The 288,358-nt window shown below is 37.8% G+C and overlaps 1 protein-coding gene and 1 long non-coding RNA gene across 5 annotated transcripts; one reads left to right on the top strand and one right to left on the bottom strand.

Moving 5' to 3' along the window:
• Positions 1–63,446: 63,446 nt before the first annotated feature.
• On the bottom strand, positions 63,447–278,401 carry ABCA12 (ATP binding cassette subfamily A member 12). Its single transcript, XM_033230381.1, has 53 exons — positions 278,015–278,401; positions 251,621–251,714; positions 197,184–197,337; positions 187,672–187,763; positions 185,598–185,695; positions 182,763–182,948; positions 178,962–179,140; positions 170,846–170,958; positions 166,261–166,336; positions 161,901–162,019; positions 160,750–160,856; positions 154,376–154,632; positions 154,172–154,284; positions 152,847–152,971; positions 149,264–149,437; positions 145,774–145,938; positions 145,240–145,450; positions 144,132–144,271; positions 141,526–141,645; positions 137,676–137,766; positions 135,034–135,213; positions 134,186–134,501; positions 131,135–131,249; positions 124,016–124,345; positions 122,863–122,932; positions 122,640–122,774; positions 120,662–120,808; positions 119,553–119,739; positions 116,430–116,648; positions 114,969–115,165; positions 113,327–113,487; positions 111,700–111,936; positions 111,206–111,356; positions 108,687–108,939; positions 107,680–107,766; positions 106,834–106,927; positions 103,167–103,294; positions 101,589–101,676; positions 99,331–99,436; positions 90,537–90,591; positions 89,796–89,973; positions 88,211–88,326; positions 86,741–86,900; positions 85,385–85,638; positions 82,419–82,623; positions 80,641–80,750; positions 80,197–80,338; positions 79,014–79,148; positions 76,584–76,687; positions 74,482–74,574; positions 69,504–69,609; positions 66,077–66,214; positions 63,447–64,661 (listed from the first exon to the last, which is right to left on the bottom strand). Exons 1-53 carry the CDS (start codon positions 278,081–278,083, stop codon positions 64,554–64,556), a joined length of 7,788 nt encoding a protein of 2,595 aa, XP_033086272.1. The 5' UTR covers positions 278,084–278,401; the 3' UTR covers positions 63,447–64,553.
• Positions 231,417–244,118, top strand: LOC117094568. 4 transcript variants are annotated; one of them, XR_004441587.1, is made up of 4 exons: positions 231,417–231,622; positions 238,847–238,905; positions 241,740–242,074; positions 243,590–244,118. It is a non-coding gene; the product is annotated as an uncharacterized LOC117094568 (long non-coding RNA). The 4 variants fall into 4 exon arrangements; XR_004441585.1 differs by having other exon boundaries at positions 241,108–242,074; XR_004441586.1 differs by lacking the exon at positions 231,417–231,622 and adding an exon at positions 232,280–233,276.
• Positions 278,402–288,358: the final 9,957 nt, after the last annotated feature.

Genomic DNA, 288,358 nt, shown 5'->3' with positions numbered 1-288,358 from the left:
CATCTTGCTAATTTGTTTCAGTTAGTTGTAGATTCTGGATATTAGTTCTTTATCAGATGTATAGATTGTGAAGATTTTCTCCCACTCTGTGGGTTGTCTGTTTACTTTGCTGATTTTTCTTTTGCCATACAAAATCTCAGTTAGATTAAATTCTACCTATTTATCTTTATTTTTATTGCATTAGCTTTTGGGTTCTTGGTCATGAAGTCTTTGCCTAAGCCATTGTCTAGAAGGGTATTTCCAATATTATTTCCTAGAGTTTTTGTAGTTTCAGGTCTTATATTTAAATTATTGATCCATCTTGAATTGATTTTTGTATAAGGCAAGAGATGAGGATCCAGTTTCATTCTCCTACATGCGGCTTGCCAGTTATCCCAGCACCATTTGTTGAATGGATGTCCTTTCCCCACTTTATGATTTTGTTTGCTTTGTTGAAGATGAGTTGGCTGTAAGTATTTGGGTTTATTTCTGTGTTCTTTATTCTGTTCCATTGGTTTATGTGCCTGTTTTTATAGCAGTACCATACTGTTTTGGTGACTATGGCATTGTAGTATAGTTTGAGAGCAGGTAGTGTGATGCCTCCAGATTTATTCTTTTTGCTCAGTCTTGCTTTGACTATGCAGGCTCTTTTTTGATTCCATATGAATTTTAGGATTGTTTTTTCTAGTTCTATGAAGAATGATGATGGCACTCTGATGGGAATTATATTGAATCTGTAGATTGCTTTTGGCAGTATGGTCATTTTCACAACATTGATTCTACCCATCTGTGAGCATGGGATATGTTTCCATTTGTTTGTGTTGTCTGTGATTTCTTTCAGCAGTGTTTTGTAGTTTTCCTTGGAGAGGTCTTTCATCCCCTTGGTTGGGTATATTCCTAAGTATTTTATTACTTTTTTCAGCTGTTGTAAAATAGGTTGAGTTCCTGATTTGATTCTCCGTTTGGTCGCTATTGGTTTATAGCAGTGCTACTGATTTGTGTATATTAAATTTGTATCCTGAAACTTTGCTGAACTCATTTATCAGTTCTAGGAGCTTTTTGGAGGAGTCATTAGGGTTTTCTAGGTATACAATCATATCATCAGCAAACAGCAACAATTTGACTTTCTGTTTATCGATTTGGATAATAAAAAAGCTTCCAGCAAAGAAAAAACCAGAACCTGATGGCTTCACTGCTGAATTCTACCAAATATTTAAGGAAGAACTTATACCAATCCTACTGAAACTATTCTGAGAAACAGAGGAGGAGTGAATACTTCCAAATTTATTCTACAAGGCCAGTGTTTCTCTGATACCAGAACCAAAGACACATAGAAAAGGAAACTACAGACCAATATCAACTAAGGAATAGTGATGCAAGAATCTTCAACAAAATGCTAGCTAACGGAATTCAATGACACATTAAAAAGATAACTCATGATAACCAAGAGAGATTTATCCCTGGAATACAACGATGGTTCAATGTATGCAAATCAATCAATGTGATACATCATATCAACAGATTGAAGGATAAAGGCCATATGAGCATTTCTACTGATGCTGAAAAGCATTTGATAAAATTCAACATCCCTTCATAATAAAAACCCTCAAAAAACTATGTATAGAAGGAATATACCTCAACATAATAAAAGCCATATAGGACAGACCCACAGCTAGTATCAGACTGAATGGGGAAAAACTGAAAGTCTTTCTTTCCTCTAAGATCTGTAACATATCGAGGATGCCCACTGTCTCCACTGTTATTCAGCATAGCACTGGAAGACCTAGCTAGACAAGTCAGACAAGAGAAATAAAAAGCATCCAAATTGTAAAGGAAGAATTCAAGTTATCTTTATTTGCAGATGATATAAACTTGTATTTGGAAAAACCTCATGTCTCCATCAAAAAACATTAAAACTGATTAATACATCCAGTAAAGTTGCAGGATACACAATCAGCATACAAAAATCAGTAGCATTTGTGTATGTATCAACATACAAAAATCAGTAGCATTTTTGTATGCCAATAGTGAACAATTGTGAGAAAGAAATCAAGAAATAAAGAATTCAAACAACTCTGTAGGGGAAAACCTAAGAATCTGATTTAAAAGGGGCAAAAGATCTGAATAGACATTTTTAAAAGAAGACATACAAATGGCAAACATATATGAAAAGGTACTCAACATCATTGGTCATCAGAGAAATGCAATCAAAAGTACGATGAGATATCATCTCACCCCATTGAAATGGCTTTTGTCCAAAAGTCAGGTAATAACAAATTCTGGCAAGGATATGGAGAAATGGGTATTCTCATACCCATTTCTGTTATTCAACAGAATATTGGATAACATTGTTGGTGGGAATGTAAATTAGTACAACCACTATGTAGAACGGTTTAGAGGTTCCCCCAAAAAACCAAAAATTAGAACTACCTAATGATCCAGCAATCCCACTTCTAGGTATATACCCAAAAGAAAGGAAGTCAGTCTATTGAAGAGGTATCTGCACTTCCAGGTTTATTGCAGCACTATTCACAATAGCTAAGATTTGGAAGCAACCTAAGTGTTCATCAACAGATGAATAGGTAACGAAAATGTGGTACGTATACACAATGGAGTACTATTCAGCTATAACTAAGAATGAGATCCGGTCATTTGCAACAACATGGATGGAACAGGAGGTCATTAAGTATAATAAGCCAAGAACAGAAAGACAAACATCACATGTTTTCACTTATCTGTGGGAGCTAAAAATTAAAACAATTGAACTCATGGAGATAGGGAGTAGAAGGACAGTTAACAGAGGCTAAGAAGGGTAGTTGGAGTGTGGGGGAAGGAAGGGACGATGGTTAATGGGTACAAAAATATAATTAGAATAAACAGGATCTAGTATTTGCTAGCACAACAGTGTGACCATAGTAAAAAATAATTTAATTGTTCATTTTAAAATAACTAAAAGAGTATGATTATATTGTTGGAAACACAAAGGATAAATGCTTGAGGTGATGGATATCCTATTTACTCTGATCTGATTAGTATGCTTTGTTTGCCTGTATCAAAATATCTCTTGTAGCCCATAAATATATATACCTACTATTTACCCACAAAAACTGAAAATAAAAATTAAAGGAATATATATAGTTACTAAATAGAATGACACATGCTGTCATAGAGGTAAGCATGGACTTCTCTGAAAACTACAGAGGACAAGGACTTAGCCGAGATGATGGCAAAGCCACAAGTACAGGCTCTCTGGTGACTATGTGGAGGAGGTGATATTGCCAGTTTTGAATAGGACAGTTAACGTTGGGAAAAAGGACAGTATTTGGATGATCTAGGCTTTCCAAGAAGAAAGAACAAGTAATGGAAGATCTGTAGTCTTCTATTGGATGGCAAAAAAGCATGAGATCATGAAGAATTTGTATTACATAGTAATAAGGGTAAAGGTATGAATACTGTACATAACTAGGCAGTTACTTTAATGCAGGGAATTACATCATCAGAATTGTGTTGTAGAAAATGTAGTCGGTCACTTGTGTGACGTGTGTATTGGAAGAGGGCAAAACCAGAAGTGGTATGGTAATCTAGACAAGAAGGATGATGCAATAGATGAGATAAACCATCCATTCCCTTCTACTGGATAGAAGAATTTGTCCCCCTGCTTTTTGGGAGTGCTGCTGACAGGCAGTTCTCAGCTCTACGTAATTGCCTTTGCCAAACAGATCTTTCTCTCCTGAGGTCATTTTGCCTCTCATGACAGCCCATATCCAATAACTGGTTAATGCAAATGAATAAAAACCCTTCCTCTTTGCTCCTGTAGTAGGCAGAATTCCAAGATGGTTTCCAAGATTCCAGACCCCTAGTATATACACACGTTCTCCCAGTTATTCACTCAGATACTAATATAAGTATTGCTGGGAAGGAATTTTGCCGGTATAATTAGGGTCTTAAATCAGCTGACCTTAAGATAGATTATTTAGATGCATCTGACCTATTCAAATCAACCTTTTAAAAGAAAGCTTGGAGGGATAGCATTAGGAGATATACCTAATGTAAATGACGAGTTAATGAGTACAGCACACCAACATGGCACATGTATACATATGTAACAAACCTGCACGTTGTGCACATGTACCCTAGAACTTAAAGTATATTTTTTTTTAAAAAAAAAAAAAAGCTTTCTTCAGCTGGTTGATGAAGGGGAAGTCAGTTATTAAAAGAAAGAGAAGGCTTTGACACAGCAAGATTGCTATCTTGAAAGGTGGAGGAGTCCACATGTCAAACAATGTAGTAGGCTTTTAGTTGCTGAGAGAGGCTCCAGGTTTGTAGCCAGCAAGAAAATGAAGACCTAAGTGCTACAACTTCAAGAAACTAAATTTCACCCATTGTAAGACTGAGCTTGGAAGCTGATTTTTCCCCAAAGCCCCCAAAAGAGAACCTAACCTGGCTCACGCCTAGATTTTAGACTTGTTATACCTTAAGCAGAGAAGCCAGTCACTCAGTGCTGGACTTCTGACCTATACAACTGTGAGTTAAAAAATGGGTCATGTTTTAAGCCACTAAGTTGGTAGAAATTTGTTTTACAGCAAATAGAAAACTAAAATAACCCTTAAACTGCTGTAGGACTTAGCCAAAATATATCGACAGGAGTTGAGGAGTACATATGGGACTGGATTGTAAGAGTGCTGGATGAAAGGGACAAAACATAAAGTTGTTTATTGATTTGACAGGTCTCTCCAATATACAGGATTTAATACTTGGAAAAGACTCCAGAGTATGGTGGTTTTTCCTAGAAGCATGGAAAAGTGATGACCCACAGTAAATGAAGTGTTAAATACCTGAATTGCCATAGTAGGCAATGGAAGAAAGGATTTAAGAGACTCAGAGAATTGGACATGCTCTGAAACTGCTCCCCTTCCCAGGCAATATAGTAAATCAAAAGCAATATTGCATCCCAAAGAGATGGCACAGACTAGTGTAACCCTTTAAGACTTAAAGAATGCAAGGGGGCTGTCCTCCTTCATATTTCCACTTAATTTGCCAGTCTGACCCCTGCAGAAACTAGACAGATTTTGGAGGAAGACAGTTGTCTACCACAAACTCCTCTGAATAGTATTCCCAGCCAGGCACGGTGGCTAACGCCTGTAATCCTAGCACTTTGGGAGGCCGAGGCAGGTGGATTCCCTGAGGTCAGGAGTTTGAAACCAGGCAGGGCAACACGGTGAAACCCCGTCTCCACTAAAATACAAAAAAATTAGACGGGCATGGTGGCGGGTGCCTGTAGTCCCAGCTACTTGGGAGGCTGAGGCAGGAGAATTGCTTGAACCAGGGAGGTGGAGGTTGCAGTGAGTGGAGATCATGCCACTGCACTCCAGCCTGGGCAACATAGAGAGACTCCATCTCAAATAAATAAATGAATAAATAAATAAATCCCAATTACGGCTTCTGCATCAATGTGGAATGCTTGCTAAGTATTGACGTGGCTTCAGGTAAATGATATGTGTAGCTAACAAGCTGGTAAATGTATTTTTCCCACCCCTATCAAAAACAGAATCGGGGATAATCACTGTCGTTCTTCCTGTGTATACTTGTTAAATAAATTTATATGCCTTTTCTCCTAACAAACAAACAAGCATGATGGGGGGAATCAGAAAACTTTTCATTCACCACTAACAGACAAGTGTGTACATTCACAATCTTGCCCTGGGGCTATATCAACTCTTCTTTCCTCTGTTATAATATAGTCGGAACAAACCTGGACCAGCTGGACATCTTGCAGAACATCACACTCTTTCACTTAACAGTGACACATAACATCAAGAGGCCTTTGTAAGACACCAGTAAAATGACAGGTTATTGCATTTTGAACTTCCTACCTTAAAGAGGGACAACACGAGGCTTATTAGGCTCCCTTTTTTGACAGAAAATTTCCACCGCTGAGAATACTGCTCCAACCCATATACCAGGTGACAGGAAAGCCACCAGTTTAGGGAAGAAAGTGGCTTTGTAGCAAGTCCGTGCTGTGGTGATAGTAGCCCTCCCTCTTTGGCCATTCAGTCTTGGATTTCCTATTGTATTAGAGGTGTCAGGGATGGGAAGAGATGCTCTGTGGTGTTCTGGGGTAGAGATATATGCAAGTGGGCACCAAATATGAAAATATTTGTATGACATGTAATGCACTTACAAAGCATTCACCATGGAGGCGCCATTAAACAATCAGGTAGACCAAAAACTCACATAGTTGACATCAACTGATCTCTTCTTCATCCTTCATTAGTGCTATTACAATGGGCATATGAATGGGTGACCATGATGGCAGAGCTGGAGGCCATGCATGGACCAAACAGTGTGGACTCTCACTTACCAAGACTTATAAAGCCACTATTGCTATCAGATGTCCAATCTTCCAGCAGCAGAACCTAATACTGAGTGTGGCAATACACACCATCCCTCAAGGAGATCATTCAGTTACTTGGTAATAAGTTGATTACATTAGTCCCCCTTCACACCACAAGGAGCAACTATTTATTTTGACAGAAAGACATAGATATTCAGGTACTGATTTCCCTTTCTTAGCTACAGAGCCTCAACTGGCATTCTCATCTGAGGGTTTACAGCATTTTCTCCATTTATGTGGCATTCTAACCTATATTGTGTTAGACTAAAGAACTAAAGAACCATTCTGATGGCAAACGAAGTGTGGGAGTGGGTGTATAACCACTGGACCCACTGGGCACATTACATACTGCACCCCCTAGAAAGCTGACCACTGTTTAGAGCAATAAAATGGCCTATTGAAGGCATAGCTGAAATGTCAACTCATAGGCAATGCCTAGCAATGGTGGGACACCATCCTCCAGTATATCCCTCCAGTATGCACTTCAATCAGTGGTTCTCAACCACGGGCAGTTTTGCTCCTGGAGGAATATTTGACAATGTCTAGAGACATATTTTTGTTGTCGTAATGTAGTGGAGTAGGGGGTCTTGGGAAGGTGAACTGGGGTGGGTTGTACTGGTATCTAGTGGATAGAGGGCAGAAGTACACTAAACATCTTACACTCCATAGAACAGCCCTCCCCAACAAAAAATTATTCCACTCAAAATATTAATAATGCCAAGGTTAAAAAACCCTGCTTTAAACCAATGACCTTTACATGATGCTGTTTCCCTGTAGCTGAAATTCATTGATCTGGGACCCATGAGTTAAAAGCCAAGGAGCGCCACTTACCATCACCACCATTGACCTTCTCGGGGAGTGTTTCCCATTTCTACAACTCTGGGCTTGATGAGTTTAGAGGTTGGGTTTCCAAATACACAAGAATCTCATTGGACTAAAAGCTACAGCTGTTTCCTGGGCACTTCAGGCTCATCTTACCAAGGGAGAAGCAGGCAAGAGGAGGAGCGACTCTCTTGGCAGGGGTAATTGACCCTAATCATCATGAGGACTTAGAACTGTTTTTACTTAGTGGGGTAGGAAAAATACACTTGACTTCTACAAGGACTTAGAGCTGTTTTTACTTCATGGGGCAAGAAAACTACACTTGGCTTCTAGATATCTACTTGAGCATCGTCTCTTGGTAACCGCTTCCCCAATTTTGATGTTAAAAGGACAAGGGCAGCACTTGGGGCCTGGGAAAGGCACAGTTACTGTAGGCTTAGACCTTTGAGGATTAGGGTCTCAGTCATACCTCCAGGAAAAACATCGAGGCTAGCAGAATGCTACCTGAAGGCAAAAGGAATCTAGAATGCATAATAGAAAAGAGAGATGTATCAATTGTGGTCTGGAGACAAGCTTCAGAGATAAAGGTTATTTTTGTTCTACTGACATTCCTCCTGTAAGTTTCTTTAGGAAAAGATGCCCATGAAATCTTGGAGGAACTGCTTCTGGAATTTATGGTGAAGAAGTGGATATGAGCATTACAGAGGATGAAATTTAGTGGATGTTGTGATGTGCTACCCAGATGCCCCTTAAGAACTGAAGAGTTTCCTCTCCCCTCTGGGAATGCTGCCAGCAGACAGTCTTTAGCTTCCAGACTTCTTAGAAACTGCCTAGGCTGAAGAGTGTGACCTCTGTTAAGGCTGTACTTCTTTCCCAGACCATGTTCAATGACTTGTTGATGTAGAGGTATAAAGGCCTCATCCCTTTACTCCAATGTAATATAATTTGGAATGGCCATCTCAACTATAAAATTCCTTGTGGGCTGGGTGTGGTGGCTCATGCCTGTAATTCTAACTACTTAGAGGCTGAGGCAGGAGGATTGCTTGAAGCCAGGAGTTCAGGACCAGCCTGGGTAAACATTTCTGAAAAAAAAAAAAAAAAGAAAAAAAATAGCCAGACACAAATTACAGGCATGTACCTATTGTCCTAGCTATTTAGGAGGATGAGGTGGGAGGATCACTTGAGCCTAGGAGTTCTAAGCTGCAGTAAGCCATGATTGCACCACTGTTCTCCAGCCTGGGTGACCGAGTAAGACCCTGTCTCTTAAAACAAAACCAAAGAACCCCAACAAACTCCTTATAAAATCTGCTGAAGCTTTTCTTGAGAGTGCAACACAGCCCAACCTTTCCTTCTGCTCAGTCCTGCTTGATTCCCTTCCCTTCAGCATGTTGCAGCCTTAAGAACTTTCCTTCTGGCTGTAATCGCTGTCTCAGTCTGCTTCCTTGGGAACCCCATCTGTGGCAGATTACCAACTGAGCCAAGGCAGTAGCAATGGAGCTAGTGTAGACTTTTCAGGATATTTTAAGGAACCATAGTGTTCACTACCAATTGGATGTAAAATTAAAGGAAGAGAGAGGACTTAATTATAACTTCCACATTTACTTGGACAACTAGGTAGTCAATGGTGCATTCATCAAGATAAAGAATATAAAAGTAGGAGCAGAGTTTGGGGGGAAAATGGCCAATTTCTTCTTGTACATTTTCATCATGTATATAAAGGAAAATGCAACAACATAATATGTGGAAAGTTATTAGATTAAACTATGAAGTGCCACTTTTATAGGTCAAATTTGTTAAATATTGGCAATTTCGAATGGATGAAACTAATGATTATATATTAGCTTCTACATGGGAAAATTTACTATTTTTATTAAACCTTATGTAGGTCATACAAGATTTTAGAAAGGCAATATGTGTCAGAGTCAAAAGATAATCTTTTGGATAATATGTCATTTACATTTAAGCTTCTGAAGCAAGAATATAAGTCACATATTGTTGCTATAAGGCACATTAGGGGATCTTGATGAAATTGGGAACTTTGATTTACATCCATTTTCTTCTAGAAGTTGAGACATAATTGCCATAAGTAGAGCTAGGAAAGGTCACAGATAACTTAATTTCTATGCCAAAGCTTTCTATAGCATGCTATCATCTGTCTTAAAAAAAAAAAAAAAAAAAAACTAGGATACACTTGGAATCCTATGGCATTTGTTGTCTTTCAACAGCCTCATTGGCAGAACACAAAGCCTTCATGCAGTTTTTAGGTGAGATCAAAACTAAATCATACTGTGGCTTCACCTTTATGGGCTGAAAAGTACACTCAATATACAAGTTCTTCTGAGGTTGTAACATGTAGCATTGGTTGGATATGGGCATCCAGATATTACTGATATAACTGATTGTGGTGGTATTTGAGGGACTAGACTTAGAAATAGGCTCTGTGGTGCTTTTTACTGTTCTAAGCCTCAAAATATTGTTTCTATTCCTTTATTTAGAGAAGTAACCCACTAGATATATATGAATAGGATTTTTAAAGTACAGGTAATCATGGCTAATACTATGTTAAAACTTCAGGTCAGTAGACCTAGAGAGATTTAAAAATAAAATAAAATAGGTACATGCAGAATGAAAAACAACCACCACCATCTTTTAAAAGATAAGGCATGGGGTCAAGGACAGAGGCAGTGACATCATTTCTCTGGGTAGGTTAGATAATATAAGTGAGAAAAGTGCAGAAAAGTATTAATACATGTACCAATCAGAATAGCCTAGGTTATTCTGAAGTAACAGAAACCTTGAAAATCTTAAAACTTGGCTTAAAACCACCAAGTTTATTTCTTGCTCACATTATATGTCCATTGCAAGTTGGATATGCCTTCCACTCCCCATTGTTTTGTTTGGTTGGTTTTCCAACCAGGAAGTATTACCAATTCCCCATGGATTTTACTACAGGATCAGCATTGAATAAGATGCCACTACCTGTAACACTGTAAGTCATCCAAAGTGAACAGAAAATGTGATGCATTACATACTGGCATTTAATGCTTGTGTCCAGAGTAACACACATCCTTTTGTTCACCTTCCACTCACAATTTGTTGTCTAAAGTAAGTTCAAGGCCACAGATAGCTTCAGAGACATGAGAAAGCATACTACTACAAATACAAATATTTGGTGAGCAGTACTAATGACTACTATTGCCACTTTATTTTTTGTTTTTATTTTTATTTTTTGAGACAGAGTCTCGCTCTGTCACCCAGACTGGAGTACAATGGTGCGATCTTGGCCCACTGCAACCTCCGCCTCCCAGGTTCAAACAATTCTCCTGCCTCAGCCTCCCCACTAGCTGGGATTACAGGCATGTACCACCATGCCAGGCTAATTTTTGTATTTTTAGTAGAGACGGGGTTTCACCATGTTGGTCAGGCTGGTCTCGAACTCCTGACCTTGTGATCCACCCGCCTACAAATTAGAAAGTGGATTGCCACTTTCTAATCTGTAGTTAGTTGAGATCAAAGAACGGCAGTGTTGGGGGAGAGGCAGACGTGAGAAATCTTGAACAGGGTGATGACAAATACAGAGTAATGAAAGAGCCATGCAGCTAGAATATAGATAAGGCTTTGAGTTAGTTTCAGCTTTTTGTTTTTTGTTTTTTTCTTTTTTGAGATAGGGTCTCACACTGTTGCCCAGGCTGGAGGACTGTGGCTTGATCTCAGTTCAACTGCAGCCTCGACCTCCCAGACTCAAGTGATATTTGAGCCTCAGCCCCCTGAGTAGCTGGGATGGAGTACAGGCACAAGCCACCACGTCGAGGTAGTATTTGTATTTTTTGTAGAGGTGGGGCTTCACCATGTTGACCAGGTTGGTCTCAAGCTCTTGAGCTCAAGTGATCAGCCCACCTCAACCTCCCAAAGTGCTGGGATTACAGACGTGAGCCACTGCACAGGGCCTTAGATAAGGCTTTTAAGTTTGAGATACACAACCAGCCTTTTCTGCAGATGCGAGAGGAACTATTTTTCTTGTATAGGTGCATAACTTCCTAGATTTTGTTGTCATCAAAAAAGAGAGGAGAAGCCAGTATAGGGAAAGTAAAGGTTTGAAAGGAAAGTGGTGTCCTAAAAGACTTATGGAATCCATTTCTCTCCTTTTTTAGCAATATTTAGTAATTTATAGTTCAAGATCACTTGTTCTTTCTTTTGCCATCTCAAATCTGCTATCAAGTTTATCTAGTGAATTTTTCACTTTAGTTTTTGTATTTTTATCTCTAAAATTCTGTTTTTGTAATTTATGTTTCTGTGTTAATGCTACCTTTATTTTAACTCATTAACAGCATATCTGTTAATTACGTAAACATATTTTTCTTTAATTCCTTAAGTACGTTGATAATAGCTATGCTGAAGATTTTGCGAAATACAACATGTAGGCCAACTCAGAATCTGTTTCTACTGTTTGCTTTTGTTTTTTCTGCGAATGAATAAACTCTTCTATTTCTTTGCCCGTCTAGAAAATTTTGATTGAAAACTGGACATTCCAGCAACTCTGAAATTTATCATTTTCTGAGGATTGTGTTTGTTCTAGTGGGTAGTTAACTTTTTGTTTTACATGTTTTTTTGTTTGTGTGTTTGTTTGAGACAGGATCTTGCTCTGTCACCCAGGTTTGAGTACAGTGATGCGATCATGGCTCACTGCAGCCTTGCCCTCCCAGGCTCAAGTGACCCTTCCACCTCAGCCTCCTGAGTAGCTGGGACTACGGGCATGCATCACCACACCTGACTATTTTTTGTAGAGATGGGATTTTGTCATGGCTGGTTGCCCTGGCTGATCTTGAACTCCTGAGCTCAAACAATCCTCCCTCCTTGGCCTCCTAAAGTGCTAGGATTACAGGTGTGAGCCACTTCACCCAGCCTGCATGTTGATTTTTTAAAGAATGTATTCTAAATGCTATTTTTTTTTCTATCTATCTGTCTTTTTTTAAATTTCGGTAGTTTTTTGCGGAACAGGTAGTTTTGGTTACATGGATAAATTCTTTAGTGGTAATCTCTGAGATTTTGGTGCACCCATCACCTAAGTGGTATACACTCATGTAGTCTTTTATCCCTCACCCCCTTCCCTCCGAGTCACCAAAGTCCCTTATATCATTCTTATGCCTTTGTGTCCTCATAGCTTAGTTCCCACTTATAAGTGAGAACGTGTGATATTTGGCTTTCCATTCCTGAGTTACTTCACTTAGAATAATGGTCTCCACTTCCATCTAGGTTGCTATAAACGCCATGATTTCATTCCTTTTTATGGCTGAGTAGTATTCCATGGTGTATATATACCACATTTTATTTATCCACTTGTTCATGGTCAATGGGCTCGTTCCATGTTTTCACGGTTGCGAATTATGCTGCTAAAAACATGCATGTGCAAGTGTCTTTTTCATATAATGACTCCTTTTCCTCTGGGTAGATACCCAGTAGTGGGATTGCTGGATCAAATAGTCATTCTACTTTTAGTTCTTTAAGGAATATTCATACTGTTTTCCTTAGCAGTTATGCTAGTTTACATTCCCGCCTGTTGCCTATCTGCCATCACGCCCCGTCCTCTTGCCAATCCCATCTGTCTATCTGAGAGATTTATTTATTTCAAAAACCTTGGCTCATGAGGCAGTGGAGGCTAAGAAGTCCAAAATCTGCAGGATGGGCTAGTCAGTTGGAGACACAGGGAAGAGTTGTTGCACCTGAGTCCAAAAGCAATCTGCTGGCAGAATTCCTTCTTCTCTAGGGGACATTAGTCCTTTTGCTCTTAAGGTCTTCAACTGACTGAATGAGGCCTATGCACATTATGGAGAGTTATCAGCTTTAGTGAATGTCTGGTGATTTAAATGTTAATCTCACCTAAAAATACCTTCACAGCAATGTCTAGGCCTAGCCATGTTGACACATAAAGCTAACCAGCACAAGCCCATGTCAGTTTGACACTGATACACATCTCCTTAAAGTATACTTACTCTCCAAATAAAAATATATTTTGTTTGTTATATTTAGTTATAAGATATCAAGGAGAAGAAGTGAACTATCTTATAACGTTATATTACTTGATGTAAAGTTAACAATACTTAAATAATGTAAAAGTCCATAAATTTTATGTTATATAGTAAGGAGAAAAGAAAGGGAAAAAACAAAGATATTTGATATATGCACATACACACACACACGAATCAATCATACTTTATTCAGTGAGTTCCTTGGTGATAAATATTTGTTTGTTTCCAAATTTTGCTTTAAAAAATGTCATAATAATAACCTATCAATAAGTCAGAGTACTGGCAGGAAAGAGATGGCACACTCAAACTGGGTTATTGAGGAGAGGCTAATAAAAGTGTTATTCAAAGAGATGTAAAGAAGGGTCCAGGGAAACAGAAAAAGTGCTAAGATAAATGCTAGTAACATTTGAGAGTCATTTCCCCTCCATTTGGCCTGAAGTTAGTAGTTACTGAAATCTGGAAAACTACTATCATTGAAATGGTAGCTGTAGCTGTTGGACAGGGCTGCCTGATAGAAGCTGGGCCCTAGGTAGAGGAATATTGACTTGGCCCAGAAGGAGGTGAGAAATAAATACCCCAAACTTAACTTTCCTCCCACCTTCCAGTCTCTGGCTGATGCCTCCTATGGGCCAAACCTAAGTGGAAGCCAGAGGAATCTAGTTAATATAGTTTAAGAGTTAATGAACTATGGCCTGCTTTTGTAAACAGAGATTTACCGCAACACAGCCATGTTCATTTGTGTGTGTATTATCTGTGTATGCTTTCACCTTTCACACTGTAACAGAAGTTTAGTAGTTAGGGATTATATGGCTCTCAGTTACTAAAGTATATTCCCTCTGGCCCTTTATGGAAAATGTTTGCTGACCATTGACATAGGTCAAAAAGTTCAGTCTCTCAGGCTCAGAGCAGAGTGGGGAGAGGTGGAGAAGAGACCTGGAGTGGCAAACAAAGGCTATTCAGCATAAAAAGTCATTTCACTTTATGACAGTGTGTATTAGAAATAGATTGCTAGAAGTGTGATTGCTAGGTCAAAGGTAAATGGCTGTGTAAATTTCCTAGATATCACCAAGCTCACATTCATAGGTGTTATACCATTTGACATTGTCACTGGCAACATAGGAGTGGTCCTGTTTCCCCACAGCCTATCCAACAGAATATATCCAGTACATATAGGCTTTTTGCCTCTCTGGTAGGTAAGAAGTGGTATCACAATATATGGCTTAATTTGCATCCCTTATTATGAATAAAATTGAACAACTTTTTGAATATGCAAGGGACCTTTTCATTTCTTCTCTAAACTACTATTTGTTTATGGAAGAGATATTTTTTCATTGGAGTACAATATACTGTAAAGTGCAGTACATATTTAAATACATAGCTCAATGAGTCTTTTTTACAAAGTAAATATTCTCATGTAACAACCTACGGGATCAAATTATAAACATTATATCTCTGAAGACTTCCTCATGCTCCCTCCATTTGCCCTCCTAAAATGAATCAGTATTCTGTTCCCCATTAAATAGTTTGAGTTGTAACTTTCTACAAACAAAATTGCACAGCATATATTCTTTGTCTGGTTTCTTTCATTCATGTGTCTGTGAGCTTTATCCATATTGTTGGTGAAGTTTTTCTCTTTTTTATTCCAATATAATAACTAATTTTAGAAATATACAAGTTATTTATTGATTATATTGTTAATAGGCATTTAAATATTTCCTTTTTGCCTTTAAGACTAGTACTGCTATAGATATTCATGTACATGTACTTTGGTGCATATATGTATATGTTTCTATAGGATATATACCTAGCATTGAACTTGTAGAACATGAAGTATGACTTTGGCTTTAGTCAGTACTGCCAAAGCTTTTCCTAAGTGGTTATATCAATTTTCACTCCCTTCAGTAGTATATTAGAGTTCCACTTGCTACATGTTCTTGCTATTACTTGGTGTGGTCAGAATTTTACATTTAGGCCTATAAATTTTCATATCCATATGTGAAAAAATTAACTGAAGTTTCTAGCACAGTCCCTTCATAAAAATTTATTACAGATGAATTATAGATGTAAGTGTGCTTCCAAAAACCCTTCATGAGAAAAGATTCATGGTCCACACCAGAGTAAGTTATACCTTTCTTTATAATTCACTTCAGTACATTATCTATCTATCTATCTACCCATCTATCTACATTTATATCTATATAATCACTATTTCTATCTATATCTAGACATGAGTTGTGTCTTTTTTATTTGTTCCAAATTCTTTGTGGTTGTAGTACTAAAGCTTTCAGTTCTTAGAGGTCACCTCACTTTCCTGCCATGTGGCCCTCTCCGTGGCTGTTCACATCATAGCAGGTTACTTCTTCAAGACCAGCAAAAGAGTCTCTGTTTTTTGGTTGGCTAAGACAGTCATGTAAGGTCACACAATCATGGCAGTAACATCCATTACCTTTGCCATAAAACATAACTGAATCAAGGGAGTGACATCCCATCACCTTTACCATATTCTGGGGGTCAGAAGCAAGTCACAGTTTCCACCTGCAGTCAACTGGAAGGCCTTATATAAGCTTATAACTCATTGGTGTATATCCACCAAAGTTCAGTTATCACAGTGGATACGCAACATCCCTGGAGGCAAGGGAGATGAGCAGCCAATCAGGGTGTTGTTCAAACTATAAATTAATATAAGTCAAAAATAGATGATCAGAAGACTGAAATAAACTACATAAAATATTACAAAGTCACATTCCATTTCCATACCTGTGTCAGTTTCCTATCCTAAACTTATCAATTGAAAGAGGGACCCTGTAACGCAGAGACAAGTCATTCTCCAACAGGAATTACAGCCATTTACGTGTATAACTAAACTGTGGGGAAAGGGAATACCCAAATATTTCGAGAGCTGTTTGATGTCGGCCTGACTTGACATTGATAACTGGAGACATAAAGCGTCATAATCCCCATGTTAAAGTGAGAGTATATGGAAGCCAGATGATAAATGGAATGCTGGCACTGGTCCGGCTCATGGTAGTGGGTTCACTGGGTTCACAGACTCACAAAGTGATTGTTTCCTTGGTCCCAAGATATGTAATTGGAATGGAAATGCTTGGTAGTTAATGATTTATTAAATTGTAGAGTAAGAGTTATTCTTGTGGGAAGAGCAAGTGGAAATTTCTAATATGCCCCTTTCTCACACACAATGTTGCATCCCAGGGGAAATAGCAGAGGACCTAAAAGATGCAGGGATCATGGCCCCATTATATCTCCATTGAATTCACTATTTTAGCTCTTAGAAAACCCAGATGGATCTGGAAGATGAAAGTAGATTGCTGCAAACTCAACCAAATATTGCATTAATTGCAGTTGCTCTTCCAGAAGAAGCATCTTTGTTAGAGCAGATTACCACAACTTCAGGTACATGGTATGCAGTTATTAATGTAGCAGTTTTACCCTTTCTAAAAATCTCTATTGGAAAGGAGGATCAGGAACAGTTTGTATTCATGTGGAATAGGCCTAATTTTGCCTGCGTTAACTGTTACCTAGGTTAACTAGGTTAACTGTTATACCCTCTATCATGATATTTTCTGGAGGGATCTAGACAGATCAGCTGTGTACAGAACATCCCATTGGTCCATTATATTGATAGCATCATATTGTTTGGATCAGATCATCAAAAAGTGTAAATACATTGGAAGACTAGGTAAAAGGGTAGGAGATAAACACTTTGAAGGTTCAAGGACCTGATTCATCAGTTAAATGTTAGGGATTCATTGGTCTGGGGCATCTTAGTAAAGATGTCCCTTCAAAGTAAAGGACAAATTATCACATCCTCACATCTTTCTTTATGCAAGAAAACATGATACCTGGTTTCTTCTTTGGGCTCTGAGGCAGCTTGTTGCATACTTGGGAATACTACTATGCCAGCTATGAGTGGAACCAGAGCAGATAAAGTCTGTGCAGTAGGTCCAGATGCAGCAAGTCCAGTGGTACAGAGGCACTTGTGTTAGGGTAGCCATGAAATTTGTGGAGATATGAAAATCATAATCTCAGAACTCCTAGAGTTATAGAGTAAGACCAGGTCAAATACAGTAGAGAAGTATACAGTTTCTAAAATATTTATCTTCTGGTGTGTGACTGGTAGATACGGAGTGCCTAGCTGTGGGATACCTAAAAATAGGTATATTAACGATTTGACTGTACTACCTTTTAAAAAAGATTTAAGAAGATAAAAGTATCAGAGTTTTATTCAGTCACACAAAAGACTCTAGAGATTATGGGCATACCTCACAGATTTTTTATTGAACAATAGGGCCTCCAGGAAGATTCAGAACTTTGTTCTTCAGGAATCTCAATAGAAGCCCAAAGGCTCCCCAACCTCACCCCAGAAGATGTATGGATATGACTTTTGTCTAATAGGCAAAATGCCAGTGACATTCACAGAAAACCCACAACATTTTTGAGAAAAGTATATATGCAAAAACATTGCCAGCATGGGCTGAAATGAACAGAAGCAGTACAAAATGCATCGCATATCCCAATTTTCTGTTGTCTTGAACAGAAATGTCTGTAAGTGTTATTTTATGTCTGCCTCACCATTGTTTGTCAGGTATGAGATAACTTGTCTTTCTGGTTTCACAAGTTCACAGATATAGAGGCGCCGTACTCCTGGAGCTATACTTAAAGAACTGTGCTCAAGGAAACTCCTTCATATACTTGGACATGATTTAGATGAGGAGATACTGGATTTTCATCTGATGCCGTAATGGCATGAGTTTTACAGAGACGTGAGAGATGGTACACATATTTTTCATGTGGAAGAAATGAGAATCACTGGGGGCCAGAGGGAAGATAATGGTAGGCTGCTTATAAATTGAATTCCTGTCATCCCTACCTTCTTGTATTCAGTCTCATGTGTAACTGCTTCCCCTTGAGTATGGGCTGGACTTCATTACTCTCTTCCAAATAACAGAACATGGCAAAAGTGATGGATGTGGATTCTGAAATAAGGTTACAAAAACTATGACTTCTATCTTGCTTATGTTGACAGCTGATGTGATACCTCAGTTCTTGTCTTCTTAAAATAATTTAAACAAGAGAGACCCAGCAAAGGGGGTGTAGTATAGAGTAATTTATTTCAAAAAGAAAAGGAGTATTTTGAAGGTTAGGTGCAGAATAGGCAGTATACCCTGAGAGAGAGAGGGGATTCAGAGCAGGACGAGACAGCGAAGACTGGCACTAGGGAGGCTCCCTTTATGGAGACCTACATGATTGTTCATAAAGAGGTGAAAAGAGGTGGTACTCGTAAGCATGTTCTGGGTGGTCCTCTGGGTGCACATTCACAATATCTGTACATGCTTGTTCATACATTGCAAGTCTCATTAGCATCTTAAATCTCCACCCAGAGGTATGCTTTTTACTATTAAAATGAGCAAATTGTCAGTTTGAGGATAGGTAAAATAAAAATGTGCATGCTCTTTAGAAGGGAATGTCCCTACTGAAGATAGCTTTGCTTGAATGAGTTCAACTACAATGCAAATATTGTTTATTGTGTTGATTGTGCAGTCACCATGGTTGCTGTGCCTCGAGAACATGGTCACTTCCTTGACTACCTATCCTGCCTCACTTACACTCTCTCTTTCCCTGGTCCTCCTTGTTTGCTTGCTTGCTCTTAAGATGACTTACAAATAGCCCATGTGAAAAAGGAACTAAGTGCAGCCTTCAGCCAATAGCCAACAGGGACTGGGGCCAATAAAGAATGGAACCGTGCCAACAGTCATGTAGTGAACTTAGAAGCAAATTTTTCCACAGCTGTTCATTGGAATTACTGCAACTCAGATGACACCTTGATGGTAGCTTGTGAGAAACCTGAAGCAGACAACACAGATAAGCAGGGTCCAGATTCCTGACTCAGAGTAACCGCAATAATAAATGCTGTTTAAGCCTCGTAATTTTGGAATAATTTGTTATGAAATCCTAGGTTACGAATATATAGCACAGCATTGTACAACAGAAGGGTTATCAATTCAAGACCCTTCCTCATTTGACAGCAGAGGAAAATGAATCCCAGTGATAATTAAGAACATAAAATATGCCAGTATTATGTTAGTATGATGAATGGCTTTTTTAAAAAGATTTTAAAAATTCAATCATATGGAGTTTTTTTAATACAAATTACTTAAACAATCATAAAGCTAGATGGAATTTAGAGATCAGTTGGTAGTATCCACTTATTTTATAGAGGAAGAAACTAAAATATACTTTTAAAAATTTCCTTTTGTGATTGCCTGCTAAACTGGTTTATGAGCTACATGAGAAAACCAGGCTTATAACTTTGTAGCTCACCTTATTTTTGAAACCCAAACATTACAATCCAATTTAATCAACTACTTTATTCACTAGTCTTGACTTTTGGCAAGCTCTAAAAAATCAAATCCCCTGTCAAGGGATGAAGATTTGCCACTATTGAGGATAGTCAAAGAAATTAGCTTCAGGCTCTGAAAGCAATTTCAAGAGTTCTAAAACTGTTTTAAGAAATGGCAGTACTGCTGGAATAAATGTATATCCTGTCAGGGCAGCTACTTTGAAAGGGATATAGTAATTTGGATCTGTAATTTCTGCATTGTTTCTTAAAGAGTAAAAACACATTATATAATAAGTGTGCAGAAAATGATGGCCATCCATTCCACAACAACTACAGCAACAAAAATTTAAACAAAAGCTTTCAAACAGTGCTTTAGTCTTTGCTCAGCCATCTGCACCTGTGATCTTGAATGTGACCTCTTTGCATTTTGTAGTTATTGACAATTTGGGTCTATAACACCCTTACCAGGAATTGTCATTAACTATTGAATTATTTAATATTTTCTTTCAATATCATATCTGATAGCAGAACTAGATTAACAATTATGTGAACTATCTTCCCTCAGTCCCTTTCATCACTCCATATATTTCATACTTTCTCTCTGTGTGTGCATCTTGATTGATATTTAAAATGTTACTAGTAGAGTTTCATGACATAGATTCTGAATTGCAAATAAGTTTTAAGTGGCTTACTTTGTTCAGTTGTTTGTGGCAATCTGGAACACCATTATTGAGGAAGATTCTGTAGCTTGATCCGGTATCAGTGGGAAATAAGTCTGTTTTCTTATGTGTGCCATTATCAAAGATGAAGGGTAACCGCATATATATTTCATGATCCTTCTTAGGATAACTGTCTTGGCCCTTATTGCAATAAAAATACCTCAAGAGTATATTTTATATAGATAATGTTTACTGGATTGTCATCCAATTATACTTTAGGGGTAATAAAAGTTCCATGATGTAGAAGGAGAGAGCATATTCAGCTGGTCTGTATTAGAAATGGGGGATTTCATCACGAGGGAAAATGAAACAGAATTGTTGCAAAGATGATCTAAAGATCCATACTTCACAGTTTTATCTTGGTTCAGCCCTAAATACCTTTAAGTGTTTCTTCAATTTGATACAATTGTCTCTTCTCACCATCTAGGAATACTGCAGAAACCTGGAATATTCATATTATCACTATGTTCTCAGGTCACTGATTTAATCTCAGCTCCATTGTGCTAAGACAGTTGATTTTCCAAGCTATGATTTGCCTGGAGGAAGGGCAGAATTTACTGTGGTCCTAGCACATGTCAGAAACCCTGGGGGGAAGTATTTTGTGGTGTTCCTGGATAGTGAATACAGGAAGTAATCCTATAGTCCTCTATTCCACTCACATCTATGGTCAATGTTCAGTGTTGAATGGACCATCAATGCCCTGTGTTTGCTTTCCATTGTTCTTTCACCTATGCCTGGGTTTCAGAGATTGTGAATTTGATAAATCAAAATTCCTTTCCCTGTCTATAGTAATAACTGAGTACAAGATAGTAAGCAATAAGAAAAGTTGAGGACAACTAACAGATAAACTTGGCTCCTAAGAACCTGAATCAGTCCATGATACTCTAGGTTTATCCTAGTACACCTGTATAACTTCTTCTTTCCTACTTTCTCCTTTTCTTTCTCCTCTCAATGGTCTCTAGCTAAACCTCCTATTGATACTCCTTTCTTTTTCTTATTTTTCTACCTCACTTTTCTGTAGTCATTCAGAACTAAATAGAGTGTCGACCTCTGAACCAATCTATAGTATATTGCTGTGTCCTGAGTCCCATTTTCTCAGCTACCAATAAATTGCAATTCATTCCTCATAGCTTCCTGACATAACCTCTGACTGGTTCGTACTAAATCTTTACTATATCCCAGAAACGTAACCTGGTCTAGACTCTAGCTCACTTTTATGGTAACTCAGTATGCCTCTCTAGGAGGAGAATTACCCCAATTTTTTTTTTTCTTAAAAGTTTGGGATGATATTTCAAAATTTTGGGGGAAATATTAACTGTGGACAAAGAATTTTTAAAATACCTTCATTCTAATGTCATTCTAGGTTGAAGAAACATGATACTTTTTAACAGAATGACTGAACTTTGCATTTTTCCTCATTCAATTGAGAAAATAATGAAAATTAACAAAGTATACATATTTTCTGAAGTCAAGGCTTTGCTTTGGTGTATTGGGAACTTTTCTGAACCCTTTCTTTGAGAAGTAATTGGATGTGAGCATAAGATGAATTACAATTCAAACCAGTCATTGGAAGCATACTAATTGACTCATCTAAAAGTGTAACTAATTCACTACTGGTAAATTCTCAAAACTTCTTAAAAATTCACCACTTTGGCAAATCTCATTTTGCCAAAGTGAGGTAGGAAAAAATGATTACAACTTTTTATTTCTGATTATGTAATATAAGTATATAATTGAGTATCAGTGACAATTCAATTATGCTTAACAGATTAGTGATCTGACACTACTAACACTACTTTGCACCGTGACTACCACCTGCCCCTGCCAATGAGAAACACCACAGACTATCACCATCTTTCTTGGAATCCTTACCAAATACAGAGTTGACTCTTAATTTTATGTAATAATCTTGTTTCTAGTGTCCGTTATGGATCTCAGAAGATAGGCTGTGAATTATCTCAGTGGAGAATGGAAGAGAAAGATACACTGTGAACATTTTATTCCTACAACATTGAAAGATAATCTTCATCTCCTAATTATAGGAGTGATGCTAGCTACAGAGCGGCAAATGGATAGCCATGCATATCTACCCTCCCAGCAAGAGTAGAGTCCTGAGTTTGCCTAAGGGCTACCTAGCTCCATTGGAAATGCTCTGCTCCCTTGTTCAACAGCTATTTTATTTTTGGCTAGTCTCAATTAACGCACATTTAAAAGAAGTTGCATGATCAGGAAAAGCTTTCAAAAATCTTTCAAAGTGGCATTTATATCTGTCTCAAAATAGAACATCAGTGACCAAAAGGATGCTTTAAAGTGAATGGAAAAAAATAACTCTGAAAAAAGAAAGTAAGGGGGCTAGAAAGCAGGGTCTCTTTGAGCAGGTTGGTCTATTGCTAAATGGCCACATCTCTTTCCATTATTACCAAGAATTAAGGCTACTAGAAGAAAGAACCAAAGAAAAAAAAACATAAAAGGTGCAGCTTGAGGGCAGATGTCAGCAAAAAGAGGGAAAGCCTGCAGGGAGAATCAAAAACAGCACGGAGGGGATAGACTATAGAAAATAATAAATAAAAACATCCTTGAGTCATAGAACTAAAAGCATTAAGGCAATAAGTGGCAAAAAAATTTTTTAAGGAACAAAAACTGAAAAGTGGGGCAAACTCACATGGATTTGCAGTAAAGGCAGCTGAGGTCTAGTAAAAAAATGGTTCCATCTAGGCATTGAAACAGTTGCAGAAGGCATATTCTGTATTATCACAGCAGGAATATGGATAGAGATAGAAACTCTCCTAAAGATGGTAGATGGGCAACTCAAATACTAGAATGAATGAGGATATTGTCAGAAAAGTAAAAAAGAAAAACTGATCTAGGAGACAGAAGAAAAGTCTTACCCAAGATCCTTGCAAAAAAAAAAACTTCCAGCGGAAATCTAAGAACCTGTTCACTGACATTTAACACAATTTTTCCTTAAGAGAACAGACTGAAGTAACAGATATTCAATGCAAAGAATCTCCTTTATCAAATATCTGCTGAATATTGGCTCTAAGTCTGAGTAACATCTATAACTTCTTAAAAAGTGCCTTTGTTAGGGAGTCTCTTCGATTACTCTCTGTATCGCTATGTCTGATAGATGAGAAATAATCTTTCTATTCTCAAATAAGGCACAAGGAAGTTGTAATTAGATTTTACCAAACTCACATATTCTACCTAGAGAAAACCAGTTAAAAAAAAAAAAAAGGCAAAAATCCTCTGCGCTGGAATGATTTTAGGTTACCTTGCATTGGGGATTGGATGGAGCTTCTAAGTAGAAGGAGATTTAGCCTAAAGCTAATGATGAGAGAGCTTTAGGGCCACCTCACTTGTATGACCTCAAAACAGAAGTTAATACTTTGGGTATGATCTGGTTTTTTTGCTCTTATTTGAATGTTCTTTTTGATGTTAGAATAATATTTATCATTCTTCATCCTTTTTGCTTCATATGCCAGTATTTTTTTATCTGAACTTTCTTAGTTCTTTAATAAATAAATTATGTAAGACAAAGAAGGTACCATTTATACAGTCTAGGTCAGTGTGTATACTTTCTCTTTTTTTTTTTACTGAAACATTTAAGAAATGGTTACGGAATGGGTGTCTGAACATCCACAACAGGCCATTTCTTTCTGTCTTGTAACAGGTTGTATGTGTGGACTTTATTGAGTTCTAAAGAATTTATTCAATACCTCTGAGAACCCAGCTACCAATAACTCCCTGGCTCATATTTTCTGATTTCACCACCTGAGAGGTATATTAGTCAGGGTTCTCCAGAAAGACAAAACCAGACATCTAGGCATCCCTCAATCCAGTCAAGTTGACACCTAAAGTTAATGATCACAAGAGAGATTGTGCCTCTTAACATATTCTCATTAAAGGAAAAAAACGGCCGGGCACAGTGGTTCACGCCTGTAATCCCAGCACTTTGGGAGGCCAAGGCAGGCGGATCACAAGGTCAGGAGATCAAGACCATCCTGGCTAACACGGTGAAACCACGTCTCTACTAAAACTACAAAAAAAAAAAAAAATTAGCTGGGTGTGGTGGCGGGCGCATGTAGTCCCAGCTACTCGGGAGGCTGGGGCAGGAGAATGGCGTGAACCCGGGAGGCAGGGCTTGCAGTGAGCGGAGATCGCACCACTGCACTCCAGCCTGGGCAACAGAGGGAGATTCCGTCTCAAAAAAGAAGTCAGTCCACTCTTTTTAGAACACTTTGGACATAAGTTTGCTCTGTAAATATGTATTCTTTTTCTTAAGGAGAACCCTCAAGTTTTAAAAGTTTCAGTACCACAAGGCGTACATCAGCTCCAAGCTCAGATTCCAACCTCTCATTGCCCACTCTTAAAGAGTTAAGCAAGTGCTACCTTGAGGAATCAGAACAGTTCAAATGATTTCAGAGCATACCTTCAGCCAGATGGCTGAAAGTATTTTGGTTATCATCTGGACATACATTGACATTGCAACTGATAGAGAATAAAGAGTGATGAATTATTGCAGACCCATCCTTTCTATATTGTTATAATGAAAAGATTTAAAGTACTATACTGTCTACACTAGAACATGGAGTCTTCTCAAATATTGGCAGATCTTGGAACATTATGTGATTCAAATGTAAGGAATTACTGTCAGAAGGGATTGGGAGTTGGGGAAGGGGAAGAGGTGGTAGAAATTCAATGCAGTATTTATTAACTTCTTATAGAATAAAACTAATTTTGTTTGGTTATTTTAATTAGTTGTAATTTCCCACCAGATGCTCATTAAATTATTTTCTGTTTAAAATCCCAAGTTAAATTATTTTCTATTAAAATCTCACCAGGCGTTGCTTATATGAGAAACACCTAGCACAGGGACCAGTGAATACCTGATTAATACAGTATTGCTTAAGAAAGGATGAAAGGAGGTAGAGTTTCAGAGTTAACACAGTAGTGAAGGTTACATCTCTAAGACTTTTAAACTTTTGTGAAGAAAATAATTGGGCCGGGCACAGCAGCTCACACCTGTAATCCCAGCCCTTTGATAGGCAGAGGCAGGTGGATCACCCTAGGTCAGGAGTTCAAGACTGGCCTGGCCAACATGGTGAAACCCTGTCTGTACTAAAAATACAAAAAATTAGCCGGGCGTGGTGGTGGCACCTATAATCCCAGCTATTCAAGAGGCTGAGGCAGGAGAATTACTTGAACCCGGGAGGCTGAGTTTGCAATGAGCCAAGATTGCGCCATTGCACTACAGCCTCACAACAAGAGCGAAACTCCGTCTCAAAAAAAAAAAGAAAGAAAGAAAAAGGAAAATAATTGACAAACATTCTACTCTCCACTCTAAAGGGAGATGGTTAAAGTTTAGGAATTAATCATATCTGGGAGTCACTGTAAGAAAAAAATAGGAGTCAATATTAAAGGCTAATATAATTAATTTATTCAAGTAGAACCTTCAGGCTGAAGAATAAGGAAACTAAATGCTACTAAATATAATTATAGGGCTCAGAGAAAAAGAAGGTAGGGGTGTCTTGATAATTAAGAACATTACTTTCTCGAATTTTTTTTTCATCTGGTGCCCCCAATTCTATATTTTCTTTGACCTCCTCAGCATTCTAAAAATTGGACATTTCATATGTAAATGTAGATTTCTAAAGAGAGAGGGAGCAAAATGTAACAATACTGTCTGCATTCCTGCAAAACAGCATTTGTTGGGAGGCATGGAACAACTGTGCCCTTTGCAAAAGCATGCAAGCTCATTCTGCTTTGCCCTGATTCCCGTCTCTCCCTATTAATGACACCAAGTCCATTTCACTCATTTACATTACCTGCTTGAAGTCTGAATGCCTCAATTATGATTCTTAGTTCGGAATGCCCTATTCCCCCCAAAGTAATGAATTTTCTTGGATATGTGTTTCACTTAAAAGTTACTTAATTACAGGGATCTGCTCAGCTGTATCACATACTGATGCAAATATTGAAAAAAAAAATCCAGCTGGGCCCAGTGGCTCATGCCTGTAATCCCAGCACTTTGGGAGGCCAAGGCAGGTAGATTGCTTGAGCTCAGGAGTTCGATAGCAGCCTGGCAACATGGTGAGACCTCATCTCTACTAAAATTCAAAAATATTAGCTGGGCATGGTAGTGCATGCCTTTAATCCCAGCTACTCAGAGGTGTTGAGGCAGGAGGATCACTTGAGCTTGAAAAGTCGAGGCTGCAGTGAGCGCTGATCATGCCACTGCACTCCAGCCTTGGTGACAGAACAAGACTGTGTCTCAAAAAAAAAAAAAAAGAAAAAAGAAAAAAATCCAACAAGGAGCTTCCTTCTTCATTAACAATGGCTCAGAGCTGTTACTCCTCACCTGTTTTATGTATGAGACTTGATATCCACCTGCTTCACTGACTTCCTGTCAAACCCTGGGGCTGCTATTTCTTTTCAAGCATCAGACTTGGTTATTTATGTTAAAGAAGGAGAGGGAATGGATTCAGGAGAGGTGGAGCGTTCTGTGTAGGTAGGTGGGAATTTAGGCAGATGACTAGATGATAGAGATGCTTGGAGGAGTGCCTGTACCTGAGGGGCATGAGATGCAAAGAAACCCTGGAGGGGACCTCTTTTGCAGGACCCAATTCTTAGGTGCCTTTTCTTTCAGTACTTAAGTACAACCTTTCACCATCTAGGTTATATGTGTCTCCTGAAATTGCCCTAACCTTTTAGTAGGCATATTTGCACTTGGTTAAATATCTAGTGTGGTAGCCTCGAGACTGAAATGATGAGTTAATAAAAGCAAAGCAGGCTTTTTTATTCTGTGAATCTCTGGCACCAGTGAAGAGTGGCAGTTCTGTCTATGTCTTACTACATACCAACCACCTCCCAAACTTAAAGCCGTAAAATAACAACTATATTATTATGCTCGCAACTCTGCTAATTGGGCAGGGCCTCTGCAGGGATGCTCAAGTGGCTGAGGGGTAGAGCAGCCGACCAAGTATGTCTCTCTCATGTGGTCTCAGGGCCGCTCCACGTGGTCTTCTCATGTAGTCTTTCCAGCAAGGCAGCCTCAGGGAGGTCAGGGTGTATAGCAGCTGAGGACTCCAAGAGTGAGTGCAAAACTTTTTATACCCTCACCTTCGAAATTCTAAAATGCTACACTCCATTGCTCAAGTAAGTCTGATGGAGTTAAGATCAGAGGAATTAAACAGTGCCTCTCAATGTGAGAAGCGGCAAAAAAAAATTCGTGGACGTATTCGATCTACCACTATGGCCTTCTAAGCTTACTGAGTGCACTATAACGTAGGTTTCTGGCAGTTACTGGCGTTACAGATGGGTAATCCAGGGCAGAGAGTTGGGAAATAGGGGACTACAGGAGAACTCTGTCGGCGAACCCACCCGACCAAGACAGTAGGATCAAACCTTCACATTACTCCTAAGAGGGAGAGAGTGCTACCATTAGAAAGGGAAATGGAGTCACGCAGAATCATTTCTGTGGAATTGTTGTCAACATCTCACTTATTTTGCCATCAAAACTAGTTTTTTGTTTGTTCGTTTGTCTGTTTGTTTTTTGAGACAGAATCTCACTCTTATCGCTCAGGCTGGGGTGCAGTGGCACTATCTCGGCTCACTGCAACCTCTATCTCCCAGGTTCAAGCGATTCTTCTGCCTCAGCCTCCTGAATAGCTGAGATTACAGGCACCCGCCACCATGCCCGGCTAATTTTTGTACTTTTAGTAGAGATGGGGTTTTGCCATGTTGGCCAGGCTGGTCTCAAACTTCCGACCTCAGGTGATTCACCTGCCTTGGCCTCCCAAAGTGCTGGGATTACAGGCATGAGCCACTGTGCCCAGCCCACAACTGATTATTTCAAATAATGATACAATGTTAAAGAAAACTAAAAAGATTTCAGAGCAGCCAAAGCAGTAGTACAAGTTCTAGATGGGAATGTGTATTACTTATTTGTAAGAGGACTGTTCGAGGTCTCATTTAGAGAGCTTATTCACTCTTACTTTACACACAATTAGAATAAATAAATAAATACAGTTTTTGGTACATTAGTAGATAATAAATTTAAAGTACCTTAGTAGATTGGTAGAGAGAGATGGGTAATACTGTCAGAGGTAAGTTCACTGACAGCAACAAGAAATTACTCAGCTGTTAAGCCTAAATAGCTTCCAAATCCCAGCATCTTTCCCCTCTTTTCCATACTCTATACCCTATCATACAAAACTCTAGGATCAGCTGGTCTTCCTGTATGGGCTCATCTTCATTCTCAATTCCAAGAACAATGGAAACTTAAATACTTAAAGAACTACTTCCTGAGGCTCAGCATTTAGCTATTTCTGGTGTGGATCTGACCCTGAAGTCTTGTCTCTGTTGTAATAACTGGGAATCCCCTTATCCCTGAGCCCCAGTCCCTCAATTCTCCTAACTGGGCTTCATCCTGGATTCCTGTTTTCAGGGTGTTATTTGATATCTGATGTCTCAATTCCTCCTAGATTGTGGTCCTTCCCATTCAGCGGTTAGCCACAGCACATGAATGAATCCTCTGTTTAGTCAGTAGAGCTGTTTCACTTGTTGAAGGACATTTCTAGTGCCAGCTTCCTGGAAACTACTAGAATACTAAGTGTCCCTAATCCAAGCCCCCTTTGTCAGTTTTTACTCACGTGGAATTCCTGACCCTTCATCATGAAACCCTGTGGCTGACTGTCCATGCCACAGCTGAAGAACTGAGGGAATGGCCAAGAGTTGACCCTACATTTGTCACCATCTTAACATCTGGTGTTGGCACTGTCCACTGGCTGAGCCGGTTGCATGCTGATGATGCAGATACTGTTCCTCGCCCTGTCTCCCCCATCCTGGTTGGCTAATGGCCATGCCTTCTTGATGCCCTAGATATGACCTCAGCATCCTTAAATGAAAAGAGCAGAAAAAAAAAAAGAAGAATGACCATTGAACAAACACAACATCCAAAGAAAGTGTGGGACTATTTTGTGAACAAGTAAACACCTCGAGAACAATGGTAATAGTAATGCACATTTATCAGGCACTCTTCTAAACCTTTTACATGTATGAACTCATTTCATCCTCACAAAAGCTTGGTGAGGCAGTACTATTATTATTCTCATTTTGTGGATGAGGACAGCAGAGTGCAAGTAATGAGTCTAAATACACTTACTAGAGTTGGGGGGGTGGTGGCTACATTTTAAACCTGGTCGTCTTGCCCCAGAATTCATACTCTTACCCATTTTCTTCTGAGGCCCCTATAGATGTCAGTGCATCCTAGCCCAGTATAATAACCCAAGCCTACAATGATGGTCCTGAGTCACCAAGAATATACAATTCTGTTCCAGAGGGCAAAAAGAAGTTTCTCAAAACCTAATGGGGGCAGTTGGGGGGAGCATCAGGAAGAATAGCTAAGGGATGCTGGGCTTCATAACTAGGTGATGGGTTGATCTGTGCAGCAAACCACCATGGCACACTTACACTTATGCAACAAACTTGCACATCTTGCACATGTACCCTGAACATAGAATAAAAGCTGAAGAAAAATAAATTATTAAAAATAATGGCACTTTAAGGGGCCAGCCATTATCAACTGGAAAATTAACTTATATGGAGCACTCTAACAGTGTTGTTGCTGTCTTATGGCCATTCACTTTTTCATGAAGTTTACTGAATACCCGAGTCATACCATATCTTTAATTTAGGCCTAAATTTGTATAAGCCATGGTTGCATACACTAATATATGAGGAGAGTTGTTCATGGGAAAATGGAATTAAAGTTCATGGAAAATGGAATTAAAGCTCATGGAAAATGGAATTAAAAGATAAAAACAAAAACATAGACTATTTCTCAACATGGGCGTAATCAAGTTCAAGACACCTTTCTAAACAATACTAGCCATTTAGTCCATCCCTAAAGAACTGAGGGTCTTGGGAATTTAACCATGTCAGTGCAGCCTTTTTTTACATTACTAAAAAAAAAAGGTGCCCTCTAAAGATTTTCTAAAATGAAGGGAAAAAAAAAAAACAAGTCAGAAGGAGCCAAATCAATACCATAAGTTTATGTCGGTAATGTCTGATGATTTACTATATAAACTCTCACAAAATTGCCCTCATTTGATGAGGGGAACAAGCAGGGATATTGTTGTGGTGGACAAGAGCTCTTTGGTGAAGCTTTCCTGGGTGTTTTCTGCTAAATCTGTAGCTAACTTTCTCAAAACAATCTCATAATAAGCAGATGTTTTCATCCATTGGCCCTCCAGAAAGTCAACAAGTCAAATAACTTAAGCATCCCAAAAAACCCTTGGAATGATGTTTGCTCTTGACCAGGCTATTTCTGCTTTGACTGGACCACTTCCACCTCTTGGTAGCCTTGTATTGATTGTGCTTTGTCTTCAGGATCATCCTGGTAAAGCCATATTTCATCACTTGTTCCAATTCTTCAAAGAAATGCTTCAGGGTATACATATATTTGTTTGTCTGCCAAGGTAAAAGAATGCTTCAAGATCTTGATCCCACTTGTTTAATATTTCCATTGAAAGTTATTTCTGCAGCTGATCTGGGCACAATGCTTTTGGCACTCATTGAGTGGAAAGTTTGCTTAACTTTAATTTTTCAGTCAGAATTGTGTGAGCTGAAGCAATAGAGATGTCTATGGTGTTGGTTATTGTTTCTGCTGTTAATCGTCAGTCCTGGTCGGGCGCGGTGGCTCAAGCCTGTAATCCCAGCACTTTGGGAGGCCGAGACGGGCGGATCACGAGGTCAGGAGATCAAGACCATCCTGACTAACACGGTGAAACCCCATCTCTACTAAAAAAAATACAAAACACTAGCCGGGCGAGGTGGCAGACACCTGTAGTCCCAGCTACTCGGGAGGCTGAGGCAGGAGAATGGCGTAAACCCGGGAGGCGGAGCTTGCAGTGAGCTGAGATCTGGCCACTGCGCTCCAGCCTGGGCCACAGAGCGAGACTCCGTCTCAAAAAAAAAAAAAAAAAAAATCGTCAGTCCTCTTCAATTAGGGAACAAATGATTAACCTGTCTTCATGAAATGATGTGATGGTCTGTTGCTGTGGGCTTCATCTTCAATGTCTTCTCTGTTTTGTTTTGTTTTTGAGACAGACTCTTGCTCTGTCACCCAAGCTGGAGTGCAATGGTATGATCTTGGCTCACTGCAACTTCTGCTTGCTGGGTTCAAGCAATTCTCCTGCTTCAGCCTCCAGAGTAGCTGGGACTACAGGTGCATACCACCGTGCCCGGCTAATTTTTGGTTTATAGTAGAGATGGGATTTCACCATGTTTGCCAGGCTGGTCTTGAACTCCTGACTTCAGGTGATCTGCCTGCCTTGACCTCCCAAAGTGCTGGGATTACAAGCATGAGCTACCATGCCAGCCAGTTTTTTTTATAATTTGCATTTTCCATGAATTTTTTTGAAGACCTCCATTCTATTTCTGGATTATACCAGCAACAGTTTTATGTATGGCTTAGCACATTTTGATGCTATATAATTTTTGTAGCCTTTTAAAGTTTTTGATCAAGAATAATCAAAGTGGCATACATTAGATCCACATTTGTAGCCCCAAACTGAAAATGAATTATCAACTTTTTCCCCCTGTAACACATCCGTAGAATTAACAAGATAACAATTCCATTTTTTGGAAAGGTTGGCCAGGTGATTAAAATAAACTTTGGTTTGTTTTACTATATTTTTCAAAAAAAGGAATTTCAATTACCTCAAAATTAAGGCACAGTTTGTCACAGGTCAGGACTTAATTGCCTCAATCTGGAGTTTAGAGCCAAATTATCTCATTTAGCATTCAGAGCCTTTAGGCCACTGAAAGTCTAACTAAACAAAACATACTGTCATAAATTTTTGTCTGAGAAAGGGCAGTTAGGGGTATTAAAAACACATACAAATAGAAAAGAAACCATCCAGGACATTTAAACATTTTTTCTTAAGAAATTTCCAAGATTGACGATGGTTGATGGTGTCACAGAAGAATTATTGTGAGACCTTTTAATAAATATTTGGGCTCTGTGTCAGCTGATTAAATCAGAAGCTCAGGGTGTAGGCCCTGGACATTGTATATTTAAATTTTCCCTAGTGAATTCTGATGTGCAAAAAGCTGGAAAACACCAATCTAAGACAGGGGCCATCAAACTATGACTGATGACCTGGCCACTATGTAAATAAAGTTTTATTGAAACAGCCACATCCATTCATATTGTATTATCTATGGCTACTTTTGGGCTACAAGGGCAGGTTTGAGTAGCTGTGACAGAAACCAGGTAGCCCTAAAAACCTATGATACTATCTGACCATTTAAGAAAAAGTTTGTTGGCCGGGCACAGTGGCTCACACCTGTAATCCCAACACTTTGGGAGACCGGTGGATCACCTGAGGCTGGGAGTTCAAGACCAGCCTGACCAACATGGAAAAAACCCCCGTCTCTAACTAAACATACAAAATTAGCCAGGCATAGTGGCACATGCCTGTAATCCCAGCTACTCAGGAAGCTGAGGCAGGAGAATCACTTGAACCCAGGAGGTGGAGGTTGCAGTGAGTCAAGATCACACCATTGCACTCTAGCCTGGGCAACAAGAGTGAAACTCTGCCTCAAAAAAAAAAAAAAAAAAAAACAAATGAACAAAAGAAAAGAAAAGAAAAAGTTTGTCAACCTCTGCCGTAGGCTAATGTATTGATAATATTGCATTTGGGTGGTAGCATTCAGATGTGTTAAATTTGCTCAAAAGAACGGAGGAAAGCATTATGTGAAGAATTGAAGAATTAGATGTTTTCCTTCCTTAATTATTCTTCCAGAAAGTTGAACACACTATCTCTGCTTATATCTCATTGGTTGAAACTGAGTCACACAGCCCTATCTAGCAGCCAACCAGACTAGGAAATGTAGTCTTTATTCTAATGGCCATGTGCCCAGCTAAAATTCAAAGATCTATTATTATACTAAGGGAAAAGGTGAACACAAATATTGGGTGACTAAAAGAAGTCTCTTTCACATTGGTCTGTTTCATATTTAAATACCACACCCAAGGTGCTGTAACAGGAACAGGAAAAAACATGCCCTGAATGGAAAAACAACTAACGAACAGGTTAAGACTCCATTTGCTGTTATCTCTTGTGTTAAAATGTTTGATCCCTCAACTTTTTGGGGAGATATGCTCACTGATTAGCCTCTGATGCAGCACAGAAAACATTTTTCAGTCAGAAATCTCTCTATATCAGGTGTGTTTGATCCAGATATCCAGAACTAATTGAACAGAGTCACCGAACATTTGCTGCCATGTTGCTCCCTGGGGTGAACATGTCGTTTATTATGTACAAGGTAGACAGTTGAGAGCAAAAGGGATGCTGTTAGTAGTTATACTTGGACAACAGGTAAAATCTGGGAAGCTGAGACAATAGTCATTCTAATTTTGATCTACTATTTGAATGAGCATTTTAAAATATAGGATAAAAAGAAAGAGAAAAAACAAACCTCAATGTGGAAGGCTGACCTTTGTGCCAGACAGATGTTATTACTTTAGTTGAAAAGTAGCAAGGAACATCATTCCTCACGATGATAAAATATACTTTAATTACTTTAAATTTTAAAAGAGTGTATTTTATCATCAAAAAACTTATCTTTAAGTTTACCTAAAATTGGTGGTCTTTGTGAAGCCAAACATCATCAAGGTAGTTCATACGTACCAAAAACTTGAGAAACAATGTCTAAAAGATAAAATTATTTTGAGAATTCAAGGATTTTTAATATCAGTATAGGATAGATAACAAAAGGCATGTCAACAAGTCTTGGCAGCTCTAACTCTTGATATTTCAAAATCTACTTCCTTCTACCAAGCGACATCCCTGTTGTCATCATTATAATTGGATTCCTTTTCTCCAACGTATTTGTGCCCCAAATCCAGGGACTACCCTATTCCCACAGCAAGCTTTCTCTAGCACAAACTCAGTCATGTGATTTTCCTTTCTGATATCTTTCCATGATACCCCATGCTTCCCATTGTCCTTCAGGGTCAAGTCCAGACAGGGCTGCATAGTTTGTGGGGCCCATTACGAAACAAAAATATGGGGCTCCTTGTTCAAAAAGCAGGAAAACTGGTGCCATTTAAGATAATAAAATAGAAAAGATTTTTCCTTTATTCTCTGATGTGTCTTTCAACTTTTCATGGTATTTTTATTTGCTATTTAATGTTCTAAGTTTAAACATTAAATATTTAAATTATTAGAACAACATTTACCATTCTTCTTCATATTGTGGCACTGCCAACTTTAAATATAAATATAAAAGCATTTATCTTAAATGCAAAATCACTCAAATTACACTTTGTGTTTTATATCTGCATATGTGAAAATGCTGCACAAAACCCACTCAGCTGTTTGTATTTCACTTCTTGGTATGTGCACATCCCACTAACACTCTCTAGTGGTTACCCCACTTTTGCTTTCTATGTTGTCATTTTCTACATAATACAGGGAAGTAATGTAAGACAGGATATGATTGGGCTCCTCAGTCAGTCCTGCTTTTATTGAAACAGCTGTGGTTTGAACAGACAACTTGGCTTCTCAGGGCAGTCAGTGTCCCACATACTTAGCTGTACATATTGTGCACTTACCTTGTTCATCCTTTCAGTCATGTCGCATTCCCATGCACTGTGGGTCTACCTGAATTCTGTGCTCATGGGGCATCATGTATGCTAAATGTGAATGGGACAGCAAGAAACAGCAGATACATAGTCTGTAGTCTTTTATGACCATTTCCTTTTCCTTATAATAATGCTTTTGAGAGTCACACATAGTTTAACATCAATAGTTCATTCCTTTTTATTGATGAATGGAATTCCATTGTATGAATATGCCACAGTTTGTTCAATCCATTCAAGAGTTGAGCATTTACCTTGTTTCCAGTTGTTAACTATTATAAATAGCTACTATGAATATATGAATATGAGTATTTGCAGACATGTTTTCCTTTTCTTGGGTAATTAACTAGCAGTGAAATGGTTGAGTCATTTGGTAGGTGTATTTTTAACTTTTAAATAAACCTCCAAGTGGTTTTCCGAAGTGTTGTGCTAGTTCACATTTCCACCTGAGGTGTTTGAGGGTTAATAATTATTCCATGTCCTCACCTACACATGGTATTTTCAGTTATTAATTTCTAGTGACTAGTGATATTCATTGTAGTTTTAATTTGCATTTCTCTGATATTGAGTTGAATTGTTTCTTAATGCCTTTCAATACTTTCAGAGTGTCTATCTTCGTTCCCTGACAGACTGTCAACCCCATGACAGCAGAGACTGTGTATTTTTTATCTTTCTTTCATTTCTAGACCTCTGTGGCCTTTATTCATTAAAAATGTTTTAATGGGATATTTTAAAGATAACTAAAACTAGTGAGTAACAAACCTTCATGTACTCACCAGTCATGTGTAAGAATCATCAAAACAAGCCCCTCATGTTTCATCCATTAACACCTTTCAAATTCACCCCTCCCCTATCCACCCACACACTGAATTATTTTAAAGAAAATCTGGATGATATCTTTCTGATGTATCTCTAGTGTTTAGAATAATACCCCAAAAGAGGGAGACACTCAGTATTTATTGAATGACTAAATATTCTAGTTATGTTTACCCAACTTTATCTTATGCTCTTACCTTAAAGACAGACCATTACTTTGAGGCAGCTAATTAATCGCATTGAGCTTTTTCAGTAAATTTAAAGAGGAATATCATAAGATTCTTTCCAAAACTACCAAATTGGCATCTGATCTCTGACTGTTGTCAGAGGGATGCTAAAAGCTGAGAAATAATAAAGTTTTGTTTGAGCTAATCAACAGCTTGATTACTTGCCAAGATTTTTTGGTTGTGAAGCAGTGTCTTTGGATAAATCAGCCATGAAAACGAGCTTCAGCTATGGCAGATTTCTAGCCCGCAGAAGCTGTTTATGAAACTCTGTATTAGGCTGAATACTGAATAGTTCATCACACCAATAATAGGGCTAGAACAAAATTGCTTGACTCTGGTTCGATGCTACTTTAATACACTAAGTTGTAAAACTGGCTGTCAGGATGGAATAAACAATCAGAGTAGCCTGCAGCAGAAAACCATTCATAGCTTGATGATTGGGCTAAAGTAAAGCAGATGTAAGTTTCTGGAGGTCAGGTTTTTTTCTGAGGCATAATTCACAATGTAAAAATTCTCTAAGAAACCTGCTCTTCTGCTGATTAAGAGGTAAATAAGACTGCCTGAGATGTCAGACAGATAAATATATCTTTCATATTGCTCTGGTGTGCTCCTACAAACCCTGGAACAAAATACTTCTGAATCTTCTAGAAAGTTTTGGGGAAAAAATGCCTGAAAGGAAGGACATGCTTTCAAAAAACAAATTATGTGTGATAGCCACAGCTTTGTTTTCCCAGAGAATAGCAATTGGATCACTCCAAAAGCTTAATCAACAGGTTATATTGCTTCGTGACTTCCAGTTTGTTTCTGTTTTCTCGTGTCTAAGGTGAAGCAGCCAAGGTAAGGTGTGCGCATCAGTTGACACAATCCTTTTACGTAGTTGGCTTTTCATGCCATGGGCTGTGAAATATGTGACACAAAAATATCACATTTTTAAAGTGGCAGTGTAACAATTTCTGTTAATCCTTATGTTGTGCTTAGATGCCAATAGCTCCATGAAGGCTACAGTTTAAAATAGCAATTATTTTAAAGTATGTCTCTTTTGTACACCACTAGGAAATTGGATTATGTTTTCTGAGCCTCCCAGGAGCATTAGCCAAAGCATATCTAAAGCTTTTCCAGTATTATAAATCATCGTTGTAGGCTCACAGATATTTTATAATGAAGGTTAGGATTTCCCTAATCTTTTTAATGTGAAATTCATGTTTCTTTTTCTCCATTAATCCCTATCCCATTTCTGTGACTGCACTCACACATTAAATTTATCTAGGCTATCAGCCAAAGTGAAGTGCTTGTTTACCTTCTTCCTAAAGCCAGTCTCTTCATCCAGATTACCCACGGTAGATTAGAACTCTATTTTGACCTTGCCGCAAGGAAACAGGTAACTCAGTTATTGTGGATGATGGGTAGGTGATAGGTTTATAAAGGATCCACTTGTTTTGTTGTTATTAACTTTTAAAAGGTAGCCTTTCTTTTAAGAAACGTGTGTTAAGAGTTGTGAGAAAAATAAGGGTTGTGAGAAAAATAAGGCTCAGCCCTGTAATCCCAGCACTTTGGGAAGCTGAGGTGGGCGGATCACCTGAGGTCAGGAGTCCGAGACCAGCCTGGCCAATATGGTGAAACTCCGTCTCTACTAAAAATACAAAGTTAGCTGGACATGGTGGCACACACTTGTAATCCAAGCTATTCGGGAGGCTGAGGCAGGAGAGTCACTTGAATCCGGGAGGCGGAGGTTGCAGTGTACCATTGCAATCCAGCCTGGACAAAAAGAGCGAAACTCCTCCATCTCAAAAAGAAAAAAAAAAGGAAAAGAAAAAAAGGGTTGTGAGAAAAATAAGGTAAGACTTGTTTGTATACTCAAAATGAATCAGACTGTTAGGATACATTTAAAAAACTGGTTATCATGGGGAATTTGTAGTTTTCATTGTTGGATATATGCTTATACAATTATATAATATCTTCAAAAACATGTCAATATATTTCAATTCTGAGTTCTATTTGACTTTGTGGAAACTCTCCCTTAACTTCATCCCAAAGCAAAAACAAAAAATAAGCAAATAAATAAATAAACTAAAACCACTCTAAAAAGAGCCTCAGCTGAATTGTCAATACCATGTTTGAGGGGGAGAAATGTCATTAGGACTAGAATTCATTTAAAAGTGATTTTTAGTACAAAATTAGAAAAATAATTGTTATTCAAGAAGTTTGCTTTAATTTAGTAAGAGAATAAGTAGACACCGTTTCAATAAATGTAATTTAGGTTTTTAGTTACATATTATTTGGTACAGATGTAGCTCTGCATTGCATAAAAACAATCAAATTTCCTATCAGTTAATGTGGTGATTTTCTTCTGTATTCTTTTGGCTATACACAATAGAATACCCAATTTAAAAAGCTTAACAAAAGTAAGTGGCAAAGTGCTTTCAGGATTGGTTTGACAGCTTAGTAATATTATGAAGGATTCATATCTTTCTGTATTTCAGCTCTCCATCCTCAGAATATTGTCTTGGACCTCAGGTTTATTTAAACCTCTTGAATGTAAGAGTGTAGCTGTAGTTTAGGTATCACATGTAGAGATAACATCATCTGTCATAAAAGACGGACAGTTTCTTCCCACATATCTTTTTAATAGGAAGGAAAACTGTTCTCAGAAGCTCCCTGGCAGACTTTCCTTTGGGTCTCTTCTACAGGAGTGGTTCACAAGCCCATAACCTAGCTGCAAAGAAATTTAAAGAAAATGATGTATGACATTTTAAGATTCTGTCATTGAATGACATCTTGGCCAGGAAGGAAGAAGTGGGAAGAAGGAATATGACAGTTGGAAAGAAAACAGTTGTCTGTCAGCAGTTTATACCACATTTTATTACTGTTTTGGTAAAACAAAGTTCATAATAATTAAGTATAATTTATTTAAAGTAAACTTTTGCTTTTGCGAAGGAATTTGAATCAATAAATTACAGATACTTTTTATGGGAGATTCATAGATTAATTCTAACTAAACCTCTTTACTTTCTCTCATATAAATTTTAGAAGTCTTTTTAAAAACATTCTTAGACAAAGAAAAGAAATCTTACCGTGACATTACAGTTCCAAGTCATAAGAAACAGTAAGATGTTATGAATTGAGAAACCAAATCACACTCTTTCAATGGACTGTGGCAAAGACCAACTGGCTAGTGAAATGACTCGGAAACAAGGTCCTGAGCATAGACAAAGACAATGGAAACCAATCAGATTAAATGGGCGTCAATGCTATAATTAGATTCTGTAGCAGATGTAGAACTGAAAACACCAGGGCACCTGTTTTACTCAAACCGAAGCTAGATTTTATAGACACTGAGAGGCAGAGGGCAACAGCAACTCATCACTCTTCATTTGTCTTGATTCACTTGGGAGGCAACTGGATTTTCCAAGAGTGGGGTTGCATTCGGAAAAATGTAGCAGTAATAAAGACACACTAAAAACAACAACAAACAAAAATTTTACCTTATTTTGAATGTTCCTATTCTGAAATATTCTGAAAGTGTATTTCTCTTTTCCCAGGTTTTTAGTTTTATCTAGAAAGAATACAGGCCCTCTCTTCAAAACAGACTTTGCAAAATATTAACTCAAGCGCACTGCATCAACAGGGATTTATTAATTCTCACGACGATTCATTTATTGTTTCCCTCTTTTGACAGAAAACAACTGAGAGCTGGGTTGTGTAGTAAGATGGCTTGCGTAGTAAGTCCCTAACTAAAGGAGCAGAATCTAAGGTCTCTTATATTTTTACCAAAGACAAAGGAGAACTTCAAAGTTTATACTAAATACCAAAATGAAAATAATTCTGACTGCATTTAATTGGGGATTAACAGAGAATGCAGAAATTATAACACATTATTAAGGAGTTATTCCACCCTCTGAAAGATAACATGCTTTTCTTACAAGAACAAGCACAGTACATTGAAATTTACTTAAAAAAAAAAGACAACTCATCCTAATAAAAAGAGAAATGCTATTTTATTCATCTATTAATTTTTCAGAATAAAGGCTTTTATATTCTTCATTATTCTAAAAGTCAAAATCTCCATTTCAATAGAGCATTTTTAAGAGGAGGTGGAGGGAGGTTCTAATGAATATTTATGCTGAAATACACCCAGATTTACTTGGTGATGGGACATAGAGCCTTTTAATGTGCTTTTAAAAATGTGTATGAGGCTGAACGCAGTGGCTCATGCCTATAATCCCAGCACTTTGGGAGGCCAAGGCGGGCAGATCATGAGGTCAGGAGTTCGAGACCAGCAGCCTGGTTAACATAGTGAAGCCTTGTCTCTACTAAAAATACAAAAAAATTAGCCAGGTGTGGTGGCAGGTGCCTGTAGTCCCAGCTACTTAGGAGGCTGAGGTAGGAGAATTGCTTGAACCTGGAGGTGGAGGTTGCAGTGAGCTGAGATAGTGCTACTGCACTCCAGCCTGTGAGACAGGGTGAGACTCCATCTCAAAAAAAAAAAAAAAAAAAAATTGTATGGAGCCCAATGTGAAAAACAAGACTGGAATGACAATCAAATTGCTAGAGTTGAGTGTACCCCAGCAAGACACTTCAAGGGTCTTAAAATCATTATTTTCCACAGGAACAAATGGCTTTTCCTCCAAAACACAACACCACAAAATCAATGAGGTTGCATTAGTAGTCATCTCATTGCAGCCTAATTGAGCTGAAGGTGTTAGGTTTAAGCCTATGAAGTAGTTGAGTCAGCAGCAGCCATTAAATTTATGCCTAGTGTTCCATTATTGGAACACTAAGCATGTGGTAGTTGTTTATATCCTGCTCAAGGTCATCGCCAAGGTCTGATTGCAAAAATTCAAAAAATTGCAACCTCAGGCATAAATGAGTTAAGAATTTATTATCTGATGATCTGTTCTGTCAGTAAGTCAGCAAATTAAACATCTAGTGTATCCTGTGATCGATATTAGGGATATAGCAGTGAACAAATCATGGGTTTAGCCCTCAACTTCCAGTCCTCTTTCTCTCTTTTGTATTTTTCTTTAGGGTTCAGTGGAGAATTCGGAAACCTGTTTTTTGAGAGATTCTCCAATGATGTTAATGAACCCAGAAAAAGATAAACACCCATGGAGACTATATACACACACACACACACCCTTTATATTTATATATATTTATATATATACACCCCTCAGGTTTCAGCTTAAGCATAACTTTATACACAAAACCTTTCTAGACCACTAAAAACACTCACCTTAATCAAATTAAGTCATACTATTATGGATTTTAATATTATTTTAGCGTGTATTTCTTTTTAATTGTTGAGCTGATTTTTGTATAAACTTTGAGACACTGGTCTACTTTTTATTCTTTTGCTTGTGGATATCCACGTTTTCCCCACACCATTTATTGAAGAGATCATCTTTTCCTCGTTGTGTGTTCTTGGCACTTCTGTTGAAAATTGATAGACCGCATACATGTGGGTTCATTTCTGGGCTCTTTATTGTGTTCCATTGGTTGATGTGTCTGTTTTTATTCTCTGTACCATGCTCTTTTGATTACTATAGTTTTGTAGTATATTTTCAAATCAGGTAGTGTGATAACCTCCAGCTTTGTTCTTTTTTGCTCAATATTGTCTTGGTTATTGGGGGTCTTTTGTGGTTCCATATGGATTTTAAGATTGTTTTTCTATTTCTGTAAAAAAATGATCAGAATTTTTATAGAAATGGAATCTTTAAGTTACTTTCAGTGGTATGGATTTTAACAATATTAATCCTCCTAATCCATGAATATGGAATTTCTTTCTATTTTCTTCTTTAACTTCTTTCATCAGTGTTATATCTTTTCAGTATACATATTTCTTTACCCTATTGGTTAAGTTTATTCCTAAGTATTTTAGGTTTTTCAAAGACTCAAAACTATAAAACTGTTACAAGAAAACATAGGGGGGAAAGCTTCACTACATTGGTCTGGGCAATGACTTTTAAAGTTTAACCCCAAAAGCATAGGAAACAAAAGCAAAAATAGACAAATGAGGTTGCATCAAAGTAAAAAGCTTCTGCACAGCAATGGAAATAATTAATAGAGTGAAGAGACAATCTACTGATTGGGAGAAAATATTTGAAAACCATATATTGTGTAAGGGGTCAATATACAAAATATATAAAGAATTCAAACAACTTAAAAGCAAGAAAACAAGAAACCTGTTTTAAATATGGGCAAAGAACCTGAATAGACATTCCTTAAAAAGAAGACATACAAATGGCCAGCAGGTATATGAAAAAATGCTCAGCATCATTAATCATTAGGAAAATACAAATTAAAACCACAATGAGCTATCACTTTATACCTGTTAAGGCAGCTAGTATCAAAAACATAAAAGATAAGGTTTGGCAAGGATGTGGAGAAAAGGGAACTCTTCTACATTGTTGGTGGGAATGTAAATTAGTATTTACATTAGTAAAATTAAATTAGTATTCTGGAAAATTGCATGGAGGTTCTTCAAAAAACTAAAAATAGAATTACCATATGATCCAGCAATCCCAATTCCGGGTGAATATCCAAAGGATTTGAAATCAATATATCAAAGAGATAGCTGCCTTCCCACGTTCATTGCAGCACTATTCACAGTAGTCAAGACATGGAATCAACCAAGTGTCCATCAGCAGATGAATGGATAAAGAAAATATTTGTGTGTGTGTGTGTGTGTGTGTGTATACACAATGAAATATTACTTAGCCTTAAAACAGAATGAAATTCTGTCATGTGACAACAGGGATGAACCTGGAGGACATTATGGTAAGTGAAACAAGCCAGGCATAGAAAGACAAATACCACAAGATCTGACTTATATATGGAATCTAAAAAGATCAAACTCATAGAAGTAGAGAGTAGAATAGTGGTTACCAGATGCTGGGAGTAGGGATGGGGAGCAATGGAGAGATGCTGGTCAAAAAGTACAGAGTTTCACTTAGGAAGAATACATTTTTGAGGTCTATTGCATAGCATGGTGACTATGACTAATAATAATATATCATATTTCAAGATTGCTAAGAGTAAATTTCAAATGTTTTTGCCAGAAAAAAATAAGTATGTGAGGTAATAAATATGTCAGTTATATTGATTTAATCATTTCACATTTTGTACATATATCAGAATAACCCACTGTATTCCACAAATACATACAATTAAGACTTATCAATGAAACAAAAATAAATGAAAAAATATATGTTCTTCCTTTTACTTACACCAGAGGAAAGCTCATGACTGGGAAATTAATAGTTTTAAATATGCCTCTAGTGGTCCATACTAAACTCTCCGAATGATCTTAAAAGTTATGTTAATTACTATCAATTTAGATCCCATTGTTTTTATATTGCAGGCAGTGAAGTGACCAGATACAAATAGACCAGAAGCTCTGCTGGATTCTTATTTCTTAGAATGTAACTTCTTGTCTCAAATCCTTTACATAAGGGCATGGGCACACAGAGAAATATTTCTCTGCCCTGTGAAAAACAATAATGCAGTCACAATGATAACAAGTAGTTATTGTCATCTAAAAAATAGATATTATGTGCCAAGTGGTATTCTAGGCACTGAGAATACTGTAGTCAATAAGACAGGGAAGCTGTCTGCTGCTTGGAACTTCAATTCTAGGGTATAGGTGGAATCAGAGAATAAACAAGTAAACAAGGCGACAAGTAAGGTTCTTTCAGAGAATGATAAGTATTGTCAGCAAAAGAGAAAAGGGTAAAACTGTAACTGGCAAAAGGATCCAGCTGCCTGCAGCTTGTGGAAAGAAGTCAAAATAATAATGGATTATCATAATAAAGAGTGATATTTCTTTATTATTCGTGCCAGCAATGGGAAGAATAGAAAGGAATTCCACTCTTCAACTTGTGGAGGGAACACGGGTTTTTAAAGCAAGGGTTTGGAATGCAGAAGAGGTGAGGAGGGAGCTAGGAGGTACCAGGTAGCCTGACTTGCTCCCGTGGGTCCCCTTGAATTATTGTCCCATCTGGTACAGGAGCTGGCGCCATCGTGGGTCCTGTCAGGTCATAATCGGTCAATTCTGTAGTCACTCTTCAGTCGGGAGTGACTTCTGGCCTTGTAGTAATCTTTTGTTGGAGAGAGAATTCTGGAGGTGTCCCGTCCCTATCAGGATCTGACCCCTGACACTTCTACGGAAATATGTGTCCAGATAAGAGAGCATGGTGTGTGGTTAACAAGCATCTAGATAAACAAACGTACACAAGGCATGGGAGTATAGTATGGAAAAGGAAAGGGAGTTGAGGTTCACAGCACATTCCAAGGCTGTATTTTGAGATGAAAGGTAACACATGTGCTGTTTGTCTTGAAGTTACATCTTTAGATTGGGAGGGGGAAGAGAAAAGGGGAAAGAAAAAAAAAGTCTAAAATGCAGTCTGAGGCTAAGCTGCTACACTTTTCAGTTACAAAATGGGGTAGAGTCACCAGATTTAGAGATGGAGGAGTTTCAATGGTCAGAAAAGGCCTCTTAAGGGTATCAGACATTTAGCATCAGGGTTGGGAGAAACTCAGAGATGGAGGCAACCGTGACCAACTGTAGAGTCTGTTTCATTTGAAACAAGCAGTGCCATTAGATTCCTGCAGACTATTTTCACTTGGCATTGGGGAGAGACAGGCAATGTTGCCAGATCTGACCTTTAAAGAGAAACCCAAATTTATATTTCAAAAAGAAATTGCCTTTTTATATGTTGGTGCCTAAGATATAGGACATTTGCCAACCAACACTATATCACTGGGAACGAAATACAAGGGAGGTCTAGATCAGGGTGGAGGGACACCAGTGCCTTGAATCTCTGCTTTAGAACTTTCTTCTAGTCTAGATTATTTAAGGCTAATCTAATAAAGTAATGTGGCCTAGGATAGTAATGCAGATTATAGCTTAATGTATATAGCTTCTAGAGACAATAACTGACAAATTAACTAGGACTTTCCACCAATTGTGAACAACCAGGCATGCTGGAAGGAGAGACTGCTAAGAGTGGTCTGGCTCACACTGCCTTTGTATCACAACTAGGGACTTCGGCATATTTTTTCCCTTGTAATGTTCCTCCTATGAGTAGACAAGTAAAAACAATGGGAACTAAACTGATGGCAATGAGCATGATAATTTAAATTATTCAGATATTTTATTATGGGCCACTATAGGTATATTTCCAAATGTATTAATTTCCCAGTCATAGTCTTTCCTCTGGTTTAAATGAAAATAAATGAAAAGAAAGAATATGAAAACTGGATACATAGGTTCTTTGATTAAATAAGGGAATTATATGTAGATATTATCATTAATGTTTCATAAAATTAAAACATATCCTTTGTGACAAGAAGCAAATGATATTTAGAACTAGCACTTTCAGTTATTCTCCTTTTTTAGGTTTACTTGGAATCATTTCCCGTTGCCTCTTTATCTGTCTAACTCCGTCTTCACATCTCAGCATAAATGTCAGAACTTGGCTATGATTCATGCAAAAATTATGCCACATAGTGTTAATGCCACACCATTTCTAACTAGAGCCTTTATTTTACCAGCCATGAAGCATAAAGAATATTATAAGTAATTCTTGATTTGTTTTTTAATGAAAAAAATTAGCAGTCTCCCATGTATTCATATAATTAGGTTCAGATTTTTTCCATCATGTATTTTATATAATCAGATGATGATTTCTTAGACACTTGACCAAGTTTTATCCTTCTTTTAATTCTGAAACATATCAGATCCATAAAAACTGATGAAAATAAATGAGATTTTACAATATACTAAGTGATGGACTATTTAAGAATTACTTAAATTAATTTTTGGAAAACAAATTATTTATATTAAAAATATATTTAAAAACTAAAATAACTGCACTATTTAGGTTTTATAACTTACCAAAAAAAATAAATAAATAAGTAGAAGAGAAGAGTGTTAAACCTTTTAAAGGAAATCTTTCTTTACTGGGAAATCTACTTAGGAAGGACAGATGACATCGGGAAAGGGTAATGGGATCTTCTGTAATTCTGATGACAGCAATAAGGGTGGTGATGGGGATAGGGATGAAAATCCCTCATGTGGTTAGAAAGCTAAGATGTGAACCAACTCATTTTGAATTAAAAATTAGAACCGGCCAGGCACGGTGGCTCATGCCTATAGTCCCAGCACTTTGGAAGGCCGAGGTGGGCAGATCACGAGGTCAGGAGATCGAGACCATCCTAAAAATACAAAAAAATTAGCCAGGTGTAGTGGCAGGTGCCTGTAGTCCCAGCCACTTGGGAGACTGAGGCAGGAGAATGGCGTGAACCCAGGAGGCGGAGCTTGCGGTGTGCCGAGACTGCACCACTGCATTCCAGCCTGGGCAACAGACCGAGAGTCCGTCTCAAAAAAAAATAAATAAATAAAAATAAAAATTAGAACCATCTACTATGAGACTTAAAACAGGAAAATCACACCAACTCAATGGCGTTAATTGCTTTTAGTATCTTTGTTCTAGTTCATGGTCTTTCTTTCACTTTCCTGTATTTTCAACCTTATGGCCAGAACAGGTGCACGCTGTTTTAGTTAGCATATTCACACCCGGAATGCAACCACTTAGAAATTACCTGCAGTCACAAAGAATGTCTCTATGGTAAAAATACAAAAAACAAACAAATAGAAAATAAATTACCTGCAGTATGTTCCTCTTTTTCTTTTGAAAATCTTAGTGAATGTTATGTACTTTGAAGAGGTTAAAACCTAAAACTATTGATCCAGGGAGAAAAGTACTTTCTGCATAGACTTTCCTTTCCAAGAAACTGAAGGAAACTGTTTGTTCTTGAAGAATGCCATTTGGCCTTTCTGTTATATTGTCTGTTTGGAAATATAATAGACTACAAGCTGTTCTTTCTGCAAAATGAGCTTGTTTTGAAGTTAGATCATAGTTCAAAGAGAGATCTTGTACAGGCTATTTCAAGAAGCGAGGACTCTGGAGGGCGAGCCATAGGTGTGGATTTCATTGCAGGATGGAGGTGCCAGGTGAGTTTAGATATCAGCTATAGAAGCAGATACTTGAGTAACTATTCTCTTTCCAGTTTAGCTGCTGAGAACATAGCTTTGTTTTTCTCAAGTCACTTACAGAAAATAAGCCAATAGCTTAGGTAACCTCTTTCTTAGCTCCCAGACTTCCTGTGTACAGTCCTATAAGCTCTCTGAAAGCCACCCTCAAATCCCAGTATTCAAACTACAAGATATGTTAGTCCGTTCTCACATTGCAATAAGGAAATACATGAGACTAGGTAATTTATAAAGAAAAGAGGTTTAATGGACTCACAGTTCCGCATGGCTGGGAAGGCCTCAGGAACTTAAAATCATGGCAGAAGACACTTTTTCACAGGGCAGCAGGAGAGAGAATGAGTGATAGCAGAGGAAATGCCACATGCTTATAAAACCATCAAATCTCGTGAGAACTCACTGAGAACAGCATGGGGGAAACTGCCCTCATGATTCAATTACTTTCCACAGTGATATCAGTGGGAGATCAGTGATATCAGATCTTGCCATTTTCAGAGTCAAATATTTGAATTTTGAGTCAAATATCTAGAATGCAACATATTGGCTTTCTATTCTTTTCCATAAAATGTATAAATTATGTAAAATATATCTTTGTGTAGAATCTGGGTTTCGGACTACGCATTTGTGACTTCTGGACTCATTCTAATTTCATTACTTAAAAATTTATTAGGGTAAATTAGTTCTTTTCAGATAAATAATGCTAGGATTATTAACCTTCTCCTTCATTCTCAATGTAGAAATAACGGGTTTTACTGCAATAACTTTGCACCTATCAGCTTCACAAACTGGGAGGTTTGATGGTGGGATGAGCAGGGACTCACTTAACATATCTGACTTTAAGAGTGGATCTTTTCCTTTTGTTTTTTAGAGACGGAATCTTACTATATTTTCCAGGCCAAAGTATAGTGGCTATTCACAAGCACAGTCATTGAGCACTACAGCCTCAGACTTCTAGGCTCAAGCAATCCTCTTTCCTCAGCCTCCCAAATACAAGTACTACATGCATGCCACAGTGAATGGCCTGTATCTTTTTCTTTGACACCTCCCCCTGTATATGACAAAATTATTTTTAATAATTAGGAAATAAAAGTAATCATAGTAGCCAGGAAAGTGATGAAAACAGTGAAGATTTATCTTTTGTTGAATTTAATATATAGTCATGTCAGTTAAAAATTTAAAAATTAATAAATTTAGAGACTAAAATACCTTCAACAAAGGAAAACATAATGAATTGATATTTAATTAATGCATTTTTTAAAAGGAAAATATAAAATCTACATAATTATTTGTCACTAAATGAATAATATAGTTTCTGTGTTCAAGCCCTCTGTCAACAGCTTCAGCAAAATAGATCTTTGCATATTTAAGTTTATTAGCAAGTATAGACAGATTGCTTAATCTGTCTTCACTCTTAGTTGATCAAAGATTACTGTTTGTTTTCACTTTGATATATTTCTCTGACACAAAGCAACAGTTATACAGATAGTTAGAAAAGCCTTTAAAATAAGGATAGTTTGGCAGATATTTTTATAAAAATCTTATTTCACAATAAATTTCATTGCATTCCATGTCTTTCTTTGGGATTGATTCTAGCAGCTTTCAAATGTCCCTACAGTCAAAATGTTTTAAACATAAAAATTCCAAGTGGCTACATAGAATGACAGAATTGAAGTAACAAGTTCTGTTTTTTCATCTTTGCAATCACAATGATATCATTGCTGATTTAAAACCTACTAGTTAGCTGGCATGGTGGCTCACACCTGTAATTTCAGCACTTTGGAAGGCTGAGGCGGGAGGATCTCTTGAGGCCAGGAATTTGAGACCTGCCTGGGCAACAAAGTGAGGGCCCGTCTTCATAAAAACATAAAGATAAAAATAGCCTGGTGCAGTGACTCGAGCTTGTAATCCCAGTTACTCTGGAGGCTAAGGCAGGAGGATCGCTTTGAGTCCAGGAGATTGAGGCTACAGTGAACTATGATTGTGCCACTGCATTCCAGCCTGGGAGACAGAGCAAGACTAAGACCCTGTCTCTACAAAACAAAACAGACAAACAAAACCAAATGAAACGAATCTACCAGTTAAAAGCAGAAATATATGCTTCAGAGGTGTTGGAGGTAGAAGTTGTCCCTCAAGCTAACTAGAAAGAGATTCCCAACTGTCTTCAACTTGAAATTCTGTGATAAGTTCCCTGGTTTCCAGTTGAAGTGTATAACTGGGAGTTCTGCTAGTTTTCCTTCATGAAGAATACAATGTTTATCAAAGGATAAATAATTTTTTAAAAGCTCAAATTTGCAATTTACCAATATGTTATTAAAATTTAGTAGCAACCACATCACTTCTTTAGAATTTACCCTGATGAAAGATTTTTTTTTGATAGGAGTATATGATCACTGTATTAGTCCATTTTCACGCTGCTGATAAAGACATACTTGAGACTGGGCAATTTACAAATGAAAGAGTTTTATTGGACTTACAGATCCGAGTGGCTGGGGAGGCTTCACAATCAGGGCTAAAGGTGAAAGGCATGTCTCACATGGTGGCAGACGAGAAGAACTTGTGTAGGGAAACTCCACTTTTTAAAACTATCAGATCTCATGAGACTTATCACTATTGCGAGAACAGCACAGGAAAGACCTGCCCCCATGATTCAATTACCTCCCACCAGGTCCCTCCCACGACACATGAGAATTCAAGATGAGATTTGGGTGGGGACACAGCCAAACCATATCAATCGCTGACTTTGTTTAGAAGTGCCTTTGCTGGAGCTTGGTGAAAATAAGTTGAGGCTGTTGTTATTTTTAAATTCTCTACAGACATTGTACCACAATTTTGTCGGCACTGGGGTGGACAGATCCCTTTACTCACCCCCCCTTGAGATACCACAGGAAAGGAGTTGCAGAGGGAAAAACACAGATTGAGGAAGAGTGTGTTTTGTCCTATGCACTCACATAACCCATCCCATACACCTCCCCGCCCCAATTGCAGAAGAGATATTTGCACATTGTCTTATGTTTGCCCTCTGAATCAGATTTCCTACATGTGCTAAAGTAAATCCTTGTCTTTATTGGAGGAAGAGAAGATTCACTGAGGATGCTTGAGGAAATTAACTCTGGCCCCCTGTATCTCATTTGGGTGAGGTTTTAGTCCCCTCATCCCTTTTGTGGCTGAATTCCCCACCACCACTGCCTGCTGTTGGATCTAGAGTTTTAGCAACCTGTGGCTCTTCTTTCAGCTCTGTCTCTGGTCCATGGGCTGGTTTATCTTGTTTTAAAGTCCAGTTATGGTTTTGTTTTTACTTCTACATTTTAATCTGCCGTTGTTCAGTTTTTGCAGTAAAGGTAGGCCCAGCAAAGCTTGGATTTAGAGCCAGCTTCTCTGTTTTCTATTGGTATGTACCTGTGAATGTATATTAATGAAACAAAACATAATGAAAATGAGGGGAGCATTTTATAAATACCCACTGGTTTATTCTTTTTAGCTTTTTACTTAGAAGCATGATTTCTATGTCTGTTAAATTTTAATCCATCTATTTATGTGATATTTCTTTAATGGAGTTTTAATATAAAATATATATTGTTGCACTTGCTTTGTTTAAAAGAGGTTTACATTTTAAAAGTTGGGAAAGCATTCAAAGTATAAATTGCTGAAATATTGTAAGGAGACATATAGTTTTCCACTGCTAAAATCTACAGGAATAGAAGTCTACTTCTGTGTTACCATTTTTCTTAAATAATCAATTTACTGAGAAAACTCATTTCTCTGTGGTAGTTTTTTACTCACTGATACATAACATAATGCCTTCATGCCTTAATTGGGTTGTTAGGTGGGATTTAAATGATTCATATATGATGCTGAACGTGATTCATATTCTGTGCTATATTTTAAGAGAACAGAAAGAATAGAGCAACAACTACAAAAGCAGATGGGACAAATATGTTAGAAGCTGTTTCAGTACCTATAAGTATTGTAGAACCACCTGGCTAAAAAGCAAAAGGATGTTCATCATAATAGTTTTATATAGCATAGTTGTTGAGAACTTCTTTCTGAAAATAATGACCCCAAACAGGCTCAGCTGTTTCTTCCTCTTGTATATGGCAGTTGGGCACATACCTTATTTTTTTTTATAGCTACATTAGTTTTTAAATATGAGTTTAAAAGAAAAAAAGGCTTGATTTTCACATCATTTAAAAGCATTATTAGATCTCTCAAAAGACTTTTCTTTCCAATTCTAATTATACCGGCATGATTATAATACAAGTTTTCAAGGGGCATTAGTACCTGGGATCTATATTGAAGCAATACAATTTTAACTCTATCTATGCAGCCGAAGTATAATATAAATTCAGTAAGACTTTCAGAGTTATATATTGTTTTTGAATTTACTTCCTCAGTGAGATCTCAATTATCCATAGCAGATAGAACTGTGGATCCCAACCTTGGCTGCACATTAAAAACACCAGGGGAACTTCTAAGACTCCCAGTGGCCACACCACACCCTAAACCAATTATTTTAGATTTCCCAGGGAAGGGTAAAATCCTGGAAGCAGTATAATTTCCCCAGGTAATTTCAATATGCAGCCCCAATTGAGAATCACTGAATTAGAAAGTACCATAATGGAGAAGTGTGTCTAAAATCATTTTCTTCTTCTGACAAAATGCTGTATTGTAAAGCTCAGACTTAGATTTTGTTGACAGAGGAAAGTTGAAAAAGGATTTTTAGGAATTATTACATTTATTTCTTCATTTATCCATCTATCTATTTATACATTCAGTAGCCCTTATTTCCAATATGTGCCAAATTGGGCCGAGTTTATAATCTTAAGTTATGGAAAATATATTTTTGAAGACAAGTTGATCATTTCTTGTGAGAATTTAACCTTAAGAGATAAAGCAAAGGAACAGTTTTGTAACAATCGGGGTTCAGGCTACAGTGAAAATAATTTTGTCAATTGGAGAGCTTGTTAACATAGGACTCTTTTCTGTTTGAGTAGATACATTAAGGGGAATGTGCTTAATGAAACCCAGTTAAGGTGATTCCTGGAATCAACAAAATGCAGAAACTTCATCTTCCCACTGTTATGTTAGGTGAAAACAGTCGTCTTATTATTTATAAAAATTTTTGCTTTGAGAATTTTTGTTTTAGAAGATATACCTATGAGCAACAACGTCTTTAAATCTGCATTCATTACTGGTTCTGAGAGCTGAAACCAAGCCGTGGCACCAAAATGTTAATGAGAGCTATCATTTATGCAGAATTTACCATGGGTACTCTGCTGAATACCTTCAACATCCATAAAATCTTCATAACAATCCTTTGAGGAAGATATTAGCATTATCCTCATTTTAAAAACAAGGAAAGTGAGTTTACAGAGAGGTTAAGTAAAACATACAGGGTCACTGTATATAGTCCATTTTCCCGCTGTTGAAAAAGACACACCAGAGACTGGGTAATTTATAAAGAAAAAGAGGTTTAATGGACTCACAGTTCCAATTGGCTGGGGATGCCTCACAATCATGGCGGATGGCAAAAGGCACATCTTACCATGTCAGCAGATGAGAGAAATGAGAATTAAGTAAAAGCAGTTTCCCCGTACATAGAACCATCAGATCTCATGACACTTATTCACTACCATGAGAACAGAATGGGGGAAACAGCCCCCATGAGTCAATAATCCCCTGCCAGGGTCCCTCCCATAACATGTGGGAATTGTGGGAGCTACAATTCAAGAGGAGATTTGAGTGGGGACACGGCCAAACTGCATCAGTCACTTCATGAGGGCAACTGGGTGTGAACCTCAAAACTAGGGGGTGAACTTCAAAAGCAGTTGGTGCTTAAGAAGCAATTATTTAAATCCCTGTGTTATGCTCCCTCTCAGACCTGATGTGATTGATTTTATTTATTTTTTTTTTTTTTTTTTTTTTTTTTTATTGAGACGGAGTCTCACTCTGTCACCCAGGCTGGAGTGCAGTGGTGCGATTTCAGCTCACTGCAACCTCCGTCTCCTGGGTTCAAGCCATTCTTCTGCCTCAGCCTCCCGAGTAGCTGGGATTACAGATGCCTGCCACCACACCCAGCTAATTTTTTGTATTTTTAGTAGAGACGGGGTTTTACCATGTTGGCCAGGCTGGTCTCAAATTCCTGACCTCAAGCGATCCACCCGCCTCTGCCACCCAAAGTGCTGGGATTACAGGCGTGAGCCACTGCGCCCAGCATGATTTTGTGAGGGCTTATGTAATTATACACATAATTAGTGTAAATGTTGTGAGTATATATTGTCCATAGTGGAACCTTAGTGAAGAGCATAGAAATAAGGTGTATTAGATTGTTCTTCAAACTTCTCTGAATATGAAAATCCCCTGGGTACCTGTTAACACTGTCACTTATTCCCTAGTCACTGACTTCCTAAATTAGAATCTCCAAGGGAAGAGCCTGGGAAGCTGTATTTTTTCCAACAACCAGCCCTACATCATTCCTATTATAAGGGAAGTTTGGAAACATTGCTCTGGGTTAAGCATTATAATCAATAAATGATGAAGGCATAAAATCTTTATACCTGAAAAAATACCTTGATATTTTTTTCAGGTGTAAAGTGCTAGATTATCATGTCTAAAGAAATAAAGATCCATTAAAAGGGAGTTGGTTGGCCAAAGAAGCATTGGAAAAGAGCTTCTGAAGGACAGAGGATGGTAGATCTCAAGGCCCACTCAGCTCTGATGAGGGCGGAAGGTTTCCAGAGTCAAGGATGTATCTTTTGAAGGTGTATCTTACTGTGGAGATGGATGCTTCAGGCTCGAGAAACCTGATGACATTTAACATTGAAATCACATAATTATCTCGACTTGCCCTGAGTCTCTCTGCTCAGCAAGTGACCCTCTGATTAAAGCATGACTTCCTATGTAGTGTGCTTGAGGGGAGAGAAAATTTGTTGACTAGGGGATAGGAGTGTTCCCTTAAAGTTCTCAATGTAAATCAATAATCTGACACTCAGATTTTAGCCATCAGTTGTTTGAACTTTAATGCAAGTCCATCCATAAGAGCTATATCCCGTTTGTGCTATTAAGTTATGATTCTGAGGCTGCAGAGATGAGGTCTGGCGAAAGCCTTGCTATTCTATGTGAGAAAGACTTGCCTGGATAGACCTGCCATTATCACCTGTCTCCTTTGAAGCTTTTTCTCATTTGCCTCTCTGATTTCTATGCCTGTGCCCTGTAGTTCAAGGTGTTTATCTGCTGGAGGGTAGGAGTGGGGGCACGTTGGTGGAGAGGGAGGCAGGAGGCGTTAGGGAATTGGAAAATTTCCGGAAAGAATGTGGAGGAAAGGCCAAGGTAGCATTCAGTTTATGACAAACAAAATAGGAGTACAGAGCAGGACAGTAACTCTGAAAACCACGGTATTGTTTTAAGAATGGATTTGCTGAATTTCTCTGACTTTCCTCACTCCACCCCTTGTAGTGGATTAACAGTCTAGCCTGGAAAACTAGAGAATCAGTTTAAGATCACAGAGTTCTCTTATAAAGAAAAGACACTCTTTGTCTTAAGATTTGTTGTTCATTTGTAGAAGGAAGATCAGATGTAAAGAAAGCATACCTGCTTTCTATCCTTAGGATTTAGGGGAAAAAGAAAGAAGGGAAGGTAAGAGGAGAGAGGGGTGAACACAGTGCTAATTTTCTACCTCAGGGCTTTGACCTGGAAGCATGTGTATCCATTAAATGAGCTTAATGTAGAAGGCAAGGTATTGGGAGCGTTCGTTCAATGAGTGTAACGTGGAAGGCAAGCTGCTGTAGATCTCTCTGGTACATGCCACATCAAAGTAAACGATCCTGCACAAGATGGTACAGTAAAGGAGACACTTGGTTCCAGATTGGTCACCTTCAGTTGAGTGTGGCGTGGTCACTGACTTGACAACAGTGTTCTGTCCTGGATCCCACTCTGGTGAACTGGGTGACCTCTGAGGTAAGTGTGAGCTTTTGTGCCTGTGGGAGAAATGGAAGATGGAAAAGACACTCGAGGGTGAAAGTGAGTTGACCCGGAAGCACTACCATATTGTGACTGAGAAAAAGACCAGATCACAAGTTATGTCAGCCCCGAATCCTGACATAGAAAATATTACCTAGGGAAGAGGGGACACTGTCCACCCCAGAGACTATCAAAGGTACAGGGCACTACCCTTGACAAACTTGACCCTTTTCTGCCCCCACTAGAATATGTGAGATCCTTCTTGTGATATAACTAGGAATTCTCCTCCAGCTACCACCTATTTCTCTGCTCCCCTTTCCCATCCTCCCTACTTTCTCTCTTATTTTTTATTCAACTCATTCATGAGGTTTTCTTTCTGTCATTCTCCAGAAACTTTTTTTTGTCAAGGTCATCCCTGAATATGTCAAATCCAACTGTCAATTTTCAGTCTTTATTTTCATCTAACTAGCAGCTGCCGGGGCAAGGTCAGCCACTCGCTCCTTTTTAGAAACAATTTCTTTTCTTGGCTTGCATGTTACACATTATTTCTGGATGCTCCTTCTCTACCTCAAAAATACTATGCTGCCTTGGGATGCTCTCTTTAAATTGCTTCACTGATCTAGCCACACTCATCTCCCTGCATAATCTCATTCAGACTTGTGGCTTGAATTTCCATCTGTATGCCGGTGCCTTCCACATTATTTTTTAGTCCAGCAGAGATCTTTTCCCAAACTCCAGACACAGAGATCTACAGTTTAGTCAAAATTTCCTCTAGAATGTCTGACATCTCAAACATCATGTATCTTAAACCCAGCTCTTGATTTCATCACCTTAAACTGTCTTTGTGTCTCCAATTTTCTCATTCTCCAATAAATGACAGTTCAATTTATCCAGGTGCTCAGGCTAAAACCCTTGGATTCATTCTTGACTCTCTTTATCTTATGTATTCATCATTAATCTGGCAGTGATTTCTATCAGCTTTTCCTCAAAAATATACCCAGAATTTGGCTTTTTTTTTTTTTTTTTGCCATCTCCATAGCTACCAAGTTTTTCTGCTGTACTAGTTTTCTAGATTGCCCTGGGACTTCTGCTTTAGATCCCTACTGCGTGTCCTCCACAGCTGCCAGGATGTTCCTTTGGGTTTCGCTGGATTCCATGGTTTAAAAAAAAAAAAAAAAAGTCAGCAGGACTTTCTTACGTAATCGTATTTTATTTGTTGGTTCTGCTTGTCTCTGCTAGACTTTATTAAATACACAAGCTCTTTCCGTTGTTACGAGCAAGACAGCAACTGGGAGCTCTAGACTTGTCTCCTCTCAGTACAGCAATCCCATGAGAAGGAAATACCTCTTCCAAAATTTAAATATTAATTCAGTCATGATTGGCTAACTTTGCTAGAGTCATGCATCAATCTCTAAACTAAATCAAAGTGGTAAAGAGAATTAAGATACCCTGGCCATCCAGGGTCACATGCACACCTAATTGCTGGGATGAAGGGGGCCACCATAGTCACCAGCTTCATTGAGACAACCTGGAATGGGAATAAGGGAACCACAGAAATAAGAGACTAGGGGCCAGGAATGATGACTCACACCTGTAATCCCAGCACTTTAGGAGGCCGAGGCAGATGGATCATTTGAGGTCAGGAGTTGGAGACCAGCCTGGCCAACATGGTAAAACCCCATCTGTACTAAAAATACAAAAATTAGATGAGCATGGTGGTGCGTGTCTGTAATCCCAGCTAGTTGGGAGGCTGAAGCATGAGAATCACTTGAGCCTGGGAGGTAGAAGTTGCAGTTAGCTGAGATCACACCATTGCACTCCAGCCTGGGCGACAGAGTAAGACCCTACCTATCTCAAAAAAAAAAAAAAAAAAAAAAAAGGAAAAGAAAAGAAAAAAGATTGGGATAGAATTTAGGGCAGATAAAAAAGATAGCTTAATACCATAATTTAATATATCATCTTTTTTGCTATAAATCAATTATTTAATCCCTTTGATTCTTGTTCCCATCTAGGGGCAATAATACTGCACAGGGTTGCTGTGAGGTTCAAATGATTTTATACATGTAAAATTTTTTTCATAAAAAGTGAAATTTTATTTATGTAATTGTTAGCTATTATTAAATCTAGATTCGTTCATCAGTGGCTGGCAAAATGTGAACCGATACAGAAACTGACCTTCTGTGATTTGTAACAATAGCATAGATGTCAACAAGAGTCGATCACACAGGCTTTTACCACTTCTACTCAACATAGTACTGGAAATTCTAGCTGGAGCAATTAGGCAAGGGGGAAAAAAGGCATGCAAATTAGAAAAGAAGAAGTAAAATTATCTCTGCTTGCAGATGATATTATATGTAGAAAACCCTAAAGGTTTCACATAAAAAGAAATCCTGTTAGAACTAATAAGTGAGTTCAGCGAAGTAGCAGGATGCAAAGTAAACACAAAAATAAGTTACATTTCAATACACCAGTAATGAACAATTTGGAAATTAAGAAAACAATTTTAGGCCTGGCACGTTGGTTCATGTCTATAATCCCAGCACTTTGGGTGGCCGAAGCGGGAGGATAACTTGAGATCAGGAGTTCGAGACCAGCCTGGCCAACATGGCGAAATTCTGTCTCTGTTAAAAATACAAAAATTAGCTGGGCATAGTGGCAGATGCCTGTAATCCCAGCTACTCAGGAGGCTGAGGCAGGAGAATTGCTTGAACCCAGGAGGCGGAGGTTGTATTGAGCCAAGATTACGTCACTGCACTCCAGCCTGGATGACAAGAGCGACACTCCATCTCAAAAAAAAGTGGGGGTGGGGGGAAGAAAACAATTCTTTTTACAGTAGCATCTACTATGATCTGAATGTTTATGTCTCCAAAATTCATGTGTTGAAACTTACTGATCAGTGCAGTGGAGCTGAGAGGTGGGACATCTGGAAGGTGATTAAGTCATAAGGGTAAAGCCCTCATAAATTGGATTAATGTCTTTGTAAAAGAGGCCTAGGGGAGCTTATTTGTCTTCTCTGCCAGAGAGGACTAGCAAGAAAGTGTCATCTATGAAGCACAGGCTGGCAACAGATACCTGTGAATCTGCTAGCACCTTGATCTTTGACTTCTCAGCTTCTAGAACTGTGAGCAATACATTTCTATTGTTTATAAATTATTTAGTCTAAAATATTTTGTTAGGGAAGCCCAAATGGACTAAGATAGCATCAAAAAGAATAGAATACTTAGAAACCAACTTAACCAAGAAGGAGAAAGACTTGTGCAATGAAAACTGTAAAACAGTGCTGAAAAAGTAAAGATACAGGTAACTGGAAGCATATCTCATGTTCATAGATTGGAAAACTTACCATTGTTAAGACGTCAGCACTACCCAAATCTGTCTATAGATTCAACGCAATTCCTGTCAAAAATCCCAATGGCATTGTTTGCAGAAATAAAAAATGCCAACCTAAAATTCATACAGAATCTCAAGGGGTCCCAAATAGCCGAAACAGCCTTGAAAAAGACAAACCAAACTGGAGGACTCACACTTCCTAGTTTCAAAACTTACTCCAAAGCTACAGTAATCAAACAATGTGGAAATGGCATAAAGATAGATATATAGACCAATGGAACAGAATAGGGAACCTAGAAGTAAACCCTCACATATATGATCAAATGATTTTTAACAAGGGTGCCAAGTCCATTCAGTGGGGAAAGAACAGTCTTTTCAACAAATGGTGTGGGAAAAACTAGATATCCATATGCAAATGAAAGAAATTGGACCCTTACCTAACACCAAATACAAAATTAGTTCAAAATGAATCAGGAACCTAAATGTCAGTCCTAAAACTATAAAGTCCTTAGGAAAAAAAAATAGAGTAAAAGCTTCATAACATTCAATTTGGCAATGACATTAAAGGCATAGGGAACAAAAGATAAAACAGACAAATGTGAACTTCATGAACATTTTTAAAAATCATGCATCAAAAGGCACTATCAACAGAGTAAAAAGGCAACCCACACAATAGGGAAAATATTTGTAAATAATATATTTTATAAGGGATTAGTATCCAGACCATACAGAGAACTTCTACAGCTCAGCAACAACAAACAACCCGATTCAAAAATGAGCAAAAGACTATAAACATTTATCCAAAGAAGATATAAAAATAGCTAATAAAAACATGAAAAGATGCTCAACATCACTAATCATTAAGAAAATGCAAATCAAAGTTGCAGTGAGATACCACCTTACACCCATTAGGATGGCTACTACCAAAGAAAACAGAACATAATAATTGCAATAATTGTTGGCAAAGATGTGGAGTAAATAGAACCCTGGTGCAGGGTTGATGGGAATGAAAAATGGTACTGTTGTGTTTGGAAACAGTATTGTAAATTAAAAATAGAATTATCGTGATAATTCATATGATTCAGAAATTCCATTTCTGGGTATATACTACAAAGAGTTGAAAGAAGGATCTTGAAGAGATATTTGTACATCCATGTTCATTATTAACAATAGCCAAGAGGTGGAAGCAACTCAGGTATTCATTGACCAATGAACAGATAAGTAAAATGTAGTATATACATACAATGGAATACTATTTAGCCTTAAAGAGGAAGGAAATTCTGACATATAACACAACATGGATTAACTTTGAGGATATTATGCTTAGTCAAATAAGCCAGCCACAGAAAGACAAATACTGTATGATTCCACTCATATTAAGTAGAGTAAAGTAGTCAAAATCATAAACAAAGTATAATGGTGATTGTCGGAGAGGAGAGAAAGGAAATTAATGTTGAATGAGTACAGTTTCAGTTTTACGGGATGAAAGTAGTTCTGGAGACAGATGGTGATGATTGTACAACATTTTAAATGTATTTAATACCACTTAATTGTACACTTAAAAATGATTAAGATCATAAATCTTACGTGTATTTTACCACAATGAAATAATTAGCAGAAAGTCAACCAAAGAGCTAGTGCCTTAAACAGAGAGGAATAAAAATTATCTCAAAGATCGAGGTGGATAGGATTATTAATTACACACTTAAGCAAATACTGACTAGAATCTTTTGGGAAGGGTTCTTTGAAGGAAAAATGCTATCAAAGAAGAAAATGGAAGTTAAGCCTGCATAGGCAGTTAGATTTGAGTCTACCTATGAGTTTTAGCTATCTATTGCTGCATAATACTACTGCCACAGACTTGGTGGTTTAATACAACACATGTTTATTATCTACCATTTCTATGGGTCAGGAGTCTGGGTGCATCTTAGCAGGGTTCTCTGTAAGGCTGTAATTAAGGTATTGGCTAGGGCTGAGTTCTTATCTGCATGCCAGACTGTGGAAGAACCTGTTGCCAAGCTCAGGTGATTGTTGGCAGCATTTAGTTATTTGCAGGTTGTGAGACTAAGGGTCTCAGCTTCTTGCTGGCTCTCAGCTGGAGGCCATCTTTGGTTTCTTGACAGTTGTTGGCCAGAGGCTGCCTGCCATTCCTTGCCAAGGAGGCCTTTCAGCATGACCTCTTACTTCATTAAAGCCAGGAAGGGAGAGAGGCTATTAGCAAGACAGATGGTACAATCTTGTGTGACATAACCACTTTCTGTTGGTCTGAAGCAAGTCACAGGTTCTACTCACAGTCACGGAGAGAGAATTTTTCACTAAAGAATATCAGTACAGGAGGTAAGAACAGTTGGGGGCCATTGTAGAGTGTGCATTACACTTTAACCACCTATTTTCTCTACTTAGTACATTCGTAAAAGAGTAATTGAAAAAAAACCCCTCAATTTGCTCAACTCCCTGTGCTCAATAAATGATATGCTTTGTACATGTAAGTTATGTTACAGATTCAATATTCTTGGAGGGATCTCAAGATGCTAGACAGGTCACACTGGTCAAGTAAGGATATAAGCTGTCTCTTTAATAAAGATAAATTATTTAATAAGACAATTTATAGTTTAATTTCATTATCAAGGAACAGTTTTAGGAAGACCTTTATAATAGAGGAGTACTTTAGAAGCTCTACCTAGGAAGAGATCAGATATGTTCCTTTTTCCTTTTTATCACATACATACTTTTATAATCTTCATTTAGATTTAGTTCTGCAAATAGATGTTTAATGCTCAAAACTAGTCTTTATGTCAGTGTCACTACCGTCATTTTGTTGTCTGAAAACTGTTTTTTGGTAGGTTCCTCAGGAAAGGGCTTTGTATTTTCCCGAATTCTCATATCTTCAAAATAATCTGCTGAAACCTTTATAATTCAATGTCATTTTGATTAGATGCAAAGCCTTTTGTTTATGTTTTCTCTCCTGGTATAAATCATTACTGTCAAATAATATTATGATTACTTAATTTTCTTTCTCTAAAAAGGGTCTTGGTTCTTTTTTCTGACTATCCAAAGGGTATTTCCTTTACATTCCAATAATTTTACAAGAATATATCTCAGTGAAGTTCACCCAGATACACAATATATCATTTCAATATTTAGCTTTGATATTTATTTTTTAAGGTAAGTTTTTTTTCAGTCATAGTTTTTAACATGTGCTCTCTTCCATTGACTGGTTTTCAAAAAGAAAAGGAACTTCTATTATATTTGTATGTTTTATCTTCCCCGTCAGCTACTCAGGAGGATGAGGTGGGAGGATCACTTGAGCCTGGGAGATCGAGGCTGCAGTGAGCTGTGATCTCTCCACTGCACTCCAGCCTGGGTAACAGAGCAAGACCTTGTCTTAAAAAAAAAAAAAAAAGCAAGCAAATTCTGTAGGTATTATCCAGAGTGGAAGTAGTGTTCTGGGAACTGCGAATTCTCTAAACATTTCCTCTACTGCAGAGAAACCCAAAGGGATATGGGTTCAAATATATATTCATATATGTTCCTTAATTACATATAAAAATGTGCCATGACACTCTTAAATAGTACATCCTAATAGAAAAAAAAGAGAAAGAAAAAATGTACAAAAACAAAATGTAGCATTCTAAATCCTTCCTTTGCAGATTCACTGTAATATCTGTAATATGGGACCATGTATCATCTTTCATCCTCTTTTCTTCTCCTAGAATAAACTACCTCATGGGAAACCTCACCGTATTTCAGAAATTTAAACAGAATCAGGTTGCTTGGTTTTCATATCAACCATGCCAGCCTCTCTTTTGTTTCTCCTTCATTTATTTATTCATTTAACCAACAAATATTTATTGAGTGCCATGAATATTTATTGTATATATAGGTACCAGTTGGAGAGCCAGGAAAATCAAAATAGATCTTTGTCCTCATGGAGTTTCAATCCTAGTGAGGGAGAAAAATACTAATCACTCAAACAATGGTGCTACTATCATGGTCCAGAGCCCAGCTGGGGCTTCCCTGCCCCACTGAGAGGTAGATAAGATTGGCTGGAGTCGGAAGCTCTGCTCCACACATGTCCTGGCATCTCCCTGTCTCATGGTCTGACAGCTTCTGGTATGAAGCTGTCACTGTACTGCGCCTCTTTCAAAAAAGGAATTAACATATCTTCATTCCAGTCTCCACACGACAGTCAGTCACATAGAGCATTTGTAAGTGTGTCTGACTTCAATGAAGATTCAGTGGTCAGGGACCGTCCACAGCATGGCTACACAGTGAGTGAATATGCAAGAAGTATTTGAATACTCATAGTTTTAAATGTCTGTTCAACCACTTCTGTTTCTCACTGGGCTTCCATCTGTTTCAGTACTTAGCCTTCTGCCATCTCACTGGTTCCACCTTTCTCCATGTCCCTTCTCTCCTTTTCTTTTGCTTCCTTTCCTACCAATTGCTCAGAAACAAGCAGACAACCAGCCAACCACAGCAAAGACAATGAACAACAAACAAATTCCTTTTATTCTTTCATGGAGCTCTGCTATCTATTTTGTCACTTGGGACCCTGGAGACACCCACGCTCTCAGAGTTATACCTTCTACTCCAAAAGGCGTGTCTATATATTATATTCAGCAAAGACATTTTGCATCCTGAAAGAAACTGTGTTACCATCTGTTAATGTACATACATATATATATAGTTAGTAGTTAGTCTGGATATATTACAAATGATGATGCATGCTCTGACAGAAAAGTAGGAGGTTGGGAGGAACAACAAAGTATATAGTATTAGAACAGCAGACCAGATTTAAAATGAGAAAGCCAGGCAGTCTGGCTTCTCTGAGAAAGTATGACATTTCTGAAGCCTGTTAGCCAGGTAAAAAGTGTGGGGGGAAGAGCACTCCCAGCAGGAGAACAGCATGTGCAAAGGTCTGGATGTGAGGAAGACTGTGGAGCACTGGAAAGAGTGGGAAGGGGCCAGCATGGCTAGATCCCAAAGGGCCAAAGAGAAAGATGGGGATGAGGGTGGAGAGGTCAACAGGGGCCAGATCAAGGGAAACTTTGCAGGTCACATGACTCCCATTTTTAGGTTCCTGTCTCTTCCCTAACAAATGACATGACAGCATGAATGAGTTTTTCTAAAGTTTGAGTTTATTGGTTTTTGAAACACAGTCATGCCAAAGCTGACAAACTTGTATAGATACACACCCACACATACACACACGCGCACACACACACACACACATATGGTACATAAAGCACCTTTCCCCAGGGCCACATCACTTGCCATTATTAAGAACGTCTATCCTATAGCCATATACACGATTCTAGATCACCCAGATAATTAGCTGGAAATTATCTTCATATTCATTTTCCCTCCACAGGAATGTTTCCTGAAGAGAAATCGCAAATACGAGGGTTTCTGAAAGAGCTTTAAAAAATGTTGCCTGCCAGCAGCACATGGATTCTCTTTTCAGGGTTTGTATCTACCCAGCTGACACACCCATTCCCCCCTCCCTTCCTCCCAGAGCAAGTGACTTCTTGTTCCATCCTGCAGCTTACTATTGGCAAGGCATGGCAGGAGTGAATCTAGGTTCCGTTTACCACCAGGGTAAATTGCCCTCTCTATCGCATCCTTATGGAAAGGCACTTTTTCGGGTTCAGCACGTCCCCATGCATTCACAGGTACCGAAAGTGACATACACATACATTGTAAACATTGTGCCCACTGCTCTGCAAATGTTCATTTGGCCCTTAGCAGTTTACACATCACAGCAGATTCATGTATTCATGATGATGTTCATTCTGTTGTTTTCTGGAAATAAATTATGTTGTTTGCTTGCCCGGTGGCACCTGCCACAAACCATCTGACTTTTCTTCTCCACTCTTATTTTTCAACTACCAATATCCATGCCTTTTAAGCTGCCTTTTTATTGAAAGTAATAAATTAAGATGTTCATCTTGAGGTGGCTTCACCTTTGCATAAGAATCATCAGCATATACATTAGCACGCTCACAGTGTTGAGTATACAGGAATTCATTTCAGTAGCAACAATACTCACTGACCTTAGAAGGAAAAATTTCCTTTTATATTTACTTGTTAGTCTAACACAGTTGTAACTTTCCATACAGTATAATATTTTAAAATGAAGATATCTTGTGGAAGTGTATCTTCTGTGGCTTTTCTTCAAAATGAAGCCATTGGTCATATGCTGAGATTGAGTTTGCTGAAAGTGTTAAGACTCCATCTGGTCATCTTGTGAGTCAACACTTATAGTGGAACCTTGGCTGCTGGTATCAGCAGTTTCATAGGACTTCTGGTCTTTGGCAAAGTTGATGAAAACCTGATTTTTCAGGGAAAATAAAGCCATTAGTGCCTGGTAAGCCAAAGGAAGAAAGAAAGTTAATTCATATTCTCTCTGTCTCTCTCTGTCTCTCTCTCTCTCTCTCTCTCTCTCCCCCCCCCACCCTTCCTCGCTCCTAGTGCAAGCGTGTATATACGTGTAGACAGGCCCCTATAAAATCTACTTTTGTAAAACTAGGATTTGGATTTTATAGGGGCCTGCCTACACGTATATACACGCTTGCACCAGGAGTCCTTTCAGAAAATCAAATTTAACTGGGGCTTGAAAATAGCACCTATATCTATGACCATATTTATGACTATGATTTTACTTATAATCATGTCAATCATAAGCCATAGTTGACTATCTGTAGCCACATTTCTGCATTCATATGACCTACATCAATATCTCTATCAGGTATAAACAAGGAGACCAGCCCTATGCCCTTATTGAATGATTGTGTAGAAATGTTGAGAGAAATTTCACTGGTTTCAAGAGTTAATGCATTAAGATAAAATTTGTATAGAAAGCCCATGTTAACACTGTGTTCAGTAAGCCAATTACTTAATAGGCAGATCTTTTCACTTTGGTTAAAGTCATTAAATCTATTAGTCATAGTTTCACCCAAAAACTATCGAGAGTCTGTTTTTCTGCCATGGTGCTGGTAGTTGGTCATAAGTCAAAGATTAAGTCTTCATTTTGGGCAAAGTCATGATTGTCTAAAGCCCCCATTAAAATGCCTAAAGCCCCACAAGAAAAGTTGTCCGTCAAATCCAGCACCATATACTGACCCTTAAAGGCCTTACTTTCAGACCTAGTCCAATGACAGATATAATCAAACTTTCTATGTGTCATGTTGGTTGAGCTGTGTAAAATTAAGACAGTACAGAAGTGATAAAGGATGACCTAATAAGTCTCTAGTTATTGAATGCAAATGTAATTAAGACAGGTGATGTAAGTGAATGGAAAGGATTCTGCATTTACCACTTTAATTGCCTGAATTTAACAGATCTAAAGGTCTGGCACCAAATTCTAATTACCCTATCCAACCCTAATCCAGGAAGTCAATCAATAGACATGTTCTTTAAGAAACCTACCATGGAAGAAGGAAGGAAAGTGTCAACAGCTGTTTGTTATGTATGTGAAAATAGTGGGTATTTTTTCTTTATGTATACATATAACTTTATGGATACAGATGTCTTATCAAATGGAAAAGTTAATGTCTTTCACATCTTTTTAAAAATATCCCCAAGTTAAGTTAGAAATTGATTAGGCTGTTTGCTAAGTTTTTCAGGTGCAAGATTAGATATTAATTCAATTAAAAACAAATTGAATGTCATTAAAAAGAAATAACCAGAATGCATAATAATATTAATATGTGACGTTGTGCACATGGATCATGGTATATATCTTACCTCTTCCAGAGTGGTCTGACTCACTAAGAAATTTGTAATATTTAAAGCAGTCTTGTTGGTTTCCAGCAGATCAAAAATGTTTGCGACTCCTCCTGCTGTGACTGGTACATGATACTCTAGCATGCTGAGGTGCTGATCCTGTGGGAACCAAAGGAAAAAAAAATTATTTTGCAATGTCTGGCAATATTGACATGACTAGACATAACTTTACCAAGAGTTCAGGAAAATGCTGAAGTTCATTCCACTGAAAATGATGCTACAGTATAAATAACGAGTATATTTTGAAACTAACAGCTTGCAAAGATGAGATGAAAGTTTTGTGAATGTCAAAGAGAAAACAAAGTTAAAAGTTCATGAAAACTCCAAAGCATTCTATAGTCATGTGAAGTTATACAGTCATTATAATCTTGCCTGGTAAAGAATCTGTGGAATGGTATTTCACATGTCACATTATGCTCAGCTCACATAAGCTTTCTCCGTGCTCAATCTTAAGAAATTTCATTTTTGTATTAGAATTGTTCTAAAACGCTAAAAATTAGCGGTTCCATTTATACTGGCTAAAGACAGTAGACTTCAAAAGCATTGAACCTCCTTCAAATGACAGTTCATCCTTTTCGCAAATCACCCTAAACTTCTTTTCAGTTTCTTTATTTTGGTCACCAGTATCACCATCTACTTAGTTTAATCCATTCTTGTTGCCTTGGAGTATCTTTAACAATTTGCTTTTCTGGATATTTAATCAGTTACCAGCTCTTATTTATTCTTTCCTTTAAAATACCTCTCAAACTTAACCTTTCCTCTCTATTTGCACCACCAATAGGCTTAACTTGATCCTTATTACTCCACATCTTAGTTACTGCAACAACCTCTTCAGAACACCAGAAACACTGTACACTTACTTTCTTGCACAAAGCAGCTGGCATAATCTTTGCTGATACTTGTTTGATCAGGATATTTTCTTATTCCAGAATCTATCCCTGTGACCCCAATGAATCAGATCATGACCGTGTATTTCAGACCCTTCTCCTCCCGCTTTGTGCATTGCTTAGTGTCTCCCATCGACATGTAGTTGCATTATATCTGTTCTTACAATCGGGCCATCTTGCCTACTTTTGCTCTCAGATTGTTGTTTTGGCTATTTTCCTTCTAGATATCTAGAAACCACCACAGATTTGTAAAGAATGGTCTGCTAGGGAGAAATCAGACTTTTTATTTATCACTGCATTTGCCTTGTATAGCCCTGGTCCCGTGAGGAACAGACCAGGGAGAATGTAATTTCATCACTCAGTGAAACAACACAGATTTCAACCCAGAAATCCACTAAAAGAGAAAGCATTACTACCAACACAATTTGTGCAAGAAAGATGTCCTTTTACTTTTAAATTTGATTTAAATTTAGATGATAGAAAATGAGCTTTGATAAGAATCCTGAAAGCTAGGCCCAGTGTGGTGGCTCACAGCTGTAATCCCAGTGCTTTGGGAGACCAAGACAGAGAGATTGCTTGAGGCCAGGAGTTCAAGACCAGTCTGGGCAACATCATGAGATTCTGTCTCTACAAAAAATACAAAACTTAGCGGGGCATGGTGGCACATGCCTATATGCTTAGCTACTTGAGAGGCAGAGGCGGAAGGAGTCCTTGAGCCCAGGAGTTCAAGGCCGCCATGAGCTATGACCCCGCCACTGCACTCCAGCCTGGGCAACATAGAGAGACCCTGTGTCTTATTGTTTTTTTTTTTTTTTTTTTTTTTTAAGAATCAGGAAAGCTATTATTTCCTAGAGACGTTAGCCAGACTTGGGGAGGCTGAAGCAAAGGTATTTTATGAAGATAAAATAATTGTTTTTTAAATGCAGTTTATTTTCTCTTAAAATCACTTCAAATTAACATCGTGCCTTATAATTTATGGACACTTTATCATTTAATTCTCACATCAGTTTTGTGAAGTAGATGTTATTATAGTAGTAATCCCTTATTTGTGGTTTTGCTTTCTATGATTTGTTACCTGTGATCAACCAAGTCCTAAAACTATGAAATGGAAAAATATAAAAATAAACAATTTATAAGTTTTAAATTGCACGCCTTTCTGAGTAGTGTGATCTAATTTTGCACCACCCCATCTGGCATGTGAATCATTCCGTTGTCCAGCATATCTACGTTGTGTAAGCTACCTGCCTGTTTCTATATAAGAAAAAGCATAGTGTATACCAGATTTGGTACTATCGATAGTTTCAGTCTTCCACTGGAAGTCTTGAAATGTATCACCCGTGAATAGTGGGACACTCCTGTATTCCTAGTTACAAATGAGAAAAAAGAGGCCCTGAGATTAATGTCTTGCTCACATGGGCACAATTGGGCCTCAGCCCTAGTCTTTCCAATTTCTTTTTATCATTCCACATCCGATTACCTTTCACATCTGATTTCCTTTCAAAAACAATCATTTGAAATCATCATCTTCTACAAATTGTCTGTATATCAAAGATGTAATAATAACTTTTCCTGTCAAGTACATGTATTTTAATTAAGTATGGGCTATGTTAGGTAATATGCATATATCTATGTGTGTCCATCCCATGCCTGTGCATATGTGAGATGACATCAACTGTCCAATATTTCATCTAGTGTAGAACTTGAGGACTTGATTTCTACTCAGTCCTGCTCCAACTTTTGTGGGCTTATCTTTCAAATGAGGGGGACAAACCAGATAATCATTCTGGAACTCTGTAGCTTTTTGGGTTTTTTGCCTAAGAAGAAATGACCTTGGTCATATAATACCTGTCATCCCTCAGTTCCCTAATATATATAATGAGTAGATTAGCAAGGTATACAACTTGAAAATGAATACAATATGATCATAAATCCTTTGTGAGGAAGAAACAAAAATATATGTATGTGAAAGGACTGTGTTAACTTTAAATAAGTACAAAAATATATAATTAATTGAAGATGCTATTTGTTCATACTCAGTATGCTTTGGCATATCTTACGCATCTTGAACTAATCTATATATTAAGATTAATAATAAAGCTGTAGTCAACTTGGAAATCACAAATGTTGCTATGACATTACCATCAAAACTAGTCAAGATCATAAGGCAAGATAATCATTTATATGGTTGGTTTTTGTTTTATTTTTTTAGATAAGAGTCTCGCTCCGTCACCCAGACTGGAGTGCAGTGGCATGATCTTGACTCACTGCAACCTCTGCCTCCCAGTTTCAAGCAAGTCTCCTGCCTCAGCCTCCCGAGCAGCTGGGATTACAGGTGTGTGCCACCACACCCAGCTAATTTTTGTATTGTTTGTAGAGACAGGGTTTCACCTTGTTGGCCAGGCTGGTCTTGACCTCCTGACCTCAAGTGATCACCCGCCTCGGCCTCCCAAAGTGCTGGGATTACAGGCGTGAGCCACCGCACCCAGCCATCAACCCCTTACTTTTAAGTATGTTTTTGGAAAGTGCAGCTGCATGAACTTCGTGAGGGTCTCCATGGTCACTTTGTTATTCTTCAAGTGAACTTTGACAGTAAATCCTCGTCCAAACCTAGAAAGAAAAAGTGCAAAATATGGTATGAGTTACATTTTGCTGAAATAGCTCCTCTGGAATTCTAGATAATGAAACAGGACCCAAGCCAACCATTATAGCCCCTTTTCTTTATATAAAGACTGTCATTTTGCCATAAAAGTTCAGGACATGTTGCAAACTGGAAATAGTGCACTGCTATGATTTTTTATTTATTTCTACCTCTATATAAAATCAGAGTCTTTGAACAAAAATTGAGTTGAAAAGAAAACATAAAATCTTGGCTTTCTATGACATTCATGAATTTGCAATGGATATCAATTTCTGCAGTTAAATACTTTCCTTTTTTTCTTCTTAGAGTAATAATAATAAACACAAAAAAAGAAGAATGTGCAGGTTTGTTTCATAGGTATACATCTGCCATGGTGGTTTGCTGTACCCAATTAAGTATTTCTCCTAATACCAATTTCTCCTAATACCAATTAGGTATTTCTCCTAATGCTCTCCCTCCCCTAGCCCCCCACCCCCCAACAGGCCCCGGTGTATGATGTTCCCCTCCCTGTGTCCATGTGTTCTCATTGTTCAGCTCCCACTTACGAGTGAGAACATGTGATGTTTGGTTTTCTGTTCCTGTGTTAGTTAGCTGAGAATGATGGTTTCCAGCTTTATCCATATCCCGGCAAAGGACATGAACTCATCCTTTTTATGTGGCACATATACACCATAGTATTCCATAGTATTTCTTGTTGCATATGTGCCACATTTTCTTTATCTAATGTATAATTGATGGGCATTTGGGTTGGTTCCAAGTCTTTGCTATTGTGAACAGTGCTGCAGTAAATATACATGTGCATGTGTCTTTATAATAGAATGATTTATAATCCTTTGGGTATATACCCAGTAATGGGATTGCTGGGTCAAATGGTATTTCTGATTCTACATCCTTGAGGAATCGCCATACTGTCTTCTACAATGGTTGAACTAATTTACGCTCCCACCAACAGTGTAAGTGTTCCTGTTTCTCCATATCCTCTCCAGAATCTGTTGTTTCCTGACTTTTTAATGATCACCATTCTAACTGGCGTGAGATGGTATGTCATGGTGGCTTTGATTTGCATTTCTCTAATGGCCAGTGATGAGCTTTTTTTCATGTTTGTTGGCATATAAATGTCTTCTTTTGAGAAGTGTCTGTTCATCTCCTTCGCCCACTTTTTGATGGGGTTTGTTTTTTTCTTGTAAATTTAAGCTCTTTGTAGATTCTGGATATTAGCCGTTTGTCAGATGGATAAATTTCAAAAATTTTCTCCCATTATGTAGGTTGCCTGTTCACTCTGATGATAGTTTCTTTTGCTGTGCAGAAGTTCTTTAGTTTAATTAGATCCCATTTGTGTATTTTGGCTTTTGTTGCCATTGCTTTTGGTGTTTTAGTCATGAAGAGTTTGCCCTTGCCTATGTCCTGAATAGTATTGCCTAGATTTTCTTCTAGGGTTTTTATGGTTTTATGTCTTATGTTTAAGTCTTTAATCCATCTTGAGTTAATATTTGTATAAGGTGTAAGGAAGGGGTCCAATATCAGTTTTCTGCATATGGCTAGCCAGTTTTCCCAACACTGTTTATTAAATAGGGAATCTTTTCCCCATTGCTTGTTTTGGTCAGGTTTGTCAAAGATCAGATGGTTGTAAATGTGTGGCATTATTGCTGAGGCCTCTGTTCTGTTCCATTGGTCTATATATCTGTTTTGGTACCAGTACAATGCTGTTTTGGTTACTGCAGTCTTGTAGTATAGTTTGAAGTCAGGTAGCGTGATGCCTCCAGTTTTGTTCTTTTTGCTCAGGATTGTCTTGGCTAAACGGGCTCTTTTTTTGGTTCCAGATGAAATTTAAAGTAGTTTTTTTCTAATTCTATGAAGAAAGGCAATGGTAACTTGATGATGATAGCACTCAATCTATAAATTACTTTGGGCAGTATGGCCATTTTCACGATATTGATTCTTCCTATCCATGAGCATGGAATGTTTTTCCATTTGTTTGTGTCCTCTCTTATTTCGTTGAGCAGTGGTTTGTAGTTCTCCTTGAAGAGGTCCTTCACATCCCTTGTAAGTTGGATTCCTGGGTATTTTATTCTCTTTATAGCAATTGTGAATGGAAGTTCACTCATGATTTGGTTCTCTGTTTGTCTATTATTGGTGTCTATCTGCATCTATTGAGATAATCATGTGGTTTTTGTCATTGGTTCTGTTTATATGCTGGATTACGTTTATTGATTTGCATACATTGAACCAGCCTTGCTTCCCAGAGATGAAACCCACTTGATTATGGTGGATAAGCTTTTTGATGTTATGCTGGATTCGGTTTGCAAGTATTTTATTGAGGATTTTCGCATTGATGTTCATCAGGGATACTGGCCTGAAATTTTCTTTTTTTGTTGTGTCTCTGCCGGGTTTTGGTATCAGGATGATGCTGGACTTGTAAAATGATTTAGGGAGGAGTCACTCTTTTTCTATTGATTGGAATAGTTTCAGAAGGAATGGTACCAGCTCCTCTCTGTACCTCTGGTAGAATTAGGCTGTGAATCCATGTGGTCCTGGGCTTTTTTTGGTTGGTAAGCTATTAATTACTGCCTTAATTTCAGAACTTTTTATTAGTCTATTCAGGTATTTGACTTCTTCCTGGTTTAGTCTTGGGAGGGTGTATGTGTTCAGGAATTTATCCATCTTTTCTAGATTTTCTAGTTTATTTTTGTATAGGTGTTTATAGTATTCTCTGATGGTAGTTTGTATTTCTGTGGGATCAGTGGTGATCTCCCCTTTATCATTTTTTATTGTGTCTGTTTGATTCTTCTCTTCTTTATTAGTCTGGCTAGGAGTCCATTTTGGTAATCTTCAAAAAACCGGCTCCTCGATTCATTGATTTTTTGAAAGGTTTTTCGAGTCTCTATCTCCTTCAGTTCTGCACTGATCTTAGTTATTTCTTATATTCTGGTAGCTTTTGAACTTCTTTTCTTTTGCTTCTCTAGTTATTTTAACTGATATGTTAGGGTGTCAATTTTAGATCTTTCCCACTTTCTCCTGTGGTCATTCAGTGCTATAAATTTCCCTCTAAACACTGCTTTAGCTGTGTGCCAGGGATTCTGATATGTTGTATCTTTGTTGTCATTGGTTTCACATAACTTATTTAGTTTTGCCTTAATTTCATTATTTAGCCAGTAGTCATTCAGGAGCAGGTTGTTCAGTTTCCATGTCATTGTGTGGTTTTGAGTGAGTTTCTTAAATTTGATTGCATTGTGGTCTGAGGGGCTGTTTGTTATGATTTCTGTTCTTTTGCATTTGTTGAGGAGTGTTTTACTTCCAATTATGTGGTCCATTTTAGAATAGTGATGTGGTGCTGAGAAGAATGTATATTCTGTTGATTTCGGGGGGAGAGTTCTGTAGATGTCTATTAGGTCCACTTGGTCAAGAGCTGACTTCATGTCCTGAATATCCTTGTTAATTTTCTGTCTCATTGATCTGTCTAATATTGACAGTGGGGTGTTAAAATCTTCCACTGTGATTGTGTGGGAGTCTAAGTCTCTTTGTAGGTCTCTAAGAACTTGCTTTATGAATCTGGGTGCTCCTGTATTGGGTGCATATATATTTAGGCTAGTTAGCTCTTCTTGTTGCATTGATCCCTTTACTATTAGGTAAGGCCCTTCTTTGTCTCTTTTGGTCTTTGTTGGTTTAAAGTCTATTTTATTAGAGACTAGGATTGCAACCCCTGCCTTTTTTTTTTTTTTTTTGCTTTTCGTTTGATTGGTAACTATTCCTCCATCCCTTTATTTTGAGTCTATGTGTGTCTCTGAACATGAGATGGGTCTCCTGAGTATAGCACACTGATGGGTATTGACTCTTTATCCAATTTGGGAGTCTGTTTAATTGGGACATTTAGCCCGTTTACATTTCAGGTTAATATTGTTATGTGTGAATTTGATCCTGTCATTATGATGCTAGCTGGTTATTTTGCCCGTTAGTTGATGCAGTTTCTTCATAGTGGCGATGGTCTTTACAATACACTTGTAAAGTTAAATGCATTCTAATTTAAAGTAAGCGAGGTATTGATAAGCAGGTCATTGGAGATTTGGTGTCATCAATAAAAATTAATGCTATTGGGGTTTTAAAAATAAATATTAAATCAATGTGCTAGCTAACTGTTTGCACCAAGAATAGAGTTTATAAAGAAGTCACAACAGACTCTCTAGGAGCAACATAATGCCTCTTTCATCCTTTTTTCCTTATCATGGTTAATACTATCTTGCAAGAAAGTCAACTTGTTATAGAGAAAAGCATAAAATATTCTGAATTTTGGAGATTAACATGGATATGTATAAATGCATTTACACTCTGGTATATATGAACTATTAAATTTGATAGTAGTATGATATTTATGCACATTTCTCCAATGTACTCTTGATTAAAAGGTTTTGAATGTGGTATGAATGTTAGGTAGCTTACTGAAAGACTGTGCAAATGGCAAATGAACATGCTAGATACAATCTATGCCTTCATTTACTTGTCAAGGTCTAATTTATTATTGGGTAAACTCTAGAACTTCCACCTGAGAGTATTTTGGTTGTGAATTTTTTTTTTTTTTTTTTTCAGTTTTGGCCTTCTAAATTTATGCATTAACTAAAATACATTTATGAGTTAAATTTATAAGTTAACTAAAATATTTAAGGAAAAATTCATAAAATTCTCAATAAAATAATTTAAATTTAAGGTGAGTTAATGACTAGCTTCCAAAGATTATATTGTCCATTCTAGTTTTACTACTCAGGCTGCTGAGATAATCCTTGAATCTGAGTGAGCACCATTAGACTGATGACCCAATACTCCTGTTAAACACTGCATTTGTTCTTCACCTGCTCTTTATGTGCTGCAAAGATCCAATACATTGGAACTTTCCATTCACCATAATGGCCAACCTGGTACAGAGAGCTTCACATTCTTCCATGCTAAAAGACAAAGCAGGATCATATTAGCATTCAGGACACAGAAAACTTGGGTTGAAGTTCATGAGCATAAGCATAATTGTTTCATTATGGCACTTGGAAATACTATTTTAGTATTTTTCTTTTCTTTTCTTTTCTTTTTTTTTTTGAGATAGGGCGGTACTCTGTTGCCCAGGCTAGAGTGCAGTGACTTGAACATGGCTCACTGTAGCGTTGACCTCCTTTACTCCAGTAATCCTCCTGTCTCAGCTTCCTGAGTAGCTGGGACGACAGACGTGCACCACCACGTCTGGCTAATATTTTAATTTTAATTTTTTTTTTGTAGACATGGGGGTCTTGCCGTGTTGCTCAGGCTGGGTCTTGAACTCCTGGGCTCAAGTGATCCTCCTGCCTCGGCCCCCCACAAAGTCCAGGGATTACAGGCATGAGCCACCGTACCTGGCCTAGTTTCTTGATTCTCTTTTAGTTTTTAGTTCTTTTAAAGGAGAACAAAAACCAATCTTTTAAAATATAAATTAAATGTCTTCAGATAGGGTTTATTACTGTTTATTCTAAAACTCGAGACCGTCTTTCTCTCACCTGGAATACCCCCCAAATCAAACCTACGATTTCTTTCAAGCTTTGATTCAAGACCTACACTTCCTCAGAAATGTTTTCAAAATAACACTAAGATTTTTCCATTATGCCACGTACCCCATATTCTGTTGGCTTTCCTATTTTTGGATTTATAACTAGTTAGCCTGTACTTGATTATACAGTCTCTAATTTCATGGTCTATGATAATTGGAGGTGATTTTAGGTATCACCCTGTCGACCTCATACAAAAGCCAATGGAAATTAAATGATTGGCTCCACTGTGCTGGGGCAAACTATGATATAAACAGGTCTCTTGACAATAAGCAAATCTAATACTTTTTCTCCTATGTGACAATCATAATGCAAACATAAACTTAATACAAATTGTAAGACAAGGCCATCCTCATAAGAGAGGCACGGATAAAATGATTTAGTGTCTCTTATACTTAGCTGATTGGAAGTGTCTGCTTCGTGGAGGAGAGGCATGTGAGCTGGTTCTGGAAGGACTGGTAAGATTAGAACTTGGAGAGATTTTGTGAAAAGACCATTTCAGGCCAGGTGTAGTGGCTCATGCCTGTAATCCCAGCATTTTGGGAGGCCAGGGTGGGTGGATCATTTGAGGTCAGGAGTTTGAGACCAGCCTGGCCAACATGCTGAAACCCTGCCTTTACTAAAAATAGAAAAATTAGCTGGGCGTGGTGGTGGGCGCCTGTAGTCCCAGCTACGTGAGAGGCTGAGGCAGGAGAATTGCTTGAACCCGGGAGGCGGAGGTTGCAGTGAGGAGTTGTTGTGCCACTGGACTCCAGCCTGGGTGACAGAGTGAGACTCTCTCAAAAAAAAAAAAAAATCAAGTTGAAAGCACAGCCAAAGAAGGGGCTTGGAGATGGGAAAGGGTATGGAGATGGGAAGAATGTAGAACCAGGAGTCATTCAGATTGACTGATAGAAGAGGGTGTTGCAGGGTAAAAAGACTGAGCATTTAGATGAGGCCATAGAATGGAAAGCCTTGCATGTTGAGCCTAAAGATTCTGAACTTTATTTGACAGGCAATAGGGAGCCACAGATGAGTTAAGAGGGCCGTAAGTTATGAGAAATTCAATGTTGAAAAGATTGCTGAGACCTTAGACTCTGTCCCACCACAGGAACTAGATTCTCACCATGAAACCTGCCTGACTTGCTCCTACTACTATAAATATAAAATAGTTTGATTCAACTGTCGGCATTTGTCGTATATATATGTGTGTGTGTGTGTGTGTGTGTGTGTGTGTGTGTGTATAACATATATAAGTATATAGGTAATCCTGTGTAACATATATACACATATATAACACATATAATTATATATAAATATATATGTGTGTGTTATACAGGATTACCTTTGCCCATCTGTCATCCTAAGATTGTGTGGATTCACTTTAAAGATTTCACTCAGTTTACCTGTGAGATGTGAGGATGACAGAACATTTGTTCTGTACTTCTTCCGAAATGATCTTCCAGAGGTGCCGTTTCGACTTTGGATCCATCCCAGAGCTTGGCTCATCCTTAATGGAAAGTTACAAGAAAAATTTATTAAATTAATTTTTGATGAAGTTCTTTTCGTGAATTACTGCATTTCACTTCCCTAGAACAGAAACACTTTTCGAGGTCCTGTGACTAACCCGTTTTATACTTAATAGGCTTCTTTCTGTTGCTGTCAAAAAGCTCAAAATTAATCATTTAAAATTGTCAATCTGTTTTAAAAAGTGTCTCAGTTGACACCCTGTTACTTTACGTCTGTCTCTTATGTTTCTTTGGAAAAAAATTCCACTTCCATTACTGGCAAAGTAGAGTTCTTACATTTAATTCTACCTTGCCACATATATAAGCCACATCAACAAGATTACCACCCTGGTCCTGATAGCAGAATCGTGGCTATGAGTGATAATATGCTTTATGAAGCAGAAAGAACATAATTTGATATTTCAGTAAATTTGTTTGAGGTATATTTTTAATTTTCTGTTATTAATTGAAATTTAACACTCCTTAGGAAATAAAAACAAGATTTGTAGAAACTGCCGAGTAGAAAGATATACATTATTTTTCAAAGTAAATGATACTATGAAAAATCATTCAGACATAAAATTAGAAAATGTAGCAGTAGATCATCTAAACACACAATAACAGATTTTGACACATTATAGGTCAAGATTAGGTAAAAATTTAAAAAATATATTTGTAACAAAAAATATGTACATATGTACATAACTAGAGGCTTGTATTTACAGCATGGTGTTAAATCTAAAGAAAGGAATGGGTTATGTGGAAGCTAATATAGTTGAGTTCATAGAAGTAGAGAGGAGAATAATGGTTACTAGAGGCTGGAGGCATAGTGGGGAGAGGAGGATAAAGAGAGATTGGTTAATGAATACAAAATTACAGCTAGACAAGAGGAATAAGTTCTAGTGGTCTGCAGCACTGCAGGGTGACTACAGTTAATAATAATTTATTGTATATTTTCAAATAGTTAGAAGAAAGGATTTTGAATGTTCCCAGCACAAGGAAATGATACATATTTGAGGTGATAGATAAATTAATTACTCTGATTTGATCATTACATATTGTATACAGGAATCAAAATATCACACTATACTCCATAAATATGTATAAAATATTATGTGTCAATTAAAATAGTAGTTAAATAATTTTTTAAAAAATAAAGAAATGAGTGTTAATTTGGGGAAACAAAGGATACATTGTCACTGCTCCTATTTTTGAAGAAGATAGCATATTTAGTAAATGCATGTAGAAGAAAACTTGGTATCTTTCATAGTCAATATTTCATTTTGGTTCATTAATACATAATGTTTACATCAAACGTTTAACATTTTAAAGTACTTTACATTTGTTATTTCACAGAGGTGTCTAAGGATTGTTTTGTTCAATTTAAGGAACATTTACACAATAGAATTCCATTATAAGCATCGATTGGCAGAGATATAATGCATTATAAGCTTCTGGTATTATAGAAAGATGGGCTGTGCATCATTCTATCTGGCAGTTTAAATGATTTGATCCACTGTATGACTTAATCCCTGGAATAATGTGGTGACTTATAACTGTATTATGATTCCTTATAGTTAAGGCTCTTTCAGACTTTGGAGGTCCTTGAATGAAGGGGATTTTCCAAAATAAGGGCAAGTATATTTCTCTGAAATGAACACCGTTTTACAAAGTTAGACTTGAGGTGCAAAATATTAACATTACTACTATGTGTAATTTATATTTCCAGGTGATCAGTTAAATTTTCCATCTCTTAAGAAAAATGTAAATGTGGAATGCATTTCTTCCCCATCCTACACCACACCCCATTCAGATGAAATAGGATGGTATGCATCACATCCTAAGCTAGATAGCTCATATTTTTAAGCAACAAGGAAATAAAATTTTAGTACAACACATTGTCCTAAAATGTGCCTGTCCTCCATAGTAGACGCTGGAAAATAGGAGTTTACCTACTCAGTTCCTAACAGAAAAAGAGAGTGATTTCTTCAATAGATGGGAATCAAATTCTACCATATTCCATAACTGACTTGAGTACCTTGAATTTGTTTTGCTTCCCATTTCCATGCCAGTGTTTCCTCTGAAATGCACTAAGCCATTGCTTTCAGATAAAACATTTTTGAGGGCATATTGTTGTGGTAACAAATTCTTTGCTGATATAAACTCCTTTATTGAGATAGTGTACATAAAGTGCTTTGTACAATAGCTAACACATAGTGAGACCTCCATAAATGTTGACTGCAATCATGATGATGAAATGTTAACACATACAATCAGATAATGCTGTTCTAATTATGGAGTGGCCTTTTAAAATAATGATTCACTTACCAGCAGTAGAATGGAAGGTTTCCCTATCAAAGCTAGTGCAGTGGATAATTTTCTTTTTGTGCCATAACTGCACATGGAGGTAGCTCTGTCCTTGAAGGGTATCAGGTGAAGTCTCCTAAGGAGTTTATGAACAGTCTGTGGGCAATAAAAGAGGAGTTAGGTTGACCTTCCTGTGCCAAAACCCTTAAAGCACTAAATGGAAAAAAAAGGTGCTCATGAAAAGAAAATTTCATCATGGAGAATATATCTGGAAAAAAAAAATGAAAACACTTAAATTCAACTAGATTTTATTTTTATTTTCAAAGAATCACTTTAAGATTAATAGTTTATTTGAAGAGATTCTTTGGAGGTTCATTTTCAGATGGGATTCCCTCCCCCATCATATATGTGTGTGTGTGTTTACAATTGCAAATTGAACTTTTTGCTGCATTACCACAAGATTCTCTAGTAAGGCCTAATAGAGCTAAAACAGAATTCACAAGGCAGGGTTCTCACTGACTGTTATTGCTGCTTCCTCTTTCTTCTTACTGAGGGGTGAGTTGTCATAAAGGCTTTCAATCTATTTAAAACTGACCTAGTATCAAAACGTTAGCACATTAGGAATCATGGGTTCTTGTAGTTATTTCTGTAGTTAAATAGCCCTGGCAAATAATGAAATCCTGGTTGAACTTAAACAACAGGTCCTCAGGATTGCAAAAGCAGAAGAAACTGCCCTAAGGGTTAGCCATCTCATTAAAATGGCAAATAGTTGCAGTGAGATATAAAGCCATAGATTAAAAATCAAAGTGGAAACTAATCTATTTTACTTGGGCATTTTGCCATTAACTCTTTGTGTCAGTGCTCATCCAAACACTACAAGATGTACAGGTATCACCAACCAATGCTCAGCCCAGAGCCTAAAGCAAGTGTGATCCTCTGTTTAATAGTTCTTAAAAGGGTAACTGAACAAACACAGACCAAGGAGTTTCTAAAGCTAATTTCATAGGTGCATATATAATACACATGACCAAACTAAGAGGGACTCACTGCCATTGCCACTGCCAGAAGGAAAATGACATAGTTTTTCCGGTGGTTTTGTGGGGAAATGGTGGGGCAGGGGGGATAGTGGGGTGCGGTGGGGCAGGGGACAGAAGCAGAAACAATAATGGTTTCAAATGAAGTAGTTTTTCACACTTGTACTCACTTCTTTAATATCCTTTTCTGGAATTCCATGTACCCTGGCATAGAAATACAGATGTTCTTCCACAGTTACCAGGTCATCTAAGGCATCTTCCTGAGGACAGTAGCCAACTAATGAGCTGTGAGAATCAACGTGACCCAGAGATCTGAATTGAGAGAATCAAAAACACAGATGAATTTCAAAAGATTTATCCCTCCTGGTTCCCAAATGCTGGGAAGGTAGCTCTATTTTGGTCATGGTGGTCAATGACTTTGATAAAAAGAGATAAAATAATCCCACTATCAGATTCACATTTAAAGGTTTAAACATTTCCACCCACCTTAATAGCTTTGTTCTCCCCTAAGGATTGAATAATATAACTGCAAAATAACATTAAATGTTCATTTCAATTATTTTTCTCATTGAAGTACTTTGTACTCAGTAAATCGAAGCATTAGTTTTTCATACCCAGTCTTATTTCTGATCAGAATGTTTCCACTTGAAGGAATGATGTCTCCTGTCAGCATCTTGAATATAGTGGTCTTTCCTGCTCCATTCACTCCAAGAAGGCCAAAACACTGGTTTCAGGGAGAAAAAGAAGATGTAAACCTTAATCCAAACCAATGACATACTGCTTTTGTATCTCTCCCTCTTCTCCCTGGGTGAAATAAATTACCAAGATAAATAAATCACTGGAATTATTCATGGCTAGAGTAGTGCTCTTGATAAAACTTTCCTCTTTTAAAACAAATGGATACTATGTATTCTTTTTCCTTTAACCATTGAACATGTGTGTGTATATATCTATACACACACACACACACACAGGACCTATTTTACATATTATGTTATATCATCCCTCTATGTGACATGATAAAATACCCCACAAATAAGATCTGCTAACCCAACAAAGTAATTATATTTATAGATTTCACATTATTCACACAAAATCACAACTTTACTGAATAAGCTATTGAGGCAATAGTTTCTTTGTACTGTCAAATAAATTTGATGCGTGTAGTTTGCAGCTCTGCTTGGAAAACTAAGTGGCACAGCCATATTTGCTTTCTCTTTTCAATGCTGCTTTAATATTGCTTCTGTGAGAAGGGCAAGAATATAAATAAATAGATGCAGTCCTAGGACCTCACTTCCGAAAACTTATGTCTTTATGATGTTTTTTGAGGAGGACCGGAAATGAAAGGGTTAAGACAGCACCTTGAACAGGCTTCCTGACCAAAGTCTACCCCAGAGCAAGTAGACAGTAGTTTAGGAAGGGGCTCAGGACTTGCTGTGTGGTAGGACTTGTTGAATTCCCTCTGCCAAGCGGGAAGACTCATAGGGTAAATAATATTAACTTTGGCACCAACCTAATACCTGGACATATGGAAATTATATACACAGTCAGCCCTCCTTATCCCTGGGTTTCTAACCTTTAGATCCAACCAACTATGGATTGAAAATATTCAGGGGGGATAAAAGCATCTGTACTGAACGTGTACAGAATTCCTGTGTTCTTATTCCCTAAACAATACACGATAACAACCATTTACATAGCATTTACAGTGCATTGGGTATTGTAAGTAATCTAGAGATCACTTAAAGTATACAGTGGGATGTGCATAGATTATATGCAATACTACATTATTTTATATCAGGGACTTGAGCATCTGTGGATTTCTGTGGATTTTGATATCCTTGGGGGTCCTGGAACCAATCTCCCATGGATATGGAGGGATGACTCTATATGTGTATACATATACATATATATATGTGTGTGTATGTGTATCTATATGCATGTGTGTATTTTTTCCCATGGAAATATTCAGATTAACTTTTATATTTCTAGAAAAAAATTATGGAAAAATAATTAAGATTTTTTTCTTTCCTTTTTTGAGGCAGAATCACTCTGTCACCCAAGCTGGAGTGCAGTGGTACAATCTCAGCTCACTGCAGCCTCCACCTCCCACGTTCAAGTGATACTCGTACTTCAGCCTCCGGAGTAGCTGGAACTACAGACGTGCGCCACCATGCCTAACTAATTTTTATATTTTTAGTAGAGATGTGGTTTCACCATGTTGGTTAGGCTGATCTCAAACTCCCGACCTCAAGTGATCCGCCCACCTTGGCCTCCCGAAGTGCTAAGATTACAGGCATGAGCCACTGTGCCTGGCCAATAATTAAGATTTTAATTTGTCACACAGTATGCCAATGAAAAGGACAGTTAGAAACAAAACACAGTTTCTTACCTCTCCAGCAGGTATCCCAATGCTGATATTGTTTACAGCTATAATCTTTTTGTGGATAAGTTGGTAGGTCTTTGTGAGACGATAAAGTTGGACCAGGTCAAATTCAGCCGCACCACTCTCAACTCTTAATCTCTCAGCCCGCACATCTTCATCCTCATCTATTGTCTCCCTTACATGTGAAGAATTAAATTTTCTGAAGAAAAGCCTAAAAATGGACCCAGTGATTTTACATCAATGATTTTGAAATGACATTATTCAATTTTGACATGTTTTCATGGGTTTTCATGTCACCAACAGTGTACTAGTCATCATTAGACTTCTTTTAAATTTGTAATGAATTATGCTACTCAGATAACTTAAGAAATCTATATAGACCCTCTTCACTGTATTCACTATGATATTTGTGAAACAGCTTTTGTTCTCCATGCCTTACATGTTTACAGATCCACTGTTAAGATTTATAATTCTAATTTCAGTAATAAGGAAGTGTTTGAAAGTTAGTTCCTAAGAGAGGGACTAAAGAACTCCAGAATCGTTAGGAGAACTCATCATCTACAAACCTAAGACCAATGATCACCTTTAAAAAAAAAAATCCTTTCAGCCAGGTGCAGTGGCTCACCCCTATAATCCCAGCACTTTGAGAGGCTAAGGCAGGCGGATCACCTGAGGTCAGAAGTTCAAGACCAGCCTGGCCAACCTGTCAAAACTCTGTCTCTACTAAAAATGCAAAAATTACCCAGGCATGGTGGTGCACGCCTGTAGTCCCAGCTGCTTGGAAGGCTGAAGCAGGAGAATTGCTTGAACGCAGGAGGCAGAGGTTGCAGTGAGCCAAGATCACACTACTGCACTTCAGCCTGAGCAGCAGAGCAAGACTCCGTCTCAAAAAAAATTTTTTTTCAATTAAATTTAAAAAGCCTCTCTACTTTTTTTTCTTTTTAAGTTTAGAAACAGCATAAGATCTGCCCTTTTAACAAAATTTTAAGTGCACAATACAGTATTGTTAACTATAGGTACAATATTGTACAGCAGATATATCTACTTTTATAATCATCAATAATATGAATGCTATTGTTATTCTGTACTTGTTTTACTATTAATGTCTCACCTAGGATTTAGCCAATGTTTTAAGGTTATCAGCCCTCCAAACTCATTAAGTCCCAAACCCACCTTGATATCTTGGCTAACAAATACCAAAATAAATAAATTAATTAAAAAATTTAAAGAAATCAATCCAGGTTTTCTTCCCAATGTTCCAATTTCTTCTGAAGAGATCCCCAAAAACCCCAACTGTAATGTTTCTTCTCATCTTCCTTATTCCAAAATCATGTAGTCAGTCTCCAAATACTGGAAATGCCTTTTTTGTTGTTGTTTTTTTTTTTTTTCTGAGACGGTGTCTTGCTCTGCCGCCCAGGCTGGAGTGCAGTGGCGCCATCTCGGCTCACTGCAACCTCCGCCTCCTGGTTTCAAGCAATTCTCGTGCCTGAGCCTCCACAGTAGCTAGGATTACAGGCAGGCACCATCACGTCCAGCTAGTTCTTGTATTTTTAGTAGAGATGGGGTTTCACCATGTTCGTCAGGCTGGTCTCGAACTCCTGACCTCAGGTGATCTGCCCACCTTGGCCTCCCAAAGTGCTGGGATTACAGGCATGAGCCGCCGCGCCTTATAACACCCTATCATGGATTATTTTCTGCCTAGTCCTATAGGCTTTTATCCTTCTCAGCTAGATTTCTCCAGGAGATAAAACTGCTCCCGGGTCTCTAACTCTTCCATTCCAGTCTGCACTGCATCTACAAAATTACACTTCTTCAAGCACAACTTCATCATGTTTTTCTCTGTTCAAAAACTCTTAATGAATGTCCATTTGTTTGTTGAATAAAGCCCAAACCATATCTCTTTACCAAGCATTTAAGAGATTCCATAATCTCCCAACTGCATGTTAAACTGTAACTCCTACTTTTTCCTTACATTTATTCTATGTTCTAATTAAATTAGAATACTTCTTTATTAAATATGCTCTAATATATTTCTCTATCTCTGCTCTTTTATTTCCTCTCATTATTTACTTAAAATTTTATTTTTCAATAGATGATACATGTACATGTCATTAAAATTTAAATGATACCGAAGAATATATAGTGAAAACTGGTCATCTTCAACCATGTATATCTCTCATCAGGAGAGGCACTCACAATTAGAGATAGTCTATGGATATGTCTGCATAAATAATTCTTTTCTTTTTAACTTGAATGGCAATATACTTTACACATAGTTCTGAACCTTGCATTTTTAAATTAGTAAATATTAAAGACACTTCCAAATGTTACATAGAGAACTATATCATTCTTTCTAATGGCTGTTTAATGTTCTATTAGTCCCTAAATGAAGGACGTTTATGCTGTTTCTATTCTTTTGCTGTTGGAAATGGTTACTATGATGAACAACTTTAAACATACATAAGTCTGTATATCTGTGAGCATATATGTAAGCATTCCAGAAATGGAATTGCTGGGTCAATTGCATGTGTATTTCTTCTCATTTATGATGCTGTCTTCACTTTTTCTTAGTCTTCTTTTCCCAAACTTATTGCCAACATGCTCCACACTCAATCCTCTTTCCCCATTTCTGCCTAGAAAGTGTTTTCCATTTTCCCAAACTCAACTCAAAGACGACATCTTTTGTTTATGTATATATTTTCACTTCACCACTGTATCTTAATCTTTTTAAGGTTAACAACTGTGCTTATTTAATTTTATTCCCTCACTCAACAGCAATAGTTGCAGTCACATACTAAGATTTGATAACTATTTACTAGAATAAAATAGCGAATTATGCTAGAATTTTTTTAAGTTTTTGAGCCAAACATTTCCATATTACCAATGGAAAAGCTTAGACTATTGACTTCTTTCTCAATAGCTTGAATTGAGTCCTGTTTTAGATGTCAAACGTATGCTTTCATTACATTTACCTGAGTTTCTTTATCAGGGATTCATTGATTAAGAGTCTCAAGAAAAAAAACATGGTGCCCTGAGAAACCAGAGCCACAAACATTGCACCTAGTTTATCCATCTCAAAGGTTTCATTTGGGTATTCCACTCCATATGCTTTTAAGAAGTCTAGGACTGACTGTTGTTGAGAAAGTTCAATCAAACCGTAGCCAAAACAGAATTGTGGGAAAATCAGGAAAATGCGCTTGAGGGTTTCAGAAATAAGTTCTAAAGTCTGAAATAAGAGAAATAAAAAATAAAACTCAGTGTTAAGCTTCCAAAAAGCTGACAAAAATTTAGAAATAGATGTAGACAAATAGTGAAACCTAAAAAGCTTATCTAGATTGACAATTATTGCCCATGTAGGCTGAATTTGCATACAACTATTTAGTATACTAAATGGTGGATGTTTATCACTGAAATACAAGCAGAAAATCATTGTATGAGGCCACCTCTAATGTTGGACCTAATCCTGGAGGCAAAATTATTTCTAGACCTGCCTTTAATCCCAGGAATGTAGGGCTAGCCAGCGTGTTGGGGTCTGATACAGGGTATCATTATGTGCCTGAGGGAGGCAGGTACTTAGTACAGTAAAGTTTTGGAACCCAAGATAATCCCTACTTGGAGAGGGACTAAAATGGTGAAATGAGGTAGAAGAAGAGACAACATGTCTCCAAGAGGGGCAAATAGCTCATTTTCACATTATTCACACGTGGGCCAACAACTTCCACTTCATGAATTTTCTTCCTTCTCCCAGAATATGCTTGTCTAGTCCTCAGTTCACTTCATTTCCTCTCTATTCTTTTCTGTTCAATTGCCTGGCACTGTTAGTGCTTCTCTTCTCACTAATCATAATTGTCAGCTCTGAATGAAAAGTGATGCTTACGATGAAGTAGTCTTCAATACATGATTGAAAGGGGATGAATTAGGTTTTTTCTCTATGAACGTTCAAATGAATCAAAGCTCACAGTCATATAACTAAGTCATTGTCCTTGTCACCACCATACCATAAGAATTTGTTAATGAGGAAGATGTTTAGCTGACCAATGGTTGCGATTTCTGTAGGGCCGCACAATACATCTGATTTCACCTCCATGACACCATTCAAGCCCTATCAAGTGTCAATAGTTTTAACACTCAGTACATACAATGATAGGCATTAACTTAGATGAGGCCCAAAAAGGATTTTAAAAGCTGTAGTTTCTCCTCTCCCAAATTTAATAGAATCAAATGATATTCTTCTTTTTTATGCAGAATAAATAAAATCTTTCTATCTGGAACATGTTGAAGCTTTTGATAAATTCACTGAAATTTAGCAGACTAATAAGGGACCTTACCGGATCATTAGGCTTTTCCTTGGAAAGAAAGTATACCACTGACAGGGAAACAATGGAATTAATGCCAAAAAACAAGTTGACACAGACATAAGTGATGAAGGCCATTCCTGTTTCATGGAAGAGTCCAGCCAGCAAGTACATCCAAGAAAATGTTGCATACCTGCAGGTTAAAAACACAATGAAATAAAATTATGCCTTGGCCAGGCATGGTGGCTCACACCTGTAATACTAACGCTTTAGGAGGCTGAGGCAGGTGGATCACTTGAGCCCAAGAGTTTGAGACCAGCGTGAGCAACTTGGCAAAACCCTGTCTCTACAGAAAAATACGAAAATCAGCCAGGCATGGTGGCATGCACCTGTAGTCCTGGTTATTTGGGAGGCTGAGGTGGGAGGATCACCTAAGTCCGGGAGGTCAAGCTGTGGTGAGCTGTGATCATGCCACTGCACTCCAGCCTGGGTGACAGAGTGAGATCCTGTCTCAAAAAAGAAATGCCTTAATTATTCTATTTTACAAAAAATAACAATTTAAATGGGCTTCCAAAGTAAAAATAACCATTAGGGATGAGTTGTCAAGCCTTGTAACTAGATCTCTCTTTCATTCCTTTTTGACAAAAAAATCCAAAGAGTATTTTTAAAAGACAGAAAAAAGCCTCTTTTAAGAAACCTTGAGTAGTTCTACATCATTAAAACTACAAATTAATCCATCCTGAATATGGTATTATCCCGCCTAGGCAAGCCTTTTTGGTTGCTCAGAAATAGAGTTTAATCAGTATAAATCTTATAATTTAAAGTTGAGGAAAAGTAATGACACTGTTCAAGTCTAGCTGAGCAGAAAGAGCATCCTTAGAAGCTGGCTAGCCTGTTTTGAGCAAAACCTTGAGCAATTTGGGGGCAATTAAATAGATCTAGAGACAGAGTTCCTGCATCAGCTACAATTGCTAATTAAGGGTTACTACCATGTATTCAGGGCAGAAAGATTTGTTATGCTAAGCATTGATGATATCAGCCTGTATTACCTATATTAGCTTACTATAGAAACAATATTATGTGTGTCCTTAGACATCTATAAAAAAATAAATATAAATAAGTATACATGAATATATATGCACTTTATAATGCTATGTATACTCATATAGTCAATACATAAATTTATACATGTATACATATTTTCTAGTCATTCTAAAGCTTTCATTTTATGTAAATGAGATCACGTATGTAAATTAGAAAGCATGACACTTGGCACCCAATAAATGCTTATTAATTTCAGGTATTACTCTTAATAACATTAATTTTCAAAAGTATTATACTTTATAGTCTATGGACTAGCAAGTGCAATGTATTGTTAGTCATCACTCATGTCAAATGAAACCCCAAGACAGTTGTAATTTGGCTAATGAGATTTAGTCCTATTTGTATCTAGGGGCATTTAATTCTATTAATTCTTCTTTCATTGCTTAATCAGCAGCTTACCCAAACAGGAGAAGTAGGAGAGATACGGCGCCTAGGTTGTTTTCACTGTAGAATGCAGGTAACTTGAAAATCGCAATGATACCAATTGAAAATGCTACAGGCACCAAGTAGAAAACCTATGGAAATATTTAAAACAATGTTTAATATGTGACAAGCATTTTTCAAAAAAAAAGTCAATAACCCATCTAGTTTAAAACTCCAACAAGTTGACCTAGAAAAATTTGAAGAAATGAATCTTTATTTATGTTCCCATTGCTTGTAACATTCAACTTATTTTACATTGATTTCACTTTAGAATTTGTCTCCTGCAGTATGAGGTTAAGCCAATCTCCATCTTTAACAGATATACAAGGAGTCCCTGGTGTTCCTGCCTTTAGGCTTTGAGACTTGGGATGGTTCAGTGACAGAGGTTCAGTGAGAAAGATAAGACAGGCAGGTATCTTGGTATTACATTCAGTCCTCAAAGTATTGATTTCGTTTTGAATCCCGGAACTCTCTCAGATGGTTGATTTCTAAAGCTTGGTTATCAGTGTGAACCACTCTGTGCAAAGCAGCAGGGCATCGGGTCCCACATATCCTCATAATCACAGGTATATGAACAAATAACTTAGCATTTTGTTGGCAAGTAGAAATATTAAATGCTGAGGAGTTTGCAGGAAGATGGACACAATGAAGGTGGTGGTAATTTAATTTACAGGTCGGGGAGGAATCTCCTAAATTGGAATGAGCTCCAGATATAAGACAACAGAATCCTAAAGTACTAAGTAGACCTTCACAGAAGTATGTACTTGAAATTTTCTTAACATTAAAGCTCTTGTTAAGTCCTGAACAGTCATTACTATTCTTTTAGATTTGACTTCTACAACAAACACATTTTAGACCTCACTGGATACATGAACAAAATGGATAATGCAGTTAATTACTCTCCAACCCTTTAAGCCAATGATCTTGACAGCAACTCTAATCACCAGGCAAATGCGTACCCATCCTGGGCTTTTGGCCAACATTGGTATGTTTGGAGTCACGAACAACCATCTGAACTTGGGACCATTTTATGCAAATGAGAGAGCTATCAATGAAATACATTCCTTCTTTTTTCTACTAATCTTCTTTAATGTGTCGTTAGCAGGGGCTACTACACATTTTTCACTATTAGTTGATTAAATTTTTATAAGCTTGATTGTTTGGCACAATTAGGTAAGGATATTTTGCTGCTAAGCTTCTATTTCTCCACAGTACTGACAGTAAGACTTCAGCATGCTTAAAATCACCTGGTGATCTTTTTAAAAATGCATATTCTCCACACTCCTAAGATATGGATTTAACAGGTCTGGAGTGGGGCCCAGAAATACACATTTTAAGTGCCCTAGGGAATCTGATACAGTCCACAGAGATGAGGGCAGGTAGGTTATCTTTCCTCCAACCACTGGATGAAGATAAGCCTGACTCAAGTCATTTTCTTTATTTCCTGTCTTCGTCACAACAATTTGAACAAACTAGAGTAAATAACTCTTGAATAGAAAACTGATGTCTTCTATCCAAATTAATCTTTTATTTCCTGCAATGAATGACATACATTACTCACCATGTCATAAATGAAGTTTGTCACCCAGTAGCATGTCACACCAATGCCTGAAATGTGCTGCAACTGTTTGGCTTTGGTTTGATGTTCCCTTACAACATAGGTGACAAAGCTGGCGGTGGTGACAGAGTAGCCCATCAAGATAGACAGTGCCACTAAAATATCGATTAAACTGCTGATTCTAGAGTGAGCAATAGGGAGAGGAAAACACACATAAGTTTTTGGAACTCTTTTCCTCTCAGAAAGATTCCTAACTAAAACCATCAACAAAACAGTACAAGAGTTGGCTGTGACACAAATAAGGCATCCTGCAAGGCAGCCAGATAGTATCTCCAACGTGACTCAGCTGTGACCGCAGAATAAATGTAGTTCTAGTGCATCGGAATTGACTAGGGATATTTGATAGAAAAACCTCGGTCTCCAGCGGTTACTGAGTCTGTGCAAGGGATGTATCATTTTTGAGCATAGAAACCATTTGCTATGCAGGGAAGTAGAAGTGATGTAGCACTTATCATTTGACTTATAAAAGCAGCAAACGCTGTGAGTCTGCAGTCAACAAGCTCTACTTGGCAAGCCCACTGTACACCCTTGCAGAAACTTCCTTTTATCCCAGTCAGTGACATATTACCAGCCCTTCTAGATTGACATTCATTCAGATACAACTGTGATTTCCAATTACAGCACTTTATACAGAGGCTCAGCTATGTCAAGGAGAAAGTAGTCATGCTAGAGATATCTGCTTACGTGGCTTGTTCTTGGTCTTGCACTCCTGGATAAGGATGGCTATACATGATGATGCCTTAAAGAAGAAACAGTTCTTCTATTAATAGGTATTCAGTTAATCAGAAATACCAATTTTTAGATTAATAATATTCAACACTTTCCTTCTTATATTATTATCTAAACAATTTTATTTGGGGGACCTGTTTTTGAGACGGAGTCTTGCTCTGTCGCCCGGGCTGGAGTGCAGTGGCCGGATCTCAGCTCACTGGAAGCTCCGCCTCCCGGGTTTACGCCATTCTCCTGCCTCAGCCTCTGGAGTAGCTGGGACTACAGGCGCCCGCCACTTCGCCCGGCTAGTTTTTTGTTTGTTTGTTTGTTTGTTTTTTGTATTTTTAGTAGAGACGGGGTTTCACCGTGTTAGCCAGGATGGTCTCGATCTCCTGACCTCGTGATCCGCCCGTCTCGGCCTCCCAAAGTGCTGGGATTACAGGCTTGAGCCACCGCGCCCAGCCGGGGGACCTTTTTTAAAAGGAAAATTATTTTTCCCCTAATCCCATTAATGCCATACTATTGGTGGCACTCACATAAAAAGAGGTTTTTCACATTGTGTTTAGAACCGTTGGGAAGGGAACAAGAATTTATATTTCTTCTTTTTTTTTTGAGACAGAGTCTTGCTCTGTCGCCCAGGCTGGAGTGCAGTGGCGTGATCTAGGCTCACTGCAAGCTCCGCCTCCTGGGTTCAAGCGATTCTCCTGCCTCAGCCTACTGAGTAGCTGGGACTACAGGTGCCCGCCACCTCACCCGGCTAATATTTATTTATTTATTTATTATTTATTTATTTATTTATTTATTGTATTTTTAGTAGAGACGGGGTTTCACCGTGTTAGCCAGGATGGTCTCGATTTCCTGACCTCATGATCTGCCCGCCTTGGCCTCCCAAAGTGCTAGGATTACAGGCGTGAGCCACCGCGCCTGGCCCCAACAATTTGTATTTCTTATATTGCATTTCCCTCTAGTGTGTTATATTTAAATAATTATGTTCCATCTTTTCCTTCTATCTGGTCATATATATGTTTGTATTTCAACAGCACTTCAGAAACGTACATTTAAATAAGCAATTCAAAGAGGGACCAATTATTTATATGAGGATCCCTTAAAGAGCAGACAGTTACTTCCTCCATCCCTCTTTAGTGCTGTGTCTGTGGTGGGGAAATAGTATAGCCTGAGCAGACTCCTCCTTCCCCTTTATTACTTCTAAGATGCTTATTTTTCTAGAGCTCTAACAGAGCAGGGCTTGGGAACTTCAGCTATACCCGAGGCCTTTTCACTGAGACATAAATGTCTAAGAGGATTCATAGATATTAGCTGGCTTCAGAAAAGTGGTCACTCACTTCCAATACAGTCCCATATTGTGGGGATCTCCTAGTACTGCTTATGCTTGAGTAAAAAGCAAGGCTCTTTTTTTCCCTTCCTTAGGGCACCTTGGTTAGCCAAAGTCAAAAATGAGCTGTCAACAGTTTCCCAAAGGAAAAAAATGTGAAGGTAAAGTATGTATTGCCCGAGTGACTGTGGAAGAGAATGGTAGAGGATGCCATTGAAGATGCTCCTAAATACTTGTTCCTATAGTGTCATAAACTAAGTGAGAGCTTTCTCACTTACTGTTCATATAGTATTTGATCATTGTACTAGGATGTTAAGGCCCTTGCACAGCACTGAATATTATAGATGATTCTAAAGGCAGATTCTCTCAAGTTACATTTATAATTTTAAGTAGAATGTAACATCTTTTAAAGTTGAGTTCTGCAACTGTTGTATATTAAAGAAAAAATATATAGTTAAAGCAAAAAACTAACAACAACAAAAACCAAGTTGATTTATAATGTTAATCACATCATTGTAGGCGTATACTTTTCTTATCTTTTGTATAAATTAAGGGGCCTTTTTATTTATTTATTATTTATTTATTTATTTATTTATTTATTTATTTGAGACAGAGTCTCGCTCTGTCACCCAGGCTGGAATGCAGTGGCGTGATCTCAGTTCACTGCAAGCTCTGCCTCCCGGGTTCATGCCATTCTCCTGCCTCAGCCTCCCGAGTATCTGGGACTACAGGTGCCCGCCACCACGCCCGGCTAATTTTTTGTATTTTTAGTAGAGGCGGGGTTTCACCGTGTTAGCCAGGATGGTCTGGATCTCCTGACCTCGTGATCCGCCCGCCTCAGCCTCCCAAAGTGTTGGGATTTCAGCCATGAGCCACAGCGCCCAGCCTACGGGGCCCTTTTTAACTGAGATTCAGTTTTCCTAGGGGCCCTACTTAAACCCTAATGCTAAATTATTATATAGGCAAGGGAGAACTTTTCTTTTATTTCTGCTTTGTATTTCAGAATCAAGAAATACTCTATTTCACCAGAGAAATCCTTGGAAATACATTTTACTCCACTATGCAAAATCCTGTGGAACCAGTTTTTTATACATCTTTTTAGCTGAAAGATCAAGGAAATATGTCACAGTTAGGGACCTATATCATAATTATCTCTGTAGGTTCTACAGCATCCAGCATGATGTCCACAGTAGAGAGACTGGTCAATAAATGCTTTTAAATGAACTCAAATCTCAAAATTTCAATTAATATTTTTCTCACATATAATGTATATTAAAAATAAGACATCTTCTGATGTCTCTACAGTTATAAACCTTAAATTAGATGCTTCCCATGGACCACTGCTTCTAATGCAACAAAGTAAGAATAAACACTGGAGTGGAAGGGGCAATGTGTTAGTATTCTTGAAAAAAAGCCTTTGTATGCCATTTGTTAAGGAAAACAAGCAAACCTGTATTTTTTGAGAAGAAAGAACAGAATTTTAATGTTATATTAACCACTAGAGGGAACCACATGAATAGAATAGATATTGACATTGCAAAGGAAAGCTAATTAAAAGACTTTTATTAACATGTTAGAATTCAAAGAAAATCAATTTTACAGTTAAAGTAAAATCCCAATTCATGCAAAATCTAACAAGGATGCCTTTAAACAACTAGTGTGTTGAGGGAGGCAGTGGGAGAATAATTGGGTTGATTTTTAAAACCAGTAATACTATTACAATGGTAGACCTCATATATGCATTAAGAAACAATAAAAGTAAGTTAGGGTGATGCAGCATTTCTTCTTTGAAAGAGATCTGGTTCCTTTCAGAGAGGGTGGAAACTTACCACTTCTGTAAATCTATTTAAGAAAAATTATTAGAAGCTAGAAGACATACTATTACTAATTTCTATATAACTCAAGCTACATCTTATATTAGTTTTAATTAAAATAAACCAGTTTAGGGTCAAAATAAACTTTATGTTTTAGAATTCTTAATTCTTTATACTCTGTAATTTAAAATGTAATGTTAGGAGCTACAACAAGCCTGCTGGAGTCTAGAGTGACTCAGATTGCCTTGGTCTAAATAAAGAGCACTAATTACAAAGGAAGCCAGAATACAGGTTTTAAAAAGCTGACCCTTCAAAAGCAGCATTGGTCTCTTGTTCTCTTTATCTTTGCTACATTTTCCCCTAGTTATTTCTATAGTTCTTATACTTTCATTGTCTGTCTCAACAATGAATGTCTTTTGCTCTGAATAAAACACTCTACTGAAAGTACAGTATCCAATAGTATTTCACACCAGGTTACACTAGACCCAATTCACTTTAGTCATCATTTAATTTAATTTACCACTTTTGACTTTGCTCTTTATTGATGCTCTAGATCTAAGGACTATCAGTCTTGTATTTTCTTCTTGGTTTCTCCTGCTAAGAAAATGCCAAAGCAATTGAGAAAAAAAATACTGTTTTCTCTGAAATGAAGACTCCTCAAGATCCTGATGCTGGAATGAGTATTGGACTCTTCGGTCTACTTCTACAGTCACCAGTACATCTGGCACACACTATGATGCCCAACAGTAGGGAGATGAAAGAAATGTAGACGTTGGCATTTCTAAAAGAGATGTTGTATCTTTTATCCTACTTAATAGACTATTAGGCTATAAATCTCAATCTTGGCCAGCAAATGTGTTTGCCAGCTTTTCTTTATTCTTTAAAAAAAAAAAATTGTAGGATCAGCATGGAAAAATAATTTGAGCAAGACTCAAGAAGATGACATGATCTGATAAACAGTAATTGAAATATGTATATATTTTAAAAGTCTGTTTCAAATTTCAAGCCTTATTTTAAAAACCATGTGAAAGCCTCTTGTGAAACCCAACTGAAGTAGGCATGGCTGAGTTCAGAGGAGCAGTGTGGAGGATTAGAAAAATAAACAGGCAGGAGTGAGACAGCCCTGGATTCAAATCCCACTTCTAGGCCTTAGAGAAATGATATAATAGTAGGAATAATAATATTCACCCTGAAGAGTGCTGTAGGGATATCAATATTTCATATAAAGCATGTCATATGGTCAGTGCTCAATGAATGGCAATGCTTTTGTCCAGTTATAGAATTTTTTAGTATAAAAGTTTTGTCTTTCAGAAAATTAACAAAGATATTCAGGACTGGAATTCAGCTCTGGATCAAATAGACCTGATATCTACAGAACTTTCCACCCAAAAACAACAGAATGTACATTTTTCTCATCGCCACATGGCACTTACTCTAAAATTGGTCACATAATCAGAAGTAAAACACTCCTCAGTAAATTAAAAAGAACTGAAATCATAATAGTCTCTCAGACTACAATGCAATTAAATTAGAACTCAAGATGAGGAAATTCAGTCAAAACCACACAACTATATGGAAATTGAACAACCTTCTCCAGAATGACCCTTGGGTAAATAATGAAATTAAGGCAGAAATCAAGAAGTTCTTCGAAACTAATGAGAAAAAGAGAGAATGTACCAGAATCTCTGGGACGCAGCTAAAATAGTGTTAAGAGGGAAATTTATAGCACTAAATGCCCACATCAAACAGCTAAACATCTAGGTCTCAAGTTAACAACCTAACATCTTAACTAAAATAACTTAGAGAACCAAGAGGAAATAAACCCCAAAGCTAGCAGAAGACAAGAAATAACCAAGATCAGAGCTGAACTGAAGGAGACAGAGACACAAAAAAATCCTTTAAAAAATCAATGAATCCAGGAGCTCTTTTTTGGAAACATTAATTAAGTAGACAGCTAGCTAGACTAACAAATAAGAAAAGAGAGAATAATCAAATAAACACAATCAGAAATGATAAGGGGGATATTACCACTGACCCCACAGAAATACAAACAACCATCAGAGAATACTATGAACACCTCTATGCAAATAAACTAGAAAATGTAGAAGAAACGGATAAATTTCTGGACACATATACCCTCCCAAGACTGAACCAGGAAGAAATCGAATCCCTAAATAGACCAATAACAAGTTTTGAAATTGAGGCAGTAATAAAAAACCTACCAACCAAAAAGAGCCCAGGACCAGATGGATTCACAGCTGAATTCTACCAGAGTATAAAGAAGAGCTGATACAATTTCTACTGAAATCATTCCAAACAATTGAAAAGGAGAGACTCCTCCCTAACTAATTCTATGAGGCCAGCATCATCTTGATACCAAAACCTGGCAGAAATACAAAAAAAAAAAAGAGGCTAGGCATGATGGCTCACGCCTGTAATCCCAGCACTTTGGGAGCCCAAGGTGGGTGGATCATCTGAAGTCAGGAGTTTGAGACCAGCCTGCCCAACATGGTGAAACCCTGTCTCTAATAAAAATACAAAAAATTAGCCAGACATGTGGCGGGCACCTGTAATCCCAGCTACTCGGGAGGCTGGGGCAGGAGAATTGCTTAACCCCGGAGGCAGAGACTGCAGTGAGCTGAGATTGTGCTACTGCACTCCAGCCTGGGCAATAGAGCGAGACTCTGCCTAAAAAAAAAAAAAAAAAAAAAAAAAAAGCTTCAGGCCAATATCCTTGATGAACATCAATGCAAAAATTCTCAATAAAACACTGGTAAACTGAATCCAGTAGCATATCAAAAAGTTTATCCACTACAATCAAATTGGCTTTCATCCTGAGGACGCAAGGTTGGTTCAACATATACAAATCAATAAATATGATTTATCACATAAACAGAACTAAAGACAAAAACTACAAGACTATCTTAATAGACACAGAGAAGGCATTTGATAAAATTCAACATCCCTTTTGTTAAAAACTCAAACTAGGTATTAAAGGAACATACCTCAAAATACTAAGAGACATATAAGGCAAACCCACAGACAATAATATACTGAATGGGCAAAAGCTGGAAGCATTCCCCCTGAAAACTGGCACAAGACAAGGATGCCCTCTCTCACCACTCCTATTCAACATAGTATTGGAAGTTTTGGCCAGAGCAATCAGGCAAGAGAAAGAAATAAAGGTATTCAAATAGGAAGAGAGAAAGTCAAATTATGTTTGTTTGCAGATGACATGATCCTATATCTAGAAAACCCCATTGTCCCAGCCCAAAAGCTTCTTAAGCTAGGATAAGCAGCTTCAGCAAAATCTCAGGAGACAAAATCAATGTGCAAAAATTGCTGGCATTCCTATATACCAACAATAGACAAGCAGAGAGCCAAATCATGAATGAACTCTCATTCACAATTGCTACAAAAAGAATAAAATACGTAGGAATACAGCTAACAAAGGAAGTGAAGGACCTCTTCAAGAGAACAACAAACCACTGCTCAAAGCAATCAGAGAGAACACAAACAAATGGAAAAACATTCCATGCTCATGGATAGGAAGAATCAATATCATGAAAATGGCCATACTGCCCAAAGTAATTTATAGATTCAATGCTATTCCCATTAAACTACCATTGACATTCTTCACAGAATTAGAAAAATTTTTTAATTCGTATGGAACCAAAAAAGAGACAGAATAGCTAAGACAATCCTAAGCAAAAAGAACAAAGCTGGAGGCATCACACTATCCAACTTCAAACTATACTACAAGGCTATAGTAATCAAAAAAGCATGGTACTGATACAAGAACAAACACATAGACCAATGGAACAGAATAGAGAACTCAGAAATAAGACCACATACCTACAACCATCTGATCTCTGACAAACCTGACAAAAACCAACAATGGGGAAAAAGATTCCCTATTTAATAAATGATGCTGGGAGAACTGGCTAGCCATATGCAGAAAATTGAAACTGGACCCATTTCTTACACCATATTAAAAAATTAACTCGAGATGGATTAAATACTTCAATGTAAAAATCAAAACTATAAAAACCCTAGAAGAAGATCTAGGCAATACCATTCGGGACATAGGCACAGGCAAAAGTTTCATGATGAAAATGCCAAAAACAAAGCAATTGCAACAAAAGTAAAAATTGGCAAATGGGATCTAATTAAACCAAAGAGCTTCTGCACAGAAAAGGAAACTATCATCAGAGTGAACAGACAACCTACCAAATAGGAGAAAAAGTTTGCCATCTATCTGTCTGACAAACATCTAATATCCAGAGTCTATAAAGAACTTAAATTTACGGGGGGGGGGGGGGGGCGGGGGCGGAGGTGGCGGGGAACATTATTCAGTGGGCAAAGGACATGAACAGACACTTCTAAAAAGAAGACATACATGCAACCAACAAACATGAAAAAAAGTTTAACATCACTGATCATTAGGGAAATATAATCAAAATCACAATGAGATACCATCTCAAAATAGTCAGAATGGCTATTAGTAAAAAGTCAAAAAACAATAGATGTTGGCAAGGTTGCAGAGAAAAAGGAGAGCTTTTACACTGTTGGTAAGAATGTAAATTAGTTCAACCATTGTGGAAGACAGTATGGTGATTCCTCAGAGATCAAGAGGCAGAAATACCATTTCACCCAGCAGTCTTATTACTACTTATATAACGAAAGGAATATGTATAATTTTGTCAAAAAGATAGATGCACATGTATGTTCATTGCAGCACTACTCACAATAGCAAAGACATGGAATCAACCTAAATGTCCATCAGTGACAGATTGGATAAATAAAATGTGGTACATATACATCATGGAATACGATGCAGCCATAAAAAGGAATGAGATCATGTCCTTTGCAAAGAGATGGATGGAGCTGGAAGCCATTATCCTCAGGAAACTAATGTAGGAACAGAAAACCAAACACTGCACATTCTCACTTATAAGTGGGAGCTGAATGGTGAGAACACATGGACACATGGTGGGGAACAATACATACTGGGGCCTGTCAGAGTGCAGAGGATGGAAGGAGGGAGAGCATCAGGAAGAATAGCTAGGGATGCTGGGCTTAATACCTAGGTGATGGGTTGCAGAAAACCACCATGGCACATATTTACCTATGTAACAAACCTACACATCTGGTACATGTACCCCTGAACTTAAAATAAAAGTTGAAGAAAAATAACAATAAAATAAACAAGTAACCACTAACATATGTCAAAAAAAGAAAGAAAAGTTTTGTCATCATGTTTAGATTTGTAAACAATATTTGTAAACATTGTTTTTAAAAATTGTTTAGCCTGTAGACAAGCACATCATTTAAAAATATTTTTCTATGAGCTATATCTACTTGGTTCACAGCAGACATGCACATAAAGTCAACATTATCCTGATTTGATAAATGAGAAAACTAAATTAACCCAAAGTTAAGAGGATTATTCAGAATGTTCCATCTGGCGGTAGTTACTACTTCTAAACTCCTTTTAAAGACCTGTGATTTAGATACCATAAAATACCTGCCACTGTGAAGAAACAGGATATAAAGTGCATTTTTATACGGAGAGTAACCAAAGTTGCAATACAAGACACTTTTGTGTTAGTAACTTTACCATGTCGGGCAGCATCGTATTTTGACATGTTAACTCGCAGAAGGAAATTATTCAGGCTGTTGAGGTAAGCTGGAAGGGAGTGATAGCCTTCTGGATCATACCATACCTATTAAATTCCAAAAGAAGGCAAGATCAATATTGCATTCAAATAAATGAGGCTGTCTTAACATCTGACAGGCTATCTTATTTATATTTAAAATAAGAGCATCAATTTTCCAATAATTTATTTTATCTTGGAAGATTATGCACTGTTCTCTAGAGTATTGACCATAGGCCTATAAATTTCCAATTTGGAAACAGGCAGAAATTGGGAAGAGAGTTGTTCTGTGGACAGCACTAAGTTATTAGTTATTCAGGATCTCTTCTAGGCAAAGCTTGAAATAAACTGGAGAAATCATTATCTACATCCCTGTGGCAGATCCATGGGATTCTGAGACTAGAACTAAAGTAACCTGACTGTCAATAATGGTAATAAAAACTAATAGAATAGAACAAGCTGGAGAAATAAATAAAATACACATACCTTGTGTCCTTAGCACAAGATTGAAAACCTTGAAATTCCTCCACTAATTTTTTATTTTTTACTTTTATTTTTCATTTATTTATTATTTTACTTTTATTTTTCATTTATTTATTTATTTATAAACATTTATAAATAAATAAATAAAGCCTGTCGCCCAGGCTTGAGTGAAGTGGCGCGATCTCGGCTCACTGCAAGCTCCGCCTCCCGGGTTCACGCCATTCTCCTGCACAGCCTCTAGAGTAGCTGGGACTACAGGCGCCCGCCACTGCGTCCGGCTTTTTTTTTTTTTTTTTTTTTTTTTGGTATTTGTATTTTTAGTAGAGACGGGGGGTTTCGCCATGTTAGCCAGGATGGTCTCGATCTCTCCTGACCTCATGATCCGCCGCCTCGGCCTCCCAAGGTGCTGGGATTACAGGCGTGAGCCACCGCACCCGGCTTCCTCCACTAATTTTTTATTCTGAATTATAACCTACAAAACGGGGTGTGATTTTATTTACATTCTATGTCAAAAACAGATTTAATATACTAGTGAACCTCAATTCAAGGTTTATAATTAATAATTCAAATGGCGAAGTTGATTTGGAGAGAAATGATTTTATATTAGAAATTCCCAGGTTTATGCAAAAATATTTACTCTGTGTGTGGAGAAAGAGAGAAGAGAGGAAGAAAAGGAAGGCACTGAAATCCCCAGCACCACTATTTACTTTTATATGATTTACTGTAAAAATCGGCTAAAATAGGCTCAGTAATATTTATCACACAGGGATGCTGTGAGGAGAAAATTAGGTAGTTTGTGTAAAAGATGATACTAGTGGTTGGCACATAATAGTCACGAAATGGACATTAGTTTCCGCACTTTCCCAAAGACTGTGTATGTCTCTTACTACCAGATGAGAAATATGTGAAGACAATTTTAAATCCCTGTGAGTACCATTGATCACATAGGTAAGAATATGCCTTTAATCCCATGACTCTACCTCATTTTAGGTATAATCTAAAAGGAAAAATAAGTGAGCAGAATTATTTATCTCCATTAAATTCGGTTAAGTTTCCAGGTTCTTTAAAAAGCAAGGCTAAACAACACACATTTTCATTCTCTAAACAGTTATGACATATATATACTATTGAAAAGTGAAAGTCATAAATATATAGTGTTACCTCTGAAGGAAGCACATCCCTTAAACCATCACACAGGTTGAGAAATAAGAATTGCCAGCCTCCAGAACGCCTTTTCCCTGACCCTCCATGTCCTTCCAAATCATAACACCCTCCCTTTCCCCTAAACAAATGGTTGAGTTTTGCCTATAAACTCTCAAAGTTTACAGTAAATGTAATCATAGTCAATGTGTTCCTTTTTGTCTTTTCTTTTCCTTATTGATAAGGTTTGGGAGATTTAACTTCCTTGTTATATGGAGCTGAGTTCTTTCATGTCCATTGCTGAAAGTTTTATTGAATGAATATGAAACAGTTTATTTCTATATTCTGCATGTGGGCATTTTGGGTTGCGTTTTTGGCCATTATGAGAAATGCTACTATGTATACACATGTGTCCTGATGCTAATGTGTACATGTTTCCCTACGGCACATACACAGAATTGGAACCACTGTGCCCTGGGTTATGCACAATGCCAAATCGATTGTACCCATGTTTTGTTTTCACCTCATGAAAATGCTTAAACATATCAATTTCACCTTCTCATTTGTATGACATTCCAGAAAAAAGATCAAAATTTACCTTGGCAAGCGTTCTATTGGCAGGGACTCCTGTTATATCAAAACGAAGGTCTTTTGTCAAAGGCAGCCCAAAACTCCAACCTCCATATCTACAGAGAGTAATAAAAATAAAAATGTATCTTTGGTTTAGTGGAGAAAATCTTCTGAAATAGATCTAAAATACTTAACGAGGATTTCAACATTTTTTTCTGTTAGGAACACATTTACAATATAAAATTAATACTGCCTGACAAATATTTTACATTTTTATCAATTCTTTGTATCATATTTCAGTCTCAAGTGTACATTGTAACTAGAGGCAATAAGTCCTTCTAAACAATTGCATACGTATAGTAGTCATCCTGAAAATGAGTGACATATAATGTAATCAAGTTCTCCATCTTAACTGACCCATGCACCATCTCAAATATCTTAATATTTTAGTACTCAAATATTCCTTTTAGATAATACTGAAGTGATATAATATCAGTTCATATCTTTTTTCAAATGGCTCAATTTCTTCTACATAACAAATTTTCCCCTATATTGTCTCCAGATATTATACGTTTTTTTCCTGAATATTTGAGGGCAAGTTGAGTCTATTTAACTGCTTGTCAATTCATGGTATAAAAATGAAAAGTTGATTTTTTAAATGCAAGTAGTAATTTTAAGAATAGGTTAATTTACCAAATTTGGTTATTTACCAAAATACTTAATTTGGCCTACCAAATTAAGGTGAGATTAAATAAATAGTGGTGCAATCACACTAGAATAATCTTGTGACTATCATCCTAAATGTAATGCTATAGAGCTGTATATTTTTGACATGCAAATAACATCATAGTATGTCATTCACTTTTTTTAAAGGCAGATTTTAAGATAGTTGGTTTACAATAAAACCCACTTTGTTAAAATATTTACATGTATATCTGTGACAAGGAAACTTCTGGAAGGATATACACCAAAATATCAATAGTGCTTATATCTGTGTGGAGAAATAATATTTTTTTCTTCTTTTTGCTTATCTGTAGTTTCTAATTATTTTTTACAATGAATATTAATCATGGATATATATTGAGAAACAAAGGAGGGAAGAGATGAAAGAAATAAGAAAATGGCAGCAATTGAAGGCCTACCAACTTTGTGTCTATGATAAATGCTTAGGTGGCTTAAATACAAGCCCATTTCCTTGCTACACATGAACAACACATTTTGTCCATATGCAGATATCACACTCTTAAGTTTTGAGATATTCATATTGGAACTGAGGCCAGTTGTCATCAAAAGTCATGCCTTAAACCTCTCCAAGTTGGTATAAGCCAGTCAATAACTTCTCTTTGACTTCAAGGAAAAACAAATGTACACATTTAACATTACATTTTTGAGGCCTAAAATAACCAATGGTTTTCAGTTTGCTCAAATAAATCTTAATTTAGAGTCATTATTTACATTTCAATATATAAGGTTGTTTAAATAAAACTGAGAATTTAACCATGTAAAATGTAGACAATAGAAATTTATATTTATTGTCTCTAGTTTAGAAGGCAGCTACCATTAAAATTAGAAAGCAATTAAATATGTTATAAACAGAGTATTTTACCTTTTTTGGACAAACTCGTTTGCAGTTGATATAAGATAATTTTCCATTCGTTGCCCAGTGAGGTTATAAATTACTTGGGATGAGTAAGTTCTTCTGTGAGGTGGGGAATAGTTAAATTTAGGACATTCCTGGAAAATGAAGTTAAAAATGAATTTTTTTCTGACCAATGCTGTGCAAGTTAAATAGACAATGTCAAGGAGCTTCAGCCTCATGATTTGTCTATTACTGCAACTGGCAGAGTGTGATAAGACTGTCCTTTGACTCTAAAGAGTTTTGCAAAAGAAGTCATCTCACCTATGCAAGAAATTAGAACAAATAGTTATTAGTCATGTAGAGCAAATCCCTATGTTTAGGACTCACTTAAAGGCCTGAAAGAACACAAGTTAACACATGTGTGATATTTCCTTCACTGTGCTGAGGCTTAATATGTTTGGACAATAATGTTAAACATTAAGATGATAAAATTTCCTCAATAATTCTTGGGGAAGGAATAAAATGTTGGCCACAAATTGAAAATATAACACTTTTCAAGGATTGATAGCAGTGGATGAAAAGTTTATGATACATTAGTTTTAGGTATGTAACGTAAGAGTCAGAGCTTTGTTATACGTATATTAGTTAATATTATATATGTATATGTGTGTGTGTATATATATATTAGTTTTATATATATAAACTTTTAGTTTGGAATTATTTTAGATTTACAGAAAAGTCACAAAGCTAGTGGAGGGTTCCTGTGTACCCTGATTACTTTCCCTTGTGGGTACTTACATTATCAAGTATATTTGTTTAGAGCTTAGTTTAACCATTTATATTTATGCTTGTAACTTTCTGCACTTCCTGATAACTTAATTTTCAGTGTAGCTTCTCATGCTTCCTTGCAATGAAGTTTAGTTTGGGAAAAGTCTAGCACTTTTTTATAGTGCCACCTGTATGTATATCTCAAGAACAAAGTTCCAGCTTGCTCTAAAAAATCGGTGCTGGATTTTATCTTTTATCAAGTTATATTAATATGAAGATCGCATTCCAGAATGACACTGCTTTCACAAATAATTAAAAGAGAATACTCTTATGTATTCAGTGTAATTTTTAAATTATACTATACATAGAGAAATGCACATGTATTATCTGTACTGCCTGATGAATTTTGACAAACTGGCACACCTGTGGAACCAGTCACCAACAAACAAGATACAGAACAGGACCAATACCCCAGAAGCCCCCTCATCACACTCCCTTCAAATCATTATCTGTCACTCCCAAAGTAACAGACAAAGATTAGCGTTACCTATTTTTATATTTCATATTAATGGAATAGTATAAATGTGTTTTCTTTTGTCTGTTTTCACTCATTATTATTATGAGAATCTTCCATATGTTATGTATAGTGGTAGATCAATCATTCTCATTTTGTTCATATACTACTGTGGAAATATATTATATTTGACATTACCTATTCTGTTAGTGGGCATTATTCACATTTCTGATGGGTATAGTAAGAGTGGAATTGCAGGTCCCACAGGTATGCAAATTTTTAGCATTAGGATATATTGCCAAGTAGTTTTAAAAACTGTTTGCACAAAATTAAATTCCTAGAGCAGAGTATGAGAGTTCTGGCTGCTGCATATTTTTGTTAACACTTAGAGTTTTTCCTCTTCTTCATTTTAGCCATTCTGGTGAGTGTGGAGTGGTATTGCGTTGTGGCTTAAATTTGTATTTCCCTGATGACTACCTTTTTATATATTTATTGGCCATTTGGATATGCTCTTTGTACAGTGTCTCATGTTTGTTGCTAATTTTTCTGTTGTCTTATTTATCTTTTTCTCATTGATTTGCAGTTCTTTATATACACATTTATTCTGGATATGAGTCCTTTGTTGTATATTGTGAATATCATTCTCTACTCTGCAGATTTCCTTTTTACTCTCTAATCTTTTGATGTATATGCAGTATTTTTTTCCCTCTCAAAAAACTTAGTAGTTTACTCATATTGTACGTCTGGTATACAGAGCATCAATTATGCAAAGTGACCTCATTATTATTAAATAGTTGGAAATAGATTTAGGGGTGTTAATTAAATGACAAAATTGGTTGGAAAAAATTGAAGATCTACTGGATTTTTAATTTACTTTTTTTATTTTGAGACAGGGACTCTCTCTGTCATCCAGGCTGGAGTGCTATGGTGCAATCACAGCACTGCAGCGTTGACTTCATGGGCTCAAGCCATCCTCCCACTTCAGCCCCACCAAGTAGCTGGGACTACAGGTGCACACCACTACACCCAGCTAATTTTTAAATTTTTTGTAAAGATGAGGTCTCACTATGTTGCCCAGGCTGGTCTAGAACTCCTGGGCTCAGGCAATTCTCCCACCTCCCAAAGTACTGAGATTACAGGCATGAGCCACTGCACCTGGCCTAGGTTTTTTAGATTAATAAAAACTATACAGATTTCAACTTTACATATTAAGTTAGGTAACTTTTACTGTGAACTAAAGAAATACATAAAGAACTTCTGAAGTTAGCTAAATGAGATAAAGGATTTTAAAACTTTTAATACTGAGTTAAAGACTAATTTTTTTTTCCATCCAGGCTGGAGTGCAGTGGTACAGCCTTGAACTCCCAAGGCTCAAGCCATCCTCTCACCTCAGCCTCCTGGGTAGCTGGGACCACAGATGCGTGCCACTATGCCCAGCAAATTTGATTTTACTTTTTGTATTTTTGGTAGAGATGGGGTTTCACCATGTTGCCCAGGCTGATCTTGAACTCCTGAGCTCAAGAAATCCACTAGCCTCAGCCTCCCAATGTGCTGGATTACAGGCTTGAGCCATCACACCTGGCCAAGACTAATTTTTAAATATGCAGGGATTCCAAAAGATTCTTATTGGGTCCCAACTCCTACTGTTAGTAACTATTTTGCATAAGAACACCAAAATGGGTTGCATTCACTGAAGATATTTTCATTATAAAATATTATACCAAGACACTTCAGTGTACAACCGTATGTCACTCTGAAGAAAATATTGCAAGAAATTTAGTTGGCAATATACTAACTAGTAGAAACTAATAGTGAGTTTTTTCTTTGACAATTTTGAACTTCTCTAGCGAATCTGGTTCTCGTGAAAGTGTGGTGAACTGATAGACTTAGAAAACTAAGGTCTGCATCTATAGAATACAGACGGAGTAAGTGATGAATAATTTTTTCCTGTTTTTTTCAGGAAATGATTTTTTTTCCTGAAGCCTGGAGGTGTTGCTTAGAGACATATGGAGTTCTGTTCTAGACTTATACATTATTGACTTCCAAGCTGACCACTACAATGGCAGTCTTGCTATATTTCAAATATGCCAGTTATGGTCGCATTTTTTTTTCCATGTGAAACATAGAGCCTTCTACTTAGTTCTAAATTGAGACCAAAAATTCATTTTCGGTTGGTTTCCACAAAGACCATCATAGAATTACCTACCTTTGAAAATTGGTCCTGTGATGGATTTAAAACAGTAAGCTGATGTTCAAAGTCAATATTTTTGAGTTGCCCAGATCCATATTTCTGAGCTGTTAGCTTCCATAAAATGAACTTTTACCGATTCTTTGGTAACCTAGATAGATCTTTCGAGCTTCGATATTTATTCCCGTATTGTCCCATTTCACTGAAACTGAATTCCATCTTACCTGGACATTTTCTGAGCAGGAGCAAACACCAAAATTAGTGATGGGTTCTCCACTGGTGTTCCATTTTTCCAGACTGTCTTTCTTTAAACACCGTCTGCAAGTTTAAATGATATTGCTGTGAGATGTGTATGTATATGTGTTCTCACATTTACATATGAGCATGTAAACAAGTATTTGGTATTAAGTTCATGTGTGTAGTCACAGATACAATTTCCTGGTTTTTCATAACTTCAATGTACATTGCCCCACCATTTCCAAAGGATTTGACATTTTGTGATGGGGGACAAGGGAAAGCATTTATTGATTATATAGTATTAAGACCAGTGCTTATTGAATTGTCTTACTGTGTCAGGATGGGGCTTTTTCTCTCCTTTATTCTCTTTGCTCTTTTCATCCTCTCTTCTGACAGGAAGAGGACACTTTAGCATAATAATACACCAAGGTCAAGTTTACATGAGTTATGTATTAATACTATCTTAGACATTAGAATAAGCAACACTGTATAGTGCAAATGAGAGCTGGAATCTCAGCTAGATAAGTATCTTAGTCTCTGTGAACCTCGTTCTTTATCTGTAAAATGGGACTAATAATCCACAAGGTTGTGACTATTAAATGAAAATACAAGAGAGTTGTACAAATCATGAGACATCTAATATTTGTTGGTATAGCATAGGATAACTAAGAAATGAACTAAAGGAGATAGACAAAAATCTGTTAAACAGGGATTTCTATCAGGGTACAACTTTCTTCCAGGCAAACAACAGACACACACACCCACGTACACATGAACACACTCAAACTGGAATGTTGAAAACAGCACAAAATAGAAGAGCAAGAACCACTTACAGATCACTGGTGTTCAGACACATGTTGTCAACTCCAGGGAAGTCCCACATTGCCGAGACAAGTGCTTCTGTGCTCGGGTGATAATTCCTGCAATATGAAAGGACAGAAAAAAATTCATGATTTTTCTACTAGTCTCCCATATTAAAATCATGCTTGAAGAAATGAAATGTGGTATATATAGAACGGTTTTCTTTTTCTTTTTTGAGACAGAGTCTTGCTGTGTTTCCCAGGCTGGAGTGAGGTGGTGCCATCACACGACTCAGTGCAACCTCAGCCTCCCGGATTCAAGCAATGCTTGTACCTCAAACACCCGAATTGCTGATATTGCAGGTGAGCGACACCAGGCCTGGCTAATTTTTGTATTTGTAGTAGTGACGGGGTTTTGCCACGTTGGCAGGCTAGTCTCAAACTCTGCAGCTCAAGTAATCTGCCCACCTTGGCCTCCCAAAGTGCTAGGATTATAGGCATGAGCCACTGCACTCAGCCTAGGACTGTTTTCTTAATCTAAGAAATCTAAAAAAAGACACAGTCTCAGGAAAAGAAAGAAAGGTATCACAGGAAAATGCACATGTCTCTATTTGGCTGCCTTCTTATTCACCTAATTGTCACATGCATCAGTGATCACCTATTGTATATGTGACATTATATTATATAGGATTCTGATATTGCTATTTAATATTTGTGAGACCAATAAAAAGTTATTTGCTGTATATTACAACAGATTGGGAAGCCACAACTAACCTGGCTTTCTTGATTAAAGTCTAGTCATTAAAAATAAGTATCTACTATAACTTTAGTTTTAGATGAATGCAAAAACTGAAAAAACTATTTGTTGACAATAGAAGTAACATACTGCAATCAATCCAACTGTTCATTCCTTTAGCAGAATCAGGTACCGTGGCTTCTAAGTACTTTATTCTCCAGCATCTCATGGCATTCATTCAGGTACAACCACACTCCTGGCAGCATTTTGGAAACGTTCTTTTAGTTAACAGAAAGAAACTTACCCATAGAAGGCTGTCTGTTCGGAGGTACCATAAAGAGAGGGGGAGATCTGAATCTCTGGATAACTGTTGCTGGAATTTCTCAGTGTGCCAAGGCCCATAGCAGTGGTCACAAAGACGATGGGGAGGATAACCTGAGCAATGAGACCTTTCCAGTTCCTGCGGGTGTGGTGGAACCTCTTGAAGAGTATAGCCATGATCTTCTTCAGCAACAGTCCAAAGCCATCCAGCCTCTCTCCTCTTGTCAGGATTTTGTCTGATTAAGAAAAAGAGATTGGATATGGTTCTGGGAAATCTTGATAAGGAATAAAGTAACTTCAGAAACTATAGATAAATGGTATAATACAGTGTGGTGGGAAAAGCTTTTAAAGATTTGGATTTGAGGTTCAGCAATTTCATTTATCAGCTTTAGCCTTGGACCTTCCATTGGGAAAACGGAAAACTATAATGTCCATCTCATACAGAACTATGTGTAAAGTGATTTGAAAATTCTAATTCACTATACACAAAATATTATTAGTCATAGGCATAGGAATTTTACATGTCAAAGTTAGATATCTAGAATTTCATAAAGGATCATTGTCCTCAAACTCTAAAGTCTCAACACAGACTCAGTATATATTACTAATACCCAAGAGATGGTCTCTATGAAGAGAATAAATTCATGTGAGACAAATACAAATACAAACTCAAACACCAACCTAATCTAACAATTTGTTCCTACTGTGAGTAACTTAGTGACTGTAAGTCTAATTGGCTCTGATTCTAACATGAGGTCCAATTAATTCACACTAAGAGTAGGAAAAGGGAAATCCTCTCTTCCAGAGTACAATTCTAGTTCAACCACATACTTATTACATTATCTTTAGAAATTTGGAATGATTATACGGCCTTTCAAAACTCCATTTTTGCCACTAGAGTTATTAAAAAAAAGAACTCATTAGAAAAAATATCTGCCCTCCCCATACTTCGAAATGCTTTTCTGGTGCTGAGAAAAATTCCACGGCAGAGCAGCTGTAGAGGCCATAAACCATTGCTTCCTCAATAGAGCTCTATGGCTAATAATTTCAGCTGCTCCCTCTAAAAACAGGTTCAAATATAGCATTCTCTCCGAAAGCCTGCCACCACGCACGCCTTCATAGGTGATAAGATGATGGTATTCATCAACTCTGTGTATATTTTAAGTTTTCCATCGGAAATTATGGAGCACAAAAATCATGATCTTCATTTAGCTGATAAGAAAAAAATACAAAGCTGCTTAATTTAAAATGAATTCCAGTTAAACAGAGTGAACAAGTTTAAATGCAAACTCATATCTCTGCAAAACGGAATTGTAGAAGGAGCTGAATATTTTCAGTTAATTAGTATGCTTTTCTGTTTCTTGAGAAATTACGTGTGGATGACTTACAGGTGTATCAAATGGAATAAATGTGCTTTCTAAAAGATAATGTCAATGAAGGGAACATTTGGACTGAAGAATAGTTTCAAATTATAAGACACATGCAGAGGCACATACTTAGCCTTTGCTTCCTGCAGCAGATGACCACTTTCTAATCAAAGTCCTCAATGCCATGGAGGCCACAATTATAAAAGAAAAGAAATGAGAAATATGACAGAGGGCAAATTAGCCTCTAGTTCCAGAATTATACAAACATCAGAGATTATCTTTCCTGACTTTGAGAGCCAGGCAAATGTTTAATTAAAAGTTCTGTTCCTAGAGATTTTTTCTGTAAGCAAAAACTGTTGAAATGACTACTCCATGATTTATATATCATTTTACTCTATGATTCCTTAAGTAAATGGTGTTTCCAGAGGTATAAATTAACTGTCAGAAAGAGAAGAGACAATAAAAGTTATTTTCAAAAGAGCCCAATCCCTCAAAGTCGTGTCAAGCAAAATGATTTTTTAAGCATATCCTATGTTAAGGATTGGGGGAGGAAATCTACTATTATAGACTCTTAGCCAAATTAATTAACTCAGAAACTCTCCCCAAAAGCAGTTTCTCAGCACCTGAAAGACTCAGATTCAGGTAGGTTAGACATGTTTTCCAGTGAGGGTACCATAAAGAGTGGCAACTCCTTTTTTTTTTTTTTTTTTTTTTACTTTTTTTATGACTATTGTCTCTACTTCAACATGTCTAATAACAAGTAGTGAACTACTTTACATGGTAATCTTGTCCATTGTTAGCCCCAATTACGAGAAGAATTTTAACTTGCTGAGCATGAATTGAAATTGTAGAAGTGACATCTTGAAAACAATTTCTGGTGGGTAGGTGGAATACTCATCACCACACCATCAAGGGAGTTCTTTCACATTCTTCCAAGTACCTTTGAAATGGAGGATTCGATTTGGTTTAATGAATATTTTATATCTTAAAAAAGGAGGCTTACATTTCCTTAGTGTTTTTTTGAATTTAGAATGAAACTTCAGAGTTGAATTTTTAAAAATCAAAGTCTGTCTCTGATTTTTCTCATGTATGTCATCTATTAGAATTAAACAAAATATCCACATTAGATTCATACCGTCTCTGTCTGTGAAATTGCTGCTGCTCACAGATAAATCATCAGGAGTTGAGATGCCATTGGCATTGGAATTCCCAATTTTCTTTTGTGTTAAGTGCTCAAGACTCATAGCACTACTTTTTTGTGACTCTTTGGTCAAGTTCAGAAAGACCTAGAAAGAGAAGCCAGATCACTTCATTAACATGAAAAGTGCATATCTTTTCTCATTTCTAAGCTTACCCTTGATTTTGAACTTTTATCACATTTATTGAGACAAATTTTTCCCATCTGACTTCAAGTGAATATTTCTGTATGTAAAAGATACATGCTGTCTAGCTGGGGCAACATTTTAGTCTCAGTCTTACATAAGAATAGTATTGAAAAAATGTTAAGCTTTTCTAATTTTGTGAAATATTTATTTTAAAATATTTTTTTAGAAAAAATGGCACATATTTATTCGAAGGGAACAGCAAGTTATATCAGCTTGAGGAAAAAAAAGAAATGTTGAGGTATACCTCCTCCACGGTGGTATCTGAAATGCCGTAGCACCCGATGTTGAGGTCACCCATGCCATTGTCGAGTGCCCGTAGGAGTGCCAGGTAGGCCCCTGAGACTTTGGTGCTGAACGGAGGCAGCACATAAACAAGCTCTCCCCCAATATCCTCCTTGAGGTAGGCTTCGGGGAGATGTGATTGGATCATTGCTGTCACAGCCATGGTGTCACATACTGCATTTGCATTTAAATTTGGACTCTAAGAGAGAAAAGTAGGAATTAAAACACTCTCCTGTCTTTACACTATAGTGCCCCAGGGCCCTAATCAGAGGGTGAGGTGATGAGCTCTTTTAGGCCACTCCACACCTGAGTCAGATAATACATCACTGCTCTAGAGACCCCTTTGCCACTTGGGTCCCTATTCTGCTGGCCCCATTCTCCCACGTCACCCTGTCCCTTCTCTAACCCCCTCCCTCTCATTTGCTCTACTCTAGCAACAATGGTTTCTTTTCTGTTGCTAGAGGGCTTAGGGTTCAGGCACATCCCCTCCTCAGGGTCCTTGCAACTGGTGGTCCTATGCCTCCAGATAGCAATATGTCCCATTCTCTCACCACCTCCAACTCTCAGCTCAACTATCACTTTATCAAAGAACCTCTTCTCTTATTACCCTACTTAAATATTGCCCCACTCAGCATTCCCTGCTTTATTTCTATCCATAGCATAGAAATAAAGATACTAAGTGATGTACTAATTGCTAATATATGAAATAATTTACTTAATTGATTGTATCATCTGAATTACTCACACTCCATCGGAATATAAACTCTAAGAGGCCAGAGACTTTTCATAGTACCAGGTCACTGCTGTGTCACCAGTGCCTGGGACAGTGCTTGGATATCATAAGGCATAATGTACCTAATACATAAATTTCTAAATTAATGAGTATAATAATTAACAGTATAACTATTAATAGTATAACATCTTATTATATCTTTTAAGTCACATCAGGAGGATTAGATATAAAATAAATGGAGGTAGTTGAAAACTTCCTAATAGCATATACATCTTGCACAGTATTTTTAAATCATATGTTCTGTTAGGTGGTGAGCATTTTTGTTCTCCAAAAGATGTAAAGATACCGTTGACCTGTGTAAGTTACAGTCCCTGCACTGCCACTTGAGGAGTGCTAATCAGAAAGTGAACCCAGGACTTCATATTCTTTTTATTTGCTTTTGATAAAGCAGAAAATTGAATTTTTGGCTTTCTAGGTTGAAATGTTAGGAGAACTAAAAGCCTGATTCTCCATCAGTAACCTTAAGATGTCAATCATTTTTTTTATCTAGCACATTGGTTCTAAACGTGCAGTCCCCAGACCAGCGACATCAGCATCACCTGGGAACTCAATAGAAATATAGTACATTCTGGACTCCCATCCTAGACCTACAGGATCAAACACTCTTGGGGTGGGGCCAGAACTCTGGGTTTTAGCCAAGACCTCCAGGATTTTGATGCTCACTCAAATTTGAGAAGCACTAAGCTAGTATACTAATGAATTTTAGCAATGAATAAAGTTGGAGAGACTCTGCTTCTATTTTATATAAAACTTAATTTATGATGCCATAATAAGGTATATTTTCTCCCATTCCCACCTTCTTCTTGGTGAGCGTGAGGTGATACCCATCGCCAAAGGCTTCCTTGAGGTAAAATGGGGACCCACAGCACCGAAGCCCACCCTGCTCCAGGAAGGCGATGCGGTCACTCAGCACTTCAGCCTCATCCAAGTGGTGCGTCGACAGAATGATTGTTCTGGCTTGAAAACACAGACAAGAACAACAGAGAATGAAACATGAAAGTACAGTTCCCAAGAGACACAGAGTTGGCCAGAGTAAATCCTGTGACATCTGAGGAGAAGAGTCACATTTTATGAGGTAACTGAAAAACTGACTGATCTCAAAGAGCTTCCAAAATGATGCAAGAAAAATTCAGGGCCAGGCTCACTGGGTCACGCCTCTAATCCCAGCAATCTGGGAGGTTGAGGCGGGCAGATCACTTGAGGTCAGGAGTTCGAAACCAGCCTGGCCAACATGGTGAAACCCCATCTACAATTAGCCGGGTGTGGTGGCAGACACCTATAATCCCAGCTACTTGGGAGGCTGAGGCAGGAGAATCTCTTGAACCCGGGAGGTGGAGGTTGCAGTGAGCTGAGATCACACCACTGCACTCCAGCCTGGGCAACAGATGAGAGTCCCTCTCAAAAAAAAAAAAAAAAAGAAAAGAAAAATTCAGAAGGGTATTCTTAAATATTTGGAGGCATTTTTTAATACAAATAAACAGCAAATAATCCTTTATTATGCTGAATGACTAAATGTTCACCATTTGTCATGTGGGCATTGGCAATTCTTCGCAGTCTATTAGAATTTTGCTCCCGTGGGTTCATTTTGCATTGTTTCTCTCCCTCTTTTCCCTTTTCTTCATTATGAAAAAGCAATAATTTAAGACTTTTTGAATATTCCTCTCTGATTATTCCACTCCACTCTGATTACTCCATTACTTCACATCCTGTTAGCACTTATTTAGTCTGTTTTCAGTTTATTTTCATTTGTGTATGTTTGATATCTCTAATTAGATTCTTAGCTCCTCTAAGCATTAAACTTTGAAACTTCTGTTGGATTTACATGCTCTCAAAAAGGCCAGTTAAATGCTCAACCGACAGCGGGCAGTACAGAGATATTAACCAATTGACCCAGAAAGTTATCTGGGAGAAAAATCTTCGGAAAAGAAAGAGCCAATCTTAGACTTTTAAAAGATATTATACCTGATAAATACGTACAAGCATTATGTATCTATACAAATAAATTTTAAAAATTTTTTAAAGATACCATAAACAGAAAAGTCATCAATTTGCTGTTTTTTGCTTGTTTGTTTGTTTGTTTGTTTTGAGACAGTATCTCACTCTGTCATCCAGGCTGGAGTGCAATGACTTGATCATAGCTTACTGCAGCCTTGACCTGCTGGGTTCAAGTAGTGATTCTCCAACCTCAGCCTCCTGACTGCCTAGGACTCCACATGCCAACCACCACAGCCAGCTGTTTTTATTATTATTATTATTTGTACAGACAGGGTCTCACTGTGTTACCCAGGCTGGTCTCAAAGCAATCCTCCTGTCTTGGCCTCCCAAAGTGCTGGGATTATAGGTGTAAGCCACTGCACCCAGCCTCAGTTTGCTTTTGTATATGCCAGAGGGCAGAGGTATGACTGCTGGGTGGAGAAGTTCTGAGAAACTACTCATACCTGTTTTGTTCTTGGATATAACATCCCATATACTTCGGCGAGAACATGGGTCAACTCCAGTAGATGGTTCATCCAAAATTACTACCCTTGATCCACCAATGAGAGCTATGGAAATAGATAACTTCCTCTTCATTCCTCCTGACAGCGTTCCAACTCTCTTATGACGATGGCTATATAGTCCAGTATCTTTTAAAGTCCTTCAAAAATAATGTATGATGGTTATTTTTTACAGATATATTATTTGAGTACTGGAAACATACAATAACCCTAATAGATATGTATTCACTAAATAACTATTATGTGCTCAGTAAGGTACAATAAACTCTTGAGGACTCCTAATATAGTTTTCTATTATTTATCACCTGATTGGAGGTACAGAAAAAAAAAAAAACAAAGGAATACATAATTCATTCCTTTGACAAATATCTAGAGAGTGCCTGCCTATTTTGTGCCAGGCTGTGTTTTACAGACTTGGGAAAAGCAGTGAACAGATAAAATTTCTACTCATAAGGAGATTATGTTCTAGTAAGTGTGTGTATTGGGAGGGATATAGGAAAATCCAGCCAGTAAATATATTCTCAAGTGAGTTTTGGTGGTGATAAGTGCAACTAAAAAAATAAAACAGAATATAAGATAAGGAGTGGCTGGGACATGCTATTTTAGGCATCAGTTTTATATATGGCAGTCATCTCAGAAACGGTGACATTTCGGCAGAGACCAGGAAAGTGGTCATTTGACCACGAATAAGTCAAATGGCCACCTGGGTGGGGGGGTGCTGTAAGTAGAGGGAAGAGAAAGTAAAAAGCCCTGAGGCTGGAGCAGGCCTAGGATAGTCACGTGTGTAGCTAGTCCAGTGTGCCTAGAGCAGAGTGAATGTGGAGGTGAGTGGAAGGACATGAAATCAGAAGTGAGAATGGAGGCACTTAGGACCTTGTAAGCCTTGATAAGGCTTGTTAAGGACCTCGTAAGCCTTGATAAGGCTTGATAAGGCTTGTAAGGCTTGATAAGGCTTGTAAGCCTTGATAAGGATGTTATTGAGTATTATACTGAGCGTGGAAGGAAGCCATTGGACAATTTAAATCCAGAAGTGACATAGTCTTATCTGCAGTTGAAAAAGATCACCCTGGCTGCTCTTTGAAGAACAGATTTCACAAGAGAGTGAAATCCAAGAATCCACTTAGGAGGCTTGGACCAGTGTAGTAGCCATGGAGATTAGAAGCAAAGGATTCAGGACAATATGGGAGCCAGAGATGAAGAGAGTTAAACAATTTCAGTGTAATAATTGGCCGATAAGGATAATGACCTTAAATGTTTGCAATATTAAAGAAGTAGAAAAACTAAAAAGTAATTATTTTGTGAGAAAACATTTCCTATTGGTATCATTTCCAGAGATTTACCAACCAAGCTATGGGTCTTTGAGAGGAGTTAGCAACTTAGGTTCTCATTCCTGTTTTAACTTGCCTTTTTACTTCCTCATGGAGCTGCTTTTTAGTCCAGTGAGGAACTTTGATGGAACCATATAGGAGAAGGTGCTCCTTAGTAGTGAGGTAACTGAACAAGACGTCGTGCTGCATACAGACTCCCATGTTCTTCCGTACCGTGTGTAGGTCTGTTTTGATATCTTTTCCATATACAAAAATGGTGCCTGCTGAGGCCCCAAACAGCCCGGTTAACATGGAACTGGAAATGAAGAAATGATAAATTAGGTATAAGCCAAGCATTGAAGCTAGATATTAGGACTAACTATATCTCAGGTGTTAGAAAGAAAAAATACAGTGTATTTTCTCAGGCAAGGGCAAACTATGAAATAAAATGGTATTTAATGGAAATAAGAAAAATTACTTTTAAGTTTTTAATAATTCAGAATATTACATAAATGCTACATGATGGTGGTGGTGGTAGTGGTAACAATGACAAAAACGATCAGGCAATCTCAGCTCACTGCAACCTCTGCCTCCTGGGTTCACACCGTTCTCCGGCCTCAGCCTCCTGAGTAGCTGGGACTACAGGCGTGTACCACCATGCCAGGCTAATTTTTTGTATTTTTAGTAGAGACGAGGTTTCACTGTGTTAGCCAGGATGGCCTTGATCTCCTGACCTCGTGCCCCACCCGCTTTGGCCTCCCAAAGTGCTGGGATTACTGCGCCTGGCCACGACTGGGCTTTTAAATTTCAAGTACATTCTCACTCCTTGAGCAAACCCATGCACTTTCCTGACATCTCTTAGCATCTACAAGTTGGCATGTCTCAAAGTTACATCTGTAGCCCAGACCTCATTATTCAGGCTCCAGGATTGCTCTATATATCTATCAGACAATACCACTTCTCTGTGAGATTTCTTACAGGGTCCTTCAACTCAATATGTTTAAAACTGAGCTCATGATCTTTACCCTAAAAGCCACACCCTCATTGATCTTGCCTCTTTCACCATGTGATAAATTCATATACTGGTTGCATGAGACTGGAATCCGTAAGTCATTTTTGCACTCTCCTCCTATCTTAATCTCCTAACTACATGCCCATCTCACCGTTTTCACAGCTATCCTCATGGGACCATCATCATCATCACCTGCCTAGCCCATCACTCTAAGCTCCTAACTCTACTTCCCACATGCTCTTTGTTCATCTCCAGTCCTTTTCTCTACACTGTGATTAGAATATTCTCACCTGGATAATTCCCCATCATCTTTCAGATAGTTAGTAAATTGGGCAATTATTTAATACCCATCTCCTCCACTACAGTGTGAGCTCCATGAGGTCAGAGAAAGGTCCTGTTTTCTAAGTACTTTGTCTCAGTGACCTAATCAGTGCCTTGCATTGCAGACTTCTGGATTAAATTATGAACAATGGAAAATGCAGTTTTCCCATATGAACATTGAAATACAAATAACATACTTTATATTAAAGATTTCTATTTAGAACAATAAAATGGGGGCATTCTCAGCTAAAATTATAGCCTCTTCAAGAGCCTTCTCTGTTCCTTTTCTTCATTAGCCTCTTATTGCCTATTAGATACATGAATGGAGCTGGAGACCATTATCTTTAGCAAATTAACACAGGAACAGAAAACCAAATACAAATATGTTCTTACGTATAAGTGGGAACTAAATGATGAGACTACGTGGACACATAGAAGGAAACACCACACAGTGGGGCTTTCGGAGGGTGGTGGGTGGAAGGAAGGAGAGGATCAGGAAAAATAAGTAATGGGTACTAGGCTTAATACCTGAGTGATGAAATAATATGTAAAATAAACCCTCATCATATAAGTTTACCTGTGTAACAACCCTGCACTTGTGCCCCTGAACTTAAAATAAAAGTTCAAAAAAAATGGCCTTTTTGTCATTGTATTCTCCCTAGAAAGCCAACTTCGACTTTAAACAGGCCATGCAAATAGCAGAGGCTATATGCTCACTCATTTCATGACCTTCCTTTGTCCCCTTTTATTTACAAAAAAAAAAATTAATTCCAGTGTTTTCGCAGTCACTGAGCTGATTCATGATGATACTAAGTAAGATATGCAGCAACTGATCCTTTTTCTCAAACAAGGGATAGAGCACCAACAGCATCTTAGAGCTGACTCGGCAACTAAGTGAATGTGGAGCATTGGAGCAAATCACATAAAAAACAATTCAAAAGAATGTCACTTTAAAAACAGTTGAATCTCTTCTCCATTCTGACGCAGGAAAATGCTACATAGGTGAGGAGTGAGAAAGAACAGCTTATGTTCTGCTCCTGGCCTTTTTGACTTCTCTCTGATAGCTGGTGGTTCCTTTGTTTCTTTATGAGTCAAGGCAAAGGTTTCCTGTGAAGGAGCAACTGAGGCTAAGTGTGTCTATATCAGGATGTGCAATTTCACACTTATATATACACCAGGCTAGAAACGCAAATAAATGAAACAGGGTGGGTGTATGAAGCAGTGAAACTTGGTAGAGACCAGGGATGAACCAGAAAGCAGATACTCCCTTTAAGAGATCAGTTATTGCACTTTGGGAGGCCAAGATGGGCAGATCACGAGGTCAGGAGATCAAGACCATCCTGGCTGACACAGTGAAACCCTGTCTCTACTAAAAGTACAAAAAGTTAGCCGGGCGTGGTGGCAGGCACCTGCAGTCCCAGCTACTCGGGAGGCTGAGCAGGAGAATGGCGTGAACCCAGGAGGCAGAACTTGCAGACAGCCGAGATCGCGCCACTGTACTCCAGCCTGGGTGACAGAGCAAGACTCCATCTCAAAAAAAAAAAAAAGAAAAAAAGAGATCAGTTACTAATGAGCCCCAACGAATAGTCTCTACCTAAGAATATGAACTCAATGTTGTAGAATTTCCTATTGTCTAAGAGGTGCCAAGAATATTTATTTTTATTGGAAACTCCCCATTTTACAAAATTGGCTCTGAATTTAAAATTTTTTTAAGTATTAGAATCTTTGATTTTGACTCCATTCTATAGCATACAAGTTGAGCCATCTTCTTCCATCTGGGAAATGTAATAACTTCATTTTTTATAAATGTAGGTTAGTTTATTTTTTAAAAACCTGTTTTTATTGTAATACGCTTCTATGGCAATAAGTGTCAAAAAGTTAGCATACATGGTAGTAGTTTTCCCAGCTCCATTGGGCCCCAGCAATGAAGTAATATGCCCTTCATAAAAGTTCAGATTGAGGTTATCAACAGCAACTTTTGAGCCATAGATCTTTGTGACCCCATGCAGGGCAACCCCAACTGTGAGATCTTTAGGTTCAGGCTCGATGTTGGAGGAAAACATGTATTCAGGACCTGGAGAGAAATCAATGGAAGAGTTGTAAACTCACAAGTAAGGTAATGCAGCTAGAGTTAGACTTTATCTTTATTAAAAATTGAAGACTATAAAAGTATAACCCTCTAAGTAAAATAAAAATTCCAGAAACAAATGATTTATTATAGTCTTCAGCCTCCTCACTTGGTTACAGAATGAATAAGAGTGGAGAACCAAGGTTTATATCACCCTTCTTTGTTGGAAAAAGCAGTCCCAGAATATGGTATTATAATTACAAATTCTCCTTTATTCAACAAATATCAAATAGTCAAAAGATATATCTAAGGCTTGGTCCCCTGGTTGGGCAGGATGATACCAAATTATGGAATAAATGATGCCTACAAGTTGTGATTTTAGAGTGATAAGACTAGTTCAGATCTGTGGTTTATAGAGTCCAGATCATTAATAACTATCTACACATGCTTCAGGAATCACAAAAGGACCACTTATGTGGCCCGTACTCACTTTATAAAGATGACATGACTCACCTAGCATCAGGAAGACATAAGCTTTGAACTATTTTTCCAGTATTTGGGATGGGTTATGCTAAATTACTGATACTTGTTACTTGGTTACTTCTTATGACTGGTGACAGATGGCTGGAGTTAGGGGTGTGGATTGTGGCCAAGGAACAAAATTTTCTCTGTGTGAGTCTAACTGGACCACAGAGGGATCTGCAATCTTGGCCTAATTAGCGCCATATGCTAACCAACTGAGCTAATGAGCCCAGAAAAGCCATAACTTAATCCCCATAGGAGTCCAAAGACACATGTGTAGACATTTTCATCATGACTAAAAGGATGATAATTTTGCCGTTTAGAAAAAAATAATTGAAACTACTAGTCATGTAATTTCTTATCATTTCTCTCATAACAAGGCATGCTGTTGACTGACTTGTCTTACTGGCAGATGGGTTGGTGTTCTGCATCATGATGTTAGTAAACATGAGGCCATTGCTCTTCTCAGGCTTCACCTCTGCACACCCAAATCGCTCCTTCCAATAAGAAGGAAGGATTGGAAAATACCAGGGAGCTGCCATACCATATGTCCCTGGAATAAAAATGTATCAGGAAAAGTGAGTTTTAGTTGACTGTTAACATTAAATATCAGAAACGAAACAGTAGATCCTATGTATGGTTTAGGAAGTAGTTTCATTCATTCATTCATTTATTTATTTATTTGAGACGGAGTCTTACTCTGTCAACCAGGCTGGAGTACAGTGGCATGATCTCGGCTCACTGTAACATACACCCCTCCAGGTTTAAGGAATTCTCTGCCTCAGCCTCTGGAGTAGCTGGGATTACAGATGCGTGCCACCACGCTCAGCTGATTTTTTTTTGTTTTTTGGTTTTTTTTGTATTTTTAGTAGAGATGGGGTTTCACCATCTTGGCCAGGCTGGTCTTGAGCTCCTTACCTTGTGATCCACCCTCCTCCCAAAGTGCTGGGATTACAGGCGTGAGCCACCGCGCCCGGCCTTATTTTTTGACACTATATAAAACTAAAAGGTGGTCTCAGTTTCCAAAGTAAAGCAAAAAAAAGATGACTTTTTTGCTCGTTAGTTTTTAAGCAGCTTCATTTACATTTACTAAAACTTATCTAACTGTACACTTATTGTAATGGAAAAAGCCACTATATAGCTATGAAATAAATGCTACAAGTTGTGATTTTACAGTGATAAGACTAGTTCAGATCCAGATTCTGGGTTTCCAACCCAGAAAATGCCACAGTTTAATCCCCAATAAGGGTCTAAACAGACATGTATAGACATATTCATCCATGACTGAAAGGATAATTTTGCCATTTAGAAAAACATAATTAAAACTATTAGTCATATAATTTCATATCATTTCTCTCATAACAATGCATGCTGTTGGCCTACTTGTCTTCCTATTGTAAGTGTACAGGTAGGTAAGTTTTAGTTAATGTATGAAGTTGTGCAATTCAATATTAGAACATTTCTATAACTCAAAAAATGTGTCTCATGCCCATTTGCAGATAATCCCTGCTCCCACCCCACATCCCACACAATCATTGATCTGCCTTCTGTCTCTATCTATTCGTCTTTCACAAAGATCTTACGTAAATGAAATCATGTTCTTTTATTCATTTATAACATCAAAAAATACATAAATATAAGTAGGGCTAAATGGAAAACTATCTAAGCATGTTAGAAAGGATGACTGAGACCTAGAAGGTCTTCTTCCTTTAGAATCTAGTAAATTCTCCTTAGAATTAGGAGATTTGGTTTTTCCCTTATAATATCTCACACTCCTATTTAGAGAGACTGGATTGATTTGACACTATTCTAAGCTTCTTAATTCACTCCATCTTTTAAAGGAATATCTGAGAGGAAATTTAGCAGTATATTATCTCATCCTGAAAATTTTTTGTTAGCTTTGGGATTTGAGTATTTCTTTTTGGAGATTATATATGGCAAATAAGATTTTTTTTAATTAAAAAAAAATTAAAGGCCAGGCATGGTGGCTCATGCCTGTAATCCCAGCACTTTGGGAGGCCAAGGTGGGCAGATCACTTGAGATCAGGAGCTCAAGAACAGCCTGGCTAACATGGTGAAACCCCAGCTCTATTAAAAATACAAAAATTAGCTAGGCGTGGTGGCACATGCCTATAATCCCAGCCACTTGGGAGGCTGAGGCAGGAGAATCACTTAAATCCAGGATGTGGAGGTTGCAGTGAGCCAAGATCACATCACTGCACTCCAGCCTGGGCAACAGAGGGAGACTCCATCTCAAAAAAAAAAAAAAAAATTATTTTTTAATTTAAAAAAATTGTACAAATAAAATATTAGAACACATTATTAGTTGATTTATGTTGAAGTTACACATAAAAAGCATATATCTGTAGGAAGCATATTCATACCTGGGAAGACATTCCTGACATACCAAGCAATAAGGAAATAAATGAAAGAGTCAGCTAGGATTAGACAGCACAGCCAGCCAAATGAGGTGGTGTCATCCTGAACTGGGGAGCTGTACATATTTTCCCACTGAAGACCTAAAAAGTGAACATAAGTGTTTATTCTTCTGTGACACACAGCACAGTTGTGAAAGATAAAATCCAGTTTTAAAGAAAGGGGACCCACCAATGCCCTGTTCTTCATATCGTGCAATGTATTGGCTTGCATAACTGAATGCTGTTGGGGACAGCAGGCTCTGTGAAGAAAGGAAACAGCAATGATAGTTCTTGCAGATTTCATGTATTTCACCCAGAGGGATCCTAAAATACTTAAAAGTTTGGACATTTGTATAGATAAAATTGCTGCTCATTCTCTAAGCAAATTTAAAAATACAGCAGTCCCTTACCAACCACGCTACAACTGTGAAGGAAGAGCAGAGGGAACAGCAGAAAACAAAAACAGGAAAATTACAACTTGTAACCATTCATTAAAAAATCAAAATATACATTTGAACTCATTAAACGTTGCTTGACAAGTAATAAAATAGGTAATTATGGAGTAATTCAGTATTAAGACTAAAATTTACTGAAAACATTAAGGGCCAGAAGGTGTTTTCACTCCATACATTTATTTCAGGTATAGAAGTATTATGAATAAAAATATACTAAAATATCAGTTGATTGAATACTGATAATTGCAACAAATTAGAAATTTAAATATTGTTTGAACCCAAAGTTGTCAATACTAGATAAAGTTATTCATTACTTTTTATTTCCATAAATAGCAAAGTTTTAATATGATGAAATTTGCTTCTGCTTTCTAAATTTCAGTCAGTAATCTTAATGCTTTAATTAAAATTCTTAAAATAATGTAGTGCTTCTGAATTGAAAAGGCAGAAAAGAATTTAAGGTTGATTATATGCTGTCGGTGCATTTGTCTTTACACATTTAAGCTATATTGTATGTCATGAGAACCGTGAGAATTGTTCACATATGAGAATAATTCCAATACCAGAGGCTCCAAGATGTTTCAGGAATTGGACCAGAGAGAAGTCAGAATTCTTGACGACCTCTGAAACATGATGTATGACATTTTAACTGTTCTTTCTTTAGGAACTATTTCTTAACAGTATCACATATCATGGTTTTGTAAGCTCTTCATTGTCTTGTATGGTATACAATGATGTAGGAAAAGCTATCATTAGGACATTGAGCTTAGTTTGCTTTCACTGAATTTCAAATTTAGATAAGCGAACTTCCAGTTTGAGAATCCAAAAATAAGCAAACAAACAAACAAAAATGGGTCATTTCCCACTCTGCCATTCCAACAGTTGACTTACCATGAACACTTTGACTACATAGCTCAACTCATTCTCTACTGTAACCAGAACAATAAATGGAAAGAAGGCAATGATGTAGATGAGGCTTCCAATCAGAGCTGCGATGTTGGTGTTGTTGAAGAAGACACTGATAAGATAGCTCATGGCAATAACCGAGAAGCTGTAGTCCGAAAAATACAGGAACAAAATGAACCCATTTGTTTTAGGAAGAATATTGCCAAGCTTGAGTATAATGATGAGGATCACGATGGTAACCAGCAAAAATCCGACACTCTCTATAAGCCAGGCAAAAAAATGGCTGCAGGAGTTGACACCCATCATCTTCATGTACTGTAAGAAGAAAAAATGTGAGGTGCTTGTTATGCTGATATTCTCCCAGATAAAAATTATTCCCTGTATTATGTTGAAATGTCATGATAGTCTCTCTATGTATGGAACTAGGCATTTTAATCATTTACATAAATCAAGAATTTATCCATGCTTGCTATGTGAAATATGCCTATATAAACCAGAACATCTTAGATTATTTGTTCACAGAATGGCACAATATAATAAACAATTTGGATGGTGAGGGTTTGTTTAATTACAGTTCCACTTGATAATTGTTATCCAGCTGACATCTCTAGATTAAACCAATTTAGAATAGATTATCAAATTTATGGTATCCTCTGAATAATTTTACATGATTTTGACATTTGTGCAGGCATGAGCATTTCAAGCTGGTGAAAAACCATGGCTTAACTACTAGTTCAATGTAGAGACTGAGCTCATAAAAATCCATAATTTTTTTTTAATAAACACTAATGAACAACACAATCAGTATATATGTTCCTGAGAGAAACAGTATACCTGATTCCTAAGAATTTAAAACACAGAAACTTAAGAGAGATCTTCCACCTTTAGCTATAGCCTTCCCATCCTTAACACTTACTGGCAGTCTGGGTCAATATTTGTCATCCTTGTTTTCCAAAACGCCATTTATACATTCATAATAAACTCATGTATCTGAGATCCTCTATACCTCTCTCTTTTTTTTTTTTTTTTTTTTTTTGAGACGGAGTCTCGCTCTGTCGCCCAGGCTGGAGTGCAGTGGCCGGATCTCAGCTCACTGCACGCTCCGCCTCCCGGGTTCACGCCATTCTCCTGCCTCAGCCTCCCGAGTAGCTGGGACTACAGGCGCCTGCCACCTCGCCCGGCTAGTTTTTTGTATATTTTAGTAGAGACGGGGTTTCACCGTGTTAGCCAGGATGGTCTCGATCTCCTGACCTCGTGATCCGCCCGTCTCGGCCTCCCAAAGTGCTGGGATTACAGGCTTGAGCCACCGCGCCCGGCCCTCTATACCTCTCTCTCAACTGATATTCTTTGATACCTCAGTGATATCCCCAGAGGCCAAGGCATTCCACAAGGTAGAAAAATAAACCAGCACAATCTATTTGCGCATTAACTCAAAAGGATTCTGAAAGATTTAAAGTCCCCTGGGAACATCACACACCTGGGCCTGTCGTGGGGTGGGGGGCTAGGGGAGGGATAGCTTTAGGAGAAATACCTAATGTAGATGACAGGTTGATGAGTGCAGCAAACCACCATGGCACGTGTATACCTATGTAACAAACCTGCACGCTGTGCACATATATCCCAGAACTTAAAGTATAACAAAAAAGTAATAAAAATTAAAATTGAAAAAAAAAAAAAAAAGATGTAAAGTCCTGTGGACCTTGGTTTGTTTGAATTTTGTGACACGTACTTTGGTGTAACCTGGATATCCTGGTTTCCAGTTTTAACAATTCATGATTAATGTTAAGCCTATGAACCTAGTATCCTTTAAAAAAAAAAAAAAAGGAACAAAAGAAATCTCCACTAACAGGCCAGGCGCAGTGGCTCACACCTGTAATCCCAACTGTTTGGGAGGCCGAGGCCAACGGATCACCTGAGGTCAGGAGTTCGAGACCAGCCAGGCCAAAATGGCAAAACCCCATCTCTACTAAAAATACAAAAATTAGCCAGCCATGGTGGCAGGCACCTGTAATCCCAGCTACTCAGGAGGCTGAGACAGGAGAATAGCTTGAACCCAGGAGGCAGAGGTTGCAGTGAGCCAAGATCATGCCATTGCAGTCCAGCCTGAGAGAAAATAATGAAACTGTCTCCAAAAAAAAAAGAAAAGAAAAGAAAGAAAAAGAAATTTCCACTAACAGCTTTATAACCCAATTTTTTCTTTCTTCAAAATCAAGGAGAGTCAATGCCCCACCCCATTAAACCTAACTTTTCCAGGAAAAAAAAAAATAGTGAATGCACTAGAGCTTTTGCTCTACAAGCAAAATAGTGAATTTTACTTTTTGCTTTTGTAACATCACATTTCGATAACTCTGCTGCTCCAGTTGTTACCAGGGAAACAGCTACCTGGCTGCCAACAGTCTAAGCTGTGGGCTTTAAGCTAATCACCACTGAGAAAGAGCCTGTGACTTTCCCTCTTAACTTTGCCCTTTTTCTCACCGTATTCTCTCCCTAATGTGTTTCTCCTCCGAGACCCTGTCACCATTTGTAGTAAAGACTCAACCTATGCTTCTGTGGTTCCATGGAAAGTATGGATCAAAGTAGCATGAAGCACAGGTCACTATGGAAAGTTTCCCCAATTGCTACACATGCTATCACTGAAAACAAAATTACATTTTAGTGTGAAAAAGACCTCAGATATCTTATTCCAGCAATTCTTTGCGTGCACCCTACCCCATTTGAAAAAAATACTGTGTCATGTTTGGTGACTATTTCAGAGGTATTCACCTGTTCCAATATGATATGTTAGTCCTTTTTATTTCCCTTTCCTACTATTTGTATTTTCATATTTTTATGCCTATTTGAATATAATTAAGTGGGGGAGTTATGGAACCTACATTACTACTTCCCAAGCTGATATTTACCACAACTTTATGTAGCCTATACAAACATATTTCCCCCCAGTGGCAACATATGTACGTAGGGCACAATGTCAATGTATTTCCCAAGGTGGTTTATAAAATATCTAGACCGTATCAAGGCCACAAAATAAAGCTGATGTCGTGTGTATAAACATGATTTTCTTCCCTGACAATTGATAGCTTTCTATAAATCACTTATATATTGAGAATATTCTTCATTCCTAGACTTGTTAAAAGATAATTTGGCAGGCTTGAATACCAGGACTAACGGTATTTAATCAATGTAATTTTGAAATTTTTGATACTCAAGATCAGATTCAAGTCCCAGGAATTTGTAAAAGTTAGATACTGATCATTTTGCTTTTTCCTGAAACAGGGTGAGTTAGGTGCTTCCAAAAGCATTCGCTATTTAACATTGTAGCATGAAACTTCAATGTGAAACTTCAGGATTTTACACCACGAGGAAAACAGCTGCTATTCATAAAGAGAAAGAGCAGTGAGAGCATATAAGTCATCCACAAATTATCCAGATTCACTGCCAACTTTGTTGTAATAAACAAGATCAAACTTGCTGATGGAAGGGGGCCCACCGAGAGCGGCCGGCTGTGCTTTCTTGGATGCCATTAGTTCCTCCTCAAAGTGACAGATGTCAGGTGCCAGCTTTGTAATCAGAGAGTCACTTGTCTCAAGCCTCCCAAACCTGCCAGAGCAATTCATCAATATCTGATAACCTGTTGCTCAAAGAAAACCCCTCTGCATAGTGGCCAAAGTCTGCCCAGTTCACAGGAGAGAATAAGAAAGAGATTCTAGAAGAGTTTGGATAAATAATCAGAGAGTCACTTGTCTCAAGCCTCCCAAACCTGCCAGAGCAATTCATCAATATCTGATAACCTGTTGCTCAAAGAAAACCCCTCTGCATAGTGGCCAAAGTCTGCCCAGTTTACAGGAGAGAATAAGAAAGAAATTCTAGAAGAGTTGCCACATTCATGAGAAGCTTACGCACAGGGATTGACGTAAATACTGTCAAGAAAAGAAATCAGAAATACTCATATATTTACTTGATAGCAATATCTTCATTGAATTCCGCAGAATGTCAAGTACTAACTCATAAGGAATAATAACATTTTCTACCTCAATTTCTATAATTCTATTAACAATAGACATTTATATTATTGGGTTTTTTAGTATAGTATAAAGGATGTTGTGACCATTACTGGAAACGTTTCAAATTCCCACTGGTGGGGTGGATTAGTGTATGTCAGGAAAGCACAAAAAATTGTTTAATGTGAAGCACTAGGAGACTAAAAAATCTTTGTGTAATTATTGGTAACATCTCTGCGGCCCACATATATTTTAGGTTACCTGGCTGAACTGAGAGAATGACTCCAAAATTCTGTCTCCAACAAAATATCAGCACTGAAAGTCCCATAGATGACTTACATTAGATCAAACAGATGAATCGAACTCATAAACCATGAAAATAATGAGAAAAAAATACTCTTCTGTATGTGTTATGAAATCAGATTTGTATAGCTTTATTATTTTAATTTTTAAAAGCAAAGTGCAGAACAAAACCCAATCAAAAGGCATTTTTAAAGTACTTTTTTTATACTATGGGCTTACTTTAATAAGTAAACTTATTGGATTTGTGCTAATTTATTTAACAAGGTAAAGAGATTCGTGGAATCATACCATAATGAAGTCAAAGATAAGTGGCTTCATTGAGATACCAATTAACTTGGTTTTCTTGCCAGGATTGAGAATAATTATAGAAGGAAAAGGGGAGAATATTGATTTTATTTACCTTTTTTGTTTAATTTGAATGATAAAAAAGTAGGACTTGGGCAGCTTTAGACTTTATCAGAATATAAAAAGATGGTATTAAAAAGTGAGTTTGAGTTTCTGGTAGCTTAAGAGATTATCCATCATCATCTGCAAATGTCCTTAGAAATCTATGTTATTAAAGTAAAACTAAGGGTGAAGGTAGCTATGATCTGGAAGACGATTGGTTGGAAGTCAAAATACTTCCGTTCTACTGCCAGATCTACCATTAACTAGCTCCAAGGTCTTCAGCAAGTCACTTCTCACTTTCTGAGCTGAACCTTATATCTTTAAAAAGGAGTTTAGATGAGAACTGTGGGCAGTGGAGCGAGGCTGAGCAGGAGGCACGAGGGACATCCCACTCCTTCCACGCCCGCCTCCATCAATTCATTTCATAAACACACCGTATTTCTTCGAATTTAGGACACCGTTGAGGATGTGCCATTATTTTATATGCCACCAAGAAAGAAAGATTACTGCCAAATAAATCATGACACCCTATCAAATGTATTCCAATTTCAGAGGCTTTAAAAATGTGGAGGGGAAATCAATGTCTTAGAATTGATAAAATATGAATAATTGAGCTCCTCCTCTGTTCTGGCAGACAGAGGGAGCTGCATTCTGGAAATAAATGTTGAATGAAGTCTAGATGATCAGACTCAGAGAGTTTAAGAGATTGAGCTCGAGTGTATATGGCTGGCAGAATTGGAATACAAAACCTGACATTCTGATTCCAGGTTCAATGATCTTCCACCATGTCACTTTGACCCCAAGACAAGGGTGGTTAAATTTTAAAGGTAGATGCAGGCCAAATGGAGACACAGAGCTACCAAACAGAAACTGGTTCATAGCTAAAAACATGTCTTTCGCATTTTCAGTTGAGAAATGACTTTTCATTATGCTTTAATATTTTTTGGTGACATACATAGACGTTTTCAGAGAGCATCATCTTCAAACATGAAATAATACAATGTGTGTGTATTGTATACACACGGTTTTATATGCATATATATTTGTATCTATACTGTATGCATACATGCTTCTATTTACTGTTTCTGTCACAAGTAATATTTTTAAGGTAGGTATTAATTTTGAAGTAGAAACAGACTCCGTTTCTGTCACAATTTCTATCTCAAAGGTTTTCTTTACTCTGTGATGATTTGCTTCTGAATACTAAGAACCTGAAAGAAACCTAGAAGGTAGGGGCTTGCAATCATGATTATGGTTGAAGGCATGGATTCAACTTTCTAAATTGGAATTAGAAAACCATTGCATACAGTCCTGAATACAACAGGACTCAAACTAGTTGATGAGAAGTTTAACAAATTATAACTGAAATATAAAAATACAGCTGTGTGGATCAATCAAAATTCAAATAGAAAAGGTAAAAAATGTATGTTTAAATGCTGGGACAGCACTGAAAGCCTAATGCTGAACTAACAGAAATATGAAGTAGCAACTTGTATCTTACAGGGAGAAATGACCAATTGTCTAAAAGCATTGTCAAGGTAAGTCTGAAAAGGACAAGTGGATGAACAGGTTCCTCTGACCTCATTATTTCAGAATTCAGCCAGCCCTTGCAATAATTATTGTGCCCCAGTTTTGAAATGTTTCATCTTTGTTTCCACTCCATGAGTGAGTATAAGAATGGACTCATTATGGGATCAGTAGATAAAATAATTTCGACTCAAATACAATCTAAAAACCACATAATGCTTTATCATCAATCCTAAAAAGAAGTAAGATATTTTGGATTTGGGGTTAATGATGAAGAACGTGCCCAGAAAGAGGTCATGCTTCACACTCTTGTTTCTGTCTTCCATTGTGATATGGTTATTAACCCAATCAGTAGCATAACATGAAATTCTTAGTTTCTATAAGTCAGGAGTCAGTGGGAAATGAAGAAGGTAACTGAAGAAGACAAGATATACTGGAAAGAGAATTTTCTTTGTGACAGCCAAAATAAGCCATACATCTATGTCTATGTTTATAGCTCTATCTAGATCTACATTTGGGTTATTTTAGTTACCATGCCAACAATCTCTCTGCCTGAACAGTTGTTATTGTTGTTATTTAAACTTCCTCTGTTAGATCATAAGTCCTATAGGTAATTTCTTGGGCAAAAAAATTACTCTAAGAATTATCGTTGTACTCATATTTTATTCAGATTTTGTTTTTCAAAAGTACTTATTGACTTTTATGTCACTTTTTGAGAAAATAAAATATTGCCTTATCAGCTGCTTTTGTGATTTGTAAAAGATTTTCCTTTCTGTTTAATTCACAAGGGATAAGTTAGGCTTTCTGAGTTTATATAGGCATGATGAAAATCGTAGTAATTCTTCTATGAACACGACTTACTCATAACAAGAAGTGATTTTCAACATACCTCATGAAGCCGGAGGTCTTTCTCATAGACAAGCTTTTTTACAAAGGCAGCTATAAATACAACCCAGGCAACCATAAGCACGATTGGAAGAGAATAAGAGACACTGGTTAGGAAGCTGTAAAACAAAAAAAAAGAAAGAAAGAAAAATTCAGTGACCAAAATAATGCCACACTTGCAGAGACTATAATATATAAAGAACTCACTCTCTCTTACATTGAAGTTATGATCCTGTTTTGAAATTGAAAGTATTACCCCATTATTTATGATGCGTGAAGCTGATTTAACCCATGGGTCTGTGGTTTTGGTTTTTTGTTTTTTTTAAGTGTAATGTTTCAAGAGTAAGAAAAAAAGAGAGCTCTGGATTATTAGATAAAATTGACATATTGTTTAAATTGTGTTTGAGTATGTCCTGTCTGGGAAAATAATCACTATATAGATATAATTGCAAGGCTCAAAACCTTTATGTCTAAACTAAATTCTTATCTAAAAGGCAAATTTAAAATGAGATGATTGTTTTACCTAACTAAAAGCTATATCTTCCAAAATTACTGTATTTATATCTACTCTTAGGAAGATCATAGTTATTATGAAACTAAATTTCCCAAAATGAAATAAAATCTAAAGCATTCATTTGTTTTTGTTTATTTGTTTGTTTATTTTTTAGTAGATATGGGGTTTCACCATGCTGGCCAGACTGGTCTCAAACTACTGGCCTCAAGTGATCCACCTGCCTTGGCCTCCCAAAGTGCTGGGATGACAGGCATGAGTCACTGTGCCCGGCCCAAAGCATTTGATTTAAAATGCAGACAAAGAACTTGGATTCTTCAAAGTAATGCTCTGGAAGATGCTTTATACATGGTATAGAAATGTCTATTTTGATGATGTGCTAAACTAGAGAATCACTGAAGACATCCTCAAGCCCCAGGTGTGTTCCTCAATGTCCTGCCCATGATGCCTGAAAATTAAATTGGAGTGGTTCTCAGAGCACCCAAAGAGATTACTAAAACACAAGTTGCTGGGCCCCAGCTTCTGATTTATTATATCTGGGTGGGGCCATGTATTTGCATTTTAAACAACTTCCCAGATGATACTAATGCTGCTGGTCCAGAGACCACACCTTAGTAGTCATGGTTCTGACAATTGATACCCTTATTTGCGCGGAGGCAAAGGCAGTAGATGTCGATGAAAGATTCCAAGTTGCTCTGTTTATATGCTGGGCTCCACTAAAGCTTTCACTTGGAGAAAGGTCCCAAGGCCATTTCCTTTTTTAATCTACAAGGCTAAAAAAATTACCTCCAAGTACTCCAAGAAAAATGTAAATATTAATGAAGCATGAGATCACTATAATTCAGTATCACTTTAGCATGCAGAAGTGTGTCATTATCAGAGAGATGAGGTGTTTTTTGGTGAGGGAGCAGTGGGAGTTGAGGCCATATTCCATTTTTTTTTTGGTTTGTTTCCTGGCAAACTGTATGGCATGGGGTAGGCATTTAAAGAATACTTCTTGAATGAATTTTGTTTGGGTTCTGGTGCAGCCTTAAAGTGATTTCTGGATTTAGAACTAGGCAAAGGCCTTCATTCATTAGCAACAAATTCCCTGTAATGTTTCTTCCAAGTGATAGTGTATTTTAGGTTTGGTCTAGTATAAAACAGAAATGCTGGTCTTATAAACAGAAGGATCACTGTAGTACCAGTTATATTATCTTGGGCAAGTTAATTAGCCTTTCTGGATTTCAGTTTTCTCATCTGGAAAGTATGGACAATAATTCCTGCTCCTACTTATGAGGTTGTTGGGTGAAACAAATAAAATAATATATGTGAAATCATTTTATATGCAACAGTTTATATGTGTGTAAGGCATTATGAACATATTGCCATAAAGAATACAGACTGCACTTATTCTTTAAAGAAACATCCAGGTACCCACCATCCTAGGTACCAAAATTTATAAGGGGAACAAATGAGCAGGTAACTAGATAAGAATTTTAACTTAATTGACCCCATAGATCTTCCTAATCTGTGCAAGCCATTGCAGTTCACACATAGTTCAGGCAGCAAAGTCCCCTCCACAACAGCCTCCACAACAGCCAGCTAACCTTGACAGTCCACTTGATGGAATCCTTACCTGCTTCCTCATGCTACTGTTGCACTGGGTCACATTACCTCATCTCATTTATAACTCTTGAAGTAGTCAAGGGAGACAGAAGCATTGAAAGAAAGAAAAAAGAAGAGAAAAGAAAAAGCCAATACCATTTGAATTGTATATAAACTGCAATAACTGGATTGCGTAGCATGTTCAATTCCTTTAAACTAATAATCAGCCTCAAGCTTTTATATAGGAAGGTGAACTTGAAAAACGTAATCCACTTATTTTTTTAACCATCTACAGAGTGAAGGAAGCATTCAGTGCTACCCAACTGGCAGATTTCTTGAACATTCAAATTGAATTGTCTAAAAGCATTATTGTTACTTCTTTATTCATCGAGGAAAACCACTTTAGATATGGAGGATTCCTAGCAAATGAACTGATAGTACATGAAAGTCTCAGGCAGCACAATATTTATCTCAAATAGTTGATAAAAATGTGTTCAAGATTTCTTTTTTCAATTATTTGTTTTCTTAAAGTTGATCATGTGCTCAGATATTTTAAAATCCAATTTGGGAGTTGGAAGGGATTGTAAGATGGTCTTGTTCATCCCTTTCATTTGACTAGAGGGAGGTAAGCCCAGTAGACAGTGGGTAACATCAAAATCATGCAGCAGTGTACTCAGGTCTGAAGTCCAATTCTTCCAATTTTAGGGCCAGAATTTTTGGAGAGCTAAGGGTTATTATAGATCATTTGGTAAACACTTTACCATCGTTTTGGTAATGATGAGCAGTTATGATGAAGCTATGCCGTATAGTGTGAACCCTTTTTCAAAACAAGCATATTACAAAGGTTTGGTGAATGTTATTCCTTTCATCTAGAATTCCATTCATCTGAATGAACGGACTGAAGTGAGTTCTTAGAAAAGTTGTTGATCATTAAAAAGGCTGAAAGTGCACACTTACTTGTCTTTCATGAAGCAGGGATAAGGAATTGCTTGAACCTGGACTGCTATTTCCTGGGAGTTCCTTCCAGTTTGCAATTCAATGATTGCTCTTTCAATACTATCCTGTAAATAAATAAAAGCCCTGCCATAGATCTGGTTGTGTGATGGAGAATTGTGTGGCCCTGGGGCCCAAATCTTGGTTCTTAGGCTTCTTGTGGTCTGTGCGGTCTTGAGACTCATGCGGATGGTATATTTTATGACAGGAGGAAGAAAGACATTTTCAGAGTCATAGCCTCTGTGCCAGCTTCTGTTAGAAGGAAGCTTAAAAATAACACCTAAAAATAAAATGGCAACAACAGCAGAAAGGTTATTTTATGGTTGACGTTATTCATTGTTTGGAGAGTACACAGAGGGGACAGCCAAACAGTCAATTGAGTTAGTAATGTGACAGTAGGTTCAGGCTCTTAATTTACAGAAAACATGGTTAATTGGAGGTGTCAACCTCAGAGATTCAAAGCTGGAGTTTAAGAATATAATCACCAACTAAGTAGACAGAATAAATGCATCACTCTAAGCCACTTATTACAATAAAAACACTTTTAGATAAATTATCTTGACTGATTATGAGGATGGACTCAACTTCACTCAAACTATGTAATCCTTTTCAATCTTAAGTACACCAACAAAATTAGACATGCTTAGAAATTACAGTTGGTTGCCTACATGAAAGGTTCTCTTTTCTAAGGACATCAAAGGACCTAATGACCCCCACACTAGTTTTCTGAGTTCTGGATGAAAGACGTGAGGAAAGAATTTGGCCAATTTTAGTACAAAGAGAAGCTCAAACGCTAATAGAATAGCACTTACTTCCAAAGAGTTCATTGCTTTTGTAGAGCCTTTTAGCCTCTCTCTCCATTTCCTCTATGGTTTTTGCTGCCTGAATACGGTCATATAATACACAAGAGGAAATATTTACTGTCAGGGAAGATAGTGTGTTAAGCTGATCAATGATGTCAATGTTGTTCTCTAATTTCAGCCTTAGAATGTCTAAAGAGGCAAAGCAAAAGAGACAAAAAAAAAATTATGGTCTTGATTCTGGTAGTAATTAGATGAAACACTGATTTTTTTGTAAACACTAAACTAGATTATAAATAACGAAAGGCTGCAGAATTTACTCTAAAAATATCTAGTATTCTACACCAAAGAAAATGGGTCATTATGCAAATATTCATTGAGGATCCGAGCTAGTTACAAATACAGTAAACCTACGTTCTAGGAAAGATACAAGATAATTTAAAAATATATTTTGTTACAATTTAGTTAACAAAGAACTAAGACGAATAAATTTTTTAAAATCTATCTACATGTACTTAGGACAAAAAAACTATAAATCCGAGATGCGAGTTTAGAATAAGCTAAACAGAAATGCCTGCTTTGTACATGGAATGTGAATGCACAAATTGAAACAAAGGAAAGTCTATGTAGAGTACATAGGACAAATAAACTATATTATTACATAAGCTGTGATATAGAAACATTTAAGATACCTGAAAATATATACCACATAGTTGTGAATTTCTAATACTGTTTGACTTAAAATCTTATGTGAGTTACTACTTTTGATATCTGTATTAATCTGACAAAATGATCAAGATTTCATTTTAGGTAATTACTCTGGAATAAAGGGGACTTAATTTCTCTTCAATTTTATGATTCTTTGTGAGGAAATCAACTGGGACAAAGAGTAAATATGAAATTGGAAGTTAACAAATCATTTGGCCAATTAAATTTTTACTGACTTGATCATCATGAATATTCAGAAGGCTGTGAATATCATAAATCCCTCCTCACAGAACCCAGACATGTCTCTTACATCGTCCAAAATAGGACTAAATTTCTCACAGAAGACAACTTCTCAAATGCACTTCTCATTAGAATTTAAAGTGAAATGTTTTACTTGATGTAGATGTTGGTGGGGGAGGGGTAAATTGTGGTTGAACAGTGGCCTCCAGCGGCCATTGGAAATCAACACAACACCAAAGAATTATTTAGAAATTCTGGTAGATAGGATCATAAAAACACTTCAAAGGGTCAGTGTCCCCCGAATTCAAACTATATAATCTCTTCAATACTAAGTTACATATGTAATTATACAAGCATAGAGTCTCAATGCTACATTCATTTTAATCTTATTTTAAATTCTAAGCCTCACTTCCTAGTTCAGAAGTTAAAAATGACAAAATTTATATAAGAACTTTTTAGTTTAGCCCTGATATGTTAATCAAATAGTTCCTTGCCCAAATGATACTTTTAGAGAATAAATCCACTAGTACCTTTATTTAATCTAGCTGGGTTGACTATCATAATATGTGTACAATCATATACAATACAAATATAGGCATAATTCTTCCCTACTGGTTTAGAACCTAAATCATACACGTCCCAGCAGTGCCAGGGAGGAGGAGGGGCACTTGCTCTGCTACTGCCAAATTCTGATGCTCTCAATCTGTTTCTCATACCCATGGTTGCATAGCAACAGTGAATCAGACACAGCCTGAATTAGATGTCTTGCATCCCTTAGGTTGAAGGTGGGGAAGTGGCAGAGGGAATGCATAAGTTTAGACAGCTTCCTTTGATCTTCTGCAGGCTCTTCCTTTTAAATGACCATGTGAGGAGGACCCAACCTTGAATACTGATTTCAGATTATTTTCTTTTGAGTCTCCCCATTGTGTTTTTCTTGCTTTTGCTAACTCTATATCTCTTCCAATTACATTCTGGATTAGTCAAGTGATACTGAGGACAGTGGAGATAAAAATGTTAAATGTAGCCAGAAACAAATAATTTCAGTTTCCCTTGTCCTTAAGGACTTGCCTTTCATCAAGTCACTAAAATAACAGTGCTCCCTTACTTCTAATAACCTACCCATGATTGAAGAAAAAAAACTGCATTTATATTACATAAGAACAATTTTTTTTTTTTTTTTTTTTGAGACAGGATTTTACTCTTGTCACCCAGGCTGAAGTGCAGTGGCATGATCTCGGCTCACTGCAACCTCCGCCCCCCGGGTTCAAGCAATTCTCCTGCCTCAGCCTCTCAAGCAGCTGGGATTACAGGCATGTGCCACCATGCCCAGCTAATTTTTGTATTTTTAGTAGAGATAGGGCTTCACCATGTTGGCCAGGCTGGTCTCGAACTCCTGACTTCAAGTGATCTGCCCGTGTCTGCCTCCCAAAGTACTGGGATTATAGGTGTGAGCCACCACGCCTTACCTGCATTATAATTATTGAAACTAACTACAGACACTGAGCTTGTAAATAATCATGACTACTTGTAATTGTACAACTAACTGGGAAGAAGATGGGGGGATATATCGAGTGTCTCATTTTTCTTTGAATAACTAGCTAGACACTAAATACAGAAGAAAAGGGGGAAAATGTTATCATATGGAACAATGTTGTTTATATTTCCGACATGACTCATGAACAAAAGCTTTGTGAATTTGGACTCACCGAGTTCATCTATCTGTTTCAATAGTTCAACAGCATCAAGTCCCACGGAGAATTTTATGAAAACTTGCACAAAAGGGTTCCTTAGAGTATTCTAACAAATAATAATTAAAAATCAGTTTCAATACAAGAAAAATCATGTTTGACATTGTCTCTCTAATAACCACCACAGTGAAATGCAGTAACCAGAACTGGGCATGATCAATGCACTGTCTTGCAAAGGCTCACAGAGAAATCCTTGAGAAGAAAAGAGAAGATTGGGGGTTGGTAATGACTTGACAGGCTGGGCTGTTGCTTGTCCATAGATACAAACTGGTCAGCATGCACAGTGGCCAGATGTGACTACAATTATCAACATTAGAAAATTATATTCAATTTAACAGAATTTTCCTCGTAGGTATATTATTCCTTTTTACCGTATACTATATACAATGTTGTGATTCATGGTTGAACTTTGTTCACTTGAAACACAAACAACTCTCAAAAATCATGATGTCTCCTTGGAATCTGACATCACAACTGATTTGTATTCAAGTTCTACTACTTCCTAGCCCAAAGCTTTCAGCAAGTACCTTTTCCAGTTTCGGGTAACCTTTCAGTGAAGTAGGTAAGAATGGCTCATCACATCAGAATAGTCCATTTCGATTATTATATTATTTTTGAAATGTCATAAGTGCAACTATGTGAATGTGAAAGAATACATTGATGATAAAACTTTAAATTCTATCAATGGAAAGACTGAAAAATTAAAAGAAAAACCTAATTGCTTTAAAATATAAAGGCCTTTCTAGCTATTTGCCAAATTAGAAGACATAACTTCTACCACTCTAGGAGTGCTATTAGCTAAAATCTGTTGAGCTCTTATAATACCATGTGCTGGGCACCATCTTATAGAGTTTAACTTGACTTTCTCACTTTGTTTACAACAACATTTTGAGGTAAGTGCTATTATCACCTCTAAGTAATAGATGACAAAGCTAGGGCTAAAGAAGCTATGTAAATTCTCCTAAGGACACACAATTAATAAGGGCTAAGGGAAAAAATGAAGGAGAGAAGTCAACTCAATTAAAGAAATGTTTTTTCATCATATGTGTAAATTCATGGCCTGGTTTTTATGTAAGCGAGGCTTGATTGTCTTTTTAGAACCCAGTTTGGTACAACGTATTCTCGTGTCCTTCTTACTAGTGTCTTTTGTTTTATTGTCATGGGGATGAATGATTAAGAATAACGTACTAGTCGAGCACATATATAATAGAATTAGTTTGCTAAATCCATAGCTACTGAGGGTTCTAAGAAGAGTTGGTGGCATGTTGACTGATGGCTAGCTACCATGCAGCTACATGCTGTGATAACAGTCCTTTAAGGTCTGTTTATCAGGAATTAGCTTCTGCATCTTGGAAAATTTGTATCAGAGCATTACTAACAAATAAAGTACTGTGTTAGTTGCAATCTGGAGACAATCCATTAAACCCTATTTCAATTCTCCCATCACTCATTTAACAATCAATCATATGACATCTAATAATAGGTACAATGTATATTATTTGGGTGATGGATATGCTAAAAACTCTGATTTGATCAATACTAATCCATGCATGTAGCAAAATGCACTTGTATCACATAAATGTATAAAAATTTGAAAAATACCAAAACACCGAATGCCTCCACATATGTGATCTTCACAAGTCTGTCATTACCAATATACTAATTTTAGAGATCCAAAAACTGCAGTTCACGTACTTTAAGTCATTCACCTAAGGGTTCACAGTGGCAAAGCCAGTTCTTGTGCCAGAAGTTTAAAATTTCAAATTCTGTGCATATTTACAATATTACATTTTTCCTTAATAATTGAAAATAATTTATTTTGTTCTGGACAGAATCAAGATCCTTCCATTAAATGATTATCCCTTTGTGAACACAATCCCAGAGATTCTAGCAAATCACTGTACTTTAAAACCATTATGTATAGAACATGTCCTGTTAATTTACCACTTTAGCTGACAAAACTTTTCTTAACAAAATAATTTGTGGCTTTTTTTTTCCCCTCATGGAAAAAAAGTCTTAGGAGAAAATAGCAATGTATTGTTTAGGAAAATATATTTGTCATGAAGTACTATCTAAGTAGCCTTCGTTATCTGAGACTCACTAGAAAAGACCACTTAAAATGAGCATGCTTAGAATTCGAATCAAAAATTAATAGGAAATTGGGGGGAAGACATTTGATAAAGAGTTTATATTTATTAAATATATTAAATATTGTAGAAATTTATTTAATCCTTTATGATAAAATTTGGGTTATAACTATAACTGTGCATTAATTGTTAGTCAAAACAAAGACTGAATAAAAGCACCTTTGGGGTGTAACTTTTCTGACCATATCATATCATATAATATCCTTCATTCTAAGCTTAACTTCCTAAGCATGATCATAAAAAAGGGCATTATTTTCCCAAAAATATTTTAGGGCTCCATTAATCTTCCAAGGGCCTCTCTTTGATATGTAAACCATTCTCTTGAAGCTCCTGGGTTGTCACCATTCCTGCCAATTTTCTTTTCTCCAACTGATTACTGGGCTAATTCCGCCGCTCCATCTTCAGTTGTCAATAGCTCTGTGATTGGAACATTTCCCCACATTATTTGCTTCATCTTCAGAAATTCCTGCCTTGTTGTTGTTGTTTGTTTGTTTGTTTGTTTGTTTGTTTGTTTGTTTGTTTTGAGACAGAGTTTTGCTCTTGTTCCCCAGGCTGGAATGCAGTGATGCAATCTCAGCTCATTGTAACCTCAACCTCCTAGGTTCAAGAGATTCTTCTGGCCGGGCGCGGTGGCTCAAGCCTGTAATCCCAGCACTTTGGGAGGCCGAGGCGGGTGGATCACGAGGTCAGGAGATCGAGACCCTCCTGGCTAACACGGTGAAACCCTGTCTCTACTAAAAATACAAAAAACTAGCCGGGCGAGGTGGCGGGCGCCTGTAGTCCCAGCTACTCGGAGGCTGAGGCGAGAGAATGGCGGGAACCCGGGAGGCGGAGCTTGCAGTGAGCCCAGATCGCGCCACTGCACTCCAGCCTGGGCGACAGAGCGAGACTCCGTCTCAAAAAAAAAAAAAAAAAAAAAAAAAAGATTCTTCTGCCTCAGCCTCCCGAGTAATTTGGATTACAGGTGCCCGCCACCACATCCGACTAATTTTGTATTTTTAGTAGAGATGGGGTTTCTCCAGGTTGGTCAGGCTGGTCTTGAACTCCCAACCTCAGGTGATCCACCCTTCTCAGCCTCCCAAAGTGCTGGGATTACAGGCATGAGCCGCCACACCTGGCCTAGAGCACTTTTTCCGATGATAACTTTTGCTTCCTTATGTGGCCTTAAACGTAAATTCAGATAAATACTTTAATGAGAACACCTGTATATAACATGTTAAACTGAATTTGGAATTTATTAACACATGTGTCATAAATTTCTACCATGGAATTCCCCAAGTTTAATGTTCTCTAGCCTATTGGTATTTTAGGAATTCTGGTTAAGATAGCAAAGGAGAGTAATTTAAAGCAGAGAAATCAATACCAAGCATTTTTTATAGCATTTTACTTTTGAAATCCTGATTTACATCACTAGTTATGTCTCTAGATCAACTTGTAAGATGTCTTCTCTGAATTACAGAGGAGCTGCAGTACCAGAGGTGAAGTTACCCAATTATGAACGTGAGTGATAGTTACCCTGTCTCAGACCTTCTCTCTGGAAGAGAGGCAATTTAATCTGTTGAATATGGAAAATTACTCTCTTCCCATTCACAGAATGAAGGCAATTAAAATCTCAAAGAATTCAAATTCCTACTAAGTTGAATGACAGAACCATCTCATACCTGGAGCATTGGAATTGCCTGGTTTAACAGATGGAAGGAATTCATGAAAAGTGGCGACTTATCCATCCACTCTTGAGATTTTTCTCTTAATTCCGCCAGCTGTCTCAGAGTTACGTTGGACTTAATGACAAAGAAATAAAAGAGGTGAGATCCATTAGTATTTTGTCTATATTTCAACAAGGTATCTTAAGGTTGTTTTGTTACATAACTTCAAAAGACAGTTCTAAAACATGAAGTTAGTACAAAAATTTGCCAGAAATTTCCCACATGGCCAAAAGTTTCAAATGACAGCTTTTATAGGGTCAAGTTCATTTACAAAAATTCTCCATAATTTAGGGTTTGATTCATGTCCAGAGTGAGTTTACAGCCAAAATGAAAGCATGACTTCTGGAGTTCTTACCAGTTTTTCATTTTTACCAACGATACACTTAACTTTACTACTAAAGAAACATCCTAGTTCAAGGATAGCAGAAGGATATTCTCATGTATTGCTGCTGAGAATAGATATGTTAGAGGTTTTTGGAAAGCAATTTGACAATGGCTATTAAAATAAAACATAATATCCTTCAGCCCCTCAATTCTGAACATTCATCTTATTGAAATAAAAATACTGCTACATAAAACTATATACACAAAAATATTTGTTGCTGCATTGTTTGCTTTAGCAAGAAACACACACACACACACAACATTGGAAACAAAATTAATGCCCAACACCTGATGATTGGATGAGTAAATTCAGTGTTATAAAAAAAAAATTGCAATCTTTAAAAAGAATGCATTAAATTATACCTATTGAGTTGGAAAAATTTCCACAGTGTATTCTTGTATGAGAAAAACTATATATAGAAAAGGATTAAAATGTAGTATCATTTTAATAATGCAATGACCTCAAAGGACTCCGCATATGAATATACGTGGTATAATAATCTATAAAGGATTGGAGTAATAGAATAAATTATAGGAAGATGCATATATGAATGCTAACATACATTAGTTTATATGAAAGGAAGAATAAGATCAAGATAAGAGGAAAAGGGAGGTGAGAACCAAGTACAAAAGGGGGAAAAAAAGACCACGCTTAAAACATAAGCTCATATGCTGGTGAGGTTGTGGAGAAAAAGGAACACTTATACACTGTTGGTGGAAGTGTAAATTAGTTCAGCCATTGTGGAAGACAGTGTAGCAATTCCTCAAAGACCTGAAGACAGAAATACCATTTGACTCAGCAATCCCATTACCGAGTATATATTCAAGGGAATATTGGTCATTCTATTATAAAGATACATGCATGCATATGTTCATTGCAACACTATTCACAATAGCAAAGACACTGAATCAACCTATATCCCTATCAATGATAGACTAGATAAAGAAAATGTGGTACATGTACACCATGGAATACCACACAGCCATAAAAACGAATGAGAGCATGCCGTTTGCAGAGACAGGGATGGAGCTGGAGGCCATTATCCTTAGCAAACCAACACAGGAGTAGAAAACCAAAAATCACATGTTCTTACTTATAAGCAGGAGTTAAATGATGAGAACACATGGACACAGAGCAGGGAACAGAAGCGGGGAGGATGGGAGGAGGAAAAGGATCAGGAAAAATAACTAATGGGTACTAGGCTTAATACCTGGGTGATAAAATAATCTATACAGCAAACCCCCATGACAGAAGTTTACCTGTGTAACAAACCCGCACTTGTACCCCTGAACTTAAAAGTTTTTTAAAAAATCAACAAATAAATGTTCATTTAAATTGAAAAACAAAATTCATATGTAACTTAATTTATGCAAAACTACATAGGAATATATAATCCGTAGAGCAAATAAGGTATTCAAACACAATTTTTATGAAAATGGACAGAGATCAACTTGAATGTTCTTTGATAATAATGATCTCTGTCCACTATTCTGTAGAATATAAACATAATGTTATGTTCATACAATTATAGTTTAATGGCCAAGTAATGGTGAAACAGATTTTTCTTTTACTTTAGCTCTGTCATTTTAAAAGTACTAAGTTTATAATTCAAATAATTAAAGCCAACTTTAGAGTGAGAGGGAAATACTATTATGGTTAAATGAAGTAAATGGTAAGTATAGTTAATAATGTTATCTTATTCGACATCTATCTTCTATATAAATGAGACGTTAAATTGTACAACTAAATTGTACAACTAAATATGAGACCAAGAGTCTATACTTCAGGGATTGTTTTTGTTCCAACTAGTTATATAATGCTCAATATTACTTTTTCTAGTACGATAATTTTTACATACTCTGAAAGTTAGACACCAGTTGTAGAGAACTTTTCTGCTTTTTGAGATAAATGGAAAAATCTGAGGTCTTGCTTCAACTAACCTCATTCTCAAATGTTAACATGGTTCATGTCTCTTCAAAGGGCTCCCACCCAATCTATACTGCTTGCACATATCCAGGGCAGAAGTTGAGAATTTTACTAACAGTTTCAGAAAGCCAAGGATAATAGTAATAGTGGGTAAGATATAAAGAAATGAGTCAGCTAAAGTAAATTTGGAAGTTGACTACTTAAAAACATCTTAATACTCAAAATAGAAACTGAGTTATAATGGTCAAACCTTTTCCATTATTGCCTTTGTGACTGGGTTATATGGTGCATACAAAATTCTTCCCAACAACATAGGTTTTAAGAAAGCCCAAATCACAGGTCCAGCAGGCATGTTAATGATGTCTTTATAAAGGGAGAAGCAAAATGGCGCTGGAAGGAAAAAGTGAAATAAAACCATTTAATAGATGTACTTCAAATCTATTTCCTCATAGCAAATTGACACAGATTATTCTTATCACACACAAAAATACACGCCCTAGTACTTCCTATATTGTTAACAGATGTGAGGCATCTGGTGTCAAAGTAAGAGAGCATAGTAACAAATCTTTTTTAGGTGAGAAAGTTTAACCCAATAAGCAAGCCCAGAATAAGTGATGGCATTTTGCCAAGAGGAGATAGAAAACGTGAAAGCCACGTTTCAGAATGCCTAATTGATCCATTTCACCAGCATTTACTTTTTAAAAAAATACACAAAACCAACCACTGGGATAGTACCAGATACGTAAGAGCTGTTCGATAAATGTTTGGTGAATGAATAAAAAGATGAATAAATGAATCCAATTGCTATACTAGACACTCATATATTATTTGAATGAGCTCACTCATCACATTTTGCATCTCCAAGTTTATAGATCAAGTAAATGGTTTTGATGTGCCACTAAACATTTATGGTTCTGCTGCAGTCATGCAACTCTACCATGTGTGATAAAAATTCTAATTCTAGAAAGTTAGGGAAAAAATATCAACCCAAACAGATTTAAGGCAAGTTTTTATATTGTCTAGAAGGCTCAGTGTTGACTGACAAAATCTAAGTGTAGTATTGTAGTTAAGATGACAGTCTTTGTAGCAGAGTACCTGGGTTCAAATGACAGCTCAGGCACTTCCAAGCTGAGCGAAACTGGCCATGTTACTTACCCTCCTTGTACTCCATTTCCCTGTACTAAGATTAGTTAATGTATATGACATTCTTGACATGTGGTAAGTGCTTTATAATTATTTTCTATTTTTATTCTTGGGGAAAATTAATACTTCATTTATCATACAAAACTAAGACAGAATAGACAATATTCTTATTGTCATTAAGAACAATTGCCATGCTTATTTTAAAGTATACTCACTGGTTTTTATGGGAATTCCATATTTTGAAGCAATTTGCTCTTTACTTAATTTATAAGTCAAAAAATCCTTGGTGTGGTTGCCTTTTGGCCTCTGGGAAGAGGGCAGCATGGCAGTTAAATATTCAGTGGTAATTCCTTGGGAACATAATGCTTGGGAGATGGTGCTAAATGATCCTTGGGGTGTGTTCATTCGGTTGCTTCTGTACATCGCCTGTGAGACAAAAATCCACGATTTATTGACACTATGTGAGCTTTAGATGCTATTTGAAACAACAGAGAAAGAGAACCTGATAATACTTAGAGTATCCTTACAGTTTCCATAATTCCTTTTATACGTGTATCCCAAATGTAAATGAAGAACAATAAACTTCACTAATAAAAGTGGCAAAAATTTTTGCTAGGTAGAAGCGTTTTCTTGTAGGTGGTTTTTTTTTTTTTTTTCCAATGTACTACAATTGAAGCTGAATGTATTATAACTACTCAATATGACAGAAGGCATTTTTCAACAAGAACATTACCGGGTGACTTTTCTACCTGTGTTAATGGAACACTTCTGGGCAGATGCATCTGTTTCAGGGATCTCATTTTGTCTAGCAGCGGATGTGTGCCGGAGGCCATCTGATTGAGAATCTCTCTTAGTCTTATGAAGAGCTCCATCATCTTTTCTACTGGCTTTTGATCTTTCCTCGGGAAAAACACCTAACATAAACGGAATAAAAATCATTGCTTTATGTGGAAAAATGGAACCCTCATGCATTGTTGGTAAGGTTGTAAGAAGGTACAGCCACTTTGGAAAACATTTTTGAAGTTTATTAAACAGTTAAATGTAAATTTACCACTCAACCTGACAATTCCATTCCTGGGCGTTTATCTAAGAGAAGTGAAAACATGTCCACACAAAGGTTTGTATGTGAATGTTTATAGCAGCATTATTTACGATAGCCAAAAAGGGAAAACAATCCAGGTGCGTGGACAAAGTATATATTCTTAAGATGGAATACTATTTGGCAATGAAAGGAAATGAAATACTGATACTTACACATGTATGAAACTAAAAGCAAATTATATTAAGTGAATGAATCCAGGCAAAAAGACCACATATTTCATGATTCAATTTATATGTAATATCTTTTTAAAAAGGCAAATCTACAGAAACAGAAAATAGATTAGAAGTTGCCTGGGCTAGAGATTGAAATGAGAGGTAACTGCAAATAGACATGAGGTTTCTTTTGGAGGTAATGGAAATGTCCTAAAGGTAGATTGTGGTAATAGTTGCACAATTCTGTATATTTACTCAAAAAAAAATCATTGAGTTAATCACTTAAAATCAGTGATTTTATGGTATATAAATAATGCCTCAATAAAGTTGTAAAAATAGATGATTTTATAAGTCACAAAGGCAAATGTCAATTACATATTTCTTCATGTATACTGTTGCTCAAAAATAATATAATATGCACCTAAAATTAAAATAAAACTGTCAAAAGGCTTATATGATTTATCAGGCTAAGTCGTTTTAATCCCATAATGCTTATGTGCTACAGGAAGAAACACTGAAAATGTTTTAAAATTTTAATGTAATTTTTGTATCCTCTTATTTCATTTATTCAGAAACATGAATTGAGTGCCTGCTGTGTTCCCAGCACTGGGTGAGGTGATGGCTATGCAGTGGTGGTCAAGCTGGCACCATCTCAGTACTCAGCGAACTTTGATCTATTAGGAGGAACAGATATCAAACAAGCCAATGAACCAAAGGCTGGAGCATATGAGAAGGTAGGGAGTGTTTAGCTAGGAAATCAAAGGAGACCTTCCAAAGCAAAATCTCAAAGAATGAGAAAGAACATACCATTGAAAGAACAACAAGAGGAAGGGCATAGGCAGAGGGCAAAGCTGTCTGAGGTCCATGAGGAGAGAAAACTCCTGATATTTCCAAGGAAGTCAAAGACCAAGATTATGAGCACAAGATTCAGCTGGAGAGGTAGCTTTGTGTCCATATCTCCCACACTGCACAGCTCTCAGTCACGAAGATATGGTTACCTCAATAGCAGAGCTCCTAATTCCAAACATATTTTGAAAATTAGAACCAACCTTGGTTTCTATTTTCTACTGCAGTTCTGCCAAAATTCTAGGCTGTCCCACACTAATGTGAAATAAATTGGCATGCCCATGTTTAATGGCTAGACTCAACAGCAAATATTTAGTTTGATATCTGCTCTGTGGAGGCATTATAAAATTAGAGTTAAAATTTTAGGTGGAGTAATAATAATAATTTCATGTCATATGTATTGTAGGTTATAGTTTATGTAAAATAACCATTGGTTGAGTTAATGGGTATTTGCTGCATTTCCCTACGGGCCAGGCACTGTTCTTTGCATTTAAAATATTTCAGTGAACAAAGAAGCCCCTGTGGAACGAACATACTAGTGGGGGCAGACAGCACACACGTTTTTAAAATGGGCCAAGCACGGTGACTCATGCCTGTAATCCCAGCACTTTGAGAGGCCAAGGTGGGAGGATCACTTGAGGTCAGGAGATCAAGACCAGCCTGGCCAACATGGTACAATCCCGTCCCTACTAAAAATGCAAAAATTAGCCGGGTGTGGTAGCACACATCTGTAATCCCAGCTACTCAGGAGACTGAGGCACAAGAATTGCCGGAACCCAGGAGGCGGAGGCTGCAGTGAGCCAAGATGGCACCACTGCACTCCAGTCTGGGTGACAGAGAGACTCTGTCTCGAAAAAAAAGTTTAAAAATGAAAATGGAATGAAAGATATAGTTGGCTGGAAGTAAAACAGAAACCAGAATAGGAAAAGGGGATTTGAGAGTGCCGTAGGTAGCACTGGTTGCATTTTAAATAGTGTGGTCAGAGTAGACCTTACTGAGAACATCCATGTTAAGCAAAGGCAAAAAAACAAAAAACAAAAAAATAGCCTTGCAAATCATGTGAAGGGTTGTCTCTGGAGTTGTGCCACACAGCCAGGGTCCAGAAAGTAGACAAGTAGGTAATGAGATTTTAGTGAGGAGGAATCATTGTGCAGATCATGAGGCCCTTGTAAAATTTGGGAGTTTACTTAAATCCAATGGAGATCCACTGGAAAGTTTCGAGCAGAAGGGTGATATAATGAGACTTTAAGTTTTAAAAGGATCACTCAGGCTGCTTGCAAGGTGGTAGGAATGGGGGTAGAGGGTAGGTGTGGAAGCAAGGGATATGGTTAGGAGACCACTGCAGAAATACAGGTGTGAGATGATAGTAATTCAGAACAGGATTACTTATAACTAGTCCCAAAATATTTTTTATCCCTTTGGCTATGTCTCAAAATATGTCAGCTATTTCCTTTTGGTTGTGTTTACTACAGAGAAGGACAATGCTTCAGTGTTTTTAAAAACATGTAAATATTTTTGACCCAGGTTACATTTGGGTGAACATAGGTGCTTAATTTTCCTATGTTTATATTTTTCTTTCAGTTATTTAGTAAATCAGTACTCATAGAGCATCTGCATATTGCAAGATGAAGTCAATGCTCATTTTACTAAGCTCTAAGAACGACCATTTGTTTTTCCTTCAGGGTAGGTAATGGTAGCCTCTATCTAAGTTGATAAAGGAAACATGACATTTTTTTAGAATGCCATTTTTAATTAAGAAAACACTTTTTACTAATTTTTTAACCCTACCAACTTCATGTCTGTTCATTGTTAAAAAAAAAAAAATGCAACATTGGCATTTTACATTTTTGAAATACAACATTTGTATTTCACAGTAACGGTACGTATTAAATTTAATTATTGGTCTCTGATACACAAACCGAGAATTAGTAAGGCAATAATATTAGTTTCCACATCTATAAAACATGGAAAATTGCAATAAATGATCTCTAAGATTGCATTTAGCTTTAAAATAATGCAGCAATTCCAAAAGCTGAAAAAATGGATCTCATCCTTCATACTATCAGAGAACATACATGTGTAATTAAATAGTTTTATATGAATCATGAATATAAACATATTTAACCAATAGCAACTTGCCTTGTATGTGAAGTTGTAAACGTTTAAGTAGTGCAGAAGAGTAAGTCCGATGAGGTAAGACTGCCAGGATCTCTCTGAAAGAGACAGGTTGCAAAATTCCTTCATTGCGTCTTCCAGTTTGAGATTGGTAATATTAGTATCACAGGAATGCAGCCAGAACACCTGAGAAATAATCTGCAAGTGGAGGAAGAAAAGTATTTCAGCTGTGAATCATTCGAGAGTCAACTGTTCATTTTATGAGGTTTTTTTGTATACTCTAAATTTTAAACTATGACAAAAAGTCCTCAAGAATCAAACAACTTTTAATCTAAAGCAATAATTACTATTAATAAAACGATAGATAATTAATGGTTCACTTAAGAAATAAGATGGGAGGTCGGGCGAGGTGACTCACACCTGTAATCCCAGCACTTTGGGAAGCCAAGGTGGGTGGATCACGAGGTCAGGAGTTCGAGACCAGCCTGGCCAACATGGTGAAACCCCATCTCTACTAAAGATAGAATAAATTAGCCGGGCGTGGTGGCGGGCACCTGTAATCCCAGCTACTCAGGAGGCTGAGGCAGGAGAATCGCTTGAACCGTGGAGGTGGAGGTTGCAGTGAGCTAAGACTGTGCCATTGCACTCCAGCCTGGGAGACAGGGTGAGGCTCTGCCTCAAAAATAAAAGAAAGAAGATGGGGAAAAAGAGACAGGGAGACATTCAGGATGACTCCCAGATTTCTTGCCTGAACAGCTGGGTGAATGATGGTACCAAGAAAGGTAAGTGATTTGGAGTAAGTTTGGGGAAAACATTAGTTTAAGACTTTGCTCCCTATAAAATCTTACTCTTAATAAATTCAAATTGCACTTAATTTTTGTAATCATTCAAAGTTATAATCTTAGGCAATACACTCTGTGGGTCCAGAGATGTAAAGCAAAGAAAAAGAGCTCCAGACCATATAATCATGTGAATCACCCATCTTGAACAGTAATGCTCCTGTAGATAGTGAGGTACGACTGCCCAAAATAAGATATCATCTTCATTGCCACCAAGTTGAAAAAAAGAGAAAAGCGTATAACATTCAAGGCCGTAGGAACTTTTCACTCTTTCCTCTTGAAAGTAATAAGATTGTACACTCTCCATTTACATGTTTTATTTACTAAAATGAACCTGCTCTATAGAAGCCAAAAACGTGATTGCTGAAATTATATCTTAGGATCAAATAATCAAAAGGTAAGATTAAAGGGAAAAGATCAATGAATATTATTTACTAGTACAGTAAAGGCAAAGCTGTTTTAATTTTTGTATGGGGGAACCAATTAAAATGACAGGAGATAGCTGCAACATTTTTTAAGAGGAACCTTAAAGGCTTTTTAGAAACTTTATCCAGTATTGGAAAATAACTGGGCTGTGCTTAGAAATGACACACTGTGTCACACATAAGGTTTGAATGGATGAGGCCTTAAGCTCTTCAGCTCTTTTGGAAAATTTCCATGACACTTCCAGACAATTGACTTGGAAAAAGAATAAAAGATAAGACATTTTGAGGGGAAAATCCTATTACCAAAATATGAAGAAATGACATTATTCATTTTCACATCAAAAAATGTTTACTACAACCACAAACTTAGCCTTAGTTCCCTTGACCACATCTATTGTATATGCTATGTCTTGCTGTGGGACTTTTTAAAAGTAAAAATGAGTATCCTTTTTATTTTAATTGTAAGCGGTAGTAAGTACTCTCCACATATTTTTCCCCAATTAGGTTACTTAAGTTTGACTTTGATAGCATTTGAGTAGGTACAAATTCACCTTAGACAATGTGATTGCAACAGTGAATATAATTCTTTAGTGATGGCATCCATTGATTAAGGAAGCCATCTGGGGGTAAGGAAAAGGAAAGAACAAAGGGGGCATGGGAAAGGAGAAGGAAAAATAAAGAAAAAAGGGACACATAGTGATAATATTCTTGCTTCAGAATTTTTCTTCTATCTTAAGAATTAGGCCTCCAGCATCACGCTACCTGACTTAAACTATACTACAAGGCTACGGTAACCAAAACAGCATGGTACTGGTACCAAAACAGAGATATAGACCAATGGAACAGAACAGAGCCCTCAGAAATAATACCACACATCTATAACCATCTGATCTTTGACAAACATGACAGAAATAGGAAATGGGGAAAGGATTCCCTATTTAATAAATGGTGCTGGGAAAACTGGCTAGCCACATGTAGAAAGCTGAAACTGGATCCTTCCTTACACCTTATACAAAAATTAATTCAAGATGGACTAGAGACTTAAATGTTAGACCTAAAACCATAAAAACCCTAGAAGAAAACCTAGACAATACCATTCAGGACATAGGCATGGGCAAGGACTTCACATCTAAAACACCAAAAGCAATGGCAACAAAAGCCAAAATTGACAAATGGGATCTAATTAAACTAAAGAGCTTCTGCACAGCAAAAGAAACTACTGTCAGAGTGAACAGGCAACCTACAGAATGGGAGAAAATTTTTGCCATCTACTCATCTGACAAAGGGCTAATATCCAGAATCTACAAAGAACTTAAACAAATTTACAAGAAAAAAAACAACCCCATCAAAAAGTGGGCGAAGGATATGAACAGACACTTCTCAAAAGTAGACATTTATGCAGCCAACAGACACATGAAAAAATGCTCATCATCACTCACCATCAGAGAAATACAAATCAAAACAACAATGAGATACCATCTCACAGCAGTTAGAATGGTGATCATTAAAAAGTCACGAAATAACAGGTGCTGGAGAGGATGTGGAGAAATAGGAACACTTTTACACTGTTGATGGGACTGTAAACTAGTTCAACCATTGTGGAAGACAGTGTGGCGATTCCTCAAGGATCTAGAACTAGAAATACCATTTGACCCAGCCATCCCATTACTGGGTATGTACCCAAAGGATTATAAATTATGCTGCTATATGCTGCTATAAAGACACATGCACATGTATGTTTAGTGTGGCACTATTCACAATAGCAAAGACTTGGGACCAACCCAAATGTCTATCAATGATAGACTGGATTAAGAAAATATGGCACATATACACCATGGAATACTATATAGCCATAAAAAAGGATGAGTTCGTGTCCTTTGTAGGGACATGGATGAAGCTGAAAACCATCATTCTCAGTAAACTATTGCAAGGACAAAAAACCAAACACTGCATGTTCTCACTCATAGGTGAGAATTGAACAATGAGAACACCTGGACACAGGAAGGGGAACATCACACACCTGGGCCTGTTGTGGGGTGGGGGGATGGGGGAGGGATAGCATTAGGAGATATACCTAATGTAAATGATGAGTTAATGGGTGCAGCACACCAACATGGCACATGTATACATATGTAACAAACCTGCACGTTGTGCACATGTACCCTAGAACTTAATGTACGAAAAAAAAAAAAAGAATTAGGCCTCCAGGTTTATCACTTACATAGACAATTCACCAGCTTAGCATGCAACTTCTCAGTGTTTAACTGGTAAGCGCTCAACAAATGCTAAATGCTATTTAAATTTCTAAGAACTGCATGTAAGTACAAACACACGACACCTCACCTCAGCTCTGTTATCAGGGATGGGAATGGCCAGCAACTTGTCAATACTCCTGTTGGACATTCCTGTTGTTCTCCTTAGATCTTCTTTCAGCTCTTCGACATTTTTAAACATTTCTATTAACTGACCTGCAAGGAGAAAAATGTAAAAAGAAAACACATGTTGGTTTGTCAGGTCACTCTTTTTAGTATGACTAACATAGAGAAACCTTCTAGTCTAAAACATGCATGCCTTCTCAGGGGCAGATGTCTCCCAGTTTTTGCAGACTTTGCATATTTAGGACCTATTTCTATCTGATTTAGATTTGTTCTTATTATGATATCATAAACCCAAGGTAACAGATTGCTCTGGGTTATAAATTTTCCTTAGGTATCTACAACTCAAGGTTGATTTAAGGAAAATATGCTTTCCTCACAGATTTTGATCACATAATGCACTAAGTAAATATCTCTCCATTTGATTTAAAATATCACACAGGTTCAATATGTTTTTTAATCTGGGATCACGTAATATTGTCAATTTGGACAAAGTTTGATAAATCCACACATAATGCCACAGAGCATTTTTCTTTAACTACAGTCACACTACAGTTTTAAAGGGTTTTTACAATCATTATCTCACTTTTAAATAGAATGTGTTTAACTTCAAACTCTTTTAGGGGAGTGATTATAAGTCTTTCATTTCTGGGTCATTTATGGCACAATAAACAATATTTTGATTTTAGCAGATTGTAATAATCATCCTGCAAATGCCTTTCCATTTCTTTTAAGAATCCTTCATGCAAATATACCTTTTTGAACCTAGTGCCATTCCAATTTTGTGGCTGCCCATTGTCCAAAATTCTGAATGCCTTTCCTTTCAGTATTGAGGAATTATGCAAAGAAGAAACATATTGCATGATACATCATGTTTGGATTACTAATAGAAAGTTCTGAATTGAGATTTCTGTAGACAGCAGTACATCCTTTTGGTTTTTTTTCCATCGGATTATTTTCACAGAAGCAAGTAAATTTCATCATTGCCCTTGCAGCTGACTATCGAATACCCGTTAATATATCAGAGAAACAAAAGGTGAATGGTCTAACTAGTTAAACTTTTGAAGATCTTTTTGCTGTGAAATCAAATTTCCCTGTTTCATTCTCTGCTAGCTTTCTGTGTGTTTACTTTAGACAAGTAACCACATTTGAATGCTTCAGGTTTCTCATGTGTAAGGGCAGATAGCAAAGCGAGTTTGGTTGGGAACTTCAAAAAAAGCCTTTCTTAAACTGCAGCGTGAGAATCACATGCATTCTAATAAGACAAGATTTAAAATGTAGATGGGGAAACACCTGGCTTTTCAGAAGCATCTGCACTGTTATTGACATGCAGCATGACTTCTACCATCGGTATTAACAGAGTGATATTTTCCATGTAATTCATTTGCAGTGCCTGTTCTAGAAACCTGAAACAAAACAGAAAAGAAGAAATTCAACTAGGTGTATCAATATTTTGAAAGAGATTTCACCAAGGAAGAAGACAATGGAAAAACTTACTGATCCATATTTAAATTAATTTTGCTTGGATCCCCAGTCAGCAAATCTCTCACTTTTTTAGATATGAGATTGTCATGGTACAGTAAGCTGGCTGCTATTTCGGTGCCCAGCTCTGCTGCTTCGAGGAGTTGCAGATCAAACTCACTGTCTTCACACAGGCTCCCAAAGCTCATATCAGAGAGCTGGCATGACTTCTCTATCAAACTGAAAGTTTCAGATTCACAAAGAAGTTCGGTCAAGTTTCGAAGTTGAGACAGCTTTCCAAAAAGGGAAAAGAGCAGGAAATAGATTAGTAACATTTTTCTACATCTATAGTATTTGATAATAAGTAACCACAATTGATTTCCTTTAAGAGAAACATTCTGCATATGTATTTGGTTAGTTGGCATTTGGCGTTAGTTTTATTATGAAGTACTGCTCTCTGTCATTTGAGTTTATTATTCCTGTAAGAACTTGATAAAACTTTTGGGCCTATTAGAACTGTCTTTCTCTGTGGAGTCACAGGTTTAAAAAAATGTAGTTTAGTTTTATCCAGCTTAACTCACAAATACTTTGACTAATTTTATATTTTGACTTACATTTTAAATCATATGTAAGGGCAGATAAAAAGCAGGTTTGTTTTGGAACTTCTAAAAAGCATTTCTTTCTCACACCCATTAAGATGGCTACTATTAAAAAAAAAAACAGAAAATAACAAGTGTTAGAGAAGATATAGAGAAATTATAACCCTTGTGCACTGTTGGTGGTAATGTACACACACACACACAGTGGTATATTATTAAACCTTAAAAAGGAAACAAATTGTGACACGGGCTGCAGCATGAATGAACCTTGAGTATACTATGCTAAATAAAATAAGCCAGTCTCAAGAAATGAAAGGTGAATGGTCTAATAATGTATGATTCCACTTGTATGACAAAGTACCTAGAGTAGTCAAATACACAGAGGTAGAAGCAAAATGTGGGTTGTTAAGGTCTGGGGAAGTAGAAGATGAGGAGTTGTTTAGTGAATATGGAATTTCAGTTTTACAAAATGAAATGAGTTCTGGAGATTAATTGCACAACAATGTGAATGTACTTAACACAACTGCACTGTATAGTTAAAAATGGTTAAGATAGTAAATGTTATGTTTATTTTACCACAATTCTTATATTTATTTTTATTTTTTGAGACATGGTCTCACTCTGTCACCCAGGCTGGAGTATACTGGCACGATCACAGCTCACTGCAACCTTGACCTCCAGGCTCAGGTGATCCTCCCACCTTAGCCTCTCGAATAAGTAGCTAAGACTACAGGCATATACCTGCACTCCTGGCTAATTTCTTGTATTTCTTTTTGTGGAAACAATGGAGTACATTGGCATGATCACAGCTCCCTGCAACCTCAACCTCCGTGCTCTGGTGATCCTCTCACCTTAGCCTCTCAAGTAAGTAGCTGGGACTGTAGGCATATACCTGCACTCCTGGCTAATTTCTTGTAGAAATGGGGTTTCACCACGTTGCCCTGGCTGTTCTCTCTCCCATGCTGAAGCCCATCTACTGGCCTCAGCCTCCTTGAGTGCTGGAATTACAGATGTGAGCCACTGTGGCCAGTCAACAATTTTTAAAGGTTAACAAAAAATTTTAAAAGTCTTTCTTGAACTGCAGCATGAAGATCACATTCATTCTAATAAGATTGTCTTTAAACTAAGGACAAGAGATACCTGATTTTTTGGAAGTCTGCACCACTATCGACCTTATCTTCTTCCCTCTTAGGTATTGTAGGATACTGGGTGCTTTTGTCTTTAAAAGGGCTTAAAAATCCCACACCCAGAGGAAAAAAAGGAAAATGAAAATCAATAATTTCCTATCCTGTCAATGATATTACTCTATCAGTTCACTATGTTCTATGTGTTCTGAGGATATATTCCATGCCCTACAACCTGGGGAAAAAATAATATATGCCTCTGGGAAAGCAAGTTCTTTTGTGCTTGGAAGCTACCCTAGAGCTGTTTCTTTTTTTTTTTTTTTTTTTTTTTTGAGACGGAGTCTTGCTCTGCCACCCAGGCTGGAGTGCAGTGGCCTGATCTCAGCTCACTGCAAGCTCCGCCTCCCGGGTTTACGCCATTCTCCTGCCTCAGCCTCCCGAGTAGCTGGGACTACAGGCGCCCGCCTCGTCGCCCAGCTAGTTTTTTGTATTTTTAAGTAGAGACAGGGTTTCACCGTATTAGCCAGGATGGTCTCGATCTCCTGACCTCGTGATCCGCCCGTCTCGGCCTCCCAAAGTGCTGGGATTACAGGCTTGAGCCACCGCGCCCGGCCGACCTGTTTCTTTTAAGAAGGGAAATAAATTGGAACAAAATCCTAAGAAGCAAATATATGTGTTATTCATTGCAGCTCAGTTTCCAATCAGAAGTTACCATTTGACCAAAATGAAGTATTTTATGGTACCGGCAAATGTTTGGGAATATTTATTTCTATATTATCAAATAAGAAAGGCACAATGATGTGTCTTTAATGAGCGATTTATAACTACACGTAGGTTACAGCAATTAAATGTTGGTCGTCTTAGATAGTAAATATCATTGGTCTATTTTCCATTGTACTTAATATTATGATTGACCTCTGAGTTCAAACTATTCAAAAATGGGTTTATATGTACAAAAATTCTACTTACTAGTGCTATCGCTATGAGAAATTTTCCATTCTGGAATAGACCCAATCACTGTACCACCTATAACTGCATTTGCCACTCTAGTCTTTCTTTTGATTTTCCAATTACTAGATATGATTAAACCTGTAATAAATGGAGTGAAGCTTCTATACTACATTCTCCAGTGACTTGTTTTTGGTAATTTATTAAATAAAAAGATAAATTCTGTTGGGCTAATATATTTGTTTAAATTGAGCTTTGAGGGTATTGTACATTTGAATGACTTTTACCCAGCAGAGACTGAAATGTGTTTTTTAATTGTAAGTTTGGTGTACATATGTGGGAAACCAGCAAAAGTCCATATAGTATGGTCGTGGCTTAGTGAGATAAAAGTTATAGAAGAGGAAATTGGAAATCTAGCCACACTGTGGCTAAGAGACTTCGTTCTCTGAAATAAAAATATAATTCAGGGCCAATAATGTGGAATGCATTGAGAAGCATATCCACCAAGGAGAAACATTACTGTCATTTCGTCTTTGTCATGACTTACTACTTTATTCTGAGAACAATATAGGCATTAAAGTTCTAGAAGCTTCACAGGTCATTAATAATCAACATAAATTCAGTGAATTAGAATTCTTTCTTCAAAAACATGTGTCAACTTCAGATTGCAGATTGGCCAAAGCTTCACGTAGAGCCCTTCTCTCTTTTATCACGAGTAAAAATTCAGGCTTAAAATAGAACAACAGATGACTAACGCCATTTCCAGCTGTGACTGAATTCTCCACTGCCTGATGCTTTTCAAATGTATCTGAATCAGAATCGTAAGTGACATGATGGTATTGACCTCACAATAGCATGTGCATAAAATGATAAAACAGCAATATTCCTGGGCTCTTGGTGGGTAAATAGAGAGGAAAATGAGTCTATTTAAAATTTTACAGGTTTTACACAAAAAAATATTGTGTCATTTGTATTTCTGCCCAATACAGGAACAGCCACTTTATGCATAGCTCCCTAATCAGGAAGTTATTCTTCCCAACAAAGCAACTGGAAAGAAAAAAGATAAAACAATGAAGGGAGGAGAAAACACAAAAGTTCAAGAGGAGCAGAATAGACAAGGAGAAAAAGCTAGGAAAAGTCACCAATGAATGACAGCGTTCACCCCCATCTTAGGAATATCATGAATAAAGCATTAGATTGGGTGTGGCCTAACTGATGGTCACAATTATGATACTAATTATCAGAGTGAACAAAGCAGGGGACTAAGAGCATCAGTAACTGTGAAACTCTAGGAGTTTGTCTTCATTCTTTCAGTGATAGGTACTGAGTGTTTCCCATGTGTCATACTCTATGCCAGGTGCTGCGGATGCAATGGTAAAGGAAGAGACCTGGCAATATTCCTCATGGAGCTTTTGGTCTAGGACTGAATGGGTCCCGTCAATTTCAAATAGCAGCCATGCTTGTTATAAATGACAATAGATTTTCTACTCCAAGGAAAAGAATGTAGTTTATTTCCACTTCTGTGGCTTCTATAACTTTTTCCATAATGTAACCCTCAACGAGACCATTATGTTCAAATTGGGGATGATGTTTTAAATTATTTTTAGCCCCAGTCCCATCCAGTTAGTATAAATGGTTGAGACTATGGTGTTTCCATTCCCCTAGTGTATATTATGTGCTTTCTGGTGACTTTCTAAGTCAAGAACTACAGTAAGTAATTGCCCAGGGAACATGACTACATTGTCAGTACTCTACTTTAACACCCTCACTTTTTCATACATGAATGAATCAAGCCTTAAGCTCCTATTATGTGGGGCTTTAGGGGTGTTGAAAGCATAATTTCATCAGCTTAAACTCTAGTGAGGAAAACAGACCTGACGTGCAACAAATTATAATGCCAAGTAATGAGTTCCAAATGCCAGAAATCTCACTGTCATTGGAGATGTCATCTCATTAGAGATGTCTCTTTCTAAAATGCAAATTTCACCTTCTTCAAATATATAACTTTCATGATCAAATTCAAACTCCTTGACAAGGAAATCAGGATCTAGGCTCACCCTCACCCTGCAGCCCTCTTTTCTGCCTATCACATGGGCATATTCTGTTCCAGCTGAACACATGACTGCAGATACCCTATACCTGTCTTTCAACTTCACACCTCTATCTTCTTAAACTCAGGACTCTATGTCTAGAATGCACAACTAACCTAATTCTACACAGACTTCAAAACTCAGAGAAAGCATTATTTTGTCTACAGAATTTCTTCTCTCCACCTCTGTCCCTTACAATCCATGTTAGATATCCCTCCTCCATACACAGAAGCCTCTATCCACCTATCACAACCCTTAATCTCACTGCATTACAATTGTCGGTCTGCTTTTCCATCTCCTCCACTGGATTGACTATAAGCACTTTGGGGTCAGAGGATATGTCTTACAAATAAATAGATTAGTATTATGGGAGTACATATAATTGATAAAAAAAAATGAATAAATATTATAGGAGCACAGAAGAAAAAGTCATTATCCTGGCTGAAAAACAGCAAGAAAGGTGATACTCTTATATTATAGAAGAAGTGATGTTTACACTTGTCCTTGAGGGATGAGTAGGAATTTTCCAGATGAATGTACAACTTCCTTCTCATTTGCACAAACAAATTAAGATATTGCTGAATTAAGTATATTGCAAATTTTGATGCATGTGGAAGACTAGGGCTAAAATGTAGGTAATGGTAACTAGCACATTTATTTGTAATATACATGGACATAATGTTTTGCATGCCTGCTTAATTATACCATGTTCACTATACAAGTCATCTTGCTTGCCCTGAATAAACCAGTTCTAATTTCACTTTGTTCCTGGCTATGTAAATCCAATTAAATAGCTATTCTTTCTAGGAAAACAGCTTTCAAATTTTAATAGGTTTATTTAAAAAATAAACTAAATTTCATGATAACCTGTATACTATATGCATGAGATGAAGAATAATAGACAAATAAGCATAAAGTGATTCCCACATTAGAGTTATAAACATTTTGGTTGCCTTTTCCCACATTCTCTAGTATCATAAATTTTAATATGACTTACTCATTTTAGCTTCTGATGACAATAAAAGTAGGGTGAACAACATTTTGAGATTTTTGTATGCTGTGAAATCTAAAACATCAGCTTTCAAAATCTACTTTTACAGATTTTAAAACTTACGACATCTCAAATTAGAAATCATGAGTCCTTTTTCAAATCTCTTTCAAATTATGAAGTTTAATATGATAACTATTATTAGCCATTCCCTTATGAATGCACATACTGTAATTAGGCTCTTTGGGGTCATTTCATGCAGAGATCTCCACTGATTAAAAACAAAATACCATTATATAACATAACACTCTTTAAAAACTTTTTTTAATTCATTTTTTTTTTTATAGACAGGTTCTCACACTGTCACTTAGGCTGGAGTGCAGTGGTGACAACAGCTGATTGCAGCCTCAAACTCCTGGTCTTAAGTGATTCTTCCCACCTCAGCCTCCTGAGTAGCTGGAATTACAGGCATGAGCCACTGCATCCAGCCATAAACTCTTTTGACACCATTTTTCTAGAGTCCTAAGAAGGGCCATTATAAATCTAGAGTTAAAATAGGATCATTATTTACAAAGATCAGATTTAAAACTTAAAGTAAAAGTATATCTTATCAAATATTATGGGAAGTGTTAAGGTTTATTTTTTTTCTTTCATGGCTTACTTTTGATTTTAGGACTTTAGGAACTGGAGGGAAGTAATCCTCATAGGAACCATTTCGAAGAAAAGATTTTTTAAGTCGTATTGTGGACTGCAGGAGTCTTAGATTTTCTGTAAAGGAAGGGGGAAGAGTTACTTTATGTGAATTGCAAGGTCATTTAGGAAACCAATTTGAAAGACACCTCTATCCTGATTTATTACTAAATTTTTCCTAAGATAATAGCCTACTTCAATATAAATATAAGATGAGTGAAAATTTAACCTTTATTTTAACCATGGGGACAACAGAATTCATTATTTTAAAAATATTCTCTGCTTAGAGATAAAAATACTTATAGCAAAGGTGCTACATACTTTTGGCTCTTTGTGAACTGACTATGCTTTTATTCCTGACTTTTGGATATGCTATATAACTGAAGTATCTTGGAGAGAATAGGTTGTAGAATCACTGTGATATAAATATGCCTTTCCAACCTTGACTAATTCATACCTTGCAAACAAAGACCGGACTTAAACATTTGTTGTGCTATTTGCTTGCCATTAACTCTCAGAAAACTATTTTTGGTGTAGGAAAAAAGAATGTGTGTGTCCTAGAAAATGTGAGAAAATAGGTCTTTTCTCTCAAAAAAAAAGAAACATTTGATTAAATATAATCTTTGTGGTTGCCCATATAGGGAGAAAATTGCAAATAAAGTACGTAAGGGTAGAAAATAAAAATAGTCTGCCACAAAAATGCCTTTGTTTATGTAATTTACACCTGCTTTTAGGACTCTGTGTTATCATTCCTTAACATTTTTTAACAACTAAGATTATTAAGAGCATAAAAATGTCATGAAGGGTCATTTGAACCTCTAATGACTCTGGACACTTGGAAAATTTGTCCCAGTGGCCATTATCATATTATCCATTATATGGCCATTATATATTAAAGTTTGTCCAGGTGGCCAGCTAGTGCTAGCAGCAGCAACAGAATAATATGATAATATGACTACACATTCCCTTTGTATATCAAATCACCAGACTGAAACCGATGCATATGGAAACTAAGATTTTACAAATTTTCTTTCCTGTGTAAGCAAATGCCTCAAAAACTCACTACTTTAGAACAGAGGTAGAAACCGTGAGCAGCATTTTGACTGCTAAGAACAGTATTACCTGGTGAACCCCTGGCCAAACTGTCAGTCACGTTTCTCACACATGCCAAGTAAGGAATATAAGGACTATTTGCTGATATATTTAAGAGGGCATCTTCAAAGTTTTCCAGAATTAGGAGCCTGCAGAATTAGAAAAGAATATAGAAATTAAGTCGTATGAAAATAAAGCAAAGACATTTTGTTGAGATCATTTTGGTCCCTGGTTGTTTGGCATTGGTTGACTCGGACATTGAAATACTAGGCAGTTGGATGTCTTCCCCCATCCAGTTTAACTGTACAAGGGCAGTACTACTCTGCCTCCTCTGAGGACTCGCCTTTTCTATGTGTACTATCTTTATATTTAATTATTTTAATATTCCATCATAGGTCATCTTAAGGCAATTTCTAGGCACACTTACATGAAAGAAAAAGGTCAATGGGTGAGGGTTGCCAGGTAAAATACTGGACTCCCAGTTAAAGTTGAATCATAGATAAACAATGAATAATCTTTTTGTGTATAAGTACATCCCATTAGTCCTGCAATTTTTTTCACTTTTCTTTTTATTTTCTAAATCTGGCCACCCCCTTCTGACTCTCCGATTCTTCTCATCAATTGAAAGCTAGGGGACTAGATGATCTGCTAGGTCCTTTCCACCTATAACATTGAATAACTAGATTTGAATTCATTTAATTGTGAACTAATAGGGTCCCAATGACCGATATAAGTTCCTTTTTTCTCCAATCAACCAATTTAGTGTTTCCAAATTCACCACTTTCTGGTTTCCTTTCAAAGTGGTTGGCATGTGACGATAGGGCCTAAGACTTTTAAGGCTACATGAATGAGTAAGGCTATGTGAGTGAGTATGTGCATATTATGTGTGCTCTCTCACTTCAACTGTGAGGCTGCATCTCTATTTATTTTGTAACTTCTTCCCTTAGTGTCTACTATTGAATTTTATGTAAAGATGGAATAAATGTCAATGGCTGATTTGGGGATCATCTGTTTAGAATCAAACTGTACAAAACACAAATTAACTAGTCCTACTGGATGTTCAACTTAGATTTTATTAAAATACGAATGGGAGCAATTAATCTTGGCATAACCAGTAAATGCAGGAAAATGTTTTCATCAATATTAAAGAAGACTCAGGGTGCTTAAATGTGGGTTTAACAACATTGGATCCTTGAGGAACTTTAAAAGAAAAAAAATGAATGGCAAGAAAAGTCTCTAACTTGGCAATCAGAGCACAGCAAAGTGGTCAGAGGGCTGACTCATTTAAATACTATTCATAGTCTTTATATATTTTTCAAAAAGTATCCATTTTCCAAGTGCTCATGCTTGTGCATAGGCATTTCCTTGACTAGAGACTCTTAGTAATACTATATTTGGTGGTCTCAGACCTTAGAGATTTTAGACAGTGAGCTTCACTATTTATCAAAGCCTCCTTATAGATAGTCAATGCCATTAATCAATACACGAATGAAGGACAGGAGAGTGTATTCTTAGAGTAAGTTTTCTGTCCTAAGTAAAAGAAACTGTCTATTAGGGAAATTTCTAAATCACATTATTACTGTTAAAAATGCAACAGGAGTGTGACAGGTGATAAAACTAACCCTGTTGTATAGGTTACCCATATAATATGAAGTCACGCCTACAGTCAAGTTTCATGGACTGTAGTCCACCTATGATATCAGTGAGTCAAGTCAAATCAAATCAAGCCAAGGTCTAATACTAACCAATATAGTCACAGCACTTGCTCAAAAAACCCTCAGCAGGTATTTTGAAATGACAGTTTCAGAATGTTGAGGGAAGTAGGAAGCAGTGTCAGAAAGAATATTCTAAAGATAAGCTGGAAGATGGGATTTGAGAATCCAAGACATCAAAGAAGAGATAAATGAAATTATGAGAATAATTGCAAATTGACTGCATCTATTTTGGGAAGAGGAGGGTAGAATAATCCATCTATTTTATTTGGCTATAGTGATAAGTAGAGGTTTCAAGATAAACATTTCTCCTCCGAGCAACTTGAAAGAATGATCCATTTAGTTTTGTATCCCACTCCCTGTTCACCCCGACCCCATCCTCATCACAGAATATCTAGCATTTGTATTTCGTACATCATACACTTAAGTTAATATCTGTGGAAAGGACAAATACATGAGGAAAAGAGATGCCGGAAGCTGCAGAGATACTGGCCATTTATCTGAGAAGTACCCAATGGGGCATCGCTGGATAAGCACATGTCGGGTTGTTCTCCTGCTTCAGTAAGGTGGTTCTCCCTTCCTCTCCTCACCTTTCCCCACACTTCCCAATATTGCCTTTCCTTCTTTTGTGTTTGTCTTTCTCTCTGTTATCATTGTTACAACATAGAGCTATTTCCACTTGGTGCACTGCTCAACAGCAAAATATTGGCCTTATCTACTAGATGGACCGGAACAAGGGATTTTCATGGTATATTGTCAAGCTTAAAATAGAGGACAGTTGGGCTAGAATTGACCTTGAAATATCATCTAAGCCATCCTCTTAGTTTCATAAAGAACATTTGAGTACAAAAACTGTTGAGAATAGACTTAGTATACTCCCAAATAAGATCTCATATCTGTGTGCCACAGTTTTGGCATGAATACCCAATTATTCCCTTAAAACACTGGAGTAATCTTTTATACAAAATCCTACCTAATTCCCAAGAGTGCTTACAATAAAAGGTAAGTGTCTGGATATGCACATTCATGTTCATAAGTACAAATACAAAACAAAGATAATGGCTTCAGAACAAAAATAATTAGGAGAAAGTAGAGCTATGAGGGAAAAGTATTTTTGAAAATTTGCTTTAGAAAATTCTGAGCCAAAATAACTTTTATCTTATACCAGTGTTACCACTCTGTGATTATTTTAAAGCTGGAATGGAAAGGAAGTCTGAAGATAAGAAATCCCTTAATTTCATCCATCACAACAAGGGCCCTCTTAGAAGTATTGAATTCTTCCTAATAAACTGTCAGCTAGCTGTCAGCAACTAACTACATTTGCTGTGGAACCTGCAGGTCTGTGGCGCTGACATTATCAATGCTATGGATGCCTCGAGGCTCTGATAAAAATACCTGGCTTCAGCAATAAGCATGCAGTTATCTCAGTTTAAAGGTATTTTGCTATGATTATTTTTGATGGCTATAGAGGGAATGTGTCTAAAAGACACGACTATTTGAAACATGACAGCCTGGCTAGGATGAAATTGCCTAAGGGCTTGGTTGCTCTGGGAGAAGCACCTGGCTCAGCCACCTTAGAGGATGAGAGAGATGGCAGCAGAAACAGGAGGTAGTTGTTTATGCAAGGATTTTGGTCAGAATCTACTCTCAGAGTTGGAGAACTTCTCATTAAATAATAGAAAGTTTGCAAACACCTATGTACATTCTATTTTAGAAAAACAAAAAATTGGTTAAACCTAAGTACTCCTGTTTGTTTTTATTTGTATAAATTTCCGTTAGCACAAAAACATATCCTTTGGGACTAAAATCAAAGAATTTCAATAGTATAATGTATAGGCTAAAGCAATCTTTACCTAACAGGCAGGCCATCTAGTCTCTAAATTTGCCTTGAACTACAGGAATTTGCCTCAATTAACTACCATAAGCAACTGTTTGCATTTCTTACCGTAATTATCACAGTTACTTCAGGATGTGCTTACATTAATGGTCTTTAGACAGCATAGTTGCTGCTGTTATTTCCACTGCCTATTCCTGGGACTTTATATATGCCAATAAAAGCCCCAAATTAAATAACCTACAAACAGTTTTGCCTAACTGAATACCACTGAAAGCAAGCAAATTTTGCATTATCTTGTTTAAGCATAAAAAATATTTTTATTCTCTAGAAACCCAAAAAATAGTAATAAAAAAATCGGAGGCTGCTATGGTATGAATGAGTATGTTCTCCTGCAATTCATATGTTGAACTCCTAACCCCTAACATGACAGTATTAGGAAGCTTGATTATCAACTGCTCAGTTTATGGTACTTCGCTATAGCAGCCTGCACAGAGCAAGACAGATACTTATACACTGTTTGTAGTGAAAGAAAAGTGTTGGCAGCCCTCCAGCTAGATCATCCTCATAGGCATAAGGTAACCAATCCAGACATGACACATTAGATCTAGTTATGCAAGCTTGGAACTGAAAAAGAGATTTTTTTTGTGCAATGCTAAAGTATCATTAAATAATATCAAAAAATAAGTTTCAACTTTATTTGGACTATGCCCTTCCCTTTGCTCAGTCAATAGTTGGTTTTTCTATTCCATGCTTATGTACACAAGAGAATTATGTTTAGAAATTGTTTTCATTGTTTATTCAGCCAAGTTATCTACCTATTTAGAAATAAACAAAGACTTACTGCGCAGCCAGACTGCTTGGAGATAATGTCTGTCCATCATCCTCACTCCACACATGTGTTATATTATCGGAGTCACCTAAAGTAATAATTTTGATATAGGTAAACATTTAATATGTTTGCTTAAAGATTTTCTTCCTCAGTGAAAACCATCCCAGGTCAAATTAATGAGGAGAAAATGCAGAAATCTGCAGAATCATTCTCCAAAGAATTGTATAAAAGACATCTCTGCTCTTTTGTTGGAAATATTTGTGATATTTATAGGAAATAGATGCCTACTGATCAAAATAATCCCAATGGTCAAGCATATGCATTTCTAACAAGTTCTTTGTGCATCAAGCCACTACATTATTTTATCCCAGGACCTGCGTATGCAGATGACTGCTGAGTACTATAATGAAGATTGACTACCACATGATTTGTTAATCAAATGAAGCCAATTTTAGTCTTATGGGTCACTGGAATTTTTTTTTTTTTTTTTTTTTTTTTGCCTTCAGTTGTCTAGAATGTAGCCTCAGGAAACATCTGCCATCACTAATCTGTATTTTCTATCTTTCAAAAAGCAGCCACTAATCTCAATTGAATGCAGCTGGGAATGCAAATTGACTTATGTTAACAGAACTGTTCTGAGAGTTCTCAAATAATATGAAGGTGCATAGTGTGGAAGGCAGTCAATAAGTTTGATCTAATGGAAACCACATACAAAGATCTAATTCAACACCATGAGCTACCCCAGAAGTTGACTAGGTCCCTGATTCAGCCTGCTGCATAAGGTTGTATCATAAAAGAGTAAGTGTGCAACGGCATTCACATAAAAATTGAAAATGAAAATGCTTTAAATGGCCCCTGCATAAATAAAAACATCATAAATCCAATACTTTAATTCAGCTCCTTTAGGGAAATGGTATCACTTATTTCAGCCTTCTCTTCAGACTCTACTCATTCCTTATAAATAATCCAGTATGTTTCAATGTTGTCATTTTTAGCTTAGCCTAATCACTTTCAATGGGACATTTTATTACCAGCTTCAATAGTTCTTGTATTGTCTCCAGTTAGTGCAACCTAAAGCCTTCTAAAAAGGTACTAGCACAAAACTATGCAATCACCCAATTTTTTCTGGTCCTGATTATAATTTTATTTAAATTAGCGTGTGTATAAAAAAGACTATCCCAGAATTAAAAATCTCCTTGTCTGTCACCTGTATCAGTCAGGTTTAAGTCATGTTTGTACGACCCTACTATCTGGCAGAGCAGCTGTCTCAGTTTTTCCTGTTCAGCAGAGTGGAGTTTTCCTGTGCTCTGCTCACAATGCAGCTGAATATTATTGCTCTAATAATAGTAATGCATCAGTGAGTTAAAGGGCCAAGAATGAATGGGATGCCCAGAATAATAAACCTAATTAACAATAGTAATACCTATTATGCATTGGCATCTATATAGAGAATAACTATAGTTTTAAACACCTGTTGAGATTTATGCTTTTGCAATGGAAAGGCATATAAAACTTTTTCTAAGATCAAATTTTGCTCACTTTGAACTCCTATGTGATGCTGAGCAAGCTAAGTGGTATTTGTAATACTACGTGGTTATAGTTTCTCTTTTTCATCAAGTCAAATAAAATAAGTAACTAATAGAAAATTAACTTTATATTATCAATAATAGACTTGACCCTGAAGCTAAATAAAAACTTTTCCCTCTGGTCACTAAGGACTATAAAGTACCTTGGAAGAAATGCTATACTAAACAGGTCTTAATGAAATAGAAAATGTTACAAACCCTTAAAAACTGAGATTTTACTTCTTTTATATTTGGAAGATTAGGAATACTTAAAATTATATTCAAAGACACAGAAATATGGTCCATAGATAACCTCTTTTTATCAGTAAGGAACCTCTTTTTATCAGTAAGGATTGCTTTCTATCCTAAATTACATCCTAAAAATGTGATTTTGTATAATGTACTATTTTGCAAAAGAACAAATTCCAATGAGTCACAAAGATAATCTCTGCTCCCAAAACTCAGTATTTATAAATGGACATACTATAGAGTGTATTAACTGTGTAGCAAGGATCCGAGCTGGAGCAGAACTGAGAATTAGATATCTTGAGATAGGAAGTTAGGAGGCAACTTTCTTGCCAGGTTGTTTATCAGCAACTCTCTATTTTCATGGTTGCTAAGGAGGCTCCTGAAGAAATCTTGAAGTATGCTCATACTTCAGGGTGGATCAGAGATAAACATGGTGTGAGGAAAGTGGGTAGAAATCAGACTGTGGAGAGGAATGAGGGAAGGCAGTGGAAAAAATTTAGCATGTGGCTTCCCACAGAATGGTAAGTGTGAATGGAGAGCCAAGCTCCATCAGTGGCTGAAAGTGCGGGCCCTTCTGAGGTTAAGCCGGTACTTGCATGTCCCAGTGAGATACCTCAGAAGCAAGTATGTCCTAGAAGGCAGATGTTTAAGTAAGGCTGTTCATAAAAGAGCTCCTGGGGCCTGGCTTTGGAGATATACAGATCCAAGTTCTAATCTCAGTTTGGTCATTTGCTGGATGAGTAACGTAAGACAAGCACCCAGCCTCCTTAAGCCTCTGTTTTTTTGTCTATAAAATGGGATAATAACTGTATCTCACAGAGTCATTTAGATGATAAAACGAATTTCAGATACTAAAGGACTGAGCATTGATACAATAAATATTACCTATTATGTTCTTTACTTGAAAGAGTGATATGAAGCCTACAAAGCTATCTTAACCATTATATTAGAGAGAATCCAAGCAACTCTGCTATGAGATACCATCCCACTCCAGCATAAGAGAGTAAAAAACCAAGGGAGAAAGGATGTTCATTTTCAAAAATACTGCTGAACACTGTGAAGAGTAAGAATGAGGTGGCCTGGGTTATGGGGCAGTTATTTGTACTTGGACCAGAGACCCCAGTGCTGTTGAACTGTAGTCACTAATTCTGCCTTCAATGACAAGTTTAAGTTCCCTGAATGATTCCTAGAAATACTCAGGAGGGTTTTCAAAGTCTACACAATTTCTGCTCAAACAGGTAGGGGTTTAAAGTTAATAACTTTTAGGAATTGACATTAATACATCTGCATTGGTATTCTTGGCTTGATAAACTCACAGTGCAGGAAATTTAAAAACAAACAAAAGGTAAGTACATCAAATTTTATGAATAAAAATACATTTCCTTGGTGTATTTTCTTGTCTTCTTGACCATCCAATGACGTGTTTTAAGACTTGCCAAAATGATTAGCACAGTCATAGACATAAGACATGGTCACCGTTAAATATTGAAAACTGAATTACATCTTTCACCAGGAAATGTGTTCTGCTCCCTGCTTAATAAGAAATGCCACTTACTTCTCCAGCTTTTGAAGCACAGGTGAGCTTTGTACTTAAAATTTTTAAAAATGTAACTTTATTACTTTACTTTATATTAATTATAAAGTGTGAGTCTGAAGATAAAAAGGAAAAGGTAGTAAGGAGAAACGTTAAGTTCTTAAGCCTTTAAAATGCAAATATGAAAAGAATAGAGAGGAAGTAATTATGTTTGTTAGCACATTGTCTGGTTTTCTAGCCTAAACTTTTTTTTTAAGAGTAATCCTGTTTTTCTGATGGACGTCAAGACCATCAAATTTAATAATGGTCAATCCTGCAAGCTAACCATCAATTCTGCAATTGTAGACATAAAAAATGCTCTAGACTAACCGAAAATGACATCCAAGAGTATTGTTGGACCCTCCAGTGAGAATTCTTCAAAGCCTTCACAGGCATGCTTTCTTTTTGTATGAAAATTGATATTTCAAGACTATGTAATGAACAGTCAGCTTTTGACCTGATGATCTCAGGATGCTTATTTTGTAATCTAAAGGTAAAAGTCGACATATGTAAAAGCTGAAAAACTCAGCTGAGAAAACATAATTCTAAATTATTCACCAGAGATAAATTGTTAACAAAACTTGGCAAGTAGGGATTTATTCCTTATATCTCCAAACCTTTGTCTGTATGTGTCTGTGTGTATGTAGCTGTATGTCTCCATGTGTGTAGACAGTACTATTCTAGATGTGCCAAAGGGATATTCTGTGACTTACTACCAACATGTCATACCTTGTCTTACTGGACACAGCAGTATATTTACACTGATCTATTTGTGCTCTAATATCAAGATGGTTGAGGGGCATATTTTTGCAATGAAAGAACTCTAATTAAAAAAAATCAAAATTTGAAAATGAAATTTAAAACACTACAATTCACTTTAGGCATTTGTTTCAAGTAGTAAGGTAGAAATCTATTTGTTGAGGCATATTCCCTGATTTTTTTGTGTATACCAAGTATAAACATAGTTTTATAAGCTAACAGAGATCATTTTCACCTAAATAAAAACCCTAGAAAGTCACAGTTCCCTCTTCTTGGCCATTTCTCCCTTTCTCCACACTTCGATTAACTTGAGATCCAGATTTATTCATAGCATATGTCCCTACCTAAGAATAATATCATCTCTACATGATTACTTTCATTGCACTCTGCTTTATATTTCCAGTGGGCTTTGTGACACTGAATTTAACACAGTAAGATGGAAATATAATACCTTGAGCTGGGGAATCCAGAGTGTTCAGCAGATGTTTAACAGACTTCTGGAGGGTTCTGAAACCTTCGTTAGTTGCAAAATGTGGATAAACCTTCTGCACAACCAGTAGCACACTAAGGAGTCAAAAAACAATTAAACCAGATTCTGTTTCAAGGTTTGCAGACAGAAACAAAAGGTTATTCAAGGAGAAAATGGCTACAGTATAGAAAATTATTCTTATAAAAGACAAGATGCTACTCTTTGTAATTTAATTATTTGTTTGTCTTTTCATGCACAAAATCTCAACAAAATATTCTTAACTGGACAGAGCAGTTTACATTTCCAGGTTTCTAAAACATCAGGAATCACCAGCCTTAAAGTCATGGAGCAAGGTTCCCATTGATTTTTTTCTAAGACTTAGAAATAAGTAGTTAGGAAAACCAACTTTCAATTAAAGAACACATCTTTTTTTAACTAAAAAGAAAAATTAAATATTAGAAAGTATTTTCATTAAAAACCAAACCCAAGTAAAGGATCTAGTTTCAGGAATAATTATTATTTAAGCATTTATAATATTTATCTTTTGCTAAACAGATAGTAATGTTTTTGAAAAAGAAAATGGAGGTTGCCCTAATTAACGACTATATTCTGTCCTCTAAGTGGTCTATAGGCACTGTTCCAGAGGTAGTTCAAAATTAATATCCATACTCTGTTTCTATAGCTTTTATGTCACCAATAAGATGAGCAGTCTACCCTGGGGATAGACAGTCAGAAAATTCAATTATGCTTGAGTTCATCCTGTATTTCGCAAACACGATTAGTTACTTAAAACATGTCTTTTAGTTCCTTTATAGCCATTAGTGCATTTTAAAGAAATATTGTTATTATTACACATGTATTTCTACATTATACAAATACTGTGACTTATATCAACAGTTGAGTCAATGCTTTAGTTAAATAGTAGTGAAAACAAAAGGCTTTTGTTAAAAATTTGACATTGTGAAGTTAAATGTAATACAAATTAGCCAAAAGTAATTTTTCCCTATCTAGTTTCTTAGTAAACTGAATGCATATTCCAGCAATAGATAGTATTTGTGTACGTATTCATGGCATTCTATAATGTTTTTAGAGTTTTTGAAATTTAGATTAAGATTATGTTAATTTTAGTCCCCTAGATATGAATGATAGCTGTTTAGAGACCTATGTCTAGGATGCCATCTGGGTAGTATCTAGTATAACATAAGGATATACATGTGGATATGTGTGTATGTTTATAAACATACACAAAAATATATGCATATATATTTTCTAACAGTTTTCTAATAATTCTATAAATTCAATTTATTTGTCCAGTTTTGCAGATGGGAAAATGAAAGTTAAAAAAGTTAAGTAACTTACACCAGGTTATCTAGTTAATAACAAGTACAGCTAGGTTCTGTCTATTTCAAAGTTTATGTTCTATCTACTCTATATGTTGCCTCTGGCACAAAAGCTTTGCTTCAACATGGTGGGGAGGAGGAGGGCAGAACATTTCTGCACAGAGCCCACAGGCATTGTTAACTTATCACCCAGCTGTGTTCCAAACAGTTGGCCACAGAGACATGGCTGTATTTTTCTCATCTCTGCTCTGTATACATGACTGGTGATACCTCAGGCATTTTTGTGTTTGCCCCAAGAATCTCCTGGTTCTCAGGTGTTGGGTTACTTCCAAACCCTAGCAACCACAGAGACCAGTTAGACTGTCTCAGGGCGTAAGTCTTGGCCGGCCTTCAAGCCTGACCCTCTGCCTAACTCACCTGACCTATTGTCCCAAAGTAACATCTTCAAAGACTGAACATTTGACAATCTCATTAAATCTTTTGGCAGTCTTATCATTAACATTATTAATTAAATGTCAGTAGACTTCATTCATCTTTATCTAATAAAATGTAACTTAATAAATAATGACACCTGGACTCCCATCTTCTCTGAAATCCCTTAAACCATTGATACTTGATATGTATTTTACTTTGTAGGTTATTTTTCTTCTCTTCATCATGTAAAAATGGAAATCATCAAAACAAAACATCATCAAAAACAAGTTGCCCTCTGAGTAAAGGTAATTTTTAAAGAGTTTTTGTGATTTATGTCTCAGCATAACCTTCATCTCAGTAAGGCAACAATCCTGTGTGTCCTATCATATGCTTTTCTCGACTTTTGAGATTGCTCATTTCTGCTAATTACTGTCTTAACTTTAACATTATATAATCTGATTTTGGTGGTTGATTTATATACAATTTACAATGTAAACCAAATGCTGGAGAAATAATAAAAATTCCTGTGGGGTCCATTTGTCTCTATTACTTGTTCAACAAAGACTAAGATAAACCAATGAGACCATAATGTTGTGATAAAACACAATCATTTGTGAGAAAATTATGGCTTTTAGTGACATTGTCAGCTTAATCATAATAATAAACAGCTGACTTTAAAAAATGGTTTATACTGAAATATAATCCAAGCCATGTATTTGAGAATTTTCTAGTAATCACATTAAAAAAGTTAAACAGACTAAATTAACTTTAATGATATATTTTAACTCCATACATCCAAAATATTAGCATTTCAATATTTATAAATATAAAAATTACTAATGAAAGAATGTAGGTCTTTTACTGTACTACATCTCCAAACTAATGGGGCATCTCAATGCAGATGCCAAATTTTAATTGAAAAGTCTTAATCTGTATTTAGATTTCATTAAATTTACAGGTGAAAAAGTAGATTCACATACCTAAGCCATTCTAAACATACTAAAAAGTATTACAATAACTGAATCAAGTACCAGTTTTTAAAATTTAAATTAATCAAAGTTAGTAACATTACACATTCAGTTGCTTAGATACACTAGCACATTTCACGTGCTCAAAAACCACATTAACTAGGGGCTATCGTGTTACAAAGATCAAGTATATAAATTACTGGACCACCCTGAAAAGAGTTGTTCTGACTAAATAAAAGTCAGATGCTATTCTATCAAAAAGGCAACCTTGGCCGGGCGCGGTGGCTCAAGCCTGTAATCCCAGCACTTTGGGAGGCCGAGACGGGTGGATCACAAGGTCAGGAGATCGAGACCATCCTGGCTAACATGGTGAAACCCCGTCTCTACTAAAAAATACAAAAAAGTAGCCAGGTGAGGTGGCGGGCGCCTGTAGTCCCAGCTACTGGGGAGGCTGAGGCAGGAGAATGGCGTAAACCCGGGAGGCAGAGCTTGCAGTGACCTGAGATCTGGCCACTGCACTCCAGCCCGGGTGACAGAGCGAGACTCCATCTCAAAAAAAAAATAAAATAAAATAAAAAAGGCAACCTATACAATGGTAGAAAATATTTGGAAACCATTTATCTGATAAAGAGTTAATTTCCAGAATATATAAAGACCTTCTACAGCTCAATAGTAAATACATAAATACATAAATAAATAAACCCAATTTTAAAATGGACTAAGGACTTGAATAAATATTTCTCCAAAGAAAACATATAAATAGCCAATAGACATATGAAAAAATGTTCAATCATCAGAGAAATGCAAATCAAAATCTCAATATCGTTACACAGCTGTCAGGATGCATATTATTAAATTTTTAAAAAGACAAAAAGTATTGGCAAAGATATGAAGAAATCCAAACCTTCCATGCTATTGGTAAGAACACAAAATGTTGGCTGGGCACAGTGGCTCACACCTGTAATCCCAGCACTTTGGGAGGCCAAAATGGACGGATCACCTGAGGTCAGGAGTTCAAGACCAGCTTGGCCAACGTGGTGAAACCCCGTCTCTACCAAACAAATGAAAAAATTAGCTGGATGTGGTGGCACGTGCCTGTAATCCCAGCTACTTGGGAGGCTGAGGCAGGAGAATTGCTTGAATCCAGGAGGTGGAGGTTGCAGTGAGCTGAGATCACGCCACTGCACTCCATACTGGGCAACAGAAGGAGACACCATCTCAAAAAACAAACAAACAAACAAACAAAATGTTATGTGTCCCAAATCTTTTTTTATTTCTTCTAAAAAAAAAAAATGGGTGGGGGGGCATGAATACATGTGCAGAACATGCAGGTTTGTTACATAGGTATACGTGTACCATGATGGTTTGCTGCACCTACTAACCCATGGAACCTGCAGGCCAAATCCAGCCCTAAGGCCTGTTTATGTAAATAAAAGTATATTACATACAAAAAGAATTGTTAAGCTAGTAGATTTCAAGTGTTCTCACAAAAAAATAAGTATATGAAAGAAATGTATATGTTAAATAGCTTGACTTAGCCATTCCACAATGTACATATATATTACAGCATGTCGTATGCCACAAATATATACAATTTTTGTCAGTTAAAAATAAAAAGAAATACTGCTGAATTAAAGAAAATTTAAGATCAAAAATTTAAGAAAAGAATACAAAATAGGCCAGGTGCTGTGGCTCACGCCTGTAATCCCAACACTTTGGGAGGCCAAGGCAGGCAGATCACAAGGTCAGGAGTTTGAGACCAGCCTGGTCTATGGTGAAAACCTGTCTATACTAAAAATACTAAAATTAGCCGGGCATGGTGGCACTTGCCTATAGTCCCAGCTACTCCTATCTAATTGTAACTTTCTACCCCTTGATCAACCTTCCCTCATCCTCCCCTTTCACCCAGCCTCTGGTAACCATTATTCTACATTCTACTTCTATGAGATCAACTTTTTTAGGCTCCACATAAAAATGAGATTATGTAGTATTTGTCTTTCTGTGCATGTTTAATTTGTTGAGGAACCTCCATATTATTTTCCACAATGGCTATTTCACTTTACATTCCCACCAAGAGTGTACAAGAGTTTCCCTTTCTCTATATGCTGCCAGCATCTGTTATTGTTTTTGTCTTTTTGATAATGGCCATTCTAACTGCAGTTAGACAATATCTCATTACAGTTTTGATTTTCATTTTCATTTCCGTGATGATGAGTGATGTTGAGCATTTTAAAAATACACCTGTTGGCTGTTTATATGTGTTATTTTAAGAAGTATCTATTCAGATCTTTTGTCCATTTTAAATTACATTGTTTGTTTGTTTGTTTTGCTCCTAAGGTTGAAGTTATTTATTAATAAGCTATTTTCATTTATTAATAAGCTATTTTCATTATTATGCAGACTCTTTTACATTTATAATCATTACTTGACAACATACTCTATTGCATAGTGCCAAAATATGCAATAATTATATTTTAAAATTTAAAGGGAATTAAAATAGCTGCAGCACTTGGATTAGAGGTTGTTAAAATAAAATAGCCACAGCACAATGTTTTTACCAGTGTAATTTGCTCCACCAAAATAATGCCTAGACTATTCACAATAGCAAAGACTTGGAACCAATCCAAATGTCCATCAATGACAGACTGGATTAAGAAAATGTGGCTCATATACACCATGGAATACTATGCAGCCATAAAAAAGGATGAGTTCAAGTCCTTTGTAGGGACATGGATGCAGCTGGAAACCATCATTCTCAGCAAACTATTGCAAGAACAGAAAACCAAACACTGCATGCACTCACTCATGGGTGGGAATTGAACAATGAGGACACTTGGACACAGGAAGGGGAACATCACACACCAGGGCCTGTTGTGGGGTGGGGGGAGTGGGGAGAGATAGCATTAGGAGATATACCTAATGTAAATGACGAGTGAATAGGTGCAGTACACCAACATGGCACATGTATACATATGTAACAAACCTGCATGTTGTGCACATGGACCCTAGAACTTAAAGTATAATAAAAAATAAATTTAAAAAATAATAATGCCTAGAGTATTTTTAGTCCTTCTGCTTTTTGCTAAATATTATTTTGTGGAATTTTTGTCGTTTTGTTGTTGTTGATTTTTTAATCAAATTTCATTGAAGTATAATTTAAATACAATAAGATGCACCTATGTTAGGTGTACAATTCAATGAGTTTTTTAAAGTTGTAAAGTGATAATTTTTAATTGTATAAACTTACGAGGTACAAGTGAAATTATAAGTTTTGACAAATACACATACATGTAACCACCATGCCAATTAAGATACAAACATTTCAATCACCCCAGAAAATATTTCTCATGAAGTTGCTCCTGAATTCACTGATCTGATTTCTAACACTATAGATTAATTGTGTCAATTCTAGAACCTTCTATAAATAGGATACACTATCTACATACACAGTATATATTTTTTGTTTTGATGTTTTTGCCAGCATAATATTAATGAAACTTATTTACCTTCTGTGACTCAATAATCTGCTTATTTTTATTGCTGTGTTGCATTTTAATATATGAATTATATGAAGAAACCACATTTGTTTTGCCATTTTGTTTATAGATATTTGATTACCCAGCTCAACTTTTAGCTATTATCAAGAAATAAACATTAGCATACAAGTCTTCGTATGGGTGTATATTTTCATTTTCTTGGATAAATACCCAAGAGTGGAATGCAGCCTCATATGGATCTACTGTTTAACTTCATTAGAAGCTGTCACACTATTTTCCAAATGATTGTGTTGTTTTCCATGCTAACTGGTAATATATGACCACTTCAGTTGCTCTACGTTCTTGCCAACACTTGGAATTATACATCTTTTAACATTTTACCCATTCCAGTGATTGTGTAGTGATATCTTATTTGTGGTCTGAATATTATTTTGACTCTTTTCACTGCTACACTATACAAGTCATACAATTCCCCTTCTCCTTTTCTCCTTTTATAGATTCACCTGTTTGCTCCCTAAGACAGAAGATAAATAGGAGGAAAAGGATCAAATGTCAAAATTCTGAGTGAAAATTTCCCTAAGAGATAAAATGAGGGTTAACATAGAGAATCAAACTTTGTAAATCTTGCTTCTTCTGTATTCCAGTTATGGTGTGTTACCATGGAAACAGTATAGGACTGGGATTCTAATTCTTTGAGTTTAGGTCCTGGCTTTGCCACATACTAACTGTAGAACCTTGGGGAAGCCATTTGACCTCCATAAGGATTTGTCTCCTCTTCTGTAAAATGGGAACCTGTTGTCTCCAGCTCAAAGCACTATTCTGAGAATCAAATGAGATTACTGTGTCAATACAAGGACTTATTATAAGGTCTTTGAACAGATATAAGCTCTTAAAAGCATTCCGAAAGTAAAAAACAATCTCGTCTGATGCTTTAGACATATAAAATAGACTACATCATGCTATTAGTGACATATAAGAGAGGCAGCCTGGGTTCTGGAGTTAGAAAACCTAGTTGCAAACCCTTCAAGATGCATGATCTGCAAAAAAACTTAATTTTTATGACTGTTACCTAATTTATAAAATAAATACTGTTTGTTGTAAGATTCAATGTGATAATGTGTACAAACGGCTTGGTAACATGTCTAGCATGTAATAGGCACTTAATAATCGAACATCATTGATGCAGTAGTTGGATTTTTAAGGCATATTTTCAAATTAGCTATACACAGCAATCAAAACCAAAGTACTGTCCATTAAACTCTAAATACTGGCCATGCCCAGATCTCTTTTCCAAATAAAGTAACCTTTAAAGGGGTTTCTCCTGCAAAGATTTGAAAATCTTTATAACCTATATACCAAGGCTAAATGATATGCAGGCTTGGAAAAGTCATTTCTAAGCTGACTACATGTGAGGGAGAACAACCTCTTTGAGGTGACTGGGAACAAAACTCTTACCAAAATGGTTGTTTTATATTGGATGGTACCAAACAAAACTCACTGAGATACTTTATTCCTGGATAGTTTAAATGCTCGATGCATAGAGCTCAGGTTGTCCCTGAATGAGCTGGAGTCAGTGCTGCAATATACCACTGGTCCTGCTGTACACCTCATTCTTAGAAGCTCTGTGATACTCAGTAACAATACAACAGTTAGGATCAGTTCCTCATGGATGCTTCCATAACCTTGATGACCACAGTGTGTGTTTCTTCTTTGTTTAACTAATACACTCACCTTTGTTGCTAAAATCTGCAATAAGAGGCTGAAGGATTATTTGTTCTGTTTTTAAATAACCCACCTAACAGTAATCATCATAGGTAACATTTTTTTAAAGACTTCTTTGTGAACACTAATATTACATTTAATTCTTATATTTTCTTACCTGTTTGCCTTTCGAAGAACATCAAATAGATTGCTTAGTGACGTGTCATTCTGAAACACATTTGGAAAACTAGAGAGAAGCTGCCACACAGCTTTCTGCTCTTGCACTTGTGAGAAGAAAGACAGCACTCTGACTATTTCCTGAAACACTATCTTCTGATTGTTGGGGTCACTGGATAGCTTAAAATATAAAACCACAAACAGAGTAAAATGAGACTTTAACATTCGTAATCACGTGGTTTGCTGTTTTTAAAAGCATCAAAAATCTGATTTTCACATAAGCAATTCTTTTAGATCTTCACTCAGTTTGAAGCCAATCTTTTATTTGGAAAACCAGCAACTATTTCTAATGTTCTTAAACATAATTGGATCTTTTCCCTGTAGCTCCAGAAATTGGCATAAAGTTTGGTTAAGAAAGCCGTATTTATATAAAATATTTCAAATTATATATTTCAAAATTAAAATTAAGTTCCTAACATAAAATTAGCTTTGAGTAATTTTTTTTTCTTAGGACTTGGTTTAGGAGTTGCAGATATACCTTCCCTATACTTATTACTAGATATTATATTGTTTGCGTGGAGTACTCCTAAAACTAATATACAGATTAGTAGAGATATAGATAGATTTATATATATATGTGTGTGTGTGTGTATATATATATATAAAATTCAGGAAAGTGTTTACTATTACAATTACACATACTTAATGCTATGTGATTTTGAATAATGTCTTTTTTTTTTTAACCACATATTCTATTCTACATGACCGCCATTTTGTTAAAAAATATATCATAAGTGCTTTACATTGGACTGGGGATTATTATAACCATACCTCTAATTGGGTTACTTTGGAAAACTCAGATTATTAAAGGGTTGTTTAAGCATTCTGTACTTAAAAGAAATTACAATAAAAATTTAAAAAATCAAGGGGAAAATACTAGATATGGACATATTTCATTTATTTATATCTATAAAATTTCAAGAGAATTTTGAACTTTTTTGTGATCTCTCATTGTATGTGGGGTTTCATTAAATGTAGACTATTGGTGTCCATTTTTACCATTGTTGTTTAAGGCCAGTGTATGCACTATTCATAATAGCAAAGACATGAAATCAACCCAAATGCCCATCAATGATAGGCTGGATAAAGAAAATATGATACTATACACCATGGAATACTATGCAGCCAGAAAAAAGGAATGAGATCATGTCCTTTGCAGGGACATGTATGTAGCTGGAAGCCATTATCCTCAGCAAACTAACACAGGAACAAACAACCAAACACCACATGTTCTCAGTTGTAAGTGGGAGCTGAACAATGAGAATACATGGACACACAGAGGGGAACAACACACATTGAGGCTTGTCAGAGGTGGGTAGGGGAAAGGAAAACATCCAGATAAATAGCTAATGCATGCTTGGCTTAATACCTAGGTGATGGGTTGACAGGTGCAGCAAACCACCATGACACACATTTACCTATGCAGCAAACCTGCACATCCTACACATGTATCCTGGAACTTAACATTAAATTAAATTTTTTAAAGACTAATATATGCAAACACTCCATAGTAGAGTGTTCTTGGTTCTAATGTATAATATTTTGGTGAGAGGGATATATTGTTTTATCAAAATTTAACTTCTTGCTGGAGGAATCATGTTACCTAACTTCAAACTATACTACAGGGCTACAGTAACCAAAACAGCATGGTACTGGTACAAAAACAGACACATAGACCAATGGAACAGAGTAACAAACCCAGAAATAGGGCTACACACCTACAACCATCTGATCTTCAACAAAGGTGACAAAAACAAGCCATGGGGAAAGAACTCCCTACTCAATAAATGACATTGGGATAACTGGCTAGCCATATGTGGAAGAATGAAACTAGACCCCTTGCTTACAACCATATACAAAATTCAACTGAAGTTTGATTAAAGACTTAAATGTAAAACCCCAAATTATAAAAACTCTGGAAGATAACCTAGGCAACACAATTCTAGACACAGGAAATGGTAAATATTTTATGACAAAGATGCCAAAAGCAACAAAACAAAAGCAAAAATTGACAAATGGGATCTAATTAAACTTAAGAGCTTCTGCACAGCAAAGAAACCATCAACAGAATAAACAGACAGCCTACGGAATGGGAGGACATTTTTGCAAACTATGCATCTGAAAAAAGTCTAAAGAAAAAAAAGAACAACTCCGCTAAAAGTAGGCAAAGGACATGAACAGATGCTTTTCAAAACAAGACATACCTACAGCCAACAAGCATATGAAAAAAAGCTCAATATCACTGATCATTAGAGAAATGCAAATCAAAACCACAATGAAATGCCATCTCACACCAGTCAGAACGGCTATTAAAAAGTCAAAAAATAACAGATGCTGGTGAGGTTGCAGAGAAAGGAAACACTTAAACACTGTTACTGGGAGTATAAATTCATTTCAACATTGTGGAAAACAGTGTGGTGATTCCTCAAAGACCTAAAAACATTCAATCCAGAAATCCCATTACTGGATATATACCCAGCAGAACATAAATTATTCTACTATAAAGACATGCACACGTATGTTCACTGCAGCACTAGTCACACAATAACAAAGACATAGACTTGGCCAGGTGCAGTGGCTCATGTCTGTAATCCCCGCACTTTGGGAGGCCGAGGCAGGTGGGTCACTTGAGGTCAGGAGTTCGAGATGAGCCTGGCCAACATGACAAAACCTTATCTCTACTAATAATACAAAAAAAAAAAAAAATTAGCTGGATGTGGTGGCCTGTGCCTGTAGTCCCAGCTACTTGGGAGGCTGAGGCACGAGAATCACTTGAACCTGGGAGGCGGAGGTTTCAGTGAGCTGAGATAGCACCATTGCCCTCCAGCCTGGGTGACAGGGTGAAGCTGTGTCTCAGAAAAAACAAAAAGCAAAACAAAACAAAAATAAAGACATGGAATCAACCTCAATGCCCATCAGTGGCAGATTGGATAAAGAAAATGTGGTACACGTACATCACGGAATGCTATGCAACCATAACAAACAACAATATGATGTCCTTTGCAGGCAAATGGATGGAGCTGGAGGCCATTATCCTTAGCAAACTATGCAGGAGCAGAAAACGAAATACTGCGTTTTCTCACTTCTAAGTGGGAGCTACATGATGAGAACACATGGACACAAAGAGGGGAACAACAGACACTGGGACTTACTTGAGGGTGAAGAGTGGGATGAGGGTGAGGATCAGAAAAAATAACTACTGAGTACTAGGCTTAGTACCTGGGTGACAAAATAATCGAGACAACAAACCACTGTGACATGAATTTACTTATATAACAAACCTGCAATATGTGCCCCTGAACCTAAAATAAAAGTTTTTGAAAATTCACAGTTAAAGAAAAACTAGCTTTTCAAACTAGGTTTGAAGTCAGTGAGAAAAATAAAAAGATTTTACCCATTATTCTAAATTCTGACAGTTATATGACTGTGATAATTTAATTATTAAACTTGTATCATAGCCTGAGTAATCTCACCTAAAGATCTCAGAGAAAACAATCAAACTTCATCTACTGTAGAGCAAAGCCATATTTTATTTAAAAGGTGTGTCTACATTAACCATAATGTAATATTTTGGTTTAGCATTGAAATCATTTCAACCTTTCACATTAAATATGTAATACTACTTAAGATTAAACTTTGTGTGCAGAGTCTATGCGAGTCAGCATTTCCCAGTCTACATGGGCTATAGAATTGCCCTTTAATTCATGTTGAGTCACTTTGTACATCAAAGATCTACACTCACCTGGGAGAACTGTTTATTTAGTTCTTGGAGAGAAGACTCTAAAAGGGTCATGTTAGAAAGGCAAAATTTGTTAAAAATATTTCTTCCTAGAAAGGTCCAAGAGAAGGCATCATCCACAATGTATCCTGGATAGCTATCACACAGTTCTCTTCGTATATCTTCTGAAGTTGAATTTTGCTTTAACAGCTAAAAGCATGTGTGAAAAGAGTAAAATATGAATGTTATTAATTGTAGATGTTCAAATATTCTAGTCTTCAAGTAATCTAAGCTGTCTTCAAAATAGCCATTTTGAGGTCCTCCATTATAGCAGCTATTAAAATAACAATAAAGAACATATAATTTACCCATGAGAACTTGTAGAGTGAATGCATGAATGTGGTAAATTCTTGTCATTGTTATTATTTAAATGATTTATATATGATTTATTTGACTGAACCCATTTCTTGTCTCTGACTAGAAAACCTCAATGTACAGAGTCTTTGCTTACAAAAATCTTCACGCATAAAAATCTTATTCATTTTTTCTGGACATTGAGCAGCAGAAACTCAGGTGTCCTAACTCTTCATGACACTCATGGGAAACTGGTTGTGATCTTTGGAAGATTTCCAACAGAAGGAGCGTCGAGGTCTATTCCTAGGATGAACAGTGTTTATTTACAGAAGTGTACAAATATAGATTGCTTCATTTGCAAAGCAATTGTTCCATGTAAGTCTTATATATAGAAAGAAAAAGGAAAACATATATGAAAATATATAATAGCAGGTATAACTACTAAAAGTAGTCACTGGAAATCATTTTCATAATGGAATCATCATAATCTCCCTATATATTCATAATTCAGGCCAGTCACGATGTAGCAGTATTTTACCAATAATATTGATCATATTTACCATTATTAAGTTGTTTAGATATTTACAGAGCTGATAATAGTTTGTTGTCAGACTTCAGAGGTCCATCTTAATAATTAATTCTTATTACTCCATGAGGTGAGGCCAATTTCATCCTCCTCTTAAGTGTATATTACAAAATATACACGCTACCTTCTAGTGACTCAAATTCTACAAGTAATGGAACAAAACAGAATCCATTTATCTGGGATGTACTCTAAGTGTTAGGCCTTCTAGTCATTCATCCATATCTCTCCTCTAACAGTCCACATAAACTCACCCCAAAATGATTTCTCTACTCATTCTTGCAAGTGTTGCAGAAAGCAGTAAAGAGAAAGAAAGAGGAATCAGAGAGATTGCTGACACAGGCATCAATATGTCATCCTAATTTTTACATCTCTTCCCTGCTCCAACTACTCTAAAAATATGTATCCATACATAGAAATTTCATTTTTGGCTTATCTCCCCTGGATATATAGCTCTGTGCTGCCTCACAAAATTCTGAAATTTTATTCCACATGAGAAAGAGAACTTGGGAGTTTCAATACGATAAAGTAGCATTTTGGAGAATAGCATTGCTCTTCTAGATATTAAAGAATTTATCTGATCCAGTGCAAGACTGTCTACTTCTAGGAACCAATATGTAAGAATTAGAATGGAATAGAATAACGTTCTCTAATTTATACACTGTACTTGATTGGGGGAAGCTTCAGACTGCAATTAACTGGGCACATTGAGAGACTTCTATGCCAGACAAAAAACATTGGAAACCTCAACTATTATGTAAACTAGACTTTCAATGTCTATTTTGGACAGATTGAAAAGTCCTCTATTTGGGCCAGCATGGGCAGAGTTGATGAGTGTGATGCCATTTCCTGGAGTCCGCTTTTGTGCTGGCCTTTGACTCATTTATGTAACTCAGTTTATTGAGATGCCTCAGTTATACAGAGTGTTAATTTAAGTATAACTAACAAAGACATATTCAGTAGCAGTGGTTATGGTTATTGGAATGTTAATAAACTTGAAAGACATGTCTCATGATCAGATAAAAGAAATGGTTGCTATATAAGACATAGATATATTATTAAAAATGTTTGTGTGTGTGTGTATAGATGATATGGGGAAGGAGAGAAGAAAGGTAAGTGGGAGAGAGAGAGAGAGAATAGTATCTCTAATGCCAAATGTTGAGAATGATGTCTTTTCATTTCTAAAGAGCACATAAAACAAGGCTTAGATACCTATGGGACCAGCCAAATAACTTAAATATATGAATCTGGCCAGATGAAAGACAATAAGGAGAAGTGGGGATTGTAGTTACAAAGAGCACGTGTTCTGCTTAAAGGCATGTACATTCAATGTCTTAAAATCTCCGTACACACACTCACACACACATTTAGCTCAGAGGCTGCCAGTTCACACCTCTGATAGAAATTATGTTCATTGTCTTGCAATCTGGGAAATCTTAAAGTTGATGGTCTCTAGGAAACAGAGAAATCCATAGGTAAGCTCTCTAAAATATGCTAAGAAAAAGGATTTTCCTACTTCGGGGCAATATTTTCCTTAGCCCTAATTTTTCCAAAGAGTTGATTAGTATGGATGAGGCAACAAATTCGAAAAGCATTATAACTTCATTGGGTCTTTTTTTCTTTCCTGTTTCAGAAAATTAAAACATCACATATAATGCCACCCTAATTTCTTATTAAATGAAAACTTTAAGTTCAATTAAGGGACTTAACAGGGAAGTAAATAAATACTGAAGATCTTAAGGAATTCAGAATGTCTTAAAATTAAGCTGTTTATTGAAGAGTTCCTAAGAAAAGAAGTTGCCTAAGATATTACTCTAAATAGGAAAGGTGCTCCAAACATCTTGCTATTTGAGAGATCCTTCTATTAACCTAAAAGGCCTATGTTGAATCACTCTTCTCATTACAAAACTGAATCAAGTTACCTTTTCCAAGCCAAGAATTCGTGCGAGCACTTGACTGCCATTGAAAGTGTATGTTCCGGGACTTTCCAAATCAGAACTTGGACTGGGAAATACTGTGGCTGTAATCAAAGAAGGAACAGATTGGCATTCCAAACACACACAAATGCACAGGACTGCATGAGAATCCATAAATATCACTTATGACCTCATATACACTGTAGCAAGGATGTGCTCAAATGTGCCTCTTCCATGAACATTTTATACTGGAAAAATGGCAAATTCCATGAGTTTTTCTTTTCATATAAAATTGTGATGGCTTTGGTCTGTTCTTACTTTTTTTCCAATCATTTAGATGTCATTTACTTTCATTCCAGTCTGTGACATTAAACTTCATCACCAAAATTATTGCCCAATAAACCGAATCATTTCTGTGCAGGCCTGGAGGATTTGAGGTACCTACACTAGCTCCACAGATCCATCATATCCAACATCTGTTCAAAGGATCTGCCAATGCACATCTGGCGATAATGGTCTTTTCTTTTAATTATCCAATTGGGACACTGAAATCTGCTTAGAATCATAAATTCTCTCCTCCAAGTGGTTTCTGAATAATATTTTAGATCAAATAAATGGGATAAAGCAATTAGCCTGGACTACAGTATACTCTAATTAAGTAATTCCCAATGCGTCTTCATCTAGTATTGTTTATTTATGATGTAGCAGAGTTTTCTGGGTTTGGAGCATTAGCTAGAAGACTACATTCATATCTATAACATGGATGTTCATTAAGCCAGTATATTGACTTTTATAAATTTAATACAGAAGTCTTTTGTCATCCTCAGAGCAAAGAATCTTAATATTCAATGGTACCAGTGACTCATCATCAGTAGGGCCTAGGCTTTATTTTAGTGCCCATGGGACTGAAGAATTTGCCATCTGATTCCTTTAGACTATGGAATATATTTGTGAGATAACTGGCCAGAGTGAGAAACATAATCTGTGGCTACCAAGCACAGCAAAACTTACTAGACCATAACATTATAACCTTATTTCTATGGTGCTTTAACCTACTCAGCCAAACACCCACAGATCATTCATAACAGAACATTAACTCCTCAAAACCATTCATCACCATGTTCTTACTACATTAACATGGGACTTTTTTTTTTTTACTTGCTCCATCAACTTGCATTGGAATGTTATTTAATATCACAAAGTCTTAAATATCCCATGACCTTTTTAAAGAAACTCCCTTTTTATCCAGAGCACCAGCCATATTTCAACATACAGGAATCTTGTTTTGTTCACTAATATATCCCCAGCCCCTAAGACAGTGGCTGGTTAGTATTAGGGACTTAATAAATATTTGTCAAATGAATGTGAGCCGGTCGTGCTGTTTAAAGCATTTATTTTTTTTAACATGTGGCTTCTAATCAGTGTTTCTCAAGTCCACTTGGAATTGAATCACTTGTGCCTAAGGCTCAGGAATGCAGGTTTTGAGGGAGTAACTCAGGAAGATTCTCTGCACGTGAAAATTTGAGAGCTACTGGCCCAGATGTGAAGCAAGTCCACAGTCACACTGTGATACTGAGCATTAAGTGTGAGGAAGAAGCATACAGATGAAAGAGTACTGGCCTGCAAGTCCTTCTAATGCCAGCTCTGCTGTATGGCTATAGACACAGCGCCTAACTTTGCTGAGCCTCATATTTTTCATCTGTAAAATGGAAAATCTGGACAAACCTCTGAGATTGTTTCCAATAATTTTTATTAATGGGCTTTCTAACCCATCCCCGCATCATCTCATTGCAGACAGCGAAAGAGTCTAGAGTCAGTTCTGGGAAATGGTGCAATTCTCAACATGTAGGCTTTTGCTCCTGTAGGGTATTTCAGTAAGAACTTAATTTCTAATTATTCTCGACACCTTTGCGTAATTGCACCGCCATACTCAGGCAACCATAAGGAACATTTAGATCTCTCAGGGATATTCTAAGCATTCCATCTTTGTTTGAAAAGTTTAAAGTATAAACCTTTCAAAGATTAGACCTTTACTGTTCCACAAGGCTTGTTCTAAACTCTACAGAAGAAAATAGCTTACCAAGTGATGCATGCCTTCTTTCTGGAACTTGGGTGCTCTGGAATGATAAATTGCTGTCCTTATCCAGGTTGGATGACTTTCTCAGAATCTCACTAGAGAAGAAAAAGCAAGAACTCTATAACTTCTCCCACATTAATTTTAGTTAGTTACAGCAATGTGTTATGTGGCAGATTCCAGGGCTGTCTGAGGACTTTCAAATATTTAATATAGTTTCCAGGATTTTAATGGAAGAATTCACCTAACCACACACCAATGAATATATAAGGTCTCTTACAAAGTATATTTTTATTCAGAGAAAATGGCCTAGATGATGTTTAAAATAGTTATTTTTACTTTAATCTTATAGAAAGGACATTTAAAAAGACATTAGAGATAAATACTTAAAATATGTATGATGTATATTTTTCTTTTAAAAAGTTGGTAAATCCCAAATAAATGAGAATCCAAGAGTGCTTTGGGGACTGAAAGAAAGGTCTGCTTATTTGTCAACATTAAAAGAAAAATAAGTTTTCTATGTTAAATTATAGATGGCCTTTTAAAGATTTTCAACACAGATTCAAGGAAGAAGAAAAAGGTCAAACATTTATTGAATACCCACTATGTGCCAGGAATTATGGTTGATGTCATCACAGATGGCACCAGGTGTAACAAGAATAACATTAAAAAAATTTTTCCATTGCACTGAATGTGTCAAGGCAGTAATAATTACATTATGGTGCCAGGAATCCCCATACAACATGATCATACTAGGTTTTGGAAGAAAACATTGCTGGGCCTTCCCACAATTAGTAACCCCCTCTTTTCTAAAAATTCACTTTTTGTTTAGTTTATTATTAAAATGGAGATGATCACATTTTCTTGAAAACTGGTTGTATCAAAAAGCATGTGCCTAAAATAAGTATGTATGTTTCAAAAATAAAATCGGTCTAAATGCCAGGATGCAAATAATTTTTAGAATTCCAAAAAGTTGGTGAATTTTATGGAGTTATTTATAAAAACCTTGAGGTACATAACAATGGCTATAAAAAGATAATGGAAAAGCAAGAAATTCTGCTTACTACCATGGTTCAATTTGACTTCTGTTTTAGAAAGAAGATCTGAATCCTGGTTCCAGGGTACTTTGTGATTTATAATTGGAAAAAGAAAAAGAAGTGATATTTGTTTTCATTCCCTAGTGTTTTTCCAATATTCTCCATAAAATGTACTTTTCACTCCAAAAGCTCTGCATTCTTAATATATATTTGAATTATTCATGACCCTGACTGTATGCCCCTAAATCTTTTTACATTCCTTATGCTGACTATTGGATGGGAAAACTGTTCAGGTAAAAATAAGAACTGACCTGAACATTTTCCCTTTTCTCAAAAAGAATTTTTAGAAAGTTTGATAAAGTCGAGTTTACTTTTCTTTTTCTCGACCTTTTTTTAGTTTGGCTTGAAATCCTACGAGGACTATTGAATATCAACACATTTTGAAAACAAAAGCAAAAACTGCCTTCATAAAAATTTTAAGGACTAGGGACAGCAACAAAAATGAAAGGGAGGATGACAAAGATCAAAATGAGCAATGAAAGAGCAAGAGAAAATAGACTGAATAATGAATGGTGGTGAGGAAGTGGGAAAAAAAAGAAAGAAGAGGCAACAGGAAACTAAGAAAAAGTGTGCTCTTGGAGAAGCAAAAGCTGCATCTGCCCCCACAGAGGACGCTTCACTCATCTTCCCACATTCAGATAAGAAACCTAAAATTACTCCTACAAATAGCATTGAAACACCATAGAAAGACAAACTCATTCCCTTCCCAGCAAGCAGCTGGCTCTGCAGCTCTGAGCTTGCTCACCAGTAAAATGACTGCTCCTAGACAAGGACCCACAGCAGCTCCCATTCTAACAGCGCTTTTCTCTCACCAGGAAGTGCCCAGTGTGACGTGGTTGCCCACATCCTTTTATATAGCCTTCATGTGTCTTTTTTTTTTGGAAGTGAGAGTTGGATATCACGTGTGCTTTGCTGTTCCCCTTTCCTGAAAATGTTCTCCAGCTTCATTTCGCACTGACAAGGTGCGGTGTGATAGCATGTATCTATTCCCATTGCACATCAAAACTGTTTTCTTTAAACTCTTAAAATGGAAACCACAAAATAAATGTACAACAGTGTATGTGCGTAAAAAGATGAATTAATGCTGTAAGGTGAAACACAGCTTACTTCCCCCCAAACAAAGGCAATTAATTCTATTAACTTCCGATTAACCTACTTAAAGAGGGCAAGAAAGTAGCTGGTCTTACTGAGTTAATGGCATTCCCTGAAGTTTCTAATGAGCAGGATCATGCTTATAGACAAAGCACTACATGCTTCTTATAACAGTGGTTGAGAAATAGCACCCTTCCCGTTATTTCACACAAGCACTTAGTGCACACTTATGTCATATCTATCTGTACCTATTCCCACCACTTTTTCTATTTCCACTGTGACATCTTTGGGAAAAGCTACCATGTCTTATTTATCTTTATATTCCCGATATCTAACATAGTGTAGGACCATAAGATCTGATGGCTGATTAAATAAAAAGAGACCATATTGTTGGGGTATGGCAGAAAGTACTTTAGAGTTAGAAGATATCTTTGGAATTTCAGCTCTTTCTAAAAGATTCCAGCCATTGTCTCCTTCATCAGCAAATTAGCAATGATAACACCTACCTTGCAAGGTTGTTGTATGATATGAGGTGTGTGTACCAAGAGTCTCTCTTGGCCCTGTCATCATAGGTACTCAGCAATATTAGCTCTTGGTCAGAGTACCTATACAAGATGTTGCAAAGATGCAACCTTCACCATCAGTATGGAGCTGGAGGCCCATACTTTAGATGTAATCCCTTCAGAATCGTAGAAACTTCAAAAGCTCCGGAATCCAAATGGATGTACCCCATTATTTTATAGATCTGGAACCTACAAGTATTGACTAGTGATATGGAATGAGGCACAGCCCCTCACCCAGAGTTGTATAACCCCTTCCTCATTTTATGGGTTTATGTGACTTCTTTATCTATTTATGAGATAAATATTCCACCAGTAGTGTGTACCAACTTCCCCCTTTTTAGACTGTAAGGTTCTTAAGAAAAGCCTACAGTGTACTGTGTTGGCAGATAGTAGGATGTTTAGCACATGACAAGCACTGGATACTTGATAATGAAGAACATTACTTGAAACAACTTACCACTAAAGCATCTTTTTTTAAATGGCTGTGGCCTGCTCTCCATTGTTGCATATCTGATTCTGCAAGGATTCTTAGAAAAGGAAACACCCAGCCATAGCCCCAAAGTTATCATCTTACATTGTACATACCATATTCATTTATTAACTCACCAACATTGACTACATTCTTATTATATGTAAAATAATGGGCAAGTAAAACAAGATTTTACAAGGATTATGGTACATTAATGAGAATAGCTAAGTAAGGACAAGCACAAAGGAGGACTGGAACACATGACAGGACCCCTAAATCTGAGTTAGTCCCATTTGCATTTCTTATAGAACAAGATTCTTACTCACATCCTTAATGCAAGCCTCTTGCAACCAGAAACATTTTTCCTTCAGCCTTCTATTAGCCCAGTGGTTCTCAAGTGTGGATAATTCCCCCTACCCCAGGGGACATTTGACAATGTCTGGAGACATATTTGATTGTCACAACTGTGCGTGGAGTGTCACTGGCATCTAGTGAGTAGAGGCTAGGGGTGATGCTGAAACATCCTACAATGTACAACACAACAAAGAATTATCTGGTCCCAGTTATCAGTAGTTGAGAATCAAGGTTGAGAAACCCTGTACTAGACTATGATAGATAATGGAATTATTGAACTCATCCCCATTTCCAGTCCCCATGACCAAATCAAATCAGGAGAGATAAAAGTCCTATTCAGGAGCTCTAAATATCTCCAAGGAAGTCTCAGAGACTGTGTCTCATACTGGATATCTCTGGGAAGTATATGAAAGTATTGCACAAAACTTAGCTGTCCCCTGAATTTGGGACATAGGCCCATCTGATTCCAGAAAATTCAACCCTCTGGGTGAGAACCAACAAAGCCTGAGTCAAATCACCAAGTGGCCCATGGCATCAGTTTACTAACTTTTACTGGACCCAGCCACATGCACAGTACCATGGGCATGGCTAAGGGCCTCTCCTCTAAGATGGTGAAGATGTAGATTCTGCCTCAGTGACATTTACAGGGCTCTATTTTGGAGTAGAACTCAATACGGGAAACATTTTGGATTTGAGAATTCCATCATTCTGAGGGAAAAAAATGCTAAGCACTGAATAGATTTTACTTCTTCTCAGACATGTCTACCAATAGTTACTTTCAGGAAATGTCACATTTATATATATCGTCTTAATGGTAAAATGCATGTACTTCTACTGGGTGTTTTTTTCCTATGAGTAGGAAACATCACTACCTGTGTAAGTGGTACTGTGTGCCATGGCATCATCTATAAGAGGAATTCCTATCAGGCAAGGGACATATGGCAAATCCTGGAAAGAAAATTCTGACATTCTTTTTTGTCTCTAAGGGTTAGTTAAATTTACATATGTATTTTTTCTCATTTCCCCAGAATTAGAATTACATGGGTATGTAGTGGCACCTGGAAACATACGAGATTTGCTGTAAGTCTAGTTCTGATCCCACTTCCAGATGACATTTATCACTAACTTTTAACTGCAAATAAGGACTAAGGACACTGTAGTGGTTTGAGGCCCCCTCAGTGATTTGACGCAGTTGTCCTTCCTGGATATCTCAAACAGAAGTCACCCACAGGAAAATTTTAATTGTTTTAATTATTCATATTTCATCCTGACCCTCATTCCCTAAGGGTCATCTTTACTTCAGCTATGGATATCTGTCCACATTCAAAACATATGTCTCTCATAGGTGTCCCAGTTATAATCCAACAATCCGTATCAGTTAAAACATTAAGATTTAGAAATGTCTTAATATTTTACTGTGTCCTAGGGTTTTTCTACATTCTTAGGAAAAACTTTGGAGTTAGTTATAGTATATAGTGAGTAGAGGCCAACTAATACATTTCCAAAATTTGTTGGGCTATTATTATGGGCAGATTAGGGGGTATCCTACATGTGCCAGCAACACACAGAATATCAGGAGACGGAGATAACACCACTGTATCTCTCAGATGACACTGTGCAGATTATGTTCTACCTAACCATGAAACAAGCAGATTAATTTGGCAACACTGCAAGGAAATGTGTAATCTCTCCATCACAGTCAGTAGCAAAGCTATTGGCCTATTCCTATAAGACAACTATGCAAGTGACTCTATTTTTCCCTTTCGCTGAATTCTGGCATTCTTTCTCCATGACCTATCTCAAATATACATTCTGCTATTCTGGTAACCACCACCCTGTCTGTTCTCCATGACCACACTCTTAAAAGCCTCTGAAAGAACTCTCCTGGCATCTGCCCACCCACACCTATCTCCACTTCACTAATATACTCTCCAGTAAGATCCATATTCCTCAGGCAGAAACAACGTTATGGTACCTGTGAAACTATTCACCATTTGTTGTGTAATATTCTGGGCACAGTGAGACTTAAACAGACATTCATTACATTTACCATATTATATAGCAGTTTACCTGTTATCTTGTCTCTACTTCTCTCTTTCTCACTTGAACTGTAAGTTTATATAGGGCAAGACATATGCCTCATTCATTTCTGTATCTGTAGAGACTTGCATAGCCTCCAGCATGCTGTACGAATTTAATATGTTCTTATTGAATGAATGGTTGGGCTTACATAATAATTAAGACATTATTCTACTTTGTTTTTTGATAAATAAAATTTTAACCATTCTTTTTTTACTTTCATCAATTTTATTTCATAATTATCAATGTCTCTGTTTAAATTACATGTAATTATGTTTTAATTCATGTATCTCTTTGTGGTTTTAACTATGTAATAACAAAAATGTAATACTAACACAAGCTAGAGGAAAGTTTTAAAACTCTTAAATTCTTTTTGCCCTTTTTATGCTGATTTTAGCTAAAATGGTTACCAAGTGGTTATAAATTAATCTAATATTAATACAAGAAGAGACCTCTACATTCTTTCTCATCTATATAACCAAATGAAGGCAAACATCTGTTTTACTTCCAGTTATCTTACACTCCTAATAATATCTTTTGGTTAGTTTCTAAGCTCATCCATATTTTTCAATATTAAACCAAAGCCTTGGCACTTTAAAATTTGACCTGACTAAACTCTGATTAAATATTTTTTCAAGTTCTTCAGGAGCCATACAATAGGAGCCAAGGTACGAATTTAGAAGCCACAGGTCATGAACGAGTGTCAACAGAAATAGGGAGCAAATCCACAGAGGCAGTTGCCCCCAGGATCTGCAGGAAAGCTGAATCCCTTCTCCAAATAATGACCCTGTACGCTCTGGGTCACAGTTGCCATTCGCCAACTGTGTGAGCAATGGCACACGGCCAGGGTCTCCCACTGTGCTGATAGATTCTGAGAGGTAGTGTAAGGAGGAAAGAAAAGGGTAAGATCTGTGATATTGGATCATCTGTTGTGCAAATGAGCAAGAAAACCATAAATGTAATTGTCTCTTTTTTCAGACAGCTAGTTAGAGTCAATGCTGAGTACAGTGTTGGATTTTTTTTAAACATCTCATCCTGAAGCTAATGCTTAGAGAAGTATGAATTTAATGACAGAAGGCTGGTGCCAGACGCAAAAATCACATCAAAACACTTGGCGACTGGCCAACAAGTAGTGACTGCAGTGTGATCATGTCTTTCAGAAGAGCATTCTATTAAAAGAAACATGGCAAGCCTCTTTTGATGAGACCAAAGGTGGCATTTTTTCCCCTCACTTATAGAATAGAAAAGGAAGACGGTTTTGATTCCTAATGAGGCTATGCTGGTGAATAGCCTTCACTAAAGGGAAGCAATTTTAGTGGAATTGTTTATCTGGTAAAATGTATGCCAGTTTCATTGCACAGCTATATAAAGCATAAAAGTTAATAGCATGATGGGAAATATCATTAATGCAATTTTATTATTGTACATAATTTTCTAAATTAAACTCCAATTACTTAGTAGTTTAGAGAAAACAGTGAATATACAGCAATATACAACTTGAGCTAGGCAAAATACCTGGAGATTAGACTAAAACTAAGTAAAGCAGACATGATCAGCCATCTAGAGAATAATCAACAGATGAAAAAATAAACGTGGACTTTAATCCTCCTTCCAAAACCAACTCAGTGTCTCATCTCATGCAACCCCATGAGTTTGGTTCTCTATAAAATTAGATAGACAAATACTTCTTTAGAGGGAACTATAGTTGTCTACTTCTTAGATACGGTTAATTATGTCCCTTATAGTTCTTTGTAAAATGGTAATCCAGTTTGTAAATGATGGATATTAATTTTTCTCATAGCTCCTCTAATGCCTGGTTCACAAAATGTCCATCTCAAGTAAACCTCTTTGTGAAGATTTACCTGATTACCCCAGCTGAAAGCTCTCTTTCTGCTTTAAGTATAGAGGGTGCCTTGCTTCAGCTTCCCTCGGGCACTCTTCATTGTATTATCTCCTATTATTGTTACTGATTTAATGTTTTCCCTCCCCTGCTAGAACATCAGCATACATTATTCCTAATTCATCACTCACTTAGTGACAAGCATAGAGACCATCAACACTGGAACAAGAAGGAATGCCATTTTTCTTTGCATCCCACCTTTGAACTGATTATACAAGAGGGAATAGACCCTAGCTGGCTGTGGTCTTCTTACAGAATTAATTACACACTGGTGCTCATTGAGGTCATACTTGCATATGCCTAGAACTGTGCCGTTCTCATAGACAATGTGTCATGTCATGTCATTTCCCTGCTAAAAACTTTCAGATGGTTTCTCTTTATACTAAACACACAATGCGAATCCCCTTACCTTTTCTTTCATGATCGGTTCTGCATGCTCTGGTCTCTGAGGTTCCTTTTCTACATATCCGAATCCCTTTCCTCATCCCTTGCTGTGTTGCAACCATATTAGCTGACTTTTTGCTCTTCTAAATGGTTGGGTTTGTCCCCACCTCAGGATCATCTGCTGTTTCTCTGCATGCAACACTCTCTTCCAGATATTCATATGCTGCTGCTGGTTTTTCCTTGTCCTTGTTGGTCTCTACCAAAATGTCACTTCTATCAGAGGCCTTCTTTTGACACTCTATTAAATCCCTACTTTACAATTTCTACCTGTTAACCTACTTTATTTTCTCACTAGCACACTCATTATTATTAATTATGCTATTTATTTATTTGATTATGCTGTTGCTCTCTCTTCCTTTAGAACGCAAGTAACAAAAGAATAGAGAAATTGTTTTATTCACCTCTGTATCCCAGTGCTTAGAATGGTGCCTGGCACATGGAAGCCTCTCAGTCTATTGCTCTATTTTTTAAATAGATTAACGAATGAATTAATGGACATCAGATTGTTTTAAGCATCAAGCCTAATTATTGAAACAACAAAATCAGTGTGAATCAGCAACCCAACAATTAGGGGTTCCAAGTTGTGTCTCATGACAATTCTTAATATGTTTATATTTTTTGCTAAACGGGTTGCACTTACGCTCTTAAAGTATCACCTATATTATTTGATGACCAAAATCATGAGAATGGTATTAAAGGAGAAATCGTGCTACATGCTAAGGAATTTAGTATTAAAGTTTGGCAACTAAATATCTACGATTATAGATAAATATAATATTTTCTTGAGAGATACTCAAAAAATATCTCTAACAGAGAATTAGTTCTTGGTTGATTCAATATTACAATATTATTTTCAGTTCTGAAGACAGATGGGCTTCTGGGAGTCTCTTTAGGTTTAGAATCCCAGGAAGGAAAATTGAGGTTGTAAAGTCGGGTTGTTAATGATTTAGATTCCCTATTCATTCTTCAACTGCTCCTTACACCCTACAGTAGAACACGCAATAACCTCATTTAAAGGTTGTCATTCAATTACGTATACTTTTAACTTTATTACTTTGAACTTAAGCACCCTTAATTTCTTTTTTTGCACTTCCTGGGTTTTATTGTATCTGAAAGTATCATACAGGGAAGTACCCATATGTCATTCTTCCAGGATGATGGCCCTGACTCTTATCCTACACTTATGACATCTTATGCTTGTGATGAATCTCAGGCAATGTGTCGCTGATAATTTAAGGTTGGATAGAGAATCTTTGAGGGATGTAAAGGAGGACTACCTTAGTCACCCATCTTATAAAGCAAATTTGAGACATCCACCCAAAGTAGATTGTACTCAATCTCACATAAACACAGTTATTACAGTTTCTACCTACTTTGTTATTTCATATTTAGATCATCACATTTATAGACATAGAAAACAAAATTGTGTAGCTAAGCTTGCATGGCTTCCTGGCTTATCTCATAAGGAAACAAGGTTTGATCTCTCAGAATAATGGAACACACTTGAGAAGTGCCCCCACCTGTCTTTAAATAATGCATCATCCATCCCTTTCCTACGAAGCAGGTCTTGTGGGCCATAGGGTGTGTCTTTGCATTTAGAGTCTGTGTCACATAGTAGGGTCTGCAGGAACGGGAAGAATCCAGTACTAGGAAGGTTTCGAGGTGCGAGGTAACCTAAAATACAAAGAAAGAAAAAAAAGCAGTCATGACATCACGATGGCACCTTTCCCTGGGAAAGAACATAAATGCAGCAACTCTGCTTTGTGAAGTTACCTCCTGGATTACCACTATCCAGGTCCCCCAGCCGAGCCCCAACTCTGCAACTAACATTCGCCACTAAGTAGGAGCAGTCTTGGAGGGTGTTATGTTTAACTTCCCTTTTCTGGATTTGCTAATATGTATAAAAACACTTAAAAACGCCTGGTTACCCCATGAATTCCCTTCCTGGGATTTATTCTAAGAAATATTTATGAGTAGTTGCAAGAATATTTGCCAGAATGTTTTAAAAATAAATCACAGTGTATCCACATGATAAAACACAACGCAGCCAATACAAATGTTGTCAATTAATACAAAAAGTATTTATAACACATTGTTAGTTTAAAAGAACAGATCAGAAAACAGTATGAACAGAAGAGTCCTAATCTTTTAAAATACACACACACACACACACACACACACACACGTGTACTAAAAAATCCAAAAGATTGTATCACCAAAATTTGATTCATGGCTTTTTTCCTGGGTAGTGTATTTCATTTTATTTTCTTCCTTTTGACTGTATATTAACTATGTTTTATCACAATTTACATGTCTTCTTTTGTAATCAAAGTAGGTATAAATGCAGCCATTCTTCCAAAAACCAGGAGCTATTTTTGGTCTCTTTAAAATTTAACATTTTAATTATCCTATATACACAACTTCTTCTTCCGATTTAAAAACCAACAGTGAATGGTATGCATGAAAATGCAAATTTTCTCCAAAATTAAAGTCATACAAAGCAGTAATTTTAATAGTAAGGGGTTTTGTAAACTTTAACATTTGCTTTATAAAATACGATGATGGCATACACATGAGTCATGACAATAGGCAAGCTGGGAAATACACATCTTTTCACAATTAGGTTTGCTATGGAAACACTAGGTTTCTTCCTTTGGGGGACTACACAGACAATGACCTTTCAAAAAAGGCAAGTTTAGGAAAATTAAGGCTAAAAAGCAAAACTTTAATCACCTCATGAATGTGTTAAAAAAAAAAAAAAAAGAGTGCCAGTACAGGTCTGTTTTCATTTTAAAGAGAAAGGAGAAAAGTGGGGAAAAAAGAGAGAGAGAGAAAGAGAATGGTAAGAGCAACATGGCCATGCATTAATCTACCAGTAGAAAGAATAAATAGGTATTTGATTCCAGTAACTTAAATACAGGTCTGTATAAAGAAGGTGCTGGGGGAAAAAAATAAAGGGAAAATATGAAAGCTGTCAGAAGCAAAGCAAAGAGGGAAAAAGAGAGATTGGATAATGCTATACTGTTGACCTTAAAGATGGCAGAAAAAGCTGAAAGTCAAGGAATGTGGGGAGGCTCTAGAACTCCTAACCAGAACAATCTAGAAGACAGCTTTTCCTATAGAGGGTCCAGAAGGAATGCAGCCCTGCCGACACCTTGGATTTTAGCTTGCTGAGACCAAATTCTGGACTTCTGACCTCCAGAACTGTAAAATAATAAGTTTGTGCTGTTTTAAGATACTCATTTTGGTGTAATTTATCACAGTAACTATAGAACAAATAGTTTAGAAATTAATGCCAGTATGAATGAAAGATTCAGAAACTCAGAAGAAACTGGAGAGAACTGAAGCCCATCCAACTATTCACTACTTCCTTCCATGTGGACCCTCCTTGACACCAGAGAGACTGGTGCCTCTCCTAATGTTAAACCTAAGTGAAAATCACAGTGAACCAATAATGATTGCCCACCAATGTTTTCATCGTATGCAATTCCCTGAATAAAATAGAGAGTAGCTGCTAAACTGCCTGTTAGCTTTTCATGTCATCCCTCTGCAACAAAATTTTACCACAGTGAACTACATATGGCAAGACCTTTAAAAGTCTGCAGTGGAGGTTCACCATGCATGGTAATCCACTCTGTCACACAGATCTCCGCTGTAGCCTCTCACTCAGGGTGTGGGACTGCAAATGAGCTTATTCCTACTCTCTCTCAAATACATGCAGTGACTGATCTGAATGGAAGATAGATGGAAGGGCAACAGAAAGAGATGACCAGATGACCCCTCTGCTCTATGCCACTTATCAGCATGATGGTGTGGCTGAGTCAGGCAGTACTGAAAAAATGAGACACTCAAGAAAAGCCATATTGCAATACAAAGAGAGGGAAAGAAGGAAAAAGATGTCATGGAAAGAAGAGCTTTCAGTGACATCCAAATTATCTTTCCTGGCATTCATTACAAATTGCAAATGATTTGAGAGGAATTTGAAGGAATTTAACCCACCACATTCTTTGGTATGATATCTACAGAGGACAAAACCTAATTTATAGGAAAATTCATCACAGAGTTTCTTTAAAAATAAACTCCCATGGTGTTAAAATACAGACAGTCTATTCTTTGCAGTTTTTTGATAATGGATATTTAACATGTTACATGGGATCACGTAAATGAGGAATTGATTCAGGCATGCACAGGTTTCAGTTAACAGAGTGCCATGCAGAACATGGATGGCTTGCACTATTTATTTTACCATAATCTTTTAATCAAGGCCTACACCCTCATCAATGTAAGGGTGCCTGTTGCAACAACAATGACAACAGTGATTTATTAAATATCTACTGTACCCCATGTACTGTGCTAGGCATGTAACATTTACTTATGTTATTCATCCTTCCTTGACATCTATAATATACTTTCTCATATACATCAACTTTTTTTTTTTTTTTTGAGACGGAGTCTCCCTCTGTCACCCAGGCTGGAGTGCAGTGGCGGGATCCCCGCTCACTGCAAGCTCCGCCTCCCGGGTTCACGCTATTCTCCTGCCTCAGCCTCCCAAGTAGCTGGGACTACAGGCGCCCGCCACCTCGCCCGGCTAGATTTTTGTATTTTTTTTAGTAGAGACGGGGTTTCACCGTGTTAGCCGGATGGTCTCGATCTCCTGACCTCGTGATCCGCCCATCTTGGCCTCCCAAAGTGCTGGGATTACAGGCTTGAGCCACCGCGCCCAGCACCAACTTTTCGTAAATTCTGGAAATCCTCTAGAAGTAATATCTGAATTAAATAGAATTAAATTTCCTGTAGCTTTCTTGTAAAAAATATTTTTTCCATTCTCTTCCCATCTCAGTTATGTATACAAATAAAAAGAGCAATGGTGGAATCAAAACGTTACACATTTTAAAGAGCTGCTAATTTTAACTTGAGCCCATTCTATCCTTGAAGGTGTTTCTGGCACTTTCAGGTCCTGAAATTACATTCCCCTTTAAGTTCCCCAGTGCTAGGATAAAGAAAAAAGAGAAGCTTCTTTCTTTCACAAAACTTCCATGCAGCAAGCATAGGAACTGCAAAATTAAGGCTAATAATTGAGTGTCTATGTTCCCAGCCAAAGCACAAATTTAAGGACACAAGTAAAGGAAGATCATGACTGTGCAAACCATGGCAGCCCCATACAGGTAAAAAAAAAAAAAAAAAAAAAAAAAATCTCAGGCAGGGTTTTGAGATAGAGTTTGTTTAAGCAGGATAAAGTCCTTGGTACCATGATTCCCAAAAGTCTCACCCCAGGATAACATTCATGCCCATCTCCAGGAGAAAATCTATTGAAGAATTTGCCAGTTTCATAGGGTCAAATTCAGAAGATGTCAGCATCATCTGGGAGTAGGGTGAGGTATGTGTTGGTTGGCAAAATCCTAAGCTGGTTATGGCTTAGCTTCTCAGGGGCTCCAGGCAAAGGCAGTGAGCAGCCAGCCACCCATGGGTGGAGAGAGGTCATTCTCATTGAATGGATACAGTCTACCTCATTGACACTGTCCAATCATAACATTGACACAGTCCACGTTATTTCAAGGAGTTGAATCAAACCAAACTATAAACAATTTGGGAACAAGCCACCAATGAACTCAGCTTTAAAGTAAATCAGATTCATTTTTCATTGCTGTAAGAATGAAACTAGAATTATAAAAACAGTTCTAAGAATTTTTTTTAATGTATGCTTTGTAAACAGTTGTGAAATCAATGGATACATGTAATGTTTACCTCAAAGGGAGATAAATTTTGATTTTCCTTTTCCTTTCCTCACAGAAGACTCTATTCCAAACACTGTTAGTGTGACAGAATGTAAAGATTAGTGTGATGGTTCTCCAAGTTTGATCCTTGGACCAACAACATCAGTGTCACCTGGGAACTTATTAGAACTAAAAATTTCAGATCCCACCCCAGATCTCCTTAATCAGAAACTCTGGGGGTGGTGTTCATCAATCTGTGTTTTAATAAGCTCTCTAGGTGATTCTGATGGACAGTGAAGTTTGGGAACCACTGGGTTAGACTGCAAAGTTTTCCATGAGCATCAGTAAATTTTAAGCTTGTGGGCCATGCTGTCTCCATCACAATTACTGAATTTTGCAATTATAGTGTGAAAGCAGCCATAGACAATGGGTGCCTCAATGAGCCTGGTTGTATTCCAATAAGACTTACAAAAACAGGCAATAGGCTGAAATTGGCCCTCGGGCTGTAGTTTGCTGACTCCTGGGAGGATAGCCTTTCTTACAGGCATCTCCCTCCTTCTCCTGCCTTGTTCACTTCCTGTTTTCACTTTCTCTCCCATCCTTCTTTTCCTCCTCCCTCATTGCATCTAATCGACTTAATTCTTTTTCCTCTATTTCTTAATGTTTCCTTCTTTCCTTTTCACTCACTACTTCCTCTTTTCATTCAATTTCCAACTCCTCTTTTCCCTTTTCCTCCTGCAGCTGCCTTTCCTCCCTCCTCCCCTCTCTGTACTCATTGATGCAGCCAGGAATGCAATTGTTTCTCAATATCTTCCTTTACTTTGTCTTTTTCACCATCATGGAAGAATTTTGACTCACTTCCATAATAAATTCAAGAGCACGATGCTCATTAGCACTGTCTAGAGAAGTACTATTTTCTATTTATTTTATTATTGCAGAAAGTGATGTCATAGTCTTTTCAGGAATGAAGCTACTTCCATTTGAAATCATTAGGCTCCGGAAATATTCTGTAGGCTGCCTTGGTGATATTTGTACATATTATAGTAATGGTGGAATCAGAGACTTTCCACTGTTTCATTCTGTTTTTCTCAAAACAGGTCAGAAGACAACCTAGTTGGTATTTTTGTATTTCTAGGTGAAAGGCATTTAGTCTTTACCCCAGTGAAGAATAGAATGATACGTTTTGGAAGGAAAATTCTGACTTAAAAAAAATATGGAGTTACTCATTTGAGAGCATTATATTTTTCTCAGTTTTTTTGGATACAGGGTCACAGGGGCAGAATAAGTGTCCGGCCTTCTGATCATACAAATAATGTCTCCTTATCAAGCACCACAACAGGGATTTAACACCATAACAAGAGTACAGAATAAGACAAGCATATCCTACACATCACCTGCAAACAATCAAATACCTAAATGTGAATTTTAAAAATGAATGAAATGAATCTTAAAAATGAATGAAATGAATCTTAGACATATATTTGTAATAATTTATTAAAGTTTTTTTAAATCTTCTTATAGTTTTCAAGCACATTTTGTTCTCAGTTACATTTGAAAAGACAATTTAAATTGTAAATAATATAAACTTGGCCTTTCAAAGTAGTTCAAAACATTATTATCAGGAGCCTGTAGATCTGTTCCTATTCTTTGCATGCACCTTTCATTTGAGGGATGAGTCTACTTACTGAGGAGAGGTGTCCTGTCCACCACCCACCTTCAGATACAATCAAATACACCCACTCTTCCTGATTCTGGTCCCTCGGAATGAGGGCTTCTACACCTACGTGGCCTAGAGTGACTTCAGCCTAGGGCTGAAAACCAATATGACTTCGAACCTGCAAATAGAGACTCTAACCTAGTAAAAGTGAATCTTTTTAAGAGACTGGCTTAAAAAATAAGCTATTTAAAAGAAAGAACAAACTTTACATAGTTCTTAGCACAATGCTTCACACATTGTAAACAATTATTAAATATGTGAATAAATGCATGGCTGTAGGAACCCCTGGGGGAGTCCCAGGAAGACTGCATGACTCAAGACTCTAACCTAATATACATGTTTATGTTTATCATTTGTAGGACAAAGATTCAAATTGTATCCCAATGTTATAGTAAGTTCAATGGATAATATTGCATTATATTCACATGCCTTGTAAAACAGATTTAATTGATTAATAAAATCAATAATATTTATTGCTGCAGGGCCTTTAGGTGTTGGTTTTTCTGAAAATCTAATTAATACACATTGACATCCATAAATGTCAACCTCTGGATTTATTATCCACAAACTGAATCTGTTCACCATTTATTCAATAATATTTACTGAGCAGGTATTGTGTACTTGGCACCAAGAAAGGTGTTAAGTAGAGTTCATCCTCTACTTTTATTTTTTAAAAAATTGTTCATCTTAACAGTTAAAAAAATTACTCTGGGTTATTATGGAAAGAGAGAAAAAGAGAGTATGTGAATCTGGTTTATAAGGTCATTTTATTAAGTAAAATGCATATAGAAATCATTTGTTTTCCAAACTGCCAGAAATATTGTGTACTAAAAAGTGTATATTTGAAAACAAACAAAAAACATTCGTTAAAAAATAAACCTTTAGCTGGATGCAGGGGCTCACACCTATACTTTCGCACCATGGGCTGCCAAGACGGATGGATTGCTTAAACCCAGCAGTTCAAGACAAAGCCTGAGCAACATAGCGAAACCCTGTTTCTACAAAAAATGCACACTCAAAAAAAAAAAACCCCACAAACTCTCTCAGCATGGTGGTATATGCCTGCAGTCCCACCTACTCCAGAGGCTGAGATAGGAGGATCACTTGAGCTCAGGAGTTCAAGACTGCAGTGACCTGTGATTGTATCACAACACTCCAGCCTGGGCAACAGAGTGAGATCCTATCTCAAATAAAATAAAATAAAATAAAATAAAATATAAACCTTCATGGTTTTGAAGGAATTTAACATACTTCATTTCATACAAGCTCCATGACAATTCTGTAAGATAGGCAGGGTGAGTGTTTATGCCCATTTTGTAGATAACCTCAGAGAAATCAAGCAATTTGGTCAAAGTCCAAATAAATAATCAATAATAAATAAACATAAATAATAAAATGCCAGAGATGGATCTAGAACTCTATGATAGATTACAGTAATGGAAACAACATGTTCAGCTAAGCTTCAGAATCTTGGAGGAGGAAACAGACTGAGGATTTGAAAAACAGGTATGCTTCTAGTTTTGCTGTTGAATCAGTGAATCACCAGGGGGTAAATTAACCTAGGACTCTATTTCCACATGTCCCAGATTGAAGATAATGGATCTTGCCATCTCACAGGGCACAGGGGCACAGGGAAGATCAATTAGGCAATGCTTGTGTAAGGTACTATGAGCATTGAAGACACAAGGCTCCATGGAACCATGAGTTACCATTGCTCATCGGGCTCCTCTTGCATCATTGGTCTTATTTTCCACTTGCTGACTGTGGCTTCTCTGCTCGACCTGGTCTCCCAGCTCATGCCTTGAGCCAGTGAATGGTTTGGAGTGTTGCATGATGTACTTCTCTTCCTAGTAATTCATAATATGTACCTGTATCAACCAGTGTAGTGTTTAAATTACTGTGTGCTCAGTGGGTGTGGTGCCATGATACATTTTCCCTCCTTCTCCCCAGGCAAGTCTTGCTTCATAGCACAGATTCTTTTCCAAGTTCAAATCCATTGGCAAAAAGGTAGACTGTAGGTGGCAAAGAGGTCTGAGGCAAGACGCCTAATCCTGAGAGCAGTGATTAAGGAGGTCCTGTACTCAAAAGGTTGGCACCTGAATATGCTCAATGGCTACAGCCGTAAAAAAACAAGAAAAAACCCTTGGGTCATTTGGGTGGGTGTCCTACAATGTCGGGATCTTTCCCACATCCCCTGCATCCCTCATAGCTGCTGCTAAGTACCACAGCCAGACAGATTTTGAAAGGTATCTTGAGACTCTGGCTATGAAACTGTAGGCAAGAGGCATTGGGGAAAGATCTCTGCCTTCTTTATATCTTTGGATTATTGCTATTATTAGTTTTTAAGGGGAGTTTTTAGAAGGCAGTCTGGACTCAGGGCCTTGCTGTCTCTTTGGATGTTATCTCTTTGACCCTTAAGTGTACACCTGAACTGATGGTCAGCCCAGAAGACTCCATAATCCCACCCTCCTGCATGTCCAGACCAAAATGTAGCTCCTTCTCTTCTGAATATTAAAGAGACCCTGCTGGGTGATGGGTTCCAAAGATCACGGCCTGGTCTATTTAAATTTTAGACAAAATGTTTTGATTCAAGGCTGGGAGATATAACAGTAACAAATACATGGCAGATAATATACTCCGTTGTGGACTGAATCTGGGGGAAGTTTAAAAATACAAATCTCACTCGTACTTTCAAAACATTTCCCCTTAACAAGGCACGTTGAGTTCTTCACCAGGCACAGTGGCTCATGCCTATAATCCTAGCACTTTGGGAGGCCAAGGCGGGCGGATCATGAGGTCAGGAGCTTGAGACCAGCCTGGCCAACATGGTGAAACCCCGTCTCTACTAAAAACACAAAAATTAGCCGGGCATAGTGGGGTGCACCTGTAGTCCCAGCTACCTGGGAAGCTGAGGCAGGAGAATTGCCTGGACACGGGAGGTGGAGGCTGCGGTGAGTTGAGATCGCGCCATTGCACTCCAGCCTGGGCGACAGAGCGAGAGAAAGAAAGAGAAAGAAAGAGAGAAAGAGAGAGAGAGAAAGAGAGAAAGAGAGAGAGAGAGAGAGAGAGGGAGGAAGGGAGGAAAAAGAAAAGAAGCAATGTTGAGTTCTATGGCTCATCTGGGGTAAGTAGGGTTTATTAGTCTTTTTAGATAAGCCTTACAGTAACTGGCATTTTGCTTTTCTGCAACTTGTCTTTTAGTAGCAAAGATTCACAATGGCATTTTTAAAAGTCTCCCTGCTACGGCCATTTGCAAATAGAATCCTGGCAACTATTTTTCCCCTCTAAATATAAATTAAAGTTTTTAAAAATAGACCCCTAGAATCTCATTTCATTGTATGAAATTTAGCCTCCTAATTCTCCTTAGATAAGGCTAACCAGGAAAATGGTTTTTAGCCTCTGGGCGGGTCTGAATTAAGCTGGGTACGCATACACTGGGTATGACTGTGCTGACTGGTCATATCAGAAAGGCCTGGCGCTGGTGGGTTAAGAGCCACTGTGCTGAGTCCCATCGGTTGCAGCCCCTCCCCTGAGATAGTCTCCCTTTCCACAGATCCAGCAACACCACTTAGCACCCAGGAAAGGAGGGGTACCCTGGAGGAATGGTACACTGGGGGAGTGGTACTTCCCGCAGCACCACTGCATCTGTTCTGATTGAGAAGAGAAGTGCTGTGCTGATACTTAACTGTGTTGCACTAGGCATCTAGGAGTTAACTCACAAAGCCTGCACTGAGAGAATGAGTTGAGGATTTAATTCCTCTCCTGTTACTGTGATCTCCAATGTGATGCTGGGGTTTGGAGGAGTAGAGTGGGGAAGCATCAGGGATTTCTCTAAACCAGACTCTGGAGCCAAATGAGTTTAGGAAACTAAACTCTATCTCCCCTTCTGGGAAAGCCAGAATATATTTGCATATTAAAGATTCTGAAAAGTTTTTCAGTAAAAAACCTGAATAACTTTGGTTAATTCCAGATTTCCACGATCTGATTACAGAACATGTTTTCCTTTCCTTCTTTAAATTTTTCTTCCTGTTTTTTAGGGTAGCACTGGATAATATGCTGGGAATTAATATTCCATGGGGCACACTTTGGAAAACAGAGCCTTAATCCATGATCTCACATATTCCCAGCTGAAAAGATGCCTGGAATTGAAAAGTTGTTGTTTCTTCCCCCCTCAGGAAGAAACTTCTTACGTAAGAAAACATTTTGGTTTCAAGTCTTGATGTTCTAAAACTTATTTATAAACTGTCACCTTACTAATGTGGCTTTCAGATGGTAATTCAGCAAGCACCTTAGTGTTTGTGCATTACTATTTGTTGGAGTCCCTCAGTAAAACCTATCTCAGACATTGCCTGGAGAAGGGAATTTCATTCTAGAAGGATTTGAGGAGGCTTATTAAAGTACACACTCTATAATGTGGAAAAATAATGAGGGACTCGGAATGAGAACAAGCAAGGATAGGAAAAAATAAAGCCAATACAATAATATGGGCCAGAGGTCTGTGTGTTGATAGAGGTTGGCCACAAATTTGGATCTGGGTGTCCTAAGCAACTCAAGGAAATACAGAAATGTGATCACTTACCCAGTTCACAGTTTCCATAAAATAAAATAAAAATAAATAAATAGGCCAGGTGTGGGGGCTCACGCCTGTAATCCCAGAACTTTGGGAGTCTGAGGTGGGCAGATTATGAGGTCAGGAGATCGAGACCATCCTGGTCAACATGGTAAAACCCCATATCTACTAAAAATACAAAAATTAGCTGGGTGTGGTGGCACGCGCCTGTAGTCGCAGCTACTCAGGAGGCTGAGGCAGGAGAATCACTTGAACCCAGGAGGCGGGGGTTGCAGTGAGCCGAGATCACACCACTGCACTCCAGCCTGGGCAACAGGGCAAGACTCCATCTCAAAAAATAAAAATAAAAATAAATAAATAAATATATGTACTGGGATAGATACAACTTTTACTATACAGAGAGAAATCATACTTGTCAGGGACTATGGGCTTCACTTTAGTGAGTCAAATGTGAGAGTGTATTTACCCCCCACCACCAATGCATGGGAGCTTCAGTGAAAGTGACGCATTATTCCAGTGGCCAATCCTTAGAAGGAGGAAGATGGAGGTGTTTGCTGCTCGCAGGCAAAGAGGGGGGAAACATGAGTAATGTTCTCCCTTCACCACTTCTAAACGGGTAGCTGCTGATTTGGGCCACCATTATCATGATACTGAGAGACAGGACTAGCTGGATATCCTAGGCTGACTACGAATTGCAACTTGGCTCACACCTGACCAATCAGATAGTAAAGACAGCGCACTAAAATGCTAATTAGGCAAAAATGGGAGGTAAAGAAATAGCCAATCATCTATCTCCTGAGAGCACAGCCGGAGGGACAATGATCAGGATATAAACTCAGGCATTTGAAGCAGCAATGGCTACCCTCTTTGGGTCCCCTCCCTTTGTAGGGGAGCTCTGTTTTCACTCTATTAAATGTTGCAACTGCACTCTCTTCTGGTCCGTGTTTGTTACGGCTCAAGCTGAGCTTTCCACCAGTGCTCGCCATCCACCACTGCTGTTTGCCACCGTGGCAGACCCACCACTGACTTCCATCCCTCCGGATCTGGCAGGGTGCCTATTGTGCTCCTGATCCAGTGAGGCGCCCATTGCTGCTCCTGATCGGGCTAAAGGTTTGCCATTGCTCCTGCATGGCTAGGTGCCCAGGTTCATCCTAATCAAGCTGAACACTAGTCACTGGGTTCCATGGTTCTCTTCTGTGACCCACGGCTTGTAATAGAGCTGTAACACTCACTGCATGGCCCCAGATTCCATTCCTTGGAATCCGTGAGGCCAAGAACCCCAGGTCAGAGAACACAAGACTTGCCACCATCTTGGAAGCAGCCCACCGCCATTTTGGAAGTGGCCCACCACCATCTTGGGAGCTCTAGGAGCAAGGACCGCCCCGCCCCCCCCCCCCCCTCTCCACAGGTAACATTTGGTAACCGCGAAGGAATCTCCAAAGCGGTGAGTAATATTGGACCACTTTTGCTTGCTATTCTGACTTCCTTAGAATTGGAGGAAAATACCAGGCACCTGTTGGCCAGTTAAAAATGATTAGCATGACCACCAGACTTAAGACTCAGGTGTGAGGTTATCTGGGGAAGGGCTTTCTAACAAATCCCAACCCTTCTGGGTTGGGAACTTGGTCTGCCTGGAGCCAGCTTCCACTTTCAATTTTCTTGGGGAAGCTGAGGGCCGACTAGAGATAGAAAGCTGTTGTCCCATACTCCTGGCATTAGCCAGTTGAAATCATGTTGCAGCCAGAAGTCTCTATTCAACAGTCGCCCATGCAGGCGCCCCACCTTTCCTTTTGACCCATACCTCCTGGGTCCTGACCATGACTTTCTTGAAAGTGTAGCACCAAAATTCTCCTTACCTCTGAATCTACTTCCTCTGATCCCTGCCTCCTAGGTACTAATGGGTCAGACTTTCATTTCCTCTAGCAAGCTGTATCTCCAAAAGGATCCAAGGAAGCTCTACCCTGCGTCCTTAGGCATCTAGTCTATAAACCCTGGGAGTCTTCTCCCTGGTGTCCCTCCCAATTTAGGCATACAGCTCTCGACATGGGCAGTTGTGTGGGACCCATTCCCCACCACCCTTGCCATGGCCCCACCCAAGTTTGTAATGGCTAAGAGAAGAGAGGAGAGAGACAGGAAAGAGAGAGAGACAGGAGAGAGAGAGAGGAGAAAGAGAGAGATGGAGGAGAGAGAGAGACGGAGGAGAGAGAGAGAGATGGAGGAGAGAGAGAGTCAAAGGACAGAGAGAGATGGAGGAGAGATCCAGAGGAGAGAGTGATGGAAGAGAGAGAAATGGAAGAGAGAGAGAGATGGAAGAGAGAGAGGGAGGGGAGAGAGAGAGACAGAGGAGAGAGAAAGAGGGAGGCAAAGAGAAAGATAGAAATAGTAAAAAACAAAACAAAACAAACAAAAATAGTGTGCCCTATTCCTTTAAAAGCCAGGGTAAATTTAAAACCTATAATTGATAATTGAAGGTCTTCTCCGTGACCCTATGACACTCTAATACTACCTTGTTGTCAGTATAAACAAGAGTGTAGCCTGAAAAAACTGAGACCACTGACAACCCACAGCTTTCCAATCAAAAATCGTTAACCCAGTCACCCGCGGATGCATTCGATCTGTAGCGGCAACTGCTTTGCTAAAAGAAAGTAGAAAAGTAACTTTTGGAGGAAACCTCATTGTGAGCACACCTCACCAGTTCAGAATTATTCTAAGTCAAAAAAGCAAAAAGGTAGTTTACTAACTCAAAAATCTTAAAGTATGGGGCTATCCTGTGAGAAAAAGGTAATTTAACACCAACCACTGACAATTCCCTTAACCCAGCAGATTTCCTAACAGGGGATTTAAATCTTAATTACCATACAAAGGTCTGACCAGACCTAGGAGGAACTCCCTTCAGGACAGGACTATAGATGGTTCCTCCCAGGTGATTGAGGGAAAAACCACAAGGGGTATTCAGTAATTGATAGGGAGACTCTTGTGGAAGCAGAGTTAGAAAAATTGCCTAATAATTGGTCTGCTCAAACGCAGGAGCTGTTTGCATTCAGCCAAGCCTTAAAGTACTTACAAAATCAAAAAGATGATCTCTATCCTGACTCAAAAGGTTACCTACACCCTCTCCGAAATGAATTTGTATAAGAACTATTTATGGGAATGCATCTTGATGGGGCAGCTGGGTTGTTATGAAATACTCAGGAACCCAGTCCAGCTCTAGGACTCACCCCTGAGCACAAAGGCAATGTTGGGCATGCTGGTAAAGGACCACTAGAATCCAGCAGCCTGGACCCCTTCCTTTGTGGTCAAGAAAGGCAGGAAAAGGGGTGCAGGACTGCTACATTGGTGAGCATAACTAATCCAGAAAGCAGAGGTCCATGAGTGGTTACACACCCTGGAAAGGAATGAATAAGCATTAGGGCCATAGAGGACACTCTAGGACCAATGCTTATCAGCAAATGACTAGGGATGCTGACCCTAATATGTATTCTAGAGAATTGGGACCAAATTGACCCTCAGACGCTAAGAAAGAAATGACTTATATTCTTCTGTAGTACCGCCTGGCATATCCTCTTCAAGGGGGAGAAACCTGGCCTCCTGAGAGAAGTATAAATTATAACACCATCTTACAGTAGACCCCTTTTGTGGAAAAGAAGGCAAATGGAGTGAAGTGCCGTATGTACAAACTTCCTTTTCATTAAGAGAAATTCTCAATTATGCAAAAAGTGTGATTTATGCCCTACAGGAAGCCTCCAGAGTCTACCTCCCTACCCCAGCATGCCCCCGACTCCTTCCCCAACTAATAAGGACCCCCCTTCAACCCAAATCATCTGAAAGGAGCTAGACAAAGGGGTAAACAATGAACCAAAGACTGCCAATATTCCTGATTATGCCGCCTCCAAGCAGTGGGAGGAGGAGAATTCGGCCCAGCCAGAGTGCATGTACCTTTTTCTCTCTCAGACTTAAAGCAAATGAAAATAGACCTAGGTAAACTCTCAGATAACTCTGATGGCTATCTTGATGTTTTACAAGGGTTAGGACAATCCTTTGATCTGACATAGAGAGAGATGTTACTGCTAAATCAGACACTAATCCCAAATGAGAGAAGTGCCGCCATAACTGCAGCCCGAGACTTTGGCGATCTCTGGTAGCTGTCAGGTCAATGATAGGATGACAACAGAGGAAAGAGAACGATTCCCCACAGGCCAGCAGGCAGTTCCCAGAGAGTGTAGACCCTCATTGAGACACAATCAGAACATGGAGATTGGTGCCACAGACATTTGCTAACTGCGTGCTAGAAGGACTAAGGAAAACTAGGAAGAAGGCTATGAATTATTCAATGATGTCCACTATAACACAGGGAAAGGAAGAAAATCCTACTGTCTTTCTGGAGAGACTAAGGGAGGCATTGAGGAAGCATACCTTCCGTTCACCTGACCCTATTGAAGGCCAACTAATCTTAAAGGATAAGTTTATCACTCCTTCAGTTGCAGACATTAGAAAAAACTTCAAAAGTCTGCCTTAGGCCCAGAGCAAAACTTAGAAACCCTATTGAACTTGGCAACCTCAGTTTTTTATAATAGAGATCAGGAGGAGCAGGTGGAACGGGACAAACGGGCTTAAAAAAAAAAAATACGGGCCACCGCTTTAGTCACGGCCCTCAGGCAAGTGGACTTTGGAGGCTCTGGAAAAGGGAAAAGCTGGGCAGATCGAACGCCTAATAGGGCTTGCTTCCAGTGCAGTCTACAATAACACTTTAAAAAAGATTGTCCAAGTAGAAATAAGCTGCCCCCTCATCCATGCCCCTTATGTCAAGGGAATCACTGGGTGGACCACTGCCCCAGGGGATGAAGGTCCTCTGAGTCAGAAGCCACTAACCAGATGATCCAGCAGCAGGACTGAGGGTGCCTGGGGCAAGTGCCAGCCCATGCCATCACCCTCACAGAACCCCGGGTATGCTTGGCCATTGAGGACCAGGAGGTTAACTGTCTCCTGGACACTGGGGCAGCCTTTTCAGTCTTACTCTCCTGTCCCGGACAACTGTCCTCCAGATCTGTCACTATCCAAGGGGTCCTAGGACAGCAGTCACTAGATACTCCTCCCAGCCACTAAGTTGTGACTGAGGAACTTTACTCTCATGTGAGACATGCTTTTCTAATTATGCCTGAAAGCCCCACCTCCTTGTTAGGGAGAGACATTCTAGCAAAAGCAGGGGCCATTATACACCTGAATACAGGAGAAGGAACACCCATTTGTTGTCCCCTGCTTGAGGAAGGAATTAATCCTGAAGTCTGGGCAACAGAAGGACAATATAGACTAGCAAAGAATGCCCATCCTGTTCAAGTTAAACTAAAGGATTCCACCTCCTTTCCCTACCAAAGGCAGTACCCCCTTAGACCCGAGGTCCAACAAGGAATCCAAAAGATTGTTAAGGATCTAAAAGCCCAAGGCCTAGTCAAACCATGCAATAGCCCCTGCAATACTCCAATTTTAGGAGTACAGAAACCCAATGGACAGTGGAGGTTAGTGCAAGATCTCAGGATTGTCAGTGAGGCCGTTGTCCCTCTATGCCCAGCTGTACTTAACGATTATACTCTGCTTTCCCAAATACCAGAGGAAGGAGAGTGGTTTACAGTCCTGGACCTTAAGGATACCTTTTTCTGCATCCCTGTACATCCCAACTCTCAATTCTTGTTTGCCTTTGAAGATCCTTTGAACTCAATGTCTCAACTCACCTGGACTGTTTTACCCCAAGGGTACAGGGATAGCCCCCATCTATTTGGCCAAGCATTAGCCCAAGACTTGAGCCAGTTCTCATACCTGGACACTCATGTCCTTCGGTACGTGGATGATTTACTTTTAGCTGCCCATTCAGAAACCCTGTGCCATCCAGCCACCAAAGCGCTCTTAAACTTCCTCACCACCTGTGGTTACAAGGTTTCCAAATCAAAGGCTCAGCTCTGCTCACAGCAGATTAAATACTTAGGGCTAAAATTATCCAAAGGCACCAGGGCCCTCAGTGAGGAATGTATCCAGCCTATACTAGTTTATCCTCATCCCAAAACCCTAAAGCAACTAAGAGCGTTCCTTGGCATAACAGGTTTCTGCCAAATATGGATTCCCAGGTACAGTGAAATAGCCAGACCATTATAAACACTAATTAAGGAAACTCAGAAAGCCAATACCCATTTAGTAAGATGGCCACTTGAAGCAGAAGCAATTTTCCAGGCCCTAAAGAAGCCCCTAACCCAAGCCCCAGTGTTAAGCTTGCCAGTGGGGCAAGACTTTTCTTTATATGTCACAGAAAAAACAGGAATAGCTCTAGGAGTGCTTACACAAGGTCTGAGGGATGAGCTTGCAACCTGTGGCATATCTGAATAAGGGAACTGATATAGTGGCAAAGGGTTGGCTTCATTGTTTATGGGTAGTGGGGGCAGTAGCAGTCTTAGTATCTGAAGCAGTTAAAATGATAGAGGGAAGAGATCTTACTGTGTGGACATCTCATGATGGACACTTGTGGCTGTCAGACACACAATTAACTTAAAGGACACTTGTGGCTGTCAGACAACCATTTACTTAAATATCAGGCTCTATTACTTGAAGGGCCAGTGCTGCTACTGTGCACTTGTGCAACTCTTAACCCAGCCACATTTCTTCCAGACAATGAAGAAAAGATAGAACATAACTGTCAACAAGTAATTGCTCAAACTTATGCCGTTCGAGGGGACCTTGTAGAGGTTCCCTTGACTGATCCTGACCTCAACTTGTATACTGATGAAGTCCCTTTTTAGAAAAAGAACGTCAAAAAGCAGAGTATGCAGTGGTCAGTGTAATGGAATACTTGAAAGTAACCCCTCACTCCAGGAACTAGTGCTCAGCTGGCAGAACTAATAGCCCTCACTCAAGCACTAGAATTAGGAGAAGGAAAAAGGGTAAATATATATACAGACTCTAAGTATGCTTACCTAGTCCTCCATGCCCATGCAGCAATATGGAGAGAGAGGGAATTCCTAACTTCTGAGGGAACACCTATCAAACATCAGGAAGCCATTAGGAACTTATTATTGACTGCACAGAAACCTAAAGAGGTGGCAGTCTTACACTGCTGGGGTCATCAGAAAGGAAAGGAAAGGGAAATAGAAGGGAGCCACCAAGCAGATATTGAAGCCAAAAGAGCTGCAAGACAGGGCCCTCTATTAGAAATGCTTATAGAAGGACACCTAGTATGGCGTAATCCCCTCCGGGAAACCAAGCCCCAGGACTCAGCAGGAGAAATAGAATAGGGAACCTCACGAGGACATACTTTCCTCCCCTCAGGATGGCTAGCCACCGAAGAAGGAAAAATACTTTTGCCTGCAGCTAACCAATAGAAATTACTTAAAACCCTTCACCAAACCTTTCACTTAGGCATTCATAGCATCCATCAGATGGCCAAATTATTATTTACTAGACCAGGCCTTTTTAAAACTATCAAGCAGATAGTCAGGGCCTGTGAAGTGTGCCAAAAAAAAATAATCCTCTGCACTGCAGGCCATACATTTCAATCCCTATATCTTTAACCTCCTTGTTAAGTTTGTCTCTTCAAGAATCAAAGCTGTAAAACTAAAAATAGTTCTTCAAATGGAGCCCCAGATGCAGTCCATGACTAAGATCTACTGTGGACCCCTGGACCAGCCTGCTAGCCCATGCTCTGATGTTAATGACATCGAAGGCACCCCTCCTGAGGAAATCTCAACTGCACGACCCCTGCTATGCCCCAATTCAGCAGGAAGCAGTTAGAGTGGTCGTCGGTCAACCTCCCCAACAGCACTTGGGTTTTCCTGTTGAGAGGGGGACTGAGAGACAGGACTACCTGGATTTCCTAGGCCAACTAAAAATGCCTAAGCCTAACTAGGAAGGTGACCGCATCCACCTTTAAACATGGGGCTTGCAACTTGGCTCACACTCGACCAATCAGATAGTAAAGAGAGCTCACTAAAATGCTAATTAGGCAAAAACAGGAGGTAAAGAAATAGCCAATCATCTATCGCCTGAGAGAACAGTGGGAGGGACAATGATCGGCATATAAACCCAGGCATTTGAGCCAGCAATGGCTACCCTCTATGGGTTCCTTCCCTTTGTATGGGAGCTCTGTTTTCACTCTATTAAATCTTGCAACTGCGCTCTCTTCTGGTCCGTGTTTGTTACGGCTCGAACTGAGCTTTCGCTCGCGGTTCACCACTGCTGTTTGCCGCCATTGCAGACTCACTGCTGACTTCCATCCCTCCAGATCTGGCAGGGTGCCCGCTGTGCTCCTGATCCAGCAAGGCACCCATTGCTGCTCCCAATCGGGCTAAAGGCTTGCCATTGTTCCTGCATGGCTAAGTGCCCAGGTTCATCCTAATCGAGCTGAACACTAGTCACTGGGTTCCACGGTTCTCTTCTGTGACCCATGGCTTCTAATAGAGCTATAACACTCACGGCATGACCCGAGAATACGTTCCTTGGAATCTGTAAGGCCAAGAACCCCAGGTCAGAGAACACGAGGCTTGCCACCATCTTGAAAGTGGCCCACCACCATTTTGGAAGTGGTCCGCCACCATCTTGGGAGCTCTGGGAGCAAGGATCCCCCGGTAACAATACCAGTGTATGGAATACCAAGAAAGATAATGAAAACAGCATAAAGTCGTTAGGGGTTAATCAGAGAAAATGCCCTCTTCAACTTCTTCCCCAAATCTTTGTCCTTCTAGTAACCTGAGCTAACTTAAGAGTTATTGCCTGAAACTACATACTGGCAAAATTTTCAGGAAGTACTCTAGTGAGTGAAATATCAGACAGGAGCAAGAGTCAAAAAGCATTCTCTTAATCCTAGCTTTGCAAATGATTTATTGTGCAACCATAACCCTGTACCTTGAGTCAATTTCCTCACTTATGCAGGAAAAAAAATCTGAGGCATCCATCCATCACAACTGTTCCAAGTAGAAGAATCCCCTATAAAAGGAGATGAGCATGTTGGAGTATTAAGCACTTAAAATGAAGATTATATTTGGTAATCAAAATGTAATTTTGATAACCCATTAAAAGTAATGAAATGAAGAAAAAAATTTTTAGTAATTATCCCAACAGGGGTATGTTACTAACAACTGTCTTTTCACTTGGAAATCTGACTCAGTTATTATCACAGTGAATTTTGTATGCTATGGTATAAAACTAAAAGCCAATGAAATTTATTGCTGGGATCATTGTTTAGGAAAAAAAAAATTGACCCCATCAAGGCAAAAGCTTAGTCACTTCTTTGATTCAACAGATGGTCTATTCACTCGGGAGGCTCGAAGTCTGGTTCCAGATCCTATCACTCCTCAACAGTTTGTGTAATATTTAGGTCTTTAGTATTCATATTCCATCTATTTACAAATGATACTGGTGACAGTCCACCAGTGGAAAATGTGTGTCACAACCTTTTCTTTCCCGCAGCACTGCTGACAGGTAGCAATCCCGTCTTCTCGTCAGACTTGACTTTTTTCCTCAACCAAAGATTTCCTTACCAAGGCCTCTGCCAATCGCAAAGAGACAATTTATGTGACCCGTGGCTTGCTTTGTAACCCACAACATGTTACTGGCCTTCTCCCTCCCTCTTTGCAGATCCATTTTTCATCAAAGCTACTGTCTCATTAAGGGGAAAAACAGCAGAGAAAAATTCCCTGGTGGTATGCTCCCAAGTTGTACAGTTAAAATTTATCATTTAAAATATTTTAACATAGCAATTCGCATTTCTGTTTTTTTAAAGAAAAAGTTCTTTTTTTCTGAAAAGAAAACACTTTAGAAAAATACACAGGAAATCCAAGAGATTCCATTTTACATCTATCAGATTGGCAAAAGTTTAAAACACAAGTCTTGAGAGGATATGGAGGAATGGGAACTCTCATCCCACGGTGGGGAAAAGTAAATTGATAAAGCTAGTATGGAAAGCATTTGGCCACACTGGACAAAGTGTAAAATGTGCCTAAGTCTAGAGAGGTACTCTAGAAAAACACACACATATGCAAAAGGAGACATATAAAAGAATATCCATTATGATGTCACTGGTAATAAATCGAAAGTGTTCATCAAAAGACCATGGACAAATAGATTGTGATATATTTATGCATGGAGTATATGGGTCAGAGTGAATAAACTCAAGCTACCTAAATCAGTGGAGATAAACTACACAACATAGTGCTGAGCAAAACATAATGTTGAGCCCAAAAAGCATAATGCAAAAGGATGTGTGAGTGGCATGCCATTTACATAACATTTAGACACTTGCAAAATAATACTATGTGATGTAGTCAGGTATATAAACATATAGTAAAAAATATAAAACAAGCATAAGAATGTTACACACTGAATTAATGATAATGGTTTCCTTCAGGAACAGAAGGAAGGAGGCAGGAAGGGAGGGAGAAAATGGAACCTACCAGGTTTACACAGGGACCTCCAAGGTACCTTTAATGTTTGATTTCTTTTAAATGATAACACAAATAGATGCTGAAGCAAATACGACATCAAAATATTAGAGTCTGATAAAGTTGGGTAGTAGACACATGAAGGTCTGTTATTTGTATGCTTGCCAATGTGCTTGAAATATTTCACAGTTTTCTTAATGATGTATTGGAATTGCATTCGACCATAACTAGGTTTCAGTTACAAAGTACCAGAGAAGGCTCATTACAGTGTAAGCTTACCTACAAGCCAGTTCAAGGATAGCTTTATAGCAATGCTCTCTGAGTTGATAAATTCCGTTCTTTGGTTTTGTCCATTTTGTAGGTAACTCATTGACCTAGGTTTTATTTTTTTACGCACTGTCCTCCTTGCCCTGTTTATTATGATACTAGCTTGGATTTCTTTTCCTGAGGGGTAGAGCTAATTCAGAGCTCATTAAATGCATAACTCCAAACTGTTCCATTATGTACTACCTCTATCTTCTCTCCACTGAGCATCATCTGCTATTGTGTTTACTCCATTACCGAGCTTAATTAAGTCCTTCAAGAGTTTCTCATAATCCTTCAAACTTCTGGTTGTTGGCAAACATGTGCCATTTATTTGTATTGCTTCTGAATTATTAACAAATATGTTTTTAAATTGTCTCTAGGTTTCTAAAAGTCAACTCACTGTTCAATGAATGCTGTCTCTCATTTTACATATTTGCCCATCTCAGCTGGTTTTTGGAATCCGAGATCGGACTTTTTATCTATTATTAAATTATACCTCAAATTACTTAATGCAACAGTTGTTCATGGCCTTTGGGAAGATCACACACAAAAAAATGTAAAGCACTAGATGTTCCTAACCACAGATACTCAGTCAATCCTTTCAAGGAATTTCCACAGATTAGAAAGACACAACCTAATTTATTAAAACGATACCACGTTTGCTGCCTGTGCAGTCATTGCTTTTTCCTGTGAAAGGTAAAATTTGCTCAACTCATAATGTGAATTCCCAAGATCTCTCTTCTCACATTTTTAAAAAACAGGTTAGCCATTAACCAGATGGCAGCTCTTGAAAGATATTCTCACCATTAATAGTAAATGATACCGCTTTATTAGTGGTTCAGTCTTATTCTGCACTTTCTTTTTTTTTTTTTTTTTTTGAGACGGAGTCTCGCAGTAGCCCAGGCTGGAGTGCAGTGGCCCCGATCTCAGCTCACTGCAAGCTCCGCCTCCCGGGTTTACGCCATTCTCCTGCCTCAGCCTCCCGAGTAGCTGGGACTACAGGCGCCCGCCACCACGCCCGGCTAGTTTTTTTTTTGTATTTTTTTAGTAGAGACGGGGTTTCGCCTTGTTAGCCAGGATGGTCTCGATCTCCTGACCTCGCGATCCACCCGTCTCGGCCTCCCAAAGTGCTGGGATTATAGGCTTGAGCCACCGCGCCCGGCCTCTGCAGTTTCTTAAGATTTTTTAAAACGATAGCCAGGGAGAACAATCCCATTCAGTCCCCTTGACTCCTACAGCTTTCACTGGCAAACTCAGACCAGCAGTCTGCCACTTGGTAGAGCGAAGTAACTTGAGGTCATGTAGCATTGTGTTTAGCCTCTGTCTTCCTTGAGAGAACACTGATGAATAGTTTCATATGATTTTACTGTATGGATGCTATCATTGAATTCTGGTTACTCTTTCACATTTTGGGTAATGTTGCCTTCAAATTCATTTTGAATTTTGAAAGTTCCAGTTTCTTACGCAATCCTAGTTGATAAGTATCCCCTTTGTTGTTTATTCCTGTGTAGATATTGATCTAATCTGTGTGTCTACACCCACAGTAGAGAATCATTACTCATTCATTCATTCATTCAATCCAAACATGGCTGTTGAACATCTTCTGTGTCCATAATGTGGAGATGCTGTTGGTGGACAAGAAAATTATAACCGTTTCTACCCTTAGCGAGAATAATGAGAAATAGGAAAAAAACACAAGGTTCATAGTGGAGCAAAACAAATCCTAGTCACTCCATCTTTATTTTGGGCCATTATACCTAAGAATTAGATCTAAATTAACATAATACCTTTCAGGCAATTACTCCTCTTTTCCTAGTTTGAAACTCCCAAGATTGAACTTCTCTAAGGCAACAATAAAATTAAATCCTACCCACAGGTCCAAAAATTAAAAGAAAGTGGGATGTGAACCAGCACGTGATCTAGGTAACATGGCATATTTTGCCTCTTCCCTCTTGTCCTTTTTTATGCATATTTAGTGAACCTTCAGTAGCCCCTTCCGTGTCTCAGGCAGACAGACGGCTTTTATTCTTTTAGCCTAATGATATGAAGAAAAACAGAAGGATGGGAAAAAGTCTTCAAGTGCTTCATCTGCAGAGATAACAAGATACTAAAATTGCAACCCTCATACCATCTTTTCTTCCTGGTTCAATATATAGAAAAGGTGAAAGATGCATGAAGCTGCACTATAAGACACAAGAAAATCTTCCTGTAAACAGTGGTGGCTTTCTTTTTGGAAAAATTTGACTATGTGAAACAGAAGGATGAGAACTCAGAAGTCATAATGCCCTTTTCCTGGCTCTAAATCAATAAAATGTAAGCGAAGGAAATTTACTAAATAGCCAGTATTTAATATCAACCCCTCAGTGCCTGCTGTGGAAAATATTGATGGATAAATAATAGAAATGACACGTGGAAGATACCTGAAAGCTTGAGCTTACCTCCAATTTTCAAATATCAGAATTGGTATAAGTTTATCATTGACTGCTTAGTATGTGTAAAGGAACAGTTAAGCCAGGGCAAATGTCATTAATGTCTCCCAGTCCAATTATTTCTTTCCCTTGCTATTGCCCCTCGTGTTTTGTTTCACTCAGGTCAACAAAATGAACTGCCAGCTTTTGCTTATTGCTCCTAGACATTCACAGATTCCCCCTGAGCACCAGACCCTTTTAATTTTTGCTTTTGGTGAGGTCATACAGTTTTTAATCTTGTGTTACTTCATAAAATGTTTAGGGAAATAAATGAACAGAAGCGTTAAATTCCAGGCAAGTGGCTTTCCACATTAAAATAGGCTGCTGAGGCCGGGCGCGGTGGCTCAAGCCTGTAATCCCAGCACTTTGGGAGGCCGAGACGGGTGGATCACGAGGTCAGGAGATCGAGACCATCCTGGCTAACATGGTGAAACCCCGTCTCTACTAAAAAATACAAAAAACTAGCCGGGCGAGGTGGCGGGCGCCTGTAGTCCCAGCTACTTGGGAGGCTGAGGCAGGAGAATGGCGTGAACCCGGGAGGCGGAGCTTGCAGTGAGCTGAGATCCGGCCACTGCACTCCAGCCCGGGCGACAGAGCGAGACTCCGCCTCAAAAAAAAAAAAAAAAATAGGCTGCTGAAATCAGACACAACAGAGAAAGCTGAAAAGAAATTAAGTTTAGATATATCAATAGGATTAATACCAAACACTGGTTGGGGATAGATAGGCTAATGGCTACCATTTATTGTATTCCTAATGTTTCCCTATATGTGACATATATTGTCTCTAATTCTTATAGCGACTCGGCTAGTTGGGGATTTTCTTTCTGCTATATACAGTGGTAATTAGAGGAATCCCATATGTAATTGAAAAAACTTTGCATCTTTATTCCTAAATCATTTTTCCTGCTTGCTTACAGGAAAATAAGGTATATTATTAGTAACTTTAATGCAGTTACTTACAATTCCTCTAAAAATATACAATGATGAATTCCCTGAACTAAAGGCCAGGTGCAGTGGCTCATGCTTATAATCCCAGGACTTTGGAAGGCCAAGGCAGGTGGATCACTTGATGCCAGGAGTTTGAGACCAGCCTGGGCAACACAGTGAGATGTTATCTCTACCAAGAACACAAAAAATTAGCAGCTACTCAGGAGGCTGAAGCATGACAATTGCTTGAACACGGGAGGTGGAGGTTGCAGTGAGCTGAGATCGTGCCACTGCACTCCAACCTGAGCAACAGAGCAAGACTTGATCTCAAAAAAAAAAAAAAAAGATGCAACTGAGTCAGAAATTTATCATAGGATTTATCATAGAACTAAGACATATTCTTACTTAAATTTCAAAATGCTTTAAATATATATATTTATAAATCTAAGAAACAATCACCCTCAGCTGTTTGAGAAAAATCACTTATTTACACTTTATAGGCTAGAAAACGAAGACACTGTAAGAGTAAATGATATGCCGGAGGCAGCCCAGTCAGTAGCCATAAATAACACCCACTTCTTGTCACATCCTGTGGGCCATTCCATTGGGAAGTCAAGACTGTTATCTTAAGTGCTGTATTCCACTCAATGCTCCATTTTCCTGCTTGCTGCTGTAACTGTGGTTTCATACAGAGTACTAGAACTACCAGGTAATCCTTGAAAAATGTTCTAAGTCCCTCTTTCCTCCCCCTCGGAACCATATTATTTTAAAACTTTTCTCTGCCAGTGCTGGAAGATTCTCCTGTTAGTTGACCAGGAAGTTGAAAATCACTCCGTTTATTATTCATTTTTGCTTCCTATATTAATAGTTTCATGATGCCAGTTTCTGGCCAGGAAAGACAGATATCAATTACCCTCAGTTTCATGTTGCACATATTTGTATTCAAAAGCTTCAGTTAAAGTTTATGTTAATTGACTCTCTTAGGCCTGTTTGCTTTCACTTCTTAACAAAACAAGTAAACAGGCCAGGTGCAGAGGCTCACGCCTGTAATCCCAGCACTTTGGGAGGCCGAGGCGGGCAGATCGCCTGAGGTCAGAAGTTCAAGACCAGAGTGGCCAACATGGTGAAACCCTGTCTCTACTAAAAATACAAAAATAAAAAAAAAAAAAAAAAAAAAAACTATGCCTGTCGCCCCAGGTACTCTGGGGGCTGAGACAGGAGAATTGCTTGAACTCAGGGGAGGCAGAGGTACACTGAGCTGAGATCGCACCACTGCACTCCAGCCTGGGCAACAGAGCAAGACTCTGTCTCAGAAAAAAAAAAAAAAAAAAGGAAAGAAAGGAAAAGAAACAGAAAAGAAACCAAAAAAGCAAACAAAAAAATGGGGGAAGGGATTTAGATTTAGTTTCCCCCCTAAATAAAGGTGACCAAATTATTACACTCCTCCTTGGATTACTTTTTAACATTGGAATACTCTGATACATACTACTTTGTAGTACATTACCAAACTAACACATGGAATTATACATTTAAAAGTATGTGTATATAGAGATCTTAAATATACACATGCGCAATGCATATGTTTTAGGAAGCCCAAGAGAGAGTGTCAGGACAGGGAACAGAAAGATACCTGGAAGAAAAGATTGACAATGAAGTTTTAAATTAGAGGATCTTGAATTTTCAAATACAAAACTGATATTAAAGGAGCATTGGGGATTATATTTTGTTACTAGAGGCCTGGAATTATTCTTATTAATAGTGTTACACACATTGTATTGACCTCAGATGAAAGTATGAGTCCCACTTCACAAGTCCATATGCAGTTACATGTTATTTACTGAAATTGTTAATTTTTTTTTTTTTTTTGGAGACAGAGTCTTGTTCTGTCGGCTCTGCCTCCCGGGTTCACGCCATTCCCCTGCCTCAGCCTCCCGAGTACAAAATTACAGGTGCCCGCCACCATGCCCAGCTAATTTTTGTATTTTTAGTAGAGACAGGGTTTCACCATCTTGGCCAGGCTGGTCTCGAACTCCTGACCTTGTGATCCACCCGCCTCGGCCTCCCAAAGTGCTAAAATTGTTAATTCTTCCTGGCATTTTAATGCTCTTTTTTCTGAACAGCCTTCCCACCCTCAGGATAAAACCCAACCCTTAGCTCTCAGCAGGACTCCCACCAGCCCTCACCCGGTTCTAACTTTCAACCATAGGTTATCTCTCCTGCCTACTAAAGTGAACCACATTGTTTATATTTTGCAATAATACTTTTATAATTGTGCTACAGGGTTCAAAGGAAGATAGTCCCAGAGCAATGAATATTCTTTGTTCAAGCAATTGCCTTCTTTCTCTTCACCATTTGCAGCCTGATGGTCTTAAGGCTGGGTGGACAGGAAGGAGGATCAGTGGCCTGTGAAGAGTCCTTAAGGAGGCTGATGCATAAATATTCAAGCCCGTGACCCATCATTCCACCGCACACAAGCCCCCTGCTGACTGCTAGTCCTCTCGTGGTTTTCTGGAATCCATATAACCTGTTATTTCTCTTAAAGAGTTTGCTCAAGGGATCTCCTTTTCAATGACTGTAATAATAACATATGTAACAGAATGTGTTTTAATGCTTTTTAGCTTTAAAAGTACTTCCACAAATAACATCCTTTTGAGCTTCATTCACATAACCATGGAAGATAAACATCATTTCCTTTCTTATGGATTAGGGAATAAAAGCTCAATGATATTTGTAAGTAAACAAAGTTGGAACTTGAAATAGGAGTTGTAATTTCAAGCCCCACACTCTTTCCACGAAATCATTCGGTATATATCGTGTGAGCTGAAAGCTGATGGAAGTCTCCTCTAATTAAAACCTCTTCCCTAACTTGGCTATGTAACAGGTCTTTCCATACAGTAGTGGTTCTCTGGAGATGAGTGCATTTAAACCAGAATAATAGACTATGTTACTGAGATGTGTAAGACATTGGATACCTGACATATCTATAGAAATTACTGCCTGTTAGTAACACCTAGAGTCACCCAGCAGACAACAGGTGTCTGTGGTAATGGATAGTGGAATGTAAAAGTTTATAAGGAAAGGAGGCTGCATACTATCCTGAGCATGAGGTCATTCCTGAATATGACATCACAGTCAGAGGTCAAGACATCAGGGTTCAGTACAAAGGTATTAAGAGAGGGCTTGGACTCCTCATGGGAGACAAGGAGAAAAGCCAGAGTATCTGATGGTTTTAGAGCATTGATTGCACTTGGGTATCATAAGCAATTTTACATGAAAGTCTCTATATACCAAACAAGCAGGACAGAATCTACAAAAACAAAAGAAAAAAATTAACCACACTCAGTTTCTTTGGGATGAAGGTAATACTGATTTTCATTGTTTATCTAGAGTATACTAACTATTAATAGAAATCCTATATGCTTTACTATCTTGGTGCTCTCTTGGGGACAATGAGGTTGAAAACCACCATTCAGATGGGTATACCAAGGTGGAGTAGCTCACATGACATACCAAGCAGCTTTATCATGGGTATTCAATTCATTGAAAAGGTAAGTGGCATGTCATGCTGGGTGCCCTAGCTTTAACTCATGTGCATATTTTCCCCTTAAACTACCCTTAATCCATCAAAATATCATCTGGTATGGCTTGGTCTTTGTGATTTTCAAATTTATTATCATGAAGTTTCTCTTTCTTCCTTTTATCTTTTATATAAAGAATATTTTTGGCTGGGCGCGGTGGCTCAAGCCTGTAATCCCCATCACTTTGGAAGGCAGAGACGGGCGGATCACGAGGTCAGGAGATCGAGATCATCCTGGCTAACACAGTGAAACCCCGTCTCTACTAAAAATACAAAAACTAGCCGGGCGAGGTGGCGGCGCCTGTAGTCCCAGCTACTCGGGAGGCTGAGGCAGGAGAATGGCGTGAACCCGGGAGGCGAAGCTTGCAGTGAGCTAAGATCTGGCCACTGCACTCCAGCCTGGGTGACAGAGCGAGACTCCGTCTCAAAAAAAAAAAAAAGAATATTTTTGACCTATACCAAAGATAGCAATATTTTTTGAGACAAGGTCTTACTATGTTGCCCAGGCTGGAGTACAGTGACATGATCATAGCTCACTGCAGCCCCAACCTCCTAGGATCAAGTGATCCTCTCGTCTCAGCCTCCTGAATACCTGAGACTACAGCCACGTCCACCACACCTGGCCAAATTTTTTGGTTTGTTTTGTTTTGTGTATAAACCACATCTCTTTATGTTGCCCAGACTGTTCCCAAACTCCTGGGCTCAGGTAGTGCTCCACCTTAGCCTCCCAAAGTGCTGGGATTACAGGCATGAGCTACCATCCCTGGTCAGCAGATGTTTACATGTGTTCACCATTTCAGCTTATAGACTGCATTATTTCAGAACCCTCCTCCCCAGAAGTGCAAATAACCCTTTATTTATCAAGTGGCAATCTGAGTCACAACAGTTGATTTTCTCATTACTCAAATTAAACAAAATATTTGAACTTGTTTTCCAGTAATTCTTTAAATCCAAAGGTATAAAATGGGAGAAGGAACTACAAATGCTAAGGTCAAAGACACTCTCCTACCGACCTCAATGACCTTAATACTAAAACTTTTCAACTCCCAAGGCTGAATGGAGATACTTAACCATCAAAAGGGGGGAACTTAGCCAGAAGCTTCTCATAACTATTATCACCCCAACTGCATAAAGGTTGATGTGCTCATTTGAACTTAGGAACCAAGTAATGGTTACAATTCTTCATGAGGGTCAATTTACCTTACTGGCAGTTTTACATGTATACCATGCCATATATAGACCTGTCACAATATGATTGGAGAAGGAACTCAAAAAACCACTGTTGAAGGGCCGGTTGCAGTGGTTCATGCTGGTAATCCCAGCACTTTGGGAGGCTGAATCAGGCAGGTCACTTGAGGTCAGGAGTTCGAGACCAGCCTGGCCAACATGGTGAAACCCCGTCTCTACTAAAAATACAAAACTTAGCTGGGTGTGGTGGCACGCACCTATAATCTCAGCTACTTGGGACGCTGAGGCAGAACAGTGGCTCGACCCCAGGAGGTAGAGGTTGCAGCAAGCTGAGATCATGCCACTGCACTCCAGACTGGGCGACAGACCCCATCTCAAACACACACGTGCGCGTGCGCGCGCGCACACACACACACACACACACACACACACTCTTGACTAAAGTCAGTGAATGATACAGTTCTTCATGCCTGTGTAAGAAGCTTGTGCTATAAAGCCCAATTCTCAGTAACAATGAGCTTCCTATACTTTTGATGCACAAGACTTTCACTGTTTTAAATGTTAACTGAAATTAAGTGAACTGAATCAAGATTTCAAAAGATTTGGTGATAGGTTACAGTGAAGATTTGTGTGGCATAGCCCAGGCCTGGACTCAAAGCCTGGTTCCAACTCGACCACCCTAAGACCTTGGCCCACTGACTTTACTTTCTCTTTTTCTTAGGGGCAAACCAGAGACAACAGCATCTACCTCAGAGTAATATTTTAGAGATTAACCGAAAAGTGTAGGTAAAAGATTTACTATTGTCCTGGGTACAATGAGTGCTACTTCATCATGCAAAAATCTCAATTGTATAATGTGATTTATTTCAACAAGACCTGGCCTAAAGTAATTTGCTTTTATATGTAACAATTCTGCCTCCTCCATTTTAGCTTTAGGTACACAAGGATAAGATTCTTCCTTCCATAACATGGAATGTCATTTATTCAGTCATTTATTCTATAGACATTTTAGCACTTTATATTTGTGAGTAAATGCAGTAGAATTATTGGGGCAGGATGGGGAATGAAGAAGGGAGGAAGGAGAGCAGAAATGTTCAATAAAGCATCAATCTGCTTCCACAAGAACATCAATTACATAGGCACTTGAAGAGTCAAATAATGTTATGTAATCACAGATTCCTAATATAAATGAAAAGATCATTATGTAGTTTTTACATAAAGAACAAAAAGTAACAGTGGTAGAAGAAGTCAGGATCTCTGGATTGAAGGCCAGACAATGACAGAGGGGAAATAAATAATGGGAAGTATTTTAAGACATGGCAAGATGCTGTTTGCTCAGCTAATCAGTCATTCTGGCTAGCATCCATTGCTGTCAACTGTATTTATTGTGCACCACCTGTTGGAGTGGGGATGGCAAACCACCATCGTGATTGGCCAAAGGATCCAAGATTGTCTATACTTCATTTTAAAATACATCCAGATACGATGGGTTAAGTACATTAGTCAATTTTAACCTATAACCTAGCAACTATCAATTAACTTTTGTAGTTACTTCTAATCTACAATCCAGAGGCTGTTAATTAACTTTTGAAGTTACCAAATCAGGAATACACAGACCAGGGATACTTAAGTCTAAATGAGAGCCTCTAGGAGAATTCAAGCCAGCGAAGCCCTTTGCATGGAAATGCTTCTCCTGTCTGTACCTTCAGTCAGTCCTGAGATGTATTAGGTAGCATGAGGGCATGCACCACCATGCCCAGCTAATTTTGTGTTTTTAGTAGAGACAGGATTTCTCCATGTTGGTCAGGCCTGTCTCAAACTCCCGACTTCAGGTGATCCACCCACCTCGGCCTCCCAAAGTGCTGGGATTTCATGCGTGAGCCACCATGCCTGACCCAGTTAATTATTAATATTGTCTATTAAGATGAACCTGACAATCATGAATGTCCAAATTGGATCAGGATATTCTTCACGGATTGGAAAGCACTGTCAAATATTTATTAAAATGGTTTACTGCAAATACAGATTTTAGCTTCGATTAACACACAAATTTTTTCTGTGTGTTTGTCACTGGACTGAGTCTTAAGAGCAAATATAGATATGAAAAATAAAATTCTTACCTAAATGTGCATACAGTCTTCATGTGTGTGTGTGTGTGTTTTGTGGTGGGGGGAGTTCAGAAAGATAAGATAAAAAAAGACAAGTATATGTACAAAACAATTTCAACTGGCATGATTCTTCTTATGCTAATAGAGTCATGCACAGGGTATGATATTAAAGTATGAAATTTGGGCTCCTAATACAACTTGGTGGCAGACAGTAGAGTGAGCAAGTGAGGGCTAGAGAAAGTGGTACCTGCTATGTGTTTTGAAGGATAAGTTGGAGCTAACTGAGAGAACAACAGAGAAGGGAGAGAATAATATATTCAAAGGCATAAATGTAAGAAAACTCTTGAGGAGCCTGAAGTATCATAAAAGCCCCATGATAATGCAATAACTTGAATTCAGATATAAAGCAATTGGATCACCTGATCATTTCATTATCCTTGCAAGACAGCCCTCTGCGTTTTACATGATTGAATGTTCTAGATCCCACTTATACTGCTATGGCAGTATTTCCTTCAGTTCATTGAGAGTGGCTGGAGTGTGAAGTTTGTGGCAATGAGTGATGGAGAGGGGGCTGTGTAAGAGATGGCTCTGAAGAGTTAGGTCATGAAAAATCTTAGGTGCCACACGATAGAGTCTAGATTTTATCCTGAATGTAATGTTGAGTCAGAAGAATATTAAGCAGAGAAAATGGCATGTACGGATTTATGTTCAGGAAAATAACTGGCATTAATATATAAGATCAACTGAAGGAGCTAGAACATATGCATGGAAATGGGATAATATAATGAAGATCTGAACTAAGGCAATTGTAGCAGAAATGGAGACAGAGGGTTTCAGCAGACATTTGGAAGGACAAATCAACAGAACTTAGTGACTAAAGGGTGTGGACATGAAGGGAAAAATGGCTGCCATCTTACTGTTTTGAACAACTCGGTAGAAGACGAATTCATTTCCCACATTAGGCAATGTCCAGTTTGGGAAAAAGGGAAGATAAAGGATTTAGTATTAGATGCATTGAAAATGTGTAATATACCCACACTTCCTTGATTATTTTTCTTTAGGTATTACAATTGGATTAGTCTAATGTAATGAAAAGCTATTAGATTGCAATAGGTGGAAGTGAGCTGGATTTGATTCATTTTTCAAGAGTTGATGGGGAGATTGGAAACAAAGCTGTCAGAGGCTTAGTTTGACATTATTTGTCATCAGCTCAAACTAGAATTGTAATAAATGGGAAGAGGAAAAATTGATTTCATTAAGGAAGAGGAAACGAGAATGGAGATACCTGTTCTTGGAAAAAAGACTGCTAATTCCTGGTGATGATCATGTAGTTGTCATTAGTAATGCTGAATTATGTTAGTGATGTGACACAGTGGCTCCTGGAATGAGTTTTAGTAGCACAAAAGGGTTAATTTTTTTTTGGAAACTTTATTGATTCCTTGAGTTAACTATTCCATTAATTGTTCACATATATCATTTATATATGTCCATCCATCCACCCCTCCCTCCCTCCCTCCATTTAATAAGTATTTATTGAACATCTGCTAAATGCCAGGCACATTGAAAGAGCAGGGAGAGTTTAGGAAATTTTTAAATAGAAAGGATAAAATTGTGGTCTGAACAGTCTCCTGGAGATAATATGGGATCTAGGAAACAAGATAGCAATTAATAAAGTAGATTAACACCTACTTTTTGCTGAATTAGTTTTAGCTATGGCTCAAGTTTTGCTTTATTTTCTTCCCCAGGCCTTATTTATACTGTTTCTTTATAAAGTATATAATCTTTCCTTGCTTACGATTTCATGAGATTCATATTCCTTCTTCTAAGAATGGAAAAAAAAAAATGTCAAAAGGAAAAGCATTACTAGGCTAAAACTACTAGGAACTGCTACATTCACAAAAAATCTAGACCTTTACTAGCAAGGATATAATAATAAAACAAGAGCTACATTTTACTAATTAGTGCACAGGCCCAAAAGCCTCTGAATATTTCTGCTCTCAGAAACCATTTTCTCATCAATTTACTTCTGTGTGATTGCTATCTGGTTCCTACCACAGGGAGCAGAATTCTTTCAAATGTTGGTTCTATGAAACATCTTTAGTGCCCTCTCTTTTAAAGTTCAAAAAGAAACAAAGTCATTAACAGTGGAGGTCGCTAAAGATTTTAGGACTAACTTAGCATTCAGAGGACTTTTATCCATTGTTTCTCTTAGCACAATTTCATATATATGATTCAGTACATAAGTATAGCAACCAAAGAACAAAGTTTCCCTTCTCAAATCTTAGGATAATTTAGATTAGCAGAATTAATATAAGAACCATTGATTTCCCTTTTTCCTCCAAACCTCAGGCCAGTTTTTGAAAGCATGAACTGCAATAAACAAGTGGTGTTCTTTGGCTAATAAGCAACTAATAGTTCAGTTCTACTCCTGTGACTTTTTACCTCTAGTAGCAACATGATATATGTCAGGCCTCTGAGCCCAAGCCTGCACATATACATCCAGATGGCCTGAGGCAACTGAAGAACCACAAAAGAAGTGAAAATGGCCAGCTCCTGCCTTAACTGATGACATTACCTTGTGAAATTCCTTCTCCTGGATCAGAAGCTCTCCCACTGAGCATCTTGTGACCCCTGCCCCTGCCCACAAGAGAACAACCCCCTTTGACTGTAATTTTCCACTACCTACCCAAATCCCATAAAACTGCCCCACCCCTAACTCCCTTTGCTGACTCTTTTTTCAGACTCAGCCCACCTGTACCCAGGTGATTAAAAAGCTTTATTGCTCACACAAAGCCTGTTTCATGGTCTCTTCACATGGACGCGCGTGACATTTGCTGCCGAAGACCCGGGACAGGAGGACTCCTTTGGGAGACCGGTCTCCTGTCCTCGCACTCACTCCATGAGGAGAACCACCTATGATCTCGGGTCCTCAGACAAGCCCAAGGAACATCTCATCAATTTTAAATCGGGTAAGTGGCCTCTTTTTATTCTCTTCTCCAACCTTTCTCGCTATCCCTCCACCCTTCAATCTCTCCCTTCCTTAATTTTGGTTCCTTTCCCTTTCTGGTAGAGATAGAGGAGATGCGTTTTATCCATGAACTCAAAAATCCAGTGCTGGTCATGGTCTTGAGAAGACAGTCTTCCCTTGGTATCTAATCACTGACGGGATGCCTGCCTGATTATTCACCCACATTTCAGAGATGTCTGATTATCGCAGGGATGCCTGCCTTGATCCTCCACCTTAGTGGCAAGTACCACCCCCCTCTCTCCATGTCTCTACCCTCTCTTTTCCCTAGACTTACCTTTTTACTATGGGCAATCTTCTATCCTCCATTCCTCCTTCTTGTCCCTTAGCCTGTATTCTAAAAAACTTAAAACTTCTTCAACTCTTGCCTGACCTAAAACCTAAGTGTCTTTTCTTCTGCAACACCACTTGGCCCCAATACAAATCAACAATGGTTCTAAATGGCCAGAAAATGGCACTTTTGAATTCTCTATCCTGCAAGATCTAGATAATTTTGTCGAAAAATGGGCAAATGATCTGAGGTGCCTGACGTCCAGGCATTCTTTTACACATTGGTCCCTCCCCTAGTCTCTGCTCCCGATGCAACTCGTCCCAAATCTTTCTTCTTTCTCTCCTGTCTGTTCCTTCAGTCTCCACCCTAAGCTCTGAGTCATCTGAATCCTCCTTTTCTATGGGCCCATCTGACCTGTCCCCTCCTCCCCAGGCTGCTCCTTGCCAGGCTGAGCCAGGTCCCAATTCTTCCTCAGCTCCCAACCCTATAATCCTTCTATCACCTCCGCTCCTCACACCTGGTCTGGCTTACAGTTTCATTCTGGAACTAGCCCTCCCTAACCTGCCCAACAATTTCCTCTTACAGATGTGGCTGGAGCTGTAGGGGTAGTCAAGGTTAATGCTTCTTTTTCTTTAGCCGACCTTTCCCAAATCAGTGTTTAGGCTCTTTTTCATCAAATATAAAAACCAAGCCCAGTTTATGGCTCATTTGGCAACAACACTTAGATGCTTTACTGCCCTAGACCCAGAGGGGCCAGAAGGCCGTCTTATTCTCGATGTGCATTTTATTACCCAATCCACTCCCGACGTTAGAAAAAGCTCCAAAAATTAAATTCTGGCCCTCAAACCCCACAACAGGACTTAATTAACTTCGCCTTCAAGGTGTACAATAATAGAGAACAGGCAGCCAAGTAGCAACGTATTTCTGAGTTGCAATTACTTGCCTCCACTGTGAAAGAAACTCCAGCCACATCTCTAGCACACAAGAACTTCAAAATGCCTAAACTGCAGTGGCCAGGTATTCCTCTAGGACCTCCTCCCCCAGGATCTTGCTTCAAGTGCCGGAAATCTGGCCACTGGGCCAAGGAATGCCTGCAGCCCAGGATTCCTCCTAAGCCATGTCCCATCTGTGCGGGACCCCACTGGAAATCAGACTGTCCAGCTCGCCCGGCAGCCACTCCCAGAGCTCCTGGAATGCTGGCCCAAAGCTCTCTGACTGACTCCTTCACAGATCTTCTCAGCTTAGTGGCTGAAGACTGATGCTGCCTGATTACCTCAGAAGGTTCCTGGACCATCACAGATGCTTTCAGTAACTTTTACAGTGGAGCGTAAGTCTGTCCCCTTCTTAATCAATACGGAGGCTACCAACTCCACATTACCTTCTTTTCAAGGGCCTGTTTCCCTTGCCTCCATAACTGTTGTGGGTATTGATAGTCAGGCTGCTAGACCCCTTAAAACTCCCCAACTCTGGTGCCAACTTGGACAATATTCTTTTATGCACTCCTTTTTAGTTATCTCCACCTGCCCAGCTCCCTTATTAAATCAAGATGTTTTAACAAAATTATCTGCTACTCTGACTATTCCTGGACTATAGCCACATCTAATTGCTGCCCTTCTCCCCAACCCAAAAAGTCTCCTTCATGTCTTCCTCTTGTATCCCCCCACCTTAACTCACAAGTATTGGACACCTCTACTCCCTCCCTGGTAACCAATCACATGCCCATTACCATCCCATTAAAACCCAATCACCCTTACCCTGCTCAATGCTAATACCCCATCCCACAGCAGGCTTTAAAAGGGTTAAAGCCTGTTATCACCCACCTGTTACAACATGGCCTCTTAAAGCCTACAAATTCTCCTTACAACCCTCCTATCCTACCTGTCCAAAAACCGGACAAGTCTTACAGGCTGATCCAGGATCTTCACCTTTTCAACCCAATTGTCTTGCCTATCCACACCATGGTGCCAAACCCATATACTCTCCTATCCTCAATACCTCCCTCCACAACCCATTATTCTGTTCTGGATCTCAGACATGCTTCCTTTACTATTCCTTTGCACCCTTTATCCCAGCCTCTCTTTGTTTTCACTTGGACTGACCCTGACACCCATCAGGCTTAGCAAATTACCTCGGCTGTACTGCCACAAGGCTCCAGGGACAGCCCCCATTACTTCAGTCAGGCCCTTTCTCATGATTTACTTTCTTTCCATCTATCTACTTCTCACCTTATTCAATATTTTGATGATCTTCTACTTTATAGCCCCTCATACAAATCTTCCCAACAGGACACCCTCCTGCTCCTCCAACATCTATTCTCAAAGGGATATCACGTATCCCCCTCCAAAGCCCAAATTTCTTCCTCATCTGTTACCTATCTCAACATAATTCTTCATGAAAACACACGTGCTCTCCTTGCTGATCATGTCCGGCTAATCTTCCAAACCCCAACCTCTTCTACAAAGCAACAACTCCTTTCCTTCCTAGGCATGGTTAGGTACTTTCACCTCTCAATACCTGGTTTTGCCATCCCAACTAAATCATTATATAAACTCACAAAAGGAAGCCTACATAAATTCTAAATCCTTTCCCCACTTCCCTTTCTGTTCCTTAAAACAGCCCGAGAAGCTGCTCTCACACTAGCTCTCCCTAACTCATCCCAACCCTTTTTCATTACACACAGCCAAAGTGCAGAGCTATGTGGTCAGAACTCTTATACAAGAACCAGGACCGTGCCCTAGAGTCTTTTTATCCAAACAACTTGACCTTACTGTTTTAGGCTGGCCCTCATGTCTGCGTACAGCAGCTGCCACTGCTTTAATACTTTTAGAGGCCCTGAAAATCACAAACTATGCTCAACTCACTTTCTATAGTTCTCATAACTTTCAAAATCTATTTGCTTCCTTACACCTGATGCATATACTTTCTGCTATAGTATCTTCCACATCTATCATTGAGGCTAACACTCTGCCCCCCTCCACTACCTCTCAGCAAGCCGAACTCACTGCCTTAACTTAGGCCCTCACTCTTGCAGAAGGATTGCGTGTCAATATTTACACTGACTCTAAATATGCCTTCCATATCCTGCACCACCATGCTGTTATATGGGCTGAAAGAGGTTTCCTCACTATGCAAGGGTCCTCCATCATTAATGCCTCTTTAATTAAAAACCCTTCTCAAGGCCGCTTTACTTCCAAAGGATGCAGGAGTCCTTCACTGCAAAGGCCATCAAAAGGCCTCAGACCCCACTGCTTAGGCAACACTTATGCTAAGGTAGCTAAAGAAGCAGCTAGCATTTGAACTTCTGTCCCTCATGGCCAGTTTTTCTCCTTCTTATCAGTCACTCCTACTTTTTCTCCCACTGAAGTTTTCCACCTATCGATCCCTTCCCACTCAAGACAAATGGTTCTTAGACCAAGGAAAATACCTCCTTCCAGCCTCACAAGCTCATGCCATTCTATCATCCTTTCATAACCTCTTCCATGTAGATCACAAGCCACTAGCCTGCCTCTTAGAACCTCTCATTTCCTTTAAGACATTTGCCCTGCATTTCATTCCATCCTTGGCTACTTTCCCCTTGTTCTTCAGACTCCTCCTAACCCTTCCTCTTGCTTGCTTATACTCAGTCCCATGAATAGCAGTGAAAGGTTACTTATAGACACTATACACGTTCTAATATACCATAAAAATCGAACCACCCCCTCTACCCAGTTGCCCCATCAATCCCCATTACAACCTCTAATAGCTGCTGCTCTCACTAAATCCCTAAGAGTCTGGGTGCAAGACATCTCTTTTGGTGCTCCCTCTCATCTTTTCACTTTACATTTCCAGTTTTGCCTTGCAAAGTTCTCTTCTTCCTCTGTGGCTCCTCCACCTACATGTGTCTACCTATCAGTTGGACAGGTACATGTACACTAGTTTTCCTTATTCCCCAGAATCAATTTGCAAATAGGACTGAACAGCTTCCTGTCCCCTCATGACACCAACACTTCACGACTATTTTGTTTTGTTTTATTATTAATATAAGAAGACAGGAATAGGCCTCAACTTACTGCTGAAAAAGGAAGACTCTGTACATTTTTAAATGAAGAATGTTGTTTTTACCTAAATCAATCTGGCCTGGCATATAACAACATAAAAAAACTCAAGGATAGAACCCCAAAACTCACCAACCAAGCAAATAATCACACTGAACCCCCTTAGGCACTCTTTAATTGGATGTCCTGGGTCCTCCTAATTCTTAGTCCTTTAATACTTGTTTTTCTCCTTCTCTTATTTGGACCTTATGTCTTTCGTTTAGTTTCTCAATTCATACAAAACCGCATCCAGGCCATCACCAATCATTCTATACGACAAATGCTCCCTCTAACAACCCCACACTATCACCCCTTACCCCAAAATGTTTCTTCAGTTTAATCTTTCCCATTCTAGGTTCCCATGCCTCCCCTAATCCCACTTGAAGCATTCCTGAGAGACCTCACCCATTATCTCTCCATACTACCCCCAAAAAGTTTCACTGCCCCAACACTTCACCACTATTTTGTTTTGTTTTTCTTATTAATATAAGAAGACAGGAATGTCAGGCCTCTGAGCCCAAGCCTGGACGTATATATACATCCAGATGGCCTGAGGCAACTGAAGAACCACAGAAGAAGTGAAAATGGTCAGTTCCTGCCTTAACTGATGACATTACCTTGTGAAATTCCTTCTCCTGGCTCAAAAGCTACCCCAATGAGCACCTTGTGACCCCTGCCCCGCCTGCAAGAGACTGTAATTTTGACTATAATTTTCCACTACCTACCCAATCCTATAAAACTGCCCCACCCCTATCTCCCTTTGCTGACTCCTTTTTTGAACTCAATCTGCCTGCACCCAGGTGATTAAAAAGCTTTATTGCTCACACAAAGCCTGTTTGGTGGTCTCTTCACACGGACATGCATAACAATGTGTATAACAAATACACCAGAAGACCTGGGTTCAAATAGGAAGCTCTGCCATTTACTAGCTGTTTAATCTTGGGCAAGTTACCTACTCATAGTAATCTTTTATTGAGTCCTTGCTATATGCATCTATAGACTGCAGACATCCTTTTGTGTGATACCACAAATTATCTTATTACATGCTGTTTTATTAGTTTTATTCTCTTATTTTACACCCCAACAATGCTATGAAGTAGATTCTTTGATTATCCCCAACTGAGGCACAGAAGAATTAACTTCCCAGTGACACAAAGGTCAAGGTGAGACTCAAATTGAGTACCCTGATCAAAGGCCCAGGGGTTTGATCATTAGGCTTTACTTGCTTCTCTGAGTTTTGATTTTTCTCATCTGGAAATGGAAATCACAGTAATTAATCTCTCAGGTTTGGTACAGAATTGAAAGACAAGTTACATAAAAGAAATCATTATTGTCACTATTCTGTTTTCTCACACTCCCAAATCAAAAGCCAGAAGAGTGCTTTTATTTCAAACCATTCCTTTGTCCCCCAGATCCAGTCTTCACCATATTCTACTACTCTTTCTTCCCAATATCTTTAAGACTTACTCATTCTTCTCCATTTTTGTTTCTCCAATTTTATTAGTGAGAGTACCCACTACTTTTTATATTATAATTTCAATAACTGCGTCATTCTTTTTCTTCCTCCAGCCTTTCCTTGCCCAGGTCCAGCTTTCTGACACTATCTGATTAATATGCACAAAACTCCATATTTTTATTGCCATGGGTCATTCTTCATTGCTTATGGGATAAAGATATTCCTATATCTTCACCCTGGTATTTACGACTTTGGGTCTCTCGGTCCAGTTTTACAGATTCAAACTCATTTCCCAGCAGAATCTAATGGAATTTAGGAAAAAGGGGGCATTTCCTTATCTGTTAAGTATCTGATATGCTAGGCACTGCTTGCTTTTGGTGGGAAAAACAGACTTAGGTATAGATCCTCTGAAGGGAAGACCAGAGGCACAAATATCAAATAAATGCATACTTAGTCAATTACAATTATAAAGGAGGGCTGGTGTAGGAGTGAAAACTGACCTAGTATAGAAGGTCAGAGAAAGTTCCCTGAAGCAACATAAAATCCTTCATTCTCACCTTCGCGGAATTGTTCATTCTCTTCCTTTCCTTACAAAACTCCCCACTCTTATCCATGCAAATCCAAGTATCCTATTGTTTTTTTTTAAGGACACAGCTTAAGTCCTATTTATGCTATTAAGCTTTACCTAACTTCTCTAGCCTCCAAAAATCTTGTTTTTTTTTTTTTTTCTAAAATTCTTAGTGCATTGATGGTTCTTTGTTCCTGCTATCACACTTGATTATATAATAGATTATGGATTTTACAGTTACTGTAACTTGATTATCCATTTTTTTACCTAAGAATCCTGCGTTCTTTTCCTTTAGATTCCATATGATGCTATAATAAATAAACATTTGCTTAACAAATAGCTGAGTGTTTTGGGGTGTGCACATCTAGGTGCTAGAAATCTATGTAACAAAAACAAGGACTGCAATCATGGCTGTAATACGTTGAGCAACCTTCCTAAAGCTTATGATTAACCTAATTCCACTCTTGTTCATTTGCTTTCAGTTTTATTTGAGCTAAAATTTAATACTCTTTGCACTAACATTGCAGAAAAACTGATTGCTTATTGTTCTGGAAGTTTGGCTATGTTAATACTACCTAATGTTAACAAATTCCATAAAATCCCTAAAGCTAAACCTGCCTATGAAATACACTGGTCCCTGTTATATACCTTCTGGATTATATATTTAATGCCAAATTTCCACATAAAACCAAAGATAAATCAACAAAATAAAGACCTTAAATTTCAGTTCTTGGATATGTCTCTGAAAGGAATGTAATGTGCTTAATAAAGATCTATAATTTTTTTTCCCTGATTTTCAGAGCTCTGCTTATCATAAAACCTAAAAACAGCTAATCAAAGCTAACAGGATTCAGTGGAGGTAAGTGAAGTTTTCACAGGAGTTAGGTTCAATTTTGGTCCAAAATTTTTCCAGAATAAACCATGTTACAGCTGTGTAGAGAGGTGTATGAAAGTTTAGGTATGCCATGTGGCATCATAATTCATTTGTTTCTCTTTGTGGGTTAAATGTCAAAGTACAAGACTACTCAAATGGGAGGAATTCCAGCTGATCCACACTTATCCCAGCCCCCACACCCCCTACGATATTACCACTCTTGAAAAGACTATGTTCAAAACAATGATTCAACAATAGGAAGTTCATTTGCCATAGCATCCTTCTGTGTGGTTATCAAAAAGCTTCTCAAACTCCAGGAGTTCCATCTCTTCTATATTCAGAATATCTAACTTCTGCCCTTTGAACATGGTGCCCTTTCAGCAAACATGACAAAATAATAACCTGCACAAAAGGCAACTACTCCGGATTGTATTCTCTTTTTCCACTGACTTGTAAGTAAATTTGAACAGATTTCTTTAAACTTCCAGCCTTCAATTATTGTTGCACCAAATTCATTCATTTGTTCAACAAATATTTGTTAGGTGACTAAGTACCAGGCAATATTCCAGAGAGTAATTCTGTTAGCTGTGCCAACAGCAAGGTGAGCATCTCTACAGACATGAGTGACTCCGTTTGACAGACAGCATAGAGAGTAGAAAGAAGAAATGGGAAGTAAGAACAAATTAAATCTTGCTTCAACACTTAGTGAGGCCTGTCACTAAAATCTTTGAAAGTAAATGTCTCCATCTGTAAAACAGTAATAGCTCAAAAGCATTTAATGAATGCCTCAATGTGCAGGCCCTGCTGGGTACTAGGAATTCAGTGTGGCCCAAAGCAGATAAGGACACTGCCATGATGGGGCTGAATATTGCAAGCATGTTTATGCCCTTTGTTATTGCACCATTGAATCTTATTAGACTGTGTGGTGCTTTTAAAATGTGTCCACAGAATCTTTGGCACTTTTCGTTTCAAAAGGTGGAGCCTAATTCCCTTAAATATGAATCAGGCTGAAGCGCCTATTCTCATGAATAGAATGTGGCAGTGTGATGCTCTAAGTCATTTAAGGGCAGGACAGAAAAAGGATAGTTTCTGCCTATCTTGGATTGCTTGCTCTGGGGAAAGCCAGTCACCCTGTCTTGAGGACACTCAAGTAACCTCAAGGCCCAGTAGGGGAGAAGCTGAGGCCTCCCACCAACTGTCAGTGCCAATGCACCAGCCACGTGAGCTATCCACCTTGGAAACAGATCTTCCAGCCCTACTTGAGTTGTTGGATGACTGGCGTCCTAGCCCAAATCCTGACTGCAAACTCATGAGACACGCCAAGGCAAAGCCATGTGGCTAAGTCACTCTTTAATATCTGACCCTGGCTGGGTGCGGTGGCTCAGGCCTATAATCCCAGCACTTTGGGAGGCCAAGGCGGGCAGATCACAAGGTCAAGAGATCGAGACCATCCTGGCCATCATGGTGAAAACCCATCTTTACTAAAAATACAAAAATTAGCTGGGCATGGTGGCGCATGCCTGTAATCCTAGCTACTTGGGAGGCTGAGGCAGGAGAATCGCTTGAACACAGGAAGTGGAGGTTGCAGTGAGCCGAGATCACATCACTGCACTCCAGCCTGGCGACAGAGCGAGACTTTGTCTCAAAAAAAAAAAAAAAAAAAAAAAAAAAAAAAAAAATTCTGACCCCTAGAAAATGGAGTATGATAAATGTTTGTTTATTGTTGTTACCACTAAATTTTGATGGGCAAGTTGTTATAGAGCAATAGATAACTAATACAGCCTGTGATGTAAACATCTGGATGGATATAAACAATTATGGTGGAAAACTTCACAAACTTCCTTTAGTTTACCTCCCACGCTGGAAAACACAAAATTAAATAACTCTTCACAGACTTCCAATGTTTCCATTACTACAGGATAAAATCTAGACTCCTAGTCTAGTATTCAAAACCCCACATGATGCAACCCCACTCAAATTGATCTTTTTTTGTTTTCTTTTTTTTTTTTTAGAAACAGGGTCTTACTCTCTCTTGCCCAGGCCTGGAATACAGTGGCACAATCATGGCTCACTGCAGCCTGGACCTCCCAGGTTCAAGTGATCTTCCCAACTCAGCCTCCCAAGTAGCTGGCACCACAGGCACATACCACCACATATGACTAATTTTTTATTTTTATTTTTTTGTAGAGAACGTGTCTCCCTCTGTTTCCCAGGCTACTCTCAAGCAAAACACTCTACTTTGGCTAGACTAATCTACCTATTTTTAGCCAGTTATGCCTGAGAAGCTCTGCCTCCAAGATCTTGATCATGCCACTTCCGCCTCTTGAAAGCCACTTCCTCTTTTTGCATATTGACTGTTTTCCTTCCAAGATGAATTTAATCCTGAAGTAATTCTTGATTACCCTAATTCACAGCAATCTTTTCCTTTCTAAACATCCAGTAGTTTTCATTGCCAATGCTGCCTACTTAATATTTATTTTCTATCTGCACAATTGTGACATGTCACTATTAATAAATATTTGAGTTCCCATTATGTGCAAAGTACTGTGCCAAGATCTATACTTAACATTTTTACTTTAATTACATTTAACTTTTTGTTTTTAAAAATATATTATGGCCCGTAATCTATCTTGTGTGTTTCTTCACTTTACAATTCGATTGTAAGCAACTTGAGGTCAGAACATAGTCCTGCTCTTTACAGCCCTAGGCACATCCTTGTAGAATATAACTCTCCAGAAGCATCTTTTTTTACCATCTCCACATAGGGCAGCAATTTCAAAATAATGAAAAGATTTTGACAGTTCTCATTCTTTTGATAGTTATGAAGCCAGAAGTGCAGTGTTATAAAGCTAGAGTGGGAAGCGCTTGTTTGCATGGACCTGGGTTCCCTGGGCATGTAACTCATCAATGAAGTCATCTTGGAAAAACACCAATTCAGGAAATTGTGAACACGTTCTTCCTTAGACACTGCTCCAACAGGACTCTCTGAGAGGAGGTTTGCTCCTCTTTTCAGCTGTCCGAAAAATGTGTCTTCAATATAAGACATGAAGAATGGTGTAAGACTTCTGATATCCTGAGGATCACAGTGAAAGACTGAATGCTGAAAAGAAGGATAGGATGCTGGCAGCCACTGAAAGCCTGCAAGCTAACTCAGGTGAAAGCAAGTTCTTCTCTGTGATTATTCAAAGAATTAAATCCATTCTCTGGTTTGTTTTCACAGTGATGAGCAAGTCAAAAATGCACACTGATCTAAAATTATTTTTAAGTTGAAAAGAAAGGAAAAAGTAGTTCACAAACTTGAAGTAGCATAAGAATCACCTGGTGAGTTCTTCAAAATTTAAACTCTCTGGTCCTCAACACCATCCCACTCACCACCACCTCCAATTCCACCTCCACCTCCACCTCCAGATGCCAAATCAGAAAGCCTAGGGTAACACTCTGCCATCTCTCTATTTCAGCATCGTTTTGATTGAGGTAGAGTAGCTGGGTACATATGTTTGTCAATCTCCAAAATAGAGAAAAGACAAAAGAAAAAGATTGGTAATAGCATGTGATTTCTGTATTATTTTCTCCTTAATTTGCTCCATTTTCACTTCCCAAATTTCTCCTAAACTGTGTAAATCTTATTTTGCACAATTTGAAATTAGAGGGTTATGGCTAACCTTGCATTGAAAACCTTCGTAGTATAAAGAGTAATTCTCTATTTTTAAAAGAAATCTGGATTTTAAAAATCTGAAAAGAAAACGGAAGATTGAAGAATGGGGTGTTTAAAAAGCCTAAGGAAATAGCTAGCTCTGATAGAGAAGTACACAGATTTCTTTTAACCTCAGTTACTATTTCTCTTGGGCAATCAAGAGATCATGAAAAAGAAGACTGAAGTAGAAGTCTTAACACCAGAATTCCCAATCCAGCCACCAGCTCCTGCTCCTTAAAACCATCTCCCACACAGCTGCAGGAACACCTTCTAAGCTATTGTCTAGTCCCAATGGTCCTGTTGTATTTGCTTGTACACATGTGTGTGCCTGTGTGCCTATGTATGTGTATTTGCAAGTATTTGGTATATGCATAGAAAAAAGTCCTAGCAAATGTACACTGAAATGTTAACAATGGTTCTCTTTAGAGGGTGAGATTATGCAGGACTTCCATGTTTTACAATATACTACTCATATCTCATTATTTAATTTTTAATAATGAGCATGTATATCTAGAGTCAGAAAAATCTCTAAACATTTTAAAATAAAACTAATTTAGTTAAAAAAAAGTCCAATGGCTTCTCATCACCTTTAAAATAAAATCTAGGCCTGATGCAATGGCTCACACCTGTAATCCGTCCCAACACTTTGGGAGGCCGAGGTGGGTGGATCACTTGAGGTCAGGAGTTTGAGAACAGCCTGGCCAACATGGTGAAACCCTGTCTCTACTAAAAATACAAAAATTAGCTGGGCATGATCGTGTGCACCTGTAGTCCCAGCTACTTGGGAGGCTGAGACAGGAGAATTGCTTGAACCCGGGAGGCAGAAGTTGTAGTGAGCCGAGATCACACCACTATGCTCCAGTCTGGGCGACAGTGCAAGACTCTGTCTCAAAAAATAGAAACAAAGTCTAATACTTTTAGTTTGGACCAAACAGCCTTATCTCTCAGTACTCAACAAGCATCTTCTCCTTTCAGGCAAAAGAGATTCCAAATTCCTGGCACATCTAACTCTTTCACATTCTGTGTCCTCACTCATGTAAGCTGCTTTCTGGAAGAAATGGAACGACATTGGTTATCTAACTGACAAACTCCTACTCATTCTTCAAGACTCATGCTAAGTCTTAGCACTGAACTCCACATTGAAGCTAAGAAAAAAGAAAAGTTGGTAACCCTGATCCTGTTTTTACTTTAAATATTGATATTTTATTCATCATAAGGTTTTGTATTAATTTTGATTTTGTAAAATACTCTCTTGAACTATTATTGATCTTGATCACTGAGTTTTTTCAAACCCTCTAATTTTGTACTGCACTTGCCTTGGTCCCAGGCAAAGTTGCTGACTCCAGCTTCTTTGCTTCTGTCTTGGACCTACCTCCACTGTGGAATTTTTCACATTGCAATAGTTTCTGATATACTTATTGCTCTCTTATAGGCTTGATTGCTGTGAGGGGTCATGGCTTTCTTAATTAGTGCTAATAGATGCAACAGGTGCCCTTTAAATATGTGATGATGGCAAGAATAAATGTGAAACTTTAATAATGTCTCTTAAAATTTCTTATTTTTGTTGTCATTTTTGAGATGGAGTTTCACTCTTGTTGTCCAGGCTAGAGTGCAATGGTGTGATCTCAGCTCACTGCAACCTCTGCCTCCTGGGTTCAAGCAATTCTCCTGCCTCAGCCTACCCAGTAGCTGGGATTACAGGTGCCCACCCCCAGGCCCAGCTAATTTTTTGTATTTTTAGTAGAGTTGGGGTTTCACCATGTTAGCCAGGCTGGTCTCGAACTCCTGACCTCAGGTGATCCACCCAGCTCAGCCTCCCAAACTGCTGGGATTATAGGCATGAGTCATGGCACCTGGCCCCATAAAGTCTCTTAAAATTTCTGAGCCTCAGTTTCCTCATCTGACAAATGATGACACGATACTAGATTATCTTCATGATACTCAAGGATAGGTACTATATTCTATACATATATAGTATAAATAATACAGTATAGAAAATAATGTCCAATACTTTTATAGCTCTTACCATATAGCAGGCACTAATCTAAGTATACCAAGGTTTTGTTTAGCTTAGTTTTGTTTTGTTTTTGCTATTTACTTTTCAGATCCAGGTAAATCTGCCATTAGCCAGGCATGTTGGCTAATGTAACCTGTAGTACCTGTAACCCCAGCTACTCAGGAGGCTGAGGCAGGAGAATCACTTGAACCCGGGTGGCAGAGGTTGCAGTGAGCCAAAATCGCGCCACTGCACTCCAGCCTGGGTGACAGAGAGAGACTCCATCTCAAAAAAAAAATATGTTATAAAGATATTATAAATATTCAACCATTCATCTTTACTTATTGGATAGACTTGGGCATTAGCACTCCCTATCTGACAGGAGGCCCTGTCTGACAAAGGGCCCTCTGCTCTTATGAAGGAAAGAGAAAAGGAGTAAAAACCAAGAGACATTTGTATGGCCAATTTCACTGAGACAATCACCTTTGGGAAGCTTGCCAGGTAGACCACACAATGTGAGGATGATACAGGATGGAGAGAAAATACCCTTCTTAATTTTTCTACTTGTTAAAATTAAGTTTTATTGTACTTCAGATATTTCCTATTCTCTGATGCAATTCTGTATACTGAGCCTAAGAGGGTATTAGTTGAGAAATCTTGTCGTCATGTTAGCTGGAATTAGGGCGTGGTCATCCACATTGCATGAGAATCAGGCCAGGATCTGGGGGAGATGGACCACTGGCAGCAGGAGCTGTAGTCATCCCTGTGAGTGATTGCAGCCGTGTCCACATCTCCCTCCCCTCTGCGTGCTTCAGGCAGCTCTGCACGGGACGCTGGAGGAAACAGGGTCCCAGTCAAATCCCAATCTCAGTTTCTATGGCTTCCACAGAATTTATCTCCGTGTTGGTATTTGAAGGGTCAGTAATGTTTCCCAAAAAGTCACTGACTACAATCTGCTGATGGAGGAAGTACAAGATGGGTCTTTGGCCGTGAAATTCAAAAGCTGTTCCAAAATTTTCTGAAACTTCTTAAGGAAGAAGCAGGCGGTTAATTCTCCTACACAAAAATCTCTCCTACATATTTGGAACTCTTTCATATTTGTGATGGAAATTCCCAGGTGGATCTAGCTGGGAAGGAGTGATGGGGCTTTACATTCGTTTTCTTTCCCCCCATATGGGCATTATAGACATTATTTTGATCCCATAGTCAGATTTACCTGTATCTGAAAAGTAAATAACAAACCAGAACAAACTAACTCCTTGTCCCTTACCCATCTCAGACTCACATCGAGTATTTTTTACTATCTATCATTGGGTGAATTTTGTAATCCAGTCCCCCATATCAGTCTTCCAAATTGTATCAGATTCTGACCTGTTGCATTCCGACTTTGTTCCCTGTTAGGAATCATGCAGTACCTTGTGAGTACGGTGGTATGATGTGATTTCTGCTATTAATGTACTATCCATCCAATGAGTGAGTCAAGATTGAAGCATCAAACACTCAAAGATCATTCTAAGCCAATACTTCAACCAGAGACATATAAAGGAAAATTGATTGGGGTTTGAGTGATCAGACAAGGCTAAATGGGAACGCCTTGGATGTGAGCTTGGCTTTTAACTGACATTCATGGGGAGATATAAGGACATGCATCAACGTGGGAGTGAGAATGAGAGGTGTGGAGGACATTCAGACACTTACTCCTTAAGCACAGGCATTCTACTGCAGAACAGCATGAACACAAAGTTGGAAGAATCCTGAATTTGAAGGTCTTGAAAGTCAGACAATGAGAAGGGGAAACCTAATGGGCTCAAACAGTATTTTAGGAAGATTATTTGATGATGAAACATGGAAAGAGTTGGAGGTAGGGCCTACACACATGTGCGCGCGTGCGCACACACACACACATGCACACACTTTTACACAGTCACAAAGCTATGGAAGCAATCCAAGCATGAGACAATGGGATCTTGAACCAAGGGGTGGCAGGAAGGATGGAAGGGCAGAGTAACTCTGGGACACATTGCACAGATGGATTCTGACTTGCATGCCAGCGGTTATGAGAGGTAAAGGAAGGGAGTAGTCAAGGATGATTCAGATGTTTCTAACCTGAAAGACTAACTAGTGTTGCTGGAACTCATGAGAATGCAGAAACTGGATTGGGCAATCCACAGCAAAAGACAAATGATGATGAATTCTGAGCTTCTCAGAACAACAACAACAAAAATCCTATGTAAATTTTGAGCCAATCAAGATAGCAAACAAAATTATTTCCTGTGGGTCCTTCAGTTTTCATCATTAGATCATGGGTGTGCTGGAGAGCAGGGTGCAGCCTGGAATCCTGCACTCATGCCCTTGTCCTCACTTCCCTGAAAACACACCACAGGAAAAGTCAGCAGCAAGAGCAATGCCAGAACACACCTCACTCCTCTGACTTTCACAACCCTCATCAGTGAGATGCCCCGCAGGCTCTTTCAACATGAGGACTGTACAATAGCTCCTCTTACCAATTCAGGCACTGGAGTCATGACAACATGCATGGATCCCACAAACCACTTGCTGATCAACAATTTCAATCTTCCTTCTCACATTTTTTTTCCCAGAGCTACTAACAAGTAGAAAAACAACTTGAGTTCATGTTTACAGCAATGCTCAATATATGATAGTGCTAATAAGTGGTATGAGGAAGAAAAATGAGTTACTGTAATGAACCAGACCTCAGGACCGCCATTGGTGTCACCCATGACCTAAATAAAACCACCTGTCTGCAGGTATCTTGTTCAAAAATCCAGGCTCCAGCACATAATAACCATGTGAACATTGGAAAATTACTTAACGCATTTTTCTGTCTCAATTTTCTCATCTTTAAAATAGGGACAATCCTATTGCATGGCCCACAGAAATGATGTGAGTATTAACTAAGGCATGCAAAGTACTCAGCCCAGTGTCTGACACATAGCAAAGCGTTCAATAAATGTTCATCCCTGTTATTACTTTTATGCATCCCTGAAGATAAAGGGTATACTTTGGAGGCAAAAAAAAGTCATGCTGCAAATGTTGGACATCCTTGCATTTACCAAAGCTGTTGAGTAACATCTGGATGGGTGTTATTTAGTATAACTCTGTGATAATATAAATCTGGATATAATTCAGTTCGTGGATGGCCTCTGCGTTCCACCAGCCCTGATTTTCAAATGTGAGATGGGCTGAATTTCTTATCCGCAGAGAGCCCAGGAATGTTAGAAAGTGACAGCCTTGGGATAGTTGGGGCTTAATGCAATGTATGGTCATATTTGCACGGTACGATTTCCATTGTACTTTTAGAGGTATTTAGGGAACAATAGAAAAATTGTTTTTCAGTAACTTCACAAAAGTGTGACTCCTTATTTGACATGACTACTTTTGTTTGGAGTCTACTTATCTCATTCTGTCAGGGTTTTACTGTACTTGAAAAATAGTTGCCTAGTAATTAGGGATGGCTTGCCTGGACATTCATGGGTATGTATGTATTAAAGGGAGACAAAATAAGCTTGCTGCATGTTACAGCTTGGCTTAGTCTAAGTGTGTCTTGTGGAAATTTGTGCTGTTTTGTTGGCCCTTGTTCCTAAACAGGGTTTTTTGGTTTTAACATTTGCCTCTTGACAAGCTGCTGCATGTGGAGAATATAAGAGATTGAAACTACTTCAAACTTGGCACCTCAGCTCATTTCTTCCCTGTTTGAATGAGAAGAATTAGGGCCTGCCTGCCAGGCTTAAAAGGTTTTCTTTACCTGGGATTTATTATTTGCAGAGGCTAGTTACCTAAGCAGTTTGTTGCAACACAAAAGGGAGTGAGTGAAGTCAGGTGATGTCAGGAATATGTACGTTATCTGGACCAGCACCCCTGGTGTCAGGGATTGCAGCTGGTTTCCTCTCATCAAAAATATAGACTTCTCCAGACGCTCAACAATCAAAAACACTATGAAGGAAATCCTTTAAGTTGCTAATTATAATTGTTCTAAATGAGTTATCAAGTCCTACAGACCTGGACCTGCCTGGCTCCTCTGGGAGCAGAATGTACCCACAGTATTACAGAAGTTGTTGTGGGATCCATGCATGTTGTCATGACTCCAGTGCCTGAATTGGTAAGAGGAGCTATTATAAAGTCTTCATGTTGAAAGAGCCTGCGGGGCATCTCACTGATGAGGGTTGTGAAAGTCAGAGGAGTGAGGTGTGTTCTGGCGTCGCTCTTGCTGCTGACTTTTCCTGTGGTGTGTTTTCAGGGAAGTGAGGACAAGGGCATGAGTGTAGGATTTCAGACTGCCCCTGCTCTCCTGCACACCCATGATCTAATGATGAAAACTAAGGGACCCACCACGACTGAGTTTCATCTAGAGGTGGATTCTAGAGTTTCATCTTCACTTCTCTATTGCCCCACTAGCACGGTAGCCCACAAGTGATGTTAACTCTATTAAAGAGGACCTAATTTCTATGATACTTCAGCTACAATGATTCATGAAGAATTAGTTGGACACAGGTAGCATTGAATACTAATAGTTACGATAACTCTTAATACATACATTGGAATGGACCTACTCCCCATATTTCTTGATTTCATAATTGAGACAAAGCAGGGGTGCTTCTATTCCTAGTTTCTAATTTTAGTTCACTTTTATAAAATGTAAATGATGCAATGTGAAAAATTAGTACTGACTAACAGATGTAAGAAATGTGAGTTCATGAGCTTAAAACCAGATTCTGGAGCCAGACTGCTTGGTTTCAAATCCTGACACCACTACTTATTAACTGTACCATCTTGGTCAAGTTACTTAATTTCTCTGTGCATTAGTTTTCTTAACTGTGAGATGAATAATACAGTCACCACCTTACTAAGTGTCTGGTATACAGTATGAGATCAAGAAACATCTTTATTATGATGAATTATTGGCCAATTGTAATCTTTCAGCATAAAAGACATATATGAGAAACAAAGAAAAACAAGCAATTTAAAAAACAGGATAAAAGCATCTAAATCCAAACTGACATCTCAAAGTTATTCTCTTTCTACCACAAAAGCAGGGGAAAAGGCCAGGTTTGGTGGCTCACGCCTGTAATCCCAGCACTTTGGGAGGCCGAGGCGGTGGATCACCAGGTCAAGACCAGCCCAACCAAGATAGTGAAACACCGTCTCTACTAAAAATACAAAAATTAGCCGGGTGTGGTGGCAGGTTGCCTGTAATCCCAGCTACTTGGGTGGCTGAGGCAGAGTATTGCTTGAACCTGGGAAAATTGCTAGTTAGCATATTAACTGTTTAAGAGTATTTGTCCTACTTATATGATATTCCTGAAGCCCATGCTACTTAAGATATGTACAAATATATAAATGGATTATTTCTGAGGCCCATGCTACTTAAGATACAAACGAACATATAAACTCCAACAGTATACGATGGAGCCAATCTCTTATAAACAGCTAATATACACATAATATGAAGAGAGCAAAATTATGCTGTTTTTATGAACAATCTAATAAAATCTCATCAATAACTCAAATGACTTGAAATAAAATCCTTTAGAAATAAAGTACTATTGGCCGGGTGCGGTGGCTCACGCCTGTAATCCCAGCATTTTGGGAGGCCAAAGTGGGTGGATCACGAGGTCAGGAGATCGAGACCATCCTGGCTAACATGGTGAAACCCCGTCTCTACTAAAGAATACAAAAAACTAGCCGGGCGAGGTGGTGGGTGCCTGTCTCTACTTAAAAATACAAAAACTAGCCGGGCGACGAGGCGGGCGCCTGTAGTCCCAGCTACACAGGAGGCTGAGGCAGGCTCCTGTAGTCCCAGCTACACGGGAGGCTGAGGCAGGAGAATGGTGTGAACCCGGGAGACGGAGCTTGCAGTGACTTGAGATCACGCCACTGTACTCCAGCCTGGGTGACAGAACGAGACTCTGTCTCAACAAAACAAAACAAAACATAAATAAATTACTATTTAAATGTAAGGAATTATTTATTCTAGCACCAAGAGTTCAAACGCTTTCCACTAAGTGAATTAACATTTTGTTTTGAATTAGCCAATTGCGCATGATTCATGTAAATTCTGCTATGGTTCTCATCTGATTTCTTAGAACTGGGTGATTCAAAAACACTAATTATTTTTAAAAGTCACTAACTTTTTACTCTCTTTACAAAATAACTCAGCATTGTCTTCTTTTACATAGCAAATTACCGCAATTTTTGTGAAATACAATCTGATTTACAGAAATTTGATTTACAAGAAGCTTTTTAGGAGATGGCTGCTTTGTGAAGCAAGAAGCATCTGGTTTGACTTTTCCTCCTCTTTTAAGAAAACTGGCTTCACAGGGAAAAAACAAAAATGAAAACAGCATTCGTCAAACCACTGGGGTTAAAACCCCTTCAGTTTTGAGGACTTTTCTTAGTCCTTTCTACTTTTTCATTCTGGATCCAAAAGAAAATAACAGAGTGTCAGGCATTCTGCCCATTTTACAACTTGACAGTTACTAAATGTAACTGAAAGAGCACTAATTAGAGAACAATATTCTCTTGAACTAAATGTGTTGACACACTTACACCACTCAAATATCAGCCCTAAAGAGAGAGAAGAGATGTGCATACTACTCTGGATTTTCATTTGTTTGGTTGATCAAATACAAGACTACGATTTCCATTACAAAAGTGAAGAATGATGTAGCGCTAGGTTGCTGCTTGTTTGTGTTGTGCATATCATGGCAAAATGTATGAAATGAATAATCAATGGGTCAACATTTTAAAAAGGCTAAAATATTTTCTGGCTTCTACAAGCTTCATATTTTTCTACATAATATTACAAACTCAACTTTCTGACGAACTTCAAAATCTAGGGTAAAAAACACACAAATTGTTCATATTGATCCTTCCAAGTGAAAACACTATACAAAAAAAAAAAAAAATGAAATGAAACACTAAAGTGGTACCAAAATAAATTTTAACTAGAATCTGAAAATTAGGGAAAGAAACAAATTTCATTTACTTACAAGTTGGTTTTGCAGTTGGAGGAAATTTGGTCCGGGTAATAGCCAAAATTATGAAAATAATAACCGGCCATAAGATCAAGACAAGTGTCCAAAGCTGCAACATAATGGTAGAAAAAATGGTTAGTTTTATTGTTGAACCAAAGATTTTTAAGACCTGACTACAAAAATGTGTCATACTATAATATTTCAACACAAGCTGAATATTTGACCAACTATAGATATTATTAATAAAAAATGAATGATTTTTTTAATATGTAAAAGACCTGTAAACGCACAGAAGAATGATTTTTCCAGGCTTAAAACCATGAAATAATCTTCTGAAGACTTCTTTTGGATCACCTCTCGTGACTGCCCCAATCATGATTATATTAAAATTAAACCTGATTGGTTACTTCATTCCTTAAAAATCCTTTAGAATTTCCCACTTCCCTTGGATAAGACACAATGTTCTAAACAGGGCATACAGAACCCGAAGTAATTTCAACCTATGCCTATTTTAGCCTTTTCAATGTCAGCATTCTATGCTCAGTCATAAAGACTGGTGTGTGACATGGGCCATGACCCATAAATAATGTTGAATAAATGAACCTAAGAACGAACCAACGGAGAAATAATTGAGTCAATGAGTGAAGGAGTAAAAAGGAACTTCAAGTCCCATGTAGTCCCACATACTCCTTAATGTCTTGCGTGTCTGCTTCTATCATAGAACTTACACTGTTATAGTCAATGATTTTGTTTGCCCACTTCCCAAATAAACCGGTCATTCATTTATGGTAGGGGCAGTGTCTTATTGATACCTAAATTTCTACCACTAGATGAAAACTAGATGCTCAAAAACACATACTGCATTGAAATTGCTTTTTTTTTTTTTTTTTTTTTTTGAGATGGAGTCTTCTTCTGTTGCCCAGGCTTGGAGTGCAGTGGCACGATCTTGGCTCACTGCAACCTCTGCCTCCCAGGTTCAAGCAATTCTCTGCCTCAGCCTCCTGAGTAGCTGGGATTACAGGCACCCGCCACCATGCTTGGCTAATTTTTGTATTTTTATTAGATATGAGGTTTCACTATCTTGGCCAGGCTGGTCTTGAACTCGTGACCTTGTGATCCACCTGCCTCGGCCTCCCAAAGTGCTGGATTACAGGTGTGAGCCACCACACCAGGCCTGAAATTTCTATTAGAGAATTTCACATTAAGTACTTTATGAGCTGGTTTTCCTCACCATGTAGATATGATTCAGTTTGAAAAACACTAACTGCTTAATATTTTATAGATCTATATAATTGGCTCTAGAGCCATGAAAAACACATATTCACAAGAACATTAACTGTGATATGCAAATAGTTATGGTGCTCAAACCACACCACAGGGACAAATTTTGCATATACTTAATAAAGTGAAACTTGGAACTGCGTTTCTGTATAGTTTTGTGGTCAGATTTACCTTTCCTCTCCCACTTTTCAGAGACAATTTGCTTCAGCCAAATCTCAAACAATCTACCTAGAGCTCTTCCATTCACCAAAGCAATCCAAACCCCATAAATTACTGATCCTTAAATAACTCCTAATGCACATTTGCTACTAAAATCTCCATTGCGCGTCCAAGAGTGCTGCTCTCCTCGCTGGTAGGCCTGTCTCACCAGCTCTTTAGACTTTGGGTATAAGGGTAAGTTTTCAAAAATGGAAGTTCACTATAGATCCAAGGAATCCTGAGGCAATCGGTTTGATCAGAGCTTGAAAAGCACCCATACAGACTGAACAAGTTAATCTAAAACAGCGATTCTCAAACACTCGGGTGGACTCCAAATCAACTTGGGATCTTGTAAACATACAGATTATAGTTCAGAAGGTCTGAGGTGGGGGCTGAGATTCTACATTTCTAAGAAGCTGCTGGGTAGGTGATGCTGATGCAGCTGATCCATGGACTGCACCTTGAGGAGAGTGGATGTAGATGTATGCCACCCTGCCTATCTAACAGGAGTGTTCACAAAGTCCTGGAATATTTTTGTAGGAAAATTTCTTTGGGATCACCTAATGAAGAGAATTCAGGGCATTTGTAAATTTGAATGGGAGAAAAAGAGATTATATATTTATTTTCTCTAGCCTGTTATTAACATTTAGTATTTCCATTAATGACGAATGTAGGGAATGAACCACAGTGTTGTTAGAAGTACCTGTGACTTTGTCACTAATAGAAATTATGGATATTTAAAAATCACATTAGAGTTGTTGCAGATACCTTAAAGTGCTATTTATACTCATTACTATAGTAAAATTAGGTATGAATTCACCACTAGACCTTTATTTAATGCATAATAAGGAGACACACATATTACCATATCATAAATTTGCTTTTTTTTCTTTGAGACGGAGTCTTGCTCTGTCGCCAGGCTGGAGTGCAATGGTGCGATCTCAGCTCACTGAAACCTCTGCCTCCTAGGTTCAAGCAATTCTCCTGCCTCAGTCTCCAGAGTACCTGGGACTACAGGCGTGTGCCACCATGCCCATCTAATTTTTGTATTTTTACTAGAGACAGGGTTTCACAATGTAGGCCAGGATGGTCTCGATCTCTTAATCTCATGATCTGCCCGCCTTGGCCTCCCAAAGTGCTGGGATTACAGGCGTTAGCCACCATGCCCCGCCAAATTTTTTTTTTAATACTCTGATAACTGAATTTCAGTATAATTGGTTTTATTTATAATCCTTTTTATTTTGTTTTACATGATGAATTTTAAAACATTATTCTTAAAGAGGCTGTAGGTTTGACCAGACTGCCAAAGCCATCCTAAGGTCCTGTAATCTGATCCAACTCTTTTTTTGTATTTTCCAGGTGCAGAAAGTTAGCATAATTTGTCCAAAGTCATATATCTAATTGTGAGGCAGAGCAGGGAACAAGGATCTGAATCCCAAGATATATAGGAGGCCAGAATTTTTAAAAATATAATTATCGTACTGTTCTGAGCAGCAAATAAGAAAGCATTACAGAAATTATATTGCAAAAATATGAGTGCTACAGAAATGTAAGATGTGTTATTATTCTAGCCTCATCTCTGATTTATTTTGAAATTAGAGATTGTTCTTTAAAGATCCTGGATACAAGGTATCATCTTTATTTTATGTTTCTCATTTGAAACGTAGAGTAGAAAGAATTAAGGTTAAAAAATTAATGTTTGTGGATTTAACAGTTTTGTCTTTGAGGCCATAGTTATTCTTTAAGGAAAGTATTCATCTGAGTAGGCTTGATGCCCCATAGCTACTTTTAGGAACATCTATTCATTTTCTATGGCAACTTCATGAGAATTCAGTGACTGAGATCAACTATACCAACATATCCACATTCAGATAAGGGGCATATATTGTATGGTATGTTTAAGTTGTCTTTTGCTTGATCTAATTTGTTGATTTCATGAGGATGTTTTGGTGAGTTTTAAAATTAATTTTAAACATATTTTGAATCCAGACAAAAATGTAATATATACCAGAAACGTTTAAGGCATTTTAGACTCTGTTGAAGGCAAAAACCACAGCCAGCCTATAAACAAATCTATTATTACAAGATTTCCCTGGGATTTCAGGTCAGAGAGAGGTTTAGAGAACATTTCTGCATACCGCATTTTAGAGGGATAATAAATACAAAGCCCTCTATACTGTGGTCTCACAAATGTTAAGCTTGACAGGTTAATCACAAAAGCTAGAAATAAATAAAATTTAAATTTTCGCGGCAGCAGTGTTGTTCACAACACCATTTTAAATATGATTATAAGCAACCTAGAAGCAAATGCAGTGTCAAGGATTCAAACTCTAAACCAATGAGCCATGATTTTTTTCTGTTTGTTTAGAGAAAGGGATAATATATTAATTTTACACATATAGACATAGGAGATACTTGAGATGCTTGAGGAAAGCAATGTTTAAAGGTTTCATATTTTTGCTTAGAGTGTAATTATTTTACACTGTCTATACATCTCCTTGGCATTCCACCCCCCTATACTCTTGGCATCAAAGGGTATGTGCACACTAAATAGTTTATAATTCCTTAGTGGGCCAGGGCATTTGTATCCTTTTATTTCTCCAGGATTTATTTTCTACTCAGATGTACCATTCTGTTCTCTTTTTCTTCTTCTTTTCCTGAAAAATTCAATCCAAAAGTCCATAGGTAGGTCCTAGCAAGGTAAGTGTACATACTAGTACTTGGGGATCCACAGCGACCCAGTGAGGGAAGTGGGGACTTAGAAGGGTGAAGAGGACATGGGCACTGAAGCAGTGAGATGTGGGGTGTCAGAGACCAAGTGGGGTGAAGAAGGTGTCAGTGCAGGAAGACAGGACAGAGGCAGTGGCAGGCGATTGATTTCATAAGAGCAGATTGATGATAAAAGTAGATATATCCCCCATTAGGGGAGTCCGGCTTCCCACTATCCACCAGGGGAGTTATAACAATTGGAAAAGAAGGAAACTAGAATGAATTTGGTAGTGTTGGGTTAGAATGAGCAAAGTGGGCATAAACTCCTAATTCCCAAGTGTATAAAGAGACATAAAATGTAGATTAAAATGTGTGTGTGTATTATTTATTTTTTACTTTCTGGTTCCACAATTTGTTTCTGCCTTATTGTGTACCTTCTTTGTCCAGTTCCTGAAAACACCTATTTTTCCAAAAAACGCTAGCTGCTTTTGGTAGACAACTGAGTGCCAGGTGTGATCATTGCTAGTGGGGTCTCACTATTTTCAATACTCGACATAGCTAAAGTTGATATGTAGAAGACAGAGAAAGAGACAGATGATACAAAAGGATACATAGTTATATAGCTTACTTGATTGATGTAGACAGGTAGGTAGGTAGATTGATAGAAGCATGATGGATTTACTGCAAAGGGATTGGCAATGAGTGATGAGGACACATCCAAGAATACAGATACCAGCCTGTGGCTGCATTTAAGCATTAAAATATATTTAAAAATAAAATATATTTAATTAAGTAAACTAGGAATCCATGAATCTCTGCTGATGGAAACAAACACCTAGGTAAACATAAACAAATTGAAAGCTTAATGAGGAAAGGAGCACGTACCTACAAAATATTTCCCTACAAAATGGGACAAATTGTCATCACGCACAACCTAATGTGATGAAATGGAAAAAACAGGATCATTTTTGTGACATTCTTGCCAAAGATGAATAATAACCTGACTCAAAAAATAAAGAAACAACCGATACTTTATAAGACAATTGGTCATGAAGGTTCGAAAGTGTCAGGGTCGTGAAGGTCAAGGAAAAATTGAGAAACTGTTACAGACTGAAGGAGACAAGAGCCATGAAAACTAGATGCAGCATGTAATTCTAAACTGGATCCTTTTGCTGTATAAAGGCCACAGTTCCAACAACTGGTAAACCTTGAGTCTAAGGATTTGATGGTGGTATTGAGCTATGCTTTTTTTGTAGAAAATGTACATTAAAGTATCTGGGGGTAATGGAGCACCAATCTCAAATTGCTCTAAAAAAAAAAAAAGTTATTTGCACTGTTCTTGCAACATTTCTTTAAATTTGTTTCAAAATAAAAAGTTTAGAAATTATTTAAAAGATTTCTGCATTTCTTTTTGAAAATCCAGACTAATTTTTAAAAGAATACAAAAGATGAAGAAACAGAAAAAGAGATAAAGACAAGCTTCATATCTAGAAACTCTATCCTGTTGCATGCAAGTATCAAGGTTTGGAGAATAAATGATAACATCAGGGCACATTTCAGTGACCTTGCAGTCACTAAGTCATGAACTCAAAATTACAAGTTTAAATCTTAAGCAATTCCTTATATTAATCAAATGTAAATCCACTGCAAAACTTTCATTTAAAGCTAATCTGCAGTATCTAATAACGAAATCAAATTATCTAGTAATATTTTCCTCTGCACCTGCTAAGAACTATTATTTCCAGTATTTGCAAATTTCAAAAACCTGATGTTCTACAAAATTGGGCAAAGCATATAATTTCAACTTTAGGATATCACTACTTTATTACGTTGTCAGAACCCTTTATTCTAATTAATGCTAGACTATCTGATTCTATTTTTGTCTACCATTGTTATTATCTTACCATTTTCACTAAATAGTAAAGAAAATAAGATACAGGTGAATTTTCAGTAAACAAGTCTAACTATATATTTTTTAAATTATATGAAACTAAACTACTGTTTGGAGACTCTGTGAATTTAATTACTACATCTTATTATCCTAGAGCAGAAGTAACAGACTGGCGGTAGAAAGATCACATCAGACTCACGGAGCTGTTTTGTTTCTTGCACACGGTTTTGTTACTGTTTTCAATGAAATGTGAATGCCTTTAAATGGGGAAAGTACTCTCTAGTTCATCATAGATGTCACCATTCCCCACTTTTTAATGAAGTGCTTGGTGCACTTTACCTATACATTACATATTTTGTCCCTACAGACATTTGAGTTTGTGCCTTTATACTAGAGTAGCCTGAGGCTGGTTATGTCAAAAATAAATGATACCCAGCAGGGCATGGTGGCTAACGCCTGTAATCCCAGCACTTTGGGAGGCCGAGGCAGGCGGATTGCTTGAGGTCAGGAGTTTGAGACCAGCCTGGTCAACATGGTGACAACCCGTCTCTATTGAAAATACAAAAATTAGCCGAGCATGGTGGCATGTTCTTGTAGTCTCAGCTACTCAGGAGGCTGAGACAGAAGAATCATTTGAACCCAAGAGGTGGAGGTTGCAGTGAGCCGAGATCTCGCTAGTGCACTCCAGCCTGAATGACAGAGTGAGACTCCGCCTCAAAAAAAAAAAATTAATAGAAAAAAGAATGATATGAAACTGAATATCAATACAGTTTCTATATTTGAATAGGATTTCTTTTGCCTCAATCCAAAAACAAAAACAAAAGGCTAAGCTGAAGAGTTTTCATTCCTCTTCATATCGTCAGTTTTGGAGAGTTTTAAGGAAATTTAGAGTATACATATAAATATATATAAAACAGTAATCATTTATTTAAGATCTACAGATAAATACAACAAAAAATTGTTGAGCATCTACTGTGGACCAGACACTGGGGATACAGCAATGTAAGTTTTCAGTCTTTTGAGAAAGGGAAACAAAAAAAAATTACAACTAATTTGCATTTCTCTATGATTAGTGAGGATGAGCATTCTTATATGTTTGTTGGCCACTTGTATGTCATCTTTTGAGAAGCGTCTGTTCATGTCTTTTGCCAATTTTTTAAATGGGATTATTTGTTTTTTGCTTGCTGATTTAAGTTTGTATAGATTCTGGATATTAGACCTCTGTTGCATGCAGAGTTTGAGAGTATTTTCTCCCATTCTTTAGGTTATCTGTTTCCTCAATTTATATATATATATATATTTTTTTGAGACCGATTCTTGCTCTGTTGCCCAGGGTAGAGTGGCACGATCTCAGCTCACTGCAATCTCCACCTCCCAGGTTCAAGCAAGTCTCCTGCCTCAGCCTCCCAAGTAGCTGTGATTACAGGCATGTGCCACCACGCCTGGCTCATTTTTGTATTTTTAGTAGAGACAGGGTTTCACCATGTTGACCAGGCTATTCTTGAACTCTTGACCTCAGGTGATCTGCCAGCCTTGGCCTCCCAAAATGCTGGGATTACAGGCATGAGCCACCACTCCTGGCTGATGATTTCTTTTGCTGGGCAGAAGCTCTTTAGCTTAATTAGGTCCCATTTATCAATTTGTGGTTTTGTTACAATTGCTTTTGGGGACTTAGCCAAATATGATTTGCCAGGGCCAATGTCAAGAAGGGTATTTCCTAGATTTTCTTTTAGGATTCTTAGAGTTTGAGGTCTTACATTTCCTAATCCATCTTGAGTTAATTTTTATATATAGGGAAACGTAGGGGCGCAGTTTTATTCTCCTGCATATGGCTGGTCAGTTATCCCAGCACCTCTTATTGAATAGGGAGTCCTTTCCCCCATTGCTTGGTTTTGCGAGCCTTGTCAAAGATCAGGTGGTTGTGAGTATGGTGCTTTATTTCTCAGTTTCCAATTCTGTTCAGTTGTTATATGCACCTGTTTCTGGACCAGTGCCATGCTGTTTTGGCCTCACATAAGTCAGAATGGCCATCATTAAAAAGTAAAAAAAAAAAAAAATCAAAACAACGATGACAAAAAAAAAACAGATGCTGGCGAGGCTTCAGAGAATAGGGAACACTTATCTACTGTTGATGGGAATATAAATCAGTTCAGCCATATGGAAAGCAGTTTGGAGATTTCTCAAAAGAACCTAAAACAAAGCTACCGTTTAACCTTGCAATCCCTTTACTGGACATACAACCAGAGGAAAAAAGATCATTATAACAAAAAGATACATACACTCATATGTTCATCACCTTGCTACTGATAATAACAAAGACATGAAATCAACCTACCTGTCCATCAACAGTGAATTGGATAAAGAAAATGTGGTACATATACACCATGGAATATTACATAGCCATGAAAAAGAATGAAATCATGTAATCATGTCGTTTGCAACAACATGGATAGAGCTGAAGCCATAATCCTTAGCAATTTAATGTAAGAACAGACAACTAAATACTCTGTGTTCTCACTTATAAGTGGGAGTTAAACATTGAGCACTTATGGACATATACATGGGAACAACAGACACTGCAGAGTACTAGAGGAGGGAGGGATGGAGGCATGGGTTGAAAAACCACCTATTTGGTACTATGCTCACCACTTGGATGCAATATACTCATCTAACAGTCCTACACACATACTCCCCATATCTAAAACAGAAATTGAAAAAAATAATTACAGCTAGCTGGAATGCATAATATGACATAGGAAGTAAAGAATGCAAGAGACAGATAAATCAAAGACAGCTGAGTCTAAAACATGAAGGATGAAAAAGGGTCAAACAGAAGAAATAAATGTGTGTTGGATGGAGCGTGAGAAAGAAGTGGGAGTCTTTCGAGCAGAAGAAGCATATGTGTGAAGATCCACAGATGGGGAAGAGAGGGGGATATTCCAGGAACAGAAATAAGTCCAGAATGACTGGTACGTTAAGACTTAGGGAAAATATATCTGCCATATGGTTATCCAACCTCTATGTGAATGCTTCTAGTGACTAGAAGTTTACTATGAGACTGCTTCATCATTGGACAACTCATATTGTCTGATATTTTTGCTTATATTAAGGTGAAATATTTCTTCCCGTAACTACTGCCTATTTGTCTAAGTTTGGCCTCCTCTTCCACATGAGAATTCTATGAGTATTTGAAGAAAGACAAAATCCCCTCTTCCCCTCGGCAACGTTAACAATTCCGTTAAGTACTGTTACAAAATATGTTCCCCAGGATGAATTCTTGTTGTCAAGTGGTCTTGTTATAATTAATATTAGCATTCAATACGATACTCCAAATTATAATAGCTAATATATATTGACTGCTTAGACTATGCAACATGCTCTGCTAAACACAACATGCATTATCACTTTTAACATAATAACCTCCTTCCCTCTTGCCGATGGGAAGACAAGATCTTAAAATGACTAAATGAGCTTTTCTTCTAGAAGCCACTAAGCAGTAGAGCTGGTGTTTGAACCCAGGGAGTCTGGCTACACTAGCAGAGTTAATCACTAAATTATAGATCTAACCCACTACAAAATGGATTACTGGCTGTCTTTGATTTGAATACTATACTTTTATTAATTTATTCTATGAAAGCATTGAAAGTCATTTAAAGGACTCCTTGTAACCTAGAATTAGAACTTTCTATTGCAAACTTGAAAATAAAAATTGCTCAAACTTCCATATACAAAGTACACTATCTCTTTTTCCCTTTTCTATGTCTTTCTTTTAGCATTGTCCTATAAGACAAGAAGGACTGTTATTTGATGGTAACAAGAGGATTCCAAGGTTTACATTGCAAAGTAAGAGCTTGCTACCTAAGACCCAGAATAAACCTTAGTTCCCATGAACAAACTTAGTTTCCCAGTGAGGAAATAAAAATGGCTCAGAGTTCTCAATTAATTAGTCTTTCTGGTTGATATGATTTGGCTGTGTCCCCACCCAAATCTCCTGTTGAACTGTAGCTCCCATAATCCCCACGTATTGTGGGAGGAAGCCAGTGGGAGGTAATCGAATCATGGAGGCAGGTCTTTCCTGTGCTGTTCTCATGATAGTGAACAAGTCTCATGAGATCTCATGGCTTTATAAATGGGAGTTCCCCTGCCCAAGCTCTTGCCTGCTGCCATGTAAAATGTATTTTTGCTTCTTCTTTGCCTTCCACCATGAGTGTGAGGCCTCCCCAGCCATGTGAAACTGTAAGTCCATTAAACCTCTTTCTTTATAAATTACCCAGTTTAAGGTATGTCTTTATTAGTAGCATGAGAACAGACTAATACACTTGTGTACCTCACTGCCATCTAAAGAAATGACTCATCTAAAGACTGGAATCAAGAAACTTTTGTGAAATCCATACTTATAGATTTGAACTTTAAAGATTGGTAAATTTTTTATGGTGTTTACAGAAGCAATGGATTTTTATCAGACATTAAGTCAATTAACTCCTCTATTGCTCTCATTTCTGAAACCTCTTCACCTCGGTTACTTTTTAATGATTGACTACATTCATAAAATTTGCATGTCTACTATGTGCCAGGCACCATAATCAATAGGTAGAACTAAAATTTTTGAGCAATTAAAAGGGATTAAGGGAGTAAATGATACCAATTCAGAAGAGATAAAAGGAACTGGAACATTGACCACATAGTTGAGTAAGTTGTGCAGGACCTAGTTTATTTCAATCTGATTTAGGATTATTTTGAAATTAGGGTTTAATCCTAATTTGTTTTATTCTAAAAAATATTTTAATGCATAGACAAACTTGCTCTTAAATTTTTAAGCAAAGTTTTCTTCTTTCTGCAGTCACTGTGAAAGGTAGTAATATGAGCAAGGTGGGGATTGCAGGAGGGTATATCAAGCTTCATCCAAAATGTAAGCCTTTAGCAAGTTGTGACAATGTCTGAGTGGAAAAGCTAGTTCTATCATCAACTGAGCTATAGTGTGATCCACTACCAAAACAGTTACCACAGAAAATAAACAACTAAAGTTAATTTCCCTTCTTTAGGTCAGAAGGCTAGAATTAGATCCCACTTCTGTTGAAATCTGAAGTCACTCCTTGATATGCCTATTTAGGACCTATCTTCTTTTTTAAAAATTTGAGATTTGGGGGTACATGTGCTTGTTGGTTACATGGATATTACATGTGTAATGGTGAGGACTAGGCTTCTAGTGTGCCCATCACCAAAATATTGTACATTGTATCCGGTAGGTAATTTCTCACCCATCATCCCTTCCCCACAATGACATTCCCAGAGTCTATTTTCTCTGACTTTATGCCCATGTGTAGCATTTGTTTAGTTTCCACTTATAAGTGAGAACATACGATATGTGATTTTTTGCTTTTATGTTAGTTCACTTAGGATAATGGCCTCCAGCTCCATCCATGTTGCTGCAAAGGACATGATTTCATTCTTTTTTATGGCTGTGTAATATTCGACGGTGCTTATATACCACATTTTCTTTTCTTTTCTTTTTCTCTTTTTTAAGATGGAATTTTGCTCTGTTACCCAGTCTGGGGTGCAGTGGCGCAATCTCAGTTTACTGTAACCTCCACCTCCTGGGTCCAGTGATTCACTGCTTCAGCCTCACAAGTAGCTGGGATTATAGGTGTCTGCCACCACACCCGGCTAACTTTGTATTTTGAGTAGATATGGGGTTTCACCATGTTGGTCAGGCTGGTCTCAAACTCCTGACCTCAAGTGATCTGCCCACCTCAGCCTCCCAAAGTGCTGGGATTACAGGTGTGAGCCACTGCACCTGGCCTGCCACATTTTCTTTATCCAATCAACTGTTGATGGACACATAGATTGTTTCCATAACTTTACTATTGTAAGCAGCATTGCAGTAAACATACGAGTGCATGTGTCCTTTGGGTAGATACCGAGTAGTGAGATTGCTGATTCAAATGGTAGCTTTATTTTCAATTACTTGAGATATTTCCATACTGTTTTCCGTAGTCTGAACTAATTTACATTTTCATCAACAGTGTATGAATGTTTTCTTTTCTCTGCATCCATGCCAACATCTGTTATTTTTTGGCTTTTCTGTTTTTCCCTTTTTTTCTTTTTTTCCATAAGTTATTGGGGTACAGGTATTATTTGGTGACATAAGTTCTTAAGTGGTGATTTGTGAGATTTTAGTGCACCTAGCACCCAAGCAGTATACAGTGCACCACGCTGGTACTCTTCTATCCCTCGTCCCCCTCTCACTCTTCCCCCCAAGCCTCAAAAGTCCATTGCATCATTCTTACGCCTTTGTGTCCTCATAACTTAGCTCCCACATATTAGTGAGAACAAACAATGTTTGGTTTTCCATTCCTGAGTTACTTCACTTAGAATAATAGTCTCCAATCATATCCAGGTCACTGCAAATGCTGTTATTCATTCCTTTTTATGGCTGTGTAGTATTCCATCATATATATATATAATAATATATATATTATAATATATATATATATTATATATATATATAATATATATATTATATAATATATATATATATATAATATAATATATTATATATATATATAATATATATATTATATATATATAATATATAATATATATATTAATATATATATATATATATAATATAATATATTATATATATTATATATATATATATTATATATAATATATATTATATATATTATATAATTATATATATATATAATATATATATATTATATATATATAATATATATATTATATTATATATATATATATATATATATATATATATACACACACACACATATACACACCACAGTTTCTTTATCCACTTGTCGATTGATGGGCATTTGGATTGGTTCCACAATTTTGCAATTGTGAATTGTGCTGCTATAAACATGTGTGTGCAAGTACCTTTTCGAATAATGACTTATTTTCCTCTGGGTAGATACTCAGTAGTGGGATTGCTGGATCAAATGGTAGTTCTACTTTTAGTTCTTTAAGGAATTTCCACACTGTTTTCAATAGTGGCTGTACTAGTTTACATTCCCACTAGCAGTGTAGAAGTGTTCCCTGTTCACCTCATCCATGCCATTGTCTATTCTTTTTTGATTTTTTGATTATGGCCATTCTTGCAGGAGTGAAGCGGTATCGCACTGTGGTTTTGATTTTTCGTTTCCCTGATCATTAGTGATGCGGAGCATTTTTTCATATGTTTGTTGGCCGTTTGTATATCTTCTTTTGAGAACTGTCTGTTCATGTTCTCTTTTCATTAGCCCACTTTTTGATGGGATTGTTTTTTTCTTACTGATCTATTTGAGTTTGTTGTAGATTCTGGATATTAGTCCTTTGTCAGATGTATAGATTGTGAAGATTTTCTGCCACTCTGTGGGTTGTCTATTTATTCTGCTGACTGTTCCTTGTGCCATGCAAAAGCTCTTTAGTTTAATTAGGTTTCAGCTATTTATCTTTGTTTTTATTGCATTTGCTTTTAGGTTCTTGGTCATGAAATCCTTGCCTAAGCCAACATCTAGAAGGATTTTTTCCAATGTTATCTTCTAGAATTTTTATAGTTTCAGTTCTTAGGTTTAACTCCTTAATCTATCTTGAGTTGATTTTCGTATAAAGTGAGATGAGGATCCAGTTTCATTCTCCTACATGTGGCTAGCCAATTATCCCAGCACCATTGGTTGAAAAGGGTGTCCTTTCCCCACTTTATGCTTTTGTTTGCTTTGTGGAAAACCAGTTGGCTGTAAGTATTTGGGCTTATTTCTAGGTTCTCTATTCTGTTCCATTGGTCTATGTGCCTATTTTTATACCAGTACCATGCTGTTTTCGTGACTATGGCCTTATAGTAGAGTCTGAAATCAGGTAGTGTGATGCCTCCAGATTTGTTCTTTTTGCTTAGTCTTGCTTTGGCTATGTGGGCTTTTTGGTTCCATATGAATTTTAGAAATGTTTTTTTCTAACTCTGTGAAGAATGATGGTGGTATTTTTATGGGGACTGCATTGAATGTGTAGATTGCTTTTGGCAGTATGGTCATTTTCACAATATTGATTCTACCCATCCATGAGCATGGGATGTGTTTCCATTTGTTTGCATTGTCTGTGATTTCTTTCAGCAGTGTTTCCTAGTTTTCCTTGCAGAGGGTTTTTGAGTCCTTTGTTAGGTATATTCCTAAGTATTTTATTTTTTTACAGCTATTATAAAAAGGGCTGAGTTCTTGATTTGATTCTCTGTTTGGTCACTGTTGGTGTAGAGAAGAGCTACTGATTTGTGTTCGTTAATCTTCTATCCGGAAATGTTGCTGAATTCTTTTATCAGTTCTGGGAGCTTTCTGGAGGAGTCCTTAGGGTTTTCAAGGTAAACAATCATATCGTCAGCAAACAGCAACAGTCTGACTTCCTCTTTACTGGTTTGGATGCCCTTTATTTCTTTCTTTTGCCTGATTGCTCTGGGTAGGACTTCCAGTACTATATTGAAGAGGAGTGATGAGAGTGGGCACCCTTGTCTTGTTCCAGTTCTCAGAGGGAACGCTTTCAGCTTTTCCCCATTCAGTATTATGTTGGCTGTGAGTTTGTCATAGGCCGCTTTTATTACATTAAGCTATGTCCCTTGTACGCCGATTTTTCCAAGAGTTTTCGTCATAAAGGAACACTGGATTTTGTCAGATGCTTTTTCTGTATCTATTAAGGTGATCATGTGATTTTTGTTTTTACGTGTTTATGTGGTATATCACATTTATTGACTTGCATATGTTAAATCATCCCTGCATCCCTGGTATGAAACCCACCTGATCATGGTGGATTATCTTTTTGATATGTTGTTGGATTCGGTTAGTAAGTATTTTGTTAAGGATTTTAGCATCTATGTTCATCAAGGATATTGGTCTGCAGTTTTGTTTTTTGCTTATGTCCTTTCCTGGTTTTGGTATTAGGGTGATGCTGACTTCACAGAATGAATTAAGGGGTGGGGGTTCCTTCTTTCTCTATCTTGTGGAATAGTTTCAAAAGGATTGGTACCAATTCTTCTTTGAATTTGTGGTAGAATTCTGCTGTGAATCTGTCTGGTCCTGGGCTTTTTTTCTGTTGGTAATGTTTTAATTACCATTTCAATCTCCCTGCTTGTTATTGGTCTGTTCAGGGAATCTAATTCTTCCTGATTTAAGCTAGGAGGGTTGTATTTTTCTAGGAATTTCTCCATCTCTTCTAGGTTTTCTAGTTTATGTGCAGAAAGGTGTTCATAGTAGCCTTGAATGATCTTGTGTATTTCCATGGTGTCAGCTGTATTATCTCGTTTCGTTTCTTAGTGAAGTTACTTGGATTTTCTCTCTTCTTTTCTTGGTCAGTCTTGCCAGTGGTCTATTTTATTTATCTTTTCAAAGAAACAGCTTTTTGTCTTATTTCTCTTCTGTAATTTTTTTTGTTTCAGTATCATTTAGTTCTGCTCTGATCTTGGTTATTTCCTTTCTTCTGTTGGGTTTGGGTTTGGTTTGTTCTTCTTTCTCTAGTTCCTTGAGGTGTGACCTTAGAGTGTCAGTTTGTGCTCTTTTCGGTCTTATTGATGCAGGCATTTAGGGCTATGAACTTTCCTGTTAGCACTGCCTTTGCTGTATCCCAGAGGTTTTCATAGATTGTGTCATTACTGTTGTTGAGTTCGAAGAATTTTTAAATTTCCATATTGATTTTGTTTTTGACCCAATGTTCATTCAGGAGCAAGTTATTTAAGTTCCATGTGTTTGCATGGTTGTGAAGGTTCCTTTTGGAGTTCATTTCCAGTTTAATTCCACTATGGTCTGAGAAAGTGCTTGATATAGTTTCAATTTTCTTAAATTTACTGACGCTTGTTTTATGGCCTATCATATGGACTATCTTGAAGATAGTTCCATGCACTGTTGAACAGAATGTATATTCAGTGATTCTTGGTTGAAATGTTCTGTATAGATCTGTTAAGTCCATTTGCTCCAAGGTATAGTTTAATCCATTGTTTCTTTGTTGACTTTCTGTCTTGATGACATTTCTAATGCTGTCAGTGGAGTATTGAAGCCCCCCCACTATTACTATGTTGCTGTCTATCTCATTTCTTAGGTCTATTAGTAATTGTTTTATAAATTTGGGAGCTCCAGTGTTAGGTGCCTATATGTTTAGGAATGTGATACTTTCCTCTTGGACAAGGCCTTTTACCATTATATAATGTTCCTCTTTGTCTCTTCTAACTGCTCTTGCTTTAAATTTTGTTTTGTGTGATGCAAGAATAGCTCCCCCTGCTTGCTTTTGGTGTCCATTTGCATGAAATGCCTTTTTCCACCCGTTTAAGTTTATGTGAGTCCTTTTGTGCTAGCTAGATGAGTCTCCTGAAGGCAGCAGATGGTTGGTGAGTTTTTATCCATTCTGTGGTTCTGTATATTTTAAGTGGATCATTTAGGCCATTTACATTCAGTGTTGGTATTGAAATGTGAGGTACCATTAAATTCATTGTGCTCTTTGTTTCCTGTGTACTTTATTTTGCTTTTGCTTTTTAACTTGTATTTTTGTTTTATAGGTCCTGTGTGATTTATTCTTTAAAGAGGTTCTGTTTTGATGTGGTTCCAGGATTTGTTTTAAGATTTAGAGCTCCTTTTGGCAGTTCCTGTAGTGGTGGTTTGGTAATAGTGAATTACCTCAGCATTTGTCTGAAAAGGACTATATCTTTTCTCCATATATAATGCTTAGTTTTGCTGGATACAAAATTCTTGAATGATAATTGCTTTATTTGAGGAGGCTAAAGATAGGGCCCCAATCCCTCCTAGCTTATAGGGTTTCTGCTGAGAAATCTGCTGTTAATCTGATAAGTTTTCCTTTATAGGTTACCTAGTGCTTCTGCCTCACAGCTCTTAAGATTCTTTCCTTCATCTTAACTTTGGATAACCTGATGACAATGTGCCTAGGCAAAGATCTTTTTGCAACAAATTTCCTGGGTGTTCTTTGTGCTTCTTGTATTTGGATGTCTAGGTCTCTAGCAAAGCCGGGGAAGTGTTCCTCGACTATTCCCGCAAATGTGTTTTCCAAGCTTTTAGAATTCTCTTCTTCCTTAGAAACACCAATTATTCTTAGGTTTGATCATTTAACATAATTTTAGACTTCTTGGAAGTTTTGTTGATATTTTCTTATTCTTTTTCTTTGTCTTTGTTGGACTGAATTAATTCTAAGACCTTGTCTTTGAGCTCTGAATTTCTTTCTTCTACTTGTTCAATTATATTGCTGAGGCTTTCCAGAGCATTTTGCATTTCTAAAAGTTTGTCCAAAGTTTCCTAATTTTTTATTGTTGTTTTCTTTAAGCTACCTATGTCCTTGAATATTTCTCCTTTCACTTCTTGTATCAGGTTTTGGATTCCCTTGCACTGGGCTTCGCCTTTCTCTGGTCCCTCCCTGATTAGCTTCATAACTAACCTCCTGAATTCTTTTTCAGGTAAATCAGAGATTTCTTCTTGGTTTGGATCCATTGCTGGTGAACTAGTGTGATTTTCTGTGGGTGCTGAAGAGCTTTCTTTGGTCATATTACCAGCACTGGTTTTCTGTTTCCTTCTCATTTGGGTAGGCTCGGTCAGAGGGAAGGTCTATGTCTGAAGGCTGTTGTTCAGATTTTTTTGTCCCATGGGGTGTTCCCTTGATGTAGTACTCTCCCCCTTTTCCTGTGGATGTGGCTTCCTGTGAGCCAAGAGCAGTGATTGTTGTCTCTCTTCTGGGTCTAGCAACCCTGCTAGTCTACCTGGCTCTGGACTAGTACTGTGGGTTGTCTGCACAGAGTCCTGGGATATGAACTGTCTATGGTCTCTCTGCCGTGGATACCAGTGCCTTCAGCTTCTCCTGTGGGGGTGTGTAATCGGGAGAGGAGAGTCTCCCTTTCCACTTCCACAATTAGGGCACTCACAGTTTTGGAGGGGTCTCTTGGATCCTTTAGGAGCAGTCCACTTCCTTCAGAAGGTCTATGTCTGATCTCAGGTCTCAAGGTCATGTCTCTGGTGCTGCCTGATCTGTGTCCAGTGACAGCAGGAGTTGCCACAGGCTCCACACTGACTTTTAAGTAATAGCCATTCTGACTGGTGTAAGGTGGCATCTCAGTGTTGTTTTATATTTACATTTCTCTTATGATTCATGATATTGAGAATTTTTTCATGTGTTGGTTGACCACTTGTATTTCTTCTTTTGAGAAATATCTGCTCATATCCTTTGCCCGGTTTTTAATAGGGTTGTTCATTTTCTTTCTGTTGATCTGTTTGAGTTCTTTATAGATTCTCGATATTAATTCATTTCAGAGGCATAATTGGTAAATAATTTCACCCGTTCTGTAGGTTGTCTGTTTATCCTGTTGATTACCTGTTTATCCTGTTGATTATTCTGCAGAAACATTTTGGTTTGATTAAGTCCCATTTGTCTATTTTTGCTTTGTTGCATTTGCTTTCGGGGTCTTCATTATAAATCCTTTGCCTAGGCTCATGTCCAGAAAAGTTTTTCCAGGCTTTCTTTTAAGATTTTTATAGTTTAAGTCCTATGTTTAGGTCTTTAATCCATCTTGAGTTAATTTTTTTATGTGATGAGAAATAGGGATCCAGTTTCATTCTTCTGCATATATTGAATAGGGTGTCCTTTCTGCATTGTTATTTTTGTTAGCCTTATGAAGATCAGTCGGATGTAGGTATGTGGCTTTATTTTGGGGTTCTCTATTCTGTTCTATTGATCTGTGTCTATTTTTGTATCAGTATCATGCTGTTTTAGTTACCATAGCCTTGTAGTATAATTTGAAGTCAGGTGATGTGATGTCTCCAGATTTGTCCTCTTCCTTAGGAGTACTTTGGCTATTCAGGCTTTCTCTTGGTTCTATGTACACTTTAGGATTTTTTTTTAATTCTGTGAAAAATGATTTTAGTAATTTGTTAGGAATTACACTGAGTCTATAGATTGCTTCGAGAATATGGTCATTTTAACAATATTGATTCTTCCAATTCACGAGCATGGAATGTTTTTCCATTTATTGATGTTATCTACAATTTAAAGAAATTAAAGCATCACTGTTTTGTAGTTCTCCTTGTAGAGATCTTTCACCTCCTTGGTTAAATATATGTCTAAGTATTTTTTGTGCAGCTATTTTAAATGGCATTAAGTTCCTGATTTGGTTCTCAGATATATCAGTGTTGGTGTATTAAAAATGCTACTGATTTGTGTATGTTGATTTTGTATTCTGAGACTTTACTAAAGTCACTAATCAGGCCTAGAAGTCTTCTAGAGGACTCTTTAGGGTTTTTTAGGTATATGATCATGGCATATACCTGTTCATCTCAGTGAACAGAGATAAGCTGACTTCCTCTTTTCCAATTTGGATGCCTTTTATTTCTTTCTCTTGCCTGATAGCTCTAGCTAGGACTTTCAGTGCTATGTTGAATAGGAGTAGTGATACTGAACATCCTTGTCTTGTTCCAGTTCTTAGGGGAAATGTTACAACTTTTCCCTATTCAGCGTGATGTTGGCTGTGGGTTTGTCATATATGGCTCTTATTATTTTGAGGTACATTTCATTTATGCCTAGTCTGCTAAGGTGTTTTTTTTTTTTTTTTTTTTTTAATCATGAAAGGATGTTGGATTTTATGGAATGCTTTTTCTGCACCTATTGAGATGATCGTATGGTCTTTGTGCTTGGTTTTGATTATGTGGTGGATCATGTTTATTGATTTGTGTATGTTGAGCCATCCTTGCTTCCCTGATCATGGTGAATTATTTTTTCATGTGCTGTTATAGTTTACTAGTATTTTGTTGAGGATTTTTGCATCTATGTTCAGCAGAAATATTGGCCTTTTGTTGTTGTTGTGTTCTTGACTGATTTTGATAATCATGGTGATACTGGATTCATAGAATGAGTTGGGAAGGGAGCCCTCCTCTTTGATTTCTTTTGGAATAGTTTCACCAAGACTGGTACCACCTCTTCTTTGCACATCTGGTAAAATTTGGCCATGAATCCATCTTGTCCTGGGCTTTTCTTATCGGGAGACTTTTTTGTATTATTATTGATTTAATTTCATTACTTGTTATTGGTCTGTTCAGGGTTTCTATTTCTTCCTGGTTCAATCTTGGGGGTTGTATGTTTCCAGGAATGTATTCATCTTCTTTAGGTTTTTTAGTTTGTGTGAATAGAGGTATTCATAGTAGTCTTTGATGATCTTTTCTATTTCTCCAGTAACAGTTGTGATGTCATCTTATCATTTCTAGTACTTATTTGAATCTTTCTTTTTTCCTTAGTCTAGCAGGTGGTCTGTCCATTTTGTTTAGCCTTTCAAAGGATCAACTTTTCATTCATTGATCCTTTCTATCTTTTTTTTTTTTTTTGGCCTCAATCTCATTTATTTTTGCTGTGATCTGTGTTATTCTTTTCTTCTGATAGCTTTTATTTTGTTTTGCTCTTGTTTTTCTAGTACCTTCAAGTGTGATGTTAAATTGTTAATTTGAGATCTTTCTGTCTTTTTGATGTAAGCATTTAATGCTATAAACTTTCCTCTTAGCACTGCCTTTGCTATATCCTAGGAGTTTTGGTATACTGTGTCTTTATTCTTATTTGTTTTGAAAGATTTAAAAAAAATTTCTGCCATTATTATTTACACAAAAGTTGTTCAGGAGAAAGTTGTTTAGTTTCCATGTACTTGTATAGTTTTGAAAGTTTCTCCTTAGTATTGATTTCCAATCTTATACCACTGTGGTCCAAGAAGATACTTGATATGATTTCAATTTTTTTTTTAATTTATTGAGACTTCCCTTACGGACAAGCATACAGTTAATTTTGGGGAATGTTTCATGCACAGATGAGAAGAATGTATATTCTGCAGTTGTTGGGTATAATGTTCTGTAAATGTCTATTAAGTCTTTTTGCTGTATAGTCCAATTTAAGTCCAGAGTTTCCTTGTTGATTTTCTGCCTTGATTATCTGTCTAGTAATATCAGTGGGGTGTTGAAGTCCACCACTATTAGTGTATTGCTACTAATCTGTTTTCCTAGGTCTAGTAGTACTTATTTTATAAAGCTGGGTGCTTCAGTATTGGGTTCATATATACTCGGGATAGTTAAATCTTCTTGTTGTATTGAAGCTTTTATCATTACACAATGTATTTGTCTTTTTTTAAACTGTTGTTGGTTTAATGTCTGTTTTATCTGATATGAGAATGGCTATTCCTGTTTGCTTTTCTTTTCCATTTGTGTGATATATCTTTTTCTACCTTTTTACTTTGAGTCTGAATGCATCTTTAGTCAGTAGGTGAGTCTCTTGTAGACAGAAGATGGCTGTGTCTTTTTTGAAATCCTATTTGCCACTCTATATCTTTTAAGCAGGGCATTGAGGCATTTATGTTAAAAGTTAATGTTGATACGTGAGATTTTGTTCTTGATGTAATGTTGTTAGCTAGTTCTTTTGAGGTTTCTGTTGTGCAGTTGCTTTACAAGATCTGTGAACTTTGTACTTATGTATCTTTTTCTGTGTTGTCCTTTTGTTTCTATATTTAGAAATCCTTTGAAAATTTCTTGTAGGACCAGGCTAATGATGACAAATTCTCTTAGTGTTTTCTTGTCTGGGAAAGACTTTCTCCTTCATTTATGAAACTCAGTTTGGCAGGATATAAAATTTCAGCTGGCATTTTTTCTTCTTTAAGGAGGCTAAAAATAGATCCTCATCTTTTCTGTCATAGGGCTTCTGCTGAGAAGTCCACTGTTAGTCTAATCAGTTGTCCTTTGTAGGTGCTTTGACTCTTCTCTGTAACTGGCTTTAAATTTTATTTTATTTTATTTTATTTATTTATTTTTTAGTATGGACTTTGGATGGTCTGGTGACTATATGAGTTGGCGATGTTCGGCTTGCATAAACTCTCACAAGTATTCTCTAAATTTATCTGAATGTCTGGTAATATCTGGATGTCTACCACTCAAGCAAGATTAGGGAAATTTTCTTGAATTATTCTCTAAAATATGTTTTTCAAGTTGTTTACTTTTTCTCCCTATCAAGAATTCCAATAATGTGTAGCTTTGGTCACTTTACATAATCTCATATTTCTCATAGACTTTGTCATCTTAATGAAAGATAAACTCTAATAGTATCTAATCTTTCAGCCTGCAATCTCTTTGCTGTCCTCCCAGTACTCTTTCCTGTCATTAACTAGCATCTCATTAGGTAAGCCTTCCTATTGCTAACCATCTCTGCTGGAGTATTTCTTCATTATTTCATTATTTTTAAAGTTAAATTACAAGCCCAGCAGGTTAGCAACTACACCTGGTTGTCTTTCTCTATTACCTAACATTTCTGTTAGTACTTAGTGTATTTTTATTTATTTTCCTTTAATATTCATTTTTTGGCAATACAATTGAGAATTGATATTACCACAAATATTAAGTATCATCAATTTCTAAGGCCTCCTTACCAGATATGATCTGTTCTTTGGTGGGCTAATTGTTAAGTAGGGATCAGAGAATGTTAGGGAAAAAACTCAACTCGGGAGCAACAGAGAAGCATCAGGAAGCAATGGAAAGAATAAATTCATGCTTGGATAAATCTGCCTTTGAGCCTTAAATTGCTGTGTGACCTTGGACAAGTCCCTTGAGCATTCTAGGACCCTGTAAAATTAAGTCAGTTATATATGTCCCAATATTCCAGAATTCTGATATCTTACTTTACAAAGAAAAGAGAGAGACATTTACTCCAAGAATAATTTTGAGGGAAGTCACCAGCAAAATTAAAGATTCCCTTTTTTTATAACCAAACTAAATATTTAGCTTATGCTATTCTCATTCTGTTTCTCAGATTGTATAGCTGTTTGTAATTCTCTTCTCATTTTCTATTGTGGCATATATATATAAGAGAGAGAGAGAGAGAGAGAGAGAGAGAGAGAGAGTCAAACTTTTTTGCCCAGGCTGGAGTACAGTGGCTCAATCTAGGCTCACTGTAGCCTTGACCTCCCAGGCTCAGGTAATCCTCCCACCTCAGCCTCCCAAGTAGCCTGGAATACAGGCATGCACCACCATGCCCAGCTAATTTTTTGTATTTTTAAATAGAAACAGGGCTCACCATGTTGCCCAAGCTGGTCTCGAACTCCTAGGCTCAAGTCATCCACCTGCCTTGGCCTCTCAAAGGATTATAGGCATAAGCCACTGCACCTGGCCAGCATATACTTTTTAAAAAAAAATTATTTATTTTTCTTTTTTGAGACAGAGTCTCACTCTGTTACCCAGGCTGGAGTGCAGTGGCATGATCTTGGCTCTCTGCAACCTCCACCTCCCAGGTTCAAGTGATTCTCCTGCCTCAGCCTCCCAAGTAGCTGGGATTACAGGTGTGTGCCATCATGCCCAGCTAATTTTTGTATCTTTTTAGTAGAGTTTTGCCATATTGGCCAGGCTGGTCTTGAACTCCTAACCTTAAGTAATCCACCTGCTTTGGCCTCCCAAAGTGCTGAGATTACAGGCATGAGACGCTGTGCCCAGCCCCAGCGTATACCTTTATAATCAACACATTTCCTCATTAATCTCCAATCTACCTTAATATTTTTACTATATCTTTCTTTTTCTTTTCTTCTTTCATGTGTCATTTGTTTCTCTATTAATAGATTCTTAACTTCTTCCCTTTTGAATTGTTCTTCCCACCACCTTGCTTTGTGATGGAATTTCTAACAAAAATTAGGCAAAGTTGTCATGGTGGTGATGCTTCCATTTTTTTTTACCATTAAGTAAGGACTATACATTTCCTGTGCCCATAGCTTAATTTCTGTTTTTCTGTGAGTAAAAGTATATTTTGAAAGTATAATTTTTAGAATGATTATGAGTATAGAAATATAAATGCTTGCATTTTATTTGATGGATAACCAAGTCCAGTTCCTACAAAAACACGCTTCTTCTCAAATTCATATGTACCTTCATTTCACATTTTGTCTGTCTTCTAATTTGCCTTTATACAATTTTTTTCATTTTATCCCCCTTTAGATCTTTAATTCCAACTTTCCAACCTCTTATTCCGCTCTTCCTTTTTAAGTGCAATGCTATCAGACGTATATCCTTCCCACATGTGTCTTCAAGTATTTTTCCCAATATGGAGAGACAGAGCTGATGCTAGGCGAAACTGTGAAGGAAATTTATCTTTCTTTGCCCTTTCACCCTCCACTTGGAATTGTCCTTCCTTTTCCTTTTGCATCACCATCTTCTATAGGTCTCTCTTGTCACTCTGGTTGATTATAATGGATTCAGATTGGCCTTCTGTACTGTCCCAAATTTTGGACTTTTTCTGACCTCTCTCTACCATGAAGACTTATCTGTCCTGGTTTCCATTTGTTTAAGGTGCACTTAAGATCTGAATCATTCCCTGCCCCAAAATGAACTAATGGCTCATGTATTCTCCCTCCCTAGGAAAAATATAGTTACCAGAGTTTATTTAGGGGTTTTGACTAGATGGGAATAATGCAAGGTGTCATGCTTGAAAAACTTTTAATGTATCTGACTTGCCTCTCCCCTAAATATTTCACCATGTCCAGCAAACACTGACTAGAATGAAGAGAAACCCTAAAGGAGAAAATTGATATACTCACTACTTTCAAAATGAGGAAAAAGACTTGTCATTAAAATTTCTAAAGATAAAATTTCTCAATGAAAAACAAACATATTCACCTGAGATTTGGGTGAATGTTTTCCTGTAACTTTTTTTACACAAAATAGAGTTGTAAAAGAAACAGACCTCCGCATTCAGATTACTGACAATAACATATACAGATTTTAGTTCCTCCGTGTTTTTGTTTTTAGCTATTGAATTTTTATCACTTACAAACTTTACTGTATGTAGATTTCTTCCTTTTCCCCACAGTATCTTCTCCTGAATTTCCTTTCATTATTAATCTGCATAAAATCTGACACACATTGCTTCAAATCCCTCACTAATCTATTTGCTAAGCGTGTCACCATTACAAAGCACTTCGAAATACATTAGCACATTTGGTACTTCCCCCAATATGAGTTAGATGTGGCAGGCTTCACGGCACATGTAACTCATCATGCCACATCTAACTCATCATGCCACATCGTGGTGGGAAAACCAGTGCTTAGAGAAACGGTCTTAAGCTACTTAAGTTATATGAGGAGCAGTGACAGGGGCCCCAACTCACATCCTCTGACCTCATCCACACACCCAGGATCCTTTCCCTGCTAATGCCACACAGAATCAACCACGTGATAATTATGGGGAGTTTTTCTTCAGTGTTTTTTTTTTCCAGTTAAAAAACAAATAAAAACATGAATGAGTTTATACTTTTATATTCAAACCCCACACCCATGCAGTCACATGCCTTAGGATTTTAAAACCCTACCCACAAAATTCACAAGGGTAAGTGAACATCTACGTCCTCCTCTTACTACACACATCAAAACACTACAGTAAAGTGTCAGGCACTCCAAGCCTAGAGTGAGATAAGGTGCATAGATAAAATGCTGGTTTCTGTGATGCATATTATTTGAATAATATGTACATTACTCATTCAAGACTGGGAATTACCACTTTAAAATAAAGTATATTGAATACCTTTTTGGATTTCCCTGATTTTCAAACATTCTTCTGAATATATAACAATTCCCAGAAACCAATTCCATTCTCAATCATCCTGGGAGCCATCTGATGAGGATCTAATAGCTAACTTTGTAATTAGAATGCAAACATTAATGTAAGAGTACAAAAAAGACGTTGCAATGAGCAAGAGAAGATAGATTGTAGTAGTAAAGCTAAGGGATTCAATGATATTCTTGAAACATGGCACATATACATACTTTTGTTTGGCATTCCCAGTAAATGATTTTTAGATACTAAAATTTCTCAGTAGCTTTTCTATACGAATAGACTTCAAACTATTTCTGTTCTGTATTTTACCTTTCAATCAAACTTTCTATGGCTTTTGGTTTTCCAATATATTTCTTCCCATTTATTATACATTTCAAATAATACTCTTCTTTCCTCTATCCCATTTTTAACGAAATTCATTAAGAAAAATTCTGGAAGCCTTTTGGCTTGAACCCAGAATTCAATGTTCCAGTTCAGCCAGTAACAAGTCATGTTCTTTTTTTCGCCCAGGGCATGTCCTGATTTACTCTTTTAATTTACTGAAATCAAAAGGCTGCTTTTGGGGGCATGTTAAGACTCGCTCCATTAGCTATAAGACAGATGGGGGATGAATTCTAAATATATTACTTCCTGCTTTGGAAAATGCCTTTAAACTCTTCTGTTTTTACTTCTCATTAACATCACCTTTTAGGATTACCTGGCATATTGCCCCATGACCCACACTTCCACACTGTTTTTTTTTAACTCACCGGCTGCCTTTTTACACCTAGCCAATTTTTCCAGACCAGGATCCGAAGCTGATGAAACTGGGAAGCCATCCTTCAAACACCCCAAATGAGAGATTTCCTCTTCTTTTCTCCACTCCACAAATGAAGAATTGATGCCCCGTCCAACTTGCTGTATATCAGTGTATCAGTACCCCTTTCACGGCATAGCTTCCTTGAGGGCTGGGGTAAGAAACCCACGGTTCTTCTGTTTCTGCTGGATTTTTCCCTGTGGTTAATCCTTAACCAAGAGGCACTTCTCAATCAATGCTTCTTCCAAAAGAAGGACCCAGATCAGTATCTTTGGGTGGCTTATGCTTATTTTAAAATAATATCCAGGTGCTGCTTGTTGCACGAAGTCCAGACTCAAGAGAGAATGAGGATCATTCAGATAATGTCTAAGGAAAAAAAAAAAAAAAAAGCGGCAGCTGAGCCCACACCACCTACTCTCCATGAAATTAATTGCCTATCCACACCTTAGAGAGCATGTCACCCGCACTGGATGCGTCACAGGAATTACGGGGTGGGACCCTTGCCAGGCCAGTAGGACTTGTCCTACATTCTCTTGTCTTCTTTCCTGCACACAGTGTCTGCTCTAGCCGAGGCAGGGCACAGAGAGCATTTCACAGACACTGGGCCCAGTGGCTCTTATAATATTAAAGTGTCATTAAAATGATTTAAATCAATAAGGCCATAGCTTAGCTGCAAAGCTCTGAGCCTCAGCCCATCACTAGATATACTAGGGAAAATATCCATCTTTAACCTAAAGTTGAATGTTTCGATTTTGGGGGAAGTGACTATGTTGACCAGGTCCCACCTTTCATCACAATGTACTCAGTTAAGCACAGTGCAGAAAAGGAAAGGTAGGCTGTAGGGGACATAAATGACAAACTGGAGTCCCTCAATTCATGAGTGGAGATTCATGTGTCTATTACAGGCAAGCCACATTGTTTCAGGCTCTTATAGTGAAGGGGGACGTAGGGTGATCCAAAATATTTCTATTTCCTCTTTCCATGATCCATTCCTCCCTCTCTAAGACCCTGCCTTTCAAAATTATCCCCAAGTTGACATCTTCAATGAAACCTTTTTGGATATACCGCATAGAATAGATTCTCTTGCCTTTGAATCTAGCATCATTCTTTGTTGCCCTCTCTCAAGGAACTTAAACTTTTTGCACTATTTTTATTTGTATATGTCTTATTTTTCCTACAAGATAATAAATTATTTGAGGACATGGACTATATCACAGTACTTTACATATCATTAGTGTTCAATACTTGCTACTGAATGTAATTGACTAAAATACTGGAACCAAAGCTAGTAGGTTGAAGCTCCCCTTTGATCCTCACACCTATCCTGACTAATCCAGACTCTACTTGCAAAATCCATTAAAGCATTAAGTGTTCGCCCTTCAACAGGCACGGTGGCTCACGCCTGTAATCCCAGCACTTTGGGAGGTCGAGACAGGCTGATCACTTGAGGTCAGGAGTTCAAGACCAGCCTCATGAACATGTTGAAACCCCATCTCTACTAAAAACACAAAAATTAGCCAGGTGTGGTGGTGGGCACCTGTTATCCCAGCTACTTGCAACCAGGAGGCAGAGGTTGCAGTGAGCTTAGATGGTGTCACTGCACTCCAGCCTGGGCAAAAGAGTGAGACACCATCCGGAAAAAAAAAAAAAAAAGGAATCTAACTCAGGTGTGCCTCATAGTAGATGGTCAATTAATTCTTATTAAATAATTGGGTAGCAACATTTGCTAAGGACTTATTGAATCATCCTAGGAGTCCTATTATATAGAAACTGCCATTATTCCCATTTTCAGTGGAGGAAAATGATATTTAGAAGTGCCATAACTTGCCAGAGTTCACCTAGTTAGCAGTGAAGACAGTGGGAACAGCAGAGAAGGAACTCGAACCTCGTTTCTGTACTTTCAGTCTCTATGCTATGTTGTCTCCAGTCCCATGTATTACACTTCACAGGAAGAGCTGAGAAACAAATGAACATGAGGGATTTTCCCTGTTTCTCTAGGGGGGCCTATAAATCACTTGTAGCGATTTTTTTGGAAGTACACGCATGAAAAATTATTGCCAAAATGAGTGCACAAAGAGTAGTTGCTCCAGGAATTCAGGAAAAGGAAGGATGCTCTTTTAGGCTTCTTGATAGATGCTCACGGCACTTCCCAGCCTGGCTCTTGTCAGCTTCATCCGTTGTCTCTCCACCTTCAGCCATCCCTCCTGCCATCTGCTAGAATACTTTAGATGAAGACTGTTCACTTTCAGGCTTTGGTCACGCTGTTCCCTCTGCCCAAAATGAAATGGTGCTCATTCTCAAACAACTGACTCAAGTGTTACTTCCCCTCTGAAGCCTTTTCCAGCACTTCCACCCACCACACCCCCACCCCTGGCTGAATTAATCACCCCTTCATCTGTTTTCCCATAAAGCTTTGTTCGCACAGATAGTCAACTCCCTTATTACCTTCTATTATAGTCAGTCTGTCTCTCTGTCCATACTCTGAGCCCCTTGCATACAGGGACCATGTCTCATGGAACACTACAATTTCGAGATAAATTCTATATTCCTGAATGGTGAGAATTCTGACCCAGCTAAATCTAAGAGCTAGTCAGAAGTAGTAGAAGATAAAGTTGGAGAGTTAGGGACCTAAAGCTAAGGAGAAGATGTCATATTGTGGGTTTAGAATGAAACGTTCCTGGAAACTCTTCTTAAGAGAGAGAGTATGATAAAGCCGACGCTGTGGGATGATGAAAATGTTAGTAGAACGAGACATTGACTGAAGTTGAGACTTGAAATCCTTTTTTTTGAGTAGAAAAAACAAGTGAATTGAGTTAGTGATGATGTAAAGCAGTTCAGAAATTTTAACAGCAAACAGATTATAATTTTACTCCTTCACCTCAACACTGATTTTTGTGTATAGCATCAGTGACAACTCTTTATTTATGTATTTTTTTTACCATTAACTTACTTTTACGTTAACGTGCAATGGATACTCATTGCCTACAGGACCTGATCTTTATAATAAACCTGTGAGGTCAACATTATTATACCTACTGTATAGGTGAAGATGCATAGGACAAGTAGCTTCCTGAGGTCACACAGATGATGAGTGTCAGAACAGTAATTTGAACCCAGGTTTCTGTGTCTGCAAAGTCTGTTCTCCAACAGGCCCTCATAAAGCAAGCATGGGTAAGAAAACACAGCAAGTGCACGCATTTAACCTAGGTAGAAATGTGCAACAAGTTGGGAAATCGAAGCTAACTCATGGTAAAAATAACAGCATCCTTCTTTTACAAGAAGGGTGAGACTCCACCCAAGGATTATAATAATGAGGCACCAGTTGCTAATACCTCATTACCTAAGATCCACCTGCGATGTAAGATGTTGATAACTGAGGCTATGAAGCAGGTGGGTGTGAGGAAGGTATCAGATTCAGGATTTTCAAGTGCTTTATCAGCACTGAGACACTCCAATGATAATGTAGACAAAAGAATTGTGTCAAGAAGCAACTGGTAAAAATCTGATCCACAAAACCCGAAAACAAGACATATTTCAAGGGAGCTTTAAAAAGTCTCGCTCACTCCAAGCTGTTACAGAGCACCTTGTCCCTCCAAGGTTATTTCAATGGCACAGAATTCCTCATCACAAATAACACAGTCATGTCAGAGACCAAGTTTGATAAATCAATTGATTATCTTACATTGAGCCATGTGAGTACGGCAATTTCAGGGTGATTTCTCATCATGCGAAGAATTACTCATCCACTCACTCAGGATGAGTAATCATTTTCTTAAACTGGTGATGTTGAATTAATTAATTTTACTACATGTGTAGCTGTAATCTTGCAAGGCTAAGAAAAATCTGACACCTGTAAAATTTAGAATTTTTTGGCCAACCTATTCAAACTGATGGAAAGATATGGGGTAGAGTATTCAGAAAGATCATCTCCTCCTCTTTGCAATGTAAGTTGTAATAATCAATTCTCCATTTTAAAGGAAAAATGAAAATGAAAAATAGTATTTTTTCTTCTCAATTTATGTTTTTCCCCTCATGAAACCTTAAACAGCTTAAAAGACAAATCTGTATATTTATCTACTATCACTTGTTTCTTCATGGAAAAAATACAACAAACCAATTTTTGCATGTGTTTTAGTCTTTGATGACTGACCTGTTCCCAGAGAAATTTAAAAAAAGAATATCCCAATAGTAAAGGTTTCTATAGCATACATTCTCTTGGGCACAACAGAAACTGTCTTAGAAAAGATTAATTTTGGCAGGGCGCGGTGGCTCAAGCCTGTAATCCCAGCACTTTGGGAGGCCGAGACGGGCGGATCACGAGGTCAGGAGATCGAGACCATCCTGGCTAACACAGTGAAACCCCGTCTCTACTAAAAAGTACAAAAAACTAGCCTGGCGAGGTAGCGGGCGCCTGTAGTCCCAGCTACTTGGAGGCTGAGGCAGGAGAATGGCGTAAACCCGGGAGGTGGAGCTTGCAGTGAGCTGAGATCTGACCACTGCAGTCCAGCCTGGGCGACAGAGTGAGATTCTGTCTCAAAAAAAAAAAAAAGAAAAGAAAAAAGAAAAGATTAATTTTATTAAATAAGCTAGAAAATGATCATTTCTAGCATTTTCAAATTCTAACTTGTAAGAAAAATAAATCACCCAGTTATCTGTCCCCTCAATCTTGAGCAACACACAGGTTTTCTTTCTTTCTTTCCTTCTTTCTTTTTTTTTTTTTTTTTGAGGTGGAGTCTTGTTTTGTCACCCAGGCTGGAGTGCAGGGGTGCAATCTCTGCTCACTGCAACCTCTGCCTCTCGGGTCCAAGTGATTCTCCTGCCTCAGCCTCCCAAGTAGCTGAGACTGCAGGCGTGCGCCACCATGCCCAGCTGATTTGTGTATTTTTAGTAGAGACGGGGTTTCACCATGTTGGTCAGGCTGGTCTCGAACTCCTGACCTCGTGATCCGCCTCCCATTTTGTATGTGCAATTACTACTGTATTACTTTGAAAGCATAAGGCTAGTGGGTAAAGGAACTGGTCAATAGTTTCAATTCAAATCAATAATCAAACATTTTAGTTGAAAAGTCTCATTCAAGCACTAACTGATCAGCAATATTTTGTTTTTGTTTTTGAGACAGAGTCTTGCTCTGTTGCCCAGGCTGGAGTGCAAGGGCACAATCTCAACTCACTGCAACCTCTGCCTCTCAGGTTCAAGTGATTCTCCTGCCTCAGTCTCCTTGGTAGCTGACATTATAGGCATGCACCACCATGAATGGCTAATTTTTAGTATTTTTGGTAGAGACGGGGTTTTGCCATATTGGCCAGGCTGGTTTCAAACTCCTGACCTCAAGTGATCCACCCAACTCAGCTTCCCAAAAGTACTGGAATTACAGACATGAGCCACCATGCCTAGCCTGATCAGTAATATTTCGGAAGCAGAGAAGGAAAGGTACAGGGGGAAATGAAAGAGAACAACTGATTGGCATGTATAATGATAGCTGATAGCTTGACTCTTGAACAAGAGAATGTACAAATAGAGTAGGATAAATTCACAAGTCCACACTCAAAAATATCCATTTTTGTATGTGTTTATATGGATGTAAATATGTACCCATATATGCTTCTTTACAAATATGTAGCTAAAGATAAAAAGCATATGCAGAGGTCGGGCGCGGTGGCTCACGCCTGTAATCCCAGCACTTTGGGAGGCCGAGACGGGCGGATCACGAGGTCAGGAAATCGAGACCATCCTGACTAACACGGTGAAACCCCATCTCTACTAAAAATACAAAAATTAGCCGGGCGCGGTGGCGGGCGCCTGTAGTCCCAGCTACATGGGAGGCTGAGGCAGGAGAATGGCGTGAACCTGGGAAGTGGAGCTTGCAGTGAGTGGAGATCACGCCACCGCACTCCAGCCTGGGCGACAGAGCGAGACTCTGTCTCAAAAAAAAAAAAAAAAAAAGGCATGCAAAAGTATGTAAAAAAAAATTCACAAAATTTTAACCATTAGATAAGCACATATGGATTGTAAATGGAAAGAAAATGGTATATAATAAAAATGAAACATCTGGCTCTCCAGATATGCATTTTAATGAGTGTTTTAATGATAGCATGTGACAAGCAGAACATATGGCCATTATATCAGTGAAGTCTTGCTACAGATATTTTGAATCAAATTTTGCCACATATAGTTTCACCCATGGTATTTTTCTAAACACATCAACTTCTAAATTAACTAACCGCGCATTCATTAATTTGTATTATGATTGTGAGCATCAAGTTTATATTTTAACCCTTTTCCAAGGGGGAAGTACTCCCATATAACATACAATAAATATATCTCAATCTAACATAATCATTTAAGTGGCAGGAATGACGTTAACCTTGCCCTTCTGTTACTACCTGTGATTTTTTTTTCTGGACCATGAAATTGTTTTGAAAGCTAGTTGTGACCTATATATAGGCAATAATAAAAGAAGAAATTTGTCCAAAACACTCTGAGAGACTTGCACAAACTTCCCTACCACGGAGACTTTCATGGGAAACATAATCTCATTCTCACCTACAGCTTGACCCTCAAATCATCAGCCTTCCTCCAATAATGAAAGTTCACTGCTTAGAGCCAACAACCATTTTGTGTAGCACAAGGAGCCCATGAAACAGAATTCTGTTGACATCATGGCTCTGCAGCCTCAGAAGGTCATTGGCAAGATGCCACTTTGATATAGCAACTTCATTCTCTAAACTAGGGGCCGTGTGAGAAATGTCAAATCACATTGAAAGTGAAGGTACAAACTTACTGCAAGGGGAGAGAAAGCCATAGGGTTTATTGAAATAATTGTTTTGACTCACAAGGAAGCAGAGAATGTGGAGGGAAAGAGCAGAGGAGTTGTACTGAAGAGATAGGTGTCAAGGCCAAGCTACCACTTTCTGAGGGTCAATTGCTTTATCTAGAAAGTGGGGTGATAATTATTCTCAGCCTACAGGTTTACTGGGGAATTAAACTAAAAGATCAAACAAATATAAATAACCTAAAGGATAGTTGAGGCCCCTACTGCCTGCCCAATTCCTGCCATCTGTGCACTGGCTTGGGTTAATACCCTATAAAACCCAGATGGAAACTCACTGGTGGTGTATATTAATTGAAAGCAAAACAAAACAAAACAAAAACAAAAAAACCACACACAAAGTATTCCATGAGTTTAGCACACTTTTTTTTTTTTTTTTTGAGATGGAGTTTCTCTCTTGTCACCTAGGCTGGAGTGCAATGGCACAATTGTGGCTCACTGCAACCTCCGCCTTCCAGGTTCAAGCAATTCTCCTGCCTTGGCCTCCTGAGTAGCTGGGATTACAGGTGCCCGCTACCATGCCCGGCTAACTTTTGTATTTTTAGTAGAGATGGGGTTTCACCATGTTGGCCAGGCTGGTCTCGACCTCCTGGCCTCCCAAAATGCTGGGATTACAGGTGTGATTAGCACACTTATTAATGATTAGGGGGTGACAAGTTGTTCCATGTATATGGCCTCTCACCATCTCCCCAACTCAACCTTTTTTCTCTCCCCCTTCCCCTTCCTTCTTCTCTTTACTCCATTATTCCTTGTCCCTTTCTAGGACAATTAAATTCCTCTCCTTTCTGCTCAGTAGTTTAGAACCCTTCTCTGAAGCTTTAGTGCTTCCTGACCTCCAGACTCCAGAGGAACGCATTCACATCCAAACTTCTCAGTCACTAGAATAAAAGCTGTTCTCTTCACTACATGAGAAACTCTGGTAGCAGTTCCTAAAGTAGCAAAAATTTCACCAACTCTTTACACTTAATTACTATTATTATTGACTAAAATAATGCTTGATCACTTGGAACCTTCAGAACAATGACAATCAAGGAAGATAATGAGATTAATTCCACAGCAATTATTTCAAACTCAAAGTAATATTCAATTCACATCAGGACACATGAAATACTGTCACTGTCTATTTTTTCTTACACTCAAGGCAGTGTGAAGAGAAGTGTAAACCCCTCTGGGATCCCTGACATATTCTTAGGACCCCAGAAATCCTTTCTGAAGATTGAGCACTTTGTTGCTTTCATATTTATAACACCCTTTGAAAAATTAAAGTTAGCCTACTCGGTTTCATCTGGATGACCCAGTCTGAACAATTAAGTATGAAGCAATCCATCTGTGGTAGAAATGTTTACCCTCTTAGTGAATTAATAAGATTATCTAGCTTCTTAATATGGCAATGTAAAAATGACAGCAATTGTTACATAACTGCTATTGTAACTCACACTCAAAAGAATTGCTCAATTCCTTTAAAGTTATAAAAGTAATATGTCTCTTTAGCAATGATGTTTCCTAACTAACATTTTTCTCTTTGTTTTAAATAAAGTATTTGATTTTGAATCATGATATGGCAAAGCAAAGTAAATACTACTTTAATTGCAGTGGGTCAGTGAGAAAAGAAGGAGGTGAACGTAATACAAAAATTATACATGCACAGCATGGGACAAGTACATACAAATGTTTTTTTAAATTATGTTTCAGCACAGAGCTGGCCTGCAGACTGCTGAAAAAGTCAGCAATAAATAACTTATCCATGATATTCTAAAAATTGTTTGAACATACATGGAAGTTTCTTAGTTATAGTTTAAATCAAGAGGAGATTTCTCTTTGGAAGGCTCTTATTAAACATAAAGTCTGAACTAGCAAACAAAACCTAAGAGTATTAATGGCATTATGCACAACTTACATACACATGCATTTCCTACATTTAGAATATACTGACTATACTAACTCTTCCTTGTAGGTTAGAGTCAACCATTTAAATATCCAAAGATATGAGGTAAATATTCACAGTTAATCCCTATGATTAAAGGGATAAAGAACAGAAAATTAGATCATGAGCAACATTGGAAAAACTCTGGGGGCAAACATTTTGAGACCTGTGATGACCTTTTGATGTGTCAACTTGGCTAGGTTAAGTCTCCAATTATTCAACCAAAGGCTAGTCTTAGTGTTGCTGTAAAGGTATTTTGTAGGTGTGATTAAAGTTCATAATCAGTTACCTTTAAGTAAGAGAGGATCATCCTAGATTATCTGAGTGGGCCTGATCCAGTCAGTTGAAAGGCTTTAAGAGTGGAACTGAGGCTTCCCTGATAAAGAAGACATTCTGCCTGTGGCTGGAAGATTCAGCCCTGAAGTTCCAGCCTGCCTTTCCTGATATCCAGCCCTACAGATTTCAGACTTGCTTATAGAGCTCCCACAATTACGTAAGCCAGTTCCTTGCAAGAAATCTCGTAATATATATCTCCTACTGGTTTATCTTCTTTGGTTGAATCTTGACTGGCCCCAATGACCTGATGACATGCAGATGTTCGGCACTCATAAGGTACTGATATCCAATACATATTTTAATCCAGCAGAACTTTGTAGGTATTTAAAAACTAACACTTCATTTAAAAACATTTTTTACTTTTTAAAAAGTTTCTGAGACAGTTATGCCCGTATCCCAATACTTGAAGGGGAAAAAGGCACTTGCATTCATTTTTTAAAATAGCATCTACTTCTTATGAAGTAATGTTATTGATTATAAAACTGAGAAAGTTTTTTCAAGCAATTGCGGTAAACTTTACTGAACAATAAAGAGCCTGCAATGTAAGAAAACTTTAATGCAAGACAAATGGTCTTGGCAAACAGCCATTAATCGTAGGTACCAGCATGATGTCTCAAAACGTCAGATAGAACTGACTCAGGGGTTACACATCCAGGGAAGAAACAGAATTTGTCACTATAGGAGAAACCAAGGAAGATTCAGAATGAATGTGGATCTATGATCCTCCCTTTTCCCAAATCTCACCAGCATCATGGACCCTGATATTCCAAGATTATAAAACCAACCCTCCATAAATTCCATTACCATCTGTTAAATTTTTTTATTTTATAATTTTTGTGCGTACATATTAGGTGTATATATTTATGAGGTATCTTCGATATTTTGATACAGGCATATAATGTGTAATCACATTGGGATAAATAGAGTATCCATCACCTCAAGCGTTTATTCATAGTGTTAACAAACAATCCAATTACACCCATTACCATTTTAAAGAGAATCATAGTGGGTGAGATAAATGTAAGACACTAAGCATTTATACCAAAGACACTGAGCCATAATATAGAGGTTATGTAAACTGGAAAAGACTGTTAAACTCTAAATTACCAAGTTTCTACAATTGTTTTTATTCCACATTATCCAGTGAAGGAAAATCTTGTAAAGAAGATCTGATCTAGGGGCAGGGCATGGTGGCTCACACCTGTAAT

Source organism: Trachypithecus francoisi, unplaced genomic scaffold, assembly GCF_009764315.1.
Source record: "Trachypithecus francoisi isolate TF-2019V2 unplaced genomic scaffold, Tfra_2.0 Lachesis_group13, whole genome shotgun sequence".
NCBI classification, from domain to species: Eukaryota; Metazoa; Chordata; class Mammalia; order Primates; family Cercopithecidae; genus Trachypithecus; species Trachypithecus francoisi.
The sequence above is the reverse complement of the archived record's forward strand: the minus strand, read 5'-3'. Positions and strand labels throughout refer to the sequence as shown.

Bases quoted from the DNA above. Each gene is read 5' to 3' on its own strand.
- ABCA12 (XM_033230381.1), bottom strand. From the start codon at position 278,083: ATGGCTTCCCAGTTTCATCAGCTTCGGATCCTGGTCTGGAAAAATTGG. The intron at 182,949-185,597 runs GTAACTTGATTC...ACATGCTTTTAG, and splicing joins GAATTCTTGGCTTGGAAAAG to CTGTTAAAGCAAAATTCAAC. The intron at 106,928-107,679 runs GTAAGTGGTTCT...TTAAACTTGCAG, and splicing joins TGTCTGAACACCAGTGATCT to ACGGTGTTTAAAGAAAGACA.